This window comes from Dromaius novaehollandiae, chromosome 11 (assembly GCF_036370855.1).
Source record: "Dromaius novaehollandiae isolate bDroNov1 chromosome 11, bDroNov1.hap1, whole genome shotgun sequence".
Taxonomy (NCBI): domain Eukaryota; kingdom Metazoa; phylum Chordata; class Aves; order Casuariiformes; family Dromaiidae; genus Dromaius; species Dromaius novaehollandiae.
Genome location: NC_088108.1, coordinates 27,040,888 through 27,300,291, shown reverse-complemented (window position 1 = coordinate 27,300,291; position 259,404 = coordinate 27,040,888). Strand labels below are relative to the sequence as shown.

Here is a 259,404-nt window from a genome sequence, read left to right as displayed (position 1 = left end):
TCGCGGGCACTGGGGCTCCCTATGAGTGCAGCCAATGCTCTGATGGCCTGGACCTGGCTGCGCTGTGTCCTGGTTCTGCAAAGCAAGCAGGGGGGACACAGTTTTTTTTGAGTAGCCAAACAAAACTAGACCAGAAGTATTAGCTATGCATCCTTGATCTCCATGAACCATACTACAGCTGGAAACCTCTCATGCATTCCCGTGCAGGAAAGCGCCTGTTGCAGTTCAAAGACTGTAGTCACACAAAGGAGAGTGTGTGGGTTTAATGTAGGCCTTTGCTTGTACTGTGTAGAAACTGGCAGTGCCTTATACCCAAGGATGTTTGATAAGACCTCCAGAAACTGGCAGCAGACAAACTTGGTTAACATGGTTTCTGAAAGTAGTATATAGAGAAAAGTATCTTAATGTGTTCAGTAAAAGACAACGATTAACATCAGAAACACAATTTCTCTCTGCTGTCATCATCTGTAAAAAAGCATCAGCACAATCCTGTCTTTTTGGAGACTTAAACACACATTAAAACTTTCTGATGCTAAAAAAAATGATGTCTATCCATGGCTGTTTTTGTGGTATTTTAGGGCTGAATTCTGGTCTCAGGGATATATATGTATGGAGTAACTGCACTGACATCAGCAGTGAATGAAATGCAGCTCCATAGCTCCTAATTTCTTTAAGAGATAAATCCTATCAATCTTTCACACCCAGCATTAGACTCCCCTCTTTGTCTAGCCATGTAAGATTACTTCAAGAGAAACATGGTCCTTTGAGTGAGTAAAGATGGAAAAATACGGCTTTATTTTTCAATGCTGTATACTGTGCTGGAATTAAGGAGATAGATAGCTGTAATAAGAGTTTATTTTAAGGCAAAACTTCTAGGCAAGGTTATGATTCTTGTTCAGCACCCATGAACAGAGAACTGGTCTCTGCTGAACAGGGATGATGGATTTGGGGAAAACAAAAGAAGGTCCGTCTTACTCATATAGAACAAGAAATAAGCTACCTGAACCCACTTGGCCTCTGGTTGCTGCTATTTTTCTACCTCTCTGGAGTTACTATATTAATACTACTATTATTCATTGTATGCTGCTATAAGTAATAGCATTTGCTGTACAGCATGTCTTTCAGGTCATTCAATGGCTGTGACAGTTAATGGGGTTTTCTTATCTCTCACTGTCCATCTGAAAAACAGTTTGCACCTCCTGGTTTGTGTCTGTCTTTCTCTCTCTCTTTTTTTCTTAACCAGAAGTCTAAAATAAAAGCGACAAACACATAATCAACCACGAGCAGAAACATCCTCTGTTTGCTTGCGCCCAGCCTCTGACTATTACCACTGTGAGGCTGCCTGAGAAGGGGGCAGGAAGGGAGGGAGACGACATTTATATTCCACTGACCGGTGAACCAAACTGCATTTATCTGGCCTTGTCCTCCCCTGCACAGATGTAGAATGAGCCCCAATTTGTCCTTGTTTGATACAAACCTGCTAATTCATGTTTTATTCCATGACAAGTAAAAAGGGCAAGAACTCAAAACTAAAATGCAAGAGAATTTGCTGCGTGCTAACTAAATGGACTGCATGACTCATTTTAGCCCCTTTTCTCCAGTTGCTTTCCAAGAAAATTTTGTCCTTTTTGGAAGCAATATGCAAAAACCTCTGTGAAACAGTATTTGTTGGCAGTCCATAATCCCCCCAGCTTCTCTACCTCCTTTCTTCCTCTTCTGTCTTCCCAGAGCAGGCCACAGAGCTGCATGCTGCAAATGTACTGAAAAAAAATAGGTCGATTAGGAAATGTTGAGTGCAATTTCAAGGTTATTGCACTGAGCAGAGTAGTGTGGTGACATTTTTAAACTATAGAGAAAATAAGCTTCACTGTGAAACATCCACTTTGGATATCAACATTGGCTTGTGAGACTGCAGCAATTAGGTGCAGCACAAAGCAAGGTGTCCTGGCTGCAGTCAGGCACTGGATCTCCTACTGTGAAGGCTAATGAGGTTCAGATTTAAAGGTTTGTGCTGGCATGTCTATTAGAAAGTCTTCATTGGCTGCAGCTGATGCTGCCATGCTTGAATACCCTTTAAGCTACCTGGATTGGATGGATGCCATGTAGGCATGGCAGCAAGGGATTCAGTGCAGGTAAACAAGGAAGCATCTCTCAGCTTCTAATAGAAGGTTTGCAGAAATGCTGTTAGGGTCCAAACCCTTCTGTTGGATGTGCAAGGGTCTTGCTTCTTTTCACATTGATTCAGTTTCATTACTATCATTTTTTACTGGTCAATAATACTCTGTGCAACCACCCAAGGGGAACATGAAATATCCAAAGAGCATTTTCCAGCCTGACTCAGATCCCAGATTCACAAGGCTTGCTGCCAGATGACACAAAAATGAGCGGGACAAAATCACCAAACCCATAACAATCTCTTAAACTCATGAAATTGAAAGGACTGATATGCAGAAGTCCACAGCTGTGAGGCTAGGGATCCACATCTTTTGCCAGAGGGCTGCTTTTACCTGCCAGCCTACTTGCAAAATTGATAGTCTACATTTGGGCAGTTACAGTTTGAAACTGTTCAAAAGTTATTTTAAGAAGCAATGGCCAAAAGAGACTATTCTGATTAAATACTCTAACCTCCCAAATAAGAAATGTACCACATGATGACAGTTAATCTTAGAGCAGTATGGAGATGTTTATCATGAAGATGAAGTCAGATGTGCTCTGAGCACTGCAGTTTGTTCATGGGAGTTTAATTTGTGGAGCAATGTATCAATACTGCTTTTGTTCTCCTAAGGAAAGTATTTGAATTGTCTTCACATTTTTTTACATATATCAAGTCCTGTTTCTGTCTTTGCTTCGGGGCTTGAATCTGTTCAGAGCCACACTGTTGCAAACCACTACTAACTCCAGTGAAGTTCAGGGAGTCACATAGATGGAAATGACATACGAGCAAGTTCAGAAATAGTCTGACAGTGTTTTATCAATAATATTGCAAACTTGAGACAGAAACTAGCAAAAATGAGTGAACAGAATTCAGATCTGCAATTCAGTTAGTAGAAAATTAAGGGAGATGCGTAGTTAACAGCTGCTGTTTGAGAAGATAGTTGTCAAAATCTCTCTAAGAGATAGATGTGAGCTGTGGATATTGGATCTGAGTTTGGGTCTGGCTTTTAGAAATTACAAAATGCTGTGGTATTTGCTTTGGGAATTCTCACTCTGGCCAGCTCAAGATTTTTTTTTAATTATCTTCCAATGAGAGGGACCAAACATTTTGCCTTTCAGCACTTTCTTTGCACTAAATCTCTACCAAAAAAAAAAAAAAAAAATGGAAATGAAATATCTGCCCATTGGTCTTTCCATAGAACTTGACCTGGAAGTTCACCTGTTTCAAAACCCTTTGCATACAAGTGGGGGAAAGAGAGAGTGAAGAAGAAAACCTAGAAAAAACTGCACAAACTGCATAAATGCACCTACTTCTTTCCCCAGTTAAAACCAAAGTAAAAACAAAACCAAATCACCCAACCCTTTCCATTCCTCTTTCGTTATGTATTTTAAAATACAGGCAAATGAAAGAGGAACTTGACACTGACTGTATTCCTCATTATCTAACTATCCCTCAGGTACAAGGGCCAGATTTTGCTTTTAGCAGGAACGCTGGGCCTCACTTGTGTCTGTATGCAGGCTCCTGAGTAGCTTGTGAGCAGTCCCAAGGAGTTCAAAGTGCACATAGTTACTCAGATGCATAAGTGTTTTCCAGATCAGGGGTTTGAACAGAACTGCAAGAACGTAATAAAATATGTGGCTGCAACCCAAGCATACTGATAACGTAACTGAAAGCTGCTGGCTTAATTTAGGGCCCCAGCAGCAAACACTACAGAACTTCCATGTGGTTTGGCTGCAGAGCTGGGATAACAGTGGGGAGGCTGGAAAAAGGAAAGCTTGAGATGTAAAAACTGGAAAGGAAAGGCAGCAACTGAGTGTCAGGAGTGAGAAAACTGATCCCACAAGAATGATCCCAAAATCTTCATCATGCTGGCGCTGCTAGCTGATGGCAAACATGTTAGGGATAATGCAAACAGAGAATGACATGTTTTTAATGAGTCCTGATCTTATAAAAGATGTGGTACACCATACTGACCACGCTAAGGGATTTCTCTCTAGAATTCCCACTTTTGCTCCAATCAGGTTGGCTTCTGCAGCACCGGTTGCGCTTGGAGCCTGAGCACAGACAGCTCGTTGGCCACTGTTTCCAGAGCTGCATTGACTAATCTCGCTCCCAGGCAGGTTAGCTGCAAATGGCATTAAGAGATGATGTGCTGTCTACCTTAAAGCAGCCATTATTGTGGACAGTCCAGGAGAGGACATGAGGTGAGAAACAGTTGATCTAGCTTTAATTACAATTTAGAGGATGTTAAAGAAAACACTGATCTTTACTTTTCTATGGGGGCACTGGGAATGTTACGCTACTCAAGTGACAGCAATCCTTGGCTAAGGCTGATGGACTGGCAGATTCAGAGAGGCTGAGACCCAGGGCTGATTTCCCTATCAGGTGCGGTGATTCAGAGAAAACGAAGGCTGCCTGCCCACATACGTGCTGGGAGCAGAGACCTTGCAGCTGCATCGGTTGGTTCAGGAGAGAGTCGGGCCCCGCCGGGAACCCCGGAGTGAAGCCATCTGAGCGGAGCGGAGGAGCAGTTCTCCTTTGCCAAGCAGAACCTTTTCTTACTCTGCTCCTTACGCAACTGGAGGCACAAAATAAGAAATCCTTCTGGGCAGAGCACGTGAGTGAACCTATCTCCCGAGACAAAGCCTTTCTGGCGGCCCTGCCTCCGTCGCGTCTGCCGCTCTCCTCTCCCGGCACCCCTGCAGCTCCCCGGTCCTCGGCAGCCGAGTGCACAGGGCCCGGCTTCGCCATGGGGCGGGGAACCGTCTGACGGCTGGAGCTCGGGACCAGCCGAGGCAGTGCAGCTGCTTAAACGCTTTTGCTGTCTAAAAGCGAAGGTCTGCCGGACTGTAGCCTAAACCCCAAGGTATGGCCTTCCCTACGCTACTGGCATCCGTGCAAGGAGTAGGGCTGCCCGGCTGTGCCTTGGCCTCCGGGCCCACGCTTAAGTGGCGGGGTTATATGCTGGCCCATGCGGCGTGCCTCCCCCGTGCCCTCGCCTCAGCTCTGCCCGCGAGCTCTGCAGCCCGGCAGCAGGATGGAGAGAGGCGCTGCTTTCACAACTTGGACATGTTGTCACTCACATCCAGACATTTCCTGTTATCTAACCTCAGCCTTATCTTCCCCATTCGCAGCTTCCTCTTGAAGGAGGAGCAGCCCCTTCAAAAACGAGCTGTGTGCCTGGGCTGCACCCCCACGCCGCGCTCCTGCTCGCGGTCCCCTGGGCGCCCCGCAGCCCCGAGTGCCGGGCCTGCACCTCGCGCCCGCCCTCGGGAGAGGGCCCGGACGGTTAGGCACGGTAGGTACCAGCTCCTCTTTCTGTTTGGCTAGAACGGGTGGCTTGAGGTGGGGGGAAGGATCGGTCCCCCAGGGCTTGTTATCCCAGTTCTTCCCTGGGAGCCTGCAAAGGACCGCAGGGGCTGGGATACTGAAACCCCCATAATGTCCACATTCCTGGGAACACAGAAAGTTGTCCTGCTACCCCACATGGTATGTTTGCTTGCTAGGGGACCAAAGTCAGATTCCCTTTGAATTGCATCCCCTCAGCATCATCATGGGCCCAAGAGCACATATTCTTCAATGAGAGGAGTTTCCTGATGTTTCCCTTCCAAGGAAAAGCTCTGCTGTTGGGCAGTGTATATTTTTGTAAGCATATGGTTAGGGGATGGAAATGCTGTCGATTCCAGTCGAGGAGGTCTGCCCCTGGAACCATGATCCATTGATGAGTATGAATTATAATTAATAGTAACAGTGATGTGTACGTAGCCGTACCTGGGGTTCAGAGGCATGCGCATGCTCCCCACCCCCACGCACATATATACACACACACTACAGATAAGTTGCCGGCCATAGGGAGATTTTGATCTAAATTAGTCATAGATGAGACAGGGCAACAACAAAGAAAGATCAGGGGAAGCTGCGGGACGGAGGAGGGCTTTACCAGGGAGAGTAGCAGGCGCGAGTGTGCTCTTCAGTTCTTTTTCTTGACTTCTGCCTAGGTGACTTCAGAATATTAGACAAGGATTCCCCCTCAACACACAAACACTTTTCTTTTCCCTTTTCTTAAAAGTTACTGATGCGAGCAGTCAGAGCAGAGACCAGCAAAAGCAGAGCGGAGCTGAGGGCAGAGGCCAGAGCTCAAAGGTGAGTATTGAGGAGGGACTGGAGAAGGGGTGTGGGGATCAGTGGTGTTCAAGATAACAAGGGTTTTCACAAGCCCTTCCCTGGTGTCTTTGCATAAATCGTGAAGAACCAGTTGCAGTATTCTAGTTCTCAGCCTCTCAAGCCATTTCCGCAGCCGTGGCTGAAACCCACAGCCTCCTCCCTGATGTATTTACCAGCTGTGAAAAGGCTCTTCGCCTCTCGTGACTTTTAATTTCTCTGTGCTCTAAACTGTGGGGCAGACAAGAATACAGGGGGATGTTTTATGCTTTTCTGTCCCTTACAATGTTGTGAATCCTAGGCATGAAATTTAGATACAGATTTTTGCATATCCCAGATTTCAGCAATGTGTCTATCAGGGACATGCTTACTCCTGATGCTTAGTTTAGCAAAGCTGTAAATGGGCCCATCCACCTCGCTATCTCATGGGAGAGGTTTTTATCATGAACAAGAGAACACAGCTCTTGGGTACTTCAGGAAAATCTTTCCAGTATTAGGGGTCTGATGGTGAGCCTTCATGTTAAGGGTGCTGCATCCCTCTTAAATCCTGCTGAACTCCTTGAGACCGTGTGAAATAAAGACACCAACGTTGCACCAGGTATTTCACTCACTGCACTGGCATGATGGGAGTGCAGTGTTACTGTCACCTCTTACATGACATCACCCATGAGCATGGTGCTGTACACGGACAAATTGACAGTGAAAGAGCTTGCAGGTGAAGCAGAGGTGCAAACAGCAGGAAGGAATGGGATGGAGCTATCAACGCACAGGCTATAAAACCATGTGGCTGCTTGTTAAGAGTGAGGCATATGTGTCCATGGGGGAAGAGTGCTGAATTACTTGTTTTACTTGTTACAGTTCCCAGAAGCTCTCCTTAGGGCATGGCAGCTGCTCTGCACACCATCCAGTAAGCTGCAGCCCCAAGATACCTCCCAGCCCCTGTGAGGAAGCAAGGGTCTCCCCACTCACTCCACAGCCAGGGGAGAAGGGAGCACCTGCCTGGCACCTCCCGTCTGTATCAAAGGCAGGGACAAGGGTGTCACAAAAGCTGTTTCCCTGCACTGCCATTGCACAGCTCCTCCTGGGGAACAAGTGGCTTGTATGCTGCTGAAAAGACTCTCTGCTCGCTGGTGTCAGCCCTTTGGGAAGGCAGAGCCTGGCCCCACCAGCAGCAACAGCCTCCTTAGCCTGGAGCTGCACGGCGCAGCCAAGCAGGCAGGCATGGAGCTGCTTTGGCACCTGTCAGCTGAGAAGCAGGAGTTTTTAATTAACAGCCTGTGGCATTTGGCCTCTTGCTCCGCTTCTATATTGTTAACTGTCTCATCCAAGTCAGCAGATGTGTTGCAGAGATGCGCTTGGCTATGCAGCCCAGTTGCCTGCGATGCAGCAAGCCCTTTGGCAGCAGCCCCAGGCTTTGCTGGAGCCTGCCTGACACATGAGATTGAATTCATTGAGCGAAACGTTCAAATGCTTGTCAGGCAAAGGTCCCAGCAGAATCAGCTGAAGGGCTGGGATCACGGGAAGGTCCCAAATGGATCAGAACGGCATCCAATGGAAGTTCACACAGAGTAAAGGCTTCTGAATTTGACTGCTATAGTGAAGCCTTGCAGTTTCTAGGAGAAGCATGTCCCAAGGTTACTGATGGTCAGGGATTCAGCAAACTCTGTTCCCCACAGCTCTTTGGGAAGTCTTGCTTCCAGATCAATCTGAGAATTGGGTTTCTCTGCTAAGCAGAAAACAGTGATGGCCTGGAACCCAGCTCAAACCCTGCATAACAAGTGCTTGTTCTGAAATGGCTGCAGTCTGCATCTTAGGACCCTGTCCCTCAGCATGCAAAACCCACACAGCCATACTTTTATGCATGCTGTTGTTAGGTTTAGAGTCAAATCCATCCAATAATTTTACTTTTCATTGATTTTCATCACAAGCTGCAGAAGTCTGACAGCCCTGTAAAAATTTCTGAGCTCACATGTGGCATGGAAGGGGAAAGCTGAAGCTTTCTGTGACTTTAATAAGGGACTGACTGAAGAATGCAGGAAGAAAAACTCTAGCAGCTGATTTCTCAGTCTGTTTTATAACGCTAGGCTTTTACTTGGAAATACCCATTTCAGCTTGAAACCAGAAGTTCCGACAATGACAAATCCATTCAAAACAGATATTATCATTACCGGGTGGGGTAGTGAGCTCCATTCCTATCTACTGATAGAATTATCTCCACTGTGTGACCCTTCTCTTATCTATTGCTGACAGCAACATTTCGAGTGGCTGTTTTTCCCTTCAGAAAGCCACAATGGGGGAATTATTTTAAGGTGCAATAGAAGCAGCAATGCTATCTTTTTTTTTTTTCCTCTCAAGGCCAGATCTCCCACTGTTAGAAATCAGCACTGAAGTTGAGTAAAGTCTGGCAACTGGTATCTGCTGAAGAGCCTATGCAGTCTTTTCTTTGTGCAGCCTCTGCATCACGATTTCATGTGGCTGAGAGTCCTTATGGGGACCACAGGTTCATTTTTCTTTTATCCACATTGCTCTCAAATGGAATGCTCTCAATGGTGTGTGGTATCTAACTCTTACCAATAAATCTTTTCCAGGTAAGGAGCGAGCACCCCTGTTTTACTAACACCAGTAACCCTACGCAAGCCCTTCAGAGCTTGTTAAAAAATGTTACTCTACGTTATGCAGTAGAGTTCAACATAGAAGGACAGTAATTTGATAACAAGACTGACTTTAGACAGGGACCCAGGTGTCTTTATGACTGATGTGTTGTTAAAATCCACAGATCAGAGTATTTCAGATTAACAAACATTAATATAGAGCCTTGATTACATTAAAACATTTGCACAAGGGCGGCAAAATGCTGGGAAGGCCTAGAAGATAGCTGGGTGCCCCTCTGCTGCAGTAACCAGGAGAAGTCACCTGCCTGACTGCTTTATACCTCAGCCCATATCACTACATTGCTGTGAAACCTTGAGGGAGATAACAGAAATCCGTTTTAATTGTGCTTAAATCAATATATCTTTTGCTAGACTGGTCTTAAATCAGTGTATTAACACTGATACAAGTTTTCCAGTACTCAAGAAATGCACATACTTCTTTTATCCATTGTGACATACTTCTTTTATCTACCATGGTTGAAATTCGTTCTGAATTAGGAGCCAGAACAAAGAACTATCCACTATTTACATCTCACTAAAGGCCTAATGTGAAGGGTTGGGGGTGTAGTAACTCTGTCTAGAAATGGATTTTATCTTCAAAGCTATAGCCGTTCTTTGCTGTGAAATCCTTATTTTGCTCTTTATTGTTTTTGGAGCACATATAAAACCCCTATATTTGACATTACCACTTCTTATTTTGTACTTTTACATAAAAACCTCTCCTCTTTCCAGGCTTATTTCTATGTGTGTAATATTAGATGGGATCCTATGATCATCTTTCTAAAGTAGAATCCTAGAAGTTAGAGACAGAAAAGACTGAATAAATCACCTACTGCAGGCCACTATTAATGTACCTTAGCTGAATCCTACTCTTGTGCCCTTTCATGGTCTGCCTTCCAACATATAATTAACATACCCATTTTAGTTTATCATTGTGGTATCAAAATTAGCCTGACTTCTTTCTTAGAAACTGGTGCTGCTGGTCATGTGAAATTAAAATCAGGGGAACTGGAAGAAAGCAAAAAGTGCCATCATTAAAACTAGGCTATGCCTGGGCCTGGCCTGCAAAGAGTATGCATTACATTAAAATAGTGTTATACAAAGTAGGTGTAGTTTAGGAGTCATGATGATTTTTTTGAGAAGAATTGCATGGTATCAGAATTTCAAATCTGTTTTTAAACTCAGATTCTGAACTATCAGCATCCCAGAAGGACACAGAGCACAGTAATATTTAGCGATATCTTTTCTCCTGTGTATTTCTGTTTTTAATTTTTTAATGCATTGCTGCATGTAATGCACAATCTTGCTAAAGGAATCTTTTGGTCTTTGTGCAAAGGAATAGTGGGAGAGAGGGGTTACATTTGTGCTTAAAGGTTGGATTATGTCAGCCTGTGGGGGTGGAAAGCTCCATTTCTTGCAGCAGAGGCTTTTTTTGTGAGCTGGCAATGAAGCAGAAGGGGTTAGTTTTGACAACAGAAGTTTCACTTCATTCTTGAAGAAGTTCATTGTTTCCATATGCAATGGTTTGGTTTTCATTTACAATCTTTGCAACCGTTCTGCCTAACGGTGCAGCTTCCTGGTGGCAGATGGAGATTGGGACTGATGGCTGCAAGGATGAGAGGCTGCTGTGGTTACTTTTTTCACAGAAGTGAACACACATGGCACTGCACTCTGAGCCAGTGCTGGCAGCTGAGCTTACTTCCAGCAGAGTCAATGACAAATCGCCCTGTGTATGCAGAAGCAGATTTATACCTTTTTTTCAGCTGGGCTTGAAAGGTTCCCTCTTCAGTTCCTTAGATCTGGGTAAAAAGGTTGGTTTTAGCTATCAGTGGTACAGTACGAGCTAAAATGCTGAGCTTATCCCTGCCAATAGGAATTACATCTTTGGCATTCATGGAGTCAGGATTTTACCCCAACCTGCGTTAAGACACGGAAGCCCCATCCCGTGTTCTTTGGGATCTGTCACGCTGGTTACAACTGAACTATTCGCATATCTGGAGCTAGGCACTTTGCTGGAGTACCTTACTATACGGAGGCACTGGGGAGTGCCTGACTACTTGAATGCAAAATTACCGCAAGGACCCAATAAAAGAAATTAAATTGAGAAACTTCAACAACCTGTTCAAATTTAGGAGAATAAAAATAAAAGCTATGAAAAGTCTATTAGATCATTATGCCCTTATCTCTATCCAGTGCAAAATTGCTCCCCAGCCCTATGCTCTCCGGGTCTTTGTCTAGACTTTCTGTGTCTACAGAAGGGTTGGTCTTCCTGATGATGTACCCAAACTGCATGTCTGGGTGTTTGCTTGGCCATTTGGTCAATATTCCAAGCTACCAAGGTAGCTGTATAACGAAGGCATAAGGTTAATTTGGAGCGTTCAGCATCATTTCCAGCTTCGCTGATCCTCAGCCTTTGGATTAACACAGCAGCTGTTCTCCGCAGCAGAAGGCAGTGTCTGCTCGTGCAGGTCTGTCTCACCCGAAGGAAGGCACTGGAGTGCAAAACGGGGTGGGGATGATGAAGGTTTTTGCTAATTGGAAAAAAGCCTTTAAAGTTAACAGCAGCTTCAGCCCTTCTTTTTTCTCTCCACCTGCCCAGGATGACACCTCAGCAAAGACCTGTTCGACGGCACTTCAGAGCCGCAGTGCAGCACTGCGTGTATTTGACAAGCTGAGTTTGACACTCAGTGTGGCAGAGTGTCAGTTTGTCAAATACCCCAAGTGAGGCATTTGCTTAGCGACACAGCGCGACACCGAGGAGACCAGCCCCTTCCTCTGACTCGGGCGGGAAATTTCCCGTCCGTATTCTTCCCTTCGCCAAAAACCCAAAGAGGTATCGAACGAACCATCTCATTACTGAATGTTTGACTGACTCCCACGCTGTCAGGTTTCCCGTCCACCCCAGTTTTGGAAATGCCTATTGGGGTTCTCATCTTATTGGCAAATCTCTATAAAAGTAGTGTTGGCACAATTCCACTGCGACAGGAAAGCAGAGAATTTGGCCCAGGTTCCTCATTCTCTGCAGCCAAAGAGTGCCGTTCTCTTTCGCAACATTAACTAGCAGGCTGTTAATTAAGCTCCTGTTCAGTTAAAGGTTATGGCTATTATGGCTACTACAATCACAGCATTATGGATAGTAGCAGCATTATCTGTAACATAGAATTTTTTAATTTGACTTATAGGAATCTTCTTCTAATTGAAGTGGAAACTAATGATGCCGCCATTTCACTTCCCTCTATCCCATTGGCCAGTGCAAAGTTGTTTGCTCAATCCATTTTTAAATTAAGCCATGTAGTCTATCACTTCTCCTTGAAGCCCTTTGTGTTTGGAAAAGACTTGTTGGTTTTGGCTGGTTATTCCTAGTCAGCACTTGCTACAAGGTTGCCTATTGCTTTTGCTACATTTCCGCTCTTTTAATAAAATAATTCCCTCTAAATCATCCCAGCTGAAGATCTAATGATTGGTTAACATTTTTAATGACTGAGTTGTGCCATTTCATATCCGCAGCTTGAGATATCTCAGGGTGGGAGGATGTCATAGGGTGAGTGCCCAGCCTCATTTGACAATTTGAATTCTCTAAAGATGTTTAAAATTGAAAACTCAGAAACTAAAAGAAAACCCCAAGATACTTGTTTCAGGGCAGTACCACCAGCAAATTTTGCAACATTTGAGACTACTGATAAACTTTAATACTATGTTTTTGTTTTTTTTCTTGCCACTATTGCTTGCCAAATATTTTGAAGAAGTTGTGATTTGTATAAAGCTGTGACCAGTGAATATATAGCATTGCCTAAGCAAACCGTGTTCTGCTTTCTGACCAAGTCCTATCAGCAGGGCTTGCTGTGCACTTCTGGACAAACACGGTTCTACCCACTATGACTCACACTCCCGTGGTCGCTCTCCAGCACCTACTCATGACTCAGAGACATCACCCTGATCCATATCGCTGAGGTCAGCTTCAAAAGAGAACAAAGTCTGTTATCTCAGGGTTCATTTTGTCTCCAAGGGATCCTTAATGTAGCGGGCAGCTATGTCAGCCCAAACCCTTTCTGCCATCACAGTCCCCATCGTTTCAGCAGACCTAGACTCTTGCACCACAGCTAGCTGAGTGTTCATTCTAAGCTCTTCAGCACTGTTTTGTTACAGTTTCACAGTTTTTGCCTTTGCTGGTGTATGCCCTTCTCCTTTTTTGCCAACTTTTCTCTAGGTAGCCCCCAATTCCTTCTAGATTGGTTGGGGGGGGGGGGAAGGGGAATAAATTTAATTCCATCCTTGCCTGCAAGAACAAACATCAACTTACAGTGTGACAAATTTCTCTGTCCGGAACTTTCTCTCCTTTCTCCGGGCTGAGAACAGCAGTTTCAGAATGGCTCTGAAAGCCCGGGAAACCTGACAATTTAAAAGTCAACGCGTCCCCTCAAATGTACAAACTTTGCAATTCCACCCTGCTTTGAAGCGAGGGGAGTCGCAGGTCTCATGACACTGTACTGGCCACTACAAAGCGGCGTTTATCCGGAGGCGGTGTAGTTTCAGAGCGGAAGCTGAGGTTTCCCCTTCTGTGCTGGTGCAGAGCTGGCGCTTCGGGTGAGTCACGTCAGTGGGTGAGTGACCAGCGCGAGGAAAGGAGAAGTTCTCTTGCTCGATGGAGACACAGCGCGGCAAAGCCCTCTGTGACTTTCAGAAGAAAAATGTTCTGATCAAAAAAAGCTTTTACTAACAAACATGCCAAAAATATAAATTAAAAAAAGTTGCATACTTGCTGCACAGGGAGAAACAACAACCTAAGCACTGGAGAAGGGCTATTTGCATTTCTGCTGTTCAGCTGATGATGATCAAAACTGGTTTGCTGCCTGAACCAGAGGCAGTGCCAACAACTGAAGCACACGGGGTCTGCTCCAGCCGGGGCAGCTGCTACCCCTTCCTCAGCCCTGTTGCTTTTTCCATCTGCAGCTTCCCCCAAGCTTCAGCGTTTCTGAAGAAGCTGCCTGGAGCTCCTCAGAGCACATCAGTGCTTGGAGGAATCAAAAGTAGGAAAAATCATGGTCTTATACAGTCAGTGAGGGAACTTGGATTTGGGAGCTTATAATGGCAGCAAATCTTGAATAAAACACTAGGTTAATTGTTAAAAATAAAGAGGATGGGACTTGGAAAGCAAAAAAAGAGATAGCCAGTCCTCCCTGTTGGTCTGGAGCTGCTGTGAGGCGAGGATGGGGAAGCTGAGACGATTTCAGTTCCTTCCCCTGACAGCACCAGCCTTGCACCACACGCTGCTACCCCGCGTGATCGCAGTGGTGACTCTGTGTGGTCCACCCATTTCTCTTGTTCTGCATTGCCCCTGAAACTGCTAACACCAGAAGCTGCTGTTTCAACCTGGTGTCTTCAGGGCCAGCTTCTGGGGAAGTGTGCGCTGCACTTTGTGCACTAGCTACCACCGCTGCGTGAGGGTGAATTACACTGTCCCCAGCAGCGAAGCCCAGGAGACCTCACGCACCTTTGCAGTGGTCTCAACACTTCTTGCTGCTGGGCAGGACAGTGCTCCCCTCCGCTACCAGCTGTTGGGAGCCAGCCAGATGTGCGAGACCGCAGCACCAAGATATATGCCGAGAGAGCAATGCTTGGAGCAGGTCCTGGCCCTGCCGCAACCCAGATAAGGACAGCCAGGCTCTGCCAGCCCGCGGGAAGCACAACAGCCTGACACTGCAGCACAACCATCCTGTAGTGTCCATTGCTGTGTGAGGAAACCTTTCGTAATACAGGCAGTATATAACGCTCATACAGAGAGGGAAAGAAAATTTGCTTGATAATCAACTAATGTCCTGAAGAAGAAGCATCACTGTAATCCAGGGATCTAAAGGTAGAAGTTAAGCTTTGTTCTTGCCAGTGCTCAGGCCATAAAAAGCTACATGAACTTGCAATTACGCTGCCTACCCGGGAAGGGAAGACCGAGGCAGCAGTGACATATGCCAGGTTGGTAAAAGTCCATGAAGGAGGGCTTGCATGCCCCAGATCGCATCTGATGCCTCACCCCCAACTGTATTGAGTGATTTAATAAAAGACAACAACTCTCCCTATACATTTAGTTTGCTAAAGCAGGACTGGCATTCCCCTTCCCCTTCCCCCCTTAGTATTTGCATCTCAAATCCATAGGATAGATGGCTGCTGCCTGGAGGTGTCTAACTTGGGGGGGGGGGGGAAGGGGGGGGCAGCAGACGAACAGCACCAGTGCACAGGCCAGGCCAGAGGCAAGAAGCCCCTGGGCAAAGTGCCCACAACGGCAGCTCCTCATGTCAGATGCAACTGATTAACACAGGGGACACAAATGAGCCTGTTCGTGCACGAAGGTTGTTGCAGGAGACTCCAGCTGGAGGCAGGAACAGCCCGTGCAGCATTACAGCCCTTGTGAAAGGAACATTTCTGCTTTGTGTCTGACAGAGACCCAGGAATGCCCTGGGGTGGGTTTAAGCACAGGTGACAGCTCACACACCCTACAGCAAACCCTACACCCACTAGCACTGGGCTCACAGGTTTTTATTTGGGGGGGGGGGGGCTTCTCCTCACAATTACAAAAAAAAAAGAAAAAGAAACCAAGGTTAGCAAAATTTAGAGGTTTTGCATTAAAGAACATATTTTTTCAGCACTCCTGCTTGAGAGGAAGACCCTGGAAATGTGACGTATGCCCCTATAGCTCAGGAACCATATGGCAGAAGGGGGAAGCCAAAATGCACATTCAGAGACAAATCTTAACAGTAACGCAGAGCATGTGGGCTTGGGCTTTCGCCTTTTTTAAGCCAGCCTCTTGACAGCAGAAGCACTGCTGCTCTGAAAGAGACTCTGTCCAAGCAGCTCCAAAGCCTGCAAGCACCAGAAGAGGAGCCAACAGGCCCCCTCAGCCCCGGGCACACACCTGCGGGGCTTCCTCAGCTTCCCACCTAGACGATGGTTCCCTCTACCTCAGGCCGCCTTGCTCGGAGCAGATCTCTCCAAGTGCCGACTGTCTTCAGCCGAGCAGAGGTATTTCCCACCTGTGGAAGCTCCAGCGCTTGCCTGCAGCTGGCTGCCTGGTTGGGGGGGGGGGACACCCCCCCCAGATCCCTTCATCCCACAGAGAAACTCCCTTGAGGACAGACAGAGGGACAGACCAGACGGACTGACGGGCAGGTGGGCCAGCTGCCTCCCCCCCCCCTCCTTTAAGGCCTCTCCAGGCCCAGCTGCCCCTGCTTCCCCGTCACCTCCCCTCCTGCGGGTTTTAACCCCTCCTCTACCTGCGACAGCACGACAGGACTGCGGAGAGCTGCGGGGTTCCCAGAAGGAGCCGAGTTTCTCTTTCGGCTCTTTTAGCCCCAGGAATCCGTCCCCTCCCTCGGCTGGCGCAGGGGCTGCGGCCGGGCGGTCTGCAGACCAGGTCCCGTGCAGCGCGCGGCAGAGCTGCAGCAGGCCCGAGCCCGGAGCTGAGCCGCGGCAGGGCTGCGTTCCCTCACGGCGGCAGCAGGCCTCGGCGCGGTGTCTTTGGGCCTGTCCAATCTGCTTCTAATTGCGCTGAAGCCAAGCAGAGGAACGGGCGGGAGATGGCTGCTGGGAGCCGTGTGGTGGAAGGAGGCAACAGCCGTCGGTACACAGGAAGCTTTGCTCGGCGGGAACGCAGGCCGAGCGCTCCCGCGGGCCCCGCGCCATTGCCCGTCGGCCAGCCCACCCGCGGGCCTGCGGCTGCGGGGTCCATGACGGAGCCCGGCGGTGCGGGGTGACCGCAGCGTCCACCACGAGTTCAGCCGCTTGGGGAGCCGGCGTCGGCAGGGCTTGGGGTTTCATCGCAAGGCTCACGATGATCGGCATCCTTCTCAAAGCCCCGGCTCCTGGAGCCACAGGGTTAGGTAAAAACCTTAGCTTTAATAGTATATGCACTTCTAGAGCTGGTGGTTACAGAGGAACTTTGAAAATGTGAACCTTTCAGGCTACAAAGACAAAAAAGTTTAAAAGAAGCCCCAACTTTTTGCTCAAAGTCTTGCAGTTTGCCTGACACTCAGCTCAATCTGCCCTCAGCTCCAGCTGAGTTCCCGGGACCTGAGCTCTGGTGAAAACCGGTGTCAGAGCCAGGCACGTCTGCGGCCTGGTGGGGGACCATTGTTTAAATAGTTTTCTTTATTGTGACATGGAAATGTGTGGAAACTGAAATGGTTCCTGAAAACCCACTGGCTCTGACAAGACTCTGACTAGGAGGGCTTTGCTCATCGCATCTCCCAGAGCAGCGAACGCCTTCAGCCGGGGTTTGGGCAGCCAGAGGCAGTGCCATGCCCTGCTACAGGCAGAGGAGGGGGCACAGAGCCCGGACCTTTCTCACTCCTTCCTTTCCAAGCGGTCTCACCTCCTCCTCCAGCCAAGCCTTACACCACCCAACCCGCGTAAGCGCGATGCCTCCTCTCATGCGCTCAAGCACGTGCAGTGTTCTTCGCTCCTGCCTCGATCAGCTGCTTCCCAGCAGCGTGTGTAAGGGCATGCCTCCAGTCCGTGCGCTCCGATTTGGGGTCGTTTCCTACAGCAGGGCAGTTTTTGTTTCCTTGTCAGCAGATGGTGCTAGAAGAGAAGCAGAGCCTTCTGGCTTGGGGACATAAAACGCTGCCTGGTGTGGTGTGGCTCTCAGAGCTGGAGGTTTTGAGACAGACACCCGATGTCCGGCAGCCGGATGAAGACCACCAGCTGATTTCATCCAGGCTTCTGAACGGGGCCTGCTGCCTTCCGGAGTGATGGGGATGTGACCTTCCTTGCACCTCTCCCAGCAGTATTAGTTCTTCTGATTGCCACACAACTCTAAGCCACAGTCATGGTGCTTCTCTTGGCCTGGCCCTGGCATTTAAGATGTATACTGGAAATAGTGTCTCAGGAGGAAGTGATTTACTGTTTCTCAGTATTGTTTTCTCCTGCCTTGCTCTGGCGCTGATCCTCACAGCCTCTCTATGTTTGACAGGTGGGGAGGAAGTTGTTGTCTGCATGCGAAGCTACATTTTCACAACATGACTGCTTCTACTTGGAATCAATCCTGGGAAAAGATTTAGTCATCAGTATATTAAGTCAGAGGTTGGGGAAGGGCAAGCAATGAACTCTTAAGGTTTTGTGTGTTCCTGTCAGACCTGTGGGGTCAATGCAACCTTTACCTTCCAGCGAGGCTGCGACTGCGACACTTAGCCATCACCCAGGTATGCCGAGGCCAGGCGGCCGCGGAGCCCACGGCAACGCGGTCCTGTGGGCCTGCCCGAGGCGCTCGCCCGCGAGGGCCTGCCAGCGGCAGTGCAGTCTGCTGCCCGGACCGGGGGCGGTTCAGCTGTGCCAGCAGCAGCCCCGCTGCGAGCAGGGAGGACAGGTGATGCTCACAGGTTAACGCCTGGGACAGGCCCTCAGTGTGGGGGACACTTCCTCTGGCTCCAGTGGTACCTTGGGGTTGAAGAGCTTGCACAGAGCACGGTGGTGGGCAGTAGCAGATAACCACACTGTTATTCCATGTCTTTTCCCTCACATAAATCTGCACATCATGACACCTGAACTGCAGCTTAGACACAGCCTTGGAAGGTGTTGCAGATTCAAGGCTATCAGGTCATCAAAGGTCCTGCTGACTCTGTTGTCCTCAAGGCTTGTGTAGCCTGAAGATCACGGGACTGCACAGCCCGCAGTGAAAGAGTCTGGCTCGAGACTCTGGGACCGAAAGGCATTTGCAACACTGGCTGTTAGAAAACAGCTTTGCTTTTGCTTGGAGAGGAATAGCTGATTTGAGTCTCCGAGAGCCAAAAAATATGGAGCCAAAGATTTTTTTAAATAACTGTTTTTCAGAGCAGACCAACATACTGAGTAATGGTGTGAGATGAAAGCCAAGGATTTTAACTCCTGAGCTAAATCACAGGCAAGGTTTTTATATCATTTAGATGATCTGTCTTCTCCAGCTCCTATCTTACCCTTCCAGTGGTAGTGAAGGAAGAGTCACTATTGCAGTATCCTCAGAATCCTCCTAACCTCTGACACTGACTTAGTAGCATAACAACACTTATCACCCCACGGTGACTGATAAACTCCTTAAAAAAACAGAACTAGCTGAAGGGTCTGGAAGAAAGGTGCTATTGGGAAACCCTCAACCCAGTGTGCCTAGCTTGATCACTGATGCACCTAACCAGCTCACTGAAATCAGAGCTTTTCCATTGACTTCAGGCCTCACTCTGTCACCTTCACTTTCCTATATCTTACTGTGCTGTCACCACGGGGGTAGGTGTCTGCAGGTTTGTGAAAATTCCCAAGCAGGGGCAGCACCATGGCCCTGAAAACTTGCCTTACAGGGTCTGATGTAGGCTGTAGTCATGAAAGGAGTTAGATGTGGGCTGATGTGCAGGCATGCTGTCCCTGTCCTGTCCTTTTCTCTGCAGAAGACAAATACAAGTCAGACTCCCAAGTCAAGTTGTGGCCATGGCTGGACCACTAGCTGTTCCTCAGAATTAAACCAGGAGACAGAGCAAAAGCACAAATTTGTAAGCAACAGAAATACGAAGGCACTGGTGAAATATCCAGGAAGTCAGAATCAGTATGCGGTTTGAAGTCTTTTGTGCTTGCCCCGGGGAAGAAAACACTTTGCACTAATCAAGCACTTTTCAAACCTGAAAGCTCACAGCACCCCATGACATAGGTCAGCATTAGTATCTCCACTGTAATCAGACAGACAGATTGCGTCATGTTCCACACAGTGAATTGGTATCAATCTGAGTTGAGTCCAGGGAGGTCCCTTGCTCAATCACTATACCAAAAGCCTTATTTTCTCTCTAAGCAGTCATCGAGAAGGCTAATATTCTGCAATGCTTTTATGTTATTATGCCTCTGGCTCCCAAACTATGAAATTCTAACATTTCTTTCAACACCAGTTCTGCTTTTCCAGGAGAAAAACAGCCAGTGGGGGTTAGGAGGATCATCAGCTCTGGGCCATTCCCTCTTCTCTAAGTAATTTATTCCGGTCTGATTGGAAAAATGACATTCCTGGGACATCAACCTCCTCTGTGGTCCCTTCACCATCCTCAAATGAAAAAGACTCAAGGGCAAACAAGCTGTGCAACCAGTATTTGTTGAACGGTAAAAGCCAGGGAACACTCCACTCCCGGCACAATTCCTGGTCCCTTGCAGTATGTGATGTCCAAACAGGGGAACATACGCTTGAGAATATACCCTGCCAGTATTACTGGCCAGCAGTGTTGCAACCAGCTGCACCTAGACCTGCAGGCTAAAGGCTTTTGTGTTTCTGCTCCTCCAGGTCCCTTCTTCCTCACCTTCGTCCTTCAGGCTGCTCGTAAATTAATAGCTACATAAATGTAGGTAGAGAACCACTTGGCTCAGGGTTTCCGCACCAACAGGCAGGACCTTATTCACCAGAGCCCAAGACTATGCAGTCCCCCCAGGTTAAACAAAGCAATGAGACTGGTATATTTATCAGCGGAGTAGGCAGACAGGAAAAATAGCTTCCTTTGGTAAAATTCACCACTCAAGATCTGCAGCTCCATCTTCTGCACAGCTGCTCGTGTGGAAACGCAGGTACTCTACTAAAAGTTTTCTACTTCATATTCTGATTCCATTGCCTTCACAAGGGTCTCAGACTCAGTGTTTTTCCCTGTACATAATATGTTGCTGTAGTCATTGTCTTTCATGGTGACAGCTTCATATGGTGCTTCAGTGCTAGAATTTAACTCCCTCTGTAGGCATTTGGCAGGGACTTCCAGATCAGGCTCTGTTCTCATGACATCTGCGGTGCTATGGCTGAAACAACAGAGAGAGGTTAAAGAGGAGGAGGAATGAAGACACCAGAAAGCAATATTAAAGAATCACCCACACACTCAAAAAGAGGAAATAAACAATGAACATTGGCACCACAGTCACTGGTGGCATCGTCATACTGGTATTCAACAGGCTTTCCAAAGGTTGAACTATCACCACATAGTCCAGCCTTTGCAAAATAACTGCTATTAATAATTGCTAGAACAGCAATCAGTGGGGCCACAGGTGGGTAAGGTATATCTCTGAATAGCAAAGTAGGATGAGGGGATTAAGGGCTAAGATTAAGATGGGGCGGGAAATATGTTCTTATAAGGAGAAGCAAACAGCAATTGCACAAAATATCATATTTGGATAAGCACTGAGGTATGTTTCTTAAGCGAAAGGCATGTGCAGGAGGAACTTATCTTGAGGGAGGAGATGAGAATTTGTGTTCTCTGCTTTATGAGATAACACTGGAAATTTACTACAGAGAACAGCTTTCCCACGGCACCTGCAAGACAGAGCGAAGGACCCGAAATATCTTCCTCTCATTCTAACGTATTAAAGAATAGACCCTCTCTTACTATCTTCCACATTGAAATGTTAATGCCCTCATGCTGCTAATCAAATGCACTGTCAAGGTATTCAAATCCTGCCCCTGAGAAAGTCAAGGAAATCTTTGACTGTTCAGTGAGAAAAGAGGTTTTTCTGAAACAGATGCCAGTACTGAATCCCTCAAAGTCTTCTCAACATCACAGATGAAGAATCGTACTCACAATGCAACTTCATAGAGAGGTTCTGAAAAAAAAGGGAGAATCAAAGACGTACATCAATATATTTTATTATTAATCTGCCAAAGAAAAAAGCAGCTGCTCCCAGGCATTCCCACCTCCAGGAAATCACCTTCCCACCTTGCCTCTCCCTAAGAGAGGCTTCCCATCAGCACGGAGATGTTCCAGAGCGTCCAGACAAAAACGAGCAGTGACACACGGGGCTGTCAGGCCTTCTGCCTCCCCAGCCCGTGAGCTGAGGTGGTTCCCAGCTGCCGGGGGTTCAAGCTCTGCCCCGGGGTGTCTGGTGCGGAGGGAGGCCGATGGGCAGAAGCAGCAGAGCTGCCCTGGCAGAGCCCCGTGGAGCTGGCTGCAGCCAAGCCTCCCGTCTTTACTTGGGGCAGCCCGCGCAAAGCGGCCGAGCGGCACGGCCCCGCCGAGGCAGCGCCCGACCCTGATGGACCACGCCGGTGCCCTGCCCGCCGCCCCTCTCCTCCGCGCCCCGCGTCACTGCTCACCGTCCCTCGCCTTCCCTCGGCGCGCGACGGCCACGGCGACGATGGCGATGAGCGCGGCCCCGCAGAGCCCGGCCAGCAGGACGATGACGTACAGCGGCAGCCCGCCCCGCCGCAGCCCTGGGCGAGACGGAGGAGCCCTGGTCCACGGGCACCGCGGCGGAGCGGGGCCGCGTCCCTGCCCGCAGCCCGGGGCGCGTGGGGATGCTCGGCCCAGCGCCAACTCGGGGCAGGGCCCCGGGACCTGCCGCCTCCCTGCCCGGCTGGAGAGCCCGCGCGGATGTCGCGCGACGCCGGGACCCTGGGCCTGACCCGTGCCCGTGGGGCAGCGTTTCTCACTCGGGTTGGTGGGTGGGACGGGCTGGCATTGCAGGGGTGGTGTGGAGCATTTCGAGTGGGACCTCCAGCCGAGCTGTGCCAGCCTGCTCTGGAGCCCCTGCCTCCAGCCCCGCTGTGCACAGTCGCTAAGACTGGTGAGTATTTGCAGTAAATACTCATTTTGGTTTTAAACCAAACGAAACCTTCGACAGCAGCGAACACCTAGATGAACTGTGATGCCTGTGCCTGAGTTCAATGTTAAAATTTTCAGCCCCTTTAAGGCAGAAACACAAGGCAAACTTAAGGCAATAAATGAGCTCCAGAAGACCTGTGGACGGGAGGCCAAGAGGGGAATTCCTGCTTAGAGAAAATCCAGTATTTGACGGGCTAGGAATTTGTTCCCTGAAACAAAATCTGCTGCAAAATGCAGCCGCCAAGTCCCCTGTTTGGTCTGCCAGGCAGCGGCTGTCAATTTGCCCTTGTCAGTGCTGATCTTGTGTTTTTCTGCACGAGCCTTTGGCTTAGCACTGTGAAGGTCTCTGCTTACCTGTGGCAGCGGGAGGCCCTGCTGACGCAGCGTCCTCCCCGGCGGCCGGTGTTGCTGTGGACAGATCTGCAAAAGCGGAAAGCGCAGCTGCAACGCTTCCCGCGGCGTCGGGGCTCGGTGGGCGGGAGCCGGGTTTGCTCTGGGAGCAGCGGCGGTGCCGGGGCACGATCTCTGCGCGCCCGTCCAGCCCGTCCCGTGCCCCTCGGCCAGCACCGCGCTTCACCGCCCGCGGGTAGCGGCTGCCCTGAAGCTGCCCAGCCCCTTTCACCGAGAACGTCGCTCTGACTCTCTCAGGCTAATGCTTCCGAGGCAAAAGGAAAGAAAACACCCACTTGACCTGCTCTCAGTGACGAGACACATTGCTATCCCTGACCTGCCATCTCTCGGCTGGCCTCCACGCCCCAACGCCTCGATGGTAACCCTGCCAGACACGGCGTGTTTGTAGAGACAAGCGCCTGTGGCTGGCTTCACATCAAATCCACATCTGTAACTGCAGAGGATGCTTCACTTTTCTGTCTCGCTGGGCCTCATCCAGGTTTCCCCAGGACTTTCTCACTTCCTCTCTCCCGCGACGATGCCCTGCTGTCCCGGGGTGTTTCGCAGACGACAGCTGGGCCCCGAGGCTCCCCCGATGAAGCCCTGCCCAAGGCAGGTTCTTGCGCCCGGGTGACCTCCTGCCCAGGACGCGCGACACCCTGGCTTCCCAGGCCGCGGCCCCCCAAGCGCTGCCCGGGCTGCTGGCACAAGGGGCTCCGGCCCGGCCACCCAGAGCTGAGCACCTGCACCGGGGCACGTGGGCTCCCACCGCTATCCCGCCTGGAACAGGCAGATTTGTCTCACTCAGTCCAGAGCCTTATTTCCATGCCCTGAACCATTCACACACTGCCAGGAAGAAAGCGGTGCTTCCTCTGCAGCCCTGACCCGGCCTCCGTTTCAGCCTTCCCTGCGAGCTGAGCTTGCATCTGGGGAGCCTGCAGGTCCCAGTGCCCAGTGACTGGCGCCCTGTGGGAGGGACTGGCCACCCGACGATTTCCATTACAACCCAGGTAAGAGGAAGACATGCCAAGAGCAGGAGCGAGTCTCCCATATTGCACAGTCTGGGTCCCATCGGGACATCAGCCATGCTCGGAAGCAGGGAGGATGTCAGACCCTGTGGTTTCCTCTCTGAGTGGCACTAAAATCACAACTCGTATTCAGCGTTAATTGTCTGATCTGTGTACAGAAAGAGGAAACCGTTTGCCTTGATCATTTCCTGCAGCTGAGATGACGAGCTCTGGTTTGGGGACTCACCTCTCACCGTCAGCTCCACGGCATCGCTCCGCTGGGCAACGCCTGCCCCAACCCTGTTCTCTGCTTCGCAGTAGTATTTCCCCGAGTCGGAGGGTCGCAGGCTGTCAAACGTGAGCTCAGCCTGGCTGCTCAGCTGCCGAGCTTTTCCTCCCGGCTCTCCCAGGAACCAGCGGTAGCTGATGGGTGGGGATCCGCTGGCCACGCAGGTCAGGCTGGTCCTGGCTCCTGCTGGGACCATCAGTCCCAGCTCACCAGCCCTGATGACGGGCTTAGTCACTGCAACTGAAAGACAAGCAGCTTGGGCTCAGGTCACGCTGGCCTTGGCTGGTTTAGAAGTCTTCCCTGCGCTCCGTGGCAGTTCACTTGCCGGGTCTAAACCCTTTCCCAGAAGGAACAGAGGCACCACTGTCATGTCACCTCTCTGCCCAGATTAAGCTCAGCTCTCCTGTCCCTACAGACAGCTTTACACCAGTTATGCCGGCCATTGCAACTGCCATGTCACAGGTCTGCTCTGTTGGATTGGTGCCCTCTGCCCCACCATAAACCCACCTTGCAGAAAGAGAGTTAGTTCCAGCACTCACTGAGGATGCGCTGGTAGGGGAGAAGGAGTATTTGGCCAGTACAACACCCACCTGCTTTCCCACTTGCTACAGGAACCACAGAGACACTGGTTATCTGGACAGAACCAAAGACAGTGCTTGAGTGCTCTCTGTCTCAAGCAGCAGTGGGTTCAAGCGGCTCACTGGTAGATCCAGATCTGGGTCTGAACTAACTGCTCCCCCTTCCGCAGTCCACCACCCCACCGCAGCCCTGAGATGCCTCATGTCCTCCTCAGAGCAGAGGCAGCAGCAGCAAGGGAGAGGCGGACACTCTTCCCATCAGGATGCCGCAGCACCCGGTTTGGATGCAGGTAGACAACGTGCTGCGAAAGACTCTCCCTGGTGCTACGTGCTTCCTGCCAGCTACCTCTTGTGCTACGCGCTCTGTGAGTTAGAGAGGCTATGCAAGAGCAGGGCTTTATTGCTGGATTTACCTTTGACAACTCTGACTGTAGTGGTCACCTCCTTTGTTATCAAGCTGTTATTTTCAGACCTCCAGACGACTTGACAGGTGTAGTGCCCACTGTCAGTGATTTCAAGGTCCTTGATTTGAAGCGCGACATCCCCCGGGCTGTTCTTCGGGACAGCGACACGGTCTCTGAACCGGGACAGCAAGACGTGGTCGCCAGAGCTATCCCTCCGAAAGACGGTGGAGGTGCTGTAGTCTCGCTCCATGCTCCAGGTGAGTGTCTGCTGCGTGAAACCTTCTGCGGGCACGTAGGTACACGGTAAGGTGGTGGATCCCTTCCACGTCCCATCGATCTGGTGGAGGCCAGACAGATCCAGGAGGGCTGCAGGGAACAACAGTTGAAGAGAAGAAATAAGAACACTGCAAAGGAGAAAATGTCCTTAGGATAAACAGGAATCACCGGAAGGTGGAAGCCGCCGTGAAGCAGCATGTTAGACATGCTGCAGACCACAGCCGGCTAAATCCGAGCCGCTCTACATCTCACAGAGCACAGGGACGTGAACAGTTCCTTCAAACCCATGGCTATTTTTACTGCTTCTCTCTGGATGCTTGCCAGTTTTCAATTCCTCCTTGGTACAGAGAGGCACAAATCCTGCTCCTGTGGCAGCATCACAGCTATAGTGTTCACGAGATCTTAAGATGCACCTCTAATTCCTGCTCCCCAGCCCCAGCCTTCGTGTTCTGCTTTTGCTGCTTGGCTTTCTGCTTCTTGCGGGTGATGAGTCAAACAGCAGTGGCCTTCCTCCCACTCCCAGAGACAGTGGGTGCTCTGATGACACCGCTTGCAGTGTTGTTCTGTACCTTACGTGCGGGAGGAAGGATGAACAAGTCACTTTTATTGTTTTACTGCAATTATGCACATTTGTTAAGTCTGACATTCGCACTGATTAACATCACTAATTTCTTATGCAACTTCCCTGTTGCTCACAGGTCGCAGCAGTGTGGCTGCGCAGGCAGAAGCACTTCCCTGTGCGGTAGCTTGTCCCAGGGCTCTCAGGAGGGACCATTCAAGGGGAAGTGAGGATCTGCCGATCTCCGTCCAGGAGGACAGTCTAGGGGGCTGCTGGGGCTGAGCGCAGAGGAAGTTTGTTTCTGACACAGAGCACTGTTTTTCCTCTATCAAATAACTTTGAGAGGGCAGGCACAGCTCCATTCTTTGAATCTCACATCTCTATCAAATGCAACTCCTTGATATATCTGCTTTTGAAGTTTTTCAATTTCTCTTCTTCCTTTTTTCACAGACTCATATTCAGAAAAATTAGGAAGGATGAAAGCTGTTTCAAAAACTGCTCAGATATACTCTCAAGGCATTTGGTGCTCTCTACTTCAAGTGTGTTTAGCATCCAGCATATTAATCCAGACACAATTTTAGTTAAACATCTCTCCAGTATTGTTTTGTATTGCTGCGTGCCATGAAATAGCTGCTAGCATGCCCTGATTCCCTGTGCAGCTGACGGCACTGTGCGTGTAATCGATTCCAGCACTAGTGGGGCTGACCCCAAGGAGAGCTAATTGGAAGGAACGGAGAAATGCAGCAAAAGAAAAATCTCTGACAGAGCATTTTTAATGGAAATATTTCCTCCCAGGGCAATTATTAAACTGGGATGTAATCTTCCAGTGTAAATCCTCCCACTAGAGGTAGGTAGAGCTGCACTAGACAAAATCTGAAGAGCTGTATCAGAGAGTATCCCAGACAGGTTGGAGGGATTTGTATCATCTGTAATGCATGGTAACAGCATAAAATTTTAAACTTTCATATCCTGACCCATTTTGTCAAGCAACTGAACATCTCCCTTCCTACACTGCCAGCACACAGCTTTCGTGGGGGTGTGGAAGCGCCATGCAGACAGGGGCCTTTAGGTATCTGCTCTGAAGTACTGGACCTGAAACAAGAACTGTGGACCCGAACCTGATCTTGGTGCTTTAGCCTTGGAGGACTTCAGATATAACCTAGCTTTCTTGATTCACATTGGCCCCGAGCAGATAAACAAGTACCTTCCAAGCACTAAAGTGGGCACAGGAGAAGGGGGAGGAGGGGTAGCAGGTATTTTGTGATATCCAGCTTATTGTCCCAATATCTCCAGCTGTCTGCCCAGTGAGACCATAGTTCCTTTGGGAAGTGCCTCATCTAAGTGGCAAATTACCTGAATTTAGCTAGACTTGGCTCACCTTTATCCATGCTGCCTTCTCCCTCCTCCTCCCTCCCCCTTATTTTTCCCCCCAGAAATGCACTGGTTATATTCAGCTGCATTAACTCACAAAAAGCAGCTTAAGAGGCTGATCACAGAAACCTCTAAAGCTGCTTTTTTTCATGACAGAATGGGGAAAGTACTCTAACCTGTTTTTCTGAATAAGAGGAGCAATTCTGTGCTTCTGTATACAACTGTCAAAGCAGCTATAGCTTTTCCCTTTCTCCTGTTTCCCAAGACCTTTCCAAGTCAGCGTCAATGCACCAGGAGCAGGCACAGACGCTTCATGGGCATGTAAATCGAAGCAAAGATTCCAGTATCGCCTATTGTAACGCACCTAGAGAGTCAGTAGAGCAGGAGAGACCAAGGTGAATTACGTCTGAATCTAGGCTCACAATTACAGCTGTACCCCTTCTTCCTTCCCAGGACCATGCTAGTAAAACAGTGCTGATGCATCGTTAAGCTCTAAAAGAACGTGCCTATTCCAGCTCCACAAAGACCGTTTTGGAAGCTGACATACCAGAGCAGATCCTCTCCAAGGATCTTGAACAATCCTATTTTGTTCTCGCTCTGGAGCGCATGGGATCTGACTTTTTAACCGTACACTATACTGTTTGTTCCACTCTCCAAGGCACATCATTGTGTCTGATGCCAAAAGAGACTCTTGTGCATTCCCAGGCTCTATTTTTTTCATGCAGGAAGCTAGGGATTTTTCACACTTGACAGTTTTTAAAAATGAAGAATAATTCAAAAAATTTCCCCTGCCCTCTTAGTACTCAGATTTTTCTTCTAACATGAGGAAGCCTTTACTCACCACTGCAGCTGATGAAAGCCTTCACAAACACTGCTATCTGTAGCAGTTTTTCCATTCTCCCGGAACTGCAGGTTTGTCCTCCTTTCCCTCCACTTACTCAGAGAGAGACCCACACCGCCGAGACCAGAACACAAGTCAAGAATACTTCCTTTTCTTCTGTCCTATATCATCTAGGATCCAGGCTGTGCTGCTGCCTTTTTTCCTTCCTTCTTTCTGAAATATCACGAGTCCATTTCACTGATGACTGGGGTGAAGGATGAACAAAGACTATAAGGATCTTTCTGCTTCCATTTCACTTTCTCTTGTCCCCATCCACTTCTCTTATCATTCTCTTGACTTTTTGCAAGAAATGCTCTAAATGCTCTTTTTTATTCTCTTCATAATTGGGTGGGAGGCTTTTTGCTTTCTTTCTTTCCATGTTTGCAGTCATTTCACAATGAAAGAGCTTTATTATGACTACACAGTCAAGCACTCAGTAGCAAGGGAAGCAAATTTCAGGATGCTTGAGAAGCGTGAATTCAGTTCTCTCAGGCTTGTGTGTGCTGACATTGGCATTACTTACACAATTGCGCACTATTTTGCCATGCACAGGACAGGTGGTGTCAATTCACTGGCTCTGCTTCTAACATTATGCTTTATTCCATCCCATCTTCCTCTGTGGTTCTAGAATAGTGCTCCTGCCCATCAGTCAGTTCATCTTCCCAGCACCTTCGTAAGGCCAAGCATGATGTTAGCCACATTGTACGTGCAGAGAACTGTGGCACAAGGAACTGAAAGTCTCAAATATCTCCTCGTTTTGGATGCTCAATTTCAGAATTCATGGATGATCTCAGGTTCCAGAGTACATAACATCCCACAGCACTTGGGACATCTAAAACACTGCTCTCGTCACCTTTACAAGTGGCTGGGAGTGCTCAGCGTCTCTGTCCATCACACCATGAGGGCTCCCAACCAGGCGTCCAGAAATGGAAAGCACGGTAGCCTACGCCTGGGAAATGTGAACCGCCTCACCTAACATCATCCAGGAGCACAAAGCAGAGACTGATCCGTGCAGGCTCGGTTCCATGTCCTGTCTTCTCAGCACTCAGCTCTTGCACCACGCACACGTACCAACTTCTGCAGCAAGAGGCTTCTTTGAGGCAACCCCACGCATCTTCTGCGCAGGCCAGTCTGTGCCCTGGACGAGGAGGAAAGCCAGCCCCAGCTTCTTTGCCTTTTTCCCCCAAGGTTCTGACTTGGACCCAGCTTGGGCAGGCTTTTATGGCAAACAGCAAAAGGTTCATCCTCAGCATCCCCTGCCAAATTCAAGTCCCTGCTGAAAGGCACAAAGATACATCCTTTTTTTCCCCCCAAGCTGCTAATTTTTTGATTTACTGCTACTGTCTTTTAAAAAAAAAGTGCACTGATTTATTTAATTTACTTAAAAGCCAAAAATATACACAAAATACTATTTATCTGAAGCAGTTTCCTATTTTATTGATATGGGCTACAGATACATTTGTCTAAATCTTTCTGTTCTCAGTAATGGCTGAGATGGTGTGACTAAAATTCTTTTTAAATTACTCAATCAGAGATGAACTCAAATCTAGGAGTTACCAGTTAAAATACCACCAGTGTGACAACCAAAATCATTTGAGAACAAGCTCATATGATAAGAAATATCAGTCCAACTTAAAAAGAAATTTCAGTACCTACAGTATATTGGCAGTTTAGGAAGGATGAATGGTGCATTCTCTGAACTGAGACTAGCACAATTTAAATTACCCTGAGTAATGCTGAGCACACACTCTGGAACAACAAAATATTATAGACCGCAAAACCTTAGAATGCCACTTCTATTAGTTGGTTTTTTTAATTGAAAATGGAACTTAGACTAAAAGAAATTTTCAGTGTAAGTCTTTCTGTAACTTTCCTGTTGTGATGAAATTTCCTGAAATACAAGTTAGCAATTTTTTGATACACTGCTATTTTTTTAAACAAAATCTTCTGATATCTTTCAATTGTTTTAAATCGAGAAAGTTGCATGAAACATTTTTTTAAAAAATGCAATTTTCCAGGTACCCCACTAAACACACAAAACGCATGGGAAGTCTCTGAGCATGGCCACAGGGCGAGCTCAGCTCCCTGCCCTGGGTCACTTACTGAGGAGGAACCACCTATCCCTTTCAATGCGGGGGTCCCCTCTAGAGCAGCAGAGGTGTCTCAAGCCACGGCACTCCAGGCACTGGCACTTCTAAACTACTGTGGGACCCGCTCCCTAATGAGGAAAGCACTGTCTGCGCAGGCACAAAGTGTTTGTGAATCACGGGGAGGGGGAAGTGCGTAGATGTCCGAGTCACGGTGTGGAAACGTTGAGAACAAATGAAGAAAAAGATGTGGGTTTATATCTCTAGCTTGCTGATGCAGTGATTTTCCTTGGATTTCTTCCCCTTCCCATAACTGTACCACCGCTTACAGTCCAGGGAGGATTTCTCTTTTCTTCCTGCTACAATTAAGCCTATACGAGGAAATAAGAACTAGCACCTAAGCCCAGACAACTGATGCCGGGGAAGGGAACAAGCCTTGTGCTTAACTGGGGTAACTGGGATTTGCACAACGCCACTTCTGTGACAGGGAGAAGAGGTATTGAAAACAACATGCTGCTCTTTACTACAGTAGGAACGGAAAAGCTGCATTTTCCACCACTTGGCCAGAAGCTACGCCCAGTCATGGTGCAGCTATAGATGCAGTCATAGCTACCGGGGATATGGAGAAGGTGCATAAGGAAACCAGAGATTAACGACCTAGTCATCTGCATGTAACGTTACACAAGTTTTTACCACCTGCAGGTGAGCAGATAATCACTGCCTGGTGCTCTTCTTTTCGCAGCACCACGGATTGTCTCGGTGCACATCTCCGTTGCAACAGTCCGGTTCACGCGCCAAAGCCATCATGCTTCGTGTTCTGCAGACACGTGCAGGGTTTTGTGAGGCTGTAGCTTACAGATGGCAGAGGGTGGGGGATTTCAACCCAGGAGGCATTCTGGGCACACTCTGTAGTAGCACCTTCATAAGTAGATGCAGAAGTTATCAACAGGTGTTATGCATAGGATCAACATGTGCCTAAGTATTAACAATGGGAGAAGGAATTACAGAAGATAAGAAATGCATATACAAGCAAATCTACTGACCTAGTGGATTCTGTTACAGGCATTTAGTCATTCACTAACGCAGCCTGTTGATATTTATTCAACATTTATGCCTTAGTGTTTAGTTTTAAGAAATGCTCCACTCACCACCACCACTAAAATTCTTCCAAGAAATAATTTCATTTCCCTTCCACTTCTTTGCAGTTGTGTCAGTGGGGAAGATTTCTGTCTGGACAGGATTTTTGGCTTGAAATAAAAGAATAATAGATAGGAAGAAACAGCAGACTACCCTGAAAGTCTTCTCTCACATACATCAGTACTGGAAGTCTAGGGTACACAAGAAATTCAGTATAAAATTTGAGCACAAGGTAGACATGTTTGAAATACAGGGATCCATTCTCCGATGGGCCTGGAAAGGAAGGTTAAAACCAGGAAGGTTTCGCCACAGCTACGTCCCATCACAACAGATATTTGTCTGGTTTAGTTAGGAAGTGTTTACACAGCAGCTGAGGTCAGACCAGTCTCTGGAAGTGCTGCGCTTTGTCAATGACGGCTTGTTCCCACCTCTGGGCAGGGCAATGAAAACCAGTAACTATCTTCGTCTTCACAAAACTGGTCAACGGATGAGCACAGCGCAGGTCTCCTTTCACTCTTCGCACAGAAGCACACCCACTCTTGGCTTTCGGAACGTGACTTAAGCCGAGTTCTGCTGACTGTTGCAATAAAACCTGCCTATGGCAAGCGCCGGCAGCCTGGAGCAACCAGCCGTGTGTGGTGCGGCAAGACCTGCGCAAGGCGTACGCGAGGCTCCAGGCTGAGTTAGCGCCAGCTGTTTCCCGCAGAGGAAAGTAACAGGCAGAGCACTGCACGCTCTTGCAGAACACAACCTTGTTGGTGCGATGGAAAGCTGATTTTTGCTGCCTTTTCTTCTTGACTTCTTTGCTGAAGCTACCAGTATGGAACCAGTTCGTTTGAACTGGAACGGCAAGTTCTAGCTCGTGGGCTAATGCCCATACCCCATCCGTCCCTTCTCTGCCGCTAAGTTGCCACTAGCCAGATTTGAGAGAGTCCTGCCTGGAGGAAAAAAGCACTGTTAAAATTCAAACATCTCTGAAAGGGTGAGTGAGTCCATTTTCAGAGACATGATTTAAAACCAACCATTTGTACATCCTGGCCCATGACTGGTAAACGAAGCTTGTCCTGAAAAACTTATCTCCCATTCAAAAGACTTTAAAAGAAGTTGGATTTGGGGGAAACATGCCCCAGCAAAAGCTCAAAACCCAAGCTAAAACTGCTGATATGACTATTTTCTGAACCGGACATGCAAGACTTCCTGAAGCTATAATTATAGAAGATAAAAATTGACTACTTAGCTAAAATGAACATCAAAAACTGTAGTTCCTCAAATGTGATTTAGTTAATATCTTTCTTTCCTGTGGACAGAGACCCATCTCCTAGCTTTCTCCTCCCTGAGCCACACAGTCTGCCCATTTCTTTCTTTCTAAAGGGACTCCTCATTGTTTTGCATCTGAAAGCACGAAGAAAAAGCCTCTAATGTCTTAGACATTGTGCCTAGTTACCTGGTTTATTATAATGAAGTATTTAAAAGGAGTACTCCAAAAAGGAGTACAGATAGGGCCGCGGATACTCATGGGGCCCAGCCCTCCAGAGCCCGAATCCTTACCCTCAGGCTTTGAGATAGTCTGGCAACAGCTAGAGGAGAGTTTGCTATGCTGTTTTCTTGGTGATGCAAATAACTTCCAGGCTGCAGGAGGTGAAATGCAATACCAACCTTTGTGTGGAGGGAAGGAGGAAAGAAAGAATACTATTTATGAACCATTTGCACTCAGAGAAAAAAAAAAGACAAGTTTTACTGCAAGACATCAGAGATTCTTAGTAGGTCCAGCCATAGCAAACTCGGAGTTGATTAAAAAGAATCAGGTTTACTAAACACTTTGGGGATGTTTCAGAGAAGTTAACTGCATTAGCCTTCACAATCATGTGCACCCCAGTTTTACCACATTTACCAGCTAATAGTACAGAGAGTCATGAGAATGTGGCCTTTGTTCCACCTAAAGAACCAGAAAGTTAGTGTAATTGAGCTTCTCCTTCAAGGCCTGAGTCATGCAACAAGAACACAACGTACAAGTGATCTTTCCGAAAATTCACTTCCCTTACCAGGAATCTCCAGGTCACTGACATCAGTTCTGGGTTGTCCGTTACCTCAGTCCAACCCTTGTAAGCACTTCCCAGCAGTACGCAAGCGGTCCATATACGCTGGCAGTCGAGTATTCATTTCTTAGTTGTGCCCACATCCTTGCCTCCCCTGGATGTGAGTACAGATGGGCTTCCCAAATTCAGCTATGAGATCAGTACAAATCCTTCCTTTACCTGCAGTTATCCCACTCTTAGGGGCTCCCGATGCTTTTGGCAGTCTCGCTGCTCTCACAGGGCCTGTTCTTTGCAGACATCCCTGTTCCTCCTCCAGCAGCTCCATGACGGCTAGCGGAACTCTGATTTCGGTAAGAAGAAGTGTCGGTCTAGGAAGGTCTGCCTTAACCTCAGCTTGTCTTCCTGGCTTGCAGCTCCTTACAGTATTTCACCAGCGTACTCCACGGGATGCAGAGCAACTGCTCTTTCCCCCAGAGAGATCCCACGCTGGATTAGGCTCCAGTCCTTATCCTGCATTATCCTGCTGTCCAACAGCATATGCAATCCTGGTGCATCCTCTGTGATACAAACCACACAGAGAACCTAATTTATAGATTTCTTCTCAGTCTCACGAGCCTGAATTTTATTGCTGGCCTTAAAACAGTTTATTTTACATCATCAGCTCCAGGTCACAGCTGTCCAGCTAATATAAAATTGCTATTTATCCACATTTGCAGGGCTGCATCACCTGTGGGTTTGCAATGCAACTGGAATTGAATTGATTTTTTAATCTGTGGCACAGTTGAAATACAGCTGTAGGATAAATGAGAGCCATCATCTATAGGATATGGACAGTGAGAGTGCTTGGATATACTCAGATCACACTGTAACCAACCTGCCCTTCATTGGAATCCTTTTTGTTTCTGCACCTCTATTGCTGCTTGCCTTAATACTCTTTACTTGTGCCAGAGCTCTGCCCATGAGATACAAAACATTTTTTTTTCCACATCACACCACTTCAGATGGACAACAGTGCAAGTAACATCAGGGCAGCCAGACTGAGGCATCAGTTTGCGTAGTGGTGGCAGTCATGCTGAGATGGTCAAGTACATCAAGCATTGCCGCACTCCCATCTGAGAAAATACACTGTGCAAGAACAACGCATTACCGACATGGGTGTCTCCATCCAACTGCAATGGCACTCCAACTTCCCCCCACATCCTTCAGGGGGTACCAACATCTAGTGCAAAACCCACAGCTTCTCTCTAAAAACAGAGAGGAAAAGAAGGAAGAAAACAGCTAGCTCCTAAGAACTGACAGGAGGGGTTACACTGCTTAAAATAATTGCCTCTAATTAGCACAGCACATGGGGTCAAAACCAGCAGCAATAGAAATATTGCTAGGGAACAGCTTGTTGTGCTGACTGCATTGCTGTTCTTTTGTTCATGCAGAGCTCAACTCTCTCCTGAAGGGAGAAGTCTTCTGGTGTGGCTGGCCGTACCTACCATTCCCATTTACAAAAAAGGATGAGCTCCTTTCTCCTCAGTCTCCAAGCAGCATGCGTCACCCCCACCCCTCTTTGCTCAGATGTTCCATTCAACGCCCTGTCACTTGATTTTGGAGAACCTCTGCTTTCCATTTGCTCCATATACTGCTGAAGCCCTGCATTCCCATTGTAATGGGTTAGTTTCTGAGGTAGACCTCAGATGGGTGGACTGCTTTCCAGTAACATTAATATTCTCTTCTCAACATGCCCCCCCAACAAGCACCCACGCTTTTTTTCTTTTAAATTCCTTTTCTAAGAGAACATTACTGCAGGGTTCCAAAAACTGCAACCTCACCTAGAGCTGAAATGCAAGAAGATGCAACAGTTACCCAGAAAACGTTATGACTGTTGATTTGTCATTGCATCTCATTGTCCAGTCGTGATTTTTCTTTTGCCCTCTAGAAAACCCTTTTAGTAACAATTGCATGGCTTGTTGCATGAATGCAGCAGTTTTCCCTCCCTATTCACCTTCCTCCTTAGGAAAAAACACTGGTAAGACTTCACTGGCTTTTTTCATTCTCCATAATAAGACTCATTTTCTATCACATGCTAAACATCTCATTTCACTAACTCCTAACCTCAAACTGGACTAGCAGAAACTCTGGCATCTTCTATTGCCTCAACTATGGCTGACTACAGTCTACAAATATCACCTGACACAACATCCAGAACATATCCCAAACTCCAGCAGATGCCCAATTCCTCTGCTTTCAAGTAAAGGGATGTGATAAGCACCTAGGAGCTGAATTCCTAGGCACATACAAACATTCATGCACACCCAGCCTCATAGGCAAAATAAGGAGAAGCATAACAAAATCTGCTCACTTCACAATCCTGAATTTTAATCATTTTCATTTGCTTCCACACATTTGTTATAAGCTGCATGCACATGTTGATAAATTTTTCCAAGACATTATCACCAACAAAAAACACTGCTTATTTGTTCCCTTTTCATTTGAAATTGAGGTTGCCCAGCCCTTGATTTTTATGTATTTTATTAACAGGAAATGAAACTTGTGATGCAGGAAGTTTAGGGAAAAAGTATTAGAGCACTTATACGTACTGTTAAAATATCACTAATTCTTTGTGTTTAATAGTCATTGTTGAACTTTTATATCATTAATTGTTCTAATTACTCATGGTGCCTCCATGTAGATTTGGGCTTTCATAGCAGTGGATGAGCAATAACCTGTTGCACACTCTGTCATGTATTGCATATAGAAAGTACTTATCTCCCTTTAAAACTGCTACCAGATTATCCTATTCAATGTCATCCAATGTCTGCTGCATTTTGTCTTCTGAGAAACTGCAAACAATGCTGCCTATTCATCTTCTCTGTACTAGTCATGTTTTAGGACACTTTGCTCATATTTTCCCTTGTTCTCTTTTTTCCAAGCTGAGAAATTTAAATGCATTTAATCTGTTTTTGTACATTGGTGGTTTCAGGTCACTAATCATCTTTTACTACTCTTCTTTAGATCTTTCCTAGTTCTACTAAATCCTTTTAAGATGATACGCACATAAGGCATACATAAGAGGCAAGCACTCCCTGCGTTGTTGTAGTATCATCGTGTTTTCCTCTTATGTTTTAATTCCTTTCCCAATAGCTCCTAATGTTGTTTTTGAATGCTGGTGAATTATGAGCTGATACTTTCAGGAAGAAAAAGTACACACATTTGCTGAGTTGTAACAGCAAATTTAGGGCTTATGTCTTTATCTGTGTCTTTAATATTCCCCCCTGGCCCTGACAGATCACCTGCTCTTTTTTTTTTTGTTTTTATTTTTTGGGTTTTTTTGGTCTGTCTGCATTGCTTTTGGTCTGACATAGCATTGCCCTATTATTCATTATAAAATGATTCTCCTGCAACTCTGCAGTATCTGTATTACTGATTTACTCGGGAGGTGAAAACCTTTGTTATACATAGTTTTTACTATCCTTACTTGCCCTTCATACCTTTTAAGTTCTAAGGAAAGCACTTAATGAGTAACTACTGGATATCTGCAATAATGAGTGCTTGCTGGCATTTTAAAGATGAGCAGGTCATGTAAAAATATTCATGTTCATATCAAAGTAATTTGGGTATATGTAAGCAACCCTAGCCACAAGCTTAAGGAAAAGTATTTCATTTCTTTTGAATATTAAAAATGCAACAAAAAATAGAATAGAAAAGTTGATCTCAGAAAGAATATGCATTGTTGCAATATTATAATTGCCCAAGCTGTCGAGCTTGAAAGCTGTCAGCTTTCACTGTAATTAGAAAGTGTCTGTGTTTTATTGCGAGTGTACCACAGAAAGGCATACCGAGTACAGCATGATGAATTCACAGGACATTTCTTTTCATCCTTCTGCTCTTAGCATGGTAAAGTCCTTGATTTTAACCTAGCTTTAAGCTGTCTTTCTTTTTGTCTTAAGCAAAATCAAGAGACCTGTACAGCAGTCTACAGCTGTGAAGTTTCTAAAGAAGTTTGCATTTTCACTGCAGAAATTTAAGGCTCCACAAGCCACAGAGGATCAAAAACTGCTTGTTAAACCTATTTTTCAGAGAAAAAGATGAATAGGGAGATAAATAAGAACTGTTGTTGGTTCTTATACAGTGTCTCCCACTTCATATTCAGATTCCTTTGCATTTCTAAGGGTGTTATATTCATTCAGGTTTGCTTCTTCAGATCTGTTGTTTTTCATGGGCTCCATCAAATAGTTGTTTTCAGTAGAGGAGATGGGTTCTTCATAATAACCCGCACAGTCAAACTTTGAAGAAGACTCTGCTCTCATGGAGTTGTTATGGCTGAAATCAAAGTACAATATGAAAGAAGAGTTGCAACTAGAGTAGATAAAGCATCTCCCAGCTGAAGAGATTTTGAGACAGATTCTGATCTGACTCAGAGCTGTGTAAGTCTGGGCCACTGGGTTATAACGCTATCCTGAAGGAAAGCATCTTGTCCTTTGCTTCCAGATGAAGGATAATGTTGGACATTACAGCAACATTGCTGTAAATTCAGGGAGAGTTTCAGAGGTAGCAAAAGATACTTAAGCGACAAGAATTATGGTATCACTTTTTGGAATGACATAGCCAGACAACTACTCTTTGCAGAATAAAGATGTACAGAACAGCAGAGAAGTAAGTGGCCTGTATATTTTGGCTAGATTATTAGGCTTTTCAGCTTGTCTTGCATAGGTTAGAAGTAGAACAGGATTGCTGATGTTTGAGTTTAGAAATATAGCTAAAACATCCTGCCCCAGCTGTGATTAAAAGAGGCAAGCTCAGCCAAGGATATTTTGGGGATAACACCAGCATTTGATTCTTGCATCAGGAGTACTGGCTCTCTAGAAAGAGGGAAATTCCTGTTTTTGCACTTGGAAAAACACTGGGAATTTATCCTGGACAACAGTCTTCATTTGACATCATCAGGCCAAGGAGTAATTGAACAGTTCCCACTCATTTTTATGACTCTAATATTGCAAAGCAAAAGATCTCTCTTCCTACATTATATGTGGATGTGGGAAGCCCACAAAACATCCATAAGATGTACTACTGAGGTAACTTTTAATCTCCTCATCCATACTGCCAAAGTGATTTTTCATCTTGACAGCTAAGTGACAACAGTTTTTTCTGCTCTGATACAGTCCCCAAAGCCTCCTCAGAATGTTAGATAAAGCATTATACTCACTGTTTTACTTCAAAGACATGTGCTGGAAAAGAACAATCAAAAATGTGTATCAATAATTTGCATTTTTATTCTCAAATGAAAGTTACTATATCTTTCCTTGATAAGAGCAAGTGACTTCTGAAGACAGAATAAAAATGGAAAGCTTAAAGATTGTGTTAGGTGGGTGATGACTCCTATTCCCAGGATTCAGGTCAAGAAAATGGGGGAAAAAAAAAATATCCCAGCTGGAACACAACTGGGCCAAAATAATTTGCCCAAGGTCAAAGGTAAAGTTGAGTTTAGAACCAGAAGCTCCCAGTTCCCACACTTCTGTTATTCATTAGTTCAAAGCACAACTTTGGATTTCTTAAAAGGAAAAAAAAAAAAAAAAAAAAAGGAAGAAGTGGTATTTGATAACTAATACTAATTAATAGCAAGGAGCTGCAGAAAGGTAATTAAGGAAACAGAGGAACAGGAGAAAACTGTGGTCACTGGTATTTAAAGGAAAAAAAGCTTTCCGAACTCTGCTGTATTATTAGTGAGAAAAGATTTTAACAAAGTGTTTGGTCAGAAATCTTCTAATATTAGTACAGAAGACAAACATTCAATGAATTTATCTTACGCTTGAAGAATAAATAGGCAAGAAATTCACATCAAATAAGGAGAATTAACTACAACTACTAGTTTTTTTTCATCTAGATACTAACTGTGGAAAATATTAAACAGCAGTTGGTACAAACAGGTATTTTAAAACAGCAAGACAAGATTAACTTATTATCAAAAACCTTTAAAAAAATCTGACCAAGAAACTCTGTAGAGCATGTAGGTTTGGGAACTATGCAATGTGCATGAAGACCAGAGGAAAATAACCATCGTGTAAGCTTGATAGAGCAGAGAAAAATGCAGGAAAGAAGCTGAGTAACACTGACATTGCACTCTGATGAAAGAGACTATGATACACTCCTATTCAAATCAACATGTAGATGAATATTAAATAAGTTATTTAAATGAAGTATTTTCTACAGCAGAATTAACATCAAGCTGGCCTCCTCTGGCAGCCCCTTTTTTCTCCACAGTTTGTAGGAGTTGCACTGATACGGTGTCTGCTCAGAGGCAGCAAATATGAAATGCTTCTCTCTCATTTTGTTTCTATGGTCTAATTACCGAGTGCAACTAGTTCCAGTGGGCTCCAGCCAGTCAGTTACAGGCATGGTTCTCAGTGTCAAAAGGAGGCAGCTTTGGGCATCTGGAATTACTAGAAACCATGCCTGGGAAACACGTGAGACACTGAAGTGATTAGCAAAATACTCTAGATTCAGCCTTAAGTGGAAATCCGAGGAGATGGCTCCTGGGCCAGTTTGGCCCTTGCTGAAAGCTGCCTGCCCTCTGGTGTTCAGTCTCGAGCAGCAGCTCCAGGCAAACGCCAAGCATCACCCCACAGGGTCTAGATTCACTGTGGACTACCTAGACTGGCCAAAGCCCTTGGGAAATGATCACATCCCCAGGGCCGCAGTAAGCAGGAGCTGAGCAAGTCCAGAAAACAGCCTGAGAGTGCATAATGCGATTGCTGCCTTTCTAAAAAGGAGTATTTTGTCAGTGTCTGAAAGAGCCTCTTAGACTTAGGAGATTCCACCCCCCCCAATGAAAAAGGGACTTCTCTGCCCTTTACAGTCTCCCAGTTTTGCTCATGTATATTTCAATTAAGCACCTTCCTGTAGCAGCCCTGATACTTGAATCATGCAGTAACGAGTACAGTACCACACTCCTCCACAAAAGCCCTTAGGAGTAAAACCAAGCTGGGCATGCACAGCACATTCAAGTTTTCCAGAACACACTACTCACCATATTTGGGCTTTCTAATGCAAAGGATAATAGATAGGATAAGGAAAACGACAGCACCACAAACCACAGCGATCAGGATGACCAGGTACAAGGACAGGTGAGTCTTCTGGAGATCTAGAATGACAAAGCACAAGCCTTTCAAACAGAGAAACTCCCCTGGGCTGCAATAGCAGCAGCAGTTACACGATACTGACCATCTCCCCGAGGGCAAAAATGGGCTGGCTGCTCAGCCAGCCTTCCTAACGGGCAGGCAGTTATACTACCTGTTCTTGCCCCTGCTTTTCCCCACCCTAACATCACCTCAGTCATTTGGCTTTGAGTAGGTGCGTGTGTGTAAGCTAGACTTGCTGTTCATGCGTCTCACTGACACACCGGGACCATAAAGGCCACTGGCAGAAGTTCTTACTTGGAGATGCTCAGACTAACTGAGGCTGACAGAACCACTCCGAGCAGAGCTGGACAGAATAGTTACAACAAAAGCCATGAGATCTGGGGGCTCAGTCTATACCATCAGCCCCTTTCATCCACAGATACAGTTCAGCTGTTGGAGCTGTTTAAACCCACCATGGCACCGCAAAGCTAGATGTGCTACGAAAGATCTGCCTGAACTGAACACTGAGGCTTTTCTGCTCATCCAACTTTCACACAAAGAAAAGACCAGAATGGACAACTGTTTGGGAATGCAACAAGAACTCTGTGACCACTAATTATGAAACTGTATCTTTTCTTACATCCAGAATCTTTTCAAGGGCCATCATGAAACATTCACATCATAAAAAGCCATGACTAGGATAAGATACAGGAACAGGTCAATGCTTCAGGAATCTGGACACACTGAGAGCACCTTTTGCAGCCAGGATGCAGAACAGTATTTTGGGGGCTGAAGGGACTGATCGAGTGACCAGTTTGGGTCCCTGATCTCCTTCTCAGCTTTTGTTCTGTTCTCCACTTACCTTCAGTTGTATGATTCTTTCCTGGATTTTGTACATCATTCTCAGAAGTCATTACTGTTAGGGGCAGATCTGCAAAAACACATTGTCTCCATTACCTTTACAGTGCAGTGAAAATAGGCAAGCCCTAAAAGTGCTATATATAATGTGCACCTGCCACAGTGGTAGAGCCTCGTGAAGTCCAAGGGATTACTGAGGTACCTCTGAACACCAGCTCTGTTTGACACTTTTCTGTAAGAGAAGTCAAGAATTGTCAACATCTTTCCCTCAGTTTCTAGTTGCTGAAGATGATTCAAACAGCCTGCTGTGAGACTGGTGGCATACTATAAGTTCAGACAAAGCATTGCCCAAAAATATAGTTTCCACAAGCAAATCTACTCTATCCTAAGTCCAAATACCCACAATTCGTAAAGATAAACCACACAAACTACAAGCCTCCTTCAAAACAACTGTCCTTAGTAATTTGGACCATTTCCGGACAGGGTTTGAAGCAATTTTTATCATCTGTAATCTACCAGTAGAATTACTACTACTCTGCCTCCCACTTCAGTGGTTTTCACTCAAGACCAGAAAAAAAACAAGCAAAAAGCCCTTTAAGAGAGGGGAAAAGAGAACAAATTCTAGAATATCCTATCTGGTCTACAGGTTAAGAAGTGGTATTTCCAGCAGCCCTCAGACACATACAAATTCATTCAGACAGAAAGCTGAAGCAAAAGCAACAAAAATATTAAGTACCTTTTCACCAGCAGCAGAATACAATACTAAGTGCTCGCATTAAACCTCCAACTTGACACTTTTCTTTGCTATTAACACAAACACAAGTGCAAGGAGCTTAGTGGAAGTTAATGGCAAAGAAAGTTATCTCCCCCTGAAAGACCCCTGTTGTTGGGGGCAGAGTTTGAGGGCCTACTGAGGTACTTGTGAGCACCAGCCATGAGTTATTGGGCTGTTTCTCCAAGGACAATCCTACTTTAGGCTGGCTGACATATATGGAGGGATGGGGTGGAAGTGCACTTAAAAAAACCCCACCAAACCAAAAGCGCAAAACCCACAAAGATGACAAGGTGGTCCAATGCCCCAAATCCTTACCCGACAACCCCCATAGACCATGGAAATTGTAAGTTTGGTCTCTCTACAGCCATCCTTGAGAATACAGGCTCAAAACGCTGCCAGCCTAAAACCAGCCCAAAGGATGGAGCAGTTTGTGGCAACACATAAAAACACACGTATAAATACAACTAAACACACCACTTCAGTCTCTTATTAGACCTCAGAAAGGATGGGATATAAACCCCGTACAAGCAAGCAAAAAGCCCTGCACAGACTGGAGAGTTAGGAAAGCAGGATGCTTTGTATTCAGAGACAGCTGGATTAAAACTGAGGCAAACAGACTAAAAATAATATTTTGTCAAGAGTGTGTTCACCAGCAACAAAACCCATTATAAAATGCTGGTGTTAACCCTCCTGTTGACTCCTTGTTCTTGCTGTCAGCTATAACTGCTTAAACTCCTCACCTGTGGTTGTGTGGTGTCTCTCCGGGGTTCCCACATCACTCACAAAAGCTGCTGTTGTTGTGGGCAGATCTGCAAGTTGAACAAGAGTGACAGGCAAAAAAGGAGTTTGACCATGGTTTCTTTTGCTGCAGTAATACAGGAGACTTTTTCCATGTGACCTATAAGACAGTGAAAAACCAACCAACCATCTAGAGGACAAGTAGGGGACTGGCTGCTAGCAGTGTTAGAAAGCAGTCATAATTAATTCCTATTCCTTTGCTGTACACTCTTTTGCACTCATGTGCAACTGTTCCAAAAATCACAACTCATATTCAGCATTAATTGTCTGATCTGTGTACAGAAAGAGGAGACTGTTTGCCTTGATCATTTCCTGCAGCTGAGATGACGAGCTCTGGTTTGGGGACTCACCTCTCACCGTCAGCTCCACGGCATCGCTCCGCTGGGCAACGCCTGCCCCAACCCTGTTCTCTGCTTCGCAGTAGTATTTCCCCGAGTCGGAGGGTCGCACGCTGTCAAACGTGAGCTCAGCCTGGCTGCTCAGCTGCCGAGCTTTTCCTCCCGGCTCTCCCAGGAACCAGCGGTAGCTGATGGGTGGGGATCCGCTGGCCACGCAGGTCAGGCTGGTCCTGGCTCCTGCTGGGACCATCAGTCCCAGCTCACCAGCCCTGATGACGGGCTTAGTCACTGCAACTGAAAGACAAGCAGCTTGGGCTCAGGTCACGCTGGCCTTGGCTGGTTTAGAAGTCTTCCCTGCGCTCCGTGGCAGTTCACTTGCCAGGTCTAAGCCCTTTCCCAGAAGGAACAGAGGCACCACTGTCATGTCTCCTCTCTGCCCAGATTAAGCTCAGCTCTCCTGTCCCTACAGACAGCTTTACACCAGTTATGCCGCCCATTGAAACTCCTACACTGAAGACCTTTTCTGCTGTGTTGATGCCATCTCCATTCCTCTATAAATCATCACTGCCCAAATAAAGGGAATTCTGGGGTGTACAATGATATTTGGTCAAAGAACAATGCAATATCTAGTCATTTCCTTTCTGCTGCATATCCCATAGAAATATCGGGCAATTGGATACAAAGAGAGTCAGGGACAAATTAGTAAGTGAGAGGCCACAAAACTTTCCCCCATCCCTGAACCAGACAGTGCAGTATCATGGGCCCTAATTCCCTTCCCTGACCCATTTCTCGCTTCTCAGAGGAGTCAGACTCCATTCAGCCAAATGATCCTGTACTGGAAGCAAGCGATCACTGGCTGTGTAGTCTATTAAATGGTTAAATACTGTCTGAATGACAAAGACTTCCACTCTAGCACAGGTTCCTTTTTGGATTTACCTTTAACTACCTCAACTCTGGTGGTGATCTCTTTTGTTATCAGACTGTTGTTGCTGGCTCTCCAGGTGACTTGGCAGGTGTAGGTTCCCCTATCGGAGATTTCAAGTTTCAAAATATGAAGAGACACATCCCCTGGAGAGTTCTTCAGGACACTGACCCTATCTCTGTATTCGGACAGTAGAACGTGATCACCAGAGTGGTCCCTCCGAAAGATAGCACCCGACCTTTGGTCGTGTACCACAGTCCAAGTAAGCGTTTCCTGCACAAAGTCCTTCACAGGCACATAGCTACAGGGCAAGATGGTAGATCCCTTCCACACTCCTTTAATTTCATTGGGGCCAGCCAGGTCCAGAAAAGCTGCAAGAAAAATAGGGAAAGGAAAGAAAATCCAGGAAAACCCAGGCAAAAAAAACTCCACCACTGTGGTGAAGGTAACTCCCGGATCATGAAACAATGGTGAGAGCGTCAGCAAGTGGAATTCACCAAGTCACAAACACTGGCAGTCAATATAGAGTGAAGGAATGTCTTTCAGGGTATGGGCTAACAAAGGAGCAGCTTGGTGTGAAGAAGACAGCTGATTGCGAGAAAAACTGAAATACAGCACGTGTGCTGAATTTGGCTCTTGTGCTCTCTCTGGTGTAAACCTCAGCCTCAGGCAGAGCATGAGATCAGAATTAGTAGAAGGTTTAAACTTGAGAGAAGCGGTTTGTCTCCAAATCTAAGTCCCACAGCTCCCCAGTCACACTTAGCATTTATCCTTCTGTCACTTAATTTTACTTTCAGGGATTTCCTGGGAAGCACTGCATGTTAACAGCAAATCATGATGCAGTTTTTATGCTTCTTCTTCTTCCCTACTGTCTAAACAATAATTCTTTGCTTTTCCTTACTACCCTGAATTTAAGCAACTTGAACAATAGAGAAAAGTCTAGAACTCTTCAAATTTTGCCATTAAAGAAAAAAAAGCTTCCCTAAATCATTTTCCTTACTGTTAGGGGTGAACCTATACTTCCACAGACGCTTTTCCAGACAACATCAGCCTTTACCTCTCCTCCTTGTTTCCAAACCTCCCCTTTGCTGGTGCCATCCTACAGATGATAGAGGCACATCTAAGGTCAAGATGAAGGGCTCTATGAATCTAACCTCAGATGCCAGGTTCTCTCTTCTTCATGCAAGTGGAGAAGAAGTAGACCAGGATCTGACACAGATGAACTGCGTGTCTGGCTGTATCTCTAGCCTTGTGATTACAACAATTTATCTTTTTCCTTGCCACTGTTGAGTTTTAACAGCTATTCATGCTTCTCTTCACAGTGAGCTTTTTGGAAGCTGACATGCCAGCTAGAGCAGGGACTCTCCCAGGACCTTGGGCTCCAGCTCAAGGAACATCGGAGCTAACCAGATGTCTAATGCTGTGCTGCTTGCTATGTTCTTTGAAAGAACTCATTATGTTAGATCTGAGAGCTTTGTACGGGCAGCATTTTCACACACTTCATGCACCCTTACACTCTGTAGCCACTAGATTTGAAACAACTGAATACAAAACCAGAAGGATGCAAAGAAGTTGGCTTTTTTGGCCATATTTCTGCTCCTGAAGCCCCTGTACGAACATTCACCTACACACACCTGTGTCAGAGAAGGAGTTTCCTCTGAACATAAGAACTTTTTCATTACTCACCATTGCAGAAAAGAAGAGGACTCATAAGCACAGCAGTTCTCACCAGCATTCCCATCCTCTCCAGGACTGGGGCTTCTTCTTCCCTTGAAGTAAAACAGACCTGCTCTCTCAAGGCCAGGGAGTAAATCAGCACCACTTCCCTTTCTTTATTCACTTTGTCATCTAAAATCCAGAACAGCTGCTGATTGTTTTTTCCTTCCTCTTTTTTTCACAAAACAAGTGTGTTTTAGTGATGGCTGTCAGAGGTGTGAGCAGAGGACAAAAAGAAGAAAGATTAAGAGTTATTTCTACTCTAGACCATATTTCCTACTGAGTTTGCTTTTCCCCTCCATTTTTTAAACTCCATTTTGAAATAACCATTTCCTTTGTCTTGTTTCTTTCTTTTCCTGAGCACCTCTCTCTTCTTCTTTCCCTCCTTGCATTGCTTTCTAAATAAAAAATTTTAATATACATGTTACATATAACAAGGTCTGATAGAGCATTATTAACTAAAATTAGGAGAAGCAAATAGTCCTTACTATTCATTTTCTCATCAGCTTTTCTATAGAACTAACCATTGTGGTTTAAATTAATATTCATCAACCTCACCCCCTAAATCTTTACATTACCACTGTGAAACAAAAGATATCATACTAACCCCACATAAGAGGTGGGGAATTTAGAAATAGAAATCTGAAAACAAATCATTTCCAGAAACTGCAAGTAACTGGTTTGACTATCTCACTCTTTATCACAGATTGATTCTTCTTTCTCACATAGCAATTTAGTTGTTTTGTTGAATAATTGGTTAACTGAATTCAATTAACAATACAGATTAGGGACATATGCACCTGTATTTCCCTATGGACTACTTTGAAAACAGGTAAACAATGATATGCCTAGAAAGAAAAAAAAGGAAAAAAAGTCTCTGAGGCTATGAAATCATGATTTCTTAACTTTCATGGAATGTAGTGAGCATTGGATCTGTCTAGGAGAAATATCTACTCTCTACTGAAGTATAATCTTCAAGAGACTTTACCTACCTATTTCTCTTTTCTATAGCTCCACATTTTTCTTACCTTCTTCATGACATAAATCTCTTAGGCTTAATGCTTCATTGTATTCAGTTAAATTGATGTAAGCACTTTGCTATTATTATGTCCATATTCAACCTCCAGTCCTTAAAGGCAAGTAGCTAGACTAATAAAACACAGTCAACAAAATCTTAGACCATATACTAAAATACAATTCCCTTGAATGATAGTAAGACAATATTTACATCTGTACTTGATGCCAGAGCAATCAGTTCTGCACACCTGATTCTGAAGTACTGGAAATATGGGGAAAATTTGCTTGTTGTAGTCTTATATATAGCTTAAAGACAGCTCCACCTATATTATCATTTATGGGCAGCTTAATTAGGTTGTTATGTAATTTTACATTGAAAATGGGAGATTTGTGTATACAGACCTGGGCCTCAGATATTACCCCGTTCCTTTTTCTTTCATGGTTTTTACTTTCAGTATGATTGCTTTTACATGCATGCTTATTCTAGAGTCATTGCTAGTTCATTCTGCATAATAATGGTGCTTAAAAGCATATGTGCATATATATAATGTTTTGACTATTTGTTATTAATATTGATCTAATTATGGCAATGTTATTGGTATGAGTTTGAATTTGGTTCTTTTCAGGTTATAATATTTTGATCTATGTTTCCCTGAAGACTGTGATTTTACTACACACAGGTGTCAGTTTTCCGACTCTGGATTCTCCTCGCCTTTATTTGGATAAAAAAGTCTTTATAACCTGTTGTAGTCACAGCCTGGAGAAGCATCAGTTCAACTCATTTCTTACAGTCCACTACATTTGCAGTTTTAACTAAAGAGGACACCTAGCCAACCTAAAGCCTAAATACTTCTGCAAATGTCCTACTTGAAAAAAATCAAAAATGTTTGTTAGTTACCAAGAGATTTTTGGGACCTGCTTTCACATGCTGCTTCTTTGCAGCCCTGTATTTCCTGCATCAGAAGTTTTCCATGAGACACAATTCCAATCTGCACTCACTGAGACTGAGAGGAAGAAATTGTTTGTGCTGGTTGCAGTGTTCGCATACTTCTTGGTTCGAAAAAAGAAGAGAAAAGAACACCTTAAGTTCAAACGAATGAAACTGCTTCCATGGCTGGCTGGGCAGGAAGGCAAAAGCATAGCTTGACTCAAACTAAGTCATAAGGGAACCTACCGCTAGCAGTGTATGTGCCATCCTTGAAACTGTTAGACTGAGAACTACCACTGCTTGATGAAAAAAAGGCATGTGTGTACATATACAGACATATATACATTTGTGGTTATTGGGGATACGGGCAGGAGAAATCTCTCAGGTCCTTTATATGATGCAACTTAAGTACAGACACCTGTACACAGAGATGAAGCTTGGTAGTAGTCATGTCTCTTGCTTCTGCTTGGGAGAACTGTAATCACACAGATATTGTTTTTCAAAACAGCAATCCTTTTTTAGGAGACAGCAACGTATTTTTAGCAGGAACTGGATGAGGTGGCATCATACAGTCCAGGAAAGACTGGTATCAAATTAAGTTACTGAAAACATGGAAGACCATCATGAGCTGAGCTCTCTCTCTCTGGATGAACTTTCAGAAGAGGATTTATCTAACTTTTATTGGACTGTGGTATTTCTCTTCAAGCAGCTGAGGACATCTCATAGGCATCGCATGGCTTGTTATCCTTGCCTTTGCAAGTCACAGGACTAACTCCTATTCTGGAGGGCTCTGTGTGAGGAAGCACAAAGCAATATGAGGTAACATATGGATGGCTAAGGTGCAGCAGGCAGGGTAGAGTGCTAGTCTGAAAGAGTACAAAAACTGATGATGAAAGGAGCATGTGATGGGCACTTTTTGTTTGTTCACACTGTGCTTGTCATGCCTGGGTGTGTTCTGTAAGTTCTTACCACACTGAAGTCAAGGAAAATGGATCCTTCCTTCCCCAGCTACTGCGATACAGCACACTAAAACTAGAAGCAAGCGGCACTGGCCCTGGGCATTGACGACAGAGAAGGAAGGAAACTTGCATTACAATGAAGCAACTATGGGCGTTGGTAAAACTAACTTGTTCTGCATCAGGTTGCAGGGGTGAAGTGCTCTTAACCGGAAGACCATTGTACATCATGAGTTAGTATTTCACGTAACAGCTGACCTGAGTAGGCACAGGCCTGTGCTGAACTACACATATCACTTCTCCCCAGGACAAACTCAGCTGGCTAATTGTAAGGCAGGAGCATGTAGGCAGCTCCCACTTGGCACCTGGCAATGACACCACCAAGCTGTCCTTGTCTTTTATCTTGAAGTGAAGCAGCATGAAGAAGCAACCTTCTTTTTCTCAACAGTAGAAATAATGAATGGAGTTGTTTACTTCTAAGAAAATACTATAAAAAACTCTAAAGATAAAGTGAACCTCAGCATGAATGGGATCTGCACAGCATGCCATGCCCTGACTAGAGGTCCATCTATTGCTTTACAACTCGGGGTTCCCAGCATCTGAAGGGACTTAAGACTATCTGTGCTATCCCCCTTTTCCTTCTCATGTTATCTGTAATAAATGGTATTTTAATCAATACGTTATGGACTCAATGCCCTTCTTACTAGGATCTATAAAAAAACTTACACTGATACACTATAAGTGATAAGGCACAGCTTCCTAGTGAGTAAGTTTGCTTGTCACATACATGGAAACCTCCCTCTGCTATGACAATGTTTATTTGCACAAACACAAAAAGGTAAGGAAACATGTCCATTGCATCCAGAATTCTTCTGTTTCAAAACACTCCCCCTCCAAAATTTAGGAGTCATTCCATTCAACATGGCAACTGTTCTCCATCCTGACAATCACAGAACTTTTGTTATTCACTAATTTTGTTCATGCAATACCTAGCAAGGTCTTAGTAGGTTAATACCATGTCATATTTCTGTTCAGTACTGGTGAGCATTGTCTGTGCATTCTCAGTTCCCATGCTGAATACAAGACAGACCTGTAATCTCAGCTTTTCCCCTAGGATTCACCTTTCCACCTTCAGCACTGTTGGCCATGAACAATCATTCAGATACTACCGACAATGTGTCAAACATCTGAACATCCCAACACTGCATAAGCAACCTAGTATTGTTTGCTCTGGGGTATCTCCCTATGCCTTCCTTTTGAGTAACGTTCTTAAGTATGGTTTCAGGCTGAGACAATTTCCTCAGGACTCCCAGAATAAGCAAAAAGAGTTCCAGCATCATATCTCAGTTTTTGCACGTTAAGGGACCTTTTGCAGAAATGAAAGCCCGTTCAGTAACCACAGCCCGATTGTGTTTTTGTCCTCACAACAGCCTCAAGAACAATTTTGCTGGGTGCGCAGAACCTCCTTTGACCTGCAGCAGCCCTGATATCTCAGACCTTATTAAAAAAAAAAAAAAGAAGTAGTAGTGGTCAGGAGGCGAGATGTTTAGGACAGGTTGCTGTTGATGAACAACCATATCCAAGAAAAAGTCCACTTTCTATGCCAACTATAATTTCCAAGTGACTTGTCTATTGGCTCTATTCACAGCCAAATTCCAGCATGGTTTTCACAGAACAAATATAGTCCTTTATAATAAATATTTATATTTTACGGCTAAGATAATGGTTTCAGTCATTACAAAAGTCCCAGCATAGTCCTTCCTTATTTATCAAGCAATAATGCAGAAATTTAAGAAAATGCAGGCTTCATCCCAGCTTGAGAGAGGAAAAACAATGCTCCAGTTTGATTACATCACAAGGTCTTTGAGATAATTGACACAGAAGTGCAAAAGTACTGGATCAGTTAAGGACATTAACCTCCTTTCTGCCCAGATGTCCCAATGGCTGATCTTAAGTTCCTCATAACCCCAGCCAAGCTCTGGGAAGAAGGGCCTATTTAAGGTTACAGCATCACTAAAAGAATCATTATCCTATACCCTATGGCAATCTGAAGTAATTTTGAAAATAGTATCTACCATAGTAGATACTACCATAGAATTTTTCATTCCAAGAACTTCCTCCCTCCACCCCCCCAATTCAAATGCTTCCCTTTATTTAAAATTTCTTATTCTCCTGATTTTTCCTAGGCATTGACATTTTCACTCAGCACAGCTTCAACAAACAGTGTGCAGAAAGATATGCTAGTAATTTAGTCCTTCATCACACTGTAGACACAGGATGGGATTATGTTATTCCTGCTACTTGCAAGAGGAAACTAGTTTCCACAAAAGAGGTCTTGGAAAAAAAAAAGCAGGAAATGCTTCTGCAGGTCTTATCAGCCTCTTTCATCTCTTTGCTTTTTGGAAACGGTGTCTCAAGACAGAACTTGATTTTTTCTGGATTAAAAAACAAAGAGCTAGGGAGTTCTACAAAATCCACTGAAAAGGATGCAACTTTACAACTTCTCCGTTCGCCTGCCCATCATTCAAACACCCATACACAAAGGGACTGACACGAGACATCTGCTTGAATACAGGGCTCTTCAAGATCAACAGCAAATTAAGCACCAAGGAGCTTGTGGCACCCAAAAAACTTCTGCACACCTACCAACTTAATGCCATTTCATCCTCCAGGATTTTCTCACAGAGCCCCATCGTCCACTCTGAATTATTAAAGGGACCGGATATTTCCTACACCGTGACAGTGCAGCTGACAGCATCCAGGTTTTTCCACTAAGTTTTGTTCAAATTCTTTTTGTCCTACCTTTCATCTTGCTCTCCCTTTCACTTCCCATGTATTCACTTCAGTTGATTTGTGTCTGTGTGGCCCTCCTATATTGTTCAGGGGATGGCTGTGCTGTATCTCTTCTAGTATCAAGAATACTTGCTCCTTCGTAACAGCAGTAACATTTGTTTTGCTGAGCCTGGGGCACGGTGATGATCTTTACTCCAGCACCTGTTTGAAATTAAAAATACAGCAGGTTCCTAAAGTGTCTGAAAAGATAGAATTGCCATTTTACAGCACACAATCCATCCGACTTTCAGTTGTCAACTGTGGAGCCTTCTACTACAAGTTCTCTTCTCAGTAACATCACAATACAGTGTTTTGGGCTTTTACACCACTACCTCAGAAAACCACTTAATATTAAGTCCCCTCACTGCTTGGATCTGAAGGCTGGTACCCAGCAAGCTACCCACATATAGGCAATGCACAAACTCTCAAATTCAACCTGGCCCTACACTGTCAGTGGCAGTCAGTCCCATTCCCAAAAGCTTTGATTCCATGGTATGTTGAACATGGGTTAAGAATAAATCTGATCTTCCATCTTCTCAGGCTGACAGCTCCAAAAAGCAGGTGCCGGGCTAACCTTAGCACTTCAGTTATTTTCGAATCAGCAGCAACTGCATGAGACTCCTTGAAAAGCATTAAAGCTCTCCTAGTAACCAGGTTTGGGAAATGTATTAGCACACACAGGAACACACACAAAATACAACATACAAGAAACACAGTACTGATTTTGCAATCCATGAGTTTAATTGCTTTAGTTTGTGTTTTTTTTTCTTGCTATTTAGCCATCCCCTTTCTATTGCAATCTTTGTTAGTAAAACTTGCATAAATACACACTTTTCCCAAACCAGTACATAAACCAGATACAGCAGCACAAGTTTCTATTTGCGGTTTTGTTAAGACTTGGCTTCCTATCTTCTTAAGAGAGAAAGTGAATTTAAAAAACTACTAGATAATTAGATCAAATATCTGACAGTGAGATGCAGTGCGACTGGATGACTCCATCATGGAAGAACATGACGGGAACCTGTAACAGGAACTACATTTCAATCTAACCTGTTCCGTAAATGGATGTTGCAGAAGATCAGCCTGTCACAGAAATTTGTTGTCTGCAGTTTGTTCAAGACAACATACAAAAAAGTCTGTTTTTCACTGTTTTACTCCTGGAAAAATTGAGGTCTTTGGGAAAGTAATTCCGCGGGTAGGAATATCACATGATATTATACAACTGGTTTTCTACCTGCCTCCAGACCTCTTCTAGCCCCAACAGTGTTGCATCGCTAGGACAAATTTCAGGCCTGTGTCTGCTAGTGATAGACAGCTACAAATTTGTTATCTGTGAAGGAGCACTTGCTGTCCCACCGAGAAGCTGGGGCTATGGGCTGATGTGTATATTACAGCTGCAAACAAAAAATTAAGAGAACAGCATAGGAAGGAATTTGGGGGAAAGATTTTTTGATTAAGCAGACACTATTTTTTGTAATTCACTGTCAAGGAATTTAATGCACCTTGTACATTTATCTTTAAGATTCCACAAGCAGAAAATGCAGGAAAAAGTCCAATGCTCATATACAGTTACATAAACAAGTAGCTACTGCAAGCGGAAGAGAAATTTCAATGTACTGTCATATGTCAATGCAAATTACTCCATTACTCCTTTTTCTTTGCTCTTGTTTCAAGGACAGCTGCTGGACTTTGCTAAGCATCTCCTGAATCAGTTCAATTCAAAATTACCGAGAACAAGTGACCCGTGTGCTAAGTGCAAGTTACCCTAGAAGAACTGCCATGCAATGTGCATGAGAAATCAGCTTTATGCAGGGTGGAAAGCATTTCCTACCATAACACCTAAAATCCATGGCAATGGACATGTGTCAGCACGTTAAAAAGTAATATTCCACAGTTAAAATGTAATTTTCCATAGGAAAAATGTTGCCAGTACCTAGGAGCAAGTCTAGGAGTAGGTAAGTGATCTAAGCAGATGCAAACATTTATAGCCACAGACTATTTAAAAAGAAATCTCAAACTTAAAAAAAAAAACCAAAAAAACCACACAATTTGAATCAGTAGACAAGCCATCTATTTAAAACAGGCTCTCAGAAAGAGTAAAACCTATGCTTGAAATATTACATACCACATTACTACCCAGCTTAAAAAAAAAACAAAAACAAAAACTAAAAAACAGCCAAACTTTACAAACAGGATACAAACAGATTTCCTCTTGCAGTAAGAATATCAGATAAAAATGGTTACAGAATACATTGCAATATGTTTACAAGGAGCTTGTTCTTCCCTCCTTCCAACGCCTTCAGTCCCATTAGTTCTTGTTTTGACCTTGCTGTCAGCTTTTCCAGGCTTGCTCTCTGCTTGCAGAAAGAGGACCTTCTTTTGTCTATACAGAATATGACACCCAGGAGGCAGAAGAGGAGAGAGAAGATGAAACTTCTCGCTGACCCATTTATCTTTGTTACCTATTTTACATCACTAAGCCAGTTATAGATGTTACACAAGTTCAAGAAGGTTCTATCTCAGAGGCCTCTTCTATGAAGTTAGCAACAGGACTGAGCTGCAAGAGCGGAAACAGTTTATACTCTCCATTCCCATCCTCTGAGAGGAGAGGTGGATCACCCATTCCCAGAGCATCAAGAGGCTCAGCCTGGTTTGATGGAGCTGCTAGTGGCAAGACAGTTTCACTATCTGCTCTCCATTCTCCTTCAGGTTTCTCCTCCAGGGGGGTCACTAGGTCTTTAGGATCCCGTATCTTCCCTGCAGCTTCGCCTGAGGATAGTTCTTCAAATAATGAAAGCAGAGGATTGGCCTTGTACTGTATCAGCTGCATATCTGAGGGAAAACAAATATCTTAAACTCCAGACTTCTATGACATCTAAATGAAGGCTCTTATTCAAGGCAAGGAAAACTGGAGAGGCTGCTTCAAAAATTCATTCACTGAAGAAAACTGTACAGCTGTGCTCTGACAGACTACGCTTACAGCAGCAAGAGAACTGTAGCGAAGGCTCCTGTGTCTGTTAACATCAATATCTGAAGCATGCTTCAAGCCACCAATACACACGGCATGCAACAGCAGCACTCAAGTAGTAAAATGAGGAGCACTGCATTTGTGGGGTTTTGCAGCCCATATAGGGGACACATCTGCAAGGAGATTTGCAGTTGTGTTCCCTATTGTGGAACTCTGCCGTATGTAAGAAAAGGGGAACAATTAATGCATATATGGGGCACGGAATGGAGCTGGTAAGATTGAGGCATAGCTCCATTAAGATCAGCGGTATCTCCCAGTCTCCACATAAACAGAAGGAAGTAAGCCATGTTACAGGCCAGAAAAACTCCATTTAAGAACACACAGTTTTGGAAGAGTTTGGAACTGCTACAGCTCCCAGATTCCCTCCTGCCCACCTTTGTTTCCTGCTGTTTCTCTCTCACTTGCTCCCAGATCTTCAGTGCTGTCTGCCAAGTTTGCAATCTGAAGCAAAATGTACACAAAATAAGGCAAAATGCTGAACACCCCCCCCCCCCCCCCCCAATCAAGTCTCTACTGACTGGCTAACAAAATTAAAAGTGAAGGGAGGAGAGAAGAGGCAGAAAACAGCTGGCCAGTGCAAACTTCTGACCCTTTATTGCTCATGAGGACCAGCAAACAGGAATTCATAGAAGAATAGTGAAACATGGTGAAACACCATGACAAACTTACTAAAGCCAAACAAACTTCTGATTAGCAAGTATTTACTTTACCCTCCAAACTAGAACACTTATTATAGTCCATCTTGTTGGAACAGCACAGTTAAATCCCACTGTTCATCAATACCATTAAATTCTGCAAGTGCTGCTTGAACACAGCAGCATTCTACCTCAGTTGTGATCTAAGCTCTTCTGAAAGGGAGGTCCAGTCCTAGTTTAAGTATTATTTCACAACTATAAAACAAACAAATGACACTTGCAAGTTTTCTGTAGCATAAAACAATTTTAGGTAATAAAACAAGAAAAGAACACTTGCACAGAACTTCTGCGTGTCCCCTGAGGACATACAGCTATGCTCAGAATAAATATAATGTACTGCATTATATTTTTTCCTTTAATACTTTTTCTTCAGTCTTCAAATAGACTGAATACATATAATCTCATCTGAAATATAGTCCCAGACCTAGTTATCACTTGGCAGAAAGACATCCTGGGAATCTCTGATGCTAGGGGAAACAAGCTAAGAAACTGTACTTGCACACTTGAAACAAAGCATGACAGGATTTTCCTAGCCTCCTCATTCTCAGCAAAGGGTACAGAAGTAATAGTTAACAATAAAAAAAATTCTCAACACAGACAGCTGAGTGAACAGACACCAGTTTGTTTCCCTTTTCCTGATGTGTTCAGATGCATTTAGAAAGCAAAGAATATGTTACTCAAAGCAAAGTGACAGTATGCTGAACACCTATTTAAACTGAGTATATTACTGGGGCTAGGAACATAAGACTTAAAATAAGTTTGAGAACTCTCTTAAAGTATATATGCCAACAGGGATAACTGAAAACATTAGGACAGCAAGATTAGAGAAAAGAGCAGCTTTATACTGTGCTATCCATCAGTCCCCACCCTCAAACTTCGTCAGTCAAAATTTAGCTCTCGATATCATATTAATCCTCCCCATCCCAGAAAAAATTTCACTCTTACATTTTCCATACCAGGGGAAGTTCCCATCAAATTCATATCCAGGGCTGGCAGCTCAGGATTAAATGTCTGAAAGTAAAAAACAGACCATATGTAAGAGAACACGTCTTATAATAAGGCTCTTCAATCAGAGCCTCAGAGAAATCTTGACAGGACAGCAGGATCTGGCAGACCACTCCAGTCACCCACTAACGCACAGGGAAGGTGGCTCTCCTCCACAGGCCTACAGCAAGTTACTTTAAACCCGAGGCAGAAAATTGATGGTCACAGAAGAGAAGGCCACCACATTGCTCAGTAATTCCAGGGACATGGCTGAGTTTCATTCCATATCACAACACACAATCAAACACATAATCAGGATGTGGTAGTATGTGAAAAGGCTTAAGAGAAAACAGTTCAAAAATTTGAGTTATACACAGCAGAAATACTATATGAACTGGAAAAGGCTCTTGTATTAACTTGTACTTTGTTAGACTCCGAGGATGACTATGTACCATTCTACCCAAAATTATTTACTTTTCAAGATTTTCCTCCCTCTTGCCCATTACAACATGGAATAAATCAGTAAAAAATTCATAATACAACCTAATTAGTATCTTTCAGAAATCAGAATATATTAAAAGACACTCACATCACTGAAAGCTTCAGAACCAAGGTTATACTGCTTCCCAGATAGCATTGCTTGAAGCTCTTCAAGGCTGGCGTCAATGCAATTTAGAAAATCCTGGATTTCTTCCCTAAAAAGGCAAAATGATACTGTACTATGAGAAACAATCAGCAGTTAGGGCCTTCTTTTACACAATGTAGACAAACTTCCAGAAATGATCTGCTATCTTCTTGGTTACTATAGCTGTTGGGGCAAAAGGAGAGCCAAACTGATACAGCATGGAGTGCAGAACAGGTTATTGCCAAATACAAGAAACCACATTCCCATATTACTTTTCATGGTCTGACTATTTACAGAACAGGTACAAGGAAGGCCATCTGAACAGCACGTATACTAATAGCTATCATATCAAAAAAGCAGTTCTTCCTTCCATACATTTTTCCTCCCTCATTTTAATATCTTCTGAATGTTCTCAGATGCCAGCCTGTATACTAATCTCTGTTTAAGCTGCAGTCTGATGGCTTTCACCTTGGGACAATACATGATAAGCAAAGGGCTGGAAATAATCTATATCTAAAAGAACGCTATCTTCTTTGGTAACATGAGTAACCGGATCGTTGCTGCGTTTTAACTGTTTCTCAGGACAGTGGGCAGGACAGGAGACAAGTGGAAAGGAAGCTGCATGCTGCGGCTCCAATACCAAGTTTCTTGCTGTACTGCAAGCTATCTCCTATACTACCATATTTAACTACAAACAATATACAATTCCAAGCCATTGCTCCATATTTTGCAGTGCCAGTGAGGCAGAATAGTACTGAGCCTTCAGATTGCACTGAGTACAGTGACACATCAGCTTTTTAAAACTTCAGATATATTTACTATGTTCTACTAAACACATCCTCTAAAACTTTGACACAGAAGCATTTAATACAGAGATCCCCCAGGATGATGACTGCATAAAACAGTTTCAAGAGAGTTAGTATCATGTTCTACAAACCTGTCCAGTAAAGGATCATTTTGATTTCCAGAATTGTTTTCATTCAAGATGGAGTCAATCACTGACACAGGGTCTTCCGGAGCATTAGCTTGTGCAGTATGGAGCTCCACAGCATCATTTCCTATTTCGCTGGATTTGTTAGCATCTTTTATCTGAATTGGAGCGTTAGGTTCCGCACAATATAACTCAACCGGCTGTGATACTTGACAAATAGGTAAGCCAGGATCCAGAGCCGTCTGTGTCTCTCTATAAAATATGACAGACATTTTATATAATATGCCACATTCGGAAACAAGATGCAGGAGAATTCACCAACTGTATTGCTCCTTGTTCCAAGTTTAGTATCTCAAATCTTAATACCTAATAAGGTCAAACCCATCAAGGGTTCAAATAATCAACTGGTCTTTTGAAAAAGAAGGAGAAAACCTTCCTAAAGGCAGATGAAGAATCATTTATTACAGCTTATACGGAGAGCATGTATCAGAGCAGAACATCCCATTTTGCTAGACTAAAGGGGGCATCAGAGGTGCACGGGCATGCGGTGGGAGGGAAACTAATCACACCATATCCCTCAAAATAAAAGATTCCAAACTGGTCCATATTTGACTCTGGATATTGACAACTGAATAAGTTTTTACAAGGACCTGAGGCCACACAAAAAATATTTTCCCTTCAGTTGCACTTAGCATAATACCAAGAGTTGTACTTAAACCGGAAACTGTAAGTCTTGGTTTGCTTACAGTAAACTACATATGCATTCAGATCCCTGCTCAGTCAAAAAGTTAAACACGCTTATTTGTTAAGTAGGCAGAAAAGCCTCACCAAATTAAGCTCCAAGTGTCAACCAACTTGCTAAGATTACAGGCACTCTCAAAGAGACATGAACTCTTAAAAAGCTTTGCTTACCATGGCCAATGCTGCATGCTGTAAAAAGACAGCCTACAAAGAAGCCTGTCATGTGCAGACATAGTAAAAAACTAAGAGAAGCTGTTTCCCATTATTCATATCAGTCACTTACATTAACACGACTACTTAGTTAAAGACTTAAGCACAAATACTTTCTCATCCTTATACATACCTGGCTTTGCCACTTGTGTGGGCCAGAGCAAGGAGCCCATCAGTGGCATTATCCAGAGTGTCAGTGACATCTCGAATGATGAGACCTGTACCATTTCCATCCTCACCATCCAAATTATGTTCAGAAAAAGTCATCTACAGGATATAGCAAACAGAATGAATAAATCAAAATTCTGACTATTTTGGTGTAGAATCTGCATTCTCCTTGCAGCTTTTCTTCCCCATAGATTTCATCTAAGCCAAGTTGTACGGATTGCATGATTTTGTGGACAGGGTAATGCTTTAAATGTGTCCACTTCAAAATGGACTGTATTTGATTAGAAGATTAGGATATTAACAGTTGTAGGGAAGACTTGTGGGGGGTGGTGGAAACCACTGTATAGCATCCTGTCCACCCCAGTGTTTCATCCCCTGGGAAGACTTACTGCTTGGCCACTCTCCACAGGTATGCGAACATACTGACGACTGTATTTGGAAGGTGAAGCACCTGCAGCGTCGGTTAGAGACCTGAGAAGAAACATGGCTTTCGTGTACACTTCAGTAGTAAAAAGTTGTAGCACTGCCAAGTAAGTGCAGTAACAGTAACAACTATATTTTCACTTCTAAGAAACCTTGCTTCTTGAAATTGTTTTTATTAAATGTACTGCAGATGTATTACATTCTAAATACCCTTTTTGTTTTGTAACAAATCAATTACAGTTGCACTTTTTAAGGGTTATTGTTTCTGGCCCTTCAAAATTTAAAATTTGGTATATCTTCTCTTTCCATGATATTTTTTAGTCATAAGCAAGAAGAAATCTTCATTTCATGCTTTTTTCCACTTCCATCAGCATCCTCTAATTTGAATGAAAGAACACAAGTGATAAAAACATTCTTTTTGCAATTTAAGTATGTTGCTTCTAGAAGCTGATTTGTCCCCATAATGCATATCCAACACTAATTTGTGACCTAGCCAATAATTACCTTTTTCTTTTGACCCCAACAATATACTTTCCTCGCATCAAACTTAGTATAAATTGAAGTATCTAAAAAGAAAAAAAAAACAAAAAATAAAAGAACAAGTGATCAGCATAGCAATCCTAATACTAAATTATAAATTCAGACAATTCAGGCTTTAGTGCAAAGTCACGTAGTTATGTGATTGAAATTAATAAGTAAATTAAATCTCCATTTGTGTTCTTGTCTTAAAAACAAAAGGATATTTACAAATGGCATTGAAAAGTTATCCCATTTGGACAGATTTTCTTTTAACCTAATATAACACCACAAGTCACTACAGAAGATACCAGACCAGAAACAGCTGAGAGAGAAACCAGAGAAAATTTGATCCGCTGCAGCAACGCCTATAGTTTCTGGGTTCCGAGTTGACTTCTTGAGCGGTCAAAGTCTGTCTTGGTCAGAGATCTTTCACAGACTCCATTCCATGTGCCTGCCATCTCTCTTTTTATGTTCCTACTACCATTCACTGCCTCTAGCCCCACGCTTACCCAGTGCTGCATTCTTCCAAAAACTTGATTTAGTGATTTCTCTCCAAATAATCTAGCCTCACTGAGCTTTCAAACACATTGAAATCTTTTTCCCTGAGACTTTTCCTTAGTATTTTGCTTGTGATTCTTTGTTTCTCTCCTTCTTGGACACTTAGGAACTGTGAACGTTTTTTCTATACTGCATTAATACAGCCTGTTCAGCTCTGTATCATTTGTCATTCTACATAAGCAAAGAATGCCATCAAGTATCACAGAGGCAGGAATAAGGATGGTAGCACTGAAGATGCTGCAATGGTACCTTAGACAGCAGCTTCTGTTGTTGACTGTGCTTCTGCCTTAGAACTGCCACTTCTTTCCACAGGGCCTTATTTTCTCTGCAATGCAGAATAAATCAGAAGACAGAGGATGAACAGAGTTTACTTTATAAGCTCTAGTTCTACAGCTTTCAAACTTTCACAGTACTTTGCAGGACCAATGGCAACACTCCTTCTCTGGGTGACTAACAATCAGTTAATCAAATCCACCAGCTCTGGGTTAAATTAACTCCATATTCCACCAGGCAGGACCAAACCCTCACTAATAAGGATGTTCCCATCCTCTGCTGCTCCACCAATAATCTTGACATGAGGTATTCATTCAAAGCCTCCACAGCCTTAGAATAAGGACTTAGTGTTTGGACACAGGTTAAGCATAACACAGATTACCTCAGAAGTTTTAAAAGTATTAAGGAAAAAAGAAAAAAAGAAAAAGAAAGAAAGAAAGAAAGAAGAAACAGAGGGAGTGAAGGCATCTCCTGAGCTTTGGTTGAAACCTGCTTGCATGCCAATAATCACAGTGAATTCCCAGTGCTCATAAAAAAAGATTCTGAAGGAACAGAGATGAGGACATACAAAGCCCATTTCCAAGTAAAAAGAAAGCCAAACACTAACTCTCCCTCACTACATCTAAGCCTGTTGTGTGTTTAGAACAGGAAAGGCTTTGGTCCCCCTAAAGAACAACTACAGATGTTGGAAACCAAAATGAAATCTCAAGATAGTCAACAAACGCTCAATCTTAGTCTCTGGTCTGTTATTGAATTATGTAAATAAATAAGACTCAGAATGCTATGTTGGGTAGAAGGGGGATTCTTGAAAAAATACAGCTTAATCTGTTTTCATTTCAAATGAAACCCACAGTTAGAGTCAAGGTCCATTAGATATAAACCACATTCAATACATAAGTGCTTCTGAAACAGACAGGGTCTACCTCTTCATATTAGCCAGTCTGACATCCATGTTGTTCTGCTGCTCTCTCATTTCCTGGACTTCAGAGAGTACTTTGTGTAAATCCTCTGTGCAGACCTTGAGATCTTCAGTTCTGACTGCAGATACCTAAAATAGGATCAGGTTACATATGCTCTACTAAGGACTGTGCCTTGTATACGCCTTTCTAAAGGAGGTGTAGTTAGTCTGTAGACAAACAGGATCAAACTTCATTAAAAGATTAGGTAAGATTATATGATTTTTATGTATCACAAAACACTACAATTGCTACAGATGCAGTCCTTAGGACAGTCTCAGCTGTATGAAGAAAACCAGGATGTCAGTGAGCACATGACAATAGCACTTGGAGTACACAGTATATTCATCACTGTATTTCATGCTAAAAATGCATCACTAATTCAAAATGGCCTTCCCTAAGCAGTCCTCTCTGATAGGCCTGGTGAAAGCTTGCCTCCTAGTGTCAGGGCAAGTCCCCAGTCATAAACAAAATGCAGAAGCTGCTTATGCAGAAATAATGCAATAGGCACATCCCTCTTAAGTAAGGGTAAATTTCTCAGCACAGGGCTCACAAGTTTCCATTAAATTACTAGGAAAAAAACATACGGGTCTAATTAGATGCATCCTACTTGATTGAAAATTTGTCCCACACCACCTGAACTGAAGATTCCTATATTGTCATTTCCTCTGTTATCTCTCCACCCAGTGACATTCCAAAATTATGGAGACTCGTCTCCAGAGCCCAAATTGCTTTTGTGCCCACAGCAGAATCTGTCAATGCTGGTCTTTCAAATGATGATGAAAGAGTCATCAGAAAGCAAAAAGCTTACTCTCTCCTCCCTGCAACACTTCCATATTCAAAACTTTCCATTTCCTTCAATAACTTTTTTCTGAGGTGGCGGCATTGATGGCTAATACACAATTCAAGATTTTAAAAAGATAGGTCTGGTGCATCACATACCTGAATTATATGTTCAGGTTTTGCGGGCATAACTTTAAAAATCTTGTAGACAGACACTAACCATAACTTAATCAGCTGGGGCTGGACCAGAAAACCGCCAGAGGCCCCTTTCAACTTGCGCTATTCTCTGATTCTACTTATTTTCTATGGGGTCCCAAGAGCGAGGTAAAAGCATCTGGGATCAGCCCTATGAAGTGTCAGATAGCTTGCCGGCAGGCTGACTCACAGATCCCTTTTTCAAGAAAAATTGGCTGGACGGAAATCAACCTACATTGTTACAAAATAACATCCTATTACTCCATAATGAAACAGAACAGAATTATTATGTAATGGCTCCACAGAAGTAACTAACAGGTTTCCTAGTATTTTCCAATGTTACAAAGGATAGATTGAATGCCCTGATTGTTCTTCTCCATGTCTGCACTCTTTGATGTTTTGCTATTTGTTGTAGATGGTCAGGTATACACTCTGTAGCCCAGATGAATTCATGACTGTCTTTTTCCTCTTCAGCATACCACCTGTACAGGGAAGCCACCAAAAAGATGCAGGCAGCACATGGACATTTCAAATGCAGTCAGCCTGCATCTAAAAAACCAGCCAATCAAGTAAAACATTCCACCTGAGTTTCAGGAACTGCTCTCTTCAGAGTCTACAGCTAGTGAGGGCATCAAGAATGGCGCACAGCAGCAGAGATCCTAGCACTAACAGTAAAAGAGTTTAATTAAAGGAGATCCTGCATTCAAACTTGAATTCCTATTGGAGGTTTGAAAGCAAGCTTACAGCAAGTGCTGAAATTAGACTCCATTCCAGACTATAAAAGAGCAGGAAAATCTGACGAAGGTTTTATCCATTAGAAAAATCACCAACAACTCCTGTGCAACAAAGAACACATTTATCAGCCTACTCATGGAACTCAACAGTTCCATCTGAATGTCCTTGGTGCTAAATAAAAGTTTTTGTCTTCCATCTAGAATATTCCACCCAATGCAACACTCCTGGGATACATGCTGCCATACCTAATGTCATCAGCTGCCTGTCCCAACATACCAGAGAGCGAGGTGGGCAAGCCAAGACAAGTTAGCAATTACGGTATCTGGGAAGAGAAGAGGAGGCCTGAGTCAGAGCAGCAACTGTATAACTACATTTGATCAACTGTGATTCTGAGCACAGGTGGTTCAGTGAAGGATCAATCAAAACACAATTGTGACTCTCCAGCTAATCCTCAAGCCTATACTGTGCTTTTATTAACTTGGGCAATGTAGCCACCACATTATGACATTCTGAAGAAAAGACCCTGCAGTTTAAATGTCAGCATGATCCATCATGACAGTCTCCTCTGGCAGCCAGGATATTACGGCTTGTAACAAGCAAATAGAGGATAACTACTTGTGCCAAAACAGGTCAGACAAGGCCTGAATCTACAGGAGAAAATTGGAAAGCCCTAACAAAGACGCAGCTTAGTGGCAACATAGCTTTGGGGGAACAACATAGTTTACACAAACTTGTCCAAATGAACTGATTTCTGCTGCCCTTGCTGTAGCCTTTGCTCTTTTGTCAATGACCATCAAATGGGAGTGTATTTCTTTCTCTTCTTTCTCTCTATGACCCTTTCCACTTCTGCTAAGCCAGCAAAACTGAAGACTCATTAAGCCGTAATTGTGTGTGTGAACTCTGCATTGGAAACGGACCTAGTTCGATAACTATAAAGACTGGGGTCTTCCTCCAAAGCCTTCTAAAAGAATGGCAGGGTGTGTTTTGTCTGAGAGCTGATGTGAAGAGGCCAAGCCAAGCCTTAAGCCTGGCATTCAGAACAGAGCTACGAAAACTTGCTGATGCACAACCTCGATGATACTTTTGGTTCACATGGAATTATTCACTTTAAAGTGTTTGAGACCCCCAGACTTGTTCCGCATAAGCTACTTTTCCTAAGGAAAAGAGAAAGAAGAAAAGAAAAATCAAATTAAATACATGATTAGATTATACCTTGCGCTTAATGTTTTCCAGTAAATGTGCCTTCCCTTGCTTGAAGAAAGGGTGCTGGAACTCAATAACTGAACTTTTCTCCACTGTAATCATACCATTCTCCAGAGCAATCACTTTCCTGAACCCATCTGTGGAGAGGGATTAAAAAAATCATTTATTTCAATGTAAAGCTAACTGTTACAACACATAGCTAAAGAAAACCCCAGAGGTACTGAAATACCTACAGTAATAGTTAATGGGAGTAGCAACTATGAAAAAGAGGCTACATAGTTTTTCTTTGGTGCTCAATCATTTCAGATGCTCTGATTTTCACAGCTGGGGAACATATCTACAATATTGCCAAACCATCTGGCAGAGAATGAAAGCAAAGGCTGTACAAACAACATGCATGGCAAAGGCCTATTACTAGTATCCTAAGGCAAGACAGTAATGTCCAAACAGTCACAGAAGTTAATCAGAAGGGAGATTTATTAGGAAGTCTTGCATAAAACCTTGTCCCAAGGGAAGAAGGGGAACTTTGCACCTTCCTTTTCATGCATATAATCCCAAGCAGCTATACAACAAAATGAATGTTATGTACCACCAGGGTCTACAGCACAATTTAAGGAAGAGAAATTAGATCTCAGCCTATGCAAAGACATGCACACACAATCCTCTTCCATACCATTCAGACTGCCTGCATAAAATAAGGCACGGCAAGCTCTATTTCCATTACTGCTTTAAATATCACAGGCTAGATGCAAAATACAGTTGACAAAGCAATCCATATCTCTCCTCATTGAAATTTTTAACATAGTTAAAGTATTCCAGTTTCACTGCATCTTGGCACCACTACCACTAGACAACATTACCCAAACCTAGGATAGGCAATGCAGGAAAAGGAGCTTTCCATGACACTGCACGTCTTTACAGGAATATTTGGATTTCAGATTTAATCTTGCTATAAGACAACTGACAATTGATTGTTTACATTATCCTTTGACATTGAGGCATCGGAATCTCAACACTTGACACAAACGGTAGCATCCCCACTATGCCAAGAGCCTAAATGATCACTTTCTCTCATATCTGAGATGGAATCTAAACATGTATGAGCTAGAGAGACTAGACAAATTCACTTGGCCAAGGATTTCCACCTCCTCTCAACAATTCCCTGCAACTAAGCCATAGTATTATTATCAGTCCAGTGCTGTAAATTAAATTACTTTAGCAAAGTTGTATGACAAATTCTATCCTTTTCTTTCAAGGAGGAGTGTAAAATAATTGAAACACATTTCTAGTCTAATGAAACAGGAGGATTTTTGAAAAAAGGTAGAGATTTTATTTGTACTGAACAGAGTAAAGAGATACGGAATATATACAGCTAGCTGGTTGGTGAAATACCCGACTTAGCTCCTAAAGAGTTGTAGTTCAGACCTAGAGCATCTTTCTGATCCTTTCCTTTCCTGAAAAGGATGTGCTTAGTCACTTAATCCCCCTCACCTCAAATGGACCTTCTAAATAAGAGGGCCATTTTCTATGCAGTTTTCACCTTCACTTGGCCCATAAAATATCTACTGAAAAGCAATTATTTCTGATGTGTGTTGCAGCCCTGCACATTGTACTGTGTCTTTGAATTACCATCTCGCTCCAGTTTATTTGCCTGTACAAGTTGTATGTTTACAGTATTACATAACAAATACTACATCATGCTCAGAAGTAGAGCACAGAAAACATAAATGAAAAACTTGGTTCAGCTCTTTCCATCAGTATGACTAATACTTTCAACACAGCAATGCAGGCAACAACATGATCTAGGCAATTTTTTTCATACACTAGATGCATGGGTGTAGATACGGCCTTTTGTTCCTCCAAACATGCACAAGTTTGCTATTAATTTCTCACTACCATTAACACCACTACTGCAGCCGAGTGAACTACCTAAGCTTTATGCACCGACACATGAAACAATATTTTATTGTCGTTGCTTAAAAAGACTCAAAGCTGAAATACAGAAAATGAAGACTAAGCCAAGTTCTGTTAGTATTGTTTTCTTTTGCAAAGCAAGCTCAAGACCAGAATTCAAGTTTTCAGGGATGAAAGATCTGCCAAAATAATTGCTTTGATTAAAGAAATACAAATTGATGCCAAGCAGCAATGAACTTGGCAGAAAGAACACATGAGAACAGTTGATACTTACACATGTTAAGCTGGCGTATGAAGCTGGAGATATTGTTGTGTTTGAAGTATTTGGGAAGTAGCTCCTTAGCAAACCTCTGCTCATCCAGAATGCAGAAGTTCTCACCATTCTAGGACATAAACCAAAGTAACAGTTAAAGAACAAGCACACTATTTCTAAAGCTACGCATATGTCAAGATGTAAACTGACAGAGACAGTTCCTACAACAGGAAAGGGCAAAACACTTACTGAGGGAATTGCCTGCATGGGCCCTTCTGAGTACTGAGGACTGTACTAAAAAGCTTGAATCCAAGAAGATAGCTACATGCAACATTCTTATTGAACAGAGGCTTAAAAAAAAAAACCTTAAGTTTTGAGCTTAAGCCAAAGAAAAATGAAAAAAAAAAACCCCTTCACATATCTTCTTCTCTTTCGTTTCCCAGGAGACATAAATATTGCTCAAACACACTGGAATTCATGCCACTAGAGGGCTTATGTCTCCCTCGATCAGAGTTTGACTACCTCCTGACAAGGTTCTTCCATTGTGTGCGCTATGTCACTGCTAAAAATAACCAGGTAACATTGCAGAGTTACTAAAACTTCAGACAACACAACCCAGCAGTGAAGAAGGGTAACTATGACACAAACAGTTTCAGATTTATCATACTTTGAAGCTCAACTTTCCTGAAACCGGGTAGGTATTTCTGACATTTTTATGCTGTTCACAAAGAAGAAAAATAGTAAGTTTCTCTTCATTTTTGTCTTTGTAAAAGGCCAAACATCTGAAAAAAGTGGACGAAAACTGATCATTTAAAAATTCCATGTGACTAAAGTAAATACTGGCTGTGTTTGTCTCAAACGTCTTAGTAGTCTGCCTGTGCTCGTAACATTCTATGCCTGAAGGCACACGAGACCAACAAGGCTTATTTTCCCAATCTTAGGAAGAAAAGATGAAAAGTTAATTACTTTTTGAAGAGTCTTTTCTCCTGAGTGCCACCATTCTTAGGTAATTACATACAATTCGAGACACGAATATTCTGATGTGTTACTCTGTGCAGCGTAAGATCACTTAAAGCTGTTGCGCTTGTTCACTTTTGATCGTACGGACAGTTGCAGCAAGGGCTCTCCCGCAGCCACGCAACTCGGGGCGAAGTACGGGCAGGAAAGCCAGCGCGCGCCGCTCAAGGCCTGTCCCTCGGGCCGGCGTGCCCTCGCGCGCTGCTCTACGCGTGTCTGCATGCTCACACGCTCTCTGCTGAGCTGCTGCGCAGCGCGCTGCTGTGCTCGCCACAGACAGACGTTGGAGATGACCACCGCCCCGATCAGGCATGTTCACACGCACCCGGTGTCCGTGCCAGGACAGCCGGGGGCACCCGGAGCTGCCTGCGGCACGGGAACGCCGCAAGGCCCCTCCGAGCGCTCCGCACCCCGCGGGCCCCGGGGGCCCTACCCGCCCCCGCCTGCGGCTCCACCACAGGCCCCGCTGCCCTCCCCACACGAGCCCCCCCCGCCCCCCAGCAAGACCCTCTGCGTCCCGCCCCTCGCCTCCCGCGCGGCCCCCGGCCCTGCTCTCGGCCGCCCCTCAGGCCCCGGCCCCGCCCTCCCGGCCCGCCCCCGCTGCCTCCGGGCGGCGGCCGGCCAGGCCCCGGCTCACCCTGCTCCAGCAGATCACGGCGTCGCTCTGCGGGTCCTCCACGAGCGCCCAGAGCTTGGCCAGGAAGCCGGGCACCGCGGCGGCACCGGGGGCGCCGGGCAGCGCCGACCCTTCCCTCATCCCGGCGCCGGGCCGCGCTCCCCCAGCGCGCAGCAGCGGCGGCAGCGGCCAGCAGCAGCCGTGACGCGGGGCGGGGGCGGCGCCGCCACCGCGGCGAGCCCTCCCATTGGCTCGCGCCGCGAAGCCCCGCCCCCGGCCGCTCCGCGCGTGACTCTTGTTGTGCTCCCGCCGCGGAGGGGGAGCAGGGCGGGCCTCGCGAGGGGCGCTGGTGACGTCACTGGAATGCTTTTAAGGGCCGCGCGCGCGGTGGGGTAGGGGGCGCTGCCGGCCTGGCTGCGGGGCGGGGGTGGGGGCAGCCCGCGCCGCGCCTGCGCAGTGCCCGCGCGCGGGTCCGGCCGCCGCGAGGCTCCTGGCGGCCGCGCCTGGGGCCGGGCGGGCTGTGGGGCCGCTGCGGCCGCGCCGCCGTGTGGCGTTGGGCGCCCGCGCGGGCGGAGGCTCCGCGCCCCCCGCGACGGCCGCGGCCTGGCCGCCCGCCCGCCCGCCCGCCATGCCGGCGGCCCCTCCGCGGAGCAGCAGGTTGGTGTGGCGGGGCCCTGCGGCGGGAGGAGCCCGCGGCGAGGAGGGGCGGTGTGAAACCTGCCCGGCGGAGCTGGAGGAGGAGCTGCGCCGCGCCGGGGCTGCTCCCTGCGCGGCTCCGCTCTCACCGAGCAGCGCGCAGGGTGCTGCTGCTGTGCGTAATCTTTTCCTTCCCATAAAGGGAACGTGGGCGCAGCTCCGTTCCATAATTAACCCCTGGGGATGGCGCCAGGCAGTGACACTGCTGCTGTTCCTGGCAGCTGAAAGTGAAACGAGTGTCCCGGTGCCGCGTTTAATTAGGAGCGATGCTTCCCTGGGGCATTTCAGTCAAATCAGGTGTGCGCTGCCCACTCCCGTTGCTTGCGTCACGACTGTTTAGTGCCTGGTTCGTAATCGCTGCAGCCTGTCGCTCCGACCTGCCCACGGGAGGCCAGGCATCTCCCTTCTTTACGACCTAGACTTTGTCCCCTCTGGCATTCGTGAATCTTCGGTTTTCCAGGCATCTGCGCTCCGGGCAAACGGAGGAAAATGTCTCCTGACTGACTCTTTGGCCCTCCCGACAGGACCTGCGGCCAGCCCTGCTCGACAAAGTAAGGGATGGGAAGGTTTGGTTCACTGAATGCCTGCTATTTGCTTTTCCTCTCCTTCTTCTCTTTCCTGGGCAATGGTCTCTGCAGTGAAATGCCACAAGCAACCCTGCATTCAGTCCATCTGTCTTGATAAAATAGAGGGTAATTAGCTAGCAAATAACACCGAAATCTAGTTTTCCTTTCACTTGCAATTCCGGTATTATTAACGAACCAATAAAATCGTGCAAGTAAAGAATTTGCTATAAAATATCAAGGTTCAGGGATGAACAGAATTAGAAGGCTGGCATTTCTTTAAAGTAAAGAATATGGTGTGTGATTTCTTTCAAGAATTATTAACTTCCTTCAACTTATCACCACTGAGTCACTCAACTAGTGTGAATCACTGTAAAGAGAATGTGAGAACAGAAGTGTCCAAGAAACTTAATTGTAAGAAGTCCTAAAATTGCCACAGAGGGGTGTGTAATTTCATGATCAAACTCTGGCGTAAGGTCTAACTGAACCTTTGTACAACTTCAGTGAGGTCATCCCAAAGATTTTTCTCATGGGTTTTCGCCCAAGGCTAGAGCAAATTCACAAGGTGTTTAGGTTACCATGACTTCTGGTCTGATCCGGTTTACCCGATTAAATATATTGATGTTGCAGTGCTGAAGTTTAATGTCTTAAGTAATGACCTCATCACATAGAAATAGTGGGCTGACACAGCAGGGGTTTGTCTCAGTAAGTGATTTTCACAACCAAATTAAGAATTTCTGCTTGTATGTGGTATAAAGTCTAAGTTTTGCCCTTTCATAGTGTTTTTTGCAAGGAATATCAAATCCTAAGTGAAGAGGACATAAAGTTAGCTCATATCGACTCCCCCAGGCTCAGCTGCTCCTAGTCCTCCAGGACTGCCAACTCATACGCTAGGTGTACTTTCCCCAGAAAGCCGCTCCTGCTTGTTTTGACCTGTGTTGACAAGTGGGTCACTCTTCAGGCTGAGTCAAAAGCATCCACTATCCCTTTCCCAGCAGGGTCTGTGCCAGTATGACCGGAAGTTTTGGGCTAAGGGCTGACACTGCCAGCCTGTCTTTGTTCTTTTCTCATGGTTGTCACCACTGCTTTTTGATATTCATTATGATATGTGTGTGAAATAGTGTCGGTACAGCTTTCTTAATTCCTTGGTTTGAAACTTCATTATGAGAACAGAGTGAGTGCATGAATGCAGTTATTTCACCTACCTGTGAAAAGCACCAGCTATTGCGGTAGCAGGAGGATGAGGTTGGCACAATTTTTGGAGAGTGTGTAACAGCAGGATTTAGGAGGCCTGTGTTCTGCCATGATCTCTACCCTGCTTGCATCATGGGGACAGGACTGTTCTCTACCTGAGTTTCTTTAGGTAATGTGATACTGACCTTCTTTTTAAGTGCTTACAGATGATGGAATCGCTGAATAAGGGCTATACCATGTTGATAGACTGTAGATAAGAAAGCTCTCTCAGATTTAGAGAGATTCCCTACAACCCCCTTTCCCAAACTGGATTGGAAAGAGGGTTTTTCCAAGCTGAGAGTTGCTTTCTCTTGACTTCTAAATTTAAAGACGGCCTGAATCAATAATAGTTAATTATCATTGGCTTCTGAGATTTGGGATAACATGTCTGGAAATCGTAGGAATCCAGGTCTGGAAGTAAACTGAATAGGTATCTAGTTCATTCCCTTGTACTAGGGTTGAGTCAGATTTCATAGCTCCTCTGAGAAACATGTTCCAGTGTGGTGTCATGCTAATGGAAAGCTTACAGAATACCCAGCTTTGCTGCAAATAAACCTGATTTATTAATGTTCTTATTACTAAGGATAAGGGAGAAGAAATAATCACAATCCTCTTTATAGAAACCTTTTCTGTGTTTGACAGTGTTCTGTCGTCATCCCCTACTTTCTGAGGTTAAACAGAACTGATACCTTCAACCTTTCTTAATAGAACACATTTTTCTGATTCTCATTTCCTGTTTCTTTCTGTTGAGATTTTTCTGTTTCCTATGTCTATCTCTGTGGTGCCAAGAGTTGAGCATTTATTTTAGATGACAGTTTGATCATCAAGGGGAATAGAATAGTTGCTTCCAGCTTTGTTAATTGTATCACTGAAGGAGATCTGGTTTAAGCATCTTCATGTGTGGTTATATTTAGTTTGTCATCCATCATTTTAACCTCAAGCTCTTTCTCAGTTGCAATTCTGGTGCTCCATACGGCATCAATTTCTGCTTGTGTTCACAAAATTGCATTTTCTTGATTTCAGACAGTCTTTCCAACTTGCCACATTCATTTTAAACCTTGGATATCTCTTCAGAGCATTTCTGGTGCTTATTCACACCCAACTTGGTGTCATTTGGAAGCTTAATGAATAAGCTCCTTACTTCATGATCCAAATCATGGGGAAAATATTTACTGGAACTAGATTAAGGGAACAGCCTGGTGCAACCCATTTGAGAGACACTCTGAGAGTGAGAACCACCCCTTTGAGATCAACTTTACAAAGTGATTTTGAAGTTTTTTAAAGTGACTAAATCACACTTCCTCAGGTGGTTTAGTAGAGTAGAAAGACCTTGGCAGCAATTTAAAATAAAGTTACTTGCTCAGGATTATTCTTGTTAGCTCTGGTCCTATAAGATGATTTAGGACATCAGAATTAATAAAATAGTTGGGATTCCAGTGTACTTAGCACTCTTTGCTTAGGTGACCCTGGCACCCTAAGAAGAGTTATACAACATATAGATTTACAGGTACCTTTTTCTGCCAACATAGTGCTGTGGCTTTGCTCCTTTCCTCTCCTACTGAATGAAGCCTTAATGGGGAAGAGCACCCCAGACCATTAAAAGAAATAGGATAAAAACTGAGTTAATCAAACTTATGAGAGAAGCAGGGTTTGGTATAGGGGACTGACTGGCAAGGCATAATCTCCAGTTTGTGTGTTAATGTATGGGACTGACTGACTTCTTGTCTCAGAACCCATGGATATTTGAATAATGATCCCAGTATGTATTCTGCCTCTGTGTGTGTTTAACACCCTTGTAGAATATCCAATACCTTCAAACCAACTTATTTACAATAAGATTTTGTGGTCTGATTCCATTTCTGATTCATTACTTTTTTCTTTTCTCCCAAATAGGCTTATCCTCAAAGGGCCTTCACATCAGGCTATGATGGGATTGCTTTGGTTGTCATTTTACATCCCTTTGCTATTGCCTGCGTTTGCTGGAGGTGTCACCCGAGTCTATTACCTGGGGATCCATGAGGTGGACTGGAACTATGCTCCAACAGGAAGGAACATACTTGCTAATCAAAGCATTGCACATAACCTGTATGTTTAGTTCTATAAGTATTTGGTCTGGTACTGGCTTAAAATAGTAGCTGTCTGAGTAGTTTTATGCAAGTATTCTGGGGCATCTAAGTAAGCAAGAGACATGATCACATATCTGATCTTTATGGGCTTAATTGTTAACTTGTTTTATCATAGAAACATAGAAACTGTAACACTGGGAAAATGAATGGTCAATTTAATTGAGCATGCAGTGACCAATGCCTTTTACATTAGAGGAAAGTACAAATACTCTATAATAGAGCAGATTGTGCAATATGCTACCCTGAGGTTTAGTTTTTCCTAGTTCCAGCTGGTGATCAGCTTGCATATCCTGAAGCATGATGACTTTTCACCTGGATGTAAATGACTTTGTAGAGCTGGCTGGTATGTATTTAAATGCAGTTTCAAGCCTTAGACTTAATGGAGACTTCTGCATGAAATCTTAGGGGTTAATTGAAATTGTTTTGTGGAAAAATAAATCTGAAAACTGTAACAACTACTTTGAGTCACTACAAAACCAATTTTTATTTCTGTTTTTTAAAACCCTGAACTCTTTTGCTTTTGTTTTGCTTTCAGCAGCTGTTTTTAACGCATTTTGCGTTTTTTGTTTCCATTTTCTATGGAAATCTATGGAATCTTGACCTGCTGTGTCATTTGCCTTCACCCCCCATAATAAATAACACTGAGATGTTAGGATATCTTCACTCAGAAACAGCCCAGCAGGAGAGGTTCACAGAAAAACAATAAGCTCTGTCAGTTTAGCCTGGAAAAGTCTGCTCTATCTGGAGATGCTGAATAGACTGAAATTAGTTTACAGAAAAAAGAAACCCAAAGAATTCAGGATAAGTAGAAAATAACTTATCATTGACTCCTGCAGTAATAACAAACACAGTGGTGTTCTTGTTTGCCTTGTCTCATAATAGACGAGCAGAAGAATATGAAATAAAAGGCCATTAAACTTGAAAGCAACTTAAAAACTATTCTGTTGCTGCAAACAATTAGCTAATGGGACTTACTTATGATGATTATAGAAACCCATTAACTAGCAACAAGGAAATGATGTGATACTGGTATGAGTGATAGAGGTGGTAGAATGCTTTAAGAATTTTTTTGTTTATTTGGAAGAAATGGACTACATGGAAAAAAAGCAGGTATGCAGTAAAGCAGGATTATCTATAAGTTTTTGATAATATTGACAATATTATCAAAAGATCAAGAAGACTTCATAAATATGAGCTTAAATTGTATAGCTACAGCCCTTCACAGTTTTGAATAACAAAGCCAGTGTTTCAGTGTTCTGGTTTGCATTGCTCATCTTTTACAGATAAAATTAGAGTTTACCTGTATTTCAGCACCATATATATATTGCCGTGGGGTGATTATTACTAAGATTTGGGGGGGGGGGGGGGGGGGGGGAGAAGACTTCCAGCACTCATTTAGTCCTGTCCCACTAATACCTGGACCATGATTCATCTTTTATCTGCTAAGAAATAATCATAAAAAGTAAATACTCTCTGGTGTTGACCTTTAGTACTTGTAGGTTTTAACTCTGAAGTTAGTCATGTGCTGGGGACATATCTGCCTGAGCAGCCTGTCATTCTACAAATGGTCTGGAATCTGTTAACTAGAAAATCACCTTCTAGAGTGAATTTTAGCCAGAGAGCTCAGGATATTTTTCCCTCTTGTGACTGAGCTACAAACTCCACAAAGGCATTGATCTCTTAGAAACTCATTTCAATGACAGCTAGAACAGGAATGAAAAGGGCCTCTGTCTTCCCTCTTTCACTTGTGTGATTGTCAGGTAGAGAAGCAACATCTTCCTCACTTGCACAGCATGGTTGCACACTTTCAGGGGTGCACTTGCATGCGTTTTCACAAAGAATTCACTTCACTTGTGACTCTGGGCCCAAGACTTCCCAAACTATTAATTTGCTAATGTCCCATGTTGCATTTTGCATGCTCAGAAAGCAGACAAATTTAAAGGCTGGTGCTGTTTATTTCTTAATTAGGCTCTATTACCTGTGCCACAACAATCAGATGTGGGAAGAAAAGTATGCTGCTGGCTTAGGGCATGTTAATGTATGGTATGGAATGTCTTGTAGCATGCCAAGAGCTTTAGGACTTATTTGAGAACTTTATCATCGCTCTACTGTGTTATAGATCAGCTGTTTTATATAATGTGACTTATGGTGCCTTTCCCTTTTCTGAATTTAACAGCAAGGCTTCAGTGTTCCTCCAGCCCGGCAGAGACAGGGTGGGAAGCACGTACAAGAAATCTGTCTATAAGCAATACACAGACTCCACGTATACCACTGAGATTCCCAAACCTGCCTGGCTGGGGTTCCTTGGGCCTGTCATCCGAGCCGAAGTGGGGGATACCATTAAAGTACACCTAAAAAATTTTGCTGGTCGGCCATACACGATCCATCCTCATGGTGTTTTCTACGAAAAGGACTCTGAAGGTAAATGAGCCACTACCATAACGGAGGCAGAGTTTTCACATTGGGAATTTAGAAGTATGCACTAAGGAATGATGTCTGTGAAGAATCCAGAAACCTGGTTAGACCTAAGCTATATGGCTGGAAAGCAACTGCACTCAAGTGTTTACTGAAGTGACCTGATGCTGAGTTGGTAGGTTGATGGGTCTGTGAGCAATTTCCTGACCTAGGCATTACAATACACAGGCTAGATTTCCTCTTGAATTTAGTAGCATCACCAAAAGTTCAGCAGTGGGAGAGCGGCACAGAAGGAGAATTAATTAATAGTCATTATTTAAAGTGCTGTAGTATAAGAGCCATGAGTATGATGAGCCTGAAAGTTTGTAAGAATGATGACATATGAGACCAGAGAGTTGCTATTTGGAACAGTCCTGGAGATTTTAGAGAGACTGGCTGTAGAGCATTAGATTTGAGGGCAAAGCAACAATAGGCAGAATGGGAATCGTCTTTCTGACTGTGTCGACCTGTTTACTGAGCAAGTTGCCATATAATAGCTCTGTGCCTCAGTTACTCATTGGGAGAATGATGATTAAACACCCCGTTTCAACTTGGGATGGCGAGTCTTGCTTTGAAAGCTGCTACCAAAGTGTATACGTGTAGCACTCTCTCCTATACTGAGTATGAGAGGCTCAGTATAGGGTTGCACATATGGACTCTGCTCTTCTTGAATGGTTGCTGTGATTGCTCAATTGTTCTAGGATCCCTGTATCCCGATATGTCCCCCCAGAATCAGAAGAAGGATGATGCTATCTTCCCAGGAGGGAATTACACCTATACTTGGACTGTCCCTGAAGATCACAGCCCAACTGCTGATGACCCAAACTGCTTGACCTGGATCTACCACTCTCATATTGATGCACCAAAGGACATTGCGTCTGGATTAATTGGGCCATTGCTAACATGCAAAAAAGGTAAAACTTTTTACCTACCAAGAGAAGGCAGCTTAGGGCTGCAGTTTAATACTGTGGAGAGGGTGGTGACTGGAGTGAGGATAGGATGAGGAGGTGCTCCAGTCATGCTGCATCCCATGAAGTTGGGAGCTGCCTGCTGGAGACCTGTGTTCCAGCTGGATTCTGATAATTACATTGTCTTCATCCCTTACTGGCTGGGCAGGTGAGCTTGTAGGCTTCTTTGAGAGCGCCATTTAAATTCACATTAGGAGTGAGATTTTTGTCTAAGACCTGGGTTGTATATTAAAACAGGAAGAGAAAAAAAGATTTTGATTTTAGGAAGAGTAAGAACACTCAGGGTGGTGTAGCTCAGGAGCATCAAGCAGTAATAGAGCTGCTTGGAATTGAGAAGTGTAGTAGCAGGGAATGCAGTATGAGAGTGGTTGGTAGAACTCTGCAGAGCTGGACTAGAATTGTGAGGAAAAGCATCAGTCCCTAAATTGTGTGATAAGGAATTACTCTTCTACTGGTGTGTTAATCCCTTGACTGATACCTGCTTTTCTGGATGCGGGAGGAGGTACTCATTCATCTCTTCTTTGGCCTAAGGAATACTGACTGGCACTTCTCAAAGACGCCAGGATGTGGACATTGATTTCTTTCTGATGTTCAGTGTGGTGGATGAGAACCTAAGTTGGTACCTGGATGAGAACATAGCATCATTCTGTACAGATCCAGGCTCTGTAGACAAAGATGATGAAGAATTCCAAGAGAGCAACAAAATGCACGGTCAGTGTCACCTTTGTGAAGCCCCTGACTTTGCATATGCTCCAGGGGTGTCCGCGTTCTGGTATCTTGAAATGTGCTTTCTGTTGTTGTATGCCAGGATGTGGGCAGGGGGAGGAAGGATGATAGCAAGCTATGAGATTGTGTGCTAAGCAAACAATGTCACAGGGACAGTGCAGCAACTCCAGAAAAAAATACATATTAATTTGATTTAATCTTTGGCTTGAGAGAGCCTATGTTAAGTATTTGGAGATGCTGAATATGCTTCACGTTAGGAAATGAGTTGTGGAGCTGTGCTCTACAGAACTAGAAGAGGAGGACAGGTTCTGGTCAGATCCATCCTCCAGACACTTCTGTACTGTGACCTGCAGGCAGAAGCTCTAAAGGCTCCTTTTCTAATTGTGCTTTTGACTTGCTTGGTTTTGCAGCTATTAATGGTTACGTCTTTGGGAACCTTCCTGGGATGACAATGTGTGCTGGGGATTACATTGCATGGCACCTCTTTGGGATGGGCAATGAAATTGATGTTCACACAGCCTACTTCCATGGAGAGATGCTCGTTATCAGAGGCCACAGGACAGATGTGGCCAGCCTATTCCCAGCCACTTTTGTCACAGCAGACATGATCCCCAGTAACCCTGGGAGATGGCTACTGAGCTGTCAGGTCAATGATCACATACAAGGTAAGGCAGAGGCTGGAATCCATCCTGTACTCTCTGGCCTTCCATTTCTCTCCAATGTGGTACCCTGGCATACAGTGTGGTAGGGGGCAGTGCCTTGGGCAGTGTTCCGTGCTTAAAAAATGACCCCAGGTGAATGGGGTGAATCTTTGTATCTTATAAATTGGAATGCATTGGTTATTAATATGCAGGCCAAACACTCTAGAGATGACATATCCCACCATGCAATGTTCCACATCAGTCAGTGCTGAACACATCAAGTCTGGCATAGCTGAATGTTAAGATGAGGCAGTGTCATAAGAACTCTAGTCCCTGTAATAGACACTTGCATGATACATCTGAGGATAGCAGAAGGCTCTATTTGCTTTCCATCCTTTCTCATATAGCATCCAATATCTAAGGTAAGAAGCTCTGCTCACCAGCAAAGTCCCCTTTCTGTGGGGACTACTTAATCACCCTCTGCCAGCCATGTGTCTTTTGGGTCAACAGAGGAGGAATGGCCAGTTTATGATAGGAGGGTGGGCCTGCATTCACTATCTGAGCAAACTGGCAGACCAAATTTTAAGCCTGTGTATCCACCCTGTCTTGGGCAGCTGGAATGGGAGCGCTCTATGAAGTCCGACCCTGTTCTCAGCAAGCCCCAAGATCCACCCTAAAAGGGAGAGTTCGGAAATACTACATAGCTGCGAAGGAAGTACAGTGGGACTATGGACCCTCCGGACTGGACCAAAGCAGTGGGAAACAGCTGAGTGAGGCAGGCAGGTAAGTAAAAGGCTGGTGTGCTTGTAGCAGTCTTTGGGGGGGCCTCTGCCTCTGTGTGAGGGATACAGAGGCTGCTAAGGAAAATGTGGAAGTTCTTTCTTAACAAGATGCATGAGCCTGCAATTCACATGGAACGTGTTACTGAAGAAAGCATATCAACCCGTCTAGATATGTAGGCTGCTGTAGCTAAACTGCACTAGAAACAGTACTAGGCACCTCAGGGGATTTTACATGGAAGGTCTACTTGTGTGTGTAGACCTACCAACAGGCTCTAGGGGTCCCAGTTTATATAGGATGTGAGCTGCCTCAGCTACCTCTGGGTTTCATTTCTGCTCACTGTGCCTGAACTAGAGAGACCTGCAAGTCTGAACTCACTAAGCATGTCTTGCAGCAGACACAGGGTGGCAGAGCTAGCCTGCAGATACGCTTCAGTGTTGGCTTGCTACAGCAATCAAATTCTAGGAAATCAAAACCAGTGACCTTGAGTCTTCCATCCCACATGTCAGAAGGTTGTGATAGCAGTTGGTATGTGGTTTCCCTTTCAAAGCTTGGCTAACTGAAACAAAGACATTCCTCCTCCTCTGCTCCCTTCCCTGTGAAGCTATTGGGTGGGTTGTTCTTCTTTCAGATGGAAAAATAGAAATGCAGAGTGGTTAATAATTTACCTGAAGCCATGTTCCAACTCTGTTGCAGACCTTAAAACTGAAAGTTTCTTACATCTGTTACTTGTCCTTGTAACCAAGCTGCCTCTCCTGCAAAGCAGGTTACATCTGTCTGTTTGGGGAGGGTGGTGGCAGAGGAAATAAATCTCTTTACAGCTGTTGTATGTTTTTCTCTGTTATGATTGCAGTTGTCCTCTGGGCTCTGTCTTGGCCTCAGAAGAACCCAGTGCTGTAGCACCCTTTTTACTGCACCGTAGTTTTGTTCATTGCCCTCTTCTGTACTTCTTGGGCAGAGATGCTATTCAAATCTGCACTGTTGAATCCAGCTGTTCTAGCCTGGAGAGAGCTGCGTGCCAGAGGTGTCCCCTGAATACAGCTGGTAGATGAGCCTGTAGGATGAAAATAATTCACAGAGACAAACTATGCGGGGCTCTGCAGGGTCATTGCAAACCAGAGATGCTGTCCTTGTCTGAAAAGCTGCTTAATTGGGAGATTTGGAGGGGGGAAGGAGAACAGGACTGATTTTCATAAAAATCACCTGAAACTTGCTTTTTGCATTTAGCCCTGCTGAACAGTTTTTCGAGCGTAGCCATTACCGAATTGGGGGAATCTACTGGAAGGCAAAGTATGTGGAATATACTGATGAGACCTTCCGGGAGGAAAAGAAGCAATCAGAAGAGGAGAAACATCTTGGTATACTTGGTAGGAATCATCCAGCAACACAAATCCTCTTTCAGTGCCAGTGAGAATATGTTGGTGTCAGAAATACTGGTTGACTGTTACTATCCTTTCATTTCTTGACATAGTAATTTCTACCGAGGTGGTATTTGATAGCAGTTAAGAGTAAGGTGGACAGAAGTAGGAGGTGGAATCATAGAGCAAAGGAATCATTTTTCTGCCAGGGCAGTCTTCAGAGGTTAATAGTAAGGGCTGAAGGACACATTATTTTATTTGTAACTCTAGCTAAACAGATCGTAGTATTAGCATCTGGTTATGTGTTTTTGACTGAGCATCTTTAAGACATGGTACAAACCCCACTTTCTCACAGAAAGCTTCCTCTCCCAAGAAGGCTCCCTCTCTGTTATAGCCAGGTAACAGTGAGGGTAATGAGAGAAGAAAAGAGTCTGCAGAGGGAAATGAATCATGCGTGATAGCTGTCACATACACAGTAGAAATATTTAGGTGTGGCCCAGTTTCCTGTATCAGCAGTGACTAAGGACACCATAAATTAGCAACAGCAGCAGTCCCAGCGAAGACCATAGAAGGAAAGAGCACAAGGAAAATGCAGATTTGGGGGGGAAGGAGTAGTGGAAAGAGAGCAGAAAGCAAAAAGAAGTGTAAGCAGCTGAACAGAAGTAAAATGATGGAGCTATGCATAAAGCAATGGAGCATAACTGTCAGGAGCTGAGAGGATCTTGCTGTGGCTCTAAGAACCAGGAAAAAATATAATGGGTTACCAGAAACAACCACCTTCTCCTAGAAAGACAGGTGACTGAAGGAAATCTTGGATATGACTTTCTACAAAGACATTACAAGTATTTCCTTGTAATTAAACCAATTGTAGTTGTAACTAAAATCACAGAAGGGGTAACTGATGAAAATTCCCAGTCACATAAGCTACATCCATAGGGGGAGTTATTTAAACTGTTTTAGCTGACTGGTTAAAGCCACTAGAGACACGTGAACTGTGTAAAGTGGGTGGAAGGAGTCATGGTCAGGCAGTCCTAGAAGAGACGCAAGTCTATGAGGGACTGAGCTCCAGAACGGGGAACTGATAGAAATAATGGGGTGCCATGCAGACAACCATAATGCATGGAGTGGACCATGGGTTTATGCTGCTTTTTCTCTGTTGCTTTCTTATCCTAAAACACATGAAGCTGTGCTGTGGGAAGGTTGGACGATTGCTTGTTGGCACTGTCACTTTTCCTCGTGGGGCTGTTGCACACAGCTGGCTTCTCTAATTCCTCACCCTCCAGCAGGGCAGGCCTGCTCCTGCTCCCCCTCCACATGTTTTTCACTCCCTGGCTGTTGGCTGTGCTGCTGCCTTGAATCCCTTGCGCTTATCAGACCCTGTGGAAGCATATGCAGTTCGCTGAGCTGTAACTTGTTTGGAGTTGTCTATTGGTTTTATGACTTCCATAAGTTGCCTGAGATGTTTAATGAGTAGTGGGGGTGGTGCACATGAGGGGATTGGGACACTCAGGAGGGGAAGGATGCAGAAGATGAAAAGGAAACATCGTAGGTGGAAGAGCTACAGTGGGACTGACCTGTTCAACAGCAGCAGATTTTGAGTCACAAACCAACATGCTAATACAATCCCACTGAACTGCTAGGTGTAGTCCAAACCTAAATCTTAATTTGGAGAGGAGAGGAACACAGCTCCAGACCTGAATGGTGCCCTCAAACACATCAGGAAGGCCTAATGGTGCATTAATCAAGGAAAAGCAAGGACACAGCATGAGGTTTTTCTGAATAATTGTCATGCCACCTACAGTAGAAATGTTGAGCCTAAAGGCAGCAGTCTTCTGGGGCATAGAGCAGTTATTGGATAGTTCACGATTACTGGTGGTTTTCAAGCATTTTCAGTTTGGGGACCCCAGCATGTCATGGCACAGATCTATACAGATTTTGCCTGCCTGGATTTCTGGATAGCAGCCTGGCTTTTCTTAGTGATGTCTCAGACTGTTAGGAGTAATCTGTGGACTCTCAGGAATCTGCAGGCCAGAGGAAAGCCATTAGATGTTTTAAAGACTGACAGTCCCCCCTGCCCCAGCTGCCTGAGGCTGTGGCTCACAGATGCTCTTAGACAGCAGTTGAACTGAAATGTAGGTTTAGAGCACCTCACACCAGTCTTTACACACCTGCTTGAGGCACCTGTGTTAGAAGGCTAAGGGGGCTTTATATAGTTGAGGGAGAGACATAAGCATTTCCTGAGGGCATTTCAACACACTTGCCCATTTTATTACTCCAGCTGCAAAGGCCTGAAGCCTCTCCTTTGAATTCTCCTGTGGACTTAAAACACTTTTGAATAATTTTTGTCAACTCCCCTGCTACCCTTTGTTAAAGTTCAATAGTGTTATGCAACATAAATGCATGCAGGGTGTGAGGACTCTACTTCTGTTTTAAATCAACTGTTCCTGAGCCCTGGATAAAAAATAGCTGTGGCTGCTTTTGTTTCCCCAGTGATCTTGGCTGACATGGTCTCTCTGCTGTTTATATAGGTCCAGTGATAAAAGCTGAAGTTGGAGATACTATCCTGGTGACGTTTGTTAACAAAGCCTCCTGGCCTTTCAGCATCCAGCCTCACGGAGTGTCTTATGGGAAGGCGTGGGAAGGGATGCGGTACCATGATGGTTTGTGGCTCATTTTTCTTGAGTAATTCAATGCTGATCCAGGTGGTGGAGCTCCATGGTCTGTATTGGCTCTGCAGGAAGGTTTCTGCATGCAGAAAGAACTGAATGTGCTCAGAAATGGGGTGGAAGCCTGCCTGGTGCTCTGAGCCTGCTTGAGGCTTCAGTAGAGGAGGGCTTCTGCTGAACTCGTGCCTAAGGAAGGAAGGATACCAGAAGGAGTAGAGTGTCAGAGGTGCTATTTGTTTGGATGAAAATTATAAATCAAAGCTCAAACTGTTTCTGGTTATTTGAGACGCTATGATCAGGGGAACATGCACAGTGTACTCCAGCTTAGATAACCACAGTCATCTTGCTGGATGTACTGGACCCGATTTATTTCCTGTCACCATACCTATGTCTGCCATGACACCAAGAATGACTACAAAATATTAAGAATAGCTGCATCCGAACACTTTATAAAAACTAGTGTTCCTCAGATGTCTGGTTTCTAGTGACATGAAGTAAAGCTCAGTGTGAATGTAAATGATAAAATGTAGCAAAGCTTGTAAAGGAGCCTCGAGAATAATTATGCCAATCTCTGTTTTAAAGGTCTGTCACAGAATGGGGTTTCTGTTCAGCCTCTGCACAACTTTACATACCACTGGACGGTACCCCAGCATGTTGGGCCCACACCTAGTGACCCTCCCTGCCTGACCTGGATGTATAGCTCTGCTGTGAATCCCGTCAAAGACACCAGTTCAGGCTTAGTGGGCCCTCTGGTGATCTGCAAGCCTGGGACTTTGGATGACAGCAACAAGCAGGTAAAACTGATATTCCTGACACACTCTTATCAGGCTCTCTGCTTTCTCCTGCAGACATTGAATATTAGCAAAGTCGTAGGAAATAAAATGTGAATAAACATATGCAAAGGTACAAGGCCAAGAGAGTTGAATCAAAGTGATGAGGCAGGTTATAGCTGCTGCTTACATCAGGACAGCTCTGTGCCCCAGATTTCTTGTGGGAAAGGCTAACGTTTTGGGGTCCCATGAGCTTTCATTAAACTGATTTCTGGGCTTGACTTTAAAACTGTGAGACAAATTCAGTTGAACAAGTGTGTCTTGGATGTGACTTTATAGGTAACTTTTGTCCTGAGACTTGTGTAGCAGACTGGCCTGTCTCAGAAACACCAAAATGTTAATTCATGTACTTGGAGATGAAGATCTACATGGTTTGCTCGAGTGATGGGGTGCTTTGAGGTTTGGGTGAGCCTCCTTTCTTCTGCAAAATCAGCTCATTTTCAAGTAAAGCTGATTGCAAAAAGTCATGTGAAAATCCATATCAGTCTATGCTTTTGATGAAAGAACTGAAATCTAAAAGCCGACCAGAACTGCCTCTTGGAGTTTCATTATGGGATACTCTTCTCATTGGTCTAAGGAAGGCAATAAAATTAATCTGCTGTGGAAATGAAGGACAGATTAACAGAGCCTTGTTGTGGGGGTTGGGTGTGGGGAAGTAGGTGGCAGACGATCAGCCTGGTGTCATCCTGTCTACCTTGCAGTTTAAATCAGGTAGTGACTGGAAGATCTGAAAACAGCTGCTATTAGGGACTCCCTGGAGGAGTTTCCTTTTCTCCACTTTCAATGACAAAATGATGTGCCTAAATTTAGAGTTTGGAAGAGATCAGCATGTTCAGCAGGATAGAAATGTGAATCTTCTGAGTAGAGAGAGTTATGAATATATAAAGCCTGCCACATGAGGTAGCTGTGAAAATGATAAAACACAGGTATTGAAAGGGTGTAAGCAAAACAGACTTGTTTGGAAAGGGAGGACAGGGAGAAATTGCCTGAGCCATCAATTCTGGCTCCAGTGTTAAGCAACCCTTTAATGAATGCTTCATTTGGAAAGGCACAGAGCTACTTCTCACACACCTATATGCCACAGACTGGAAAACACTTCTCAGCCCCTCTGCAGGTTGTCTTCCTGGATATAACTAAGGAAGGTTCATATGAAAATGAGAATCTGGACAATACTGGGAGAATTTCTTAAATCCCTGAAAATGTTAATTCTCTTATGATAATAAAAATCCCAAATTCAAGACTGTTGTAGGAGAAAAGAGGGGCGAAACAGTCATAAACCTGCCTCGTAGGCAGAGTTCTGATCTGAGTTCTGTTTTGGAGAGGTAGTGAAACCCAGCACCTTAAACCCAGGGATTGTGAGGGAAAGAGATGAGACTTATATTCTTGGCTGAATTTAGATTCCTTCACTTGTGGAACACCAGTGCAAATGTGCAATGGTGCCCCTCGTGGAGTAAAAAAGGGCCATCCAGCATGAGTAAAGGGACAGATCCCTGGCTCTCAACAAGCCTTGTTAAAAGAAAAAGGGAAAAACAAGAGCCAGACAAGACAGCTTGAACTGTAAGGCTGATGGTTAATTGGTGCATTTTAACAATTAACAGCTGTCATTGTGATTATATCTTAGAAAGGGATCGACAAAGAATTTTACCTTCTCTTCAGTGTGTTTGATGAGAATCTCAGCTGGTATTTAAATGCAAACATAAAATACTATTTGAGGACGGAAGAGACTTCTGTGAAAAAGGATAATGGCTTCAAGGAATCAAACAGGATGCATGGTATGGCCTGATGCTGTTCTGCAGGCAGCAGGAGTAAAACTGCAAGACATAGGTTGGTGTCCATCCAATATCTGGGCTGGGAGACTGGAGTGGCTATGTGCTGTACTGGCCTGAAATTAAGTGAGTATGAAGGCAGAGGGTGGGGCATGGAACATAAAGCAGAGCTGTATGTGCAGGAGTGCAGGAGGTAGGCCCTGAGTATATTTGGGGTGAATTTACAAGCAAGAGGCACTTTCACAGGCAGGCCTGTCCTTTCAAGGTATGTGTACAGAATGAACTCTGGCTGATGTCTAACTGTGAACAGTTAATTGTCTTCACCTTTGCAGCCATCAATGGATTTATGTTTGGCAACTTGCCTGGGCTGGATGTGTGTGAAGGAGACAATGTGTCCTGGCACCTTCTGGGCTTGGGCACTGAAGCAGATGTACATGGAGCTGTGTTTCAGGGCAACACCCTGCAGATGAATGGGATGCGGAGAGATTCTACCAATCTGTTCCCCCACACATTTGCTACCGCCTTTATGCAGCCTGATAACAAAGGTAAGTACCTGCACTTCTAATTTAGCAGCAGGAAAAGTCTTAAGTTGTAGTATTTGCTCCTGTGGCTGATGTGTTTAGCACTGTGTGACCTGTTACAGGTTACAGGGTGAGCTGTGCTTTAGACCCCTTTTGGCCCCGTTTAGGAGGCCAGAGGTCCTGCCTCTTGCATCTGATTCTGGGGAGGAACAGAAAATAGCAGATCTCATCCCATATTGTGTCAGACTGATTCTCTGGGCTGCCACATCCTAATACATATCTGTACTAATGACTCTGGATATAGCTGCCTGTGACCTGTAGAAATATGCAAACTTCTATTTCAGAGTAAAGTAGCACAGAGTTGTCAGAGTTTAACTCTTCTGTCCATGGCTTGAAGAGATTTACGTTTACATCAGATCCCGGTCTTCTCAGTTTGAGGGTTAGACATGCAATACCGTGTCTCTTTCAAAGGGTGCTGTGGCATGTTGTCAGCTATCTCCTCTCCCTTGGTATTTGCAGGCTAGATCTTTTACTTAACCAGAATCTCAGCAGTGGTAACACAGTTGTGTCCTAATTGGTTTCTTCACATCTAATAACCAGCTTATTGTGTGTGTAAGGAAGCCTCCTGAGATGATTCTTATCTAGGCCTTTCTTGCTTGATTTCTCTAAAAACCCTTTTGAATCTCAGCCTCTGGCAGCCAACCTCCCCTAAACAAACACATAGATGTATACAACACATACCAGTAACAGCCATGGCACAAGCTTTGTGTGAGAAGCAGCTCTTTCATGGGATCTCTAAAACTAGCTGATTTCCTTGTTTGTGCTGCCTCCCTCAGGGATTTTTGAGATCTACTGTCAAACAAGCAATCACTACCATGCTGGGATGAGGGAACATTACTCTGTTTCCAAGTGCGGCAAAAGGGACTCTGCTCCTGTCCGTCGATACAAAGGGGTGCGGACGTACTACGTCATGGCAGAGGAGGTGGAGTGGGACTACGCACCCGATCGCCGCTGGGAGAGGGAACGGCATAACCACTCTGTGGAGAGGTAGAGTGCCTCTGTTTTGAGGAAGCCTCAGGCAAAGATTCTCAGTAGAACCTAGCCAAAATACCTTAATAAACTTCACTCTCTTGTCATATGGCACTTACGCTGCTGGTGCTGATGGGGGCCGCAGCCCCCTAAGTCACCTGCCACTCTTTTCAGCCAAAACAGGTCACTGGGAGGTGAAATCTGTTCAGCTAATGAACCCCCTACTACCGGTTACCTGCTTATTCCCTGTGAGCATTTGGGTAACACAGCACTCTCTCTGCATTTTTCAGCTATTCCAATGTATTTTTGAGCAATGAAAATGGACTGCTCGGCTCAAAGTACAAGAAAGCAGTTTATAGGGAGTACACTGATGGGACATTCCAGACTCCTAAGGCCAGGATAAACGGTGATGAACATCTAGGGATACTGGGTAAGGAAGTCTGTAGAGGGTATATCTTTCATTCATGTAGGGCTGGGTCTTGGACTCTGTGGGCTGTAATCTGATGGCCTCCCAGATATTCAAGTATATGCTGTTTATGGAAGTGAGGAGGGCTGTCTCCTATTCAGGTCTACAGGTCAGAAGAAAACAGAGTTCTGAATACAGCCTGTAGTAGAAAAGACTGGATTCTCATGCATGCCTTTGCTGCTGGCTTTCTTTGATATCTCCAACTATTTTTTTCACACCTGCATTTCTCTGAGTGTAAAACAAAAATAACCATTGACTTCTGGAAAGCAGTCTGAGAGATGTAGGTGAAAATTTAGCTGTGAAAGAAATGCTTTTGATGTAATAGTAGACAGGCCTTGAGAAATGGAGTGCACTACAATGTCCAACAGAAGTCCTTGGAGACAAAGCTCTGGGATATGAATCCAGGACTACAAATGGTGCCAGGCCAGCAAGGTGAGGTAGTGTATGCCATTTAAAATAGCTTGTGGCTCTGATTTGTAACACTTTCAGGCCAAACTGAGTATTACCGGGTCATCTGGAGCCAGCAGCAGGGGATGATAAATATCATGCTACATTTAATATAGCAGTATTCAGATATCAAATCTTAGTTGCACTGGGCACAGTGAAAATGCATAGCAATCTTCATTTCCACCTTGTGAGACTTGCATTCCAGTTTTCTAAGACCTACTTGAAATGGGACCAGCCACCAATTTGCTTTTTGAGGGCTAAACATATGGTAATAAAGAATGAGAGGATCATCATAAGTATTATAGGGAAATATCTCTGGGAAGGGGAAGATGGTGAGAGAGAGGGGTGAGAACATTCTTAGGAGATACGTTGATAGTTCTTGCTGATCTTAAAGTATGTTCTTCCTATCTCAAGGTCCTTTTATGTGGGCGGAAGTAGGAGATATTCTCAACATAGTGTTTAAGAACAATGCTACACGACCCTACTCCATTCATGCACATGGGGTGCTGGAAAGGGAGACAGGTCAGCCACAAGCAGCAAACCCTGGTAAGTCACTGTTCTCCAGCTTTATTTCTGTATAGGCATATGAAGTTTATTTTAGCCTGGAGCTAGACTTGTTTCTTTAAATAGGCTTAGGCATACTTGTTTTTTGCAGTAAAGACTTGGAACTGAACAGGAATTTATTTCAGGTTCGCTGTGGTTTTATTGATTGTCATTTGTGTGTCGATGGCTGCCTGGAGGACTTAATATTCTCCGCTGACCTCTGGAATAAGTGTAGTGCAATTTCTCTGTGCAGCCTTCTCCCCCACAGTGTGCCTGGTCTGCCTGGGAAGGAGAAAGGTGATGACTGTTCACAGCTCAGCCATCCCTTGGTAATCCTGGCCTGAGTGCCCATGATGGGGGAAGCCACCCCCAGTCCTTTGGGACCTATAGCTTTTGTGATGCAAGAAGTTGCTTCCCAGGACCCAGGCTGAGCTTGCCGATTTGTTTCACTGTCCAGGTGCCAGTCAGTGTGATTTTTGGCCCCCTTCAACTTGCGTGTTCTTCAGAACAGGCTCTGTCTCCAGAACCGCCAGCCTTTCAGTTGGTCCCTGTCTTTCCAAGACGTATTGCTAATACCCAAAATAGCAATTTTAAAAAGGAATTTGAATGAGCATCATAAAAATACTTTTGAGAGTTCAAAGATCATCTCAAGCTCCATCTGTAGTGAAGACAGGTAGAATTTCTTTACTCAGGGCTAGTCTTGGAAGTGGCAGATAAAACAGTTGTGCTGATATCAGTTAGTGTGTGCATCCTGTGACACCCCCCGCCCCCCAATTTATATATGAGAGGGGAGCCTCCTTTCTGCTTTTCTGTGTCTGGAAAGAAGGTGCAATGTCTGACAGAACCAGAATTGTATTTGCACTTTGGAGACAGGATGACAAGTTTTTTTTTTTTTGGGGGGGGTGGGGGGGAAGGTTGTTGTTTTTTTGCTTTTGAGTACTACTCAGCAAACTGGGGACTCACAAGTTCATCACACAAGTGCTAATGGTGCTTTTCTGTCACTCAGGTGACATTGTGACATACCGATGGGAAGTTCCTGAGAGATCTGGTCCAGGACCGAATGATTCAGCCTGTGTCCCTTGGATCTACTACTCCATGGTGGACCCAGTAAAGGTAAAATCTGTCTGGAATCTTAGAATAGAAGTTAGAACCAGAAAAGCCCAGTTAGACTGATTTTTCTAACCCTCTACAAAACAATGTTTTTGATATGTTTTAGAGATTAGCGCAGTTGAGAGGTAGAGGAACCATCCGATAACATATCTGGCATTCTCCTTGGAGAGGGAATCTTCCAAATTCACCCTGCCGTTTATCCTTTTTTCCAACACAAACCCTTGTAAAACAGTTCCACTGTTCCCTTGACAATAACTTTCAGTTGTTGTAGAGTATGAGCACATCTCCTAGTGAATCAGGCTCCTATTAGTTGGAGTCACAGGGCTAATCTGAAAAGGCAAAAATTGTCCAAAGTTGGGCCAGGTGAATAAAATAGGGAGATTTGAGCATTGCTAGCATCAACTGTCATACTGCTGATTTCTATGGGAAACTGTCTGGAGGATCCTGCAATAATGCATCTCATTCAGCCCAAAGATCATTGGCTTTTTATTTCAAGATCCAGATGTTTCTGCAGTTACAGTGTGGAGAATATTTTGATATCATTCATACTTATGTCCTTTTGATTTGCATTCATAAGAGTATGTATAGACTCTGTTCTTGTGTTTTAATAGCTGACTCATCAATGAGATTACTTACACACCATTTGTTTTAGTGAGGGTGATGCAGGGAACAGCAAACATGGTTGCTGAAAGGCAAAGGACTGCGTACAAAAGGGGAAGGTAGGAAGATCATTGTCTCAGAGGTTTCTCTTATTCATTCATACTAGGATATGTACAGTGGCCTGATTGGACCCCTGAAGATCTGCCGGAAAGGGGTGCTGCAATCCGATGGGATCAGGAAGGAGGTAAAGAGGGAGTTTGCCCTACTGTTCCTGGTTTTTGATGAAAATCAGTCCTGGTACTTGGAGGAGAATGTGGAACATTACACTCGCAGGAATCACAGAGATATCAACCTGCTGGATGACACATTTGTGGAAAGCAACAAAATGCATGGTAATGCCTGTTAGGCACCTAGACACCCATTACAATCTGTGCAAAGTTGATGTTGGCCCTGCGACCTCTGTTAATAGTCAGAAGTCCAAAAGCCAGGAACCTGATTCCCAGTGAATGCCCTCACCCTTTTGTTTCATCAGTGGCACAAACAGAATTAAACTGTGTTGTTCTCAGCATTGTAGCACATGTAAGGCACAAGTCTCTGATCTACAATGAAGGCTAATCATTATGGTCCTCTCTGTCAGGAGGAATAGCAACGTACGGGTCAGGGAGGTTAATCTCTAATGTATCTGAGTGACTCAGGGCAGAAAATATGATCAGAGGTGAAATTAATGTGTCAGACTAATTTCATTCTGTTGATCTTGGGATCATTAGAATATGTTTTCAAATTAATTGACCTAACTCTGTGGTTGGAATACACAAATCAGTTTTAGCTGATTATCAAAAAGCTACTTCTGCCTTAGCAGGCTAAATAGATTTTTTTTTTTTTTTTTTTTTTTTTTTTTTTTTTTTAGTAAGTTAATATGTAACTTATGATATAAGTTATAATCATCAACCCAATATTATAGGTAGCAAAATCAACACACACAAGTCGAGTTTCTTGCTTTGGGCTACAGAAAGTCTCTATGATAGAGCTGGGATTAAAACACTGATGCTTCCTGTGCTTAGATCATGTCTCTTTCCATCTTATTCCCTTCTCTGTCTTCTGAACATGGAGGTTTCACTGTGTGACATATCACTCAGCTCAGTCACTGTTTTGGTTCCTTTCCTGCATTTGCAGTCAAAGCAGTTTTTCTTCTTGCTGTGCTAATTATGAAATGAAGTCCCACCATGCAGCGATTTTTTACAAATGATCAGCATGTAATGTGTGGAGCCAGCATGAGACACAGAATGACAGGGTTGTCTGTTGGCAGGATTTACCTGTTTTCCTTTTAAGTAAGTAAATGGTTCAGAGGCTCGTGTGTGTATGCACACATGCACACACATATGCACCTAGCATTGGGCCAGGAAGACACACTTACACATCCTGACTTCTAGAAGCAGCTGTCTCTTCTGGCTGACTTCAAGGTTTCTGAAAGAAGTAGAGTCTGAGACTTATCAGAGCTAAGCTATAGTATAGCCCTGGAGGCAAGTCACTTACCTATCTGCTGGCCCCACTGAGAATTAGGTAGTTGAGCTGGAGGGATTGCCAATGCTTCTGGGGACTCATATGGAAGACAGTAAATGCTGATGCCTTGGCTTCTAAATGAGCTTTGAAACATCTAACTTACCATGCATGTTCTTCTATTGAGACGGTGCAGCATATTTGCCATTTTAGTAACAGCCATTTCTATTTTCTCAATGTTTACTGCACAGCAATCAATGGGAAGCTCTATGCAAACTTGCCTGGACTGACCATGTTCCAAGGAGAGTGGGTGAACTGGTACCTGCTGGGAATGGGTGAGGAGATTGATGTGCACACAGTCCACTTTCATGCTGAGACCTTCACATACAAGGTAAGAATAACCTGTTGTCAATCTCTGCTTTATAAGCAGCAGGAATCATTACTTTTGCTTGACTCTGACTTGAACTCCTTGCATGGATTCACAGCAATCATCCAATTCACCTAATTAGGAAAAGGATGTGATTTTACACAGTTCTGATACCTGATCCTAAGAAGGGTTAGCTGCATGCGTTACCAGATTGCTTTCCCAGCCACAGCCCTGGAGCTGCTCTTTGAAATCTTTGTAGAGCTTTTATAAACTGTAGTAGTACTGCAGAGGTCTCTAGTGACACTAACAGAGATCTTCACTGCTCTAGACAGATTTCTCAAAAGATGCACAGAGTGCTGCATGCTAACAGCCTCCCGTCCCTTTGACAGAAAGGCAGAGGCTACAGAGCAGATGTTGTGGATCTGTTCCCTGGGACCTTTGAAATGGTGGAGATGTTGGCTGGGAACCCTGGGAGATGGCTGCTTCATTGTCATGTATCTGATCATATTCATGCTGGCATGGAGATACTCTTCGAAGTCTTGCCCAAACCAGGTAGGGAGTGAGCACCAATTGTTACCATAAGCATCTAACAACACTTTCTACCATTGTGGCTAAATTCTTAGTGTTTACATCACACTTAGTCCTTTACATACCATAAATAGCCAGTTAATTGGGCAGTTAAGTAATTAAGTACTAGTAATTTAAGGTGTTCCCTTTGAAAGTTGTAATAGCTGCAGCTGGACTTAACAGCTTGGTTTCAGGAGTTTACATTGCTTAGGGTATTATGAGGTTTATTTTAGCTTGTGTTTGGGAAGCACTGTTCAGCCATCAGCTAGTAATTGTTCTTACTAAAATATTGCCTGTAGTCTAAATGCACATCCTAAGGCTTTTAACTTCACCAGGAAATACTAGAAAGTGTTTAAAGCTGAGTGATGCTCAAAGGTTTTGATCATGCTTTTCTTTCAAAGGCTGTAGAGAGTCATGCAATGAAGTAGGTCTGCTCTTGAAATAGATAATGCAAAAGCCCTCTTGATTTAATGTGGGGGAGTGAAAACATCTACAAGAGAAAATAAAACTACAAGCACTGGAAAACCACTCTGTGTCCAGATCTGAGCCTTGCCAAAAATGCTGTGTTCTGGACTCTACCTATTGAGCCCAACACTTTGTTATCCACTCCTTGTTTCCTTTCAGAGCCAGCACCTGAAGTCATGAGCTACAATGAAGGTATGGTATACAGTGCACTGCTAAATAATGTGTGTGTGGAGGGGGGGAGGGAAGGGAAAGGAGGAAGGTAGATGGGCCGTTCCTTACCAGTACAGAGATTTAGACTTGTACAGGGAGAATGGAGGAGCACAAAGAACCCCACTTCCTTTCTTAGTAGGAATAACCTCTCATCAGTCAGGCTGGGCAGAGTATAAACACAGAGGTCTTGTTAGTCTTAGGCTCGGCCAATGGTGGATAACAGCGGGGGTTCCAGGTAGGTTTGTCCATCTGTACTCTAAATATCTCTGCTCTGATGGTAAAAATAAGAAAGTTAGGCTTGTGACTTTTTTCCTTGTTAAGCCAGAAAGTTTAGTTGCCTTGCTTCCTGTTGTACCTGCTATATATGGAGCAGAGTGCAAGCTTAAAAACTTGCAGAGTTTCAAAGAGTTGCAGAGTTTGCAGGAGGATCTTGCAAAGGGGATTTTTTTTTCTCATCCCTTTCAATCAAAACCCAAGGGGCACCTTAGATCAGTTATCCTCACCTCTTGGACTATCAGTGACTGTATAGTCTAGAGAATTTTCAGGCACAATTACTGTCTGAAGGGACGTATCAATATGGAAACAAACACATCTGCCTTCTGGTCTCTTCTTCCCCCAAGAAAATAGCCTGAACAAGTGTTGTGGGTCTTAGAATTATTTAAAGAACAAATGTGAGATAACATTTGATTTGGCAGGACCAGGGAGAAGGGAAGTAGTAGACAAGGTTCTTAAATTCCGTGAGGGTAAAAGTCTGAATAGTGTGTGGTGGTGATTTCTTCTCCTGATTTTTCATCTCTCTCCACAACTGCTACTAGATTTTTTTTTTTTTTTTGCTGCTGTGAATAGATCCATCTGAGCTGATCTCAGAGGCGGCTTAGACTGGCTGAAAATAGACATCTATCTACACCTCTTCAGTCTTTCTCTACTGGCTTTGCATTTATTTCTTTCACAACAACATTTTCCTCACTAAAGATGGGAGTAAAGACAAGGAGTAGGGAATGCATCAGAGCAGTAGGGACAATATTAAGTAATTCGTTTTATACCAGATTCATGCATCAAGTGTTCACCAGGCAAAAAGCGTTGATTGACAGTTCTTATCCATGCAAATAGTCACCCTTATCAAAAGGATTCTGCTGTCTTGCCATGGAAACATAAGGGAGCTCAGGATCTCGCCACAGGCATGACCGAGCAAGTGCATCTTGAAAAGTGATGCTACAGGACGACAGCAGAAGCCACATCCAGGATGAGCTTGGAAGCAGGATGGGGAACTCGCAGCAGCCCTGGTCCTGGCATGCGTTCTCATCTCAGTTCTTCTGTACTGTTCCTAGCTCAGCTACTGACTCTCCAGATAACCTCAGATCTCCAGCTATGTGAATCGGGATAGCAATGGTTAGCTGATAGGACTGAATAGCTGAGAGAGACAGTGAGGTCCTGGGATGGAGTGGGCTGGAGAAGGGAAAGAACCATTTATTCTGCAAACTCTTGTATGACCTGAGGGATGAAGATCTGCTGAATGGACAGCAATTGGGTGTGCTTTGACTTGCTTTGATTGCTTTGGGTCTGTCTTTTACCACTTTTCTTCGTATTTCTCAGACCGTTTCAGCTGTGGTATTTCTAGCACTCATTGGCACTATCTTTTTGTTTGCTCTCAGAGACGCCACCTGAGGATGAGTCCCAGAAGGTCATGCTGTTTGGAGCTAAGATGGCTCCAGGGCAGGTAGAAGCTACAGTCATCATTCTAGCTGTTGCAGGAATGGTGCTCTTCCTGGTTGCCTGTTTCCTCCTGGGAGTGGTCATCTATCTCGAGAAGCAAAAGAGGTTAAGGCGCAATCGGAGGTCCATCCTGGATGACGGATTCAAACTCATGTCTAAAAAGAATCAAGGGATATAAAATCCATGTAAGAATTTCTGGCTGTGTGCTTGGAGCAGAGGCTGGATCGCTGACCACACCAAGATGTTGGGGTATCACTTCAGTCACACACTGGACTTCTAGAAAGCTAAGAAAGAAAGTTGGAGCTCTGACCTCTTCATATATCTTCCTAAGCACGCTGTAAAGAAAAGGTCCCTCCAGGAGACATCTGAGGACTCTTTCAGTCAACTGAAGAAAAGTAACAGGAGTCAAAAGGTTCTCCTAAAACCATTCCTCTTCCCCAAGAAAGAGTGGAGACACTTCCCCTATTTTCTTCTCTCCAGAAAACTCTACTTGGTCAGTCTTGGTAAAAGAACTTTCAGACCAGATTCCAGTCTTGCTCCACTGCCAGAGCTGATTTGGGTGCTCTCTCCCAACAGATCTGTAGAACTGTGAGCCTTTAACCTAAATAATGTGAAGGGGGAAAATAATCTTTGCTTTTTCATGAATCAAATAAGAATGCAGAAGAGAAAATGTTAATTTAGACTTAGATCACTGAGTTTTTTGCGAATAATTGGACAGATATAAATTCAGGGCAGTACGTGTCACAGGGTCTGAGAGAGCTTCATCAGGAACCATGTCAGCAGCTGTGCCTTACCATCACCCTTGCTTGACACATCCTTGTGCTTCCACATACCCCAGGGAATGTGTTTGTCAGGCATCCTGTGCCTTGCACTGGGAAATGAAGCTTTTGCATGTGCTGCAGTGTCTTAATGGCTTCCCTGCATATCAGTCCTGTTGTTCTGTAAGTGTAAAGTACTGTACCACAGCATCTATCCAGTTCCTTGTGCCATAGGAGGAAGGATGCTGTGACATTTTGTGATGTGGTTTGCTCTGTGTTTTTTCAAATACATTTTATTGAAGTTACCTCCAGAGTTCAGCTGTTTCCAAGTTATTGCTGTGAGCCAAGCCAAAGACTCAATCATGTGAGAGGTGAGTTTATGCTTGGGGCAGAAAAAAACATGGAGTTCTTCCCCCAATGGTACAATTGCAGTTTTCTCCTGGTAAATTTGACAACTGTGAAGGGAGAGAGAGCTAGAGTGCCAGTGTAATTTAATAGCATAGAGCAAGTTTGCCTGTAGTCATTGAAGCATGTGGTAGTGCAGGCCTGAGATAAGGGAATTCTTGCAGTAAAGAAGGAATGTAAAGGGGGGCCCTTGCCTTTTAGACAGCACAGAAATAAAAGCATTAGAGATGGAGAGGCCTGTCTTAAATGCTCGTGGAGCATTGCTGTCTACTGAACCTTCTGCTGCTAATCACTGTCCCCGCAGGAGAAAGGAGCTGAGTGCTGGGGGAGCCAGAAGACTCCTGTCCTGCTCAGCGTCAGGAGGGGGACGGTGCAACGCTGTCTCCTTCCAGCCGCCGGGGTTCCTCTGGGTCAGGACCCAGCACCCTCCTGCCACCGTCAGTCTCCGTTACAGGTGCCTGCCAAGAGCCCCTGTCCTGGGGGTGCCCTGTGTAGCCCATGACTAAACCTGGAGCTCTGAAGCCCTTTCCTCAGGCAACGGCGATGATCCTCCATATGCGGCTGTGGCCATACACATCACGTTCATTGCCCTGTACGTCAGGCACCAAGCATTTCCTGATAAAATACCTGTTTTCCTGTCTGTCCCACTGAATCCCATTATCTAAATGGATGCAGGTTAGTGCTTTTATATTTCAGTCTCTGGTTTTAAATTGTAGAGCGCAGAAAAGAAATCCTTTCTGCATGGCTTTCAAAGGCAATTAAAGCAGAGCCAGCTAAATGGCTGTAACGACAGGGGAGTGCTGTAGGCTCTTTTGATGTATCAGCTCTGTTTTATTCACAGCAACAGTTATAACGTACTTAATCATGTTCAATTCATATTGGGTCCGTGCATATTTCTAGCTGCCTCTTCCTTTGGTAGTGGGGAGAAAGCTCATCATTTTCCTTTCATTAGACTTCATTAAGCCTGGCGAGGAGCTGGAGGGCTGTTGAATGCTCTGAACATGGGTGCTCTTTGCTCATCGTCAGCCCTGGTTCAGCTGCTGTTGCAAACCAGAGATCAAGCTCTACACCTCTGGGTGAATTTTGGAAGCTGTGTCATCAGGACTAAGAATTGGGCAGGAAACTTTTTTTCCCCTTCCTCTGGTTTGGGGTGGGGGGAGGAGAACGAAATAAAAAAAAAAATTCTCAGCTGACATTGAGGTAAGGGAGTCATTTTAAATGTATTCTTCGAGAAAGAGGAAAACTCATCCTCCTTCAGTTCCTCCGTTGGTAACTAGGGTGCTAAGCTGGAATACAGCAAGCCTGGGTTTCAGTACTGATTCAGTAACAGGAAGACATAGGGACTAGAACTGGATCTCTTAAATTTGTACAAATCCTTTAAAGAGCAGGCTCTCAAAGTTCCTCCAATATAACACTGTTGTTTGGGCCAAGTGGAACATGAATCAAGAGAGACTTCTTCTCCAGCTTTGGTAGTTGAAGTACTCTTGAAGACACAACCTGGAGGCCTCAGCTGAGTGGCTGTGTTGGAGAGGACTGTGTCCGCTGAGGAATTGCACCCCAAACAGAAAACTCTATGGAAATACTGTGGACAAAACTGATCATTTTGCTGAAACTTTCTGTTGCAACAGACTGTAACAGAGGACAGTGTATCAATAGCTTCACAACTGCATCTCATCAGAAGTTGGCTATACCAGCCAGTGGGAGTATGTGGAGGAGGAAAGATGTTTCACAGTTCTGGTAACTGTGAGCTGGAACCTGTGAGCAAATGTTTGTTTGCTTTGGCAGCAAGCCTTCTGTCTGAGCATCCCACAGGACCTTGTCAGTGATTATCCCTGATGCACATATGGCCACCAAGGAGTCACCTTCTTAAGAAGGGAACCAGCGGGGCACGATCAGAGTCTGCACACTGCTGCTCCACAGGTGGACACTGGGATGGTATTCTGCTTTTCTCTCTGCTCCTGCACAGGTTAGGCTAAATCTAGCATTTAATGGTTTCTCAGCTCTTAGTGCACTGCTCTCACAGCATTTTTATGTGTTTGTCTCTTTCTAGCCTTCTTTAATCGTGTGGACCATATGTTGGTGTGTCCACAAAGTGTCCTGGATGGGACCAGTGGTTAAACCCAAAGAACAACCTACCGTGACCTACAGGCGTGATCTTTCTGGAAATAGTAATAGAGGTTTAAGCTCCCATGCTGAGCTGAGGCAGTAGATCACATAAGTTTTCCCACTGACTGACTCAGCCATTGCAAAATAAACTAGTTCAGCTCAAACTGTTCTGTAGTGGTTCAAGATAATACACAGTGAAAAGGATTAGAAGTGCTCATGTGATCTATTAGAATGGCTCAGCTCATGGGGGCAGAGGGAGAGAAATACACGTATCCATGCTTTTGGATTATTTGATGCTATAGGAAACCTTTTATTAAAAAAAAAAAGTCTGGCCCATGCTGCCATTATGAGTTTAGGACAGTTTTACTTTCATGAATGAACTGGTCTCAAGTTTTGCATGAGAGAAACAAGAAGAAGCTTTTATTTCCTGTTATATTCACTTAAGTGAGTGTTCTTTGTCTGAAGTTTTAATATTACCCTTAGGCTCCAATTAGACTTGCTAAGCTTTCTAGACACTTACCTAGATGACTACTTGCCCATTTCAGGTTACTCACAGTTTTCCAGGTTGTCTTAAATGACTGCAGAACTGAGTTATTCATTTACATGGCAGCAGCTGGATGCTTGCCGCAGGATGGAATGAAAAGCCCTTTATTAGTGCTGTGAAGCTGCTCAGCAGTGGGCGTAATCAACACGACGTTACTTCGACAGGTAGACAATTGCATCCCTATTCCATGTCAGTGCCAGGGCCGGCGTTCCCAGCTGACAAATTCTTTTATACACCTACTAATGGTACAAACGTGAAAGCTAGGCAAGTAGGGTGCCTTTTGGACTTGCACACGGAAACACAAAATGCTATCTTGATTTCCCCCTGCCCCCAACACGAAAGTTAATGCCAAATTAACCTGAGGCACACCATAAAAAACTAACACTGGTAATTGTCAGAGGAAAAATTTTAATGCTTTTCAGGTGTCATAGCTTCTCTGGTTCTGAATTGTATAACGTGTGGCTTAACATGCAGCTTGCTTTGTGAAGTATAATCACTACTGGACTGTTTACAATGATTATAATTTTGTTGGCACAGCAAATTACAGCAGAGGTCCTGAGCCACGTGCATGTGTACTGCCTGGGGAAAGAAATTCGAGCACAGTGGCTGCCAAAACAAGACAATCTGCAAGATCACAGTCAGAGGTTGGATCTGAGTAAAAGTTGGCCTTCAGTTTATTCCCTGTCAAACTTCCACTTGCCAGCAGAGGACTTTACAAAATGCTCTTGAAATTGCATTTCCATTCTTAAAGTTGTCCTAGTGCTCTTCTCTTGCTCTTCAACGGGAAGTTCAAGAGACGTAGTTACTGTCTGTGCAGACTGAGAGAATGGAGAGGAGTTTTAAACTGACAGTGCATTAGGATTAAATGAGAGCACCACTGACCAGGAAAGCTGAACTGGAAAAAGATGAAATTCACTGGCAAGGGAGGATGATAACAAGAATTGTTGGTTAAAGAGCGGCAGTAGAAGAAACCACTGACCAAGATCATTGCTCCCTCCCGCACTGTAATTAAGTCACCAGAATAATGATAGCTCAGAAAATACCTTTCTTCTTGCTGCTCCCTTGAGGTTTTCCAAGCTCTTCTGGATCTTCCTTGGGAGATCAGATTTGGAGGACATCTAGCAAATGAAAGGGGTTGGTGCTCTCTGCACAGGAAGGGTCACAGGACGCTGAGGGGTCTCCTGCCAGGCTGAACAGATAAAGCAGCTGCAGAGGCCTCTGGAGGAGCTGCGCAGGGTGCTGCGCTTGCAGTGCTGTTGTATTGGCAGCTCTTTTCAAGCTCTTCAGGCTGTTTGTAAAGTGCTTTCAGCCCTTGCAGAAGTCTGCAGCACCCAGGGCTTGGTCCTGCATGGCAGAGCCAGGTTTCTATACATAACTGGGTGCACAAGGTTTGGCAAAGCTTGTGTCTTTTGTTGTTGACTGGCACAGCCTTTGTTTCAGGAGGTAGTTTAAACTATTGGCATACAAACAGCGCTTGATGCCTAAATGAATATTCATTGCTGCAGCTGTTCAGGCAAACAGAAAATACCTGTACTGTCTTTCCCTTTTGTACAGTAGTCTGGGTCTCTTCAAGCCAACCTGAGTTATGCTTTGTTGTGTGGGGCTCTTTTCACTGAATTCAAAAGGGGTGTTTTCTTACCGATTCTGTATCCATGCTGTCTGCTCTTGCTGTCCTTTTTGCTCCAAGTGAGGGCTTGGTGTAATCACCAAACTGTCCAGTTTTGGGTGATCTGTCTGTCAATACTATGAAGTGGATGCGCTTTCTTGGATGTGTACACAGGGACTCCCCATATTAAAAAAGGCCTTCTGCTACTGAGTTTAAATGAAGCTCATGTTTTTCATAGCTTTGATTCAAAGAAATTTCTTGTAATCTCTAGCTGCGAACCAGTATAAACAGAATGAAGCATTCTGGGATCATTCTGTGAGGTGGAATAAGCACAGTAAAACTGTTGTGAAGCATGGGGCTCTGCTCCATCAAAATGCGTGCTGGCCTCCTTGGAACAAAGCTGCATCAACGAAGTATGATGGCTGGGCAGAGTTTGTTGAAGACCATAATTGACTGAACATTAGTATGGTGACATTAAATTGGGGTGGTTATTTGTCTGGGTCAACTCCTTTGAGCATTTGAGTTCTGCATGCTAGTTCTTCCCTTATTCAAGCTGATTTTATTGATCCTAAATTGCTCTTAGCCTGTCTGTTTACTATTCATACCTCATCATTAATGGAGAAGCTACTTTTGAAAGAACTTGGTAGAATTTGGGAATAGATTGTGTGGGGCAGCACAACATCCAAATTGACCACAGAAGCATCTGAACTCTTTTCTTGCTAAGTAAAGCCCAAGAGAGAAGAAGGATGAACAGTGGAGGGAAGGGGAAAACAGAGAAGCAATATGCATATGTGAGATACCAAACTTTCCAAAGCATTGGTCTCAAAAACAAATGATTAATTTAGTCATAGGCTATTCTGGTGATAAGAGAACGGCAGGTCTGGACAGGTGGTTGATGAAACAACTTTTACTGGAAATTACCATTTATGGTGTTTAAATTTGGTTACAACCTGTCTTGGAAATCAATTTGTTTAATTTGCACCTATTTTGGGAAAAGTAAATCTATTACTCAACAGGCATTCTTTGTATACTTCATATCCTCAGGTTTTCTTGAGAAGATGGGCTTAATGCCATGTTCTTTAAACCAGCGGGGAAGAAAGAAATGTCACCTATCCCCCAATGAGCCATAGATGAAGAGTAAAAGAATAAGTTGGTCTGTTGGGAGAAGATGCAGGCAAAAAGTCTCTTGTGTAAGGGACAGTTAAATAGGTGTGATACTGCTGCTGCTGATCATGCTTAATCTGCCCCAGAGCTGGGCATAAGAGGAAAAAATTCTGTTATTCAGTATCATCAAGAATAGTAAAGAAAATGCATCTTACCTTTCTGTACAGAAGGATAGTGGAAAGTTTTTCAATCTGTCATTAAAAAGAAAACCCTGCCCACATGGGCTTCCTATCTAACCCTTTTTTTCTGTATTTAAGGGGTTATTTTCTTTAAATGAAAGCTTGCATTCCAGAGGTAAGCAAAGAGCAGCCTTTTGCTTCAAGTCAAGCTGATTTGCTTTGAGAGAAAAACAAGAATATGGCAAAACTCAGGACCCCTAGAAAATGTGGTTGCATGTCAGTGTATGTGTGCATCCCTTCTGCAAAAGGCTGTGTCCAAAATGGCAGTTGTGCCACAGGAAATGCACAGGTTTACTGTATCGGTAAAGAGGTTTCTTCTCCACTTAATGCAAAATATGGACAGGTCATAAGTTAAACACAATGTACTGGAGAGGCTGCTGGAGCAGTGCTGTGACTGTGTGCCCTCTTGTAACTTCAGTCAATCCAAATTGGGTGCTTACATGTAAACAATTTTCTAGAACTCTGCTGTTGCCACAGATGGGAGATAGTGGATTGAATGATTTCGACTTAAACTTGAGCTGACTTTTCAAAAGTTAAAGAAAATATATTGAACAAAACTGAGCAGAGGGATTGTGACTAGTCCAATTTAGACTCACACTGTTTTTTTTATTTTTAACAAATTTAAACAGGAACATTGGCTTTGAAAACAGGTGACTTGTGAGCTGAATTACATTTAAGTGAAAGTACTGCCATGTCCTGACTTACCTACTGAGTGTAATGAGCTTCATATTCTTTGGCCTTATTTCATCAATATTTTGTGAGTATACAATAAATAGGTAACAATTAGCATGCAACCTCAGAAACCTTCCTTTCTGCTTCTGTTTTTCAGTACAAAAGAAACTATTATTAGGGAGAGTTCTTTCATTTAATCTCCACTTTCTCCTAAATGTTTAACATTGTGTCAAATGTGTGCACCGATGTTTTTACACATGCATATTTTGCACCAGCCCAATTCACATATGCACAACATCTTATTGAAACAGTTGTATAACCACACAAGGGGAGTCCTTATTGTCCTTTGAGCTTCTCCCAATCCCATGTCCAGTGGGGAATCTCTCATCCTGCATCAGTTTCCAAATGTTTTGATGCTATCAGTGTTTCACTTAATTTTTAACAAGGTGCAACAAATTGATGTTTCAAAAAATAGATACCAATAAAGTCTTCACACAAGTTCTTTCTGACAGCTCCTATTCCTTTGCCTTCCAGGATATTTAGCCAATCCCTACTGTCACTTGTAACTTACAGAGTAAGAATATGTATTATTACAAAGTGCTAGCAATCAAAATAAACTGTGAACACAAGTACAGTTTCTTTTCATACCTGAAAATTAGCCTAGGGATCAAATACATGACTTGCTCAAGGTCAAAGAGGTAGTAAACTGTTTAGGCCAGGACTAGAACCTACAGTGACTTAATTTTGGGGTTTTCCTCTTTCTGCAGCTGTTGATACAAAATCAGAATAGCTTTCTGGAAAGTGCAGAAATAAATAAATCCCCCCAAAAGGAGAAAAAATATCTTGGAAAAAAACTAAATATGTTAGCACAGGGACCACTGTAGTATCTTACAGCTTTCATTGTGAGTCCTGATACCCAAGCAGAAACCTTTCTCGTCTCCTGCTGCTCAGGCACACCATGAAGCAAAGGTGCGACTTTTAGCACAATGGCTTCCAGTTCCTTCTGAGCCCAGTCCTTCTCCATCCACTTCCTTCTACACCTGTACTCTATCTAAAGACATGGTTGCAAGCTTTATGTGAGGGAATAGCTCATGGCTCTTGGTTTTTTCTCTGCAGCCCTCAGAGATCTTCAGCTTGGAGATGTTTCATGAATTAGGCTGGAAGAGCTAGCCAGGATCCTTTGGAAAAGCTAATGGCCAGTCTGAGAAGCCCTGTGTATGATGAATTAGCTCAAGGTATCATTGTCATGATTATTATGCTTTTAATGATATTCCAGATTCATAGCTCAGAAATGGCTCTCTCGTGGGTGCTATTCTCTTCCTAGAGTGAGTGGGATTCAGAGGCTGGAAGGTTCAGTGTGAAATTTCAAATTGTAGGTGTAATAAATACCAGGTTTTGCTGTTGTCTTATAAGGATCCTTCTGGGAAATCCGCTTTTGGTTTTAAGGCTGGATTATGTGATTTCCTTTAGGTGAAGCTTTATAAAGGTTTGATAAAACTGATTGCAATGTTTCATCAGCCAACAAATTCCCGGAAGGGTGATCGTTCATCATCGTATCCAATCATTGTCAACAATGATTCAGGATATAAGACAAGGCTACTTATTTCCCCTCTTTCAGAAACTCAGATCACTGTGAAGATAAGTCACGGTGTCTGATCACGTTAAAAGCATGAAGGCCAGTGACAAGGCTCACCTCGAAGTGGAGGAGATGTGAGGAAAGGAGTCCTGAATGATTCTGCTCAACCATGGTAATACAATGAGTAGAATTGCCCAAGGGCACCAGTTTGGTTAAAACAATGCTTAATCTCTATGTGCCTGGGGACTATAAGGAGGCAGTTGGTATCATAAGTGCTTAGACAAGGCTTTAGGAATAGAGCTCTTTGGTTTTCTAAGAATTTGAATATAAACAGGTGATCTTGGCATTTCCCACTGTATTACATGCAGCACTTCCATTCTTACCAAAGAGAACATCAGCTTTTCTGATTTAAAAAAATAAATAAATAAAAAAAATCAGAATTTACTGGATTTCAAATAGGTGAAATGGAACCAAGATTTAAAATCCTTCTCATTCCATTTTGTTCAAATAAAACCTGATCAAACCAAATACCTTCTTAGTTTTTGCCTATCTCTAATCAGTCTTAGAACAATAATTCAGTAATCAAATACCTATATCCTGATCCATACAACTACTTCAGTTGCTCTGTGGCCTCTGTCAGCTCTTTAGCTGTGCAAGCATGATGCACTATAACTTTTGTGTTAATTCCTTTCTCTTAAGCTGCTTTTTACTGTTTTATTTAATTGACTCTCTAAAACCCCATTGTGTCATTACTGCTTCATGAGAGCTGCTGTTTTGTAGGTTCCATCCCTGTGCTCCCACCAAAATTTATCGGACTACCTCTCCAAGGATCTCCTGCTGCTCTATGCATTCCAGTTGGACTGGTTCTTCAGGTGATTTGTAATGACAAGATTTATTGCCTCTTCTCTGTAAATTGTGAGTCTTTTAAAACAAATATGCTGTAATTTTTATAAGTGGGTTGGGGTGCATTGACAATACAGCTGGATCCTGTGAAGCTTTGGAAAGTGTATATGGGCACCACGGAAAAATAACGTTCATCTCAGTTGTTAAATATCTACTCATAACCTGGCACTTTTATATAGCTGAAACTGTTTGGAGTGATTAGAATCAGATGATGATTTTAATGGAACAGGCCATGTACTTGTGCTCTCATAGTGTCCAACAAATCATTAAAACATGTTTAGAGAAATCAGGGCCAATGACTTATGCTATGAATGCTGCCCAGCTCTTGAGGAACCAAATAAATTAAGAATAAAGGCAAGGCTTTCTTTCAGAGCATCTTTTACTGAAACTGCAGTAATTTTTAGGTCATTATCTGGCCTCTTTTTGAATCTAGTGCCTTTAATGTGAATCAAAGGAAGTGCTCTTCCTGCAAATATATCTCACCTGGCATTCCATTTGCCTTCTCCCTCATGCTTCCTCATCAGGGAGCATAGTTTGGCTTGATTTTGTTCCCCCATCCAAAAGAGCAAATGTAATGTCCTTGCCTTGGGTCAAAACTTTCTAACTACTGTTAGAGGTAGTTTTATAAGTTGTCTGAATGTTGCAAGATTATAGACAATTTTGACTACAAGCAACGGAATTACACCAGGGCTGACCGAAGGCAGGGGCTGATCTTAAATCTTCATGCTATGTATTGCATGTTATTACGCTAAGGCATCATGCTGCAGGCTGCCAGACAACAAAAAAAGCAGTGCTGTGTTCTGACAGAGGCAGAGCATTTATGGCCTATAAGTAAGGCAGACTGTGAAGCTTCCAAAACCACCTTCTCCAAAACTTTTAGGTTTTGCCTCTGTTTACCAAATCTTATTGAGAGGAACCCCTATTATACTTTCAAGGTGAGTTCATCAAGCATAGCTTTTCTGAGGAGTTTGCAAAATACACGCTTTCACCCCTTACCAGTAAATTCCTTACCAGGAATTTTACCCCAATAACTCACGATCCACATCTGTTTTATATAGATTAGGTTATTTTCCAGACTTTATTTAGCTCCTTCTCATTGTTGCTGCTTTCTTTTTTTTTTCTTTTGGAAATGAAGTGACATCTCCACAAACTGAGGAGTTTAGAAGAACTTCCATTTCCTCTTTTATTTATCCAAGTGAGACTAGGTCCAATCCAGCTGCTGTTTTGTGGTTCTGTGCTGTAATAAATATAGAGCCGTTACCAATTGCTTTGTTGTCGTCATCCTAGCTTTAGAGAATAATATTCCAAAGTAGCAATTATCACTGTTTGTTTTGGATGCAACAAGTAATTTTGCGTCATCCTGGTCTATTAAGAAGTCTTTCTCGTATAATAAAAAGAGTGTGTTGGAGACCACAATGGTAGAAGGAGCCTGACTTTTATTTGGATTACTCTTCAAATGGATATCCTTAAAAATCAAACCCTTCACAAGACCAACTAAACAAACTACACTATGTACAATGCTGAATGCCACAGCCTCAATCTCAACTGTTTCACTCGAAATCCTGGCCCAGACTGCTTCAGCTCTCTATGATACCTACTGATGTCAAGAGAGGACGTACCAGCACCGTGTACATCAGAGGTTGTGCATAACTGTTCTGCTCTCATACTGATAGTGTTGTTCCTGTCACAGGAAGGGAGTCCTAGAGGACATGGCAGAATTATTTTTCAAATTCTTCGGTGCAGGAAAATACAAATTTTGCTGCTGGGGACGTATATGCATGTATCTTTGTCTATGCAGCCTGCAGAGAAACAAACACTGCTTACGATCCCAAATTGTTAGCCCTCTTCACTAGCGACTTTCTGTATACTCTGAGTGGTGTTTCACCTGTTTAAAGTCTACGGGCACGCAGTGCATCCCACATGTATATCCTTACCATTCAGTAGTCAGTGGGGAAATATTTGTGAGAAGATCTGATTGAGGAGCAGGTTCATCAGACATTTCATTCTTAATGAGAACCATCACTGTGTTTGATTCTCTGGTTGGTGGATTCAGCAGGTTCTCATATTCATCACCGACACTGAAGTTGTCCAGTTTGTAGGAAACTCATGTCTTCGAGACTTCTATTCCATTGTCAAATTTGGTTGACTTTGGCAGACCAGTTACTGATGCGGTAGGGACAGCTGTGTATGTGCACATGTACATTACACACAGTCACCTAAGCCTCATTTCCTCGGGAGTGCAGGCCACGCGTTGAAGATAACATCAACCTTCCCATCTTTCAGGAGGAAACTGTGGTAACAGCTGTGGTGATTTTAAAGTGATAACATTTAATTAAGTATTTTCTATCTAAAGATCTGCAAATGCTGTGTTGATATTTATTCATTAGATACTCGGTCTTCATGTCTTTGTGCCCACACTTGTATTCCATCTAAGGGCTGTATCTGCTTTCTGGATGAATCACTTTCTGCCTAAAAGACTAAGTACCCTTTCCCATTTCAGCAAAGTAGATGATCTGTGAACTCTTGATGACTAAGCTCTCAGTCCTTATCTAGCTATTACTTAAATTGGAAATTTGAAATCTAGATGATGAACCCCAGGTTCATTCACTTACTTACTTTTTACCTAGTACACTGTTCCACAGTACAGTGTGGAAAATCAGGCATTTTCCTCACATGCTCCTCACCACTTTGCAAACACGGTGAGTGTTCCTTGGCTTACCTGGAAGCCATACGTATTTATTCTGGCACTTGCTTTTAGATTACTTTCACTGCATGCAGAAACTGATGTCATTTACAAATGTTCAGGGAAGCTTGAGAGCCTGCAGTTTGTTCTCAGTCATTTCAGCCCAAGTGAGACTCTGCAAATGAACATGTCACAAAAAATTCCCCATGCTAACAGCTATGCAACAAGTTGTGAGCTCTTTCTTTGCTTTTAAGAAGTCTTTTAATAGCTCAAAAAGCAATGGCTTCTGTGACTCTTTCCTGTCAACTCAGCCCATACCATTTCCAGGTGCTGTCGTGGTGTTGCTGCGTAACTGGACTGTGATTACAAGGCACATGTTCTAACAAGCACTGTGCAGACTTCCAGGGTCTGACAGTCGTTCAGATTTCATGGTGCTTGTCAGTAAAACTGAAAGTGTAGAAACTGCTTGCTACCAAGAAGGTAACCATGGAGTTTTAATTTTCTGTTTCATTAGCTTAAAAACAATACCAATACTAAACCCTATCAGAACACATTTTAATTGCACAGACTTGTCTCTATGTACCTCCTACGAAAGCAGTTATGGATATGAATGTTCTACCCAAATTGATTTAATTGGAAGTTCACTCAGGAGGTTACGCTTTAAAATATGGCTGGGTGAACAGTTCCAGGGAGATGGAAATGAAGCATTTTAAAGTCTGATGAACCTCAGCTGAGGGTCTGCATATGTTCATCAGCACATTTCTGGGGTCTACATCTAGAACACGAGATGAAGCACAATTATATACTGGTGAGGAGGGTAGCTCAGCTACAGGTAGGCAAGGTTGGGAGGGGAAGATTACCATGCCAAATGAACCTGGACAGTGTTAATTTCTTGGCTATGATAACATGCTTTTCTTTTCTAGCACGCTTTAAAAAACAGGAAAATGAGAAATTTATGCGTCAGCTCTTGGTTTCTGCAGCATTACACTCATGTTCCTAGCACAGGGCAGCAGCTCCCCCTGATTCCCTGACTGCATGCTGCAGAAGGCAGCTCCCTTTTGGGGATGTGCGTGGTATCTGTGCTGAGACTGACCGAATGCCGAGGGAAGAGAGAGACAGGGCTCAGATGTCTCAGCTGAAATCACAACCATATGACACATTCCCTCCCTTTTGCCTGGGGGAACTGGGTTCCTAGTTCTGCTATGGACTTTGTGTTAGGCACGCAGAGCAGCCTCCTCGCAGGTGGTAACCAGCGGTGTTGCCTTTGCTGTAAGAGTGCCTGGTACTGGGGCTGTTTTCTGGAAGTGCTTCATGCTTACAGCTGCAGTCCAAGGTGATGAACGCTGCGCTTTGTGTATGGTGACAAAAGTCACTGAAAAGCCCCCAAGGTTGTTAATGTCAGCGCTGCGATAGCCCATTCTCTGAGCACTATCAAATCAAAGACCTGACCTTGCAGACCAGGCAGTCTTCTTTTGATACAGGTTTTATTCCATAAGAAAGTAAGCATTGTATCCATTATGTTACTCTAGCAGCCAGAAGGTAAAAGCAGATTGCTGCTCACCCCAGATATTCAGCCAGAAAGCATATTTTTTAGTCATTACTAACCATCCAAATAACATTTATGACATTGATAACACTGAGTCATCCAAAGGCATCTGTAATAGATGATTCTGGTCCATGACATGACTCTACCACGTAGACCCCATTCTGACCAGGAAGAGCCCCAGCTGTTCTGGCACGGCCTCTTCCACAAAAGCTCCACGACGCTTCTCGTTCCTGACTTGCAGCATCCAGGCTCCAAGTCAGCATCTGCTGTCTTGAAGCACTAACCTCCTCTCCTGTTTGTCGGAAGTGTGTGAGGACCACCTCATTCTGGAGCTACAGGTCCAACTTTTGTGCCAGTCTTGGACCACCCCTGTTCAGCCCTTTCCAATGAGCTGTCAAGAAATCTTGATTCACACAGATATTTCTCACTATCACTCTAAGACATGTTTTACACTGCTGTCAAAACATTTAGAGCAGACATCAGCACACCAAATTCCTGCATTTCTGCCCTGAGAAGTTGATTGCATACAAAGTAGAGAAAAGATCATTATTGGCTGAGATGCTAATTAGTAACAGATTGGCCAAGCTGGAGACTAGAAATTCAGAGCTAGTTTTGCCTTCACTTGGTCTGCTTTTCACTATCACAGAAACAGCACTAAAACAAGTACAAATCCTAAACCAAATATTTATGCAGAAGTTCTTTCTTTGATTTTTTTTTTCCACACACATAATCTTTTCAATCCTCTTGCAAATTTGTACAGCTGCTTAGGACATGATTTTTGTTGCTGTACCTTGCAGTGATTTTAACTGTGCAGCATTTGCTCTAAAAGCGCACTCCCCGATATGCATCAAGGCAAAACCATGGATCATGGGATAAAAAGACATCTTTTGTTTGCAGGCTTCAGAGACTTGTTATTTTGTTTCAGGTTGACTTGCAGCAAATATTCCAAAGTGACTCAAAAAGAGAGCTGATATTTAATTATGAAGACATTCTGTACTAGCATCGGAGGTTTAGGAACTTAAGATGCTGCTGCTGATAATAATAACTTTGCTCTAATAGCCACTTCCTTTCAAGAATCTCGAGGTTGTGTAAGCATTTGCCTGTTAGGTTAGCTGAAGGGTTTTACAGAAGTGCAAGACTCAGAACCCTCTACCCAGCCTGGGAGACGACTGGATATGATCCAAGGCTACTTTGCTTCAGATTGTCTGTAATTAAAAATTTATAATACCTCCTGGAAGTAAGATTTCCATGCAAATTAGAAATACCCCAGTGGCCAGTCACATAAAATCTTTTTTGGCCAGTGTTAGCGGTGCTCTTGTTTTGAATGTAAGAAACGAGGCAGCCTGTTCCCCACCAGATTATTATTTTTAATATTTCATGGGGCTAAATTCTGGGAAACTTCAGGAGAACATAAACAGTGAGAATGCTATTCATCTCAAAGGGATCAGGATTAGCTCATGTGGTAGTGAACTAAAGACAGAAATAAATGTTTTCATTTCTGAACTACTTATGTGGAATAAGCTGTGTCTTTCTAAATTTTGGCTTAGTCTTTGGTCAGCATCTTTCCAGCTGCTGTGATACGACACAAGCAGCAAGATTCAGATGAATGGCTCCAAGTCTGAGAGTGGAGTATTGTAGTACTGAAAAAACATCTTTTTTTTAGGACTGGTACTTATGCTATTGTTAATGCAGTCACAGCTATTCTTGGGTTTGAGACATTAAACAAAGCTCCAGGTGCTTGTTTTATGAAGGTGTATAATTAACTGGCAATCTTATAAAAGAAACTTTCCTTTATGGCAAGCAATTCATCAAGCGTTCAGGCTGCAGGAGAGCTCTTTCAAAGTAAATCACAGGGTCCCTATTTGTTTGAAAGCAAATTCTTGTCTCTCTCGTGATCTTGAAGAGACCTTGAGCCTGAAAGGTGATGTATGCAATAGGTGTCTGTTCTCTGGAAAGAAGTAGCTTGTTACTTCTGCTAGTTCTATTCTTTTTTCTTTCTTACTCCTCTTGAGTACTAATTCCAAAAAGGGTCTACCAACTCCCTTACCTTCTGTCCCTCTGAGAGGCAAAACATTAACTGACACAGTAGAATCACCATGGAACTGTAAACTATAATTCTAATTAGTCAAACCAAAGAACTAAAAAGTGAATCGCTTAGATTATTTGATTGCCCCAAATCTTGTTTCTTCCTATCCATTTTAGGAGAGCTGCAATTGCTGTATTGTCTGTTGATGAACAAAGGAAATATAAAACATCAAAGAAGCATTCCACATTCATTTAATGCCTTATTCTTTCTATTCTAAAGAGAAGTTCTTTAGTTTAAGAAACTGGCAGCACTACAGAACAGGAGAGAGAAAACTCACAAAACTGTAGTCTGTGTTGGAAATCTCCCATGTAGGAACTGACCCATGGATTTTGGATTTCTGTTCAACCTTTGACTGTAAGGAAGGAGGTAAGGCAACATGATGGCTTTTTATTTTCTTCTTCTTTTGCTGTTCTTTCCTTCCAAGCATTTCTTCAAGGCTGAGATCCTCTTCTAGGAGTTCCAGACACTATTATAGTCTTAGTTGAAATTACTTATCATGATGACTGCAGCCCCAGTGGCATCATTCTTATTTGATATTCACTAATTTTAGAGAAATGAATGATACTGTCATAAAAAAATGTTTCTGGAGGAACACGACCGCTCTGAATCATAAAGCAGAGCCTTTGGGGTAGTATGGCTTTCTGTAATACAGGCTTTCCTTTGCACCAATGAACTTGGGTTTTCAGTGACGCAATCCTTGGTCTTTCAAAACAACCCAACAAAGAAAATGAATGACTTTATCTAATTTTCAGAATATTTTCCACTTTATCAATATATTAATTACCTTCAGGACAGTGGGTAGTTCAGTTTGCTAACGGCTCTTGCTGCTAAGCTGTTCTCCTACTGATTCACAGGGAACACAGCATGAAAATGTTCTTCCAGTCCCTTACTTATTTTTGTTGGAGCAGGTATAAAGGAGCTTCTGGGATATTTTTACATTCATGCTCTTGTAGAACATGTTACAGAGAAATAGATAAGCACAGATGCTTAACTGTTGTTCCTTCACTCAATTCCAAGAAAATCTCCTCGAATACTTGTGTTCTGGGAGAGAAAAACAAGACCAAATCATCTCTATTCCACTGATCACTAGTAATTTACAGTATTACCAAGCACTTCCAACCACAAGTTACTCAGAATTTAAAAAGAGTTTCAAGAAAGGTTTTAAAGAGGAAAGTGATTCACTGGGGAAGAGTTTAAGATAGGTGAAGGCGACGTTAGAGAGAGTGTAGAAGTGATTGGATGGATAGAGCCTCATGTGGTGTTACCGTGACCCAAGAGTCAGAATTCAAAGGCAGAGCAGAGCAGAGCTAGATGTGGGTTGGACACTTAGGAGTAGTGGCATGGAAATAGGATGTTGATTTGGTGGTCAGATTTTTTGCGTCATACAGGATGAGTCAGGTAAGCCCCATTCCTTGAAGGAGTTTTTGTGCTATAGCCTATGGGATCGACTGGATGGTGGCTGGAGAATTTCACCTTTATTTCTCTAACACACAATGCCTCGAGCTTGGGAGAGGCCTTGAACACAAGGGCCTCTGCCGCTGGCACGGACATGCATTACTAAGAGCTTGTCGGTACAGCAGGCACCAAGCTAACCCCCAGGTGTGCTCAGGGTGCTGGTGTGTTTGGAGCACTTGCTTCTCCTACCCCTGCACACTTCAGGCTCCTTTCTGTGTAATTATGATTTTCTTCTTGAAGCTGGCCTTAAATAGAAACACCCTGGTGTGATTCAGTTGTGGATCTTTGCTTTCCAGGGACAACATATGGAGAGTAGAATGGAGGCAATGCCACAAGCACCAGCACCAACAACAGTTGAGAAGGAAAAGCACAGCTCTGGGATGGAAGGGGAGGGCACATCTGTGCACTAACATCTCCTACACTTAATTGTTTGTTTGGATTTGGGCTTCTGCCACAACCCAGTCTGAATTCTTCTCCTTTGGTGCTGGCGTTTGATAGATGTTGGGTCTGACAAATCAAAACTGCAAATTCAAAAGCTCCGTGGTCCTTGCTGTTAAATCTTGCACCACTGTGCCTGGAAAAAGGAGTTCACCTCTCAACAAATAGACAAACACAAGAGGTATAATTTGTTTTCATGAAGGTGTTAGCTAGTTTAAAACTATTGGCAACACACCAGCCGATTATGTAGAGGAAAATACATCCACATAGTTCTTTGGCAAATGGACAATTTCCCAAGTGCAAGGTGGACTTGATGAGATGCCCTAAGGTGCGAAATTGAAAGAAGGTTTCATCAATGCAGAATTGGCATAACTGAGAGCTGAATCAGGCCCAGACACTTAGAATCTTTCCTTGAAAATACTTTCATCTAGCAATTTTTATATATACAGCCTGTATTTACCCTGTAGTCATGCCCGTACCACATCACCACATGAGAGTGCTAGTACTTATTTGAAGATATCGGAACTATTCCTCTAGTTCAGACAGCAGGGACGTGTACTTCTAGTGTTTGAAGGTTCCAGCCTTGTTTTTCCTTCAGCAGTCCTGCCTGTAGTTAAACAGCCACTGTTCAATTTTGCCATTGGGCCCTATGTCTGTAAGAAAAGCATGCTTATAAGAATGGAGTCCTCAAATGCCCAGGCAAAGGTACGATTGCTCCTTAGAGATGAAGGTACATGAAATACACAGTACCAGTCATAGATTCCACTTTTAGATCTCTGCAGTCCTGCATCTGCTTGGTGTAGTGCCTGCAAGTTTTCTGCTCACTTCTGGGGGCAGGAAGAATTAATTCAAGATTGATTCTGAATGTCAGCCTGCCACTGATGGCTCTCATAAGGAATGATTTACATTTTAGCTAGCTCTTTTGCTCGAGTTCCCCCAGTTAGGCCCATATTGAAACTTTTGCTAGCTTTAACAGGAAATATTGGACCTTTACGTTCAGATCTTTAGGAACCATCTCAAGGTAATTAATGATAAATGAAAAGAAGCTGATTTAGCTCAACTTACTTAATAAGTTATCACTTAGTATTTAATTAAGATTATTGAAAACAATAATGAAATCATAACAGCCCAGTTAATTAAAACTGATACTGCTAATGGGCTGTGAGTCATCTCCCTCCTGCTGCTTCACCATGATCACAAGGCATCTGCAGGCAGGCTTTTATCACTTGGACTTTGAGCCTTCGGAGCTGCTTGACACAGGGTTCCCTCCTCCTTTCCTGATGCGAGATCTCTGGTAGTGCAGGATTTTGGTTTGTCCCATTGTATGAGCTATCTCCCTAGAAACGAGAGAGTCTGGAGGCAAAGATGACCTTGGATAAGGCAGTCTTTCACATCCTACTGCCAATGCATAGGGAAGGTAGCTGCTGTGTACCTTTATGTAACAAAGCAGTTTTAGGAGGTTTTGGCTTATTGTCCTTGTACTGTAGTAACATCTCTTTGTGCTGCTGACACAGCTGTGGCTGCGCTGCACTCCAAAATGGATCAGCAAAAGATACGGGGTGTTAGAAAATCTTGCCTTTCATCAGGTGCATAGGTGAAGTGGCAAGGCTTACTTTTATCCCTGGAGTTGGTTTACAGCTCCATAAAGGGATGTCTAGGCACAGATTGGAAGGCACTAAAATGTAGCTGGGAGATGGTCAACAACCTCTTAAAATCACCTGGCTGCCAGAGAAATTGTCATGTGGAGCTACGTGCTGACACTTGGCTCAGCCTTCCTCTTGCCACCCGCCGGAGCACCGTGTCACAGAGCCAGGCAGGAGGGCGTTTTTGAAGACATCCTGCCTAATATTTCTGTATCAAACAGACCTTCAGTTTTTGAGCACCAGTGTGAACAACACTGATAGAAAATTGCAGTTTGGCAAGCAAATCATTTCAAGCACAGAGAGTCAGATAAATCTATTTCAGGAAAGGACTCTTCCTGCTAATGATGCAATTATCTCCATGTGTCACTTCACAAGAGAGTGAGTTTTGCCTTAGGGAGTGTGTGGTGTCACTATCCCTAAAATTTTGGGTATCGAAAGGAGATGGAGGGTTGCGTAGATCGTTCAGGAAAATGAACAGAGCATCTAACCTTTGAAAGGAAAGAATAAATGTAGACTTCTTTTCTTGAAAGGCAGGAATTTTAGTGAGTGCAGATGGGAATGTGGCAATAAGGTTAAGGAGAGAAAATAAAGCATTGGGTAATTCTGCTTTTCCTGTGATTGTAGGAAGAAAGCTGAATGAAGTGCAGTTGGAAAGAGAAAAGGAACTGCTTGGAAGAAACACTTTTTGCAATATTAATGCAAATCAAAACTGGAATAGACAATGTTTCCAAAATTTTTCCCCAGAAACACTGCAATATTTGAAGAAATGTTAAAAAAAATCTCATGAAGAGTAAATCCTGTTACAAGAGACCAGGAATATTATAAGGGCAAAAGAATCCCAGTGGGAGATGCCTGGGCCATAAGGGATGTAAAAGGCTGCTGTAAAGTAGATGAGTGCTAATCTGATGAAGGTAAGGAGTGATATTAACAGGGTGATTTTCAAAGCTACCTTCCATATACCTGAGACAAAGCAGTCTTCCCCATCTAATGGATCAGGTGTATATAGGTTGAAATCCTTCATTCTACTGAGAATTTCTTCCCTAAAAGACATGCTTTCTGCACAAGAGCGCTTCTTCCTAAATTGGTTGCCTCCTCCAGCTTTCAGCTCTGAAGTAAGAGCCTCATGGGCTGGCAGCAGACAAACTCAAGAACAGTAGTTTGGCTTGAGAGACTGAAGTTGAAAATTTTATTTTTGTAAAGAAATGCTTGCTTTCTAAGGAAAACAGGTTTTTTTTATTATTATTGAATTGGGTAAATTTTCTGGTCTATAGCTAAATTTTCAGGTTTGTGCTGCTTACATTTATGTCCTGGCTTTTATTCAGATTTTCAGTGAAAAATCAGCATTTTCATTAGGAAAACAGAACTCAAATATGACCTGAAGAGCTCCACCTGTTTTCCAGTCACCTTTTGAAAAAAGGAATCTGATGTTCAAGAGTTACTTTTGCAGCAGTGGTATTTCATGGCTTATGCCATCTCTGCCTCCAGAGAGTCTTCAGAAATGCTTCAAGGCTTTTCATTTCACTTTTGCTTTCAAATCATTTTATCTTCTGCATCATATAGTAAAGGAATAGGCTCTCGGTTCCTGTTTGAACATTCGTAGCTGCTAGTAAAGTCAGAGTCTTTTTTCTTATTCTCAGAAACTTCAGTTTTTATTCTAGTGGAGTTTCAGACTTATACTGGGCAGTGGATTTTAAAATACATGGGCTTGTGTTATGAGCTACATCTTAATGAAAGTAAATCTCTATCTTCCCCCTGGTCCTCAGGGCTGGTGACAATATTTCTCTGCACATCATAACTGAAAACGACCCTGGAGATGAACAACAAGAACACTGTGGAGCAGCAGAGAAAATATGAATGAGGATCACCCCTTGGATTCAGATTGTTCCTCCACAGGCCCATGAGATTAGAAAACCCCTCTTCATTTCTAATTATTACGTCCCACAGACACAGTACCAAGTTTTCTCTATTCTGTTCCCTAAGTCTCTCATAATTTCCTGGCCAACAGACTATTCTGGGCTGTGTTTAAGACACTTCATCACTTTAAAGCCATACTTTTTTTGACGCATCTGTTTTTGAAAAGATGCCCTCCCTTGAGGGATAACCTAGGGATGATATTTCCTGCTACATCCTAATCGGATAGAGAAGTCGCCCTTGCAACATAAAACCTGTAATCCTCGTGGGACTGATGGCCCTCAGTGCTTAGCTGCACAGGCAGCCCTGGGAAACGGTCTCCTCCTCCAGGTCAGCACGCACTGATTATCTCTTCTTCCTCGCTTTATTCACCAAAACCAGCACCAAGCACACTTTTTAAAGGGCTCTATCAACAAGGGGATGTATTTGCTGTTCAATAAATGCCGCCGCTGGTAAATACCTAAAATGTTCTCCATGGGGAAGTCTGTAAAGGCAGGTTACAGGGAGGCCTCTTACGTGGGAACACCAGGCAAACCTCAAAGGCTTTTCGGTGAAGCAGTCCAGCGCCTGGCGTTGTTTCTGCTCTGAAACCATCAGGCTTCTGTTGTGACTGCAAAGGTCACCTTGTGCTTTGAAAGGGATAGTTTCTGCAGGCCCTGCCTGCCTCCCTTGCTCCCGGCAGTGCTGGAAGCTCAAATGAGCTGCAGCTGAAGCTGGGGAATCTGCAGCACTGACCTCGGTGGGGATCAGGTCCACCCCTGGGAGCAGGGCAGCCAGGGTGCCTCTGGTATGGTTCTGACCAGCACAACGCAGGTTTTGAAGGAAACCGCACATACTAAGTGCTTATGCAAGTGGGCAGATATGTCTGCTTCATCTTTGGTCAGAACCGAAGGGCACAGCTGAATGTCTCAGCCAAACCGATGCTTAGGAACTTGTGTTCCTCCTATGGAGGCTTTCAAAGGCTTCACCAGAGGCCTCTTTGGAAGAGAGGATTGCAAGGAAGCCCTTACCTGGTTTGTGGGGTTGGCGGTAGGTGTGTGATGGGCTGCTGTCTCTGCTGCACAGAATTCTGCACTTGTGGATTAGCCTGTTCCATTTCTGTTTTCCACTTCTTTTTGCTTCATAGAATGTCGTGCAGCTGCAGAACTCGCTGCCGAAGGACAACATGCAAGTAAAACTGTCAGGACAACATCCCAGCTATGCGTAACAAGATGAACTTGAAAGCCTGAGGAAGACAAAGTAAACCTAGACACAGGTTAGAACAATTCCTGGGAGTTTTTTCTCCGCATTGTGGCATTATGAATAGGTTTCTTCTGTCAAAGAGGAGCGTGATTTCTTTTTTTCTGGGGAATAAAATATCAGTATATGGTATATTAACTGTTACAGCTGTTAAATTACAAAGCCCAATAATCTTTTTTAACTGATCATGCAAAAGGTTCTGTATATTACTCCTGACTGGAGTGATTCCTTTTAGGGTGGCTATATTTTGAAATGTTTCTGGGCTGCTTGAAACAATAAATAATAGAAAAAAGGGTTTTGTTTAAAAAAAAAAGGGGAGGGGGGCAGGGAACACCTGAGTGATCCTGCATGAGTCATCTAGTCCTGTCCTCTGTCTGCAAAATGGGGATAATTTCCCAGGAAATTCATGAGAATAAAAGCTTGAATACTATTTCAGGAGATCTATGCAAGTACTTTGGCAGATCCTACCCAGCATCTTTCATTTGCATTTTTCACCACAAAGAGGATTTTTTTTTTTCTCTGTGAAAAAAACATCCAAAATCTGTTCATCTCAGGGCAATTCATTCCACTGAAAAGAAAGCATAGCACTACAAGGAGGACCTGAAATTAATTAGTGACATTTACTTTGGAGTGACAAAATAAATGTACCGAGTTCCACCCCCTTCCTTTTTGGCTGAACATTTTCTTGTTATACAATTAATTTCTCTCTCTTTTTTTGCTGATGCCACTTCTTCAAAGAAGAAAGCAGGTATAAATTGCTTCTTCTTCCTAGGCTTATAAGCACGTGGGTTTTTAACACAGAGCGCTGCCTTGCAGACGCTGCTGTAGCAGAGAGGGGGGTGCTGCTGCCGCTGTGACGGTCCCGCAGCGCGGGGAGCTGAGCGGGAGCAGCTGCCTGTGCACAGGCTCCTGGCCCGTCCCAAGCACGAAGCAAGCTGCGCTTGTGGAGGCCACCATCTGTGCTGCCAGCAGAGCTGGCCAGCTTGCATCCTATCTCAGAGTTGGATCAAGGGGAAAAGCATGATTTTGCTAAGGAAGATCTCGTAGGCTGGAATTGGCCCCTGGGCACAATTACAAATATTCTGGGCGTGATGTGGTGTAACGCTCAGCGATGCGGGGGCAAGAGCTGATGGGAGAGCAGGCGTAAATGAGTATGAAAGGCGTGCTTCATCTTTTCTAGGAGCTCAACCTGAGCAGCCTTCAGCTGGATGTGAGAGAGAGGACTCGCACCTGGCTCTGTTTTGCTCATTGTTATCAGAAGCAGCCTCGTGCTTCAATTCAAGGCAATTGGCTGCAGTAAGGTATGCCTTTCCTTCGGAGCTTTGTTCTTCTAATGTATTCTCTTAGTGATGGACTCTTCCCCTACTAAAATCACAGAGCAGCATGTAGCAATAAAAGGAATGAGCAATTTCACATATATTTAAACATAGTTAAAAAGAATTCATCCATCTCCTGTGTCAGTCCCATTAGTTGGAAAGAAAGTTTTGCAGCAGGTTCGCAGTGACTTGCTGTGAGCTCTTGGGTAGTGGTGTTCCCTAGCAAGTCCCACCTTGGAGGGATTTTTCCTGAACATTTTTCCTGAGATTTTTCCTGCTGGGTCTCCCAGAAGGAGTAGATGGGCATAAGGATTTTGGGAAAGGACATAATGCACTCACATATTTGGCTAGGATTTGGCTTCTTCTCTTTAAGAAACCCAATTTGGAAGAGTAGGTTATTGGGAGAGACATAGGGCCATATTTCCTACTCTCTCCCTCAGAAGTGAAGGTCCAAAAGACTCAATTGTCTTAAATAATTTTCCTTTGTGGGTTCTCTATTTGCAAACATCCAAACTTTAAATTATTGGCCAAAGTTCATGACTATCCCTGCATATAAACTTTTCATTTTGTGCCTGGGTCACACTGAAATCCACAGGGTCACCCTGAGTTGCATGAGCATGAAAAGAGAAGAGGAGTGATGAAACTGTAGTCATTCATTTAATTGATTTAAGGGAAAATTGGTAAGAACAATGACTAAAACACATTTTACATTGAGAGTGCGAGTTCCTTAAAATTTGGAGCTGAAAGAACCCAAACCAAAGAAGAAATATTATAAGCGCTTGTCTGCTGAATGCATTGAAAGCCACTGTTCCTTACTGCAGCTTGCTGAGGTCTGAGAACAGTGATTTATGCAGCAACACTTCCTTGATGCTCAGCAGGTCCTTGACACTGCTGGGTGCAAGGCACCGAGGTAATGCTACGTTACCACAGGCAACAGTGGCCATCAGAGTTAAATGCTGTTCCTTCTCCTCTGTACGTAGTACCCTTTGCTTTCGTGAGAATATCTCCCCGGCAGATTTCTGACATTTGCATGCTAGGTCGCCCTTCTCTGAAGCGAGTTTCAGGAGCGGGTAAGGCGGCCTGGGTCAGGAGACTGGAGCAGAGTCCCTCTTCTCGGAGGTCGCCCGCTCGCATCTGCCTGTGTTTAGTCCTGAATGCCAAAGGCCTGGCCAGCAGCTTCCCTGGGCTATGCTAAATGACTGGAGAACTTCAGTTTAGCATCCACATCATTAAAAATTTGTTAAATGGGGTATTAATAGGATCCTGAGACAAAACAGCAGAGGTGGGAGATGTAATCGTTCGTGATCACACCTGTGGGGATCCTGTCTGGGTCTGAACTGAGTCACTCTGACAGAGACACAGGGTGGTGCATTTAAAGAGAAGGGACTCCCATATTTGGGCTGCAGTGAATCATTTAAGTGCTCACAATGCGAAGGTTAAACTGTAGGCTTATTAGATTCCCTACATAATCCTTATTTTCACTAAACACATCTACCAGTTCTATTGCTTCAAGTAGATACAGGAGGAGTTAGTTGTCAGAGAGTGTATCTGACCTAAGTGTTAGCAGCTGTTACTATTTCAGTGTGTCAAATTTTATGATTTTACCTGAAATTCTACTCTCAGTAAATTAAAAAATTATGTAAAAGCTGGATTGTATCTGAAGGGTCTCTTACATAGCCGATGGGGAATGCGAGAGAGAGCCCGTGGTGAATAACGTCAGCAGGGGTGAAAGGATGCACAGGTCAAAACTCGTGTTGCCGAGCGCTGCGGGCAGAGTGGATCTTTTCTTCGCCAGAAGTCAAACTCTCCGTTTAGTTAAGGTAATGTAATCCCGTGTACCTCCACTGGAACAAAGCGCTCTGTGTCCTTAGTTTCCAGAGCATGTAACATTGTAGGAAGGCTCCAAGTGCCCTCCAAAGTCAAAGCAGTTCAGGGCACTGCTTCTGCCTGCAGGTGCGCGGGTACCACCCGCTCCGGGCTCCTGTTGGTGCCGGGGAGGTGGAGGCTGGCTTGCGGCGTGCCGAGCTCCTTCCCGGTCCCCCGGGGGAACTCGCAGCAGGAGTCCTGTCCCTGTGCATGCAAGAGCTCGTCTGCCTTTCCCAATTTTCAGACAAAGTGCAGCTTTATTACCATCAAGAGATCAAACTGTTCTACACAATAAACAATTCCAAAATTAAATACTTTTATGAATTTTAATTGATAGCATTTGTCTGTATTACAGAGATGCTTTAATTCCTTCCTGGGGTACTCACTGCATTATTGATAAGCATGGTGAATTTATTCAGTCTTACTGTGAAGTCCATGTAAAGTCCTGCAATATTTCTGTACCTGTTCATTGCACATTTTCTGAGTCATAAAAGTAGTACTAGTCATTGCAAATTAAGAAGAATATAGTCCTCAGTGCATTAAAGCAAATGTAAAGAAAAAATTTCTCAGATCATGGGTTTCAAGGACCATCCAAACTGTTATTTATAACGTACCTTTTAAATGGAAGAAAAAATTTAGCGATTGAAATATAGCTTTCATTGTTTCTTGTTATTTATCAAAACTGTATATTTAAAACAGAAAAGTGTAAAATATCAGTCTAACAAAGAATTGAAACAAAGCACTGGTGTGTATGACTTTCAGTTGAATCACTGCTATTCTCTAGCGATCAGAAATCTTTTACAAAGCTGGCTGATGCAATAGGCACATTGAGGGTATTTTTTCTCATTTAGACTTGGACGTTTTAGCTTTTGAATTTTCTTCCTGTTGACAAGGCTCAAGCAAGGAAGCATACCCCTTCTACTCCAAGCACTTTCAAATCTGGGTGGCAAAGCAGAGACATTTTTCTTTTTCAAACCAGAAATCTCATTATCTCACCAGATGATGTTGTTTTAACTTTTTGCAATAGTTTGTGCTCACATCCAGGACGCTGGACCTTGCGCTCCCTCCTTCCCTCTGATGCATTCTTGCGAGGGCACCTCGGCTCCCTGGAGGGAGGAAGCTCTGGCAGAGGCACTGCAAGTTTCTTTGAAGCTTTGCTTCATATGTTCTGAGGCAAAAAGGTAAATGGCTCAAAAGCCTGTGTGGGGAGGGCGAACAGCTGCAGACTAGCTGCTTTTTGCCAGGCAGCTCTCCACAACCTTTCCCGCTGGCACGGGAGGCCGGCGCTCAGCACCAGAGACAGAGCTCGGAGAGGAGGGAGAGACGCAGAGGGGAGGGGGAAGAATACACCTTTTACGCGTAATAGGAACTTTTGGATTAGGAAAATGTTTAATTTAAGGGCCTTGTATAGTCAGTATCTTTCTTCAATTTACATAACTTACAAATATGAAATAGAATAACCTCTAGGGACCTTAGGAATGTTATTCAGCTTTACGAACTCATTACTCAAGTAATGAAAGCATTTTCCCCCTGTTATGCTTGCTGCACAATGACACTTTTGTTATCAGATTCTGACTTCATCAGCCAATCTGGCTCCCAGCACCTGATACAAAGATCATAGATGGATTATATATATTAAAATATTCTTTTCTGATACTGAAAAATGACCCAAAATATCACTATTGAGGATTTTAGTTGCACTGAACAATTTAGCCGTAGGTCCCATATCCATTTAAATGATGTGACTATTCCCACTGGCATTAGCCCAGTGTAGGAAGAATCCATTTAGATGAAGCTCTGAACAATGCCATCAATTCATTTCACTTTAGGCTTCCAGCACTGCTGATATCCCAGTCTTTGGTCTTTAAAATGGTCTGCCAACTCTGGTTGAAAGCAAACCTTTTGATACCCATACTAGCTCTCAAAAGTAGACCAGTGCACCTTCCAGGCAATATCCAGGCCAATCCTGGTCTTTGTCCGGTAGAGATTTGCAGTGAATAACATTATAAATTATCTTTCAATTTGGCTATTTCTCTTGATTAAACAGGCAGGCTTAATTACAAGATGAAGCCCAGAATGATCTGTTAGAACATGGTTCCTGGCTGAAGGTAAGATTGATGATGGTCCAGTGTGCAGGACCATCCTAGTGAAAGAAGTAGGTAGTGCTAGTTTGTGAGTAGAGCCTTCTATACCTGGTTATGGCCTCTCTTTTTGTAGACAATTATTTGTGACTGGTTTTATTTCTCCCCTCTCAGAATGATGGGGAAAAGAAGTGGCTGATCCTGCTGACCTCCTGTGTACATTCTTTGGCAGTCATTCAAGGACAGTGCTATGTAAAAACCAGGTATTGGTATTGGCTGATATTGTTAACACTATTGCTGCTGTTCCATGGCATAGAGGGATTCTGTCCTACTAGAGTAAGTGTTGTCTAACCCTTATGATTACCTTATATTAGCAAATTTTATGAAAAGACATATTTACCAGGTTTCCATCTATCTCAGAGGAAACGGGAGGAAGGTCTATGGGTAGATCCTTTAGGACTGTATCAGGAAAGGAAGAGAATTGACTCTGTCCTGTGGTTATTTGGAGGATTAGGACATGAGGAAGGGAGCAGCCCATCATTTACCAGCAGCTCGTCGACAAATTCAGTGCACACGGCTGAGCCTGTGTGATTGACTCTGTATCAGCTAATCAGACCAGATACACTAAGAAGCAATGAGTTCTTCTATTCTCTTTTGTACCTCTGTTTATCCGTGAGCAGAATTACATCTGTTTTACACCATCTGCATTCAAATACCAGCATCCTCCCCCTCAAGAAAATGTCAGTAAAACCATCTTGACAGCTTTTCATGGGAGCAGACAGGGAGAAGACTTTAAAAATGTATACCCACTAAGACTGGTAACAGAGCTTAGGGGGACAGACTCCGTAAACATGATTTGGATCATAGTTATGTACTGTGAGGTAGGGAAGATGAATCATGCCTTTAGAAGCCATTTCTTTAAACTTGGCTTAGACTGAGGTGCAGGAGTGAGCAGTCTTGACCCCGGACACCTTTATATAATGGACAGTGAAACTGACTGCAGAATTATCTGACTTGTGTTTGTCAGTCAGGAAAAAAGTCCTTGCAGGAAAGTACTCAGAAGACATCATGAAACCAAGAAGTCCAGTGACTCATCCATAACAACTGGACTCTTCCTCTCTGAGTACAGGCAATTCAGTCTTTGTGATTTTGTCCAAAAGATCGTGCTGTCCCATGTTGCTAGTCATAATGGACTTCACTGAATGAGAAAGGTAAAGAAGCGAAACACCATTTAAAGATGAACTGTAGCAATGACTTGTGAAAGTTTTCATAATCTGGTGATCTAATATTCCCAAGTGGGATGAAATTCTTAAGAGTTTATAGATCCAGACACAGCTAATCTCCTAACAGACAATTCAGCTGCACTGATGAGATTTGAGTTTACATTTTAAAAATGCATGTGTCCATTTCCAGGTAGGTTTACAAAGCTAGTGACAGGAACTGAATCAGATTACATGTGCTAATGACATGAGTCATGGGACCAATATCTGTTGTAAAGCACTGGAAAATTGTATCGAGAAGTTCACACTTTTCCTTATTTTACCTGTCAAACTCAAAACCAAATTTTTCTTTTTTTAAAAAAAAAAAGTGCTTTGATTCTTTACATTTTAGTTTTGCTAGACTACTGACCAAGCAGAGTTCTGAATTTTTATAGTACAGCTCTGATTTCTTCGGCGCTCATCAATATTTAGTCTGTATTAGATCTGCCTGGAGAGTATAGCCTCATCTCAATGGGAAATTCAGTGATTTGACATTTCTTTTTGATACAGAAAAGGACCAGCGAACTAAATATTCTCATGCAAATGACAAGTTGCAAAAAATTTTGGCTTAAGTAATGTCTAAATGTACCAAAGCCTTGTATAGAAATGAAGGTCGACTTTGAGGAATTGAAATACAGCAATTAAATGTAGCAGAGGTGCAATGAAGCTATGTTTGAAAAAGTACATTTCTCCCTTGCTTGCACTGTTTGATTTAGAACAACCAGCACAAATGTTAAGTTATGATGGATGACGTGAACTGAGGTCTGGTAGGAAGCAGCTCAGAATGGTTGTAAGTGGATAATAACTGTAACAAAATAGCAATTGATTGCTTAAGTGTTTGAACCTTTGACAGAATAAATCAATTCTGCAAAGAATGCTAAGAAATGACATGTCTTTGGCATGCATTTTAAAAAGATCTATTTTATGCATGCGCATCTGAATGCTGTTCGGCTAAATTGTCCCTCTAATGCACTACAAAGAAATGGAAGGGAACACCGGCAAAGGAAGAGATGTAGTAACATCACTGAAGGAACTGAAGGATGAAACCCAGTCTGTTTCTGCAGTGCAGGTCCGCAGCCTACGTAATGTCGTAATGTCGTTACGGCGATCCCTGGGGGCATTCCCACGTTGGGCTGGAGAGGCTGTCCCGGCGGAGGACAGACGCTCCTCTGGCTCCACGGGCTCCACGGGCTCCCCGCCATGGCCAGGGACTGTGGCGCGTGCAGCCAGTCCTCCCGCCAGGGTCGTAGCGCAGACACCTGCCTGCCGCGCTGCTCACATAGAGGACCCAATCAGGCAGGGCACATATCGCTTTGTATCTATAAAGAAAAGTTGTCTCGGCCTTCAGGAAGTTTACAGCTCATATAAGAGTGAGATTTAGGATGCTAGAATAGCCACCAGAGAAAAAAGAATCACCAGATTTAGAAAAAAAGAGATCCCTGTAACATTATTCTGATCTCATAGTGTATAATGCTAGCAGTAGGTTTCCAAGAGGAGCAGAGGAATGGCATTTCATTGCCAATAGCAAATGCCACCTATTTTTTCTTGTCTGAACAGCACCTGAAAATTGCCTATTTGGAATATAAGAGCTGCAGGAATTAGGACTGGTTCAAGCAGTGGAACTGTTACTGCTTTTTCAGATCCTTCTCTCTAGGGGAACTGGTGGAGGCAGCAGAGAAAATGAGAGTTGCAGCAGTAGGTTGGCATTTGCCGCTAAGCTGTTGGCAGCAATTTCTGGCAGTCTGTAAGAAGACGTGCAGGGAAATGTTTGCCATTTCTTCTTTGGTGACAAGAGTCTTGCTTCCAATCTCACACTTGGGGCATCCCTACCTCCCTGGAGAAGTTGATTTTTGGGCCCAATCCAGCATGTAAAAACCTGCATGTTCCCCACGCAGCCCCTTCCACCCACAGAGCAGTAGCCCGTCTCCCCCCTCTAGGCCTGGGGGTCCCTGGCTGGGAGGTAGGACGGGAAGGGATCCTTCGTGTGAGCTGCTGTGCTCGGAGCCTGAGGCTGCTCTGCAAATGAGTGTGTCTGGGAAGGAAGGGGAGGAGAAAAGAAGGGATTTCTGCCCACGCTGCTTCTGTCCCCTTTGCTCCTGCTCTCCCCCACCCCCTGCCTCAGCACCCAGGAGGTCTAGCCGTGGTAGCAGCCAGCTCCCTTTTCTTACCCTGGACATGTGAAGCCTCCTGAAACTTATGTTCGCCTTTTCAAATTCCACTCCACTTCTTACACTGTGCCCTGCTTCGCGGGAGACTGCGAAGGGGACAGTGCCAGGCACACAGCTGGGAGCTCTCCGGAGGCAGAAATCTTTAGAGGTGCTCTGTCTGCACAAACTCTGGAAGGGAGAAAAAGAAAGATGTTGCAAATCAGTCAAGACGTAGCCACTGTGCCGGGTGCGCAGAAAGGAGGAGGAGGGAGGAGACAGGGAGATAAGGAAACATCCCCGTTCTCTGCATTTTGCTACTCTGCCAGAATCTGCAAATGTCAGGCTCTCCCAGCATGTGTCTGAGGGGCTGCGATACATCTCAGGATAAGCTAGGAAGAGATACACTATTGGCTATTTCATGTGCACTGTGTCATCTGGCAGGCTGTATATATCACAGGGAAAGCAGGGACCACTCAGTCTCTGAGCAAGACTGCTTCCAGTGTGTTGCTCAGGGTACTTTAAGGATGGAAAGAAGTGGAAAAAGCAGCCCTTGCTTTTTTGATTCTGACAAGCTCTGAAAACTCTTTGAGAAATAGGGATCTGCTGAATTAAGGACTATGTGGAAAAGCAATAAAGCAGATTTCCAAGGACAAGCTGTGGGAGAGAAGCAGAACAGTGTCCAAAAGGAAATATTCGCTAGGACTTCTTCCTAGGTGCACAGAGAAAGTGTTTTGGGATCTTTGATATTTCAGCATCAAATCAGCTCATCTGTAGGACATATGGGACTGGAAAAGAAGAACAGCAGCTGGAGAGTCCCTGGAGCAAAGCTCACATGTAATCAGCACAGGAAGAAGGACCCATTTATCAAGTCTTTTATGTAGTTTGCCACTACAGGACGTATTTTTAAAACTCCAGCGTGTACCTTCTCTCCGGCAGCTGCCAACTCAGCGCCTGAGCTCCTAGAAAGGAGGGAGGGCAGAAAGAGACGCCGAGCCTCCCAGGTCCTCGGGGTGCCAGGGACACGGGCAGACCTCGCCCTTTACCCCCCGACCATGAGCAGGCACACCTGGTTCCCTTTCCAGTACATCTCCAAGCCCTTCTGGCGCGCAGAGAGCCACAACAGCACCAGCTTCCTCTCTGCACTCTACGGCTTCCCCAACCAGTCCTTCTTCCACAGCGAGCTGGACCTGAAGGACCTGGGCGACTTCGACAGTGGCACCAAGTATGAGGGCGAGTCACAGAGCCGGGCGGTGAAGGCTCTGCTAATAGTAGCCTACTCGGTGATTATATGCATCTCGCTCTTTGGCAATGTCCTGGTGTGCCACGTGGTGATCAAGAACAAAAGGATGCATTCAGCCACCAGCCTCTTCATCGCCAACCTGGCGGTCGCGGACGTGATGATCACCATTTTGAACACCCCCTTCACGCTGGTAAGCACACGGCTCTCGCCTCCGCGGCCCGGGGCACCCCCGCCTCGCCGCCCAGCGCTCCCGACCCCGGCCGGGCACGCGGCTCCAGCCCTGCCCCGGGGTGCACGTGGACCGCACGGGGTCCAGCTCCCCTCTGTGCTCCAGCTCGCTAAGAAGCAGGGTGCATGTGTACGCCTGGGTGCGTGTCTGAACTCCAGGGCGTGGGTGCATCCAGCTGTCTGTGCTTTGCTGCTGACCGTGCGTGCCTGTCAGAGCTGTGCGTCTGCGTGTCGATTTGGCTGGTGCCAGGCTGAAACACGCTTTCTTTTTGTCTCGCTCCCCTCTCCTTTGCCTCTCGGACTACACAGCGAGTGCGGTTGTGCTCCCCCTCTCCCCCTCGCTGCACACATGCTCCCGGCCAGGGAGCGCAGGCTCGGGGTTCGCGCCTGTCACCTCGCAGAGCCTCGCAGGAGCAGGCACTCCCCTGTAGCTTTCTTCCTATCTTTCCTTCTGGACTGTGGCAAGACATAGATGTCTAAGTCCTGTTTGTGTTTTGATGGGGAAGGAAATGAGGACACATATTGCACTAGAAAGTCCAATTAGCTGCCAGTGACCTAAGGAAATGGTGCAGACGAGGTCACTCCTTGTGAAGATGACTGCAGAGAAAACAGCTAGGTTTGTGCTGAGCTGTGGCCGTTTGGCACGTCTCTTACTTGTGTTGATCTCCACTTGGAGTTGATCGTCCTTTATTTAATTTTAGTTACTTAAAAGCATAAGACATAAAAGGAAAATTAAAAGAATGAGGCAGAAAGAATTTAACTAATTCACTTCTTGCCCCACTGTCGTGTTTTAGAAACAACGTGTAAGTATGACTTCCTGTATAGCTGAATTTGATGAAGTCCTTTAGTTTTAAAGTATCCCAAATACTACTGCTTCTGCCCTCGCCCATCAGCTGTGCAAGGGTCTCTGCCTTACTCTGGTGGGATTTGCAGCTCTTAATCTGTTCAGGGAAAGGACAGTGCCCTCTTGTGTGTTTGCACAACAACAATCACACGTTAGGCACAAGTAATTAAATAACTGTAATTCCGCTTAGAAAAGAGTTTTACATCAGCTTCAGAGACCAAGTCATTGCTACTTGAGTTGTCTTTATGGGGAAATTAATTTCGATTAAAATGGTAAATTACTTGAAAACATATTAGCCAGCCTTCACTAATTTTCTGTGTGGACACACGTTTTAGAGTAAATGTGTTTTATTTCAAATTAGCTTAATCTGCTTCCAGGATGGGTTACACTAATTTGGAATAAATATTGCACATAAGATAAATATTGCAAACATAAGAATATTTGCATAGGGGTTAAAACAAGAACAACTATTCAGGAATAATTTCTGTTGTAGAAAAGCCACAATAAGCAACACCTCTTTGCACATGAATAAGAAATGCCATCACGACCTTTCCATTGCCATCTCGAGACACACTTTAAGCCCTCCCTGCACAAAAGCAGTTAGATTTCATGCCCAGGTGGAGATAGCCGTGATAAGTGCAGGGCTCAGACCAATGAGGAAGGCAACCAAGCTTGTAAAGTTTTATTGCTTTTTCAGCCAGAAAGTAAAATCGTGAAACTTAACTGACAACACTGAAATTGCTGTTGATGCATATTGCATAGCGTGATAGGAGGAGAATCTAGCTTAGCCATCGGAGTGCAGGCGAGACCCTGCCGTGCCGCCGGAGCTCCAGATCGTTCCTCAGAGTTGCTAACAGCTGCAGACGTCAGGAGCAGTAGAAGAACAGGGCAAGTATGCAGGGATACCCCACAGACAGGTAATTCCTCTCCCAGAGATGTTATCTCTGTATTTCACAGCCCTCAGAGGATTTTTCTTCCATGAATTTATCTCATCAGTCTTTGGACCTTTGCAACTTTTAGCATCCACAAATTTAAACATTTGAAAGATAATAAAAATGGAAATTTTTCAAGGAGGCAAACTAATGTTTTTCCCTGCAAAGAATCTCACCAAGTAGTCGAGCTAAGATTTCTTTCCTTTTTCCAGAAGGGCCATATTACATGTACACGTGTGCACACAAATGCACATACACAGAGCACTACTCAAGCAGGACAGCTAGATTTATTTGCTCAGTATAAAAAATCCCACTGTTTCAAAGCCTTTGGCATAGTCATTTTTTCCCCCAGAAATACTGGATCTGCAAAGCACCTGGAAACTATATTAAAGCAGTTCATCCTTACAAAACTCGTGGGAAGCCTGTTCTTCAGATAATGCACAGAGTTTTAATCCATTTTTGTCTGTTTTTCAGGTGCGGTTTGTAAGCAGCACCTGGGTTTTTGGAAAGCTGATGTGTCACATAAGCCGGTTTGTTCAGTACTGCTCAGTTCATGTATCTGTACTGACCCTTGCTGCCATTGCTCTGGATCGACACCAGGTATGCAATATACCTATACTTACCCCTATATTTGCTAGAAAATAAGACGCTAAATACTTAGTTCTTCCCTAGACCCCTGTGTTATCTTGAGAATCAAAGAATGGAGAGACAAATTCTAGCTTTCATGGTCGTGGAGCACAGCCATGAAAATGTGGCGTGAATACATGCTGAAGTTCAAACATCAGCAACCCAGCACCATTTATTTGTAATGAGTCTTATGATATTTAGGTTTGCCTCATTATTTTGGGATGCCTAGAATTGGCAGTAGTGAGAACTGTTGCAGTACATTTGGCTCAAGTTGAGTAATTCCCCCTTCCCCCACCAAGATACTGTTTTTGGCAAATACCAACCAGAAGGATGTTACAGGGAGTGCAGAGTGCAGGGAAACCTAAGGGTTTCCTTGAAGGGTGATGCAATTTGACATTTTTGCTGGCTGATAAATACTCTGCACTGGGATGGCAAGTTCTGCAAGGTGCACTCTCGGGCAGACTGTATTTTTCTTGCAGCACTGGAGTCACTGTTAAGTTATAGCTGAAAAGCAATTTCACATGATAAATGACACGGCTAGATGAAGTTCAGAACAATAACTGATCCCACTCTGATCGTCTGTGATGTGCTCCATCTGGTGTCAGAAAATTACAGTGACTGCCAGAATATGGGTTATTATCCACTTCTTTCTTTTTTACCATATAAAGTTCGGTAACATGCAACATTGCAGCTCCTGCAAGCACAGAGTTCCGATTCACAAGAAGGATCTTTAAAATATTGATTCATTTTAATCGTCATCTCCTGGATTGGTTGCAAAGCATTGCTAGGTATCAAGAAGTGTCTGTTTAATTAAGGCCAAACACAATAATTGCCTTTAAGATCATGGGGGGTAGATTCCCCAGAACTGGTATCTGTTAGTATAGCCCAAGGAGATATAAATAAAAGGAGATGTAACTGAGCAAATAGAAAGCAACACTTGTCTCTAAGAATATTTCTAGCCCTGAGAGCTATGAGAGCAGGACAGATGCTCCAGGGGAGCTGAAACTCAGTTAAGTAGATATTTAAAATGGACTAGAAAAGACATGCAAAAAGTACTGAAGACTTCATTAGCCGAAAGATCGTATGGATGACATGATAGGTCTATTTTTAACTATTTTTTCACTGCCTAATATAATCATCTATAGTTCATGTAGCTCAAAGGGCTTCCCGCCTTCATGATCTCTGAAGCCAAGCTGCTGGGTGATACTGAGCTGTTTCTCTGCTTAGAAGGCACTGTGCCAGCATTAACACTTAATATTTACAGTTCTTTGCATTTTCCAGTCCTTATGCTCTCAGAAGTCCCATGAAATGGTCCTCTCCTTCTCCCCTTTTAACATGGAAGCTGAGGTAGTGGAAGCACCTTGCTTAATGCTCCTGAGGGGCTCAGGGCCAGGGCAGGGCTTCCCCGGCTCGTACCCCGTGCTCTCAGCAGCGTGGGTGTCCCTCACTTCGACCCCTCAGCCCTCCGTGGGACATGGAGCTGCTGCAGCATTTCAGATTGCAACGTGGGGTGGAAGCAGTGAGCAGGATGCCGTCAGACAAAGCAGCCCTCCGCGGCAGCAGACACACGCTCTGCACTGCAGTGTGGCTCGTGTGGTGTGGGGCAGACTGTGACAATAAAACAGACCAACTTCAAGGTTTGTTAGTGATATGTTGGCCAAAGACTGCCCTATGTTGGACTGCCTCAAAGCACCATGTCACACTCTGTAAAGTGTGACCAAATGCCAAATATTGTGAATTTTATGGCTGCCGTGTACATTTGAGGCCTAATCTGTAGTAATCAAGACGCATCTTCCACTATCTATAATGCAAGCCAGAACAGCCTCTTGGCTTTCAACTTGCACCACACTGAACATCCATGGTGAATATGATCTGCTGTCCTGGAAGGCATACGTGCTGTTTGCTTCTCACTTAATGATCAGTGAGAAATGCTTGCCCTCTGACATGACTAAAGTGAAGGTGTATTTTTGTCCAAAAATTGCAGTTCATTTTTCTCAATTGAGGACATTTAAAATCCTCTGGAATGGCTGTTCTCTGCAGGTTATCATGCACCCTCTGAAGCCACGCATGTCCATGGTGAAAGGAGGGATTTGCATCATTATCATCTGGGTTATGGCCAGCTGCTTCTCACTGCCTCACGCCATTTATCAGACTCTGGCAAGATTTTATATCGGGTAAGATATTTACACAGTGCTTTTTTATATGGCACACTCAACTTAATCGAAGTCCCACAGATTCTAATGCACATGATTCTCCCTCTGTGTTCCTATAAAAGGAAAGTATGGTGAAATGGAGAAGTCTTTTGTATTTTTGACCAGATGCTGTGTTTCTCACAAAAGGATAATGAAAATCACTGAAATTGCTTTCAGGCTTGCTTGTTAGTTGGTTTCAGCCCAGAGATTCAGTGCTGTAATTTGAGTCAGGCACAGAAACCCCTCCTTCATTAGAGCGGAGTAGAGGTCAATATGGATAATCTTTTTTTTCTGGTGATTTGTTTAAAAAGATCAGCACTGAGGCCAAACTTAATGCAAGATTTTCTGTTGAAGGAGGCACTCACCCATGTTACTGACTGAGCTCTACTGTCTATGCCTTTACCGCAACTCAGAATATCTGAGATGCTTGTCCTCCAGGTACTGTTTGCATCTGATAGTGGAGTTAACAGTTCTTTCTTCCTTGGTTCTTCAGGAACAGAACAATCCGAATGGTCTGTCTCCCCAGCTTCCCTCCTCCTGCTGACCTTTTCTGGAAGTATTTGGACTTAACAACTTTTGTTCTCTTGTATGTCCTGCCCTTGCTTGTGATCTCCATCACATACACCATGGTGGCCAAGAAGCTCTGGCTGAGAAATGCCATTGGGGACATCACCATGGAGCAGTATTATGCCCATCAGCGGAAAAAGAAGATGACACTGAAGATGCTGATGGTGGTGGTGATAGTGTTTGCAGTGTGCTGGTTCCCTCTGAACTGCTACGTGGTGCTTATCTCCTGTAGGGCCATCCACAGCAACAACGCTCTGTACTTTGCTTTTCACTGGTTTGCCATGAGCAGCACTTGCTACAACCCCTTCATCTATTGCTGGTTGAACGAGAGCTTCCGATCTGAGCTGAAATCCTTGCTGTGTGTGTGCCGGCGAAGGAGTGCAGCCCAGAGCCATGCTCTGCAGTCCATATCCCCTCCTTTCAGGCACGCCTGGGTTGAGAATTGCCATTATAAAAGAGACAGCGCCTGTCAGAAAACAAGGGCTTCACCCCAAAGGAACTCTGCAAAGACAGACATATCCAGTGTTCAGCCAATTGTGACAGGAAACTAAACCCTTGACCAGGCCATATTGTGTTATAATCGCAAAATTACGGAAAAATCGGGTTGGAAGGGACTGCTGGAGATCATCTAGTCCAACCTCCTGCCCAAAGCAGGCTAACTTTGAAGGTAGATTGGGTTGCTCATGGCCTTGTCCAGTCAGGTTTGGAAAATCTCCAAGGATGGACTGCCCACATGTTGGCTCCAGTGTGTGGTACCAGGTGCATTTTTAATCAGAACAGTCGGCAAAAATTAAGAAAATTAATAGCACATGAAATCTTTCATAAGCATATAAACAGAACTTACACTGATTATACACACACCAGCTAATGCACATCATTTTTAATGGGATGTCTGTTTATACATAGAGAAATACTGTGTTGGTTCCCACTTGGTATTTATTTTTAATTTATTCAAGATGAATAACATTTATAGCCATTCTCAAATTTAAAAATGCAACATTTTAGCTGCTTAATTTGCTGTTATTTTTATTATGCAGATCTGGACATCTGATTCATTCAAACCAATAAGTGTTTCTGCCAGTACCAGACAGCTGTGCTTCCCAGCGACAATCAAAGAAATACCTCAAAAAACAAAATGAGAACACAACTTAGAAGTAGAACAGCGAAAAACTCACCCCATTTTGCAAGCATTCTTCTTTAAATGGTTTTGTTCAGTAAGGATTGTTAGTAGTCACCATAAAACATAGTTTATATTGTAATCTGTGATCGAGAAAGAAATTATTCAAGTGAGATCATTCCCAAGCATTAGCCAGCTGAGGAAGCAACCCTTTGTTAAAATACATATCACATATCATTTTCCTAAGGATTAAACAAATGCCCACTCAACAAACTCCCCTTACCAACCAATAAACGGAATTGGTTTCAGAGGAACTGTCCAGTTTTTGTACTTTTTGCAGCATTAATTTTTGATGTCTTTTGATTATACATAGAGATATACATAGGAGATAATTTGGAAGTCAAGAGTTGGTAATGAAAATCATTATATGCGGCTCGTACCAGTGACCAGTGCAGACACCAGTTTGAGTCCAACAGAGTGAGAGACATTTCCACTGGTTCCAGCAAGTTAAGCTGGTGACTCCCAGGCAGATGCCGCGGCTGCATGAGAAAACCTCGTTAGTACGTTCAAAGAAGGCCCTCAGGGACTGATAGACCTCAGAGACTGAGCTCCTGCCTCGTTCCTAAATTGGGGATGGTCACGTGGCAGGACAGGGATGGGAGGTGGCCCACGAGGGGCTTTCCCCAGCACTGGGAACATGGGCTCGCGGCAGGGCAAGCAAGGTGGGGGCCAGTGTGGTGCTGCACAAATACAGCTCACTTGATCTCTTCCCCAAACACCTGGTTGGGAATAAAAAGGCTTTGTAAGCATGCAGAGATGGTAAAGTCTGAATTGCCTCACCAGGATCTGCGTGGAGACGAGAGGTGTTCGCCAGTGGGTACCTGCTCAGCTGATGTTTGTAGGACTGCATTACAGTCTCTAGGTTTTCCCTCAGGAACTTCTCACACTATTATATTTCCTAAGAAAACATATATTGTGGTGTTTTAACATTGTTAATTGGCATTTCTTATAAAATGTCAATTATTTTCAGTTTCAGTAATATTTTAACAGTCCTCAAGAGCTGTGTCCCAGTGGCTTCATTGTCAGACTTGCAGTCCTTCCGCAGACCTTGCCATACTGCCCTCACTTTCTAGAATTAACCATGGTAACTGCTTGACACCTGCTGAAGAAGGCACCTTGCTTTGCATAAGAGGTAAAACCTTCCATTTTAACTCTAAGTGTTAAGTGCAGATCAGCAGTTTTTAAAACCCACTGGCTGAAGACAGGAGAAGGTAGCATTAGATGAAAAGAGTTTATTTATAAACCTTCATATATTCCCTCACTTCACAAAGTAGAATATCTCATAATATGCCACAGCAATTGCCTCAAATACTGATATTCACATTCATGCTACTCTTAGTGTTGGTCAAGTGCTTTTAACAGTATTTATTCTGTTTTGAGCAGTGGCTGCAAATATGTAATGAAATAGCTGAGGTTCTTCAGCATGTGGGCAGGCAGGTGTGCAAGGGCTGGACAGCTGGTGCAGAGAGCTACTCGCCTAGCTGGTCACCGTGGGAGCTAGCCGCGGTCGTGTCAGAGCTGAGCTTGGGCCAGCAGTGAGAAATAGCAAGCGGGAGCCCATGACCAAACTCAAACTAACAGCTTTGAAAATGAACCAGTGTGGCATTGTTCTTTTACTCAGGAAGAATAATGAGTTTTTTTCATTTGTATCCACTCAGTGCTGGCTCAGCTTTCTTGATTGTGAAGGATTTAGTCTCAGTACAGTGAAAGGAAAATGAGGTTCATCCTTCCTATGCAAAATAATAATAATTACACTGATACAGCTTAGAATTTCTGCTGAAGACTGGCAGTGTGAGTGAAAGAATATTTTAATTTGGAAATCAAGTTACTTTGATAGGTATGTAAAATGTGAACGTGTAACCTGATAGTGTATTTGCATCTAATGGAGAAACTGTGAAGCTGAGAAAAGACTAAGTAAAATGCAATTCTTGCTTCTTACTAAGATAATTATGGCAAGCAGGAGAGGATAGAAGTACACCAGACAAAAAATAGTGATTATACATTGCTTTGAATACTGCAAACACACTGGCATATTCAATTCACACCATTTAAGTAAATGTTCCCTCTTACAAATGGTGATACTTTGTTGAAACTCATCAGGACCACATTTGCACAGGAATTACTGTGCAGAAGGATCTGCCTAGGGAAAGAGACTGAATTAGAAAATCTTTTCACAGAGAACAAGCACCCGAGACTCTCATATCTTCTCCAATTCACCTACAAAACACCTGTTTAACAGACTTTATGATGTGGGCTTGTGAGTGCTTACTTGGTTTACCTGTTTGTGCTAATAGACAAGTGTAAGTGGAGATCTGAACAGAGCTGGCACAGCAGAGGTAAGCACCTGAATCTCTCATTTTATGTTGCAAGCAAATAACAATATAAACCCGGTATTACCACTAGCTTTCTTTTTAATAGCTGGAATACTTGGAATTTTTACCACTGCAAATGGTATTTCCATAACATAACTGTTCTGGAATGTTTCTATAAACAAGATGTCTGTTGTTAAAAAAAAAGATAGCGGAATATCTGATCCGAACATTGTTCAGATCAGTAATTTACTGAAACATCTCTTCATTCAAATGTTCTTCTTTTTACACTGGAAAAAATTAATGAGATTAAATAATGCACTTTAAATGTGTGTCCCACTGCACTCCCAGAGAACTGCTAGAACTTATTCCTCTGGCATAAATATGATTTGGGTTATACCAAGAAAGAAATGAGGCACTGAGACCCTGTAATACTAGACTGAAATTTCTACTGAGCAGGCAGCCTGCAGAGTTTACGGCCACATGTTTAAGTCAATGGGAAGTAAATAAATGCTCAAAAGATTATCGCTAGTTTGTAGACCTCCGATCCACCTGCCTCTGGCTGTTTTGAATTAATCCCCCTTCTTATTTAAAGTCAAATGCAGTGGGGTGACTGGGATGGGAGTGGGAGGTCCCATGACTAACAGACTGAATCCTGCTAACTTGAGCGAAAACAACACAAAAACATTTCTCAAGTGTCGGCCCATGGCCAGATGATTAATCACACTTAAAAGAAGGGAGGACTTTAGGAAGAAGAAGAAAAGGCCTCCCCACACCCAAACCTCCTCAAACACATGCAGAAACCAGGACAGCGCTTTCTCCTTCCTGGCTAGGAGTATTTCAGTCCTTGTACTTTGCAATATAGCACGGAGTAAGGAGATTCAGAGTTTATTCTTGTTACTCATCTTTTTAGCTGGACAGCAAGCTGATTCCGACTTTGCACTGTGAGTCTTTGCACAGAGGGATGCACGGTGGTACGTCAAGGTCACATCTAGCTGGGCAGTGTACCCCGTGTACATATGGCACAGTGGTGGGTGCTGGGGAGACATTCCCGCAGCCTGGCAACGTCTCTGCGGCAGATGGTTTGCTCCCAGAGTGAAAACTGATGCTGATTTTCTAACTGCACATCCTGTGCTAATTCTTACACAACTAGTGTTCTCTTCAGTGAGAATCTGTAGTTTGGCAAGCTGCCAACGTTGTGTTGCCTTAAAACAAATTCTTTCCACCAGATAGTTGTCAAAAGTTTATGCTTTTGTAAAAATCTGGCAGATTTTACCACCATTACATGCTAACATCCTCTGGATGCTCTTGCTTCAAAATGAGCTCTGTTAAAATTTCTGTATGGTTGTAGTACAAAAAGATTCAATTCACAAAAGTTGTTGGGGGCTGATTACAGCCAGATAAAATATCCATTTTAAGACCCTCCCTCTCCTGTAGGTTTTGTTGAAAAACCTATAATCCAGAAATAAATTTTAAACTTTTGAAAAAGAGGTATCCCTTCTTCCTGTGCAAGAGGATTAAGCAGTCAGCAGAGAATGAATGCTCCTGACATTCTCAAAGCCGTGACCAGAACTCATGTCTGCATGTGTTTTGTCATCTTGCAGTGTGAAAAGTCCTTCATAAAAAGCAGAGTTACAATTGCCCAGGTTAGAAGTCAGCAGTGCATGTGTACCAACTATAAATGTGGTTTCATTCCCAACCTGCAGCTCTGTGTAGTAAACAGTTGATCTCGGAAGCACTTCTTGTAGCTAGGTTGCCTCAACCCGTACAGGGGCACATACACATCTAACCTGAATTTAAATCTTACTCTCCAACAGACATTTCCATGGGTGGAAGTACAGTCTGACTCTTTTGCATTTCTCTCTCAAGTGGTCCTACAGTGATCCTCAGACATCTCATGGTACCCCTTTCCCTCTTTGGGGACATATCTCTCTCCATCGCCTGCCGCCAAGCAAATAGGGCAGGAAGTCTGTACCTTGGAGACTGCTACACCCCTGTCAACCTCTTTGGAAACAAAGCTAAAGGTGTGACTACCAAAGTGTCCGGTAGGTATCTTGCTTACTAAAGTTGTAGCTACATCATTTCTCAGCTCCCTGCTTCCCCAAAAAAGCAATATTCTGCATATATGGAGTCCCACATTTACATTAAAATAATCCTTTATTGTTCAAAATATTAAAATTAGCAAGAATACCAGAAGGAAAGCAGATCTCATTGTTTTCTTTTAAGAGTCATATCTCTCCTTTCGAAGAAGCTTTACAAATAGAATAGTGAACTTGCAGCTGTAAATCATTTAACCAGCTCTAATTGCCTTCATTCCATGCAGCTCCAGAAAGGTCAGAAGACTATCTGTCTTTCCTGGGAGGGATTTGATGTATGAAAATATGTTAAGTTACTGAGTACAGTGACTTGAATACAGACACCAGACAATGAGGGTGAGCTCCAAACGATAGCACAGCCAAGACATTTTTTGGGTTATTTGTACTGGAAGATGGTTCAGACAGAATGAAGATCAGTCCCCCTATGTGTGAACTCTGTGAAAACCCTTTCAAAAAGACTTGATGATGCACAGGCAAAGAAGGGTCCCCAGGAGATATGAACCAGTGCATTTCACTTCTAAACCTCCACCTCTTGCCACCAAGCACAGAAGGATGCGAGACGTGCAGAGGTGATGCACGTCCCAGTGTGCTGCAGCCCCGGCTGCTCAAACTGCAGCCGGCTGAGTAGGCAACAAGGAAACCAGCTTTACAGGGTCTGCCCTCCCCTCCCTCTGCTCAGACCAAGCTGGAGGCAGCAAAGCAGCAACATCTTTGTTTTATGCTGGAAGTAACAGCTGGCTTCCTGGATACAGACCTGCGTCCTTGGGTTATAGCTACTGACAGAGCTTTAATAGCATATGATGGCGCGATATGTTCTGTAAAAACAACACAAGGCCTCTATAAAAGAGGCTCTGTGAAGATTATTTTTTTTTCTCTTGGAAGTAAAAGAGATGTTCTTATGGAAGCTTGCTGAAGAACAGAAGTGTCATGCGGCATAGCAAAAACACCCGCCATTCCGAGTAATCTAGGTAAAGGTAGTTTGGCACTAAGTAACCTCTTTTAATATGGATCTGTCTTTTTTCTTTTTTCATGTGCAACTAGTCCGTGCCACGCCATCTATTATATTATGCTACAGAAACAAACATTTCTTTTCTATATAATAATTGAAAAAAAATCAAAGGTCTAAAAATAACATTGAGTCACATGGATGTTTTTTTCCTCCTTTAGCACTTGGCAGAAGTTACTTCTTTTCCTTCCTTTGTAACCTGATTTAAAGGTCTTTACATTCAATGGAAAATCCCTCACTGGTTTCAGGCAGGTCTGCATCAAGCATTTGGTGCAGTGTGTTTTCTCAGTGATTTGTCCCCAGCATCAGAGGGAAAGGCAGGATAGATATCCCCGTATTCTCCTGGTGCAGGATATGACTAACATAACAGGCTATGAGGGAATTAGTCATATCCTGAGCTATTAGAACAGGACCAGTTAATTGGGTTCACTTCACATCAGCAGTAAAGCACAAAGCATTGTGGCTCTCTTGTAAACAAAACCAAATGCCATTATTCTGAGAAAGAGAGATGTAGAAATAGAGAGATATAAGTAAGCAAGAGGAATGGGGAAATAAATCCATCCATACAGGACGATTTGGATTGTAATTGTGATAGGAAGAAGTCTGAAGATCCATTTGTATAGCTCTCTACCTCCTCTTCTCCCAAAGAGAGAAATGCTCCCAATCAGATTACTATAAACTAGTCAGATTGATAACCTATTTTTAGACTTAGATTTGGATTATTGCTATTACTAAGTAATCCAGTGCTAATTTTGCAGGAGAGAAGCTTGCTAGTGCAGTAATTATTAGCTGATTGTATAATTATTAAGCTAGTAAGAGTAAGAATGACTTTATTTCTACTGTGGACTTTGGCTGTTTTTTGAATTTTTTGTCACTGACTCAGACTCAAAAATTGCTCCTTGGCGATGATTTTATTTTCTTTACAAGAAAGACATAACTGTCATGACGTGACTCTTTTCAATGAGGTTAGAGTCCAGTAAGGTGAGAAAGAGTGGATTTTTTACACAACAAAATGAGAAGTGATTCTTTTTTTCCTAAGGGAACAAATTTCTCAGCTTTGTTAAGTGGAAAATCCTCATGCTCAGTATCTGTGCTGACCCTTAACCTTCTCCCAATTCTTTTTCATTTTTAATATTCCCCTGACAAGAAGTGGACAAGTGTAAATGGGATTTGTATTGATACTCATGGAAGTCTGGTCTAAAGTCCCATCCGTCCCATTTATTGTTTAAAATCCCACCTCTGTGTATTGGCAAAGTGCTATTCTTGGGTATGGAGTCACAAACTGGGATGTGAAAGCATGTCTTCATAAATGGAGACACCGTAAGGAGAGGCATCATGGAGAACCAGTGAGGAATCGGTCGGTTGGTAACTTGTGAAGGGTCTGTTACGACCCTGGGTCATAGAGATCCAGGTTTTGTGATTCCCTTGGGCTAAATTAAGGTGAAACGACACCAAATGATCGGTTACACGCTTTATTCATTAACATGGACTTAGAAACAACATTAACTTGGAGGCAACCTGAACTTGTAAAGCATAAATGGTTGGTGTGGGTTCCATTGAAATGTTTATAAGAAGAAACAGAGAGAAAGGAGCGAAAGACAGAGAAGGAGCTCGTCACCACCCTTGGACCCCGCCATGCCCATGACGGCCGTGGCAATCCCCCCGTGGTGGTGGGCGCGCGACACGCGCTTCCCAGAGTCTGCGGTTTTATCGGCTCTCGCCCGGTCTCCCGGAGGCACTTCCTCACACGCGCAGCCCCCCGGAACCTTCCAGAAACGGTCCAGGGGCTTCCGGGGTCCCCGGGGGCTCCGCCCCGCCGTGGCCAGGCCAGGGCCAATCAGAACGCGGGGCCGTGGGCCCCCGGCGCCCCCCCCACCCCGGTCCTGCGCTGCCCAATGGCGCCGCCGCCACTGCCGGGTTCCAGAAGCTTCTCCCGGGCAGGGGCGGCCCCGCGCCGTGGCTTTTGGCACGCTTCCTTTGTGGTTTGCCGCTGCCGTGCAGACTGGTTTGCAAAAATTCGCCTTGTGACAATGTTAGAGACATTAACAACTCGCATGTCCTTAACGGTCTCTTACAGGGTCTGAGGGCCCGGATGGTGACGTGCAACACACTGTGTTACGTGATGTCCCTCACCCGCTGCACACCCAAAGCTCCAGAAGACGAGAACCTATTTTTCAGATGGGATGTGTCACACTGAGGTTCTGGCCTCAGTCGAGGCCTTGTCATTGTTTTTATAAGATTAGCATTACTAGGACTGCTCGATTATTTTGCTTGAATAACAGCACTGTACTGTTTCATCTGACAGCTTTGCTCTTTTGCTGAAGTGCAGTGGCTTATTTCCCTTGTGGTTTGCTTTGTTTTCTTCCAGAATATTTTGGTGAGATATAGAATGGACTTTTCAAGTGAGTTAAAGAGGTTGAGACCTAGCAGAGACAAGGGTGGCTTACAGTTCTGGGATTATATGATACCATCAACATCTTGACGTTTCACTAGAAAATGAAGCCCTATCATTTTAGTTAGTTGGAGAACTAAGTGTGTTGAAGACCTGGGAGGAGATTGCGGGAAAAAAGAAATGCTTTTCGACAATGGAAAACAGGTTTTGTTCCATTGGAGCATCTGCAGGCGGGGCCATGCTGCTCAGTGGCATGAGCCTTGGAGTGCTTGAGCTCATGTCTCCCCAGCACTCGCTTGGCTGACAGGGACCCTTTACTTTCCTGCTGGTAAAGTAATGCGAGCAGCTTAGATATAAGTGATGGCAGAAGTGACACGAAGGGCACCATCACCAGCAGTCACAAAACAACAGATGTTTCTATCCAAACTCGGGCTTGTCTCAAGAGTGGCAGGGAGGGATCTGTGCCAGACTCAGAAAACGAGCTTTTACTTCCATCACTCGTCTCTTGGATTCACCTGTTGTCTCATCCTAAGCCCAAAAGGCAAGGGTACCGTTTATGTGAAGTGTGAGATTTCAGGAGCTGGGATCTCCAAATAGTGTGACAGTGCAACAGCAATAAACTGCTGTGTGACAGTGGCTTCGAGGACGAGAACTAGGCAGGGAGCGGCTGCTGCTGCACCTGCGCTGCAGGCAGGTGTTTTAGGAAGGCAGCCCCTCGTGCCAGTCCCTCCCCTTGATGTTACGTAACATGCAAAGCGTGAGAAGAGCTTGGTTCCCCTTCGCATCCATGCCGCTGTGCTTTGAGGAGCAGGTTCGGGGGGACCACCAGTATCTACAGTCCATGCAGCGTTTGGACAGTGGCTGCAGTTTCCAAGCACGGGTCTAAGAAAAATTGATTCCTCGGTGTGGATTACTGCCAATTCAAACATTACTGACCAATCTGCAGCTGGAAATAAATTTTGTATGTGTTTTACCATGCTGATTCAAAGCCCACTTTGCGCCTTCTTTTTGCAAAAGAAGTCTGATGTTAAGAAAACATGAAAATATAGCAGGTCTCATCTGTGTAAGAGCTTCCATGAAACCTAGAGGTGAGATACTAGTAATTAATGATTTGTTCTGAACCAGAGCCATCAAGAAGCTCTACACCCAACCTTATTAAATCAAATGACAACAAGTTTCAGAATGTTCCCAGTAATCCTCCTGTACATTTACTGGATGATTCTTAGCACAAAGGAAATCACATAATATCAGGAGGTCAACCTTTTTCTAAGTGTTTAAACAGATGTGTAGTAATAGGAAGGATTTTTTTTCTTCCATTGTAAAAAGCCCTTCAAGAAGCAATTTTCTCATCCTTTTATTGAAAGCAGAGAGTGAGAAGTGAGTTTTCTCCCTCTGTGCAAAGAACTGGCACTTGCTTTTGTTCCTCCTCTCCTTTTTTTTGATGGTGTTCGTAGGAAATGACCCATTTAGAATTAGCCTGGAACAGGAAGTCCATGTCTTTATTATCTCCTGGAAGAGGTTACTGAAAAAGGAATGATCTCAGCTCAGCTCCTCTGTATAACGTCTTACTGATCCTTACCCCAATGTATCTAGGAACTGATTCCTCCAGCATTATCTTTTAGGGCAAAATCCAAATAATACGCACAGTCCTAAGGACCAGAATCTGATTTAAAACTATAACCAGAGTCAAAATTCGTAGTGCACCATCGTGCACAAGAGATAGATGCTGTTTGTGTTTACTGCTGGATCTTGTTAATAGAGTGATTGCTATCTCCCTCACTACCTAGAACCCATTTCTGCTGGTGCATTGATGAAGTGTTCATGATCTTTCTCAAAGCCTGGCAGGGATCCTGTACCCAGATCAAAGTTTTCTGATGAGGTCAGGCTCAGAATGGAGGCCTTATTTCAGGTCAGTACCTGTGAAGAGGCTGCGTTCTCATATCAACATCTCAAACACATCCTAATGTAGCAGCTAAGAGAGTGTGACTTGAGAAAACTCTGAAGCTTAGCATCTGTCCTTTCTTCCAGGCAGTTCTGACAGGCAGTTGCTGTCTCCTGATGGTTCTTCCCAGCACCATTCACTAGGACAGCATCTCAGACTGAAGCATCTATCTTTGCCTACAGTCCAATCAGCAGACTGTCAGGAGTCTTCCAGCTGTGAGTACATGGTTTTGTGGCCTCAAACCAGCATGTCTGGCAGGAAATGGAAGTGATTCAGCTCATCTAATCTTAGTTGTCAAAAATAAGGTGTCTAGTCTAAACTAGTTACCTCCACAGTCAGTGAAGAGAGAGACAGCCATCGCCAGCAAAGGACCTGTCATACCCTTGGAAGGTAAGAAATTACTTCTTTGCTGGAGCTGCATGTCACAAAGAGGGGTTAGCTGTTGTCTTAGACAATGTGCCTAACTTCTAGATTAATGCTGGGCAAGATGACTCCTACCTGGAACTACAGACAAATGTAAGGGGGAAACATGTCCTTAAAATCCTTCTGCAAGTTCATTCTTCTCTACTGATCGCAGACTCTAATAATGATAAAATATGTCTGTCTAGCTAGTTTGTGGATAGAAAGTTTTTTGAACCTCGTCTCATCATTACTTTCAGTGTCCTCAGGTCACATAAAGCTGGGCTCAAAGCAAAGGCTGTGACATTTCCTGGCATGTTTCCAGCCCTCTTCCACCTAAACTGCCTTGACCACTAACAGCAAAGGACAAAATGACCTTCTGTTTTACCTCCCTCTGAGCTCCCATGAGACTTAGCAAAGTTAATCATGTGTTCCTTTGCATTCTCCTCCCGAGATGATCCTGTGCAAACTTTCTGCCTCGCACCATCCAGATGGCTCTAAACTCATCTCTGCTGCCACGCTTTTTCTCAGTGGTCCCTTCCTTACTGTTAGTTGGGACACCCAGGTCTATTTCTGGATCCATTAAGTTGTCCCTTTTTGCTCAGTCTCTCACATAGATGTTCTTTTAAATGATAATTTTTTAGCTCAGTTTTTCCAAAGCTGAGCTTATTTTTCTCTCCTTATTTGCTGTTTCTGTTCCTGCTGTCTACTGCATTATCTGTTTTTTAGGGTCTCCATCTGTACTAGTCTTTGATTCCCCCCTTGGTGAAGTCTGGTGCTTCTTCCTCAGTATTTCCATATCTTATCACTTCTTCTCTACAAACTTAACCACAAAGTTTTTTTGTCCATTCCTCCTCTCTGTTTTTTCCTCTTGCTCCTCACCCTCTTGGCTAAATGTCCCCATCCTTTCCAGCTGTACCACCTCTCTGCGCTGGATTCTTGCCTCTTGCTCCACCCAATCAAAGCCTTTGGTTATACGCCCAAGATCCCAGCTAGCCTGTTAACACAAGAATATTAGTTTTCCTTCCTCCTGTTCTTCTATCTGTTCTTTAGAGTTCTCCAGTCCTCTGTTTTTCCTTTGTTTGGACCAGTCCTTCCTTAAAAATCTCATTTCCTTGACCTATGTCTCTTCAGTCCTTCGCACCTACAGCAATACCGCCAGCGCTGGCTGTAACCTTGACTTCGTATGCTTTGCCTTTCTTAAAGAGTGAATTCTTTGGAGCGGAAGGGATGTGTCTGACAAGTGCTGGGTACATTTACAAGCCCTCTCCATAGGAGAGCTGAAAAGCAGTCACCTTCCTCCAGCAGTGTCACTTGAATCTGTCACATTATCATACCACCAAAGCCTCTAGACTGTCCTTGGACAAAGAAGGATGTTGTGGGAGGGCCAGATTTGCCCAGGAATATTTCAGCTACAGAAAGGCTAGGTAAATGTGTGCATTCATATCATTGCAAGCAGAGTTTGACAGAAATTTGCTGACAAACATTTTCCTGATACAAAAAGCTAATTTGTCAAAAACGAAAATTATTCCCTCAGGAATTAAATCTTTTATCTACTTCAGATTCTTTAATGAGTCTTTGTCTCTGAAGTTGAAAGGCAATAATTGCAGTAGTCCGGTGGAGTGAAAAATAAGAACATCTTTGTTCTTCACTGCAGTGCCCCACACAGCTCAGGACAGGTGCGAAGGACCTCCGGTGATGGAGCAATGCCTTCCTAATCGGCAGCTTTGACTCCCAGCACCTGCTTGCCCAGCTGTGAAACTCCACTTCACCTATCTTGCCAGTGTGGCCTGCTGAAGTGTGCCCGCTACAGAGCCATATAAATATAAAGACTTTTTTTTTCATAGCATGTTGAGAAAAAAGAAGTTGCTGTCATTTTTTGCGTTACCTCTAGTTCCAGTTCAGACAAATGTTCATGTTGCATTCTAGCTTTTTGACTTGATCCAAATGGTTTATTTGTTTCCAGGGTGACGAAAGCCCTCGTGTCTCATGGGAGTGTGAAGGACTCAGGGGGGGAGTGTGCCCCTCTGTGCAGTGCCTAGCTTTGCATAAGGGACCCACCTGTCCTGGGCATGTTGGAGCAGCACGGCGATGAGACCCAGCAAAAAGATGTTGTGCACAGTGTCAGAGGCAAGGAGGTAACAAGAAAGTTGCTCTAGGAAATCTTATTTGTGTTCAAAGTACCTGGAGTCCCAAGGGAAGGAAAAATGCTACAAGGCTCAGATCAAAGTGGCTTTGAGAACTCATTGTTAATGGAAAAGCAGCCAAATTTCCATTATTTCTGTAAGTACCTACCCAAGTTCAAGTCCTTTGTAGTAAATACCATCTGCTGCTCTTTGACAGGCAGACAGAATTGGTGTTTGCACTTGGAAGTCATAGCAGTGCAAGCGTTAACGTGGCTGCCCACAACACGGGCATCACGGGCTTCAGCTGTTCTCCGGCACTGGCCAAGTCTTGGCCTCGCTGCTCCCTGCTGTGGTGAGGATTTCACAGTATGTACCTGTCCCACCTTCCAGTGTTTGCATTGCTAGCCAGAGGACTGCTGGTTAGGGTGAAAGATGCTTTTTAGGTGGAAGAGCAGAGCCTGGAATAACGCTTACCCCACAAGCTTGGCCGCAGCTGCAGAAGTCCTCTCAGAGGCATGGAGGTGGACCGCTGACTATCCGCACCTGGCTTTGCTCTGCTCTCTCTGCAGGTTTTGAACGGATGAGCTGTAGTCCCAGCCTCGCCCTTTGCCTTGCTGTGTGGCTGCTGCCTCTGTTCTGGGCGCTGCTGGACCGGACTGCAGGAGCCCAGCGCAGCCTTGTCTCACACCGCGGGAGCGGTACAGCAGCCGGTCAAGTTTGGCGGCACCTTGCTGCACGGTGCCCGGTGGCTCCCGGGGCCAGTGGGTGCTGGGGCGGCTGGCGGGAAGAAACACGGAGGCCAGAAGAGCAGAGTATCTGCAGAGGAGGAATAAATGCATTAGGGTGAAATGGCCTGCGTGAAAGTCCACCCTGTCATGGACAAGCTGTTGGTAAGCATGTTCATTTCTGGTATTTATTTATGTATTTATTTCAGATGTCTGGTATTGGCATGTTTAGAATTAGCTCTGATCCCCCCACTGCACAGCAGGATAATATTAAATTATATTGCTTTGCATATTGCTTTGAAATGTATGTTGTTGCAGGAGTCGCACATAAAACTATCATGTGTTCCTTCGTCAGCACATATTATTGGTTGTCGATTGTGTTATTTTTCAAGAAAGGAAAGAGCGAGAGGAGGGTAAAGAAAATACACACAGGAAAATCAGAAAAGCAAACAGAGGTTAATGCCTCCATCCTGAGTTAGTCATTGACTTCCAAAAATGTCACTGCTTTTCCCTACCTTTTTCTTGTATTTCCTTTTGATGGAGTGGCTTGTGAAGTGACATTTTTTCTTTTTTTCTTTTTTTTTCTATTTGCTGAATCTTTAAAGTAGACTTTGGCCGCCTCTTTCTCTATCTTCAGCTCTAGAAACCTTCCTTAACAAAACCGAAGACAATAATCTTACCAAATACAGAACAGTAAGAGTCAGGTCTGAAAGGAAAACCCCAAACCTGAGAGTGCACAACACTGTTTTAGCAGGGAAGGGAAAAGCCAATGACTTTAATGAAATAAGAATCAATGGGAACTTCTTCGTTCAGCTTCCCTTTCAAGTTTGAAAATGGCCTTATGTTTCTTATTTTTAATTTTCTGTTGCTCTTCTCCCCGATTTTGTTTGCAAATCCATTATTCAGACATGGGAGTCACAAGATGGCGCTCCGAAACAAGCTTATACATTACTTTTCTTTGCATGCAGGAGGGTTTTACTCTTCCAAAAATTACACTGTGACTCATTCTGCAATGGATGTTCATCTAGGGAACTGCAGAACACATCAGCAGACTCTCCTCTCTTCTTTAATGTGGGCCAGTTCTTCAGGCGGTTTGTCCTTCAAAGCTGGACATCACTTTTAGGGTTGAGGTTTTAGTGACAGGGTTTTGGCCTTTCTGTCTGCAGCTGCCTGTCTTCAAGGATCACTGCCCATAACAGATAAACAAATTACTTGCTATGTTCTTCATCCTGTGCCACAACGCTCTCCTCCCAAGCAAGCTGGTTAAGAGGTCCAATGATTTCTAGTCCTCAAAATGGCAGCTCAGAAGGGCCCTGTAGGGTAATTGTATAACATGCTGGATAACAAGAAGCACTGAAACCTGCTTACTTCATTTGAAGACCATACAGATGCAGTACATTTTGAAAACATCTGTTTTTATAGCACCCTCTCCTGTGATTCAGCCAGTGCTTTTGAAAGCATTGCTTAGGGTTGGGTTGAAATGGCATTTGATGAAGCATTGCTGGCTGAGGTTAGACATGGGTAAGATTGAAATAACATTCAAAAGTTCAGAGGAGAAACTGAAATAAATGTCAAAAATTATATAATCTGCTGCCAGGTGGAAGATGAGACAAATAAGTTGTTGTAAAGCAGTTGACTTTGTGCTACTCCCACCTTAGAGAACTGGTCCCGTTGTTGCATTTCTCAGAGATGCCTGGTATGAGAGTAGAAATAGCCAGCAAATGACCTACTGCTCTGAAAATGAGTCTGTCCTCCAAATCTCGATCTCAATAAGTAACTTTATTAACTTTCAGGCTGCTTTTGGGAATGGAAAATAAGATGAAGATTGTCATATGCTCAGACATGTAAATTTAAGTGCTGTTTTTCAGTAGTGCTTTAATGGGATGATTGAAGAGGGATTTTTCACAGAATTTGAAAAATCACATCAAAAGGTGATTGAAGTTTTAAGAACTGCTCAAATATGAATTTGGGCACCTACCTCGAGCATTTAATCTGCAATACAAACAAAGAAATAAAATGAAAGAGCAAAAGGAGATAATTTGTGTGTGTGCGTGCATGTCCCCCGAAGTTCACCTGCAGTTCAGGGAATGCAAAGGTCCCGATATACCAGACAAACATCCTTTTTTGATGTTGTGCCCCAGTTTAAATCACTCATTACTAATGCCAGTGCTGTAGTTCTGGAGCTTTGCCTGCTGGCTTGGCAGAAATCTCTTGGAACTTAGACATAACATATATCTGAGGAGTTCTGTACCTAAGTTAAAAGAACACATTAAAATAAATAAGATAAGGTAGCCAGACCTCGAGTATCTAATGCAGCCCTGCTGGGTAATTACAATGAGTGCCGAGTTCTCAGAAATGATAGCAGAGATCAGCAAAGGAAGTGAAGCAATTATGTTCAAAACACTTCACCGGCACATCTTAACAAGCCAGTCTGGCAGAGCAGACTTTGGCAGGGTCTTTTGTACTCGTGACCATAGAAAACAATCTATAGAAGTGCTTAGCTTCCTGGACCTATGCTGAATACTAACTAGTGTAAGAGCTCTTCTTTATTATACTATTTTTTATGAGGAAGCAGTGGGCAGAGGAAATGTGGTTCACTACAAACACTAGGATTAAAAAAGGTACTATGCAAAAGAACAAATAAACCACTTGCAAGTAACCTCCACTGAGTGCCAGTATCACATTCTTATTGAGACTCAGAGGATTTCATGATTCACTCAAAAAATGTTCTTCATTACTCATATGACTAAAAATAGATCTTGAAGGCTAAATTGCTATGGTCAGCCAAAGCAGAGTAGCCAAATATCATTGACACATTGAACTTAAAACTTTGGACTCTTACAAGAAAGACAAGGTAGGCAACAGATTTGCAATGGAGCGGAACCAAATTTTGACAGCTTTATTTTTCTTTTTCTGGCATAACAATCCCTCTCCTTTCCAGTTTATGACTTTATTTGTTAGTAATATTGCATCTAAATATACACAAAAGCGTAAGAAAGACTGGAAAAGATGTGAACTGCCCTAGAGAAATTAAAACAAACAGAGAAATCCCACAAATATTTTCCCCTCGTATGAACATGTCCTCCAGAGTCTGATTGTTATTCTGAAAACTCTTCCTCTGGTGTTCCTCGAGATCCCCCGCACTCCCCGGGGCGGCTGGTCATGCTGTTAACGCGCTGGAGAGATGGAAAATTCAGGCAGAGAGACTTGCCTGCTATCACACAAAGGCAGCTTGCGCTTGGATCAGCCGAACTGCAGGTCAGCACGCTCAAAACAATGACCCGCGCCGCGAGGGCTTGCAACAAGTTCAGCAAGATAACCCATAAGGGCTAGTTTGCTTCAGAAAAGTTATGAGAAAACAAAGAAAAGTTCTCATGTCAATGTAACTAGTCCGCCAGAAAAACAGCCCGGGGTCACTTCTGAAATTCACAGTGGGATTTTCAGCATCTCTGACAGACTCGCTCTTCTGTGACTTTTATAGTGTGCTTGTGTGCTTGTCCCTGCTGTTCTGCTCTCTCCTAACGCAGGTTTTTGTTTGCTTGGTTTACTTTAGTACTGCCTTGAGGATAGAGGGGTGATGTGATGTTAGACTTGAAAGTGCAGGAGACCCAGCCTCACATGTCTAGAGTGAAAATGTTCTTGCTTGAGCTCATTTCCCTGCATATTTCTGAAAAATCATTCCATGCCAGGAGAAGCAGTGAGGTGCAAATATTGCAGACATTTGATGTCTCAGCTGAAAAAAAGCTGACAAGGTCCCAGATCCTCCCCACCTTTGAGATCCTTAGACGGAGCACCTCAAATACACTATCAGGGTCCTGCAAACCCCAGGGCAAAGTTTTATTCAAAGAAAAACTAGATTAAGGAACTCTTTGAAAAAGCAGAAGTTCCAAAAGAGATGGGAGAGAAGTAAAAAGGTGTCACAATTCACTTCTCTGCCCTTTGGACTGTGGCGTGAGAGGTCCCTTTCTTCAGGCTTGGTCGCAGCAGGAACCTTCTGCCAGGCTGCAGCGGACTTCACACGATCTCGTCCGCATCCTTAGGAGAAGCCCCTCTTTCCCACACTCCTGAGGCCAGACTGAGCCGGATCCCTGAGTTTACTGGAGTGTCCCGGTCCTGCCGGTGGCGGAGGCCCCTGGGCTGCATGCCGCATCCCCCTGCCTTCCCAGCTCTGGCAGCCCGGGGCCGTGCTCGGCCCGTGGAGATGCTGCCCGCAGGGCGCCTGGCCCGGCACAGCCGTGGCAGCGTCGGCCGTGGCCGTAGAGCCCTGTGCCAGGCAGACATCCATGAGTGCCTCGCGCTGGCAACGGAGGAAAACGGTCCTGAAACCTCCAGACCACCTTTGAAAACATTGTGGATGTGATGAATTTGAAACTTTTCACTGAAAGGAATACTTTCTAGGCAAAGGCATTTTCAGCGTACGCAAACAATTAGATTCAAAAGCAGATTGCAGAAATTCCAGTTCAGATATCCACATATGTTTAGCAGTCCTCAAGTTACCGTCAAGCAGCAGTGTTTTATAAGAAAAGAGTATTTTTCTCAGTTTAAAAAAAACAGCAATGTTGTCCTGTCAGCAAAACCTGCCACAGAAACAAAAATGTTCATTTTCTATATATTTGCAAGTATTTACCCTCAAATACAAGAAGCTTTCTTTGATTAGTTCTGTTGTTAACTTTTCTGGCACAGTATCGGAGCTTTCAGCATAAACTGAAGAAATGTGATGATGAATCATCCACGTCTCTTCAAAATAATAATTTGTGGTTCAACGCGAAGGGCATCTCTTCAGCGCTGAAGCCACAGGAGAATATCTTATCTCTGTGCTAGGGAGCCGAGGCGGGGGATCTGCGAGGCTGGGGGATCTGCCGCTCTGGAAGCTGTCAGGAAAGCGCATGTGATTAAATAACGGTGCCGCGAGGCCAAGCCTGTCCGCTGCCTTGTAGCATCTTGGAGGAACGGCAGAGCCTGCGATGGGTCAGAGCCGGGTGCCCTGGCTTACAAAGCCCTTCACCAGTGCTCTCCACATGAGAAGCAGTGCTCAGTGGCAAAGTCCTTCAGCATTTAATGCGAAACACACCTCTTTAATGTGACTAGGCACAGCCCTGGACCCTTCCACCCACTTGCATCTCTGCAGGAGGAGGCCCAGTCTTCCACCTGGACCCATCCATGCTGCCTGGGGCTCTGGCGATTCTGGCATCGTTTGTCGGAGAGGAAGCGATCCGCACCTACTACCCGGGACCAAAGAACTGGAACCAGCAGCGGTCTGTTCTTCTTCTGCAGCAGCTTCCCTCTGCCCGTTTCCAAAAAAGCCCAGAGATAATTCAGAGGCACAGTGAGTTAAGTAAATAAATGGAGGGGGATAAAAGAGAAGAGTACATAAAACCAGTATGCCAATTGTCAGTCACACAAAACTTCCAAATGTTTTATGGAAAAAAGGCTGGTTTCATAAGAGCTCTAGTCAGAAAAAGGAGTTGTCAGCCCCCATGGAAAAATCAGAATTTTTTTAGCTTAAAATACAAAAAAGCATTATCAACCTAAAACTGAAAAAAAAATCTTGGGGGGGGGAATATTTTCCAGCAGAAACTAAAATATTTCCTATTTTATAATATTTTCCTATCATGAGCAGTTCCCTTTCTGCTTGAAAAGTTTCTGGATAGGAATCTTTCACTCCGCTTGACCAAGATCTTACTATGGTATATCTCTCATTAGGATACAGACAACAAACAGGGTGAGCAAAATGAGCCATTATTTTCCTTCTTGTCCCTCCTCTGACTACCAGTTTTTAGGCTTCCTTCCAGGTCGCTGTGGTTTGGACCCACCTATGGGCTTATGTCACCAACCATCAATCTTAGTTTAAAGGTTTCTTCACTAAGTAAGCAAGTCTGTGATGAAAGAAACTCTTCTTCTTCTATAGATGGACCTTGTTCCTGCTTGATAGTTCTCTTCCCTGGAAAATCATTCCCTTCAGTACATTGCACAATCAAGCAGGCACTTGGCCCAGTTTCCTATCATAGCTTGCACAATTTTAAAGGCTTTGGATACATAAGAATTTGGCTTTATTAATTTTAAAACATTCAAACATGATTTTAATGACTTTGCTAATGAGTTCTTCAACCTAATACCAACATGATCACCCCCTTTTACGTCTTCAGGGGGCTCTTCATAAAACAGTGCAAATGCCAGAACAAGAAAGTTCTGGAAAGTGAAATGCAAAAGCTATGGGAAGAAGGAATTGTAAAACTAATGGTCTTATTTTGCTAGGCCCAGTGAAGTTCATGGGAGGATTTTCATGGCCCTTTATGACTTGATTTAAAACCTATTGGAACAAATTTCAGTGAAGTTTCAGTGAGTTCTGATCCAGGCCTTAAAAATCCTTATAAAGCTTTCCCTGGTGTTATGGGACTCAGAGAAGAGAATTTACCTTCCCATGAGTGTTGGTAGGCATCAGGTAGTCCTTTCTGACCAAGCCAAGCCAGAGCAATTCCCTTGTTTAATATGCTTTGGGCTCTGTTGGGGAGAGAGATGCTATAGCAAGTCATAACCATTTAAGGTTTAAGACTGAAATCTTGTCCCCACTGATAGCCAATGGGGAAACATAAACAAGGCAGGGGAAGGTTCGATTTCTCTCCTCAGTGTATTTCACTGGTTCCCCAATTGTTAAGGTTTAGTAGGAAGGAAGGAACAATAAGCAGGGCCAGGAGCAGAGTGGCCCATGGTGTCCTTGACCTTCTGAGTAAATGGGAAAGTCTACAAGACCAGCACTATCTGTGAAACTCTAAACCCTTGCCTAGCACCTCAAATGACCATCCTCCAAACAAGGCCCCAGGTGAAGGAAGGAGTCTCAGCAGAGAAGAATGGGTTCAAGAAGTTTGGAGAGACTCCTGGAAGGCAGAAAAAGGGGTTTTCAGAAAGACAGATGTTATCTGGAAGAATTCAGAGAAAAAAAAAAAAAAAAAAAAAAAAAGTGGTCCAAATAAGCATATGCATTAGTTAGTCCGAGCTGAGACAAAATTAAAGGCAGCACCAAGCCCATGGGGAATAAATAGAAATGATGCTGTGAGAACACAATCAGCTACAAGCAGTCAGCATTCCTTTGCTACTCACATCATAATGGGAACAAAACATCTGGGCAATGTAGTTTTTAAAAAGCTTAGCATCTGCCAGACCCAGGCAAAACCCCATTGTGTTTCATGACTCCTTTTAAACCAGGCTTGGATTCCTCCTCACGCTCTGAGTCAAATATGAAGCAACATCAGTCTTTAGCTCCACAGTATTTTAGAGCATGATTCCCCCTTCTTCACCCTTGAAAATATGTATCATATCTATATATACATGTACACTCCTTATGTCAGATATAATCTCCTTCACAGGCCTGTTCTGTGTCCACAGAAACTAATGGAATTAGACCATGAACAAATTTAATCCTAGATCTTATTGAGATTGGATCACATTTTGGCAGTTGTTGCAGTTACCACCCTTCCATGATGCTTTGCAAATTAAAATAAATAACCACTTATTTGATGCATCTGGGACATTTTCTGCTCAAAATCAGGATTTTCTGTGGTGTCATCGCCACACTTCCTTCTACCTCCCCGATAGGGATAATCACAGATTCTCTCAATTTCCAGAAACTGAAATATGAAATCTAAATCAGGTAGAAGGAACTTCTCTCTGTTTCTTAGCACATTCATCTAATGTCATGATCTATTTAAGTGCTATTCCCCCTCAGCCTATCAGCAAACTGCAGCTTGCAGAGGACATGATAGGTGTAGATTTGTGGCCAAACTGAGAAGCTTGTATAAGCAGTGAAGGAGTTAAATACTGGTAAGACAGAAAACATCAATGAAAATAATCCCAGTTCATATAAAAACTGAGGGAGGGCGTTGATCAATCAGTTGGTGTCAGATATAGCAAGCAGAGCCCAGATTCAGAATTCCTCACATTTTGGCACAGGATCTTTCCCATTCAGATAGGCTCCCAGGCCAGGCAAAACTTTGAAGATGGGCAGAGGTTTAGTTGCTGTCTAGTATTTTTAGGTCTGGAAGTGCTGAAAGCACTTGCACGCTACTTCCCATCCTTACCATTATTCCTGGAGACTTTCCCATGGTCACATCTCCCCACGTGACTGATGGGGAGCATGTCTTGTCTTTTCTCCCTCTTTTGTATTCTGGTGATGCTACACTAGTCATCCTGGGACAAAATAGTTACAGGGAAGAGGGTGCCAGTGTTCCTTTGCAGTGATTAATGGGCCCTGTACTTGGAGCTAATAAGCAAGATGAGTCTTTAAAACAACATTCATCACAGAAAAGAGCTCATTGGCTGCTAACTTAGGAGGAAGAGTAACCACTCTCCCTCTGTAGGACGATAACCCAGAATGGACTCACTGACTAAAATTGTTTAAAGCAGAATATTCCTGAAGTATTACATTTCAGCTCAAGGCTTAAAGGGCTGGGAGTGTAACTGGCTGACACGATGATGCATGTGTCACCATCCATCTTGAGGGAATACTGCAGCAGCAAGAGCAAACCCATAAAGCTCCAGAGATCAAAGGTGCCTCTCTGGTTCTCCTAACAACCCCAGTTTCCTCCAGGTTCCCATGAAAGCCACATGTTTTGGAAAGGGACAGTATGCTTAGGAAGTTGTCAATTTGGATAAGGACCCAGAAAAGAGATGTTCTTCCTAGCAGTGTCTCCTGAGGGGTTGGTCAGGTGGGCTTTCATAAAACATGCCTAACATGTGCAGGCAGAACTGGGGAGGTCCACGAAGAAGCCGCTTTCAGCAGCAATACTTGTATTGTAAGGGCACGGTTAAGTCACTCGCCCAGGGAGTGGGAAATCTTTCTCCTCAGCGGGAAAATCTCCTCCTCAGCCTGAGGGGGTTTCATACGGCATTTCTCACCTCTTTGGAGAATGCCCTTACCTCCAACGTACACCTACTTGGAAAAATTGTGTATGTGTGAGACACACAGGCATTCTTGTGGAAAGCTGTTCTACATTATATATTTAAAAATTCCTTGGTGCAGAAAAGAGAGAAGGGAAAAGAAAAAGAAGGAGAATTACCCTGAAGTCCAATAGGGCAGTAATCAAAAAAATTTTTAGCAAGATCATTTAAGTAGAAAAAGATGCATCAGCTCCAAGCTTTTGGGCCAGGAAGATGTCCATGGCCTCATAAATGTCTCTATTGGAGACGGTGCCTTGCCTCTGATCCCCGAGGCACAAGGAGAACAATAAGAAATACAGGATGCTCCACAGGAATGTGTGTGATATTGCATGCCTAGGATCTTGGCAAAGACTGGGCAAAAACTCACTGGCTTTTCTCAGTCCGGCTCCAGCGTCTCTATTTCAGTCATCCTCGTTTGGTGGCTGGGCACTTATTCAGGAAGGGAGATGGGGCTTGTAGTCCCAGGGCAGGTTTGGCAGTGTAGTAAAGCACTGTGTCCCTGAAATCTCAGAAACAGGATCCTGATCCCACCACACACCCGGCCTTCAATCCTCTACATCTTTGGACACGGCCAACCATAGGGAAGACAGAAAAAAAGGAGAACAGGATTTTCAGCAGCAGGACACTTCTCCTTGTCCATTTTAAAAGCCCTCGTGCACAGTACATGAACAAGCAATTGGCATCTTGGTGCCACAAGCTGTTTCTTGCTGTGATCCCATGCTAGCTAGAGCCCTGAGGTAGGACTGCCTCTGCTCCCCGCCCTTCCACCAGACACGTCAAACGGCGTCGACAGCCTGCCCACCTCCGAACATCCTGAGCGAACTACAGTGAGGGAATGCTCTCAAGAGAAAAAACTCTGAAGAGTCTGCGGGGACAGGTCAAATCCTTTAATTCTTCATATTTCAGTAGCGTTCAAACTGAATTTATCTTCTATGGAATTTGCTGGTGTTCTACTCCACGCTCTTCATTTCTTGGTTATCTCCTTCCCTGTCTTTCCCATGCTCCACTCCAGACACTTCTGCAAAACTGGGTATATTTAGTTGCTGTCTGGAAGGGTGCAATCCTGCTTTCCTTCTCAAAGTTTCCATTTGGTACTAAATGAAATATCAAGGACAACATAAACGGGAGGTAATTCTTGTTTGTTGCCTGGCCTACTCTATTTAACCAGGCATAACCTGCAGTGCAGGCACAGAAAGCTGGAAAAAATCCTATACTTAATTGTGTCACAGTTTCTCCCTATAATTGTATAATATTTAAAGAGTATTTGTTAGAACTGCCTAGATCATAGTAACTCTGTCAACTTACAGAAACACTTTTGGATCAGTTATCTTTTCAAATGCAGTTGTTCAAATACGAACAAAACATATTAAAGCAGTCAAAAAAAATATTGGTTTTGGAGAATAATCAGAGAAGCCTTTTCTCTTGTAGTCTGACTCAGGTTTCTGCTAAGTTGCCTAACAAAAACTAAAACATTTAAGAGTGACACCGAAACTCCTGTAAATTATATGTTTGGGATTCTTGATAGCCTGAAAATAGGGTCCTGCTACAACTTGGTAGTGCATTTATTAATGTTATTTTAACTTCATGTCAAAAAACATCTCATGTCTCAAAGGAAAATACTTTCCCTTGCAAAGGCTGCCAGACTTGTCCTGTGTTCTGTTACTACCTAGTCAGAAAAGGTTGGCACAAAGGTTTCTGTGGAAACAGTAAAGGATGTTTGGGTTTTGTTTGCCTTTTGGGTTGAAGGTGGCTACGGCCTTCCACTTTGCCTGTGCTCGTGAGACAGACTCCCTTCTTTCGCTTTCTGAATGCACGGTTTATGCAGTACGCTCTTCCATGCTTTTTTCTCTTCATCCAGTAGCAGTAGAAATTGCTCAGTACCTTTTAATCAGGTGCAAGCTATCTGCAGTTAATCACCACTCAGTAGCTAATGGACTCTGAAAAAATACACTTCAACGGTTTCTGGGCTTGAACTGTTGTGGACTTGGGCCATGAATATGACCCCAGTCCAGCCACGTCCTTAATCATACATCAGTCCTAAATATTCTGCTCAGCCTTCATCAATCAGTCAATCAACTAGCATCATTTTTATGGTAAAGTTATCTCTGTAGGTAAAGTCACACTTCAGGCTCTAAGAAAACTCTCTTTAGGACACATTTATTGGAAAAATAAACACACAAAATAAAAATAAATAAAATACAAAATACATTAGAGAAATAAAATCTCCTGCAAAATAAAATGAGAAAGAAACAGAAAAGGAAAATTAAATAACTTGGTTATGCAGTGATATAATCCAGACTTTTCTCTCTCTCAAGCCTGAATACATTTTTTATTAATAATAGAAATTTTTGTACCCTAAACTCTGCATACTCCACTTTGCCTTTTGGTTATCACAGTTGAATGCTGCAGCATCCCGGGGCGGGGAGGGGGCAGGAACAGATCAGTCTTCTCTACAGCTTTTCATAATAATTGCACTTCACTGACTGAGCTCACCCAGAACTTCAAACATATCTTTACTGCCACCTCTGCAAGCTCAGATCTAGGTTGTGGCACTACAGACTGCTGTTAGCTGAAATACGAGTTTCCAGTACATGTAGCATTAGAAACGGGTACAGGCTGATTGCTAAGGAGAAGCTCTTGTTTTGTCCCGGCGTTGAGTATTGTCGGCACATTCCCTGCGGCTCCCGTGACAGCTGGGAACGCAGCTAACTGCTCCCGTTTGTCAAACGTGTCACTCCGCAAAAATAAAAACAGCTGAGAAAGCTCCGACTTCTGGGAAGCTGGCAGATAGCGTCTCTGCATGTCAGAGCCGCGACCGTCAGGGCGAGGGGATGACACGACCGCTTCCCCGGGCGCGACGCACCGGGTCCGTGCCAGCACGCTCGGTCCCTGGCTGGAGCCGCCCGGGCAGCACGTGGACGCGCGGGACCTGGGCAACGCGTCCCGCAAGGGACGACTGGTCCCGTGCCAGGGAGCAGAGAGGGGCTTCGCAGCTGGAGCTGGGCGGCGTGGGCAGAGCGACCCTCTGCCCGAGGGGCCATGGTGCTTTCTGCGGGCTGGAGGAGACGGTCCCGGAGGCAGAACCCTCCCGGTCCACCAACGCACCAGGCAGCAGAGGAAGGGAAGGGAGCCTTTCATACCTGATCCGAGGACTGGACACCCCGGCATTTATTAAAGGTTTACGTGTATAAAACAAAAGAGAAGACGTGAGCAGTGTGCGGGAGGTGTCTGTGCTGGCCGCTCAGAGCAGGCTGCCGCAGCTTGGGACGCTGGGCAGAGGGATGCTTTAGAGGCAAGACCTTTGAGCTCTTACTCCCATGTCGATACTGATTCTGCCTCTTTGCCCTCAGCAAACCACATAATTTCTCCAACCCACTTCCTCCTTTTCATAAAATAAGGTTAATGATAGCAATTTCTCTGCTTCACAGGAGTGCTGGGGATGAATTAACATTTGCCAAATAATATGAGACATAAAAGACATGATATTAATGCGGAACAAAATTGCTGCAGAGGAAATGCATTTTTAAAGTTGTTGGGATCTCAGGAGTGAAATAGCTGGGCATGACAGGTCAAGACTGAGGAACATGAACTAGATGTCAAAAAGATTTGGGAGTTCATGTGATCAGGACTGGAGTGGCTATGGTTGAAGCGGTAGGAGCAAGGGTTTAGGTAGCAGGGAACTGGTTTTCCTCAGAGTACCTAAAAGTGTTAATTCTTTTACTCGAAATGGAAGGGAGACGCCCAGGTTAACGGGAAGGGTCCTAGTGATTATTTTCTGACTACCTTTTTGTCACATTGGCAAGTCAATTTATTAAACATCAGGATTTTAAGACAAAAATTCATAGCAGCAGACAGAAGTGATCGCCCTTGCTTTCTTCCCTCCAGCCACACTGTGGAAAGGCTGGTCCAACATTTATCCCAGCTCCAGCACTGGGGTGGGAAAGATAAACAAGGAATTCGTATTCTTGGACTAGATTCTTCATTTATGTCAATAATTCCAGACTAGTTCTCAGTTATAGTCTGTCATTAATGATCTATTTTAACTGTAATTCGGAGGCCAAGAAGTTCTAGCAGGCAGCGCATGAGACATAAAGGAGAAATGATTAAAATGGAGCCAAAAATATCACCATACTAGAGCTGTGAGTCAGATCGTGACCTTTCCAGCAAGCACCATAAGGAGCAGACTGAGCTCATGTAGACAGGATCCAGGTGAGAGTGACAGGACAGCTCAGCACGGAGAGCTTTTAATAGCGGGCAGAACCTGGAGAGGTCCCACGGTCGCACCAGCATGGACAAGCTGTGAAGAGCCTGGGGAAGGGTCCTCCTGCCCGGGCAGCTCCAGGGCAGACCCAGCAGCAGGCACAGCCCTGTGCGGTCGCAGTTGCCGGCCCCCGGCAGGGGTGGGGGCTCCCCCCCATAAACATGACGATAAATTATTCCAGGTTTTTTCAATTAGTACTTTAAAAAAAACCTTTATGATTGTGCCAATTCAGATTTTATCAGGAAAGTGAAGAATTACTAACTCACTTTTGTGAAAGTCACAGTTCTTTGAGAAATTGTATGACTGCAAGATCTGGAATCTCAAAGAAAAAGCATTTGTTGTGAGACTTGTATAAAATTCAAAAGTTGGCAATACAGAGACAAAAACATATTTGGAGCTTCTCTCGGGGCTGAGAGGAGAGGTTTCATGTCATTTATTTTAAAATACCGAGTTATTTCTACTTAATAGAAACAGGCTGCTGTAAACACGGATTCTGTCTCTCTCCTGAGTTTGCCCTAACACGAGCCTGTGCTCGGGAAACCATCACTACCTCTTTGCCGCCCTCTAACGTCCCTGTTGACAATGTGTCGCCCTAAGAACCACAAAAAGCCAAGTTTGCAGCCTTGCTGCCGGAGCTCAGGGGACCGGGCCAGCCCGGCCGACCAGCCCGACCAGCCCCGCGGCGACAAGGGCAAGCGGCGCCGGTGCCGATCCCGGGACCCTGCGGGAAGCGGCGCCGGGAGCTTTGCAGGCGGGAGCCCGGGCTCGGCTGGGTCCAGCCCTGCCGGCGCGTGCGGCAGCTCCGCCATCCTCGTCCCCGGCGCCGCCAGAGCGAGCGGTGGGACGCAGCCGGCTGCTGCCAGCAGCACGCGAGAACCGTGCCAGGACAAGAGCCGTGTCGATAGGAACAAAGAAGAGCAGCACACTGTAAAAGTACATGGTAGGAGCCAGGCGATCTCAGGGCTTTTCCCCCGCAGACCGTGGGGAGATGCTGCCTGCACACTTCCGAGCAGGCAGCACCCGATCGAGCGCCCAGCGATGGGAGGAACAATTAAAAATTTGGCTTGGGGTTTGGATCCTAGGCCCAGGGTCGCTCTCCTTGCTGGGTCTGTGGGTGTTTGACCCTGGACGCTTCGCGGGATCGTGGGCACAATTTTCTCCCTGCCAAGAACAAATTACTCAGCCAGCTAAAGCAAGCAAAAGATACTGGCTGTGCTGATTCATAAGGAAACAATTTCCCTTCTGATTTAGCACCATACCAGAAGGAAACTTCAGGGCAGTTTCTCAGAGGGGCACAGAAAATTAGAAGAGTTATGGGTTATACAATATTGCCTGAATATCTGGCCTCGAACTTTGCAGGCACGGTTGTGCTGCTCAGCGCAGCGCAGCATAACGAGTCTTTGGCAATCCTCGGTGCCAGGAGACTCACGCAAAGCGGCCCGGAGCCGGGTGCAGGCTGCTTTACACCGCTGGGACCGGCAGCTGAGGGCGGGGGAGGAAACCCGTGCGCAGCCCCGTGCACCCGGCCCGGCCGGAGCCAGCGCCTTGGAGACGCTCCCTGGGACCGCTCCTGCCTCCCACCTCGCCCACGCAGCAGCAACGGGGCAGAGCTGGAGCACGTGCACCCCTCAGGCCCTGTGCTTTCGGCCTTCAGACCCTTGGGCCCCACGGGCTGGGTGGTGGCCGCGTCCGGGCTCCCTGGGCTCGGGCGCTTGGCAGGTACGTGGCCATCGCGCAGAGCGGAAGACTGAGTCTCCCACATCAGAGGAGAGCTGGGACTGGCGCACTGTGGCGAGAAGGAGCCAGGTCTGGTCTTGCTTGACACGTTTTGTTTTTGGTTTTCTCCACTTTAGTATCTGTGTCCTGCAAGCAGCTCTGTTTTTCACATTGATGCAACCAAAATTTCAGTCCCCACATCCTGAAGAGTCAGCAGGAGTTCAGACTTTCCCTTTGCAACTAAAAGCCTTATTTGCTACCCAAATAAGTATAATTGCCCATCCTTATCTGCTTTTCAAAGTCATGAAGTGATTTCTTCTTCTTACAGATCTTTCCATAATGCCGCACTCCTCTGCTGTTTCACAGCCAGCTCCGACTCTGTGCATAGCTGTGGGGCTGTGGGAGTTCAGCTGCATTACGTTCTCCTGTGGCAGCCGAGGCTGCCCTTTTTGCCCATGCCAGCCTCAGAAATTACCCAATAAATAATCTGCAATGCCCAAAAGATGCCATTTAGAGATGCTTGAAAATGCTGATTCAGAACACACGGAAACTGTGTTGGTTGTTCACACGTTGCTCTCAGCTTCCACTCGTGGGGTGAAACCGCTGCGCATTCCAGGATCTGTTATTTCTGTTTGGAGTCTGTGACCCGGGCTTTAAACAGCAGCCACTCAAATCCCCCGTGATGCGCTTCGAAAGTATTCAGAAGAAGAAGACAACAAAAGCTTCCCTAAACAGAGCAAGCACTTCTGCTTTTTCTAAGAATTAAGTAGACTCTACACTGCTTCTCCACTTAAGAGCTCCAAAATACCTGTTTTTCCCCGGTATGTGCACTCCCCACTTTCTCTTTGCGCTGCTGCATGGCCAGGACCGTGGTGATTCAGTGAGTTAGATCATCAGTTTCCTGTTTCCTTTGGTGTAAAGACCATGCTAGTTTGAACAGAATGTAGTAGAACATATTGAGTTGGTAAAATGACTGGAGAAAATACAGGTAAGGACAGCAGAGAACTATTTGAAGGGAGAGAAATTATTTAGACATCACCAAAAAGCAAAATGAAAGACAACTGCTGTCTAATAGAATAACCCGACATCAAAGATGTTGATCTGCTTTCAAAAAAAAAGATTGATACTTCTTTTTTGTTTCTGCTATGATTTAGCTTCAGCAGCGCAACAGCTTGTAAATAGAGATGCAAATTTAGCAATTAGTTACACTCCATTGCCCAGAACCCTTAAAGACAACTAGGTTTTAAGAAAGCAGTATGCTTTCTAACAGCCCTTAAGGAAGTGATGCATCCTTTGCAATCCTGAAGGGCATCCCCATGAATACACAAAAAAACCCCCCAAAATACACAAAAATAAATACACAAAATACACAAAAAAACCCCACCAAATACACACACACACACACACAAAAGAGCATTTAAAGTAAGTCATGTTTTCAGATAGGGAAAAAACTCCCAGGGAGGACAGGGTGAGGTGAAAGGACGTGGAGCAAGCGAGGCTAGGTTGGCAGGCGAGGGGCGGCGAGGCGACGCGCCCCACGGCCAGCAAGGATTCCTCCTCCCGTCCCCTGTCGCGGTTAACATCACCACAGTGCCAGTTCTGCCATCCTTGCAAGCTTCTATATGTTTTTATAATTTTTTCAAGAAAAGTTGTTTCCGTCTTTCTCGGGTCGGGAAGATACGGACAGTCCTTTCGTGCAGCTTGGGCTGGAAGAGCGCAACAGCTCAGGCGGCCGCGTCCTTCTGGCGTCGCAGTGAAACCCGTGAGCCGGCTCTCTGGGGACATGCCCAGGAAACCTCTTCTCCACCACGCTGATAAGCTGCCCAAGCACCCGGGGATACTCGACCTGTGGGAACTCCAGCGGGGTTTTTGCAGCCTTTGAAGTGCTGCCCTGTATCTTCTATTTCCCTTTAATGTTCCCTATCTGTTGAAAAGTTCAGATTAGCTGAGCCCTGCCAAAAACGGCAGTGTTTCAGTGCAGTATGTAAAAGGCGGTCTCACGTATTTCAAACCATCTGAGAAACAGGCAGACAAACCCAGATACCAGCATCAAAGCCCACGTTATATTCTTCTGGTATGATGTGCAACATTTGGTGGAGATGATCTTTCCTCAAGAAAACAGATTTCATGAGATGGTGATGCCTCTGGAAGAGGATAAAGACCCACTTCGCTGACGTTTCTGAGCGCAAACAGCTGGGCTTTGCACCACCTCCACGGCAGACCATTGCAGCAGCCCTGGGCCCGGGCAGGGGAGGGGGAACCGCTGCCTGGGCCGGGGAGCGGGCGCTGGCTCCACCGGCAGCTGCAGCACCTGAGGGAGGGAAGAGATTCGCCGGAGGTTTGCCAAACTGGGGCTGACATTTCCTTCAAACGATTCTGAAGTTCTTTGAAGAACTACTACACCTAACAGCTTTGTCTTTTAATGCACCATGGATTTCTGGAAAAGAGACATGAGCTAACACAGAGAAAAACTAGTGTTTAATCTAGATTTGAATTTTTGAATATTCATTGTTTATCTTTAGACCACCCCACAGTCTCCGGGATAGCATCCAGTAGTGATAGCTACAGGCAGATCAAAGCTTTTATTAGAAAACTAGGCACTTCTGAATAAAAATGCCTATGTAGGAAATTTGAAGAGCATCCAGTAGAAAGATGCCATCACCACCTGGCAGCTCATCTCCAAGCCGCTGAATTTTGATAAACTGCTCATTAAGGGAACATTATCCAGTCCTATGCCCTAGAGGAAACAGAAGTCCTGGTGAAGAAACAGTACTGAACTGTGCAAATGAAGACCATCATAAAAGCAGGCATGTCAGCAGCATGGATTCATGTTGCACAAGAAACCTTAATTCTGGCATTTGTGGGTTGCTGAGTGTTCCGCTTTGCAGTCTGGGCAAGCGTCCCGCGAGGCAGTTTCCCCGTGGATGAGATTGCAGACGGGTCCGGGACATTTTGGAGCCAGGACCACGCTGTGCTGCAGAGCGTGACGCTGCGCGGCTGTGCTGCTGGAAGCTGGTCAACCCAGCGACTGACGAACAGCCGCTCCTGAAGCACAGCCGGTTCCTGGCTGAGCAGAGCAGCTGCCAAAAGGTCCATCGCTTGGTCCTTCAGGAGCAAGGAAAAACCGGCAGGTTTAGGTTATAGGATGATATTTATTTTGCTCTTCCTATTTCCCACACATACACACGACTCTCAGTTTCTTTCCAAGGCCGCCTTTGCAGACTCCTTTGCGTGCATGACCCCAGTCATCTCCTCCGGAGAGCAGAGGGACGACTGCTCGCCGAGCAGCACGGAAGAACCTCCCTGCCGGAGCTCCTCGGGTTCCTGGCTGCAGCAAGGAAGCGGCACACACGGGTGCTCGGGAAGCCGCTTCCACCGCTTCCCTGCAGTCCTGCTGCTCACCGGAGCAGAGGACGCCGGCTGGCATGACCTGGAGGGGTGGGTACAGAGCTGCCTTGAAAACCACGCATAGTTTTAGCAAATCTTTCTTGACAATGAGCCTCGCACACAGAGAAGTTGTCAAATTATCATCACATTAGCTGCAAGCGAAGCAGAATATCTGCCTATCTCTGCTCACTGCTCCCACACGGTTGTAACAGCCACCTCTGTACCGTCTTCTCTCCGGGGAAACACACACACTCGTTCCTGAGTCAGATGTTAGAGGTTGGACTGCAAGATTAAGCAGGTTGCAGCAGCCCAGAGGTTTATCTCTGTCCTCGTACAGGTCTCCAGCATTGACCTGCGCCCCGGGCATGACGTTAGGGTGACGCAGAGATGAAAGTACCCAGAAGTGGTGCTACTATTGCGGAGACGTGAAGGCTGGGCTCACGCCGAGTGCAGGGTTCCCGCTGGGGAAGAGGCAGTGGGAGAGCGGGACGTGAAACCGTGGCCGCGTGGGTTTGGCCATCCACCAGGATTTCTGTCCTGAAATGTGGGCACAGCCATGAGGCCTCCCTGCAGCTTCTGGTTTTAGCACACGGACACTTCTAGCTCCAGCTGCTCAGGTGTTGTCCTGTGTCTGGGGGGCAACAGAAGACTGTGTCCATAACAGAAGGATTTTAGGGCACAGTTCCACAAATCTGTTAAGACTGGTCTATGTCAGGCCTCCTTCCGTATCACCAGGCAGCATCGGTGACCGGAGGAACTATCCAGACTGTCTTTTTTTTCCACTTAGATTATACCCTGTTCATTAGCACAAATAAACTGACTAGATAAAGGAAAATTGCTCTCCAAGCCCAGCATTTGGCTATAAATTTTCTATATGAAAAGGAAATGACTGTCTCTTCAGCTCTAATTGCTCACATTCTTAATTTAACAAAGGGAACATGGTAAAGAGTGGTTCGTGGTATTCCTCTTCTGAAGCCTTTCATTTGCCTCTGGGAAGGATTTAGCTCCTCTGCTTGCCAAGCTAATCAGCGAAACAGAAAACACAAAGCACCAATGTGCATTAAAATTCCAGGCACTGCGTAGCCGCAAAAAAAGGAGAAATTGTGTGAGAGAGATTTCCACCTGATCCCCACAACTACTTGATAATAAATGCCTCAGACTGGACCGAGAAAAGCAGAGGGGACTTCTTTTCATCTAAGTTTCCTGGCTGAGGTACCAGCTAGGATAGGAGAAACGCTGGAAGAAAAACGGACGGAACCCTAGTTCCAGGCTGGACAAGCCCCCAGTACACAAATCCGACCATCATCCAGCGTAATTAAGCACTGCTGGCACGAGCTGTGACTGCACAGGGGCTGGGTGAGCCGGCGGTGCGGGCAGGCTTTCGAAGGGCTCGGTGTCAGCCTTGGCTCTGCTTCCACAGGGCTTGAACCGACTAAAGCAGGAAATGCTGCTCCACATCTCCTCTTGGGAAAAACCTCTATTAAGCGGCGTTTTGCTCAGCATCTGTGTTTTTACCCACAGGGACACTCTGAAATAATATAGATTTCATTCTCCTTGGCATCAGATCTTTCGTAGCCTCAAGTCACACGTTTCGTGGTTTCCACCACGCGCCCGGTGCAGGTGGGGAGGGGGGGACGGGGGACCGGGCAGCCCCCAGCCCGAGCCCTTCACCAGCATCCTGGACCGTCCCTCCGAAAAGCCGCAGACAAGTACCAGAACCAGGCAGAGCAAGCACCTGCTCTCATAAGCAGCTCTCCAGAGGTTATAAAAGCAAGAGAGGGTTTCATAATTTTTATGTCTGAGAAGGGAGGAACCGCACAGGGCTGTAACTGAGACGAGTCGCTCGAGCGAGCGGGCAGAGGCAGCAGGGAATCAGCATTCCTGAAGCCTCTCGTGGTGTCGGCGGAACCCCATCCTCAGACGGGCCGAGCAGCCTCTCATCTGCTCCGACAGATGCCCAACGGCTGAACAAAGTTCCCCCAAACCACCAGGGAAACCGAGCGGTTCCAAAACTATTTCGAAGCTTCGTCTGAGCTCAGCAGCAACCACGGCGCTTCCCGGCCCTGTTCCGCTGCGGCGAGGCGGGAGAGCAGCGCGCAGGGATGTCGCAGCCCGGGGTCAGCGCGGGCTGCAGCCCTGCTCCTCCCGCACGCAGCCCCGGTCCCCGACGTGCCCGTGAGTGCTGATGTGACAGGAGGGAGCTTTACTGCCAGCGTCCTCCAGTACGAGGTGTTTTTTTCTTTTTTGCAACTCTGCTTCCATGTCCCTAAATGAGAACCTAATGTTTTGGTTTAACAAAACTGCGTGCTTTTCCTTAAGCTGAGTTAGGCAGGAACTTAGCTGAAGCTGGCAAATGCTTGGTATTTCCCCGGAGACAACGAACCCAAAGCAAGTGCGTGCAGGTGAATCCCTGGAGCGGCAGCGGCCCGGCGGGAGTGCTCGGGAACGGGGGCTCGCGCCCCGCGGATGCGCAGCCGTCACTGCACGCGTGCGCCGAGGGGCCAGCGGCATCCTTCCCTGTAGCAGGAGGCATCCAGAGTTGCAGGCAGACTGAGCCTGGCAGCTAGAAACCAGGGATCTGCAGTTTTTTTCCTCCCCCAAAGGCAGGGAAGCCCTGGCAAGCTTTCTGAGACGAAAAGCCCATGAGAAGATAAGAGGCAGTAAAGCTTCACGCACTTCCCTCTGTTTTTGCTGACTCCAGCACTTATTCCACAGTCCTAGTTCCAGAATAATTATGCTTAAAATCCAGAGCAGCATCAGAGCAAAATCTACTGATGGCAGATGCCAAAGGGAGGCATCCCGTGGCAGGGCAGATCCTGCCAAGAAGGCAAGGCCATGGCCCGGGTCTCTGCCGGGTTTCCCTGCTGCAGCGGTGGGCTGCCCTGGGCGTCATCCCACGGCAGCGTCGTTTCGTCAAACGCCTTTCTTGAGGAACCCGGCCAAAAGCTTCCTGGGACCCCAAGGGTGCTGTACAGCTGGGGACTGCCTTATCCGCGTTGCCGCCTTCGAGCAAAGAGCACTTTCCTCAAAACAAAGGTTTCTGGACTTTCACTCCAGTCAAGTCACATTTCTCCACATGTCAATCCCATTTTCCAGGCTGTTTCTGCGGACCTGCCTGGGATGGGAGATGGACGTGCTCGGAGTGCTCGGAGCTGCAGCCGGAGCCGCACGTGACCCCTCGGAAAGGGCCAGTTTGGCCCTCGCTGTGCAGCAAAAGGGTTCGAGGAAAAATGAAGATTAAAGGGGAAAGGCAGCAAGATACCTGTCACCAAATAACTCATCTGGGAGCTTAACCCTCCTCTCCTCCCAAGTCCAAAGGAGGGGAAAGCGCGTGGAGACCTCTTCCACCCCACCGCGAAGGGTCTGTCGTCTCCTCTAGACCCCTGTCCTTCCTTTCTCAGCTTATGCATTTTTTCATTGTAACCTCTTTTCCCTTGCTCAGAGCTGCACAGAGGGACAGAGTTCTGAAATAAATGTGTATTTTACCACAACTTTCTGAGTTTCATCTTCCTTCACTCCTGCCTTGCTCTGTGTATGAGTCATCCTGCAAACCCTCCACGTAGCTCCTTCAGATTAACCAGGCCTTTAAGGGGAAAAGAGATGAGGAGCAAATTAAAAGCCAGGAAAATGTGCTGAGCTGCTACCTGACTTTTCCTCACGGTGTCAAATGCATCCAAATCCTACCAAATAGCTTTGCCTTTTGCACTTATCCTTGGTGGGGTGTAAATGAGAGGTGTCTGCTGTGTCTCCCAAGTCCCTTGGCTCTGCGTCAGAAATGCCTCAAAAGCACTCAGAGCGCTGAGCGGGGGGGTGAGATTCCCACCACGAGCTACTGCCTGCGCACTTCCAGCCTCTGGCCTCAAACCAGCAACGCACTTACAGCCACGCTTATTTTTAAGGCTGGGAAAAGCCTCAGGGAGCGACTTCTGAACTTCTCACCAAAGACAACGGGACTCCTCGGCAGCTGCAGGCGAAGCCGGGTTCTCAGCGCGCCTCTCGCCAGGGCTCGGCGGGACCCGGCGTCTCGCCCTCTGCTCCTGCGGCCGCCTCGCCGGCGGACCGACAGCGGAGCACGCTGCGCCACGGAGCAACCCGGCTTCGCCGCCGGAGCAGCACACGCGCAAGCAACAGCCACGGGCGTATTGCACACACGGGATTGCTCGTCCTCGCCGCTCGCCGTCATGTCATCGCTGTGTTTGCTATTAAGGAAAACATGTTCTCTGCCCCGTGCTCCTGCACGGGTCCTACGCGGATTTACCGGGTCGCACCGGGTCTCTGCGCCGCTGCCCGTGCCCCCGCCGTCAGCCTGAGCCGAAAATCCATGGACCACCAAGCCCACTTCCACAGCCTTTCCCTTCCGTCCTCTCCGAAGTGCCATTATTGCTAGCTGTTATGTACTTGCCATTTGTGTTTTGAATAACAAAGTCCAAATTGTAACTGCCCGCAGAAAACCGAATGCAACTGCTATTGCATTGTTGCTTTTTTCTTGCTTTGCCTATTGAAGTCCCTTTTGTAGAACTCACCCCTCCACCCACTCCCTTGTAGTGAATAAAAGCGCTGTTTAAAATATATGCTCATGTCAGACTTCTGTCTGAAATAACGTGTTCGAAAGCACTGTTTGCCTTTAACTGGGCAGCTAATGCTCGGTCGTGTCCTGACCCTGAGGAAACTGTGTCTGTCACCGAGAGGTTAGTTTGCAGTTCCCAGCACCTGAAATTTAATGAAAATTAAGATAGCAGATGAATTTGGAACTTGGTTACGGTTTCTGTTGAAATGTCAGCTGTCCAGAAATCTGGCATTTTTGCCCCAGGTCGGGGGTGTCCACGCAGGGCCGCTGCAGAGCGGTGCCGCGGGGGAGGCTCGTGCTCCGCACGGATGGGTCCGGACTCGGGCGAGGCGGGAAGGCGAAGGAAACGGCCCCGTGCGGAAGATCCTGCCCCGCCGCCCCGGCGCTGGGGCTTCGACCCTGCCGGGCGAGCGCGAGCCAGCGTCTGCAGCCGCGTGTCCGGCACACGCGCAGGGCCGAGCGTGCTGCCCGTTGCGGCGGTGCAGGTTGGCGCGGCGCGTGCAGGCACCAGGCACGGCAACAGAGGTTCGGGGGACTTGGCTGCACCGCCTGTGCCTTGAAACACGGTGATGAGGACAGCGTGCCACGGATACTTGAGAGCAAACGGATGCGTTCCTGGAGCAAAGAAGTCGCAATGCCTCCCGCCTCTCTGCGCCTGCGGTGCTATTAATCCCCCTGCCCCCAGGGCACCTGGCCCTCCAGGAGACAGGCGGATAGTCTGACATTTAAAAATAAGGCACTAGGAGGAAAAGTACTGGCTGCCTTTAATATCCTCCGTCTGCAAACTCTCCACAGAGGCTGGCAGGTAATATGAATTTTTCCCCAAGAAAAACAGGCAAAAATCTCTAAGCGATGTTACTCCACGACACAGCTATTCCTGCTCCCACAACATTTTCTGATACCAGCCAAGGAGCGGCCGTGAGACGGAGGTGGGAAGACAGGGCAGGCGGCTCCGCGGATCGTCCCGGGGACAGTGGTCGCTGGGTCCGGGAGCCGCGCGGGGAGCGGGAGCCACTTGGCCCGGAGCAGAGACGAAGCTGCGCGGCGTCCAAATCCGCTACGCCATCAGCCCCAGGGGAACTGCAAAGCCAGAGCACGACACAGCTGGTTGAACATATCCTTTCAAAATGGCTCGACTTCGGTCAAATGCTTTGAACTGCCTCGGTGGAAGCAGGACCAACACTGATTTTGGTCTCCACTTGGATCTCGGGTTGCAAACTGGGATGCTGGGTGCATTGGACCATTCAGGCACCCGTCAGCATTAACTGCAGTCTGGTACCAAAACCCGCCCCAGCCCTGGAGCCCGCAGACGAGCTCGGCTCATCCTCAACCCACTTCCCGCTTCGCCCGGGGCTCCCGGCGCGGGATCGGCTGCAGGCTGCAGGCAGACCTGCTGGTCTAGGAACGCCAGTTTTAGCCAGCAAGGAAGTGCAGAGAGAGAGAGGCAGGGATTGCAATGCTTCAGGGTTTAATTTTTAAACCAGCAAGTGTGAGAGTCTTTCGAGAGGTTCTAGCACATACCCGCAATTAAGCAATTTGCACCTGGAAAAGGACAATGTGCCTGGGATTTTGCTGTAAATTTGGTTAGAGTAAACTCATAGCTTTCAGCTTTGAAAATACTTGCAGCTACAAAGCCCGTAATAAAGTGTGGCAGGCAAGAAAAATACGGGAGGATAAAGAAAGGCCTTTTCTAAAGCACGGGAATCTCATAGCTGCCGTCATGAGAATGGCTTCAGCAAGATAAAGCAGAAACCTACAAGATCATTGTGCTGTCGTGATAATAAATGTGCAGAACATCCTTTTCACACCCCTCAGGCGAGACACCCTATATAATAGATCCTGCTTCTGTAGAAAGCAATGGGGTTTTTCTTGTAGCCTTGAACCGGAGCAGCACTAAGACCCTGGGAAGCAATAAATACAAGATGTTGGGTGAAGAACTGGCTCCTGGAGGCACGTACGTCCCACGTACATGTTTTTCCTCTCGGAGGAGGAATTCCTGTTTCAGCCCGGCCTCTCTTTTTCTGCTGTTTACTCAGGAACCGCTGCCTGCCCTGGTGCGGGCAGGATGCTCAGGCTGCGTCCCGGGGAGCAGACACCCGGGGTGCAAACCCCAGACCAAGCTCCGCAAGCGACCGGCACCGCGTGCTCCCTCCCCGGCTGGCAGCGGTGGGGACTGGCGGTGCTCGGGGACGGGCGGCCGCAGCCCAGCTCTGCTCGGCTCCAGCCCGGCTCAGCTCCATCCCGGCTCCCCAGCACGTCCTCCAGGCAGGGAAGGGCCCTGGTGCCTCTGTGGTCCGGGGCCGTGTCCGATGCCCCCGCAGCGCAGAGCCCCAGCGCTGCCAGGCCGCTCGTGTCTCGTGCTGAGACTATTTCAGCTTCTTTCAGCTGAGATGGCAAGGTCGTCTGACAGCTACAGAATTCACATCTAGCTTATTTCCAGCTTTTGCTTAACTGTATCTAATTGCATGACTTTTTTTTTTTTTCTTTTTTCCTCCCCCCACCCTGAAACCATCACACCCGACACGGCAGCGGCCCAGCGCGGCCGAGGCACTGCCGCACGACACACCGGGGCGGCAGGGACGCGGTGCTCCCGTTCCCCAGCACGGGTCTGGGTGCCGCAGGGGCGACGCTGCCCGTGTTGGCCGCGTGCTGCAGCCTCCCGGTCCCGCGGCTGCTCGGGACGCGCTCGCACCCCCAAGCACGTGCGACGGCGCGGATGGGGACCGTCGCGCTGGAGGCCCTGGGCACCCCGAGCCTTCGCCGGCCTCCGAGCCAGCTCTCAAGCAATTTCCCTTCCGAAAGCTGGTGCCGCCGCTGCTTCTCCGCACCCTCCTCTTCTGGGAGTCCGTCCTGGGCCGCTCGGGCTTTGATCCTCAGCGTCGGGGCGTCTGCGACCTGGCACCACACGCAAGAAGAACCGGGCTCTTGTTCTAGCTCCCGTTAACGGCTTTGGAGACTAACCAACTCTGCTCAGGAGAAGAAAAAAGTCTTTTTCCTTTTTCACAAGAACTTAGACAGAGCTTATACTCGAAGGGAACGGTGACAGTTATTACTAGATGCAGCATCTGCTGTTTCTTAGGCTTTTTAAAATGAACAATAACATAAAGCTTGTAAACTAGCAAGTTTAACATAGCAAAACTGTGCTAAAACCCAGGGAACTGAAAAGCGCCCTTTACCCCTTGCCTGCTGCCCCCGGAAGCTGCGGGTGGAAGGAGCGTCACTGGCTCTGCCCGGGGCACCCGGCCTGCGGCCCCCCCTCGCAGGCCGCCCCCAGCCCCGCTGAGCCGTCGGCTGCCCCGGGGACGGCGCGGAGCCCGCGGGTTTCGCAGCCGCTTCGAGGCGGGAGCGTCTCCCCCTGCGCGTTCCGCGGGGGCCCTCTGCCTGGCCGGTTTTGCAGCCCCCCCCATTAGCGAGGGTGCTTCACTTGCCTCCCCCCTCCCTAGCTGTTTCTCTAAGGAAATTATCTTTGGAACAAATGGGGGGGGGAAGGAAGAAGAGCAGAGCTTCCCCTGGCAGCAAGGGGGGCTCGGCAGGGTCCCAGGGGTGCTCACAGGGAGCTGGCAGGGTGCAGGCGGGGTGCTAGTGGGATGCTCATGGGGGGTGCAAGCAGGGTGCTCGCGGGGTGCTAGTGGGGGGTGTAAGCAGGGTGCTCGTGGGGGTGCAAGCAGGGTGCTCATGGGGTGCTAGTGGGGAGGTGCAAGCAGGGTGCTCGTGGGGGTGCAAGCAGGGTGCTCGCGGGGTGCTTGTGGGGGGTGTAAGCAGGGTGCTAGTGAGATGCTCGCGGGGTGCTAGTGGGGGGTGCAAGCAGGGTGCTCGTGGGGGTGCGAGCAGGGTGCTAGTGGGATGCTTGTGGGGTGCTAGTGGGGGGTGCAAGCAGGGTGCTCGTGGGGGTGCGAGCAGGGTGCTAGTGGGATGCTTGTGGGGTGCTCGTGGGGGGTGCAAGCAGGGTGCTCGTGGGGGGTGCAAGCAGGGTGCTCGCGGGGTGCGAGCAGGGTGCTCGCGGGGTGCTAGTGGGAGGTGCGAGCAGGGTGCTCGCGGGGGTGCAAGCAGGGTGCTAGTGGGGGTGCAAGCAGGGTGCTAGTGGGATGCTTGTGGGGTGCTAGTGGGGGGTGCAAGCAGGGTGCTCGCGGGGTGCTAGTGGGAGGTGCAAGCAGGGTGCTTGCGGGGGGGGGGGGTGACCCCGCGAGGTGCCCCCGCCCACCGCGCCAGCGATGCTCCGCGTCTGCCGAGGCGGGGCGGCGCGGCGGGGGCTTTTTTATGAATGGGAGCAGTTACCCCCCCCCCCCCCGCCCCCGGCGCTGATTGGTGGTTCCGCATCCGCCCGGGCTGCACGTGCGGCGGGGGCGGGGCGGGGCGGGGGGGGCGCCCGGTGCCGGGACCCGGCGGCGGCGGCAGCGAGCGGCGGGGCCGGGAGCGAGGAGCGGGGCCGGGGAGCGGGGCCGGGCTGCGGCGGCTGCGGCGCTCCCCGCGGCGTCGGGGCGGCGGGAGCCCGGCGCGGGACAGGCTGCACGGTAAGGGCCGGCGCGGGCCGCGACGGGCTCGCGGTTTTGGACGGGGGGTGCTTTTTGCAGCAAGACCTGAACAAGCTGCTGTCCAAACCCTCGGAATTATTGGGAAATCTGGTGCGGAAGGATGCAGATTGATGGGGAGGGGAAATTACTGGGGGCAATTTTCCAACCCTTTATGTAGATTTTGCCCAGAAATGGTTTATAACTTGTGCTTGCAATGTATATGGTGTTATTAAAAGATTTATTTGCTTCGGTGAATGAAACATTGATTTATATTCAGAACTGAAATCATTTGACAGGCTGCTATTGGAAAGATGTCTTTAGAGTCTTTAGCGTGAAAGGTTAACGTTTCTGCGTCAGGAAGGGATCTCTAAAGCAGTGAGATGTATTCAGCAACTTGTTTGGACCAGAGAGTAGAAGAGCTGCAAAAAGTTAAGCTGAGGTGGTATCTTTCTCCCTGATGCTTCAGATCGTATTAACCTGTAAAACCTGAAAGCTGAACTCTCTCCTTGCATGAAACCAGTGTTTCACCTTCTCAGGATAATCCGCTCTTACACACACACACATTTCCTCGGGAAAACGGGACCTCGCTCCCTGCTGCACCTGTGGTCTGTCCAAGTCCGTGGCCAGCACCAAGTGCTTCAACGGTTACTGGAAGTAACGTTTTACATGATGCAGAAAGATGTGAGAAGAAATTCCGTGTTAGAGAAGTAGGTTGTGGCTCCATCGTCTTCTGAAGCTCTTCTGTTTCCCTCGTCAATTCACCGTTTGCTCCTAGACCCTTCCCTAGAAAGAACGACTGTGAACAAAGGTTCAGCCGTGCACTAAGTCAGGTCGGGAACCTGATCCAGCTGAAAAATGGTTTTCTTAGTTAATTTTTAGCTGGATCAGCTTCTTTATTTGGTGGTGCAGCGAGGTGGGCACAGGCGTGAGGGAGACGGCTTTGTGCGGTGAGGAAGAAGAGCTACCGCCGGTCATCAGCCACGGTGAAGGCCGTGGTTCCCTGAGCACCGTGACCAGCTCAAGGGCACAGGTCCTACAGACCTGCCCTGAGAAATGAGCGTCTCGGTCACACAGGTGCCTCAGAAAACCTGCTTTGGCTTTTTAAAATTGAATAATCTGTCCAAAGTTTCTTCCTGATATGAATACATGACTTGTAAGTTATAGTGGTTTCTTGAAACTCAGCCTTCATTAAAAGCCCACCTCTCATGGCAGCAAAGACAAATTTCGACATGAGAACTCAAAATAAATTGATGCAGGGAAGACTATACGTGGCTTCATGTGTTGCACGGCAGCGTCAGCTCTCGTGTAGCGTGGGCATCCCGGCAGTACTAGTCAAAGTGTTTCGGCTGGAGCTGACTAAAATCGTGTTTCTCTGTTACAGAAATACTGCATCGCACCTGCAGCAGCTCCCACGCGGTCCTGGTACAGATCGATGCTCTCGGTATTGGTGGTTTTCAGTGGTTTTCTCCCTGTTGCATTACAGTTGCCTTGCCCTAGCAGAAGCCAAGAGCATTTGTCAGACTTTCTGTCCTCCCTGTTCTTTCACTCATAAATGTGCCCAGGAAACAGCCAGTGGCTGCTTTCAAGATTTGTTCTTCTGTTTCTTGGATAATTCCTTGTTCTTTCCACGCCACACGACAGAAGTGTTTTGACATCCGCGTGCCTTTGAGAGGCGTCCTCTCCGCGACCCTCACCCGCGTGAGCCAGCAGCCGGAGCAGGTGTTCCCTGGGGAGGGACAGACATTCAGACACAGCACCTCAGTCCCCTACACCGTCTTTCCGTAGGAAAGCAGGCAGTTGACCTCCGACTCCTGCTTGCTGGCGTTCACCGCTGAGGCCCGCTGGCACGACGCAGCCGTATCCTCGAGCTTGGGACCTGCTGGAAGGCTGCTTCAGGCCCACCGCCCTCTGCACAGCAGGTCTGCAGCCCTCCACAGCCCGCTCCTTTACCGTGTGGGGAGGTGTTTCGGGGGGGCTTTTACAGCCCTGAAAGCTCTGCTTACTGATCCCTCGCTCCACGTGAGGTCCATTGATCCGCGCACCCAGCCAGGGGCCGGGCAGGAGGGGCCGGCACGGAGCAGCCACCCCTGCAGAGAACCTGGCAGGGTTTCTGAACACCCTTCTGCTGCACGCAGCACGTCCGTAAGTATCGGTGTGCACAGCTAGCAAGTCTCACTTAACATCAACAAATGCTCAATACGATCTAAAATCACCAGAAACAGCTAAAAGTGGATACTAGTAAAGGGAGGCACAAGGCAAGTAAGCAGAGATTTTTCTGTCTACGGAATTGTTTTTGTACGTCTAGGTCTAGGTATTGCTTTCTTTGTATACGATATGAGTGCATCCTTTGCGACTTGCATGCTGCTTCACTGCTATTAAGGTTCGCCTTTTGCCAGAGAGATCATTTTCTCACAGAAGCTGAAACATTGGGAGCAATATTTACAGTTATTGTTTGGAAGAGCAAATAAGGGATAGACTAAAGTCAAATTCTGATGTGATTTCCAGGTTCTGAATCACCTTCGGATAATTGCTGGGGTTAGATGCAGACAAAAGCTACCTTTGCTCTTAAAAACGATTCCCCAAATGGCTCTGCCTTTACATTTCTGCTGAAAAGACCCAGGTATTTTGAAATAGAGGATGAAAGCACCGGCAGAGCAGCCTTCTCTGAAACTTGAAGGCAAAATGGATTCAGCTGAGAACAAAGAAAAAGAAGTTGATGTGGGATTAAAACAATTTCAAACCCCTTTTGTGGTTTTTAGACATTTACTGCAAGCGACCGGCTCTTCTTTCCAGCCTGCCTGCGGGGCCGTTGCTCTTCTGGCTATGTGAAGGCGTTACGGGAGGGTGCGGTCCCAAACAAGCCCCTTTCCAGTGCGCCCACTGCCCAGCGCCCGCCTCTCCGTGGTGCCCCTGGAGAACCTATTGCACCACAGCGGCTCCCTCCAGCTTCGCGTCGTAAGTCGGTGTTCCTAATGGCGACTGCATCTTCCTCAGCTTCCTAGAGACCCAGAGCAGCTGGAGCTGGCAGAGTGTTTGTTGCATTGGCCGGAGCTGTGATCCCACAAGCCGCCTTGAACCGAGTGGACGCTCAGGTTAACTCGCCATGCCTCGCTCGCTGCTGCACTCAGCCAAGTCACAGATGACGGGTGTCCTCGAGGAGTTTGACCCTTACTCTTCCTTGGCCAAACTCATGTCAGTCTACCAAGCAACTAACAGGACCTCCTTCAACTGGACAGACAGTCGAATTATTGAGTGGGAGAAATTTGCCGAACTGGCTAAATACGAGCCAGAATCCCAGAAACCAACGGTGAAAGCTCTCCTAATTGTGGCCTACTCAGTGATCATCATCATGTCCCTCTTTGGGAACATGCTGGTGTGCCACGTGGTGCTCAAGAACAGGAGGATGCACTCGGCCACCAGCCTCTTCATCGCCAACCTGGCGGTGTCGGACATCATGATCACGATGCTCAACACGCCCTTCACCTTGGTAAGTTGCGTGCCGCGCTGTCCCGCCGGCCGGGAAGGCAGCCGGGCACAGAAATGCTCTGCCTGGTAGTGACACCCTCCCTGCGCACGCCCTGCTGGGACCCAGCCGCGACCCCGCCGCAGCCCAGTCTAATAGACAGCTCTGCCGGGCAACAAAAACCCTTAAGCGATCTCTGGGCTCCCTTTGCTCCACTCCATGCTGTATTTCCTAAAAGAGCTCTGAAGTCTTTCCAAGCATTGCCACTGAACCACAGCAAATCATAAGAGCTTCTTGTGGAATGCGGAAAATCCATGTCTGCATGTACCTGTACTTTTTATGTACATTCAGGCAAGAACTACAGGGTCAAACTTAAAACTAAGTGGGTCGAAACAACTCAAATGCTAGTGGTACTTAGGTAAATGGAAAAAAGCAGACAAGCTCTTCTTCAGGTCTGCCAGCTGGGTAACGTCCTCAGTGAAAGTTTTATGTGACCAAAACTTGACCCGCTTTTTCCAAATATAACTGTTAGTCTAATAAAAAAGTTATTAGCTCTGTTCACAAATAGGGTCTATATGAACAGGCCATCGTGGCCTCATAAACTCTTATCTAAAGGGGTTTCAGAATCCAGCATAGCTAATCTTTCTCGGGGTTTCAGATGGCGTTGCCCAGACAGCCACCCAAAAAGCACATGCGAGTTCGGATGGCTTCCACGTAGATTGGTTCTGGCTCCAGTACGTTGGCTTGCTGATGGCCTCCTGTGCTGCCCTCAGGTTCGGTTCGTGCACAGCACGTGGGTCTTCGGGAAGGCCATGTGTCACGTCAGCCGCTTCGTGCAGTACTGCTCCCTCCACGTCTCCACGCTGACCCTAACAGCCATCGCCCTGGACCGGCACCAGGTGAAGCTCCGCACGCCCACGGTTTTCTCGGAAAGGTCCTCTCAGGGCCCAGCCGGTCTTGGCTGAGTCATGGGTTCGGGGTGGTTAAATCTTGGGGATTAAAGGCGTATCCAGTGAAAACGCTCTAGAGCTAAATTCAGAGAGACCCCTCAGCTGTCGGGGTGAGGGCGGCTTGCCGAGCGTCCGGACCCTGCGGAGGAGGGAGGAAAACAGAACGCGGTAGCACATTTTCACGGGATATTCTCAAACTTTCAGCAGAAAGGAGTGAGGATGCCTCTGCCAAGCAGTTGCTTAAAAGCCAGGTCTAATCCAGCTCCCAAAGTACGGTGGGGAAAATGGTTTCAAGAGGCTTCATTTGGAATGGTGGGCTTTGAAAGATGGCAGAGCCACTGCTGAATGCCAGGTGTCACTTCAGCTGTGCAGGGAATTTTTCAAAGCTTTTTTACTTCTCTGTCCAAAAATCATAAGCACCAGTCATAGGATGCTGAGCTTCAGTTCTGATACAGTCGCACGTTCGCTCGTTTGTTCTTTTCCCGTTGGGCTTTTGCTGTATCATAAAGCTGCAGGACAGTTTGAGTTCGTAGCAATTCTCAGCTCACTGTATTAGTGAATAAAAGGCAATTTTGAGATTAAAGTCCCAAGGCAGAGCTCTGGGGCTGACGCTGGCCAGTATAAAGGGGAATAGCGGAGGGGGAAATTTCTGTTGGAAATGTTGGGAGGACACTTCTGAGCTAGGAGAAGACTTTACCCCAGCATCTGTTCATATTTATTGAGCTACAGCCAAACTGTATCTGTTCCCCACTACAATAAACACAATTCATTACAAATACAGAAAAGGAAATGCAGACTAGGCCACGTGCTTATTTCTAGCAACTGTTCTCCCTTCCTGTACGATACCTCCCTATCAGCCAAATAGCGTTCCCCAGACCCCAGGTTTTTTATAAGCTCTTCATCTTGTCCTCTAACTAATGAAATTTCATATAAGGCGAACTAATGACTCCGAATGGGGAGGCGGGCTCAGCTTTATGGGTTTAGCTAGAACAGGAGACACTTCTTCTTTGTGATTCGTATAAAATAAGCAAACACAGCTGAAAGTGAAGAGACTCGCATAGTTATCTTTCCTTACTTAATGTAATCCATGATTTAAGGAAAATGATTCTCACAGAACAAAATAGAAAAAACTTTATCTGAAAGCAGTTCTGAACAGTCTGAAAAGTCCAAGGTTTCATTTTTCTCTGGGTCACTCTAATAAGCAGGATGATTTTCCTAATCCTGGCTGTGATTTTCTTGATAGCGTTAGATGGTGCCAAAGAATGCCTCTGCTCTCTGTGTTGGCGGAGGGGCTTTGCTCTCCGCGAGAGAACGGGCACTGCGAAGAGTCTGTGTTGCAGGTCATCCTGAACCCGCTGAAGCAAAGGATGTCGCTGACGAAAGGAGCACTGAGCATCTCCGTTATCTGGCTGCTGGCGACCTGCTTCTCCCTGCCGCACGCTGTCTACCAGAAGCTTTTCCAGTACCACTACAGGTGAGGGACCGCCCTGCACGCCCCAGCCCGCCCCGGGCAGCGCGCGGAGCCCTGCAGGCCTCTGCCGGAAGGCGGCTGCGCTCGGCGGTGGGAGGCCACCGCTGCCGGAGGGCTTGGCATGGGGGTGGTGGGAATGGTTGGGAGAGTGTGCGTGGATGAAACCTCGCTTCCTACAGCCAAGGCTTGGCCCGTGGCGCAGGGCCGCTTGGCTCGCTTCCGTGCAACGGGGGCTCAGGGTCTCGGCGCGTTCGTGTCTGCTCCCCGCGTTCCTCTCACCAGTGCCACCAGTGCCACCAGTGCCACCAGTGCTGGCCGCAGGCTGAGGACACGTGGCCAGGGCAGCTCTGCGGAGCGTGGCGGCTCGGTGGGGCAGGGCCTTCCGGAGCCTCACCGTACCTTCGGTCAGCTTTGTCCTAGACGGCAGCTTTCCCCCGGCCTTTCCTCTTCCCTCTCTCACCTTCTGGGTGCTCAGACGGCCACGACGAGCCGGCTTGCCCGCTATCCAGGCGTGCAGCCACAGCCCGAGCAGGGCGCAGAGCAAGCCCCGCCACGGCAGCCCCTGCTCCTCCTGCCAGCAAGGCCACGCAGCGGGCTCGCGGGCGGGAGGACGGCCCTGGGAGCCCGCGGGGATGTGGAGCACAGCTCGCCCAGACCTCGCAAGCGCTTTCACTCGCCAAAGGGGACCCACTCGTTTTAGCTTCTCGGCCTTTCGTCTGTCTGGATTTATAAAAGCAGGGTCAGCTTTCCTCGGAGCTTGAGGAGCCTCCACCCTCCATTAGATAAACGAGAAAAGCAAAAGAGAGATGCCCACCTTTTTCTCCGCAGTGAAATGCTGATGAGAGGAGCGGTGCTTCCACGGGGAAGTGAAATCGTCTTCGTATGCTGCCTTGCCTCGCCTGGCAGTGGAGGCAGCGCGTTGCTTGGTTGAACACAACAAAACCTGCTGAAAGGAGGTGAAGTGGAATTTCACATCCACAGGAAGATTTCTGAAGTATCAGAAGAAATTGAAGATTCTGTTCTAGAGAAAAAAAAAGCAGGAAAAGATACTTATCTTCCCCTCTACCAGCTCGTCCAGCGATGGCATTCATTGCGAGGAAGTCATCCCTTCTGCCACGGGGGGATAAAGAACCACACATTCTGCTTTGCTCTGCCCCTGTGACCTTTTGTTCTTCCCTGTGTCCAGCCTGTTCTGGTCCTTGGGCCCACAGAAGCCTCGCAAAGAGGGAGACTTCTCCGGAGAGGCTTGTGCAGAGCCACGTACTAAGCTTTGGCACTGCAGCATCAAAGTGTCGCCTCTTGGCTGGGGCGATGCAAATGCACCGCTCAGTTGGAAAGCCGCAGCCCGCAGCAAGCTCGGGGCATTGCTGTGGCTCTTCTTGACTAGGAAGTAGTCCACAGTGCAGCTCGGGGCATTGCTGTGGCTCTTCTTGACTAGGAAGTAGTCCACAGTGCAGCTCGGGGCATTGCTGTGGCTCTTCTTGACTAGGAAGTAGTCCACAGTGCAGCTCGGGGCATTGCTGTGGCTCTTCTTGACTAGGAAGTAGTCCACAGTGCAGCTCGGGGCATTGCTGTGGCTCTTCTTGACTAGGAAGTAGTCCACAGTGCAGCTCGGGGCATTGCTGTGGCTCTTCTTGATTAGCAAGTAGTCCATAGTGCAGCTCGGGGCATTGCTGTGGCTCTTCTTGACTAGGAAGTAGTCCACAGTGCAGCTCGGGGCATTGCTGTGGCTCTTCTTGATTAGCAAGTAGTCCACAGTGCAGCTCGGGGCATTGCTGTGGCTCTTCTTGATTAGCAAGTAGTCCACAGTGCAGCTCGGGGCATTGCTGTGGCTCTTCTTGACTAGGAAGTAGTCCACAGTGCAGCTCGGGGCATTGCTGTGGCTCTTCTTGACTAGGAAGTAGTCCACAGTGCAGCTCGGGGCATTGCTGTGGCTCTTCTTGACTAGGAAGTAGTCCACAGTGCAGCTCGGGGCATTGCTGTGGCTCTTCTTGACTAGGAAGTAGTCCACAGTGCAGCTCGGGGCATTGCTGTGGCTCTTCTTGATTAGGAAGTAGTCCACAGTGCAGCTCGGGGCATTGCTGTGGCTCTTCTTGACTAGGAAGTAGTCCACAGTGCAGCTCGGGGCATTGCTGTGGCTCTTCTTGACTAGGAAGTAGTCCACAGTGCAGCTCGGGGCATTGCTGTGGCTCTTCTTGACTAGGAAGTAGTCCACAGTGCAGCTCGGGGCATTGCTGTGGCTCTTCTTGACTAGCAAGTAGTCCACAGTGCAGCTCGGGGCATTGCTGTGGCTCTTCTTGACTAGGAAGTAGTCCACAGTGCAGCTCGGGGCATTGCTGTGGCTCTTCTTGATTAGGAAGTAGTCCACAGTGCAGCTCGGGGCATTGCTGTGGCTCTTCTTGACTAGGAAGTAGTCCATAGTGCAGCTCGGGGCATTGCTGTGGCTCTTCTTGACTAGGAAGTAGTCCACAGTGCAGCTCGGGGCATTGCTGTGGCTCTTCTTGACTAGGAAGTAGTCCACAGTGCAGCTCGGGGCATTGCTGTGGCTCTTCTTGACTAGGAAGTAGTCCACAGTGCAGCTCGGGGCATTGCTGTGGCTCTTCTTGACTAGGAAGTAGTCCACAGTGCAGCTCGGGGCATTGCTGTGGCTCTTCTTGACTAGGAAGTAGTCCACAGTGCAGCTCGGGGCATTGCTGTGGCTCTTCTTGACTAGGAAGTAGTCCACAGTGCAGCTCGGGGCATTGCTGTGGCTCTTCTTGACTAGCAAGTAGTCCACAGTGCAGCTCGGGGCATTGCTGTGGCTCTTCTTGACTAGCAAGTAGTCCACAGTGCAGCTCGGGGCATTGCTGTGGCTCTTCTTGACTAGGAAGTAGTCCACAGTGCAGCTCGGGGCATTGCTGTGGCTCTTCTTGACTAGGAAGTAGTCCATAGTGCAGCTCGGGGCATTGCTGTGGCTCTTCTTGACTAGGAAGTAGTCCACAGTGCAGCTCGGGGCATTGCTGTGGCTCTTCTTGACTAGGAAGTAGTCCACAGTGCAGCTCGGGGCATTGCTGTGGCTCTTCTTGACTAGGAAGTAGTCCATAGTGCAGCTCGGGGCATTGCTGTGGCTCTTCTTGACTAGCAAGTAGTCCACAGTGCAGCTCGGGGCATTGCTGTGGCTCTTCTTGACTAGGAAGTAGTCCACAGTGCAGCTCGGGGCATTGCTGTGGCTCTTCTTGACTAGGAAGTAGTCCACAGTGCAGCTCGGGGCATTGCTGTGGCTCTTCTTGACTAGGAAGTAGTCCATAGTGCAGCTCGGGGCATTGCTGTGGCTCTTCTTGACTAGCAAGTAGTCCACAGTGCAGCTCGGGGCATTGCTGTGGCTCTTCTTGACTAGGAAGTAGTCCACAGTGCAGCTCGGGGCATTGCTGTGGCTCTTCTTGACTAGCAAGTAGTCCACAGTGCAGCTCGGGGCATTGCTGTGGCTCTTCTTGACTAGGAAGTAGTCCACAGTGCAGCTCGGGGCATTGCTGTGGCTCTTCTTGACTAGGAAGTAGTCCACAGTGCAGCTCGGGGCATTGCTGTGGCTCTTCTTGACTAGCAAGTAGTCCACAGTGCAGCTCGGGGCATTGCTGTGGCTCTTCTTGACTAGCAAGTAGTCCACAGTGCAGCTCGGGGCATTGCTGTGGCTCTTCTTGACTAGGAAGTAGTCCATAGTGCAGCTCGGGGCATTGCTGTGGCTCTTCTTGACTAGGAAGTAGTCCATAGTGCAGCTCGGGGCATTGCTGTGGCTCTTCTTGACTAGGAAGTAGTCCACAGTGCAGCTCGGGGCATTGCTGTGGCTCTTCTTGACTAGGAAGTAGTCCATAGTGCAGCTCGGGGCATTGCTGTGGCTCTTCTTGACTAGCAAGTAGTCCACAGTGCAGCTCGGGGCATTGCTGTGGCTCTTCTTGACTAGGAAGTAGTCCACAGTGCAGCTCGGGGCATTGCTGTGGCTCTTCTTGACTAGGAAGTAGTCCACAGTGCAGCTCGGGGCATTGCTGTGGCTCTTCTTGACTAGGAAGTAGTCCATAGTGCAGCTCGGGGCATTGCTGTGGCTCTTCTTGACTAGCAAGTAGTCCACAGTGCAGCTCGGGGCATTGCTGTGGCTCTTCTTGACTAGGAAGTAGTCCACAGTGCAGCTCGGGGCATTGCTGTGGCTCTTCTTGACTAGGAAGTAGTCCACAGTGCAGCTCGGGGCATTGCTGTGGCTCTTCTTGACTAGGAAGTAGTCCACAGTGCAGCTCGGGGCATTGCTGTGGCTCTTCTTGACTAGGAAGTAGTCCACAGTGCAGCTCGGGGCATTGCTGTGGCTCTTCTTGACTAGCAAGTAGTCCACAGTGCAGCTCGGGGCATTGCTGTGGCTCTTCTTGACTAGGAAGTAGTCCACAGTGCAGCTCGGGGCATTGCTGTGGCTCTTCTTGATTAGCAAGTAGTCCACAGTGCAGCTCGGGGCATTGCTGTGGCTCTTCTTGACTAGGAAGTAGTCCACAGTGCAGCTCGGGGCATTGCTGTGGCTCTTCTTGACTAGGAAGTAGTCCACAGTGCAGCTCGGGGCATTGCTGTGGCTCTTCTTGACTAGCAAGTAGTCCACAGTGCAGCTCGGGGCATTGCTGTGGCTCTTCTTGACTAGGAAGTAGTCCACAGTGCAGCTCGGGGCATTGCTGTGGCTCTTCTTGATTAGGAAGTAGTCCATAGTGCAGCTCGGGGCATTGCTGTGGCTCTTCTTGACTAGGAAGTAGTCCACAGTGCAGCTCGGTGCCGCACAAGCCAGTGCTTTTCCACGGTGCTGCTGGTGCCCAGATTTCACGGGGATGCCGGACTCGGGGCGGAGGAGCAGGGCGGTGGTGAACGGTGGCTGCGACTCGAGAGCCAAGTCGCGGAGAGCAGAGCGGGGAGGCAGCAGCGGGCGATTTCTGTCATGCAGCTTCTGTACCAAGGACAAACGTCTTCTACAGCACTGACACTGCCCTCCTGTGAACACGGCAGGGAGCTGGTTTAACTGCCTGCACAGGCTTTTTAACGCTGTTTGTATGCAAGAGGTTACAGAAAATGGGGGTGTAACCTGGGGTTTTACTGCTCTTTCTCAGCTGTACCTACAGTTTGTTTGCCTGAGCGAGACCTTCCTGGGGGATACAGTGTCTTCAGCTACTTGGACTTTGTAAACAAAGTACTGGGTTACTCCAGCACTCGCATCGCTTTGCAGCTGCCGGCAGAGCATTGCTGGACAAACTGCTCATGAATGAACAAGTGCTGCTGTCTCTCAGGCCGCACCCGCCCCGCTTGTCCGGCAGCACGGCCGGAGGAAACCCAGCCTTGCCTTGGCACGGGGGGGCTCGATAGCACGCGAACCTCTCATCACTCTTCCACTGAGTGAAAATCACGGCTGTAACACTGCTCGTAATAAACCTTGTGCTGCTGAGAGCTCCTGCGATAGCCCTGGTTACCTAGGCTTTAGAGGTACAAGAATATGGCTCCAAAAGCGCCAAATTTCACTGGTTACGGTGCACAGTAGTGTGCCCAAATCCAGTTGTCCCAGAATTTATCAAAGTGCTGTAGTCTGCCTGCTTTTGCTCTCAAGCAGCCCCTTCCCTAAAACGACTGGGAGCCTCTGGACCCCAGCTGGACCCCAGGGCTGACCCCGTTGCTCGTCTCCTGCCGCCGCGTGCCCTTGGCCAGTGCAGTCCCTCCCTTGCCGGCCCGCGGGTTATTCTTAGCGGTGACCTAGCAGACAGGCCCAGCTGTGCGCCCAGCACGGCCTCGCCTTTCGTGCGCCCGCGGCCGGTACGATCCCGAGGAGGAAAAGGTCAAGGGTGCGTTTCTCAAAGGCTGATTTCCCCTTCTGCACCAGTTCCTCGCTCAACAAGAGTGGCCAAAGTCCTCCCAGGCTGGCGCGGTTTAGTGGCGCGCCGTGCCCTTGGTCATCCCCTAACACACGCACGGTCCCTATTCACAGCAGCCCATTTTCAAGCAATCTTCTATTTGTGGCACAAAAGCCAACTCCAGAGGTTGACAACAGGATATTAAAGATATTAATCAATACTGCAACAAATAATATAGCTTGATGGAGACTAAAATCTCTGAGGAATACAAGTGAACAGCAGACAAGGTTTGAAGAAGGAGGGGCAAAGTGGAAGAAGAGAATGAAAAAAAGGAAAAGAAAGGAAAGAAAAGGAGAAAGCATCTACAGGAAATAAATCTGTGAGTGCCCCTTTCTCCTCATGTTTTTAGCATTCCCAGTCATCTGTTGTGGCATATGGAAGGAACACTTAGTCCTTTCCAGATGGCATTGAGGTACGTGAGCTGAGAGCGCCTCTGTTAGCTAGGTATCTGCCTACCAGTATAAGGTAAACTATCAGTTATTCTAATAATCACGTCCGTTCTGGGATGAAGCAACAAAGTTTTAACAACTGCTCTGCTGAATAGCTCAAGAAAAAGGGATGGACAGGCCAAGAAGTAGTGCTGCCGGCAAGAGCTAAAGAGCTCTGCAAGTGGGGATCATTCCTGAACCGCTTCCGCGCCTCGACCTCTAAACCCAGCAACCTCTTCCTCGCTCGCCGATGACGGCCGTGAATTCCCAGCACGTAGAGCAGCTTTCAGCTCCTGGCTTAGGCGGTTCTGTATCTGTCTGGCGTTTCCTGGACAGGAGGAGCGCGTCTGTGTAGTGCCTTGATGGCAGACCCAAATGTCAAACCAGAGCTATTGCAGACATGCTGCAGGGATGATCCACACACGTGCTGTTAATCTGCTGCGTCCCACAAATGCTCCCCCGTTAATTGCTCATGGACGGACAGCAGTTGCACAGCCCACGTGCAGGAGTAACACGCCGGGCTGGATGTCTGGGTGGGCACACTCAAACCTGGATATAATTGTCCTGTTTCAGGCTGGGTAGGAATCACACATTGACATGGAGACGAGCAGAGAGGGTCTCACTCGCTGCCCCCTTTCCTCCTGCATTCAGCTTCCCAGGATAAAGAGTAACAACACCATAATTCAGGGAAAAAGGAGACAGCAATACACAGTAGGCAGTCTTACCCCCTTTGAGACAGATATAGATGCAGAAACATAGGCACTCTATCGTGAGATGAGCGCTTACTGGGAAACAGAGTTTTAATTTAGTTTTGCCCGGTGTGAGATTATTTGTATTTGGCCCTCTGCTGTCAGTATTACAAACATGAGGATGTGCTTGTGGGTGGCAAGAAACCACCACTGTGGTTTGCCGAATTAGCAGCATGCTTTTACACAGCAGTGGCCACGTGCTATATACGCATTTCTTTGTTTTCAAGGGAAGCTACTGTCCGGAGTTTGTGCCTCCCTGATTTTCCCGAGCCTGCAGAACTGGTCTGGAAATATCTGGACCTGTCCACCTTTCTCCTCCTGTACCTCCTGCCCCTGCTCGTCATCACCGTCACCTACACACGCCTGGCCAAGAAGCTGTGGCTGCGCAACGCCATTGGAGACGTCACCACGCAGCAGTCCGTCACCCACCACAGGAACAAGAAGAAGAGCATCAAGATGCTGGTGCTGGTGGTGGTGGTCTTTGCGGTCTGCTGGTTCCCCCTCAACTGCTACGTCGTGCTCATCTCCAGCCTGGGCATCAAGACGAGGAACTGGCTGTATTTCGCTCTGCACTGGTTTGCCATGAGCAGCACCTGCTACAACCCCTTCATCTACTGCTGGCTGAACGAGAGCTTCCGCTCCGAGCTCAAGTCGCTGCTCTGCCTGCGCCAGAAGCTGCCGCGGGCTCAGGACAACGTGCTGCCGCCTGTGATCGCGCCCTGCCGAGAGGCATGGATGGAGCAAGCCAGGTGCAAGAAGGGCCCTTCCTCGCAGACGCTTTGCTCTGCTGTGAATGTCCGGACAGCCAACACGGATTTGTGAGCCAAAGCGCTGCGGTGAGCTAAGTCAGCCGGATCCAGAATCCAGTCAGCTGGGTCCAGAGGACCTCCAGGGCATCTCCCAGCTGCTCCCGAGAGATCTACACTGCTGCGCTCACGTACTACTGCTGACTTTCCGTATGTGGCTTGTTTGTCTCACGGTAGCACCCATTTTAGTCAGCACTGTGGAAGCATTCACGTAACCGCTGCCTCAGAGCCCACGGTCATTTGCAGAGCAACAGGAATTACACATTTTGACGTGTGTTTGAAGGAAGAACTTTGATACCCAGGGCTGACTTGGTCCAGATGGAGTTTCTCCAGCTAGTTTATACCACGGCGTCCCAGCAGCACTCGGGGTAAGTGCCACAGTCAACAGCAGTAGTGACTTAAGAAACTGTTGCTCTTGCTCTAGGTCTGCAGGAGGAACAGCTGAAAAGTACCCAAAATGAAAGCAGGGTAGCAGCAGCAGGGCGAAGGGAGCGGCAGAGGAGGGGCAGCGGGTGGCGGGGGTCGGGGAGGAGCGCAGCGGCAACGGCTGGAGCTGGCACTGGTGGCCCAGCCAGGAGGGCGGAGGTCTGCAGCAGGGCTACGCGCAGCGCGTCGGGGAAGAGTTCAATCCTGCTGCCAAACTCTGTGAATACACGTGCTGCGCGGGCAGGGGATGGGGTGGGCGCCGGCGATGCTGGCACCCCGGGAGCAGAGAAACGGGCGGACAGAGCAACGTGCTGCGGCCAAACCGGCAGAAGAGCTGAGCGCAGACCCGTCCCCACCCTCTGCACAGCCCCTGGGCCAGCGGGGCCTCTGAATGGGGAGGGACTTTTTTACCACATCACTGTTTTAGACTAGAACTACAGTTTTGAATTAGATCCTGATTTCATTCGGTGCATTGAGAATTTCCTTTAGTTTTCGTTATGATTATATTAATTCATCAAATAAACCCACAGTGGCACTAATCTCGAGTCACAGACTATCTCGTCAGGGCTGTAGCATGCACCGACTGAACAATGAAGTCATTCCGCGTAACTGCTAATTGCCGTAAAAGAGTTTCATTTGAACAGCTGAGTTGAGACGGGGTGAGAGGGAAGGTTTTGTTTACAGTCCTGGGAAAACGGCAGCTCGGTCTGGCTGTGCTTGGGAGGCTGCGTCTCCCGGAGGCACCTGGAAAACAGGAAAGATTTAGTGCATGAGAGAGAGAAGAAGTATGATGGGGACCGACCTTCATGATCACCGGGGCCCACTGGTAGAGATTAACCGGAGTAGTTAATCTCTGTTCCTCGAACCTGAAATTCAGAGGAAAACATTGAACTAGCAGGAAGACAGACCCAGGCAGACTGCTTTGGATAAAAATAGCTCCGTGAAATACCGGTGCGGTTGCAACTAATATTTGCAGGAGTTCGGGTCTCTCAGAGAGCGCGGCGGAGCAGAAAGCGGGCCGTCACGAGCCCGGGGACGTGAGGGGGATCTGCAGGTCTCGTCTGTGAAGCAGAGCAGCCGAGTGCTCTCAGAGAACGACTTTCCCTGACAAATCTCCCACTTCATCCCCTCCTGGGCCGAGAAGCCAGACGTTAAGTGAAATATCCCGGGTTATTCTGAAGGGCGGCAGCAGCGACGTCTGCATCGCTGTCAGCAGGAGCTGCTGGAGCGACCGGCAGCCCCAGGTTCTTCTCCCAGCCTCACCCCCGCTTACTTCCCTAGCCCAAATAATGCTTTCCAACAGGCATTTCAGTAACTCCAGGGACGCTGCAGCTGCTCGCGGTGTTAGGGTTGTTGTCTGCCCCAGCAAGAGCCTGGGTTGAGCTTGCTTCCAGGGGAGGAGGTGGAGGAGTCGGGACCGCTGGCAGGAGGGAGGACGCGTTCCCACTGGCTCTCCAGGGAGAAGAGCAGGGGAGGCTGAGCGAGGGAAACCGAGGACTGATTTTTTTTCCCATTTTTCACAGTGAGAAGAAAAGGGGGGGGGGTCTTCGCTTCCAGGCCACTTGACCCCATTTGGCTGCCTCTGCATCTCAATTACACATTTCAGCATCTCTGTGAAGAGAAGAGAGTAGAGCAGTACGATCACCGAAAAAATGGATGAATGCTATATCCCTACGGCATTTCATTTGGAAACTACTCATTATTTGAATATGCAAATATAAAGCAGTCTCCCGCTGAGTGCCAGGCACTGCCCTCCCTCTATAGTGCAGTGTGATTTTACAGTCTAAGAACATCACTGAAATTTTTCAAAATGTCAAAAGCAGCTGTAATTAATGGGTATCAGTTCGTTCATTTATTACGAAGAGGCTGTCATTTGCCCTTTTACCGCCCCTCATTCCTCATCGATTGCTAGCAATTGGCCCTCAAGCTACCATGTATTATTCCAGGTTATTAAAATACTGTTTCTTCCCTGTGGAAAGGCGATTGTCAGTATGGACGTCGCCATTCCGCTACAGAAAGGTTTCAACCAGTTTCCATACAAATATCCTCCAAAGCCTGAGAGGCTTTTCGCCATAGAGTGTGAAAAACCGCACACCCTTCGGTTGCTGTTGCATGAGTTTTTAGGAGAGCTGAGGATGTAAACGAGGCATAAAACAAGGGACTGTAAACGGGCTTCTCTCAGCAGCTGGAAAGATTCCCTTGGGATTGGCGGTGCGAGTGAAGGTGCCCTCGGAGCAAGGCAGGGAGATGGCAGTGGTCCACGAGCAGGTCGGGGTTGGCCGCGGTATCTGCGTGCAGCTGCGCACCGCCCACCCCGTGCCGAAGCAGCAGCGCGTCCGCCGAGAGGGCCCAGGACACCCTGCGCGGCAGAACATCCTCTCCGGTAGCTGGTTTTTAGGAGACAGGATAATCGAGATTGAGGGAAAAAAATCCTGGAAGGCACTTCTTTAAGAGAACGAACTAAAAAAAAAAAAAAAAGGCCGCATTTTCAGAGTCTAGAACAGGGATGAAAAATCAGCAGAAAAGAACATGCAACAGAGGTTGTTGGATAAACACGTCGTTCCCTCAAGATGTGGTTTGGAGCCAGGGTGGAACAACAGCCCCACGGCACCAAAGGTCCCGGCTCTGCTGTTTGCTGTGGGTCTGGAGGACTTGGTCTGGGCTAGGCGATTTCTCCAATATTTCCCTGCAGGAGCCTTGAGGAGACAAGGTTTAAACTCACTGTTTGCCGGGAGGCAATAGGATTCGTGCCAAGTAGCAGTAACTAAGAGAAAGAGTACTTATTTATTTAGAGCTGTATAAGTAGTGCTAAGTGAACTGCAATAATAGCGTCTATCAGTTAATAAGGCAGACAAAGATCTTGGTTAGCAGTGATTCATGGGCTTATTTGCTATTCACAGTTATTCAACTGATTCAGATGTTCATGAAAAAAACACCACTGGTGTCTTCTGAAAACTGTGCAGTCTTAGAAAAATGTCACCTAAAATACCATCCTGGGGAAAAATGTCCCTTATTATTTGCTATGTTTTATTGGCTGGGACGAAACTTTTCAGAGCTCTTATAATGATACCTGCAAACGCAAACATTTCAAACAGAAGCAACGGAAAATGGAAACCTGCCTCGTGCCTCCCCGAAGCTCCGCAGCAGCCTGGGAGCAGCTGAGCACCGGGGGGGGGGGGGGGGGGGGGGTGTCTGCGTCAGCGCCGACCCGAGCTGAGCCGGGGCTGATCCACCCCGCGCTGCCTGGTATTCCTCAGAGCAGAAAGTTTAAACAAGCCTACGGACTGCCGCCGAGCTTTGGCTTGTTGCACAGCGGTCTGCGTCTCCGCTATGAAACTCCTGGTGGTACCTAGACCAAGAAAGACTGAAACCACTGCTTCAAAACAGAGCACCATTAAGCCAAGCCTAAAACCTGTTAATATGTGCCCCGAGCCTCTTGTTGCTCTCACTGTTTCTTTTCATATTCCACTGTGTAAAGCACTGTACACACAAAACTCTTGTGCTGCTAAGGAGATGGTTCTTCAGGTGGAGGTGTCTCTTTCTACATCCTTTCCACAGACGTATTACATTTTTGGCTTCTATAAAATAACCATAGCAACAATACGAGCGCTGAGCTCTTCCGTGAGCAACATACGGCTACAGCTCTTGCTGCGATTCCGAAATGAAATCTGCCGCATCACTGGCAAAGTCTGGGTCTGAGCCGGGCCTGGGGCTAAATCCCATTCCCGGGTCTGCTTTACAGACAGACGTTTTCACCAGCTCCTTGAGGCTTTTGTCCAGGAACGGTGGTACAGGCCAGCGGTGCCTGGCGCGGCTGCCGTGCTGCTCCTGGGGAGGGGTCACGCTGGGGGGAGGCAGCCGGCGAGCCGCGGAGACGAAGCCCCGTCACCCGCTCGATGGGGCAGGCACCCTGCAAGTGCTGCGGATGAATTAGAGCTCTGTGAAGGCGTTTAATCTTGTCTCTAGTCCATCTTTGAGATTTCTTAGTGCTTTTTTTTTCTTTCTTTTTTTAAATGGCTGCATGTTCTTTTTTTCTGGAGGAATCAAAGACCCCGTTCCAAAGAAGTAGGCCTTTTCTCGTACTCCCTTGGTTTACTGCCAGTCCCCTGCCACGCAGCCGGCTACCTCTTGCCATGAAAAATAACTTGGCTGCTTTTCCTTGGATGTGTCAGTGGCAGCATCTTTCTTGCTCACTGAGTTTTTCTCCCCTAAATGGGCATGATGTAAGCGCTGACTGTACCGAGTCTTCGTAATGACTTTGCTATCTAAACTGGCAATTATCAAAGCCTGAACGAGACTCAAAGCCTCGCATGCTTTGCCACTGCCTGAGGCTCTTGTAACGCTTGAGGATGCCCTGGTTAACGCAGCAGCATCCTCCCGCCAGCACTCAGGCAAATAATAAAATGCGTGAAATAAAACAAGGCTAAGCTGAGTGTTCTTGTTCGAATTGGGAAAGGCATGGTGACGGAGGGGCCAGAGATGGTATCTGCCAAACTGCAGCCGCAAGGCGTGTTACAACACTTTGTGGTTTTACCTCGCCAAGGTCCGGAAACGGAGTTTAAAAAATTCTGCTTTTGCTGGAACAGGTCAAGGTCTGAGTCAACTGTGCAGGTAAACAGATGTTGATGTGCTTCGACATACATTGGTCTTCAAACACGCCACTGGCATCTGGGAACTGCTTCCTGACCAGCACTGAGGGGACCCGTGTCCAAGATCATCAGCACCAAGGGGGAGCCCAGACCAGGACCACTCTCCCCACGCACCTGAGGGGACCCGTGTCCAAGATCATCAGCACCAAGGAGGAGCCCAGACCAGGACCGCTCTCCCCACGTGGCTGAGGGGACCCGTGTCCAAGATCATCAGCACCAAAGGGGAGCCCAGACCAGGACCACTCTCCCCACGTGGCTGAGGGGACCCGTGTCCAAGATCATCAGCACCAAGGAGGAGCCCAGACCAGGACCACTCTCCCCACGTGGCTGAGGGGACCCGTGTCCAAGATCATCAGCACCAAGGGGGAGCCCAGACCAGGACCACTCTCCCCACGCACCTGAGGGGACCCGTGTCCAAGATCAACCGCACCAAGGGGGAGCCCAGACCAGGACCGCTCTCCCCACACACCTGAGGGGACCCGTGTCCAAGATCATCAGCACCAAGGAGGAGCCCAGACCAGGACCACTCTCCCCACGCACCTGAGGGGACCCGTGTCCAAGATCATCAGCACCAAGGGGGAGCCCAGACCAGGACCACTCTCCCCACGTGGCTGAGGGGACCCGTGTCCAAGATCATCAGCACCAAGGGGGAGCCCAGACCAGGACCGCTCTCCCCACGCACCTGAGGGGACCCGTGTCCAAGATCATCAGCACCAAGGAGGAGCCCAGACCAGGACCACTCTCCCCACGCACCTGAGGGGACCCGTGTCCAAGATCATCAGCACCAAGGGGGAGCCCAGACCAGGACCACTCTCCCCACGTGGCTGAGGGGACCCGTGTCCAAGATCAACCGCACCAAAGGGGAGCCCAGACCAGGACCACTCTCCCCACACACCTGAGGGGACCCGTGTCCAAGATCATCAGCACCAAGGGGGAGCCCAGACCAGGACCACTCTCCCCACGCACCTGAGGGGACCCGTGTCCAAGATCAACCGCACCAAGGGGGAGCCCAGACCAGGACCGCTCTCCCCACACACCTGAGGGGACCCGTGTCCAAGATCATCAGCACCAAGGAGGAGCCCAGACCAGGACCACTCTCCCCACGTGGCTGAGGGGACCCGTGTCCAAGATCATCAGCACCAAGGGGGAGCCCAGACCAGGACCGCTCTCCCCACGCACCTGAGGGGACCCGTGTCCAAGATCATCAGCACCAAGGAGGAGCCCAGACCAGGACCACTCTCCCCACGCACCTGAGGGGACCCGTGTCCAAGATCATCAGCACCAAGGGGGAGCCCAGACCAGGACCACTCTCCCCACGCACCTGAGGGGACCCGTGTCCAAGATCAACCGCACCAAAGGGGAGCCCAGACCAGGACCACTCTCCCCACGCACCTGAGGGGACCCGTGTCCAAGATCATCAGCACCAAGGGGGAGCCCAGACCAGGACCACTCTCCCCACGTGGCTGAGGGGACCCGTGTCCAAGATCAACCGCACCAAAGGGGAGCCCAGACCAGGACCACTCTCCCCACGCACCTGAGGGGACCCGTGTCCAAGATCAACCGCACCAAGGGGGAGCCCAGACCAGGACCGCTCTCCCCACACACCTGAGGGGACCCGTGTCCAAGATCATCAGCACCAAGGAGGAGCCCAGACCAGGACCACTCTCCCCACGTGGCTGAGGGGACCCGTGTCCAAGATCAACCGCACCAAGGAGGAGCCCAGACCAGGACCACTCTCCCCACGTGGCTGAGGGGACCCGTGTCCAAGATCAACCGCACCAAGGGGGAGCCCAGACCAGGACCACTCTCCCCACGCACCTGAGGGGACCCGTGTCCAAGATCAACCGCACCAAGGGGGAGCCCAGACCAGGACCACTCTCCCCACGTGGCTGAGGGGACCCGTGTCCAAGATCAACCGCACCAAGGGGGAGCCCAGACCAGGACCACTCTCCCCACGCACCTGAGGGGACCCGTGTCCAAGATCAACTGCACCAAGGAGGAGCCCAGACCAGGACCACTCTCCCCACGCACCTGAGGGGACCCGTGTCCAAGATCATCAGCACCAAGGGGGAGCCCAGACCAGGACCACTCTCCCCACGCACCTGAGGGGACCCGTGTCCAAGATCAACCGCACCAAGGGGGAGCCCAGACCAGGACCACTCTCCCCACGCACCTGAGGGGACCCGTGTCCAAGATCAACCGCACCAAGGAGGAGCCCAGACCAGGACCACTCTCCCCACGTGGCTGAGGGGACCCGTGTCCAAGATCAACCGCACCAAGGGGGAGCCCAGACCAGGACCACTCTCCCCACGTGGCTGAGGGGACCCGTGTCCAAGATCATCAGCACCAAGGGGGAGCCCAGACCAGGACCACTCTCCCCACGCACCTGAGGGGACCCGTGTCCAAGATGGTCAGCACCGAGGACAAGCCCATAGCAGCACTGCCGTCCCCACCGGGCTGTACGGAGATGGACAGAATTGGCCCAGACCCGTGGCCTGGGAGCAGCACCCAGTAAACGCACGGCATCTAGAAAGGGGAGGGAGGTCGCTGCTGTTCTGGGGCATTTTCTCCGTTTCCCCCAGGGCTGCCCCGGTTCCACGGCCGTGCTTGGCTCGCCGCAGGCGGGTTGGTGCGGTGACCTGCACCGGCTGCAGCTGCGCCGGAGGCTGGCGGAGCCGCACGCTTGGGTCACCGATGCCGTCGGAGCCGGGGAGGTGAGATGGGAACGCGGGGAGCGGGGGCAAGCGGGGGCCGGGCGGGTGCTGGAGGGCTCCCCTGCCCGCTGCATCGGCAGGACCTGCCCCGGGCCCCGGCCCCCGCGGTGCCGGCGGCCTTGGCAAAGAGGTGGCCGGGCCGTGTCACCAGCGGCGAAGGCCCAAGACGCAGGGCCCTGGCGGGGGGCGGGTAAAGGGGAGGTTGTGAACGCGCCGTGCTTCCAGGAGCCTGCTCCAGAGAAACGATCTGAGCACATACGCATCAGTATGCAGAGACTCAGCAGAGATGTCTGAGTGATTAACAACCCAGATTTATTAACGTTAGCTCATGCCAAATGCATCTAACTGCCTTCAGCATAATTACTGATGAAGGAGATAACAGAAAACACAGGGCAGAGGATACCTGAATTCCAGAGACACATCCCCTTATATAGCCCCATCACATAATGAACAAAAAAAACCTCAAAATGCCAACCAGATTAACAAAAACAAAATAGGAGAGAAACCACAATGACTCAGAAAATTAGCTCAGAAAGAAGAAACAGAATAAAAGTATTAGCAGTTAGGTCTTTGAGTGCAAAACAGAGGAGGTCTGTCCAGAGGACGCCGAAGGAATAAACGGGAATGTTCTCGGCTAGCTCCAGACCAAGCTGCGGGAAGCCGGGTCCGTGTTGGAGACCACCCTCTGGCACTGAGACGTAGGTTACCAGACTTGTTCCTTACAAGATCAGGACAGACGAGGGGGGAAGGAGCCCAACCTCACACGGGAAGATCAGATGCGAAGCGCATGCCTGGAGTTAACGCTTGGAAAATCACGAACCGCCGCCTCTGCCACAGACAGCGGCGACGAGGCCCTCCTCATGTCGGGGCAGATTGCGCTGCCCTCTCACCGACCGAGAAGTGAACACGCCTGCTCCCTCCAGCTACTGCCTTCTGCACCGTGGTAGGGAGAAGAATGCTTCTGCGCTCCGCGCCTTTTGGATGGAGCCCAAGCGGGAGCGCTGGAAGGGTAAGGGCAGGTCCGCTCAGCCAAGCACGAAGCAGCAGTCAGCCGCCGCTGTTCACAGTCGACGCTCGCACGACGGCAGCCGCAAGCCCTGCCCACGCGCCAGCAGACACCCCAGGTCGCTGCCCGCGGTTCGGTTTCCAGGTGCTCCCAGGTGCCCCCCGTGCGAGGACCGCCGCACCGCCCGGCCCGGCCCAGCCAGCCCCCGGGCAAGGCAGGGGCGTCAGAGGTAACGACGCTGCCGTGTGCAGGGCGTCTGCGCTGGAGGAGGACTCAGGTCGTCTCTTCACCGGCAGAGTTGACGGCACGACACCGGGGTATGGGAACACGTTGCCACGTGCTGCTGCTGTGCTGGTGAGCGTCCAAGTAATGCTCCCAATTGCACCCAAAATGGACAGGTAACACGTGCTTATGCAGAATGGAAGCAAGTTAACAGGGTCAAATGAAGGAAGATTGCAAACACCTACTCCTGCGCTCTGCAACAGCAAACCCTTCCTTGAGAAGTTACTGCAAGTCCCCGTCCGGACCAAAGCAAAAGCAATTCTGCCTCCCCAAAGTAATTTTCTTCTTTCCCCAGTAATAAAGGTTAAATTACCACATCTGGCCTCCATAAGAAAAGTTTATTCTTTCATGAGCCAGGACTGGCTTAAAACCCCTTGTTTACTGACGCTACAGCTCATGACGACAGCACCCGGTGCAATGAGCTGTCACCGAAGAGCAGCTGTCGCTGATCGGGGATCAGGGGGACAGTCACCAAGCTGAGCCCTGCCAAAGCCCTGTGTCCGATTTCACAACACGACTGTCCGTCACTTGAAGAGACTTTTTTTAAGTTTCTGTGACAGGCCTCATAAAAATCTCCTTAGCAGATAGGAACATAAGAATTTCTGTATAAAATCAGATTGATGCAACATATAATCTTGTCTGCTGGAGAAAAAATAATTGCTTTATCTGACACTAAAAGGGACAATTATGGGGACTGTCTCCATAATGGAATTCCTGCTTATTACCTTGAAATTAACACTACTACTAGAACATAAAGGCTTATGTCCTTGCGAAGTGTCATGTCTACCTAGCTTATCCGCATGCTTTCTCTATATACATAAATATCTAACCATACCGTGTCCTGGCAGCCCGTGAAGCCTCAGTGCCATGCTGGCAGGGAGTCGCGGTGGTGCTTGGAGCTGAATGGAGCTACAGGGACGCTGAGAATGTTGTTTTGACAGTTTTGTGCCATTCTACCAGAGCTGCATCATATTCCTCAGCCGGATCTGCAGAAGTCATTGCTATTGCAAATCCACGCTTGCAGCCAACTTCGGCATGGTCAACAGTGCGATTTCAAGGTCACCAGCTTTTGGATAGTGTTATAGAGCTAATTTATGATGTGTAATAAAAATGTCAGGCAAGTTTTAGAGCAACAGACTTTGTTCCTTTTCTCAAGACAGACGCGATGGCTGTTTGCTGCCATATCTTGTGTCGGGCTGTTCCAAACAGGAATTGTGTGATCAATGGCCTAGATCTTTGCCAACTTCTTTCTCCCATTACTGCTCTTAAACCCTGTCTGCCTGTTCTGGTGGGCCCCGGGTGAAAGGGAGGGAGTGGAGGCAAAAGATCCGTCTGACAGTTGTGGCTTTTCTGTCTGCTTTTACAGGCCAAGTGGACTTGGTGCCTCTGGAGGGAAGATGTTGCATCAAGCAACGCTCACTGAGGCAGCGGCGCAGATAGCAGAACATTTTTCCTCCCTTTTTTCATCCTTGATGATGAGGAAGAGAATTGAACAAAATAGAATACACTGTTAGGCAAAGAAACGGATAGAAGAAAAGCAAGAAGTTTTACTAAAGCTCTCCTCATTAACCCCCCCCCCTTTTTTTTTCTCTCTTTTCCCCAGACTCACAAGGAAAACAGCTAGAATGGTTCTGAAATCTCTGATGGAAGCAGCCTGAGAAAGGCTATTGCGGTTCCTGCACATTTCCTGAAAAAGAGAGGTTTACTGCATTTTCCTGCTCTCGTGACTGTGTTTCCAGGTTGCTGCTAACCCCAGGCACGCTGCGGTGGGAAGCTGCTGGCGCAGTGAGAAATCCACCACTGTTCAGCATTCCTGAAACACACCTTCGTTATTAGGGCAGGTTTTGTATGTGATTAATGAATTTTGTTCACTATTCATCATCAGTAAATCTATGTGCTGGAAGGGAACCTGTAAACTGAGGAGAAACTCCTTGCTGGAGGCATCACTGTGAATTCAGCAAGTAGGTATCTGTATGCGACGTGAGCTGCACAAAAAGGCACGCATCTCTCTGCGGCCGCTGGAAGTTGCACCCGGCTTTCTTCCCTATCATCCTTTGACAGTTCTGAGGCCAAAACAGGACTGGTCTTTCCAGGACGCTTACTAGCATTTTCAGGCAAAACTGGGCTTTTCTGTGGATATTTGCTCACGAGCAGAACAGCTGCCATTAAAAAAAGGTATATTTCCTACCTACTGCTTCCTAGTTGTGTATTCTAAAATGAGGGGGGAATTTTGAAATTAATGAATGTTTTAAATTCCTCATGACACAACTCATTAAAATACATCGGTTCTGCCAACTCTTTCGGCAGAGCACGAGGGAGGACAACACCCTGCTGAATTCCCCTGAGAATAACCAGCCGTTGGCTTCGGAAAGGCCAGCCCTCAACCAGAGCAAAGCTTCCCTCTCAAATAACAACAGCCGTGAGACAAATGAAGCAGCGGACCTAACCCCACTCTGTGTATTTATGCATTTGGGTAATGCAAGTCAGCTTTAGGTTCAGATAAAAAGCCAATTTTTCCTATATGGGCTGCAAAATGGCAATCCACTAGCACGAAGGCAAGGAGAAGAGCTCCCGGTTGTTATCCAGTTGCTGATGAGACAACCTGGAGTTTGGGGCAGACCCACCGCCATAAAGCAGCCTCCTCCCCAGCAAGCCCAAAGCACTTCTAGGGAATAGGCAGATTTTTTAAGCAGAGCCAAGAAAAAGTAAGTACTGTTGTGTGTAGCAGAGGTAAATTGCATGGGTAATTGTACCTGTGAGGAGGTGCCAGCTCAGACACTTCACAGAAGCTGTGGAAAGGCGTTCGGAGAAGAAAAGCATCCTCTGGAATAAGTCATATTTACAAAATCTCTTCTCCACTCAAGCTGCTTAAACAAGTCAAGGCTCTGCAGCCAGATGCATCTGTCCGACAGGCAACCAGGCCCCGCGGAGCGCGTCGGCAGCCGAAGCGGCTCACGCCGACGCCCGGGACGGCGCGGGGGGACGAGGCCTCCCGAAAAGCGTCCAAGCAGCCGCCCGGACATGGGCCCCTGCTCCGGGTCCCCCCGGCAGCGCGGTCCCGCGAGCCTCCATCCACGCCCCGGGCCGCCGCGGTCCCCAGAACGTCCTTCGGCCCCGAGCGGAAACCAGCAAGAGACGGTGGCTGGCTGTGAACGCGCCCTTCCCCACGAGGCACGGGCTCCTCCAGGGCTCGTGTCCTGCCCACGGAAAGACCCTTACAGCGCAATACTCCCACAGCCGCTGCATTGAAATCGCCTCTTAATATCCTCCTTGGCAAAACAAGCGGGTTAAGCGTCTTAAATCACTCCCAGAGGGGCAATTTGTCCCTCCGAGATCAGCTTTCTCGCAGCAGTGGAAGCAAAACCTGCACTAATTCCCACGTGGACCACTGCTCTCAGTCTACCTGCTGTTCCATGACGTTTGACTCAGCTGTGAAGACGGTCTCTGCTCCAGACGTCTCTCCTCTGCTTTGCCGCTTCTGCAGCACCGTGCCGCCCCGCTGCCCTCCCCGCCATGGCAGGTGGCTGCCCCGAAAGCACAGCAGTCGTTTCCCAGCGCTTACGTGTCATTTTCCCCAAGCGTAATCCAGCAGATCCTTGGCAGATTTCCGGATAAGTGTCCCCGTGAGCGTGGCCAGCAGCACGTGCAGCCAGCCTCTCCCCTGCCGCGGACGCGTCCACCTGGGACGAGTTTCTGATCGACCCCTCCCTGCCCCAGAGAGCTGCCAGTCCAGTCGTGTTCAGGGTAAGCAGGACTTCCCGAATCACTGAGGCCATCAGTTTGGGGAGGAAAATTCATTAGGTTCACTGATAAGCGTAAGAGGAACACTGAAAACTCCTGGGGTTGTTCACGTGCTGCCGGTCGCAGGCTCTTCAGAGCCGCCTTCCTCTCGGCGGTCCGTTGATTTCAAGCCTAAACTGTCTCGTGACCATGCAGGCCTTTTTCTTTTTTTTCTAAGCCACCATGCTGTTATTTAAGGAGTTCATCCCACTTCTGGGTACGCGTCTCCCCCCCCCTCAACACCTTTGCAGAGCCGTGGGCTCCTCGCTTGGGACTTGTTCATGCTTTGAACCCAGGCTCCAGATCCGCCTCAGACGGCCCTGTCCGGGGGTTTAGTGCTCAAGTCGTATACCTAAATGACAAATCTGGATTTAAACGTTTGTTTTAAGCCCAAGCCCCAGGTTCTATCTGGGATGGAATTTTTCCTGGAACTTCTAGTGCATATTTTTATGGCATCTCGAATTGAGGATGTATAAATGGAAGCAAGAAGCACAAGCACTGCTGGATTAGTAAAAACATTTTAGGTGTTGGTCCTGCCAGAAGGGTGAAACTTGATCTCCCCACACACCCACAACCCCAAGTGCAATTCCAGAACTGAAATTCAAAAGCTTTCACTCATCATATTCCTCCACGCGTAGATAATCATCGGTGGCACATGCTGCTCTACAGCCCTTGCCCCAAACCACATCTGGCAGCCAGATTTTAATAGTTTAATAACCTATGGGCAAGGTTCTACTGTACTGGGCCGGTGTTCTAATTTAATTTAAACAAAGGCCATGTTTCAACCCTCAGATGTTATATAAAACTCTTCTCAAATCAGGCTGTAGGTTCAGGAAGTCTCTTAGGCGGGAGTTTAAGCATAACAGTCATTTCACTGGTATGAAACCACAACGATTCAAACACACTGAAGTAAATGCTTTGATGTCGGAGGACCTGAGGTTTTAAATCTGAACAGGGCAGTAATTTACCACGCTGACCTTTTGGTGATAATACACGTTAAAGAAAGAATTCAGGGTTGTAAGGAGTTCCTAGATCACCCAGAAATTCCACGATGGATCTACTACAAACTCAGGTTAATTAGAAGCTGCAACAGACTGGATGGCTCTGGGCTCACTTCGAAAGTTTTTATTTCCTTCCGAGCTACGATACATGGCCAGGATCTCTTGCACTGAGGTTAATAAACCAGGCCTCTCCTAAAGGCTGGAAAGGAATCAAGTTTTAGTTTTACCATGACGGTATTTAGGATTCCCTTCACAGCACATTGTAGTTCCTGAATCTGTCTTCACGTGTCAGGCATCAACAGACAGACTCTCTTCATTTTCTACTCTACTTGAATCAAATCCATCGGTGTCTCCGCTTAGGAACAGTAAATAACGCCAAAGGCTCCCCGACAAGGAGGCGGCAACGGCCGCAGCCCCAGGTAGACGCCTTGGCGTGGCATTTGTCCTTCCCCAGGTTCAGATTTCCTCTGCGGGCTGCAGATTGTCTCCCTTATGAAACCTGCAGGTTGTCTTGAACATAAGGCTGCCTGTGTTACATTTACGTGCATCGTATTAAGCTGCATCGCAGCTTTCCGTCCTGTGGCACTGAGTATTGTGTTGTCCCCCACAGCTGGCAGGGCACAGTGTAGGAATACTATATCCATCCTTTGGGGTGAAGTGTAGCAATTAACGTAGCTAATAAAGACCACGAATATTTAGCAATATATTCAGACATCTTGGCTGTAAATGGGAGCGGATCGAATACGAACTTGCAATTTGCTTGGCTCCGGGCGTTCACCTCCCCAGGCATCGCCACGTTCCCCCTTCCAGCAGGCCCCAGTACAGGCGATTTAGCGCCAAGGACTAACTGATGCCCTGGCAAAACATTTCCTGCGAGGAGCTGGAGGATGGTATCTTTAGGCTGAATATTTCAAATAAGAAGTTTAGTGCCCCACATATCTGGTCAGCTTGGTGGGTTTCAATTCTAATTGAAGTGCAAATTTTTATCTCATTTCTGATGTAATCCACAGCGCAGATGGAGAAGTGGAGGGACAGGAAAAAGAAGGGAAAGCCATGCCGAAGGGCAGCAGCTGCTGCACGAGCGGGCAGGACCTTCGCACACCCCGTCCCAGCACCCACCTCCCGCGCCCGCGCCGCTCCCCGTCGCTCTTCGCTGCTCGCCCATCGCTCAGGTCGTTCTGCAGAGGCAGCGGCTTTCGTAGGGCCTCAGCGAGGGGCCTCGGGGCCAGGACACCGGCTCTCACCCTTCGCCCGTGCCGGCGAGGCGGCCCTTGCACGTGCAGCGGTGGGACTGTGGCCCCTGCGAGCCACAGCGAAGCAAGGCCGGTAGCCCCCAAAAGAAGGACCCACCACTTTCTGGGCTCATCTTTTCCCCCGAACTCAAACGTTACAAAAACTCTCTGGCTCGCGTGTTCTAGCCACACAAAGGGCTGCTCATGACTACGCTCTCTAAGTCCTACCCGAGAAGGGCAGAAGAGCTTGCTCAAGACGATGGTGGACACTGCAGCGCTGAAATGGGTTTTAAAGGCAGCTTCCCTCTTTTCCAGTGTAGGATTTTGCTAACCATTGCTCCTGGGCTGTGACCTACCCCACCCCATCCCACCTCCCAACCTCCCGTTCAAGCAGCCCCCCACCCCCCAGGAGCACTGCCTTCCAAAGGACCCCTCACCCCCGGGCATGCCGCTCAAAAAGGCAAATCTCAGCTGTGCTCAGGAAGACAAATCTGGCCTACAGCACATTAAGCATTTACAGAACGGGGTCAAGGGGGCAGGTGAAAGGCTGGGCTTGATTTTTTTAATAGGAGAGGGATGGGAAGGAGCAGCCTGGCCTGGCCTGAGTGAGGGGCTATGGCATGCAGGAATAATAACTGCAGAAATAGAGCAGCAGCTTCATTTCAGGGGCTATTCTTCTTTCCTATGGAGCAATAAATAAAATATTTCCCTTTGTGTGAGTGGCAGAAGAAGAAAATTGAAATAAGTTTTGGTGCTGTGGGGACTGAAATCTGAACCATCTGTAAAAGCTATTCTGCCTCTGACTTCATCTATGATTTACCTGGCTGGCTGAGCCCTAGTGCAGTTTGGAAGTCTGCACTCGAGAGACTCATCCACCCTCTCTTTACAGGCAGCAGAGAAACTGGGTACTGCTAATGCTGTGAGCTTTCAACAGTTATGTTTTCCTTCTGTGTTTAAAATCAGGAAAAAAGTGCATGGAATTGGCATACGATTAACCAAACCCAGCCCTTGGAGGGGAACATGGCAACATCAGTTTAGCTAATAGCTCTTCCAATAGATACTTGAAGTGGAACAGAAAGGCCCAAATCCCATACAGCTTTCAAGTCCTGATGTTTCTTTTCCCTATTTCTGGAGAAAGTAAAGATGCAGAAGCTCTTTTGGAAATGTGAAAAGTTCTGTTTTAGAGTTTTATCCGTTTGCTCCTTTGCCTTTAAACACCTCTGTTTCTCCACAGCTTTCCAAGGCTGAAACAGAGGATCTGAAGGGCCGTGAAGATGCCAATGCCTGTGAGACCGGTCTCCGCGCACGCTGACCGCCAGCCGCCTCTGCAGTGGGTGAGGGATCCGCTCCCCTCGCCCTCCTCAGCAGCTGAACCGGCAGCAGTGACCTGCGGGGTCTGGGTTTAAGAAAAGCGGTATCGCAGCTGTGGTAACGAAAGACTAAAAGGTGGTGGTTGGCCCTTTAGTGGGGTGGCCCTGACTTCTCCCCACAAAAAGAGGCCGCCAGCCACGGTATGAATTGTCCTCTTTTGTGGCAGTATCGTTACCAGGGTCAGGTATTCTGAAGGAACCTTGGACGCTACCTTCACACTGGCCTCGGATAGCACCAGCCGGGAAGGGTTTAGGGCTCTGCTTACGAGCCGGTACCCAGCTGAATTTGAGCCCCTGCTATTTTTCTGGGGCAGACTGGCAAGAAGAAGCATCCTGCCATCCCTAGCAGGAAAGCAACGTGTTCAGGGAGGTTATGCTGGTTTTGCTGAAACACTGTATTCCAAAATACTCCAGAACAAAGCTGTAGGGAACATGGGGGTTGGAGACTCACGTGTAAAAAGACAGGAAACGCCAGAACTAAGGCTTCCAAGGAAACTTGCCCTCTCGCGTCTATGCAGTCATACGTGCACGTGCGTGTGAAGCAACGCTTTCCACTAACCTTGCTCTTGGGAAAACTTATTCTTTCATCTGGAGTTTTCCAACAAAAACATCATTAATCTGAGGCAGATGGTACAGTGAAGTTGCATGCGAGTAATTTACGTGGGGTGAAGTTAAAAAGGTCTTCTTTAGCCTGTGCGTTTCCTCCGGCCATTGCAAGGGCAGGGGAGACCGAGGGCGAAGGGGGAGCAACTGCGGTATTTTCCTATTTGATTTTAAGCATTTTGTGTGTGTGTGTGTGTGTTCAGTGGACGCTGGGATGCCGTCCTCTGTTTCGGATACCTTTCCGGAGCGCGTGCCGTCGCACTGCCCGCACCTCCGCGCCGAGACCCCGGTTGCCGCCCGCTCGTTGCTGTTTGCCCAGCAGCGGTCGTAGGAGGTGCAGCGCCCCGAAACCGCGGCTATTGCGCTGTGTCTGATCGGCGGGTTTGTTTGGTCGTAATCCACTAATTTCTTAAAAGCGGCTCAGAGGGGGAGGCGAGGGGGGAACTGAAGAGGTCTTGAACGGCTTCCAAAAACACATGATTCATTTTCTAAAACTGTCCCCCAGTGCAGCTGTGCTGGGATCCCGAATCAGCCTCTTATCCAGCCTGTTGGCTCCAGTTAACGTATTAACTTTTTTAACGTATTAACTTTTTTGCTACACAAAAGCAGGCCGGCCAGTCTCAAAAACCCTCATTTACTACCAGGGCTTAGGGAAGGAATACAGGAATCTCTCTGGGATAACAGTGTATTTTTGATGGATAGTAATAATTGCTGGCATTAGGCTGTCCCTGAGGAAAGCCAGTTTTTATTTTAATGAGCCGAGCTTTATGATTACCGCTGCAGTGTTTCCCCTTAAAAATGAACTTCTGCTTCCAGCAGGAGAACCAGCTCCTCATCGTTAATCCTCCGGTTTTGCTCCCAGTTTGTCTCCGGGGGATCCGCGTCTCAGCAGCCAACGTCGAGCCACCCTCTCCCCGCCGCTCCCTCCGGAGAGCACGGGAAGGGCAGGGAGCAGGTTCAGAGGTCGGCGCCAGGACGGCCGGGTCCCGCACGCGGGAGGAGCATCGGAGAGCGGGAAGTGGCGACGGACGCCACGAAGGCCCCGTCCTTCCCGGCACAGCAACAAGCCGAACGCAATTACCGGCTTTCTCCCCGAATTCACCCTCTTGTACTCTCGTACAAGACGTGGCCGCGGCCCGTCCCCCCGTCCCCGCGCCCCAGGCCGCGCACCGACCCGCACGTGAACGCGGGCGTCTTGAGGAAAAGTAAACGGAAAAATAAAGTGGCCACGGCAGCGGGACGAGGCCGGACCGTCCGCACCGGCCGGCAGCCCTGGACGTCTCGCGTCGCGCTCTTCCAGGCAAACGCGCCGAGACCCGCGGACGGGAGCGGGGAAGAAAAACTCACCGCAGGTCGTCACCTCTGATTGTGAAATTTATTGAACTACAACCACACAGCACCGCTCCACACCGCTCCGCGCGGCCCCGGGGAGGAGTGCGGGAGCTCCGGGCGCCCGGCCGCGCGGGAGCGTCGGCCGCTCCGGTTACGTGGTCCGAACACGGACAGCTCTCCAAGTAACACCGGAACGGCTACAGTGCAGAATTACAACGCTAACGACACAGGGTTTACAAAAATATAAATAACCTATTTGCAACCTTAGGAGAAAAATAACATCCACCATAAAAAATACCACGTATTTACCATGGGTAAACCACGGCTACATTTTTTTTATTGTTTTTAAAGAAAAGCACCAGAATCTGTACAGTTAAGTAATCTAAAACCCCCAGGGCATTTCCCCCTAACACTTGCAGAGTTTTCTGAGAACTTAGGTGTGCCCAGATCATTAAAACTGAGTTTTCTTCAGTACTGCCTGCTCGTGCAGGTGCAATTTCCTTAAGCATCCTGTTCGAGAACAGCACCCAAGGACGCACTCAGTGCTTGTTCATTTTAATAGGACTTAATATTGGCCTATGGTTAAGAGTGTGCTTAGGAGCTTTCCAGAACAGGACTGAACTTAAACATATCCTATAAATTTTCCCTAAATCAGACAAGACCGGTATCAAAACAATCACTTGTAAAAAACCCCACCGCAAAGAGAGTATTTCCATCGTTCATTCCCAGCTGCGGGTTGCACAGATGCTGGATTACTTTATTTCTTCCAGCTCCTTCCGAGCCGTGCCTACCTGGCATTAGCAGCTTCCCAAGGCTGCAACGCACGGTTCAGCACCACGGGAATTTCCTTCCCTTTCGTTCCACTTACCATGCTGAAAAACTATTAAAAAGAAAAAACAAAGTCAAGTATAAATTCGACTGGTTCCCAGCTAAAGAAATCCAAGCTCACCCGCTCTGTGACCGTCAGTTTTTCCCATGTCCAATGTTTTTCCATGTCTCTTGACGGCAAAGAACAAGTGAAAAACTCTTGGACCGGGCTAAAATCGCCCCTGCCCGGCGGTGCCCACGGAGCCGGTGTGCATTGCAGGGCCACAGCCGCGCTCGGGCTCGCTGAGAGCCCCCGGCCCCGGGGAGCACAGACACCAAACAGCTGAAAAACAGTAGTTTAACTTAAAAACTATAACGGGAATGGGGTTGATTTCTCTAAAGAAAGAAAAAAAAATCCTTTTAATTTTCAGAGCCCATGCATCAACAAAACCGCCCAACAAGCTCAGGAGGGGCAGACGAGCCGTGAGCCAGCAGCAAGCCTGCAGCACACGAGCAGGGAGAGGCCCTCGAACACCCTCGGCTGCGTCCGGCGCGGGGCCGGAGCAGGGTCGCTCTTGGCTCTCCCGGGCTGCCGCCGCTGGCACTTGCGACACGTGCACATAGGACAGGCAGGAAAACCCACCTAGGCTGGCTTTGACTTCAAAGCCGCAGCTGATTAGATAAGTTGTACTAATTCTCCAGAGTTAAATGCCTGCATTGAATTTATCTTAATTCCTGTTGGAAGCGAGTAAGCGTGCCCACGGAGAGCTTAAATATTTAATTGATTTTGCTGCATTATCAATTCCAACTCTCTCTCCCTGCCGCAGATAAACCGCACACAAGAGGCTCTAACCCCAGCCTGCATTTGCTCCTCAAACACTTTTAATGACCAAGCACGCAACGAGAGCTCGACCGGCCCCAGCCTACAACGGGCAGAGGACGCAGCAGCCCCCCTGCTCCTTGCAGAGCGAGGAGCAGCGAGACGACCTTGGCTTTGGAAGAAAGAGCAGGGACGGTGTCACGTCCCGCTGAAACAGTCCATGCCGCCGCGTTATCTGGCCACATCCTGAGCGCGCTCGAGTCTCAGCAGCTTTTAACGGGAAAAAGAAACAAAGCGGCTATTAATACCCGGGCTCCGGCAGATCTGAAGGAAGCGCTGCCTTCCCAGAAGGCCGCCGGCTTTTTCCGAGTGCCCCGGTCAGATAAGGGGCGAAGCCCGCGGCCCGGCACGGCCCGGCTCCAGCGTCCCGCCGCGGCACGGAGGGGAGCAGCGCCCTGGCCGGCGGCCGGGCCGCGGACCCCGCGGACTTAAAAATAGGATTTTAGGATTTAAAAACACTGGCGTTTTCCACCCAGCCCAGCGCCGGGCGCGGTTTCGGGCAGCCGGCCCCGCGGACCAGGCCCCGGTAAGACAGCGGCCCGGGGAAGCGCAGGTGCCGCTGGGCCTGGGCGCGACCCGCAGCGGGGCCTGTCCGCAAACCAGGCCAGGGGACGGGAAGGGGCGGAGAGGAGGAAAAGGCAGGCAGGGAGGGAGACCCGGGAGGCAAGAAGTGGCTCGGGAAGAGAGGGAGAAGCGAGCCGAGCCTGCTCCCCTCCCCAGTGCGTCACGGCAGAGGTTAAGGCCTGACCCACCGATTTGAAGGCAGTTGGATTTTAGCCGGGATCAGACGTGGTGCTGCTCAAGCAAGCACCGTCTCTCCGAGGGCGCTGCTGGAGGGAGCGGGGCTCCCGGCTTCCTTCAGAGGCCAGAGGGCCCATGGCCGAGGGGGACACGCTCACCCAGCTCAGCGGCTCACCACGGCCAGCGGTGGGGCCCCTCCGGCCCTCGGGATCTCCCCGCCGCTCTGCTCCTCGCGCCGGCTCAGCTCCGACTGCTCAGGAGGTGGAAAACGTCCCTCCGCCCTAACCGCCGCACGGCACGCGCAGCCAGAGGCGACAGGGCCCAAAGCCACGCAGCTCTGCGGGCAAACGCCGACCCTGCGCGAGGACGGGCGGTGGAGAAGCGACCTCCGCTACTGGGGGACAGCACAGCTTGCACTAACGGGAGGGATGCTACGAAAGCAGCACCCCAGAGCAACACCCCGGTGCTGCTTCGCTATCGCTTAGCCCCTCTGCTGAGGAGTTCGGGGCGCTGAAACCTCCTGCTCGCTCTTCCCTGAAGGCACCAGTCTCTCCGCCCGTGTCCTCTTGTCCTGACCAGAGAAAGCTGAAGCGTGACAATACCCCATCCGCAGCTTTCTCGCCCACGTCACAGCGAAGGTAACCTGGGCATCCAGTGCCGGTATGACCCTACGGACCCTACGCTCGCTCTTAGTCACTGCAGAGCAGCCCTGTCCTCAGAATCGGCATGGTGTTTCCCAACAGCCCCAGGGGATCCGAACCCGCTGCCTTCCCCCGCCAGCCACCAGCCGAACCAGCTCGCGCTCCCCGCGGGTACTGGAAAGGAGCCTCGCTGCCCGCGGCTGCCGGCTTAGGGCCAGACACCACGAAACGCTTCAGCCCGGGAAGCCTCGGTGACAGTCTGAAAGATACTTGTCGGTTGCCACCTAAAGGTGGTTTGCGGAGATTCTGGGGACACCGAATTCAGCGTCCCCAGCCCGGCGCTCCGGGGCAGTCGCCGCTGCAATGACCTCAGCGCGAAAGGAATCCCCCGGTCGAGCGGGCGCCGGCGCGGAGGAGCCCGGGACGCGTCTCTGCCGCCGGAGAGCTTCCTGCAGCTGGTCGCCAGCTCCGGATTCCTGCCCGCCTCCGCACGGCCTCTCCCCGGGCGCTGCGGGGCGTGCCTCATTTCTGCTCGGGTATTTGCCCCGACAAAAATACCGGGGCGAGAGGCCCGCGTTGACACTGCTGCTGTCCGTCAGCGCAGAGCTTCCTCGCGGCAGCTTCTCCCCAGCCTCCCGACTGACTCTGGTCGCTTCATACGCCACCACATCCCGCAAACCCAACCCGCCAGACTGCCCAGGAAAACCCTGCTTAACACAGGAAACCCAGAAGCCGGTGGCAGCTTCATGCAATCGCCCGGCAACCTGCAGGCACCAGCCTTGGAATCTGCCCCAGGGGACGACATCCAAGAACACGGGGGAGTCTAGCGCGGGCCAAACTGCTGCAAGCTCTGACAGATCCTCCAAGAACAGCTAAAGTTCGGAAGGGTGTTCCCCTCCACTACAGGCACTCTCGGAGACCAGAAAATTACATCATTTCTAGGCAGAAAAAGGTCATTTTAAAACAAGCCTGCCCTGCCGTTATTGGCACAGTGACTTTAGTGCTCCCTGTGACGAAGCTGCGGTAAGGACTTTCAGTCCTCAGCTAAATCCGTAAGCGCCTGGTGCTGGCGTGACACCAACTGCTTTCTAGTCACAAGCCTCCAGCCGCCTCCACGGGCACCTGCAGAACTCGGTGGAAGTGGCCCTGCCTGTGCTACCCCAACGTTTCACCGCAGCCTCAGTTCTCAAAACCTCATCCACCGCAAGCAGGCTGCTAGCAGAGGCGACACACCAGAGCAGAGACGGGGGAAGTGAGCAAATTGCTACCCCGGCTGAGAGCAATACAGCATGAAACTTTAAGAAGAATTTATATCTAAAAATCCTGATGCTCAGTCCAAAACTCCTTCAAGAAAACCGTACCATTTCACGAAAGGGAAATGGAATAAACATGCCACATTTTGGGGTGGCACACAAACTGAATACCTAACCCCCTCTGCCACAGAAGTAATGGCCAGACAGGTTCTCCTCCAAGAACTGTGCACAGAGGAAGAAACAAACAAAAAGTAAACTCAGAAAGTGGCAACGCGAACCCAAAAAACCACAGTATTGGCCAAATGAAGAAGGTCCAACATCTGAAAAGCTGGAATGGGAAAGAAGTGATTGTTGGGCCTGTAAGAAAGCTGCAAACAACTGAGGAGCAGAAGCCAACACCCAGTGCCATTAAAGTGGAAGATACCTTAGGACCCTCCTGTACAGCACCTGAAGAATTGTTCCATCACCAAAGCAGAGACAGCTCAAGGGCTGCCCACAAACACCAAACCCCAGCACCAAACGCGGCTGAGGAACCTTACAGAAATAACCACAACGCCTACAAGGCTAACGATTTGCAAAGAATATTACACACCATCACCAATCCACAGAGCAGACAGCACAGCAACTGTGAGGCCACTCAGTTTCTGGACAAGAATGTAAATACAGCTGAAGAAAAATGGATTCCGGAGGGGCCTGAGAAAAACCTCACAACTGCCCACAAGGGCAGAGGTGAAGGCTGTGAGGATACATGACGTTGTCACCTCCCCAGCACGCCTCTGCTCTCCTCCCAGGAGGGATGCTCCTGCTCACGTGCTTCTATTCCATGACGCAAAGACCATCTCCACATAATCACCACATGCACACTGAAGAGATTATGTGACCACGGTGCTACCAGATCCTCTCCCCTACCAGTAAAGACAGTGCCTGGAGCTTCCTCTGTCCCTTCCCTGCCTCCTCTTAGCACTGGCGGCCCTGAATCTGGCTGAGAGCAAAGTGATCACACAGCAGGAGCAAGGCATCGAACCGCTGCAGTCGCTGCAGAGCTTGGGCCAGGACAGGAACGGTGACAGTGTCTCCCGAGCAGGTGAAGTGAGCGACGAGTTGCTCAAATCCAGGTATCCTTCCCAACAGTTGGGGAGTGACCCCCAGCTCCAGTGCCACGTGGCTGAAATTCTTCACGCCATTCAAGGAAGGGTCTAGCAAGAAGGCAAGTGACTGCACCAAGGAATGGGGCAGCTCTGCTACTAGGAGACCTGGGGACGGCAATACAGCAAAGTGCAGTTAGAAACCAACATACCCAGCTGGGATAAGAATAAACAGAGCAGCCACGTTAAAGGCCCTGCCCCTACCAACCAGGTGAAACACCATCCTGCCATGGCAGGTATCTCCTGCACTGCTACTCGCAGAGCCCAGCAGCATGGAGCTGGCTCTCAGTCCCGTGGAGACTGGTAACAGGTAAAAGCTGAACATCCATTCACCACCCACCCTCAGGCCGTTCCAGGCACCATCACAGAAAATCTAGCACCAAAGGCTCCAGAAGTCAGATAAACCCTTGTGAAGACTGGCTCACTGACACAACCATGGCGGGCCTCTGGAGGAGCTCCTTTCCAAGAATTTGCCTCCCTCTGCTACCCCAAATATTTGGTGAAAAAGATGAGGCTACAAAGACACTTACCCTTTGTAGTGCTGCTGATCTGAGTCACAAGGCTCTGGGCATCATTCACCTGGCAAAATAAAGACCCCAAGGTTGGAGACAGTCTGATGAGCAACGGTTGTGCTTGCCACTGCTCCTGGGACCTTCACAGAACTGTGAAAGGACTGGCACTTGTCCATCCAGCATTACCATCCCACAGAGCTAACAACCTCCTCAGGACGCTCCAGGGCCTCCTAGCAAACCGCTTCCAGAAATCACGACCTGGAGCTAAGCTATTAAATGCATTTCTTTACCAGCCATTTTCTGAACCTCAATTATGTTAATCATTTGGTTCATTTCAAACTAACTGCTGTGGGACAGGAATCACTGCCTTCCAGTGCCAGGTCAGCTTTCCAGATGAGCAAGAGTACAAGAATCTCTCAAGAGTGCATTGATTATGCGTAGCTAAAGATATGCCTATATATTCAATAAACTGCTCTTCTCCTCTGAGTATCTGAATGTGGCTCCTTTGAGTGCTGGTGGCCTTATGCCACCTTTAGTGCCCAGTCACGTCCATGTCACAAAAACCATCACCAATAAGAACACAGTTCTTTTCTTCTGGTAGACACGCTGGACTTACGTTGTCTCACCACTTGCTCCAGGCCTTTTGCCTAACCCACAGAAAATGAGCCTCATCTGCTCCCAAACACATCAGTAAACATCTGGCTAACCATTTTTGCTAATTACCAGGCAGTCCTAGGTATCAATTACCCTTAATATTAGGAACCTACATTTCTAATCTGCCTGCAGTTCCAGCCTTCTGTGTATGAGGCCAATTACGGCCAACATTATTTTAGAGAAGAGACGAGATTGGAAGAACTTACTGGTTGCTCCCCCCTTTCAGCAGCAGGATTTTGGAAGGCCGAGGACAGGCCCCTTGTCGGATCCAAAACGAGCCCATTCTTTGCTTCAAGTACTCCACCGTTGTTCTCTTTCGGGATTCTCTGAGCCACCCGGCTCACTGCATCCTCTGACCTTTCATTGCCCACAAAGTCCATCTGGGTGGAGAACTTCTGCAGATCGAGCTCCGTACACTCCACCGGGGCATGGGGCCACTTGTGTTGCATTTCTGAGGCGCACGACGAAAGGGGGGCCAGGGCCTCCGCCACCCCGGCTGGGCCCTGCCTGAAGTCAGAGGGAGACAAGCCCCCCGCCAAGCAGTCGTTGCAGCCTGAGTTCCTGATCAGGGGCTGAGTTTCCAGCATGCTCCTCACCAGCTGGGATTTGGGAGCAGGGCTGACGGCAGTCGCCTGAGGCAACTCCAGCTCAGGCTGGAGAGCCGGGAGTTGAAGACCAATGGCTTCTCCATCTGATATGAACTGAACTGCTTCCACTGGGCCTGAAATCAAAAAATCTCTGCAGCTTAGTGATATTTGGGTTCTCCCTTCCTCTGCTACACTTCCCCCTTTACAGAGGTCTACCAGCCCGTCCTTTAAATCTCATCTTCCACACGTCCAGGGGACAGAGGGGTAAAGAGCCCGCTGTAAGTGGTCAGGCTTTTACCCCAGCGTGCCACTGCTGAACAAGGCGATTTTCATGCCTTTCCTCAAGTCCAGTCAGTCCTGCTCCCAGGGTTACAATGACAGCAGGAGCTGACTGGAGGGAGATACATGAGCTACAGGACTTGAATGTGAGTGTTCCCACTGCTGGCACAAAATCTGCAATCGATTGTTAAGAAAGGTCCCCAAACACTGCACATCTCCTGCGTGCCTTGCAGTGGAATTCAGGGGGACTTCTGCTTTCCACACAGGCCCTAGGAGAAGGTCCTTGGTAGCACGGAGCTCTGTGCTGAGAGCGGCCACAGCAGGGTTGATGCCAGAGGGAACTGTCATCACGAGAAAATGCTGCATTTTGGTGGAACTTTGATACTTTCCAGCTCCTTCCTCCCTAACAGAAGCTCAGTATGACTCAAGACCATGTGAATCAGAACCAAGCAAGATTCACCCCTGCCTGCCCTCGCCCCCAAAAAAGGAGCAGTTACCTTCTGCCTGCCTGTAGCAGGGGCTCAGGTTCTTCACGCCCAGGCAGCAGGGACCAGACATCTGTTCTTCACACAGAAATCTGCCGGGCGCAGCTGAGGCTGGGAACATTGCTCGCTGGCTTGAGAAATTCTGAGTCCTCAGGAAGGCTTGGAGGATAGAGAAGAACCAGTCTGAGCGAAGGCTTGGCTTATTTCCCTAGAAAGTCCTCAGTTACGCGGTACATCTGCCTGTGCGGAGCTGGGGAAGCCAGCATACTGGTATCCTGTTTGACGGATGCCAGTGTACCCCAACCCGAGCTATCAAGCATATTCCTCTCTTGCCCGATTTCCACCATGAAATCAGCATTTCCTGGTGCTCTAGTCCTGCCCTGCCAAAAGCCACTCAGACTCAGCCTGCCCTTAAGAAACTCCAGAAAGAGAGAATGCCAGTTTTGACAACGAAAGCATGGCACAGCCTCCTACTAATTATAGCACTAGGGAAGAGAAAGGTCCTCCATGTCTTTGAGCAGAAAAAGCAAAAGAGAAGCCCTGCAGATGAAAAAAGCACGATGAGGTACTTCTCCTCTGTGAGCAGAGGAAAGTTTGGTTCACTTCATGCTTCTACAAAAGCAATGCTAATGGCAATGCTCTGCATAAGGAAAGAGTGAAGAACATGTGTAAACAGAAGAGGACAAAGGAAGAAGGAACAGAAAAATACTGTATACATCGGCTCACCTCGCTGGCACTGGCTCTTCCAAAAACGCTTGCAGTAGATGATGGACAGTGCCAGAAGTACCAGTACAATGATGACCAGGGCACTGCTGGTCAGTGCAAGAAGGGCCGTGTCCTGTGGTGGCACAGTGGGGACAGCTACCTTCACCAGGTTTGTTCTGGACCGACCTGCAAACACACCCGTCACAAAATGTTGGAACTTATTTCTGAGGCTGAGGCCACTCCTCTCCCTGTCCCTTCCCTCTTCATCTACAACGAATGTGTTTCCTCCAGCAGGTCTGCGCAGGGCAGTGTTTTGGTGTTTGCACCAGCTAAGCAAGCTGGCCAACGAGGAAAAATGGTCAAAGAATGGTTCAAACACACATTTGAGTTTGTGTCTGCCTGGGATGCAGTCACAATGACTAGTGATAGGAAGCCGACTTAACATGCACCATGAACCTGTTCTGGGATGTCCTCACCACTCCCTTTATCCCGCAAACAGCTCGGCAGCCCCCGAACAGAGGGCAGCGGCAGAAGGGCTGCTGAGTACGTACACTGAGGCTCGGAGGAGGGCGTCTGCTTGGTGCACGGGATGCACTCCCAGTCGAGCTGCCCGCTGATCCGGGCCTTACGGTAGAACCTGCCGAACAAAGCGGGAGCGTATCAGCCGCGTGATGGGCGAGCGACTCGGCGGTCCCCAGCCCACGTCAGCCTGTGCTACGCCAGCAGGCTGGAGGCCCTAAAGCCTGGCCTGATGCTGCTTTGAAAAACATGCCGCTTCATCTACCAAGAGGCAGCTCAGAGAAAACTGATCCATCTTCCTTGGTGCCACGGCACGCTGAGAGGCCACAAAGCACAGCGTCTGTCTCAAATGCTGGCTAAATTCAGACCTACTTTTCGTAGCTGTACCACCTTTGCCAAGAATCACTCTGGGACAGCCCGCATGTCTTGCTAAAGAGGGTGGTAGTGATCAACAGCTCAACAAAGTCACAGCAAAACGCCAGCTAGCAAGTCTGGCTGGGAAGAGACCAAAACACTCAGGGCTCTGACATTCATTCCTCTGTCACAAATCGCATCGTTTGTCAGTAAATGGTCTGCAGCTCTAAGGCATTTCACAGGCTAATTGTACAGAGCAGTATTCATTCAGTAACTCTTCTAAAAAATTAACTAAAAATGAACAGTTACAAAAACCACAGCTTCCCCCATATGACCGCTCGGACACAGGAACTCATCTTCCTAGGCTGGGTCTCTATTGCCCTCTTGGAGACTACTAGCAGTAGTGCTCTACAGACACTCGTTTCCTGGGCCTTAGACATCCCGGTGTCCACAGCAATAATTCAGGCCTGGGAGGAGTGTTCTTCCACTGCCCATTTAGAGGAGCTATCAGGTTGCCTTCTTCAGAGCTATAAAGCGGGGCATTTGTCTATCATTAGCAGTGTCTTCGAAGGGGCAACGCTGGACCACCACGGCTCCTCTTAAGTACCATGTGACAAGTGGCCTCAGACAAATGCTCGCTCTGCCCACCCCCCCCAACATGTTCCCTCCCGGCTGCAATCACTACCCTCTCCGTGCTGAGCAGCCGGCTCTACTCACCCCGGCAGGCATTCCCCGCAGACCGCGTTGGTGGTCGCTGTGCAGTTGGACTTCTGGACACGGTTGATGAGGGTGCAGGACAGACAGGGTTTGCAGCCATGATGTCCCCAGCTATCCTTAAACTTCCTGGGAGGGCAAGCGATGCACTGTGCATCCCCCCCTCCACCATCACCACAATCCTGCAAGACACAAGGTTGGGTTCATGACTGGGATGGGAAGACAATTCAGGTCCCAAAGTGAAAGAGAAATTTGGATTTCCACCAGCAGACAGGAAAGAAGGAGGCTCCTGAGCATCAAGCTGAAATCCCTTCCTGCTTGCTACTTCCACCTGCTCGCCCTGCTATCCAACGCCCACCGTGGCGACGAGCGAAGCTGCTCGCCTTCCCTTGTCACCAAGTCTCCGCTCTTCCTAAAATACTGGGATCTAAGATTATCTTTTCTAGTAAAGATTAGCAGAGGATTTATCTAGCACCATGACAGCCTTGGTGCTAGATGACTCCTGCTCCTTCCGGAGCAGCAAAATTACCTTGGAAAGCTCCTGCCCAGGCATACAAGTTCTGCACGGGACGCACTTCCTGTGCTCATCCAAATACTCGCTCTCTCGGCAGCTCATTGAGGCTGGAGAGGTGCCGGGAGCCTGAAGGAGGTAGGGAGAGAAAGCAAAGAGGTCAGAGCAAGTCTCAACACCCTTAAGTCAAGCAGCGTGCCCTTTTCTGGAAAAAAGTTTCCGCCTTCGCTAGGACGCCAGCCCGCATTTCTTACGCATCAAGAATGTCACTTTGGCAGGAGGGAGGCTCTCTGCTCTCATCCAAAGGGCAGAGGAAGGAAAGGAGAGGATTTCTCAGTGAGGCTGCAGATGAACCGTCTATCCCTGCTGCCCTGTAGCAGCCTTTACCACGGAACAGACGACATTTTATTTTTCAGCATTAAGCTAGACACACTGATTACTGATCTGGCAGGAGATCAGTGAATTTTGCTAGTTCCAACTGCATTTTTGGATACCCCAGACTATCAGACAGAAAGCTCAGTCTCAGCTTAGGGATCTGACAGATGAGCTTTGGTCAGTTTAGCTGCTTTGCTCTGACATTATCAGTGCCCATCTATGTTCTCCAGCAGAGTCAGCAGGGCAGGACACACATCCAACACCCTGCTACTCCAGTCCGGAGTCGCACAGTCTGCTCGTGCTCCGGTTCTGCAGATTTCAGTTCACCGTGGACTCATTTTCAGCTGTGCTGGCAGACAGGCAGAGCAGACATCCGTTTCCCTGTCAAATACCACCCGCAGCCTTTCTTGGGTGATTTAATGGCTCAGCTGAAATCAGTGGCAGAACTGCCACTAGCCTCACTGGAGCCACAATTTCTGCCTTCCGTGACCGCGGCTCAGTGGGGAACACGGGACTCGATTCTCACGGGAGAACAAGCAGGACTCAAACTCAAGCTACAAAAACCAAGCAATTTATTTCAAGTTTGGGGATTGTTTGTTCATTTCTGTATCTTCTGGGTGAGCTCCTACCTTGATGACAGAAACATATAAAACCCACCCCCAACTAGACCTCTAATTAATTTCTGAACATTCAGCAGGAGCATGAAACACTCCAAAACGCTCTTCTGAAGGACACTGCACTTAAGGGCTTGAAACACCCAGGAAAACTTGGCACTTAAGCTGGAGTTGTGCTGACCCACAGCCTCATTAGAAGAAAAGGCGAGGCCAGGACGACGGCTCTAACAAGACCCGAGGAAGCACGACTGCGCAGCCCTCGATCTCCGAGCTCTGCCACGGCTCTCCCCTGCTACGACCCCCCTGCTCTTAGGGGACACGAAAGGCGAAGGTCCCCTCCGCACCCGTTCCCGTGCTGGCTCTTTCTGCCCTCCTGTCTAACCCCCGCCGCTGCCCCGCGGGCTGCCTTTTGGAAGTGGACGCTTGGACGGGCTTGCGGTCCCTGAACGACCGGGATTCATTGGACATGACGTCGCTCCCAGACAAGCATAGAAAGTGAGTCACCGAGTGCCGCAGCTCACGCTCACAGCCGGTGGCTCATGTGCTACAAGGAAAGGCAGCGAAAGCCGGCGAGGATTGGACGTGAAGACATACGACGATGAGAAGCTAAGGGAGCTAAATTTATCTTGCAAGCATCTCAGGAGGGACACGATCACAGCCTATAAATAGCGTAAAGGTTACTGACACTATGGAATAAATAAAGGAAATTTGTCACCATCTCAGAAGGTGGCAAACGGGGAACTATGTGCCAATGTCAAGGGGGAAACATTCAGGTTTAGTGTTGGAGTCCAGCTAGAGGCTAAATGCAGTAGGAAAAATGAAAAGAGGCAGAGAGGCACGCGCGGGTGGCAGGCGCCCGCTCCCGAGGGCTGCTACTGCACTGGTTTGGATCCCAGCTTGCCAGGCCCGGGTAAGATCCCAGTCTGCATCCCGGTCCCCATCGGCTGCCCAGACGCCTCCGCCCACTGCGGAGAGCACCAGCGCCGTTGGTGCTACTGGTCTGGAGTTCGGGATTTAGTGTAGGCGTATGCTTGTTGCAAGAGCAAAACAGGTATGAAACATAGTTGCAGGCAACAGAAAAGGAGCCAACAGCTCAGAAACTTGAGAACAACAGGGCCCCGGTTTTCACTGGCTCTCTTCAGTGCTACCATACTACAAGAAAGAGATACAGTCGAAAAATGAAGTCTTTGGCAAAACTGCCCTGCGAACACAGCTTCAGCCTACCTGACCTCCTCCTCTGGTGTGTATTTATGGACTTCTCTACACTTCAGCAGGGCATGCAGATACGGATACATCCCCAGCAGCCTATCTCCCTAGGAGAGGAACAGCTTAAACCAGTTTCCCAAATAGAAAAAGTTACACAAGCAAAAGGAATCTTATGCCAGTGCAGCTACATGTACATTAGGACATTTGCCAGCATAACTATATCACTTAGGGATGGCAAGGGAAACATCATACCACAACCATGCCAGCAAAACTATTAAGCGTAGACCAGGCCTGCTATTTCTCAAGCCACAATACAATGATACGTGGAATGAAAGCTTTGTTGCATATCTGGAATGAAATTCAAAGCTTTTATTTTTTATTCTAACAATTCCAGAACCAAGACATTTGATTTGTAAGCGAAGCATACATCCAAAACCACATAGCACTGCCCTAGTAAAGCAGCAACGTCTGATAGTCTCATAAGTGACTAAAACAACTGATCCTCATTAGCTGAAAGTAAAAAGCAAAACCAAACAACCAAACCCTCCCACCTCTTTGGAAACTACACAGGACCTCAAGGTGACTGCCAGAGCTACGGATTTTATTTGCCAAAGAGGAGTATAAACATGACACAGTATCAATCCACTCAGGCTGGAGGGAAGCAAAATGTACAGACATTGTTTCAAGATGCATAAAACTTCCTAACTCCGAAAAAGCTGTAATTTGTTCAAAGTCATCTTTTACTGCCTTAATGGGACAACTCGCCTGAGTAAAGCGAGCAGAGCATGACCCCCGCCGTAATGTTACTCAAACGGGGAAACGTGAGTTGCTGAACGAGTTTCACCGTATGTGATAAAAAGCATTTCAGGAAAGCTGCAGTGCAAACAAGTAACCATTCACCCCAGCGACAGTCCTGCAGCTCACTGGTGCTCTTTTTCCTGCAAAAAGTTAATTTTCCAAAAATTACGCGCCCTCAGATGCCCGTATGCACCGGCACAACGGCAGCAGCACTTTCCGCAGGCTCTGCGACTCCCGGGCGCCGCAAAGGCCCTCTCACACCCGCACGCTTCGCTGCGGCCAGCCGCAACGCGAGACGCGGCAGCGCGGCACCGTCCAGCACCCGCGCTGCACGTCCCCACGGGCCCTGCACCCCAAGGAGGTAAATGCAGAATGTGGATCATGCATACGTTTCTCATTTTGATCTCTCACAGTCAAGCAAAATCTTCCTGATTTTTTGGGCACATTTTGATTTGTTAGCAGCTGGTAAAGCACACACGAACAGCAGAGATGGAAACCGCAGCTAGCCTCTCCTCAGGACAAGTCTGAGGCTGCATTTCTGCCATCGGCTGTAACTCAGTTTGGCCTGCTACGTATTTTGTTTTCCATACACATCTGTTCTTTTCAGACACTTCCAGACTCCACTCGGTAAGGACATGGGGAATTATCCTGCCCTGAGAAGCACCGACTTACCACGGCTGAAGGATTAGCAGAGAGTTACCTGCCACAGCACTGCAGCAGCTAACGGAGCATCAAAGCAGATCTCTACACATCACTTCACGAAAAAGTCGGAAACTAGCAGAACAGGCAATAAATAATATCATCTTAGAAGAAATGCTAGTACGTAGCCAGAACATACTGAAACATAAAACTCAAGAACCAAAATCTTAAATAAAACTGAAAATGGAATGGAGGAAAAAACTCCCACCAAATACGCATCTGGAAACACCATCGCACGCCTCGCGCAGCTCCGCTACCCCTCAAGCCCCCTTCCCTGACCCACGGAAGCGTGTCCTGGTGCCTAACTAACTAACTAACACTAACGAGCCCATCGGGGTTGATCCTGGCCCCCCCCCCCCCCCCCCCCGGGAGGCCCTGCAGACTGAGGAGCGCTCAGAAAGGAAAGAACTGCAACAAACAAACACGGAAAGAGGAAAAGATGAATCCGAATCTTTTAGCGTGGTTCAGGAACCAGCACGTTCTCCAGCAGACCTGGAAGCTTCACCCACACGACAATCCAGACGGTTTGGTCTGCAACGACCGGACCCTGGGCGTTCGCTCTGGGGGAGAGCAGCATCCCCGCGTGGTGCCGGGGGAGCGGCTGCAACGCCGGAGGAGTCCCGCGGCTGCAACGTCCGTCCCCCCGTCCCCTCTCCCCGTCCGCAGAGGGAGACGCTAGAAATACAGCGAAAACCCCCCACGACACAGGACGGCAGAGAACATCAGTCCGGGCCGCCAGCCCTGGGCTACGCGGCTCGTTTGTGCACTCGTTACGTACAAACCGGGACCGTAACTACGGGTTTTTGTGAAGTTCTGGCTATGGTGGGCACTGACACTCTGCCTGGTTAGCGATCTCAGGTAAGACTCCCCAAATTCCTACAAATTTTTTTGTAAAACCTTGGGTTTTAATCTGTTTTTCCCCCACACGTACTTAATAATTGCTGCTCTCTTGCTTACAGTAATAACTCAGTGCATCTGGAAAGGCCTTCTTCTTTTCTTCAGGTCTTAATATTGTCATAAATACCCTCGCACAGGTTACACCGAGAAGGGGAAAGCGTCATTTCAGTAACAAGCGTTGGGAAGAACAGGCTCTCGATCCAGGACTCATCCAGCACGACTCACCTGTACCTCTGAAGACGCCGGGAGCCCGCCAACGGGCAAAACGTTCATGTGGCCTCGGCGGCTGAACACAGCACGGTGCGCGGCCACCGCCGGGTCCCGCCAGGGCCTGCTGAGACGGGTCACCACCAGATCAGCAAGTTCTTCACCCAAGACAGCCCTGCGGATCCTGGGGCAAGACAGTCCTCTTCTCACTTAGTCACCAAGGCAGGCTTAGTAAGGCAGGGCCCAGACGAAGCCCTGAGGAGGCGGGCTGGGCCAGGCAGCCCTTGCGGGGACCTGGGGCTGCGTTGTGACCGTGCAGGGGGCGCGTGGGGCTGGTGTGTGACCGTGCACGGGGGGCAGCCTGGCCTCGCGTGGGGCTGCGGTGTGACCGTGCATGGGGGGCGCAGGGCTGCGGTGTGACCGTGCACAGTGGCAGCCCGGCGGGCCATGCGCGGGGCAGGCGGCACGGGCTGAGCGGGGAGGTGGCCGGAGGCGTGAGTGCAGCGTGGGCTGTGCAGCAGGAGCTGTGCACGGGGAGTGCGTGGGGTGTGTGTTGCACAGCCTGGCAGCAGCCATGCGTGCAGTGTGGCTGTGTGCGGTGCGCGTGTGGTGCACGGCCCAGTACGTGGTGCACGAAGCAGCGTGAACTGTGCACATGATGCACAGTCGAGTGCAAGGTGTGCCGTGTGCATGTGGTGCACAGCCCGGTGTGCGGTGCACGGAGCAGTGTGAGCTGTGCACGTGATGCACAGTCGAGTGCAAGGTGTGCAGTATGCATGTGGTGCACGGCCCGGTGTGCGGTGCACGGAGCAGTGTGAGCTGTGCACGTGATGCACAGTCGAGTGCAAGGTGTGCAGTGTGCGCGTGGTGCACGGCCCGGTGTGCGGTGCACGGAGCAGCGTGAGCTGTGCACGTGATGCACAGTCGAGTGCAAGGTGTGCCGTGTGCATGTGGTGCACGGCCCGGTGTGCGGTGCACGGAGCAGTGTGAGCTGTGCACGTGATGCACAGTCGAGTGCAAGGTGTGCAGTGTGCATGTGGTGCACGGCCCGGTGTGCGGTGCACGGAGCAGTGTGAGCTGTGCACATGATGCACAGTCGAGTGCAAGGTGTGCCGTGTGCATGTGGTGCACGGCCCGGTGTGCGGTCCACGGAGCAGTGTGAGCTGTGCACATGATGCACAGTCGAGTGCAAGGTGTGCAGTGTGCATGTGGTGCACGGCCCAGTACGTGGTGCACGAAGCAGCATGAACTGTGCACGTGATGCACAGTCGAGTGCAAGGTGTGCCTTGTGCATGTGGTGCACGGCCCGGTGTGCGGTGCACGGAGCAGCGTGAGCTGTGCACGTGATGCACAGTCGGGTGCAAGGTGCGTGATGCGCGCGTGGTGCACGGCCTGGTGTGTGCAGTGGGCTGCACACCGTCCACGTGGTGCAGACCGTGTGCGTGGCGTGCACGGTGCGTGCGGTGGTCTGCGCCAGCCACGTGCGGTGCATGCGGTGGGGCTGTGCCCGGTGCGGGCGGTGCTCCCAGCGAGGGCTGCCCGTGCAGTGCGCGGCGCAGGCTGCACAGGCTGCGAGGGTGGTGCGGGCTGTGCTCGTGGCACGGGCTGTGTCGCGGGTCGCACAGGCAACTGCATCCAGTGTCCCGGTGCGGGCTGCGTGCCGTGCAGGCTCCGAGCGCAGCGCGGGTGCTGCGGGCTGCGTGCGGCGGGTGCGGGGCGCGGGGCGGGCCGTGCGCGGGGCTCTGCCGTGGCGGAGCGGCAGGCAAGCCCCGGCCCGCCCGGGGGGTCCCGGCCGCGGGCGCCCACGCGGGACGGTCGCGGGCCCCCCGCCCCCGCCGCCGCCCCCCGCCCCGCCCCGCCGCGGCAGCGCGGCGGGACCTGCCCGGGCACGTCCCGCCCAGGGGCTGCCCCGACCCACCCGCACCCCGGACCCCGGCCCGCACCCGCACCCCGCACCCGGACCCGGACCCAGACCCGCACCCGGACCCCGGTCCCGGCCCGGCCCGCACCGCCCCGTCCCGCCAGCGCGGAGCCCCGGGCCGCCCACGTGCAGCGCGGCCGGAGCGGGAGGCGCCGGCAGCCCGGCGGGGACCCACCGCCTCCGCGGCGACAGCGGCGGGGCCCGAGCGGCGGCGGCAGCGCAGCCCACGAGCGGCAGCGGAGGGAGGGACGGAGGGAGAACCGCGCGCGCGGAGCGCCCGGCCCCGGCCCCGCATCCCGCTCCCCGCGGGACCCCGCGCAGCCCGCCCCGCCCCGCCCCTCACCTGCGCGGGGCCCCGTCCGGCAGCGCTCTGCTCCGCTCCGCTCCGCTCCGTCCCGCTCCGCTCCGCTCCGTCCCGCTCTGCTCCGCGCAGGACCCGCACCGCGCGCAGCGGACCCGGCGGAGCGGCGCGGGGTGGCCCGCGGCCCGGCCCCGCCCCCGAACCCGCCCCCGCGCGCGGAGCCGCCTCCCATTGGCGGGCGGCGCGGCCTGGGCGGGGCTATGCAAAGCGCGGCGGCGGCGGGCGCGGCGGCCCTGCAGCGCCGAGCACCGGGCGGGGAGGAGCGGAGCGGGCGCGGGGCAGCGGGGACCCCGAGCGGGCACCGGGCGCGCGCGTCCCGCCGCAGCGCTGCTCTGCTGCTGGGGATTCAGCGGCGGCGCCCGCAGGCCCCGGGCCGCAGGGTCTGTCCCCCACCGTGCGCGTGTAACGCAAACGCCGTAGCAGCACGAGATCAGCACGGTCGGGGGTTTATCTGCGGGCCCTAAATGAAGTTTCTGACAGTGCGCTGAGCGCGACTCACGGTCTGGACCTTGGGGTGCTCGAGGGGCGTCGCCTCGGAGGCATCCCGGGATTGCGGGGCGAAAGGCGCCGTCCGTCCCCGAAGCGCCCCACGGAATCTGACTCCCGTGAGCAGGGAGCTGGTTTCCACAGCAGCGCTGACCTGGCGCAGTCTCTGCGGCCCCCTGTGCCCCCACTGCGCTTCCGCTCCCCTTCTCCTCCGCCAGACCCACTGCAAAACTCTGCTGCCTTCCCAGGCTTCGGGAGGTGGGGGCAGGCAGAGCTCGCGTTGCTCATTTTGGTGGCTTCGGAAGGAGCTCTTGGCAACATTTGTTGCACAGAGATGTGCATCCAAACCGGATTTGTTCTTAACCCTTCTATTCTGGGACATCCTCCCCATTTGTCTCTCTTGTCTGAAAGTCAGGCATTCTCTGCCCAGCAAATGTTTCTGAGAAGTCCTGGAAGTTCCCCCAGTCCCTGTTACAGAGAAGCTAGACTGTCAGACTGAAAGAAGTGTAAGCATTCTGTATGAAATGCAATTAAGCAGTCAGTTTGCTCACCATTTTCTCACCCAGTCTTCTGATTTTTCACAACCCGCTGCTTCGGCCAGGTTAAGCATGCAGTCTCCCCAGGGAAAAGAGCTCCGCAGCGCTCGAGCTGCAGGGGACTGAGCACGACCTCATCCTCGGCGTGGAGCAGCTCGGCTCACGGGGGTCCGTGTCCGATGCAGCCGCCCTGCGCCGTAACGGTGCCGCTCCTCCTGCGTCACGCGGAGGGCTGCGGGCCAGCGGCCTTGATCCATCTCGCCACACACGTACGGATGCTGACGCTGCGCCGAGGACCGCAGTGAGAGCCTGCAGCGGGGCACCTGGGGCCAGGGCAGCAACGCCCTCTCGGCAGCAACGCAGACTTAGGCTGGCTTTAGTGGGCTGCAAAACTGCACTGAGAGTGACCGGCTGTGTCATGGGTGCCAGTGTCTGATGCTGCAAACGCAAGGATCAGTGGGTCAGACGAAGGGCTACATGTTCAACAGCCTTGGGTGTATTGTGCAGATTAAGGCCCAGAAAAGCATGTCCTGAAAGATTTAGTGCTGGGACTGCAGCCACCCCATATGCTCTGGGTCTTGTTAAGTGACAGCTACGAAGCGCAGTTGACAGAATTACTGTATTATGAGTTAGCATAACCACGAATTTGGAAGCAGGGAATCTGTTGTACGGGTTTTTCTTACGCACTGGAGCATGCACAACACTGCATGGCTCCACATCCAGGCACAAATCTACCGTGGGGGCAAAGCAGGCTGTAAATACACACACACGTATGCGCACACACAAACACACTCCCCTCCGAAACAGGTGGATCATCCACCGGACACATGACATGGTGTGGAAGTCACACTAGTACCATTTTCCTTGCAAAAGACTTCACAAAATCGTGTTTTAAAGAGATGGGGAGACCCTAAAATCCAATGGAAGCAATGCCGAGGTTCCCACCTCGCAAACGCTCTAACGCATCTGGTCTCTGGGTGAAGCTGGCTGGAGCTGCTCCGCGGGAGATGCTCAGTGCTCGGCTGAGCAGATGGCCTTCGGCTGCAGCCTCATCCATGCCAGTCCAACATTTCTCCAGTTTTAGTTCTTGCTTTGTGGTCAAGGCCATCTCTCCAGAGCTTGTTTGCTATGAGAGAAGCTTGCTTTGAGCTGAGACCTACTTAATTTTCCTAGTTCTCAGACGAGAAATTTCCTGTGACTGCATGAGACACAGCTGACTAGTACAGCTTTGAGATGATCCGTGACTTTTTTGTTCTTTTGATTCTTTGATGCCCTTTCCATTTACACTGCTCAAAATAAGGGCATGTGTTCAGAGGAACTAACTCTCTCGCCTGATAGTACGGTGTTTACTGCATCTACCCACCTGAAGTCAGTGGCCGTGGCTTCTTTCCTCGGACCATTAATAAATCAGGTTTTTCACGTGGTCGCTCTAGGCAAGCTATGCCTGTGCTGTACATATCAGTTACAATTTGTTGCCGAATTCTTTGTAAAGGAGTTTAGAAGATGCTCGGCTTCTTTAAGGTGCTGTCTTGTGGTGCTCCAAGGCCCAGGTCAGGAACTAACTGGGCTTTCCCAAGAGCAGCACGCTTTTTCCAGTGCTCATTGCATGTTCCCCTGCTGCGAGTCTGGGACCCCGCGCTGCGAGTCTAACGTGAGTCTGAAGCTACCTGTGACGAGCAGCCAGGACACAGATTTTAAGGTTCCGCCTAAATCCAGGTTCGGCTGACGGAGGGGCTGCAACTCTCTGAAAGGGACCTGAGCCCCCAAACGCACGCACCCAGACTGCCGCTATCTTGGCAACGATTTAGCAGCTTCGTGCCATCTTCCCCGCCGCGGGAAGCACCCAGCAGCCAGGCTCTCCCGCTCTGCACCCACGGGATTCGCCCTGGGGCCGTGCACTGAGCCGGCCGGGCGGGACCGGCCCCTCCCGGAGCGCGGGGCACCCGGTGGCTTTCCGAACCCAGCCCAGGGGCACTGACGGTGGCACCCGCTTGTGCGTAAGCACCTACTCGTTAAAGCACTTCGCTGTGAAGTGGGAGGGGTTGGGTTCAGCTGCCCTCAGCCTGCGGATCGCAAGCGCACCTGAGAACAAGCCTGGCTCTCCGGGAGGTCACCTGGCCAACAGCCTGTCTCTGGCAGCGACCAGAAGCCTCAGGACAGAGCTAGCAGGTGAGGCCTCTCCAGGACAGGCTCCCGCCTCCAGCAAACTGTGGCTCAGGGACATCGCGAGCCACAAGTGCTATCTTTGCGTTAAATAATTTTGATGGCTTATTTTCTCAATGACTTTGTCCAGCCCATAAAAGCCATGTAAGCTTTTACATCCTCAGCAGACCTGAGAACAGAATCCAAGCGTGCCTGGCTGGGGATATTCGCCTCTCCTTTCGAACCTGCCCACTCACTCTGGGATATGGGCCTGTAAAAGTTAATGTCACAGCATCTACTTTGTTGATGCTTAAAGTCCCTCCTCAGACCTGTAGTACCCGTTACAGGGCATTAATGGTTCAACTTGTTCCAAATCTGCTGATCTTTGCATTTGAAAAAACAGCCTCCAAACTAACGGTTATCATTTCTGTGCCCGAAAGCTCATTTGTTTGTTTTTTCCCAGCTATCTCGACTCAGTAAAACAGCCTCTCTCTTGCCACAGGCCTTGCCTTTTGTGACGCTCCTGCAGAACTGACTTTCCACAGCACCTCGCGGGTTGAATCGTGGGCACTTCCACCTGCTTCGGAAGGTGTGAGGATACCCGTTCACGCGCAGGCATGGACAGGAGACTGGAAGTTGCTCTCGAGCACTTCGGGGAAGGTCAGAATCAGTTCTGATTTTCACACATCACCAGCGGGCTTCGCTTGTTGTTTTTTCTTGCTGCCAAATGAATTAAGAGCTCAAAAATTTGCCAAGCGTTCTTTGAGCTGTCTGCAGCTAAGTCACAACTCGAGGGCTCCTTGCACCAAGCTGCTACCCCGGCGGTCGTCAGCAGAGAGCACTGAACGCTTTCTTTAAACACTTTAAATCGGCAGCCAGGAGCACCGTTCACCTCTGCTGCACAAAGCAAGTCTAAGCGCAAATCATGCTCCCATTTCCAAGCTCCGTTTGTGAAGGTTACGCAACCACAGACACAGATTTACTTTTACTTTGCCTTAAATTTTCCCCTCTCTCTTCCTCCTACTCTCCCCTACAGTTTCACTCATTTTCTCCGGTTTCTCCTTCCCACTCGTCTGCTATGCTCCTTCCCAGCCAAGACTGCGAGATTTTCTGAGTACCTGAGACCTCCTCCCCACGATCCCATTGACCATGCTCTTCCCCCCTTGCACTCCACACAGCTTGTCCCTGCCACAACCAGCGCGACAGGACACTTTAGACCTCTCTGTTTCATATAACTGTGTGCAACCTGAAGTTTTAACATAAAAATAGAAGCAGGCATCGGGCAGCCCCACCACAGCAGACGGTGTATTGAGCTCAGTACTGTACAGCCGGGCAGATCTTGCTTTCGGGCTATTCCTTGCAACAGCAAGCCCCGAGTGAGTGGTGCTTTGCCTCATCCCGGTGTTCATTCCTCTCCACATCCCTGCTAAAAGCACCTTCTTTCCCAGCAGGGCTTGGACCCTTCAGACAGATGCCCACGGCTCAAATTCCCCCACTTAAAATCAGCAGACGAGGCAAGAAAGGGGACTCTGACCTTTATATCTATGTTTGCTTTTGCTCGTAAGCAGGCGATGCGGGGCCCTGGGCCATCACCTTCATACCAGAGGTGGGAGAAACCGTTTGAACTTCTCCAAAAGAGTAAGTAGGGCAAGGAGGCTGTCACGTCTTCTGGAGAAGGGGTCAGGAAGGATGTGGAGCCCCTGAGCGAATCACAGATACTGTGGATCCCTCCCCCATTCCTTCTTAAGTCACGGCTTTCCAAGCGATCCAAGAGAAAAAGGCTTGGGATTGTCTTAGGGGGACACTGTCCCATGGGAGACGCTGCGGGGGAAGATGGCACTGCTCCCCCTCCCTCCACCCCAACACACACCACCAGCCTGGGAAACTGGACCCCCTTCCCGAGCCGAGGAGAGAAACATTCCCAGAAACGGTGCTGGAGGGCACGGCCCAGCTCCAGCCCTTTCCCGCAGCTCCAAGGGAGGCCGCGTCCACCCCAGCGCTGTGGGGAGAAGGTGGTCACGAAGGCACGTGGGAGGCCGCGGGCATGGACTGAGCCACACCACCGCGACTGCAGCCACCCTGGGACGGTCCGCAGCACGGTCGGCACCCAACAGCACGGTCTCCTGGGGCCCCGCGGGCAGGGCACGACGCTCCCGTCCCGCCACCGCCGCCTCCTCGGACGCCGGGCTCCGTCTCTCCTCGTCGCTGCCGCTGGGCCACGCGGGGCTTCCCCCACCGCTGCGGGCTCCCGCCTCGCTTCTCCCTGGCTCTCCCCCTCCCACCGCTTATGTCCAGGGCTGGTACCGGTCCCCCCTCCAAAAAAAATGAAAAAGGAGAGCAGAAGCCTTTTACGCCCGTTTCAGAAAGCGAGTCAGGCTTTGCCCTGGAGCCCCCGGTGAGCGCTCCCACGCAGTGCTCTCTGCGCCGGGCAGCAGCGCCTCTGCGGTGCTCCTTGCTCTGCCCGACCTCCGCTGTACGCTTCACTCTGCTGTTTGCCTTCGTTTTTCCACACTGAGGCATTTTGCTCTTTCCCTGCTGTTTCTCTCACCTGTTTCAGTAACTCGGCAGCGGATTTTAGGCTTCACTGTTTATTTACTTTCACTTCACTAGCAGGCAATTTCGGTAAGGGGCTATTGATTTTTCTCCCCGTTGGGTCACACAGGAGCAGCCTTGCCGCCAAGCCTGCAGTAACCTCCGACTGCTCGTACCCGGCTCCAGGCTCTCCAGCACCCCGCGGTGTCACCAGCTGGGAGGAGGACACGAGCCTCCCCCACCCCGCATCACCCGCCTGCGCTGCTCCCGGGGCTGATCGAGACCCCCGTTTCGTCGTCTGTGTTTTGCTTTCCAGCCACGTTTTTAATCCGTGCCGTAGTGATGATACAGGACCACGCAAGGCAAATGACATCTTGAATTTGACTGGTTTATTACTGGCCTCTAGTACCTGCTTCCCGCATCCCTTTTGCAAACTCTAATTAATACACCAAACTTGCCAGTCTAGTGTGATGATTCATTACCATGCACTTTGGGTTTCTACAGCCTCTCATTTTCTGTTTTTCAAATCCATTTTGTATTATCTTCACAATTTACCTGCCCTACTGTGATAAATACAATGGAGTCAGAAATTGCCAATATTTCAAATGGGATCCTATTCTGAAAATGGCATCTTTGCCATCTCTCACTTCATCCCAGCGGCTCCCTGGGAGCAAAGGGACCGTGGTGCGTTGTGCATTAACACAGCATATTCACCGTAAGGCTTCGGAGTCGCACAGATTGCTCCCCCCTGGGAATCATGCTCTAAGCAACATTTTGCATATTCTCTTTAGCGAGGACAAATGCCATAAATAGGCCCAGTTCCAAGTGACTTAGCGGAGGTAGGATCAGGCCTCTCTGGAACATTAGGAGAGACGAGATTGTTTTATTGGACTGAATAGATCTATCCCAGAAAACTCTCAGGGGCGGAAGGCACTACTCCTATCGCCTACATAAGTCTTGCTGGACTTACATGCTTGGTTTTGGTTCCTTCCAATGCTTTTTAAATGGTCTTTCTTAGAAGAAAAAGGATAGGAACATCCAGTGAGGAATTCCACTTGGTTTCATACAGTTAAAGCCATTAGCAAAACTGGATCCAAGACTACAGGCAGGTCCAAAGGGAAACAATCACAAGTATGTGGAGAGCAAAGCAGAGGTGGTTTTGATGGAATTACTCTACCAACTTGCAACCCTGGCGTTACTGCCCGCCCATCAGCTGCCTGCCGCCCTCCTAAACAGCAGCACAGTCTGTGCTTCCCTGCACTAGCCGGGTTGGAAGAGCAAGGAAGCAGTGGTCCATCAGCCTCCTCACCCTCCTTCGCTGCTGCTCCTGCAGAATAAACTCCCCATAAGCTTTCCAAGCCTTTCTCTGGGGCAACATTACCTCGCACAGTGCCAACAGGACTGCAGGGCAGCCTGGGAGATCTTCGGCAGCAGGGAGGAGAACAGAAAGAAACTGGATTTGAGAGAAGGACAAGGGATGATTTTAATTTTTTTCACATTCACAAAGAGGAAGATGAAGAGCTCTGGAAGGCAGAGATTGCACGCCAGCAATCACAGCTCCAGCTAACTGGGTCATGAACCCTGGCACAAAGATTAGGAGTGTTAAACATCAAACTTCCATATCTGTGTTGCAATTAAGTCTGGAGTTCAGATTTTGAGTCCACTCTTCACAGCTTAGATTTATGTAGGGACCACAGCAAAAGGGGCTCAGTCCAGCTCCTACAGCAAAGATGCTTATGCACAGGAAGCACCTCTGCGGTCGTGTTCCCTGGCACCTGTCCGGAGGGCCATCGCCAGGGCAGTCTTAACTATCCGGGTTCATTACTGTCCTGCCAAAGCAAAGTGCTTAAATAAATAAACAGATCAACCCATCAAAGTAAATGAATGAAACCAAACAAAAATCTTAATCTGGCAAAAGAAAAAGTGCAAAATATTCCACTAACAGGGGATTGCTGTTCTCATGTGGTCTCGTTTTTCTCTTCTCGCTTTTGCTTGCTGGCTCCTGTCAGTGTGGGAGTGCTGTGCTGTTTCATGTGGATGCCTGGTGAAACAAGGAGCCCGACTCTCCGCTCACAGCTCTTCAGAGGGAGATGGGAAACGCCGACACTGCGATACCGACCTAGCAGGAACTGGCAGCGCTTCCCTGCGGGCCTTATCGGCCGTGAGCAGGGGGACTCGGGGCTGGAAACGCTTTCACGAGCACTTCCTAAGTGTGCATTTAAGAAAATAGATGAATAAATTCTGCACTCGCTCTTCACAAACAACCATCCAGCACAGGCCCAAGAGCCACCTTCACGTATGAATGATTTTTCAGTTCTTTTTATTTGCTACATCATCAGTGAGCAGCCCTCCAGGAGGTAAATTACTGATGGTGCAAAGATCTAGCTGAGAAGTAACAGTAAACCAAAGAGAAAGGGAAAATGCTAAACAAAACAATAGTACAAACCAGAAACTGGAAAATTTTTGGCTGATGTTTCAAAGATGTCTTAGAGCCTGGATATGGAATTCTCCTTCATTTTAACTGGAGTTCAGAACCCTCCTGCGGCTTTGCAAATCTCAGAATTATCACTTTCTTATACTGCTCGGAGTAATCCTCAAGTATGTCAATAGCCCTATTACAGGTGAAAAGGAGAGGAAAGCCGAGGAGAGGAAAAACAGAAAAAAAAAAGAAACAAAATTTCATTTGAGGGGCAGAAATAAAGGCCTCATCACTACCCCAGTTCAGGGCTGTCCACCTCCTCAGGCCGTTGTCCTCGTACCTCTCCCACTCCTGCCCCTTCACCACCCCCCCAGCCCGTATGCCTAGCACTTTGCTGGGCACTCCAGGTCTGCAGCAGAAAGACCGCATGAAACAACCATCCCCTTTTCAGACCCTTCTATTTTGAGGAACAGAAGCAATGCCCATTCCCTCTGCTGGCCGTCTCCAAATACCCCATCTCCTCCATTCTGCAACCTCGCTGTAACGAGCTTGTCCCGTTGACCAGTTCTGAGGAGGTTTTAGCTCAGCAGGTCACAAACTGTGGTCTGCAGGGCACCACTGGCCTAGCTATCATCCATACCTGGTTCAACAGAAACATGCCATGTTCATGGGGTTTTTTTATTCAAGGTTTGACAAAGGTGGCCAATGAGTTTGCTGATGGTCCATAAAAACACTGAGGGATGAAAGTTGATTGTGGTCCGAAAAAGTCCGGGAAACACCACATTAGATCATTTTACATAGGAAATGAGACATGAGAAGAAGACAGATGCCCCTAAAGATGTCTCAGATAATTTTTCCAAGGCATTTCTGTTCATCACTGCCAGTGTTCATTAGAAGGCATGTTACATATTTACAGCTGTGTGTTCCTTAGATATTGGACAGATATCCCAAAAGCCACCATCAACTCCTTTAGAACCCTCTGAGCAACACAACTGTGAAGGATTCCTTTGGTCATCGACGAGAGTATATATGTCAGAATAAGTTTTGTCTAGAAGGACACACACAGTTATGGTGACCGCCATAAGGATCTAGCTGTATCAGAGCATTAGGAAAAGGCACAAGGTTTAAAAAGACTCTATGGAAATCTTTAACAGACATAATATGGCAAATTATTTTCCATCTTGAAACATCTCTTGTGTTTTCTCTCAGCCATTTGAAAACAAGATCCATGTTTGTTTTGGCGTTCAAATAAAATTAATTTGTATGTCAATTTTACTGTGTTCTCATGTTGAAGAAGAAAAGCAAATGTGTCATGTATCCATTCTTTTCACAAGTGACATAAAATAAAAAAAAATCTTTCGTTTAAAGTATTAGATTTTGGCAAAGCTATGTGGGAATGGATATGTGGTGTATTTCATGGTTCATGGGATATCAGATCCCTTCTGCCCATGTCTCTTCTTTGGAAGAGGCAGAGCTCACCACATGGGTTAGGACTTACAAGGCATGTTAAAACTACTGCTGTCTCAGGAGCAGAGGGAGACTTGGCGGCAAATCTGGCAATTACACCAAGTAAGAGCAGGATGATGTTGTGCCTTAGATCATGAGAAACTTCTTAAAGCTATACTCATTTGCTGAGTGGTTGTATTGTAGGAGCACTGCCATCACGGTTTGAAGAAGTGGTCATCAGTGCTCTATACACGCTCCATGTTATAACACTGCAGTGCAGAGGACATAGAGAAACAGCAAGGACGAAAGTAATTGCCCCAACTGCAACAAAGGCTATTGCTGGCTGTGACACACATTGCCATTTAGCTTCCCAGTCTGCTCTCAGCTAGCAGTACATCAGTCTACTAGTGTCGTGATGGCAGATATTCTTTTTTTTAAGGTGATAGCAACTTCTTTGGTCACTCGAAATTCAGATCAGAATTCCAGAAGGAAGATCCCCAGAAGATAAACGTGCTGTGAGAATGACAGAATTCCTTATAATTTCATAGGGAAAAACTATAAACAGCAGATGGATGAACAAATTGCCTGGATGCTTTGCTGTCTTTTGCAGAAGACAGTAGTTCTTCAAAGTTGGCTGTAAGCCAGTTAACATGTTCCAGCTGCCTTCTTCCATGAACCCAACTTCTAGAGGGAGGAAAAAACCCAGGAAGGAAGATCCTGCTCATGAAGGCGATTGATCAGTCAGAAGAAGTATAGTCCTTCACTGGCCACATGGGGAAACACATCTACTGTGTTTCATCCCTCGGCAACACATCCTTCCAACGCTTCTAAGGAAAATCTCATGAGAATCAGTCTTGGGCATTTAGCAGGAAAGAGGCTTTGCTTTACTTGCAGAGTGAAAACAATTCTGCATAATCCTTCATGCTTTTCAAGACATCTATTTTTGGCCACCTGTTCTTTTAGCATGATTCAAAGTAAAAACAGAACAGATGGAAACTGTTGGCACACATTTCCCCCCTGCAGCGTTTAGAGGACATCACAGTGCCTTCAACAAACTTTCTTTTGGCAGTGTTAGTAGAATGTTACTGACAGTCTTTCTGGAAGTCCCAGGATGCTGTAGGAGAACAAGCAAGGATGTTACTGTTATGTACTCCTAATAATTGCATATTTGTGACAAGTAGGAATTGCGTGCTTAAAGTTCACTGGGTTTTGCTTCCTAGTTAAAAAAGCGTATTTGGATATGGTATCATTTTTTTCTTTATTGACTCACCATCTTAGCTAAGGGCAAGCTGGCTTCACTCCCAGAAAGGGCAAAGATAGAACAACTGCTTAAATAGTATTGAACCAGCCCTTATGCTGTAATCTGTGTAGCTGTGGGACACACGGTGTATCAGCGTATGTCTGAGTGTTTATACAACTTTGCCGTTCATTTCTGGAAGAAGATACCATGGAGATACTGCTATCTCTTCCTCACCCTTGCATTAATTTTACATGAAGAATCAAGCAGATAATAAAAGCTACAACACCTCCTCCTCCAATCTTTGAACAAATGCGGTGCATTTCCATCACTATTCCGACCCTGTCATACACCACTTCTAGCTTGCCAGATCGGGGTTTCTCTGTTCACTGCTTCTGCTTTCATAAACGCAGGCGAGGCCCTCCCCAGGCACCTCCTCACCGCTCACATCTTCCTTGATGCCTCTTCTGCTGATTATACAACTACATTTACTGCTTCCTTAACCCTGCTTAATGATTATTCTTGTCAGTCATTTGCACAGCACTCAGAATGACAGATGTTCTTCCAAACTCCAAGGACAGCCCCGCCTTGAAGACCTCTCAGTTCAAATCTCAGTGTCAGCAGGAAAACAAGGATGAGCACAGGGAGTCGGAGCTAGCACCGGGGCTGCCTGGAAGGGATTGCGTAAAGGTGTTGATGTGACAACCTGACAAACATTGGGGTGAGGCTGAGAGCGTTGGCACAGAGAGAAGGACAAGGTGACATAAACCTGACAAAAAGGACTACATATGGATTACCAGAGTTATGTAAGGCTTTGCAGGTAAAGACAAGGATTTGATTTAATGCTGGAGGGAAAGATTCCAGAAAGGGAACTACCTAAGAACACCAGAACGGCCTTCCTGGACAATACAAAGGGATCCCATAGTCCATTATCCTGACTCTGACAATAGCCAGAAGTGGGGAGAGAGGGAAGAGAATAAAAACAGAGCACAAGCATTTATTTAGTAACCCTCGACAGCTTTCTCTTGAACGCTCTAGTTTGCTCCCAAACCCATATACAAAGGTAATATCCATAGAATTTTTTGATGAGGAGCTTCACAGCTCAACCACCTGATGCATAAAGAAGCACCTCTTATTGCTCTGAACACCCACAACGTATTTTGACAGCCTCCAGTTCTTGCATTAGGGAAGAGAGTGAGAAATCCACCCTGGACATCCAGACCAAGCCAATGAGAGGAAAGATATTACAAGAGGAAACATATTGAAAATTTCTTCACGCTAGCCCTATCTGCCATTTCCCCCTCTTTCTTGCATGACAGGTACTGCTAGATTGCAGCTGTAGAAACAATGCTCCTTTTTCTATACATCTCCCAGTCTGTTTATGGTAAAGGGTAGAGCTTAAGCTCTCTGCAAGGAAGAATTTCACTTGTTTTCACTGAGTCCATCTGATTGTGCAGATATGTATAGCTCCCTTGATTTCAGTAATGCGTAGTCCATTTGCAACTGAACAGAACTTGACCTATACATCAGGTGCCAAACCAGCCAGCAGTCCAGAATGAATAATTGAGCAGACACTCAGCAATGGCAGTAACAACCTATTGCCTAATGTACGTTTGTAGGCATCAATGCAAATCAGCTGTTCTCAGCCACCTGGCATTAGCTATGCCTGTTACACAGCCACAGTGTTTTACTGTAGAATTAAATAACATTTCAGCCTTTGACAAACGAATATTACAAAGGGCTGTTTCAGAAGGCCGGCTACAGCATGAAGTCAGCTCAAATCAGTGTGATTTTTTTGGTATATCGGGATCTTTGGGCAACCTTTTGCTCCCACTTGTATCCGCAGCCTCATTTTATGTCAATTGATTACATTCTCTGAACTGATTTTTCAGCCTTGCTTTCCAGTTCATGATAGAGCTTCCTGTCTGTGAGGGACTTCGTGGTGTTCAGGGGCGGCAGGCACTACTTATTATTGTTCTCCTCTAAAACTTAAGCCCTGGTCTTGCATTTTAATGTTTATCCATGGAAGCTAAGAAAAACATTGTTTTTTTTTCTTTTAAATCACTATAACAATTCTGGTCAAAAGAGGCAAGTATTTTTATTGAATAAAAAAGTGTTATTAGCACTAGCTAATTATACTGCGGATTAAGTCGCTGAGGGTCCCACAGTCACGCGGTGCTCTTAGCTGTGAAGCTGTGCTGCTCTTGCTTTCCCTGTAGCGTGAACAGCAGGAACAGAGTGGAATTAATGTGCATATGCAAGACAGCAGCCATCTAATTGTCAGTGTCACTGAGGTCGGCTACATACATTAAAAAGCAGATACCGCTTCTCTCTTCCTTAAATATTCAGCTGTTTTAACTTGCACTAAAAGGAAGACTTAGTTCTCAATTTTATCACACACACACAAAACAAGCAGAGTAGTGAATGCAAGAGTGGGGTGTCTTTTAAAAACTGAACACTGCCAGCTCCTTTTAAACTCACTGGCAGCTGAGGTCATTCAGTAAATAACATTTTTGTTGAAAAGCATTGCTTTATTAAAATCAAAACATTGCTGGGAATCATACTGATTTAGAAGGAGTTTTTGTCAGTTTTCTGATGTGCTTTCAGTAAAAGAGAGATCCAAACCAAAACACTGACTTTTTGCTTTTCTTTCTAGAAGAGGTATTTCAGCACAATCATTTCACAAAAACACTAGAGAGATTTTAGTTTCAAATTCAGAATGGACTGTTTGCTCCCTTGAAGGTAGATATTCAAAAGTCTGGAATCAAAAATTCAGAGTTTTTCTTGCACATCACGGGCAATATGAATTTGAATGCATTCGTGTTGGAATAATGCAGTGCTGGTTCAGCTTTCCCTGCTTGTAAATACCTGCTTGGGTTTTGTTTGTTTGTTTGTTTGACCTCTCAGCTTGGTACGTCTTGGTTGCTCTCACACAGGGAACATAGGACATATACAGAGTCGTTCTTCAAAACCACCTGAACATATGTTGGGTCCCACACAGGTGTGTACCTCTGTAAAATCATTTAAAAAGATCAGATTTTATCTAATTTATGTCTCCTCTTTACCATTTAAAGTGGCACATCCCAGCAAAACCATGCCATTTATACTTATTTAGGGTATCTGACCCATAGGCACAGTGCTGCAATAGGCAGGCGTTCAGCTGGACCGCTCTTACGAAGGCACGAAAGGACAGGAGACGCTCCCATTGGTGGATGGTGTTAGCCAAGCCGGTTTAATACACAAGTAAGAAAATGAGACGAAATACATAAACAGAAAGCCACCTCCCAGCTTTGTTTTTACAAAGTCTGTTTTGAGTCATTACAAGCCAAATACGAGTGCTAGTGGTGTCAGTTACCAATAAATAGTTCATAGTACAGATCTCTGCTCATGTTTTTCTGAACGCAGAGGTGCTTTGCAGTGCTGTCTTTAAAATACACCCTTAGGGCCCTACGAAGTCTACATTCACCTAAAGAAAGGGAAAATGCACATACAGCATCAAGTCTTCTGAATACAAAAACCAGTGATAGAGGTAAGCAATTTGAGTTGCTCATGAAAGAGTCTCTCTCGTTGTAACCTGCAATCTGCATTTCAGATTCCGGTTATCACCCTCAGGTAAGTTTATTCAGCTCACACTGAGTCAGGCTTAAATTCCCCTCTCTCAGTGAAAAATGAGACTTATCATACAGACAAAAAGCATGACAGCAGCAGAGCGAAGATTTGTAACCAAGTGTCTTGATTCCCAGGCCATTCCCCTATATACCACGCAATTGTCTCGCAGGAAGACGACAAAAACTAACCTACAGTAGAACTGCATTTAGCACTTCATTTAAAGGCCCACAAGATTACAGGAGGAAAGCCCTTTTTCTGCCTTTCTCTGTGTCATCCTCTTCATGCACCTTTACCAATGTACATATACCCAGAAGTGCTTCATTTTCGAGAGCAGTTCTGCCATTCCGTTTCACACTCTGCTGTTGGGACACAGTGGCTCAACTAGAGCTCAAGTGTTTGGGAGCCACAACTGAAGAAAGGACCTATAGAAAAATGAGTAATTGTTATTCCACTCTGAGACGTCTCCTTCAGGATGGTGGCCAACAGTAGGCCAGACTGGTGATGTAGAGAAACAGCCACTGGAAGACATGATGAGGAACAAACCTGCTTCATTTGGGATTTAGAGCAGGAACGGAGCAAAGACTTCTAGAAATGAGTCAAGGTTTTCTAAGTGTCCACAGTGCCTGGAGGGCTATAAGCAAGGACACCCTTTTATCTACTGGGCCTAACTCCCATGTCACATCGAACCAGTAACAACCTGACCTAAAGGACACTTTCCAAGCTGGATACCATGTGTGTGAGAGAAGGCCTGTAGTTATCTACCATCCATCTGCACATTTATAGCCTTTATTTATGGCTGTGTTATTGTTTGGTGGCCTTTTGTCTTTTTTTGGCAGTGACAATGACTTTTCTGCTATACTATAAACCAGAAGCTGTGTCCATGAGAGTATTCCGGGTCATTTTCACAGTACACTGGTCATAAACACTGGCCAGGCCGCCTGCCAGAACTTCTCTGCTGGCCTGTTGTGGGGCAGACAGCATTAGCATTGCCCTGCACACAGATAGGCATGTCCTTAAAAATAGAAATCTGTTTTAAAGATGGGCCTGGACCATAATTTCTCTATATATACGTCATGGAGGAAGTGGGCAGAACACAGATCTTCTCTTAAGGTTGGGTGGAGAGTGCTGAACAGTCATTTACACAAATACCTAATGCACTCATGGCTTAAAGACGAAAGATCTCTTGGCCCAGGCTACTGGAGCTCCCAGGACAGCTACTCAGGAATCTACTTGTTTCTTTCTGGACTCATTTTCTTCTAGAAGACAGAAGCAAACCAGATGATTTTCTTTTCCTCCAGTCTCCAGTCTCTTCTCTTGATCACTTCAGTCAGAACAGTTTTAATACAACTCCTATTTTGCTCATTTAACTGCAGACTTCAACTTCTCCAAGCTCTGTGTTTTCCTAGAGGATGGAATATGTCCAGAGCCAACCACTACCTCAAAGACTCCCTACAGCACAAGGACTGAGACAAACCTAGTAAACCAGAACCCAGCAGCCAGCCGGAGAAGGGTTAGCCATCCCTCGTTAGGCCCATTTTCCTGCCTCAGTTACCACACGAGGGCAGTGGTGTGGGGCATTGGTGTGGGGATCCAAATAGGAAGACACACTCATAATAAAAACATTAGGGAAGGAGGGTGCCTGAAAAGGAGAGCTGCTAGGGGATGAGTACTTGGGATTCAAGTCAAGGAACACTAATGAAATGGGAAGGAGAACTCCAACACACCGAGACAGGGTACTCCAGTGCCTTGCTCCCAGCAAGGCTCTTCCTCTCCCACAGTGCCAGTACCTTCAGAGGAAAGCACACTCAATGTTCATGGGAATCTCATTCGCGTAGAAAGTACTCACCACCCGTGTATTTCCAGGACCACACACATCTCACTGTATGACAATAAAGTACGCATTAGTGTACTTCCAGGAAGTCTGGAAAATGAAAGGTCAGTGTGACGTACTGCGGAACAAAAGCACAGGCGATTGACCCAAGTCCCCCATGCCCAGCTCCACGGACTGGTCTCTGACAGCACGAAGGGAGGAGGCCTTTCGTAGCCAGCTTGCATGATTCTGAGTTCCACTGTCGCAAGAGAAAACAATAGATGAATCTATCACTTCATTCATTACAGTCATTTTTGCCCTTGACTGTTGATCTTTTCAAGGCAAATATCAAATAAAACCATTTGGGCCTTTCAGCTGTGGTAAAAAAAACAAACTTCCACAGATTTATGGCTTTAGTTCTTAATTAAATTTTTCTTTTGTAGCTGCTCACTCACATGCAACATCCTTGGCTCCACGGAGAATTAAGAAGGTAATAAATAGAACTTCGTTTTCCTGATGGACAATGCTACCTTCTGGCCTAGAGAGGGATCATTTATGTTTTTCCCGTTAGAAGCAAAAAGGAAAACAGAGGCCAAGCTGTTCATGATTGCAGCTAAGAGTCAGCAGGATATCTCAGGCAGTTGGTGATGGTACTTCTATTTCTTCAGCTCTTGGTTTGACCTTTGGTCACAGGTGAGTCATGGCAGGGAGTTACTGTATGACATTTGTTCAAATGATGTATATCCCTCTTTGCCCAACAGGTGCCCTCCATGTAGAAAACGCTGGCAAGAAAAGGCAGTCTGACTGGCACTCTCAACTAACATGAAGCATTGCTTGGCCTTAGGTATCCCCCCTTTCAGTTCAAGGAAAAGCACGATGATGTAGTCCAGAGGACATTTGTAGAGCTGCTGCCCATGCTGCGTTTGTTCTGCATCTTAGCTTTGCACATTTTCTACATGTGTTAGAAGAAAACCAAACAAAGCCTACCGTCAAACTGTTTTGTCATGATACCCATATAAGCAACTCACGGCAACGTGAGATAACAAGCGTAGCAGTAGAAGGAAGAAGTATGAGCACCTTCTTATTGTAAGTTGTTGAAGAACATGATCTGAAGCAGAGTCAGGGTAAGTGCCCCCCAAAAATAGAGAAGAAAGTAAAAGATTGTCAGGAAGCAATTCCAACTGTAAAATATTTTTTGCTATAGTTTTTGTCTTGTTGAACAGGCCACACCTCAAAGTACTCATCCTTTGGACTGTGCTCTAGTAAATGGCTATTTTTGTGGACATAACTCCGCTGTTCTGTGAGTCTGGGCACAGTTTTCCTCCCAGTGGAAGTCTCTCAACAGTCCTGAGATAACTCCAGAAATTTTCTACACAGGGGAATAGCATTGGAGCTGGATGAAAAATAGGAAAATGATTTTGGGGGGATATTACATGTTGAAATTGATTTCATTTCACAGGGTTCAGCATCATCGAAGACTCACCCTTAGTCAATTTTTGACAAAACTCCTTATCCTATTTTTCTAGAAACGTTCTTGAAATTGTATCCAAATTTTAATGCAGTATTTCCTCTTAAAAAAAAATCCAATTTTTAGAGTAATATATTTTCTCATCACAAATTGGTAAAATAATAAATGCCATTGTGACTTTGAAAAAATATTTTCAAATAAAATTTGGCAAAATATCTACAACTATTACAGAACAATACTGAAAACTACCTAAAATATTTGCATTAAAAAAAAAAAGATTTTTCACTGAAAAAAATATGGAAAACCAACAGTCATTTCTCATGTTACCAGCTCCTTTTAATGTGATATAACAACTGAAAATGAGCAGAAAAGACAGGAAAGAAGTAAATTATTCCTGGCCTTCTCTCTTCCCCTGCCATAGGTTACCATCTTAAGCATATTCATTTGGTGAAGGTTTTCTCTGTTGCTATTGCATTAGAGTATCTTTTCATACTCCTGATTTCTTAACTGTATTTCTCCACAACTTGGTAATCTATGCCATACAACTGAAGCCCTTGCAGAACCATCAGAGATGCTCCTATCCATATGCAACAACGCCACTGGGCAAGTGCCACTTCAATACTTTAATCGCAAGATAATGCAATTATCACGGTACATTAAGCTTCATATGACACAAGTGGCTGGACCTTCGAGACCTTGATGATTTTACTATCTGCAAAGGACAATATGTACATCTTGCATTATATAAGTGATAAATAATAATGGATACATTGACTACATTTTGCCATTCTTTTATCTGGGGAAAGCAGAATGAAAATAAATAAAATGTGAAGAGAATGTTCAAGCTAGAACCAAAAAGCATATGTGCAGGATCAAACCAATGTATACTATCTTATCCATGCAAGCATGGAGATGCCGATAGCATGTATTATCAGATTGTCCTTTCACAATGGTATCCTAGCTGGTTAGGATTTCTGTCATCCTTACGATCTTATCCTAGATTATTTAATATGTTCTTTTTCCTTCCACTCCTATTTCAGTTGATTTCTGCTGGCAGCAGTGAAGGCTAGATTCAAACATGTACGATTCTTCTTCAAATTAAGAAACCCATCAAAACAAGATTTCTTTCCTAGAAGCCTTTAACAGGCAGTACTCTTTGTTCAGGAGTACAGCTGGACTGCTCTTATGAAGGTGCGAAAGGACTGGAGACGCTCCAGCTTATGGACGGTGTTAGCCAAGCTGGTTTAATACACAAGTAAGAAAATGATCAAAACAAGATTTCTTTCCTAGAAGCCTTTAACAGGCAGTATTCTTTGTTCTTTCCACTCTGTCCTGCCTATCACATCAGGGAGGAAAGCAAAGTATGTTTTATTAAGGGGGCAAAGGAAATAAATCCCTGTATTTGTACAACTAGTAAGTAAATCTCCAGCCCTCTGTAGTGTCTATCATTGTGGTTCCCTAGCTGTCAGTGTAATATGCAATGAATAAATGTCTCTCTCACTTCACTTTAAATGTTACTCTTCCTCCTCCCCCTGCCCCCCATCCCGCTACTGATTTTCTTGTAAGAAAAACATCTTTGCTCAGGGGATGTACTCAGTAAATATCTAGCCTCCTGGATGATAAAATACTGCCTGACTTCTGCGAAGAACCACTCTAAACCCATAACCTCTGACCAGGCAGTGCTCAGTGCTCAATGCTCAATGTCCACCCCGTCCAAGAGCAAGGTGTAGTGAAAACAGCTCTGCGATGATCTAGCGACATGGCAAGAGCAATGGCATTGTGCTACTCATCCATCAAACCGAAATGACTCATTACCCAGACAGTCCCTCTGGGAGGGTAGCTATCAGTCACGCAAAGGTCTGCTTGTCTTTTTATTCCTACTCCCTTAGCTGAGCAATATGGTAATGGTGATAAAAAGCATCTTCCCTTAAATCCTCTTGCCAAAAGGTTCTGGCAACAATAACATCTGCAAAATATCGACAATTATCATAAGGAAAATAAAATTGATTTCTCTCTGCATTTAGCCAGTTAAACAAAAAGATCACTTCTGTTCATGACAATCATTTTAGAAGATAGATGATGCTCTGTGTTTTCCAGTTCCAACGATTTTCTCTTCCATTGCCTCGGTGAATTTATTCAGGATGTGCATGCTAATTCAGCTCTGTCAGTTGTGTCTGCTCTCTGAATGTGTGTGTGCTGGACTCATTTTTCCTTACATTAAGATCTTGAAAAAATAAAAAGACTTTCTGCATGAGACTAAGCTACATTTTTCTGTGCCTTGTTATGTGACAACAAACATGAAAGATACAAAGCAATCACCTAAACCTTTACTTCTCACATTCTTCTTTTTTCCTTCCCCAAATCCCACACAATATATAGATGTTACCGATAACAGTCATGTCAGAAAATATACCAAAGCATGAAGCATTGCTGACATCAGAATATGTTAAATGAACAAAACGGGGGAGCTGAGCTACCTGTGGTAGTTATCTAACAAGACGGCCCCTAGTCACATCTAGCCCACCAAACAGGCAGGTTTGATACTGTTATTAGGATGTCTAGTGTGCCTTTTAAAGAACCGTCTTAAATGACCCATGTGATGGGTTTTACACAAGATCTTTTCAGTCCAGCTTGCCGACCATGTATTTGGATCACTTTCTTTCACATTCAGTCTATTTTCCTTTTATCCACCCTTTCTCTTGCATGTCTTAGACTTCAGGTTGCAGCCAAAATAAATGAAAGTGACAAACAATACTTGACCCAAGTATTCAGTTAGTGGCATGTTTCCTTTTTAGGGAATAGAAAGTGAAAATATAAAACAAATCAGGCAGATAAGTATCAGAAAAGTAATAGCTAATCAGATCTCAGGACATAGCAGCCTGTTCAAGTGAGAGTTTGGCACAGAATGCAATCTCTTTAGACTGAAACGACACACTTCCTTCTAAGTTTCTATCCTTTTTTCCTCCTCTCCTCTTAATACCAGTTAATGATCACGATCGCTTTTGGAAATTGTGAGGCACTTTATATTTTCAGATTGAACATCCCAGTATTAGTGCTTAATCACATACCATTTAGCGCTAACTCACACATTCCTACAACTTCTCCACATAAGTTGTTAAAACTATGTCGGAGTTGGGGTTAGAGTTCAGAGCTGGGACCAGAGTCTCAATGGGAATAGACTGAAACATCAAACAAGCCTAAGCCAGTATACATCACTCAGACATATTTAAATGTCAGGACATTTGTGTCTCCTTCACATTTCTTCTGTACTTCTCCCCATTTGCACAGAAGCAGAAGGAGGAGTCTATGAATGCTAACTAAACTGAGTTACCGTGCATCTTAGTAACTGAAGCAACTGATAGATCCCTTTGCTTCTAGAAAATAGGATTAGGGCTTCCCCAGAAGAATATTCAGCTGCCAGCTAACACTGCAGATGCCAGCCTCGCCTGGAAGAAAGCTGACAGACGCGGGGAGGTAAGCAGTTGTGGAAGAACACTGTAGAAAGTTGACAGATCGGGGAGGTAAGCAGTTGTGGAAGAACATTGTAGCATTAAACGAAACAGCTGTTTACTTCCCGCTCACTGAGCCACTGCATAAAAAGCCATGTGAAGCTACTCTTCAGGCTCCAACAACCTCTGGATAAAAAGCTGATTTGCTCATTAATTTGGATGTTGAGTGGATGATTAGACCAGCACAATTCAGATCTATTTCGGAGTCTCTTAAAACGAACTGTGAATATCCCTGCCAAACTATGGCATGCAAATGCATAGTAACAGACTCAGGAACGTACAAGCTGCAATCTTACACTAAGCAAAGACTGAAGTTGTCTTCTGTACTATTCCCTCTTTGTTATCAACAAATAAGGAGAGCAAGAGGAAAATTAGGATACCTGAAATAACACCTCTAATGTCTTCCAAGTGACTGCTTTCAGTGAGGGAAAATGTTGTGCTACATATCTCTGCAATGAATATAACCAAATTCCTCATATTAGAAATCTCCTCTTTGACCAACAAATGCTATTAAAAGCCCTGCTTTGTGTAAAATAATTTATGTGATATTAGATCCCTTAAGAACATAGAGACATATCTTCAAAAAGCATCATCCATTTGTCGCTTCAGATGGTACCTCTTGATGTTAAAACTTCTAACTTATCAATTAAAAAACATCATAGAATGAATTAACACTTACACTAATTGTTCTGACGGCAGTCACTAATAAAGACAGTAATATGGGAATGGCACAAAACTGGAAAGCGAGAGCCATAACAAAGGGAGATACTCGCTGCAGGTAAAAAACCCCAGAAGTGACATTAGCTCTACACATTCGCCCCTGCATATGCACTAACATAACAAAAGAAATGACAGAGACCTCCTGGGCATGAAGTTTTGGGGCATATGTTATCACCACCTGAGGGGCAAGAACTTTTCGGACAGTATTGCACAACTGCAGCAAGGAGACGTGACTCTTCTTTCCTGTGCATAGGATTACACAAGATCCTAATAACTATCTCAGTGAAAGAACCATTCATTTAAGAGGCAGAAACTGCTACAGAAATGTCTGTTGTGGACAAAGATCCACACAGCACGAATCCTTTTGCAGTGAGCACCAGCTTAAATGTGTTAATTATTGTGAGTGTGCTTCCAAAATCCCTAGGGGTATTCCTGGAGCGGACTGATCATCTGACTTCCATTAGTTATTACGAAACACTGCCAAAGTCCGTTGCGTTAGACCTGCATCCTGGCAGTCGTCCCAGTTAAACACACATGCGGTGTAAATCAGGTCATTTACAACGCTAATTCAATATTGTTCAGTGTGCATTTCTGTGCTTCCAGAATAGTCTCAAAAGGCAGCACAGCATACAGCTATGATCAAAGCCGGAGGGTAACTAGAAGCACTCCGAGAAGGCGACGTTCAGAGCCACCAAGAGACCGAACGCTGGATCCCACCTCCCGCCCCGTGCCAGGGCTCACGCCAGCCAGACTGTTCCACTGATCAAAAACACCGAAGTTGTAGTTTTACCTCTGACCTGGTGATTCCTGTGGAACTTAAAATTTCAACCCTAACTGTCCAGAGGGACTGAGTACTCAAAGCTCCCATTGGCCATTAAAGAAAATAACTCCGTCTAAACACCAGTGCAAAGCAGACTCTGAAAGGGAGAGGTCACGTTCCAGGAAAAGGGGGATGCGCCAGCTGGTAACCGACTCTGTGCATGGGGTTAGCGTGCAAGATCGGAGGCCCTCTATCCACCTCGAGCGAGACTAAGTCAGCCTCGTTTCACAAAACATCATTAGGTCAGAGACGTTACTTGGGTGGAAAGTGTTGTTCAGAAAACAACTTCTTCTTGAGGACAATTGCTATGCAACATAAGGGTTAATGTAGGCATTACATAAAAATGAAAAAACACAAAAAATGTGGGGGGGGACGGTATCACATACCTATCCATATACACTTAGCTCAAAACAGCCTGCCTAGGTATGCTGTAAAACTGAGACAGGGAAAGAGAGATTCCCCGTCTGGCTTTGACACCTCTGAAGCTTTCTGGTCTGTCTCTCTCTTTGTACGTCGACCAGCTGGGCAACTAGGAACCTCACCTCGACTTTTAAAGTAGACAGGGTTTTAAATCCTATGTGAAGACATCCATGAGCTGGATAATGACCTGAAATTTGTTTACATTGTTTAAATACACAGGAAAAACAGGTAACTTTCACCTGTGCTAAGACCATTTTGTATTTGAATGATAAAACAGGAATGTCTTGGCTTCTTGGCCTGGGGATGCATGTCTAAGATGAGTTCTGTACCACTCTTCTCCAAGGATCCATTAGTCTAGTCTTTTAGATAGAATTTGAATATAGAAATGATTGAGTTTGATAATTAAATCTCATCCTATTAAAAGCAATGGTTTAATTGTCAGGGAGTGACAGTATTACTTCGAAATAAAAAGTTCTATTGGTACGGAAATTTTGCATCCTACACTTCTGACTGTATTTCTAGTAATAATCAATAATCATTGGAATTGTTCTTGCAGATATTGAACACAAAAAATGATGTGTTCATTTGCATTTGGTCATTAAAATTCCACAAACAAAAAATATGTGTGCGTATTTCTCCCTGCTATGCACTGATTAAAGCTGCTTCAGTCATTAATATTTAAAATATCCATTTCTGGCATTAATGTAGATAAATAATCTTATCTCAGATTAAATAAAAAAATAGAACATTGTTACCATTCTACAGATTTCAGTTCAGTAGAAAAAACCCTACAGAGTCACAGTTGTATGTTTAATATAAAATTAGAATAACAAGAACTAGATAAGATTTTTCTTTCAAAGAAGAAAAAAAAAACATAGTCTGGTAGCAATGAGGTGTTAATAAAAAGCCAAAAGGTTATTTTCAAAGAAGCTTTTTCTTACCCAATGTCACAAGTTGTTTTGTATAGAGAAAGGAATCAGTTAAATCTTTTGCAGAAAGGAAATACTGAGAGTTCCTTCCAGAATCAGGGGAAGCTCACACAGATAACTGTTTGAAACTTGGATTTCAGTTGGACTGCCACTCACTCCATGTTGCTAAATCCCAGAATTTCATCACTAATCTTGCAATGTTCGGATTTTATAGCTGCAGGTTCTGGTGCCAGAGGACTATGTTCAAACATCAGTCTCATTGTTTTGTTCTGTTTTTAAAGCAAAGAACCTGAAAGCAAAACACTCTCAGTTACACAGGATAGCTGAAAAATACTCTGAAAGTTCAAAAATACTGAAGAAAAATTTCCATGGTGCTCTTTTTAGAAATATGAATAATGAATGATTGGTTAAGCACTGTGTCCTGATATTTTAGGGCCTCAGCTACAAATGGGATAAATTGGATAACCGCATTACTGTTTGCTTACCCTGAAACAACACACAAGCAGCAGTCTGCCAACAACACCTCTTTTTAACCTGCTTTCCTAAATACATAAAGCTGATATAATTACACCGCCTTTTTGTCGTTTTGCCTATTTGTTAATAACCTCCTTGCTATCTTTTGAACCCATTGCTAGCTTCACTCAGAGGTGGCTCAGCAGCAGAGGTCTAGCAGAAACCAAGCTGTTACCAGTTCTGTGCAAGCAGAGGTGATGGTGGATGAGAGAGACCCCAACTAATGCTATCTTGAGAGAAAGAGCTCTAGTGTGAGCTCAGGTGCTCTCCCTCCTTCTGGGTTTCCTGGCTGGCCAGTCAACATGCACCCTGAGCCAGCCGGCTTGCGTGCAGCCTGTCCCCAGGACGGCAGCTAGGAGAACGGGAGGGAGCCGAGGGGTGGAGTAAAATAAAGGGATTAAAAGTCAGGGGTGAGCTCTGCACTGGAAGATGTCAGGGTGCTGCTGCGGGAGATGAAAAGGGATGTGGAAGGCATACCCATAAAGGAACCAGGTGGCAGTGCTCAGAAGACAGCTTGTTTAAGCTATGTTGCCTCTTGGCCTACATGGCCAGTACTTGAAGCCTTACCAAATTGTTTCTGTTAGGAGGTGAAAATGATGATGTGAGCCAGATCTTTTTTCAGTTCCCTGCTTCTTGTTTACACGTGTCCAAAGTACTGTTTCTGTAAACACAGTAAAGGCCAGCAATAGCCAGAAGTTTCCCTGCTAAAATTTTCCAAGCCCACTTTTTTAGCCAGTCGCATGCCCTAAAGAGTTGTCTCTGTTCTCTCCTTGCATCAGACTCCCAGTGAACTCTCAGGCTTTCCAATTGCTTTCTCCCACTGTCACAAAGTCAGGCGAAGCTGCAATGCCGCACCAGCACTGCTAGCCAGTTTCCTAAGAAAATATTTCCGAGTTAGTTCTTGTCCAGGCCTTGCAAAGCAGCATTTCATCCTGGCCAGTGGTTTCTCTTGTTTCTACTGGTGTTACAGAAGGACGCGCTATGGTATCTTCCACTAGCCTGGATCAAAGGTAGGTAGCTCACCTATCAGCTTTATCAAGAACTTTGACTACCAACATCACAAGCATGTTTGCTAGCAATCATTAATATCTTCTGATAAAAGAGTTGTTTTTCTTTAGTAAGGCAGAATTGTGATTCCTCCATTTTTAAGGAAGCTTGTGAAGAAGGACTTACTGTTCAGTGAAAAGACACCTATCACACTATTATATGATTAGAGAAACAGGAAAGCAAAAAAAGCATTTCTTTTCCAAAAACGGATCCTTATCCTGCTCTCTAGGTGAGGGAATGGAACTGTAAGTGCAAGATGCACACAAGTCATAGATAACAGACATTCTGATTTTAGATCATAGCTTACAAAAAAAAAAAAAAAAAAAAAAAAAAAAAAACCTGAAACGTAAAACCACTAGAGATAAAAAACAGGGAGAGGGGAACAAGCAGATGTCAGTAACGGAAGACTAGAAGGCAACAGAAGGTCATGTTACAATGAAGGAGGAAAGAGAAGAACCAGACCTGAAGAGATGAAAGCAAGACGACTTGCTGACTGATTTGCTTCTTCACTTTCTAAGCAAACCCCAATGCATGACAAGGCAATCAAGCAGATGAAATGTAAAAGTGTCTTTTCTACAGCTGGAGCCCTAATATTGATCCCATATATGGTAATTCCAGAACCGCTACATATGAAACACATCCTGTGCTGCCAGGCTGGCCTTGCCTTCCAGTGGCATTATAGCACATAAATATGCTGTGGATTTGTGCTTGGGGCTTGACTGCTTTACTCCAGAGCTAGCAGCAGGGCTTGGAAAAAGCATAAAACTAATAGTGTGGAGCTTCTGTGGCGTGGGAGTGAATGCTGCCTGCTGTTCTGCAGCGACCGCTTCGATAAATCTGGAAGCGGTTCCGGTCGGCGGGAGGTGCAGAAAGTTCTGAAGATATCTGGGAAAAAGGCGAGCAGCTTTATGCTGTATGTGGCAGGGAACCACTCCTCCTTAATTTATGCATTCTGTACTTAATTCCAGAAGCCATCAATGATATCCCTTTTAATGTAAGAGTGGAGTTCTTGGAAAACCAGAGAATTCATGCTGAGAGTCACTGGTGATGTGCATAGGTGTGCATAAGTCAGTGAGTTAAGCTTCCTCAGTGGCATGCCAGAACACATACAGGCACACTAGACAAAAGAGGCAGAAAAACAAGGCTTAGCAGGAGGGTAGTTCTGTATGTCTGTAATATTTACCATGCTAAGGTATTACAGTCTGACTGTGGCAAATGTGACTGATTAAGGGGTTGGGCTGGAATCCTAAACCTTTGGGAGGGAAACCAAACAGGAGGAAACTAAAGCAAACCAGAAGAGAGTGTGAATTCTTGATTAACACTGAGGGAAAGTTCAGAAACACGGGCTACTCAGGGAGCTGTAAGCTAACAAAGACAGTCAGATACCTGCATCATGAAAGAAGCATCTTAGCCTCTTTGGATCTGTGCAGGGAGAAACTGATGGGAAAGTGTAAGACTGCCTGGGGAGCCTGGAAGAATAAGGGTATGTTACCTGAATAAGGAATGGTTCCAGCACAACAACAGTGGGGGGGGGGGGGGGGGGGGAAGAAATTGGTGATTAAGAAGCTGTGGGCTTGTGTGGCTTTGACAGAAGTTTCTCAGAGGCAGAAGGAGAAAAAGAAATCTGGGGGATTCTGCTATACCTCAGCTTGCCGAGGAAATGGCAAAAGGTGAGAAAAAGAAAAAAAAATAAAAGAAAAAAAACAGACAAAAATACAAACCAAGGTAAATTAAAGAAATTCAAAGTATTTGTGCAAGTATATTGAGAGAGGAGAAGCAAGGAAAGTACAAAGGAAGAAAAAGGTTTTCAAATCAATGGGGAATTAATTTAGTGATGGTTCTAACATTGGAATAGGGAAAAACGTGTCCGCAGCAAAGCCATACTGCCAGCACACAGACCATGCTAACTGTCCCATTGCGGGCAGCAGTTTGGCATTGTTACTGACAGTCCACAGCCCTGGCTCTTTACATGATAACCTACAGGATTTCTGAAGGGTTTTGGGCTGAGTTTCCACTGGTTCCAAGTCGTAGTCAAGTCACGGGTTGGTTCCACATCACTTGTGCAACACATCCCAAGCCCACTGCTCTCACAAAAACGTGGCATGAAGTCGCTCTGTGATGTTTAGAAAAGCATGCCTGGAGCAACCAGTGCTCTCAAGGTGCTGCGGATGGGACAGCTGCTTGACGCAGCAGTCAGGCATCCATCACGCTCATGTTGCTTGCTCCCCTTGTGCAGACAACCCACAAACTGAGTAACCCCCGGGTCTGCGCGGCCTGGGAAGAGCAGGCGGAGATGCCGTGCACTGCGCTCAGGCTGCTGTGTGCCCCGAGCCTGGGCTGCCAGCCTGTGCCACAGCGCGGTGGCCGCTGCCTGACTCCAGCTGCGGCTTCTCGTCTTCCAGGGGCTGCTGTGTTTGTGTGGTCTGCAGCTGCCAAAAACAAGTAAACATGGGTAAAGCAAAGAGATGAGTCACCCTCTGCTTTCCCTGATAATTAAGAGGCTATTGAAATGAGAAAGGGAAGAAAAGGTGGGTGAAGTTAAGGGGAAGGAGGCACAGCCTGGGCAAGGGGTGGCAGTGAACCTTTACCAAACCACCACTCCAAGGGGGCCAGCAGCAGCCCCACAGAAACAAGACAAGGGGGCACATTTTATGCCAGGGATGGTGTCTTTTCCCTACAACACATCTCATCTGTGCTTCTCAGCCTGGGTTTTCCAGAGGCTGTGGATGGTGCCAGGGCGCCCGGCCTTCCCCTGAGGGACCCCCATGTCCCTGTCCGCGGGGCGAGGCAGGAAACACAAGATGGCGCCGCGGGCGGGAGAGGGTCCGGGCGAGGGGCCCGGGGGCGGGGCCTGGGGGCGGGGCCACCCCGCCCGGGGGCGGGGCCATGGGGGGGCGTCCGTCCCGCTGCTGCCGCTGCTCCCGCCGGCGGCTCGGGCGCGCCCCGAGGCTGAGACGCGGCGCAGGCGCAAGCGGCGGGTCCCGGGGCGGCGGGTTCCCGGGTGGGCGGTGCCGGGGCCCCCAGGGCCGCCCCCCCCCCCCCCCCCACGCGGGCCGGGCGGCTGGGGAGCACGTGCCGGCTCTAAAGCGGCACTGGAGTCTCACCGAGTTCAGTGGGATGAAGTTAAACTGAGTGTTTTGGGGCTTCCGGTGGTTATTTGTCTGAGCCGAAGCCTGGGGCTGTTCTCAGAACGTGCTTTCTGTACAGTTTTCCTGGAGCGTTTGCTCGACCCAAGGGGCTTTAAAAAACAAATAGTACACTCTGGACTCAGAGCCAAAAAAGGACTGAGATGTCTAAGTAAAGACTTAAACGGGGTTCAGGCAGCTTTGTCCAGAACCGTGATCTTCACCATCACCGCTCAGCCGGTGCCAAAGGCCGCTCGACGCTCAGGGGCGCCTGCGTTTCTGTGGGGAAGGGCTCCGGGCGCCTCGTCTGCGGAAGCCCGAGGGCTCCTGCCCCGAGCGCCTGCCACACGCTGCCTTGGGGACTTCAAAAGCAGCTGGCGAGCTCTTCAGGGGCTCGGGCCTCGCGCACCACAGCGCGGCTCCCAGGCGGTGCGAAGCCCGGCCTGCGTGAGGGACACGGGCCGGCCGCGGTGGCCGGTGGGACCTGGCTCTGCACAGGCGGTGCCCGAGGAGGTGCCGATGGCAGTGCGTGGCCGGCCACGGTGGCTGGTGGGACCTGGCTCTGCACAGGCCATTCCCAAGGAGGTGCCGATGGCAGTGCGTGGGCCTGGCAGTCGCACACAGCAGCTCCTGCTGTCGTGATGTCTGACAGTTTCCTGGTGAGGTTGTCACACAGAAAGACCTCCGGCGTTTGGCCGTGTCATAGCAGTGAGAGGAGAAGAAAAGGAAGAGGAAGGAGAAAGGAAAGAAAATGCTGGCAGGAGTAAGAAAAGGCCAAGACTCCAGATCGCGGGCAGCACAGCGACCACCGTCACACCCGCTCCACCGCCTTGCTGCTGTTGGAGGAAATGTGACCGTGGTAGTGCGACCGCCTGGTTCCTGGGGAGAGAAGAAAAACAGCACAGGCACTATTTGTACATGGACTTGACAGCCTAATTTTAAATCACAAGCAAGCTCTACAGAAAAGTAGTTTCTTTTTGGCTACACGGTGCTGCTTTTAATCAGACAGTGTCCAGTCACTGAGGCATTGCGCATCCATTTTCTTCTGTTACCTTCGATAGGAGATGACGCTCAACAGCACTTTCCAGGAGTCTTTCCTTAATGAAGGTAAAATCATTTTGGTTTATTTTTGATTTTCCTGCTTGGTATTGCTAAGAACTCACATTCTGGAGAAAACAATAGCTTTGCTTTTTTTCTTTGCTTGTTTGTTGTTTATTTTATAACATACTTATCGGTGCAGATGTATTTACCAGTATTTCATTGCACGTTGATTTTTGCTTGCTCTGGCTGAGGTAAAGAGGACTGGTATTTTGGTTTAACATGGTTGGAAAATGCTATTTTAATGCAGTTTATCTCAGGTGGGCACTTGCTGCTTTGTCCTGAGCTATCTAGAGCAGTTCAGGTGGGCTGTGATGCAGCCTGCAATTCACAGGACGTGCAGAAAGCAGCATCTAGCAAAAAAGCACAGCCTAAATATTCTAAATAATGCCATTGTTTTCCATAACCCACGGACCCTCCCTTTGCTTCTGGAATGCGTTCCAAATCCAAATCACATAAATCTGCAGCGCTGCGCATCATTACTGCATGTTTTACTGCTCGTGCTGCTTCCTTGTCTACGACCCGCCAGCACAGCTGCATTTCACAGGGACAAAATCCCAGGCGGGTTTCTGGGGGCCCGGAGATGGGCATTCCCGGGGGCTATAACAGAACTCCTTGCCTGGGGGGAACAGGTTGAGTCTAAAGCATGCAACAACGGTCAATGCTGTTCCTTTGGCAGAAGTTTTCATCCACAGGCAAAGCTCAGTGTGATGAGGATGCCGGAAGGGGAGCACGGGGATGATATCCTGGAGTCCCCGCAGGCTGGTTTAACGTGCTCGAGCTGTTGCAGGATCACCGTGGTAGCTGCTCGCACCAGGGCAGAATGCTAGTTAGCGGCTGAGAGCAGCTTTGTTGAAATAATTGCACCTGAGGTTTGACATTGGCTAAAATGGATTCCCATCATTTGGAAACGAAAGTGGGTTTCTCTGTAGGATATAAAGGAATTGTTTTGGTTTGTTTGTGTTTGCAATGTCTGGAAGTTATGGCTGGAGGCCCAAATGATCATTAACCTTTGAAATGAACCCCAGGTGTTTTCCTTCATGGCAGTGGCCGATGCAGCTCACACAAGGCGTTATGGGGGCTGTCCAGGGCAGCCAAGACAACTTCCCTGCTGCCTGACTGCTTCCAGCACCAGATGTTTACCCCGTCCTCCACCTCCTTGCTGTGAGGTGGCCCTTCTAGCTGTGGTCTGGGCAGTAGCAGCGGTAGCTGGCCGGGTTTAGGCATGTTTCTCATTTGGAAATCACTAGGAGTTGCTCTGTCGCATCAGTAATGCTGAACGCTGACTGTAAGCTACTGCGGTGATGGGCCGAGCAAGTGTAGGGACGTGGAGAACTATCTTAATGAGTATATGAGACCACAGGCAACGTAAATTGAAGTAGGATGGAGTTAAGACAATCACCTAAGGATTTGCAGTAGGCAAATTAATCCTGTGTGATCTACGTGCAATGTCCATAGAAGCAAGATGAAGAGGCGAACAGACATGACCCAGGACTCTTCATTTGCCACATGTTCACTGATTCGCAGATCTTTTATTGCAGAGTTTGAAATTTTGTCTAAGCACTCCTCTGAGGTTTCTAAATTTGCTGATAGTGGAACAAACAGTCCTAAAATTTCACTTTTTTCAGTCCGTTTGTATCATTTTTTTTCAGTCTTTGCAAATGCCGGTATACAGCTATGTTTCTCTTGACAGTCCCAGAGTCCACATGTAGAATTTGTGGTGAAAGACAGGCCATCAGTATGCAAGAATATTTGTGAGTTAGTGCTATTAAAACCAATGCAAGAGTCTTAATGGCCCTTTAATCTCCTCTTCTTTTTTGAACCTCCACTACAATAATATGTTCTCCCCTTGATGGAGCAGTATTTGTGCTCCATATTTAATGCTTAAAATGCATTCAGTTGTCAATTCAGAAGGAAAGTAAGTAGGCAACATTACCTAGGCAAATGCTTTAGCTAAATGCTTTCCTCATTGTTCCCAAAAGGAAAAAGCTGAGACAGCATGTAGCCATAGTGCCCATCTACAAAATTTCTGATCTTTAGTCATATTTATTGGGTGCACGTATGCTGCTTATATTACTCTGCAGGATATGGATTTTCGTCTTACTGCAACATTTGGTGCCTGTCAGCCTCAGTGAGATGTTCAAATTAAGTGCAGCATTTCCAGAAAGATGCTCCAGCAGACACCCAAGGTGGGGAAATTGCCAAAGAATTATTTGCTGTCTAGATGAATGAAGCAACTTTACTGTTAAACTAGAATTTATAAAGTTTAATAGGAAAATGGTCTAAAATAATGATTACTGAAGGTTGGCTAAAAGCTTGTTTAATAATGGAAATAGGGTTTTCTTCAGATTTATTTTTCCTGGTTGTTACCATCTCTTTTATGTCTCCAGTAAGTGCTTAAAGATGTCTGCTGTAGCTTAGCAGGTAAAAAAGAAGTGATCTGATGCGGGAACTGGGGAACCAGATTTATTCTGTGACTTTTTTTTTTTTCTTTTTAAGTTACATTAACCTTTGCCCACAGAAAAATCATTAGTCTGTTAGGTTTGAAGGGGCATCTTCTTCTACATATCCCTGTTCCTTAGGTAGGGTCAGCTGCATTTAGACATTTCCCAAAGATATTTTAACCTGTTTTTAAGGACTTCTGTGACTGTGACATATGTTTGTTCTTCCACATGTGCACATAAATATACCTGTCTATTTAGATACTTTAAAAGCAGAGCAGCATCCTGTTGATTCCTTTATGCATTTACTTTTAGAAGCTGATTAGTCTTTACTCAGTTACAAAGGGCTGGTGAGATAATTTTAAGATGGTAAAATAAATAGATGTGGCTATTTTGCATTTTGATTCTATGTTCTGAACAGATGTTATGATTTGGTGGTGAGAGATGACAACTGGCAAACTGTATCTTAAAGAACAGTCAAATTTTTAAAGGAAAAATGTATTTGTAATAAGAGAAGGAAAAATTGTCAGCAGATTTAGAACATTCTTAAAAAAAATGTGATCTTGATTTAAAACAGACCCTTGAACTTGCAACTGTCTGGCAAATTATAGATGCAAGTCCCCTTTCTCTCTATCCTTTCTTCATATTAATGTAGCGATTGACATAGGACTTTGGGAAGAATGTCCAGCAAGAGCTTTGAATGTTTGCATAACACATTTCTATTTGGTTAGGAAAAATAGCTGTCCTCAGGAGAAACTTTATTTTAAGTGCAAATACTGTTAAAGTGATAGGAACAGGTAATACAGAAACTAGAGCTATAGAAAAGGAAAGTTTTGAAAAACAAGTGTTTTCATATTTCTCGAGAGGCATCAGGAGTTTGAGGGAACTATAATCAAAGGTCTAGCCGGTGAAGTCTGCAGGTTGCAGACAGAGGCAGCTCCGTGATTCGCAGAGTACAAGTTAGGCACGCACAGGCTGGTGTCTTGGTGTTGTTCTGAACTGCTGTGACTACAGCGTTCTCTGACCCCTGCCGAGAAACACCATCAAAGTAGTTCAGAGAAGGAGCTCTATGCCTTTGCCTTCTGACCACCAGCTCTGAGCTAATGACACACAGGTGCGTGTCTCTCTCCATCCCCTCTCCAGACTGGAGTGAATATAACAGAAACAGACAGGCATGATCTGAATCATTTTGCCTTTTTATCATACTCCTTTTATTGGCGCATTTCATTCCTCTGCTAATATATGGTTTCCAAGAAAGCACAGTACCGCAGACATAAGAGTGCTGTTAGAGCATGATTTTTACACTAAGGCTTCTAAAAGGTCTTTCCTTCATTTAGGCCTTGTTTTTTACTAAATTAGTTTTCCTCCTCTATTCTGGCAACATTCACCAGTAGCTTTTTGGTATTGACACTTCTTGGTTATTTAACATGTCAGAAGCCTTCCAAAATAAGATGTCATCTGTTCAATTAATGACATTTGCATACGTGTATTTGCATGACATGGATGGGCACTAAGGTCTACTTAAGGGATTGCTTGAAGAGTGTAAGCTTCCTTCTTACCCAACTCTGGGTCATTACTGGGCCCACAAAACCCTAAGGATGCTGCCCTGGGTCGAAGGAGAAGTTGTACAACTCTGTGTTGGTGAGAGGTAGGCAACACTCCTCGAGGGCTTTGTGTGATTGTACACCTGGACTTCTTTCCACTGTGCTCCACTTCTCCTTTCTGATGAAAGATTCAACAGTGTAGCTGGCAGCAGTGAAATGAGCTCTCCTAATCCCTTTTCTCTGTAGACATTTTGTAAGAGCAACAAGTTGAAATTATGCCTGCTCTCAGTCTTTCTGCTCTTTTAGTTTAAATGGGTAGCATTGTGTTCTTCAGTGACCTGTCCTGGAAGACCACAAAAAGACATTAATTTTGCAAACAGCTGTGCTGCCTGAAGACAGCAGTGTCCCAGCTGCTCAGCTCCACTCACAAGCTAGACGTTACCACCCCCACAGTTTCGTGGGAGGTGGGTTCGTGTGAATGCTCTCTTCTAGACACAACATGTTGGGTTAGTGTAGTGCTTCCCGTTTGGAAACTGGGAGAGCAGAGGCCTTCAGAGTATAGATGCTGATGAACCAGGTTCAGCTAACAAAGCTGGGTCAGGAGAATGTCTATAATTGGTTGCTGTTCTCATTCACAAATAAGCATTTCTTTCATTCCTGGACTCTGTACAAATACTGTAGAAACAAAATAGTCTTTCAAAGCAGAATCCAAAGCAGTCTGTGATACAAACTTTATCAGGTTAGCTAGATTTAGCTGTTCACCTAGAAGATCCACCCAGATATGCTCGTCATATGGAAGAGTAT

At 46.9% G+C, this 259,404-nt stretch overlaps 7 protein-coding genes and 1 long non-coding RNA gene across 20 annotated transcripts; 4 read left to right on the top strand and 4 right to left on the bottom strand.

The window, feature by feature from the left end:
• Positions 1–5,292: 5,292 nt before the first annotated feature.
• On the top strand, positions 5,293–12,662 carry LOC112980804 (uncharacterized). Its single transcript, XR_003258515.2, has 3 exons — positions 5,293–5,453; positions 6,225–6,298; positions 11,567–12,662. It is a non-coding gene; the product is annotated as an uncharacterized LOC112980804 (long non-coding RNA).
• Positions 12,663–16,796: 4,134 nt separating this feature from the next.
• VSIG4 (V-set and immunoglobulin domain containing 4) lies at positions 16,797–29,629 on the bottom strand. Its single transcript, XM_026096063.2, has 7 exons — positions 28,248–29,629; positions 25,210–25,566; positions 24,177–24,458; positions 22,887–22,952; positions 22,025–22,141; positions 21,513–21,534; positions 16,797–20,739 (listed from the first exon to the last, which is right to left on the bottom strand). Exons 1-7 carry the CDS (start codon positions 28,300–28,302, stop codon positions 20,526–20,528), a joined length of 1,113 nt encoding a protein of 370 aa, XP_025951848.2. The 5' UTR covers positions 28,303–29,629; the 3' UTR covers positions 16,797–20,525.
• Positions 29,630–35,892: 6,263 nt separating this feature from the next.
• Positions 35,893–52,056, bottom strand: LOC112980857 (V-set and immunoglobulin domain-containing protein 4-like). 2 transcript variants are annotated; one of them, XM_064518499.1, is made up of 10 exons: positions 51,763–52,056; positions 46,030–46,265; positions 44,358–44,714; positions 43,434–43,715; positions 43,026–43,094; positions 41,665–41,742; positions 41,515–41,583; positions 40,562–40,675; positions 38,741–38,762; positions 35,893–37,857 (listed from the first exon to the last, which is right to left on the bottom strand). In XM_064518499.1, the coding sequence occupies exons 2-10, from the start codon at positions 46,082–46,084 to the stop codon at positions 37,659–37,661; spliced, it is 1,245 nt and encodes a 414-aa protein (XP_064374569.1). In that variant the 5' UTR covers positions 46,085–46,265; positions 51,763–52,056; the 3' UTR covers positions 35,893–37,658. The 2 variants fall into 2 exon arrangements, with proteins under 2 accessions (XP_064374569.1, XP_064374568.1); XM_064518498.1 differs by lacking the exon at positions 51,763–52,056 and having other exon boundaries at positions 46,030–51,085.
• A 455-nt stretch (positions 52,057–52,511) lies between these two features.
• On the bottom strand, positions 52,512–68,870 carry LOC112980848 (heat shock factor protein 3-like). Of its 4 annotated transcripts, none has more exons than XM_026096046.2 (13): positions 68,641–68,870; positions 67,008–67,116; positions 64,829–64,956; positions 61,871–61,995; positions 60,924–60,999; positions 60,102–60,163; positions 59,564–59,645; positions 59,140–59,273; positions 58,062–58,307; positions 57,089–57,194; positions 56,461–56,526; positions 55,195–55,261; positions 52,512–54,624 (listed from the first exon to the last, which is right to left on the bottom strand). In XM_026096046.2, the coding sequence occupies exons 1-13, from the start codon at positions 68,758–68,760 to the stop codon at positions 54,296–54,298; spliced, it is 1,650 nt and encodes a 549-aa protein (XP_025951831.1). In that variant the 5' UTR covers positions 68,761–68,870; the 3' UTR covers positions 52,512–54,295. The 4 variants fall into 4 exon arrangements, with proteins under 4 accessions (XP_025951831.1, XP_064374564.1, XP_064374565.1 ...); XM_064518494.1 differs by lacking the exon at positions 68,641–68,870 and adding an exon at positions 67,953–68,139; XM_064518495.1 differs by lacking the exon at positions 64,829–64,956 and having other exon boundaries at positions 68,641–68,780.
• Positions 68,871–68,999: 129 nt separating this feature from the next.
• HEPH (hephaestin) lies at positions 69,000–96,024 on the top strand. 3 transcript variants are annotated; one of them, XM_026095970.2, is made up of 22 exons: positions 69,000–69,276; positions 69,776–69,866; positions 73,005–73,196; positions 75,414–75,658; positions 76,393–76,605; positions 77,191–77,370; positions 77,796–78,050; positions 78,641–78,809; positions 80,034–80,173; positions 82,693–82,824; positions 83,413–83,624; positions 85,282–85,432; positions 85,759–85,971; positions 86,784–86,994; positions 87,267–87,406; positions 88,304–88,435; positions 89,439–89,545; positions 90,309–90,534; positions 91,891–92,030; positions 92,396–92,558; positions 93,198–93,230; positions 94,901–96,024. In XM_026095970.2, exons 3-22 carry the CDS (start codon positions 73,036–73,038, stop codon positions 95,137–95,139), a joined length of 3,462 nt encoding a protein of 1,153 aa, XP_025951755.2. In that variant the 5' UTR covers positions 69,000–69,276; positions 69,776–69,866; positions 73,005–73,035; the 3' UTR covers positions 95,140–96,024. The 3 variants fall into 3 exon arrangements, with proteins under 3 accessions (XP_025951755.2, XP_025951756.2, XP_025951757.2); XM_026095971.2 differs by lacking the exon at positions 69,000–69,276 and adding an exon at positions 69,294–69,430; XM_026095972.2 differs by lacking the exons at positions 69,000–69,276; positions 69,776–69,866; positions 73,005–73,196 and having other exon boundaries at positions 75,487–75,658; positions 76,422–76,605.
• Positions 96,025–96,175: 151 nt separating this feature from the next.
• On the top strand, positions 96,176–134,570 carry LOC112980808 (G-protein coupled receptor 83-like). The gene is made up of 15 exons (XM_064518497.1): positions 96,176–98,090; positions 102,353–102,480; positions 103,512–103,630; positions 104,014–104,143; positions 104,752–104,886; positions 111,306–111,555; positions 115,350–115,636; positions 116,489–116,966; positions 117,763–117,891; positions 119,056–119,176; positions 120,869–121,011; positions 122,085–127,974; positions 130,263–130,388; positions 132,456–132,589; positions 133,101–134,570. Exons 12-15 carry the CDS (start codon positions 127,597–127,599, stop codon positions 133,723–133,725), a joined length of 1,263 nt encoding a protein of 420 aa, XP_064374567.1. The 5' UTR covers positions 96,176–98,090; positions 102,353–102,480; positions 103,512–103,630; positions 104,014–104,143; positions 104,752–104,886; positions 111,306–111,555; positions 115,350–115,636; positions 116,489–116,966; positions 117,763–117,891; positions 119,056–119,176; positions 120,869–121,011; positions 122,085–127,596; the 3' UTR covers positions 133,726–134,570.
• Positions 134,571–147,468: 12,898 nt separating this feature from the next.
• Positions 147,469–188,549, top strand: LOC112980846 (G-protein coupled receptor 83-like). Of its 7 annotated transcripts, none has more exons than XM_026096045.2 (5): positions 147,469–147,511; positions 177,228–178,209; positions 178,959–179,084; positions 180,476–180,609; positions 187,911–188,549. In XM_026096045.2, the coding sequence occupies exons 2-5, from the start codon at positions 177,826–177,828 to the stop codon at positions 188,503–188,505; spliced, it is 1,239 nt and encodes a 412-aa protein (XP_025951830.2). In that variant the 5' UTR covers positions 147,469–147,511; positions 177,228–177,825; the 3' UTR covers positions 188,506–188,549. The 7 variants fall into 7 exon arrangements, with proteins under 7 accessions (XP_025951830.2, XP_064374563.1, XP_064374562.1 ...); XM_064518493.1 differs by lacking the exon at positions 147,469–147,511 and adding an exon at positions 174,504–174,722; XM_064518492.1 differs by lacking the exon at positions 147,469–147,511 and adding an exon at positions 174,504–174,722 and having other exon boundaries at positions 176,508–178,209.
• Positions 188,550–206,908: 18,359 nt separating this feature from the next.
• EDA2R (ectodysplasin A2 receptor) lies at positions 206,909–224,896 on the bottom strand. Its single transcript, XM_064518489.1, has 10 exons — positions 224,732–224,896; positions 222,486–222,651; positions 217,690–217,800; positions 217,164–217,342; positions 216,125–216,210; positions 215,595–215,759; positions 214,881–215,027; positions 213,724–214,238; positions 212,882–212,930; positions 206,909–212,459 (listed from the first exon to the last, which is right to left on the bottom strand). Exons 2-10 carry the CDS (start codon positions 222,531–222,533, stop codon positions 212,164–212,166), a joined length of 1,596 nt encoding a protein of 531 aa, XP_064374559.1. The 5' UTR covers positions 222,534–222,651; positions 224,732–224,896; the 3' UTR covers positions 206,909–212,163.
• Positions 224,897–259,404: the final 34,508 nt, after the last annotated feature.

Bases quoted from the DNA above. Each gene is read 5' to 3' on its own strand.
- VSIG4 (XM_026096063.2), bottom strand. From the start codon at position 28,302: ATGGAAAAACTGCTACAGATAGCAGTGTTTGTGAAGGCTTTCATCAGC. The intron at 24,459-25,209 runs GTAAATCCAGCA...CTTGTCTTTCAG, and splicing joins TACAGTCAGAGTTGTCAAAG to TTGCAGTGACTAAGCCCGTC. The intron at 22,953-24,176 runs GTGAGTCCCCAA...CCGCTTTTGCAG, and splicing joins CGTGGAGCTGACGGTGAGAG to ATCTGTCCACAGCAACACCG.
- LOC112980857 (XM_064518499.1), bottom strand. From the start codon at position 46,084: ATGGGAATGCTGGTGAGAACTGCTGTGCTTATGAGTCCTCTTCTTTTC. The intron at 41,743-43,025 runs GTGAGGAGTTTA...CTTCTCTTACAG, and splicing joins GAGACACCACACAACCACAG to AAAAGTGTCAAACAGAGCTG. The intron at 40,676-41,514 runs GTAAGTGGAGAA...TTGTCATTCTAG, and splicing joins AAAGAATCATACAACTGAAG to ATCTCCAGAAGACTCACCTG.
- LOC112980848 (XM_026096046.2), bottom strand. From the start codon at position 68,760: ATGAGGGAAGGGTCGGCGCTGCCCGGCGCCCCCGGTGCCGCCGCGGTG. The intron at 56,527-57,088 runs GTGAGTGTCTTT...TTTTACTTTCAG, and splicing joins GTTCTGAAGCTTTCAGTGAT to ACATTTAATCCTGAGCTGCC. The intron at 54,625-55,194 runs GTGGGCAGGAGG...GTTTTCCCTCAG, and splicing joins AGAAACAGCAGGAAACAAAG to ATATGCAGCTGATACAGTAC.
- HEPH (XM_026095970.2), top strand. From the start codon at position 73,036: ATGATGGGATTGCTTTGGTTGTCATTTTACATCCCTTTGCTATTGCCT. The intron at 86,995-87,266 runs GTAGAGTGCCTC...TGCATTTTTCAG, and splicing joins CATAACCACTCTGTGGAGAG to CTATTCCAATGTATTTTTGA. The intron at 92,031-92,395 runs GTAAGAATAACC...TCCCTTTGACAG, and splicing joins CTGAGACCTTCACATACAAG to AAAGGCAGAGGCTACAGAGC.
- LOC112980808 (XM_064518497.1), top strand. From the start codon at position 127,597: ATGAGCAGGCACACCTGGTTCCCTTTCCAGTACATCTCCAAGCCCTTC. The intron at 127,975-130,262 runs GTAAGCACACGG...TCTGTTTTTCAG, and splicing joins TGAACACCCCCTTCACGCTG to GTGCGGTTTGTAAGCAGCAC. The intron at 130,389-132,455 runs GTATGCAATATA...TGTTCTCTGCAG, and splicing joins TTGCTCTGGATCGACACCAG to GTTATCATGCACCCTCTGAA.
- LOC112980846 (XM_026096045.2), top strand. From the start codon at position 177,826: ATGCCTCGCTCGCTGCTGCACTCAGCCAAGTCACAGATGACGGGTGTC. The intron at 178,210-178,958 runs GTAAGTTGCGTG...TGCTGCCCTCAG, and splicing joins TCAACACGCCCTTCACCTTG to GTTCGGTTCGTGCACAGCAC. The intron at 180,610-187,910 runs GTGAGGGACCGC...TTTGTTTTCAAG, and splicing joins CTTTTCCAGTACCACTACAG to GGAAGCTACTGTCCGGAGTT.
- EDA2R (XM_064518489.1), bottom strand. From the start codon at position 222,533: ATGAACGTTTTGCCCGTTGGCGGGCTCCCGGCGTCTTCAGAGGTACAG. The intron at 217,801-222,485 runs GTGAGTCGTGCT...TACCTCCTTCAG, and splicing joins CGGCGTCTTCAGAGGTACAG to GCTCCCGGCACCTCTCCAGC. The intron at 214,239-214,880 runs GTAACTGCTCCT...TTTTGATTTCAG, and splicing joins CTGCTACAGGCAGGCAGAAG to GCCCAGTGGAAGCAGTTCAG.